The sequence below is a fragment of the Ictidomys tridecemlineatus genome, chromosome 15 (genome assembly GCF_052094955.1).
Source record: "Ictidomys tridecemlineatus isolate mIctTri1 chromosome 15, mIctTri1.hap1, whole genome shotgun sequence".
NCBI lineage: Eukaryota > Metazoa > Chordata > Mammalia > Rodentia > Sciuridae > Ictidomys > Ictidomys tridecemlineatus.
Window position 1 is genome coordinate 34,525,867 of NC_135491.1, and position 248,224 is coordinate 34,774,090.

The window sequence follows — 248,224 nt, forward strand, 5'->3', positions numbered from 1 at the left end:
TGTTTCCTTCCCCTTTTGAAGCCCTGGCATAGAAAACCGAGATAAGAGCTATCTTACTCTAAGGTTTGGTTTTGAAACCTACACAAATATACCCCTGCTGATAAGCACAGGAGATCAAAGCCGACTTCTGGATTCTCCTAAGGGGAGGCTAAAGGAACCTTGAAGGCTCAGGGAATGGCAGCTGCCTCACGGAAAAACCAGGCTGGAGGTGGACAGGACAACAGAAGGGTGATGGAAACTGGTCACCTAGAAATGCCTCTCACCCCATGTGGATCCAGAGCTGTGAATCTTAGAGCTTCCTTCTTGTCATCTGTTTCTTCAAAGCCATCTCACATTTATGTTGAACTCAAACACTGTAACTTGATTTTCTTTTTGTAAAAATTATTGGTGCATCATAATTAAAAGTAACAGTGGGATGCGTTACACCACCTTCCCACAGTCCCATAATACAATTTGGTCAGTCTCCTTCCCCAGCACCTTCCCTTCCATCTTTTCTCCTCTGGCTCCATCCTACCATTCCAAACCATCACCTCTCTGCACCCCCATCATTGAAACTCCATGTTGCACCCCTCGCTCTCTTCCACCCCAGCACCATCACTATCCCAACACTGCACCCACCACTGCATCCAGGGTTTGTTAATTTTCCTCTCTGATAACATTTGGCTTTGATTATTCATCTGATGAAATCTACTTATCTTTCAAGATCTCACAGAATATCATTTCTTCCATGTGGACCTGCTTATTCCCAAATGTTTGAATCATTCTCTCCTCACCTATTATGCACTGTTTTGATGTCTATAGCCCCAGCCCTTGATGTCTCTATTCTTAGCAATACCCTAGCCTTGTTTTACAGCTGGTTTAGCCATTGATGATGATGATGACTATGACAATGATAAGGGTGAAATCTTTCATCCCTGTTGCAAAACCTCAGCCCACTTCTGGCGTAAGTCATAGCTGCCTTAGACAGTTCTGTGCAGGCCCAGCCTCACTTTGCTCTGGTAGAATACCACCTGAAGCATGTGGGAGCCATTTGACTTTCTCTTTTCTGCCCCCAGGGCCTTCTCCCATGACAAAAATTCCTTCTGTCTTTGTTCAAGTGATACTGGAATCACAGGACAGTTCAAGTCCCCAGAGCTAACCCTCCACAGAAAGGCATGAGAGCTGGGACAGCTCAAGAAGCCTTCACCACGCTGCCCAGTGGGCAGGAGATCTAGAGAAATCGGGTTCTCGTTGCTTATAGCCGCAGTCTCTGCAATCCTCCCTTATTTGGTCTTCATCCTCCTACTTCTTGCTTCTTCTTAAGATCAACTCCTGAGTAAATTACCTTTCTCCTCAAAGTTCTGCTCCAGGTTCTGCTTTCAGGGAATAAAATTAAGTCCATTGGTACTAAAGGAGACTCAGAAGTCAGACCTTTGTGGAATTCTGGGATCAGATAGCACCCTATCACTAGGACTCTCCCTGGTGGACTGGGATGAGTTCCAGATGGAGTAGAAGCACTTAAGAGAGCATTAACTCTAGCACTTCAAAGTCTAGAAGCAATGGTAATTCTGAGGATTGTGGTGACGGCTGGCTTTTGTTAACCTCCTTGGAAACATTGAAGAAAATAGTAGATCCAGGTCAATCTGCTATCAACACAGGTATGCCACGAAAATCAGTAAGCTCCCTGGCAGCTTTTAAAGACAACCTTGTGAGAGAAGATGGAGGATTAGAGGAAGGATGAATTTCCCAGCACTACCTTAGCTCAAGATTTAAAAAACAGGAAGATTGCTTCTCTGCAAGTTGTGTAATTCACTGAAATTCAACATTGGACAGTAAAAGAAACCATAGAGACACCGAAAGTAGGAAACTTCTGACATAATATAAGAAGTGATATGTTGAAGAGCACCAGGTGCTGGTGGTGGCAGTAGCTCCAGGTGCTGGGGGGGGGGGGGAGGAGCACTGGCATATAGAGAGGAAAGCACAGCAGAAAAAAATATGGCTTGGGGAAACCTATAGAGTAGAAAAGGAGGCTGATATTAATGGACCTAGAGACCGTGGAAAAAGTTGTTGAATAAAAAGCAACCAAAATTGGTCAGCCCACAGGCAAATGGTTCTGTGATAACGAGCGTCTTCAGGGCAGGAACCATTTATAAAAGCAGTTGCCAGACAGAGGCAGAAGATTGAAAGCACATAAGGAAGTTGTAATCCTGACCCAGAAGTCACCTATCATGTATTCCAGAGTATGTCTGGAGCCTTGTGACTAAAACAGGTGCAGAAAGAATTGTGAATAAGGTGATCTGGGCTTGGAACACTAAGGAGACAGCACTCTATTGCCGGCGTCCCACAAGAGATATTGCCAATAACCAGCCAGACAGGAGTGTTGGCAAGCCCAGGTCTGATCCTGGCCGATTCACACCCATAGTGGTGAATGTGAGGCCTGTGGAGGTTGAGACTCCACTCCCCAATAGTGGAATTTATAGGAAGCCCCTGAGACCTAGACATCTAGCAGAGATCAGCATCTCCCTCCGAACAAGGGATGTGGATCAAATCTCAATACCCACTTCAGAGTTCCAAAGGTCAGCCAAGATTAAATCCCAGCTGCTGGAACTTCCATTTTAGAACTCTGCCCAGGCCCACTGCAGAAGTATTCCACCTGTCAGCACCCTCAGTAATCCCACCCTGCACTGGGAGACGGGAAACTGAGAGCTACTGCACCCAACTTTGGCTCCTGAGCACCCAGAGGGCAGCTTAATAAGAAACCCAATGGTGCTGGACTTCATACTCCTGGTCCTTGACCCAAGGATTACAGAGGCTCCCCAAATTCAATACAAATAGGGGCACAACAGCATCAGCAATGAAAATCCATCCTTGCCAACAGTTTTTAAAACCTCAATGGAAAAAGTCCTTTATTTCTCATTAAGAATTTTTAACTATTTTTCCCTATCCCTACCCCCGATCTTTTTATTACTTTTTTTAAAATTTTACTTCATGTTAATTTTTACTTTTTAAATTCTGTGTGTGTATGATTTTCTTTCATTTTTTGTTGATTTTTTAATATATGACAGCAGAATGCATATTATGCACATAGAGCACAATTTTTCATATCTCTGGTTGGATATAAAGTATATTCAGACCAATTTGTGTCTTCATACATGTACTTTGGATAATGATGTCCATCACATTCCACCATCTTTGCTAATCCCCTGCCCCCTCCCCCCCTTTATACCCATTTATTACTTAGCCTTAGTTTGACTTTGATGAGTTAAAATTATCTGTGGGTTTGAGTTGTTTGACCTTACATTTCTTTGCTTGTTTCTTCATACCTTCTTATTATCCCTTCTTCACTCTCCCCAAATATCCAAATTTTCCTGTTCCTTCCTCCTCTCTTTCATCATTTTATTACTTTTGGTTTTTATTCACTACTTCTTCTTTATAATCATTTTTCTTCTACCTATTTCCTGATTCTTCTGTTTACTTTTTAAATATTTCAAATTTTCTACTACTGTCTTTCCTCCCCATTTTCTCTTTACATAAGAAAATGTAATTCCATTATCTGATAGAGTTAGAAAATTTAAGTAATTCCTACCAGATTTTCATTACCATGATGAGTGGATGATATATGAGTGGATGATATAGTAGACAGATGCTGTTTAATGTCTGATCTAGTTCATGGTTGTTTAATGCTTGTGTTGATGTTAAATGCTGACCCCACCATTTCTATGCAGGTATTCATTTGTGTTATAGATTTCAAAGTAGACACCAGACATATATTTTAGGACTTTACATTTTTTGTCAGCATAATTGCTATTCAAGTTTGATTAAATAATTGATCACTGATTATCAACATTCAGCACAGCTCCCCTCCCCAGGGGTTGGAGGACTGAAAGTTTGAATCTTCTTGTTACAGGATGGGTTTCCCTGGCAACCAAATGCATCATTGTGCTACCCAGGAAACACCAGCTATGTTAATCTCTCATTAACATTTAAAAAAGGCACTCGTATTTCTGGGAATTCCAAGAGTTTTAGGAGCTGCATGTCAAGAAATGGGGAATAAAGACTAAATATACTCAACAATGTCACAGTAGTCTAGTCTTAAAATTGAACCTCCTTCCAGACTCTTGAACAGATTTCGGAATCAAATCATATGGCCTTCCACCCAGGAGTGGATCAGAGTCACATTCACAAAAAGGAATTTCATCCTAGTGCCTCTGGCAGTAGCATAAACCAAGTCTGTGGGAGTTCCACAAACACCTATGCAGAATGGACCTCCTCTATACATTCCATCAGGCTGAGAAGAGATAATTTGTGTGGGAAGACAAAAGGCCAAAGGAGAGACAGCCATCTTTAGATAGTATGGCAAGACAGTCTAAAACAAAAGAAAGAATCTGAACTTAATTGATTGTAGGAAATATTCAGTTTAAAAAAAAAGATAGTCAGGAGCTGGGATTGTGGCTCAGTGGTAGAGCACTTGCCTAGCATGTGTGAGGCACTGGGTTCAGTTCTCAGCACCACATAAAAATAAATGAACAAAATAAAGGAACATCAACATCTATATATATATTTTTATTATATATATATATTCTTTTTTAAAATTTTTTTAAAGATAATTAGATCACCTAATCTCAAAGTTCAAGAAACATTCAAACATGCTTGAGACAGCAAAATGTTTCAGAAACAGAGTTAAATTAAATGATTATTTTATTGTTTGTGGAAATTGAGATAAAGGTGGAAGAGAATCCTGAGTAAGCATTTAAAAATCAATTAATATGACTCTTGCTTGAAGTCTTTCAGAGAATAACAGAGCAAGGAATACTTTTCAAATGACTTAGTGAGACCTGCATAACCTTGATACTAAAGCCTATCAAGGACCTTAAGACAAAATAAAAATTAAATACTTATATATCTTTTATGAATGTGTGTAAAATATCCTTAAAATATTAGCAATGCAAACACAGTGATATATAAAAGCACACATCACATCCAAATGAAGCTTATTCCTGGTACCAGACCTAAGACCACCTGCTCACCACTGAAAAGCCAAAAGTTGGGTCTAATAGTTGAAGGGAAGGAAATCAGTTTATTCAAGGCAGTTCTGAAAAGATGGAGTTGAAAGCTACCATCCCCCAAACAAAGACCATCATAGGGAGTCAGAGACATGGAAGGGCTTTTATAGGGAGGAAAAGGAGAATCAAGTGGCAATGAGTTGGAAGGGTGTGTGCTAAGTCATGCATTCAGGCGTGATAACCATCTCTGTTACTCAGTGCATGTTTTTGTTTCTCTTTTCTGCTAGAACATCTTTGCAATAATATTTAACCTTTTTATCTTCTAGGCAAGTCCCTGTGACTTCTTTTAGATTAAAAACATCGATTCTCTGACAGTTAAACATTATTCCACTCTCAATTAAAGAACAAGATGAGCAAGTCTTTGACCAAAACTTTGATGTTATCTGAGGACCATCAGATGTCCATTACTCTGTAAAACTAGAGAAAAGTTACTGATTAGTTAAGTTTTATGACTCATATATTTTTATTTTCTTTTTACAGGAATAGCTAACCTTGAAGTTGATCGTTAAGATGAAAAGCTATCATTCACTTGAGAATAAGGAGAGCTAGGAAAAATCAAAAGTTTTAAACCATCAGGAGCTACAAGAGCCATCTACAACCAAGCTAGTAGGAGACTAATAATATGTTGTTCAGAAACATGATCTTCAGAATGAGTGACTTTTGAAGACAACTAAAAGCAAGTGAAGACCCTGGCACAGTGGTACATGCCTGTAATCCCCACAACTCAGGAGGCTGAGGCAGCAGAATCAGGAGTTCAAAGCCAGCCTCAGCAGATTAGTGAGGCACTTAGCAACTCAGTGAGACCCTATCTCTAAATAAAATATAAAAAAGGGCTGGAGACCTGGGTCAGTGGTTAAGCACCCCTGAGTTCAATCCCTGGTATTGTTACTGACTGAAGTGTAGCACCAAAGAAACAAGTGTAGAGCGGAAAGTGGAAGGCTTGATTAAAGGATAGCAGAAAAAACTCACACCCTTCTCCACCCAGGAAGAAGGGGACCCGAAAGGCAGAATCTGTGGAAAGGGGAGGTCTTCTCCCTTTTATATCTAAGGTCTTCTTTTGTCTTCCCACATTCCTTTCCCTTATTTCCCTCTATCTTGCAGGTGATGGAGGCTGCAGGTGGGAAGGCCAAAAAGTGGGAAACAGGTGGAGGACTTGGAGACATTAACATTTCAATTCCCCAGATGTAGTTCTGGTTCCCTGGGCTCACACAGCACTTCATTTTCTTTATTAGACTGGATATTAGACCCGATTTACCTAACTACACTAACTACCTAACTTTAAATCAGTACCAAAAAAAAAAAAAAAAGAAGAAGAAAAAGGAAGTAAAGCTAGAGTTTATTTATATTTTCCCTCAGTTACACTTGTATGCAAGGTTGGTTTCATATTTGAAAATAATCAATGTGGTTTACCACATTACAAAAAAAATGCTCTATCTTGATATCAAAACTTAAGTGGTTATCATTTTAGCTTTTCTAAGATTGAAAAATCTTTTTTTAAAAAAAATATTTCTGATTTATAAGAAACTAAATGAAAACTTCCAAGTCTTCTCGGAGTTTTCTTTCCAGATAAGACATAAAAAGCTTGTTATAGATCCTGCAGTAGCAAGAAGAAAACACTGGATAAATTTCTTAAATTATATATATTTAAAACCATCAAAGAACTGTGGACACAGAGAAGCTTAATTGAACTAAATTTCACAGATGGAACAAGCTGTTCCTAAATGAGTATTGATGAATATGGATAAATACCATTACATCTTTAGGAGAAATTGCCAAGGTAGGGTCATAAATAGGTAGAAGAGTGAGATGACCTCTGGCAGTGAAGTTCTTCAGGGACAAGGACAAACCATTTGAGCTTCTAAAGCCTAATAAGGTTTATCCCAGGTCAGAAAAGTCTGGAAAATTGCCTAATATAACCATTCTGCTCCCTGACAGCCAATTCTCCCACACAGGAATTTTGCTGAGTAAAAAGTGACACTGAGAAGCTTAAGGAAATTCTGAAAAACAGAGAACTCTTGTGTACTCAGTACTGCAAAAGTCTCCTAGAGGGAGGGACTTGATTCCATCTTCAAGACATTCGAAACCAGAAGTCAGCTATAACTACTCAAAGTTCCAACCAAGACTCAGCTCAGCTTCTGATTAAATGGATTGTATGAGCCCTAATCACAATACCTGGCAAAAAAAAAATAGGAAAAAAATATGAAAAGCATGAAGAAACAAGAAAAGGTGGCCTATAATCAAAGGATAAATAAGGTCAATAGAGTCAGTTCTCACACATGACAAAAATTTAGGTTTTAACAGGAATTTAAAAATGACTACCAAAGCACATTAAGGAATTCAGGGGGGAAATCAGACAAACTGAGTGAAAAGATAGAAAATTTCAGTAAAGAAATTTAAAACCCTATAAGAAACTAAATGAAAATTCTAAAACTAAAAAAAGGAAACAAACAAACATGCAATGTATAGTTCATTGAATGGGCCCTAATAGCAAACTACTGAGCCAAAGGAAGAATTAGCAAAATTGAAAACTATAATAGCAAAGAAAATAAACGCTTCAGTAATATAAGGTCTGATATATAATGTTCTAACGTGTACAATTAGAGTCTAGAAGAAAGGAAAAGAGAATGAAGCGCCTTCCTATTTGAAAAAATATTGACTGAAAAACTGAGGAAAGACATCAACTGACATATCTAGGAATCTCAAGAAATTCTAAGTAAAATTAACACAAAGAAAACATATTACTCCTTAGTACATCATAGAAAATTTCTGAAAACTAAACCCAGAAAAGAAAAAAAAATTACCAGCATCCAGGAAACAAAAAAAAATTTGGATTCTAGAAAAAAAGACAATAAGAAGGGTGACTATTTTCATTAGAAATAGAGAAAGTTGGATGATGAAGAAAATCATGAAAGCAAAGACATTGCCTAACTAAATTCTGTATCATGGAAATAATCTTCAAAAATGAGGAAAGAAGACATATTTGGGGGAAATAAGCTGAGTGACTATGTTACCAGTAGATTCATTCTGTAGGAAATAAAAAAGAATGTTTCTCAGGGGGCTGGGATTGTGGCTCAGAGGTACAGCGCTAGCCTAGCACGAGTGAGGCCCTGGGTTAGATCCTCAGCACCACATTAAAAAATAAAATAAAATAAAATAAAGATACATGTCCACCTATAAGTAAAAAATTTAAAAAAATATTTTTAAAAGAATGTTTCTCAGAAGATATGGAATGACGTGAGAGAAAAAGGTATGGAATTTCAAGGGCCTATTCCTCCATAAAAACTAAATACACCGGCAAAAGCTGTCCAAATCAATTTTATCTGAGCACTGGAAACTAGTTAAAGCTTTACAAATTTATCAGACAAACATTTATTCAGAAGAAAAGGTGGCTGAGTCTTGGTAGCAGAACTTCGTGACATTTTTGGTGTTCTGCTCACTCCCCAGTTCTTTGGCAATCTTGGTGGCTTCCCAGAGGACTATTTCAAGAAAACTTGTTTTTATTTGACCCAACTCAGAACTCTTCCAGGGTGGAGAGGTAATTAACCTGGGGTCTTTTGTGAAAAAATTTCAAAATGCTTGCCACCTGGGGGCAAGGGATACCAACTGGGGGAAAAATAGACTTAGGAAAAAGCTTGGGAGGATAGCCCAGGGAATGAGACACTTTGGAGGATGAGCTTTGGAAGCTCCCACATATTCCTGGGAAGCTAGAAAGTTGTGTGCATGGTCAAGGTTGGGCGAACACTCAGAAAATACCTGTAAGAGCCCCAAACTCTCCTATCTGGCTGACCTCCAGGCTCTGCACCACACACACCAAGTGAAGGCTAAAGCAGAGTTATAAGTTGCCTGGCTGCATGTGGGAACACACAGAAAGAAAATCCACAAAGATGGAAAGGTTTGTGTGGTTGTCATTCCAAACACTGAGAGAAACATCTGTCAATCACTGGCTGACCATTAAGTTAACCAATAAAGACTCCAGTGGCAACATGTGACAAAGAACACACATTTTAAGACAAACTTTACAAAATTACTTTATAAAAGTTATTAAACACCCAAAAACAATCATAAATGACAAAGCCTAAAAAGGGTGTGAATGTGATTTCTAGAGCTCCCACAACTATAAAATTCAAAATCTCCAGTTTTCAATGAAAAATCTCGAGGCATACAAAGAAGCATACCGGAAATTGGGCCTATACCAAGGTGGTAGGGTGGGGGGAAAATTAGTAAACTCTTTTTCTGAGGAAGTCTGAACATTGCATTTATAAGACAAAGACTAAATAGCTATTTTAAATATACCCTAAGAGCTAAAGAAAACTAAGAATAAAGGATTGAAGGAAATCATCAGAACAATGTCTCACCAAATAGAATACCAGGGACATAGAAACTTTAAAAAAGAAACAAATAGAAATTCAGAAGTTGAAAAATATAATAGCTGAAATGAAAATTTCACTGGAGAGGTCCAATAAAACTGTATGGCAGAAGGACAAGCAAACTTGAGGACAGACAGGTCAACTGAGTTTACCCAAATCGAGAAAACAAAACAAAAGAAAAATTAACAAAGCTTGATGCTCTGGGACACCATCAAGCATCCCAACATACCTGTAAAAAGAATCATAAAAGTGGAGGATAAAGAGAAAATCACATTAAAAAAAATAGTTGAAAAAAATCATGCATGAAAACTTCCCGACTTTAATAAAATATATGAATCTCTACACAAACACCAAGAATCACAAACTGAAAGGTTCACACTGACATATATTATCACAAAACCATTGAAATATGAAGAGGGAAACCTGGATGCAAACAGTAAAGTGATTCAAGGCACCTCAGTTAGACCAATAGCTAATTTCCTATTAAAAATCACGGAGGCTATGACAATGACATACATGAAGTCCTAAAAGAAAATTTAAATGGTTCATATACAGCAAAACTATACTTCACAAATGAGAAAATACTCCCATACAAACAACAACAAAGACAGTCACCAGTAGGCCATCCCACAATATACGATGAATAAAGTTATTTAGTAAGGCTGAAACAAAAGGATCCTAGACTATAACTCAAATCTACATGAAGAAATAATGCCTGGGAAGTTAACCACACTGGTAAATTTTAAAGTCTATATTACTGCCTTTCTTTCCTATATGATTTAAAAGACAATTACATAAAGTAATACCTGTAATTGATTTGGTGAACACAGAATGTATGGAGATCTAATTTGTGACAACAACATAAACAAAGGGGGAGATGGAGTTATAAAGAAGAAAAGGTTGAGCATACTAGTGCAACTGAGTTGGTACTAAACTAGAATGCTATAAATTAAGATGTTGATTGTAATCCCTAGGGAAGACACCAAGACAATGAAGGGAAAATATAGAGTAAAAGAAAAAATAAAAGGGGAACAAATGGTACTCTCAAAACATCTATCTAATGCAAAATGAGTCAGTAACAGAGGAACAAAAACATAAAGACAAATAGAAAATAGACAGAATTAAATCATTCATTATCAGTGTTAATCCACGATGCAAAGAAAAGACCACTCATTCCAATTTTAAATCAAATTAAAGCAAGCTTGTAATTCCAACTAGCCAGGACTGTCTCTCCCGAAATCTGTGGGTTAGAAGACAATACTCCAGCTCCCTAGGAGCACATTTTTATAGCACAAAAAGTTGCAAAAGGGGGTGTCCTGAGAACTTACAGATAACAGGATTTTGACAAGCATAATACAAAGGCTGGTAGTAGGTTAATGGTCTAAATTGTTCTGCACTTACGGAGTATATTTAGACCCCAACATCAGAATCTATGAAGCGCCATTAGGGTTTCAGAGACTGTTGTTATCTGGTCAGGGAAAGCCAGGCACGGGTGAGTTCAAGGCATGGGCAGGTATTCCAAGCAAGTTTAGAAATCGCAGTAATTTATAGTAAAACAGAAATTAACTTTTCATGACTTTGTGACGAGATGGCTCCCAATCTTAAAATGGAATTAGGCTGGGTTCATCAATCAGTTTTTCCATTAAAAGTGAAAGGATTAAATTCTCAAATTAAAAACAGACACTGGAAGAATGGATACAAATATATTTCCCAATTATGTGCCACCCAAAAGATGCTCACTTTACAACCAAAGACTCAAATAGATTAAAAAATAAAATGATCAGAAAAGGTATTCTACACAATCAGTCATCAAAGAAGATTGCAGTAGCTACTTAAATGTAAGACAAAATAGACTTTAAGACAAAATTTTTATAAGAGGCAGAGAAGAACAATCAATCACCAAGAAGATACAAAAATTATAAACATGTATACACCTAACAGGTCTCAAAATCCATGAAGTAGAAATTTGCAGAATTGAAGAGAGAAATAAGTCTTTTAATAATAATTGGGAATTTCAATACCTCACTTGCAATAGTGGATAGAAAGTCCAGACACAAAACTGTCAAGGAAAAAAACAGATTTAAAAAACAGTGTAAACCAACAAGCCGCAAGAAACTGAAAGTTTGAAGTCATTGGAAATAACTTCTCCTCCTAGAACAGAGTGAAACTAGAAATCAATAACAAAATAAATTAATAAAGTTCATAAGCGTGTGAAATGTAAGCAAAACACTCTTAAACAGCTGATCTAAAAAGAAATCACATGGCAATTAGAAAACCTTTTGAAAGGAATGGAAACAAAAACACAATATATCACAAGGTATGGAGTACAATGGAAGCTGCCTCAAAGGGACATTTACACATTAAATGTCCACATTCAAAAGAATATCTCAAATCAATAACCTAATCTTCTACTTTAAGGAGCCAAAATCAGCAGAGCCACTAAATCCAAAGCAAACAAAAGGAAAGAAATAATAAAGATTAGAACAGAGGTTAAAAAAAAATTGAGGATTGAAATCAATAAAGAGAATCAAATGAAACCAAAACTTGGTTCTTTGAAAAATTGACAAAACATTTTCTAGATTCATCAAGACAAAAAGAAGATTCAAATTACTTAAACTGAGAATGAAAGTGGAAACATAACTTCCAACTTTACAAAATGTTCTTCAGGCTAAAAGAAAATGACAAAATGATGCAAATGTATCATGAGACTCCTAAAGACACAGAAGTAAATAGAGGGCAAAAGGAATTATGTTTTCTTTAAGTTTCTTATAATTATGTAGCTGAAAAACCCAATAGCAGAACCCTCAATAGCAGAGAACTCCCCCAAAATCCTTAGGAAATATTTGATTAATTTAAAAGAAAATAGGAAAAGGGGACAACCACAGAAAGAACAGGTAATAAAAATATAAAATTGACAGGAGCAAAGTTACTGTAATCCCAGTGACTCAGGAGGCCAAGGCAGGAGGATCACAAGTTCAAAGCCAGCCTCAACAATTTAGCAAGGCCCTAAGCAACTTAGCAAGAGCCTGTCTCTAAACAAAAAATAAAAAGGACTGAGAATGCGGCTCGGTGGTAAAGCCCCCCCAGGTTATATCCTCAAGGCTAAAGAAAAGAAAAAAAAAGTTAAATTCAATATCAAAAAGGTAGAATTAAGTGTACCTATATTAGCAAACACATTTAATGAAAAATAGACTGAGCACTACAATTTAAGAGGGAGATTTTCAGTACATTCAGAGCAGCAGATTTCAAGACAAGAAATATTACTAGATAAAGATGGCCATTATTTTATTGATGACTCATGTTAAGTAAAATAAGCCAGACTCAGAAAGGGAATGATATTGATCAAATTATGTTATATATGTATATAAACATAGAATAGTGAACCCCACTTTTATGTATAATTTTAATGCAACAATAAAAAATGATAATAAATAAAATATATTTTCTATTCACTTTTGGCTGAATCCATGGATGCAAAACCCACGGATATTGATTATTTAATAGTCTTTGTATGCACATAACAATAGCACTTCCAGATACATGAAGTAAAAAATGAACTGAAAGGAAAAACAGAAAACATAATCACAGATAGAAGTTTCAACACAACCTTCTCTCTACAATTAATTGAATAAGGTCAAATCAGTGATGGTGTAAAATTGAACAGCATTAATCAATTTGCTAGGACTGACATATACAGAACACTGCATTAACAACTCTAGTCTATGTATTCTTTTCAGGTATACACAAAACATTTACCACACCATATGATGTGCTCTAAAGCAAGTTTTAACAAATTGCAAAATATTCAAATCATGTGGATTATATTCTTTGACCTCAGTGTTAGAAATCAACAACAGAAAGATAATTAGAAGATTTCCAAACTCTTGAAAGTTAAGTAACACACTTCCAAATTACCCAGGAGTCAAGAAAGAAAATCACAAGAGGAACTAGACAGTGGAGTTCAGGGTTTGTGGACTCTTAGATAATAGATGGGTTGATCTGTACAAGCAGTCTAGCCCATTGCTGACCAGTTGGCACTCCAAGGTGTATGTGTGTTCAAGGGAGTTTGTCCTTTACTGGCCGATTTTCAAAAGCAAGAGGCTAACAAAGACTTGTTGATTTGCAGAAATGTATTCATTAGACCAAGTTATCATTGGTTTGTTGGACAAGTTTATAAACCATTTCTGGTGACTCCCTGTGATCATGGTTACAAAATAGTCTTACTAACTTTATGAAAACATTTTAATTCTCAACATACAAAGAATCAGTTTCTTTCTATTAACCAAAAAATCTGAAACTGGACATTGTTAAATGCCAAGAATAATAGCACTCGAATATTAAACACTCAGGAATAGATGAAATGGAAGATTTGAAAGACTTCTGTCTTTAAACTATAAAACATTGATATGAGAAATTAAAGAAAAACTTAAATAAGTGCAAGATAAATCAAGTTTATGTATTTAAGGACTCAATATTATTAAAAATGTCAATTCGATTGATTCTATTTTGAACTAGAGTAAATTCAATGCAAATAAAAACTTGAGCAGGCCTCTATTGTTGTGCTTTGGTTTGGTTTGATACATTAAAAAACTAATTCTAAAACTTATGTGGAAAACCAAAGGAAATTCAAATTCGCTGAAGAGCTTACTCTATCAGATATCAAGATTTACTTTAAGGTACCTTGACCCTTACCTCATCACACAACAATAATTAGCTTAGTATACATCATAGACCTAAATGTGAAAATTAAATTATAAAGATTCCAGAAGAAACACAGGAGAATGTATTCATGATACTAAGATAGGCAAACAACTCTGATAATATAAAAGGTACTAACCAGGCATAAAAGGAAAAAAAATAATAAATTATACTTCATAAAAATTAAAATATTTTTCTCACCAATAGACAACATGAGAAATTGAAATGACAAGCCAGTAACTGGGAGAAAAACTTCATAATTCATCTATTTGACAAAGCAATCACATCTCAGATATATAAGAACTACCATACCTCAATAATGAAAAGGCAAGTACTTTCACAAAAGAAGTTATCCAAATAGATAATAATCACAAGAAAATATGTTCAATATTATTCACCATCAGGTTGGTGTAATTCAAACCACACCCACCAAAAGGGCTAAAAATAAAAATATTTTAAAGTGAGTTGTATCAAATATGGTAATGATGCAAAGTATACATAGCTGGTGGGAGGTAAGATGGTAAAAACTATTTTGTAGAACTGCTTGGCATGATTCTAATAAAATTAAACATCCACCTACTCTGTGACTGAAGAATCATACTCCTAGGTAAATAACCAAGAGAAATAAATGTGTATCTTCACAAAAATACTTACAAAGGAATGTTCATAGCAGCTTTATGGCTAATAGTCTCAAACTGGAGACACATCCATCTTCATCAACAGGAGAATGGATAAATGAATTGTGGTACATTCAAACAACGGCATACTAGTCAGCCACAAAATAAAGGATATGATTAACATACTCAGCAATATGGTTGGATCCCAGAACCATTGTCTTGACTAAAAGAAGCCAGATACCACAGACAAAGCTGATCCATGGTGACAGAGATCAGAGTGGTGGTAATGTCAATGGGGAGAATTAGGGGAAAAGGGGCAATAGGAATTTTTGAGGTTATACAAAGGTTTTGTGTTGTGATCTTAGTGAGCACCTGAGTATAAACACATGTAAAGATGGATTTGAGATTTCTTTGACTCTAGGTAAATTATATTTCAACAACTTGCTGGAGGATAAATCAATAGGGTCCCATGTTGAAAGGTTCTGCTGGGTTGTACACCAGAGTGTTGGACGTCAAGGCCATTGCTGTATTCACTCGCTGTCAAGCCGGGGTCACTTTTGTTCCAGACTGTACTCAGGTAACGAAGCTGAACGGAATGCCTTGCTGACTTCCACATATGCCCATCTGGACTTGTTCCTGGAGCCAACTGTTGGATTTGATCAGCTCTTCATAAGTGATTCTCAGTGACCAAAAGCCCAGCTCAGTCCACAGCCCTGAAAACACTCTGGTCCATTCCAGGAACTGGACTGTTCTCTGCCACAGGGTAGGCTCATCCATCAGACCAGGTTAAATGGCTCTGATTTTCCTGAAGAAAGAACCAACCAAGAAGAGGCCTGCCGAGGTGAAGAGTTGAACTACACAGAACTGCACATAGGAAGTATGTGAGAAGTCCAAACCACAAACTCAGGAGCACCTTAACCACAGCTTTATTCAAACCCAACTCAACTTCTATATGGAATGTCCATCAACACCGTTTAGAGTTGAAATCCTGTCCACCACTGTTTTCAGACCCAAGTGTGGCTCTGACCCTGATCATTGTTTTGTACTTCTGCTCTTTATGCTTGGGATTGGGAAGATCCTCCAAAGGCTCGTGTGTTGAAAGCTTGGCCCCCAGTGCAGCCACGCTCAGAGGTAGGGCTTTGGGAAGTGATGGATCATGAGGGCTCTGACCCTATCCATGGATTCATCACTGAGGGATTCATAGCCGATGGCATTACTGGGAGGGGTGGAAACTGGGAGGGACTAATTGGAGAAAGTCGGTGACTGGGAGCATGCCATGGACAGGTATTTTCTCTGCCTAGCCTCTTCCTCTCTCCCTCTTTCTCTTTCTCAGTCACCATGAAGTAACCAGTTCTGCTGACCCTTCTGCCATGATGTGCTGACTCACCACAAGCCCACACTTCTGGGGCCAAGTGATTTTGGATTGAAACTCCTAAAACTGTAAGCCAAAATAAACATTTCTTCTTTTTTTTTTATACTTTTTTTTATTGGTTGTTCAAAACACTACATAGTTCTTGATATATCATATTTCATACATTTGATTCAAGTGGGTTATGAACTCCCATTTTTACCCTGTATACAGATTGCAGAATCACATCAGTTACACATCCACATTTTTACATATTGCCATACTAGTGACTGTTGTATTCTGCTATCTTTCCTATCCCCTACTATCCCCCCTCCCCTCCCCTTCCATCTTCTCTTTCTACCCCATCTACTCTAATTAATTTCTCTCCCTTGATTTTTGTCCTTTTCCCCTCACATCCTCTTATATGTAATTTTGTATAACAATGAGGGTCTCCTTCCATTTCCATGCAATTTCCCTTCTCTCTCCCTTTCCCTCCCACCTCTCGTCCCTGTTTAATGTTAATCTTTTTCTCATGCTCTTCCTCCCTGCTCTGTTTTTAGTTGCTCCCCTTATATCAAAGAAGACATTTGGCATTTGTTTTTTAGGGATTGGCTAGCTTCACTTAGCATAATCTGCTCTAAAGCCATCCATTTCCCTACAAATTCCATGATTTTGTGGAATCATGGAATTTGTAGGGAAATGGATGCTGCGTAATACTCCATTGTTTATAAATGCCACATTTTTTTAATACATTCATCTATTGAAGGGCATCTAAGTTGGTTCCACAGTCTAGCTATTGTGAATTGTCCTGCTATGAACATTGATGTAGCAGTATCCCTATAGTACGCTCTTTTAAGGTCTTCAGGGAATAGTCCAAGAAGGGCAATAGCTGGGTCAAATGGTGGTTCCATTCCCAGCTTTCCAAGAAATCTCCATACTGCTTTCCAAATTGGCCACACCAATTTGCAGTCCCACCAACAATGTACAAGTGTACCCTTTTCCCCACATCCTCGCCAGCACTTGTTTGACTTCATAATGGCTGCCAATCTTACTGGAGTGAGATGGTATCTTAAGGTGGTTTTGATTTGCATTTCTCTGACTGCTAGAGATGGTGAACATTTTTTCATGTACTTGTTGATTGATTGTATATCCTCCTCTGAGAAGTGTCTGTTCAGGTCCTTGGCCCATTTGTTGATTGGGTTATTAGTTTTCTTATTGCTTAATTTTTTGAGTTCTTTGTATACTCTGGATATTGGGGCTCTATCTGAAGTCTGAGGAGTAAAGATTTGTTCCCAGGATGTAGGCTCCCTATTTACCTCTCTTATTGTTTCTCTTGCTGAGAAAAAACTTTTTAGTTTGATTAAGTCCCATTTGTTGATTCTTGTTTTTAACTCTTGTGCTATGGGTGTCCTATAAAAGAATTTGGAGCCCGACCCCACAATATGTAGATCAGAGCCAACTTTTTCTTCTATCAGACACAGAGTCTCTGATTTGATATCAAGCTCCTTGATCCATTTTGAGTTAACTTTTGTGCATGGTGAGAGAAAGGGATTCAGTTTCATTTTGTTGCATACGGATTTCCAGTTTTCCCGGCTCACCACACTCCATTGCATGCTTTTAGCCCCTTTATTGAATATAAGATAGTTGTAATTTTGTGGGTTGGTTTCTGTGTCCTCTATTCTGTACCATTGGTCCACCCGCCTGTTTTGGTACCAGTACCATGCTGTTTTTGTTACTATTGCTCTGTAGTACAGTTTGAAATCTGGTATCGCTATACCTCCTGATTCACACTTCCTGCTTAGAATTGCTTTTGCTCTTCTGGGTCTTTTATTTTTCCATATGAATTTCATGATTGCTTTCTCTATTTCTACAAGAAATGCCATTGGGATTTTGATTGGCATTGCGTTGAAACTATAGAGAACTTTTGGTAATATCGCCATTTTGATGATGTTAGTTCTGCCTATCCATGAACAGGGTATACTTTTCCATCTTCTAAGATCTTCTTCTATTTCTCTCTTTAGGGTTCTGTAGTTTTCATTGTATAAATCTTTCACCTCTTTTGTTAGGTTGATTCCCACATATTTTTTTTTTTTGAGGATATTGTGAATGGGGTGGTTTTCCTAATTTCCAGTTCAGAAGATTTGTCGCTGATATACAGAAATGCCTTTGATTTATGCGTGTTGATTTTATATCCTGCCACTTTGCTGAATTCATTTATTAGCTCTAGTAGTTTCTTTGTAGACCCTTTTGTGTCTTCTAGGTATAGGATCATATCATCTGCAAATAGTGATAATTTAAGTTCTTCTTTTCCTATTTTTATGCCTTTAATTTCTTTTGTCTCTCTAATTGCTCTGGCCAGTATTTCGAGAACTATATTGAATAGAAGTGGTGAGAGAGGGCATCCCTGTCTTGTTCCAGAATTTAGAGGGAATGCCTTCAGTTTTTCTCCATTTAGAATGATGCTAGCCTGAGGCTTAGCATATATAGCTTTTACAATGTTGAGGTAAGTTCCTGTTATCCCTAGTTTTTCTAGTGTTTTGAACATAAAGGGATGCTGTACTTTGTCAAATGCTTTTTCTGCATCTATCAAGATGATCATATGATTCTTAAGTCTATTGATGTGGTGAATAGCGTTTATTGATTTCTGTATATTGAACCAGCCTTGCATCCCAGGGATGAATCCTACTTGATCATGGTGCACGATCTTTTTGATATGTTTTTGTATCCAATTTGCCAGAATTTTATTGAGGATTTTTACATCAAAATTCATTAGGGATATTGGTCTGTAGTTTTCTTTCTTTGAGGTGTCTTTATCTGGTTTGGGAATCAGGGTGATATTGGCCTCATAGAATGAATTTGGGAGTTCCCCCTCCTTTTCTATCTCCTGAAATAGATTGTAGAGTATTGGTATTAGTTCTTCTTTAAAGTTCTTGTAAAACTCTGCTGTATATCCATCCGGTCCTGGGCTTTTCTTGGTTGGTAGTCTTTTGATGGCTTCTTCTATTTCCTCACTTGATATTGGTCTGTTTAGGTTGTTTATATCATCCTGACTCAATCTGGCTAGTTCATATGTCTTAAGGAATTTATCGATGCCTTCACTATCTTCTATTTTATTAGAGTATAGGGTTTCAAAATAATTTCTAATTATCTTCTGTATTTCTGGATTGTCTGTTGTGATTTGCCTTTTTCATCTCATAAGCTAGTAATTTGGGTTCTCTCTCTTTTTCTCTTTGTTAGCGTGGCTAGTGGTCTATCAATCTTATTTATTTTTTCAAAGAACCAACTTTTAATTTTGTCAATTTTTTCAATTGTTTCTTTTGTTTCAATTTCATTGATTTCAGCTCTAATTTTAATTATTTCTTGCCTTCTACTGTATTTGCTGCTGATTTGTTCTTCTTTTTCTAAGGCTTCGAGGTGTAGTGTGAGGTCATTTATTTGTTGGCTTTTCCTTCTTTTAAGAAATGAACTCCATGAAATGAATTTTCCTCTTAGTACTGCTTTCATAGTGTCCCAGAGATTTCGATATGTTGTGTCTGAGTTTTCATTTACCTCTAAGAATTTTTTAATTTCCTCTTTGATGTCTTCTGTAACCCTTTGTTCATTCAGTAGCATATTGTTTAATCTCCATGTGATGTAGGATTTTTCCTTTCTCATTTTATCATTGATTTCCAATTTCATTCCATTATGATCAGATAAAATGCATGGTAGTATCTCTACTCCTTTGTAATTGCTAAGATTTGCCCTGTGACATAATATATGGTCTATTTTTGAGAAGGATCCATGTGCTGCTGAGAAGAAAGTGTATCCGTTTGATGTTGGGTGGTATATTCTGTATATATCAATTAAGTCTAAATTATTAATTGTATTATTGAGCTCTATGGTTTCTTTATTCAACTTTTCTTTGGAAGATCTGTCCAGTGGTGAGAGATGTGCATTAAAATCTCCCATAATTATTGTGTTGTGGTCTATTTGACTCTTGAACTTGAGAAGAGTTTGTTTGATGAACGTAGCTGCACCATTGTTTGGGGCATATATTTTAATGATCGTCAAGTCTTGTTGGTGTATGGTTCCCTTGAGCAGTATGTAGTGTCCTTGTTTATCCCTTTTGATTAACTTTGGCTTGAAGTCTATTTTATTTGATACAAGTATGGACACCCCTGCTTGCTTCCGTGGTCCGTATGAGTGATATGATTTTTCCCAACCTTTCACCTTCAGTCTGTGTATGTCTTTTCCTATCAGATGAGTCTCCTGTAGGCAGCATATTGTTGGATCTTTTTTTATTCCATTCTACTAGCCTATGTCTTTTGATTGTGCATTTAAGCCATTAACATTTAGGGTTACTATTGAGATATGGTTTGTATTTCCAGCCATATTTGATTATGTATGTTACTTAACATGATTTGTTTTTCCTCTATGCTTAGTTTTTCCTTTACTGTACTACCTCTCGCTGTTGGTTTTCATTGTTATTTTTCATTTCCTCTTCCTGTAATGTTTTGCCAAGGATGTTTTGAAGAGCTGATTTTCTAGCTGCAAATTCTTTTAACTTTTGTTTATCATGGAAGATTTTTATCTCATCTTCAATCCTGAAGCTTAATTTCGCTGGATACATGATTCTTGGTTGGAACCCTTTTTCTTTCAGCGTTTGAAATATGTTGTTCCAGGATCTTCTAGCTTTCAGAGTCTGTGTTGAAAGATCAGCAGTTATCTGATTGGTTTACCCCTAAATGTAATATGCTTCCTCTCTCTTGTGGCTTTTAAGATTCTCTCCTTCTTCTGTATGTTGGGCATCTTCATTATTATGTGTCTTGGTGTGGATCTCTTATGATTTTGTACATTTGGTGTCCTATAGGCTTCTAGTATTTGGATTTTTTTTTCATTCCTTAAGTCTGGGAAGTTTTCTAGTATTATTTCATTGAATAGATTGCTAATTCCCTTGGTTTGGATCTCTATACCCTCTTGTATCCCAATAACTCTTAGGTTTGGTTTCTTTATGTTATCCCATAATTCTTGGATGTTCTGCTCATGGTTTCTTAACATTCTCGCTGAGCTGTCTATGTTCTTTTCAAGTTGAAAAATTTTGTCTTCGTTGTCTGAAGTTCTATCTTCTAAGTGTTCTACCCTGCTGGTAATACGCTCATTTGAGTTTTTAATTTGGTTTACTGTTTCCTGCATTTCCAGGATTTCTGTTTGTTTGTTTTTTATATCCTCTATCTCCCGATAGAGTTAATCTTTTGCTTCTTGGATTTATTTATGTAATTCATTGTCAAAGTGATCTTTCATTGTCTGAATTTGCTGTATAATGTCTTCCTTGAGACTCCAGATCATCTGAAGCATGTATATCCTGAACTCTTTGTCTGACATTCCATCAGCTGCAGATATTACCTCATCTAACGTTGAATTGACCTGTATTGTTTGTGGTCCTTTCTTTCCTTGTCTTTTCATACTGCTCATGATTCTTTCTAGCTTTGTGAAACTGTTGTGTTAATGTTTTTCCCCTTATATATTTGTATTGTTCTTGTATAGCTCCAAAATCCCTCTTTTGCAGAGAAAGACAATGTTAACAGTTCCCAATATCAACAGTACATCATCTAAGCACAAGTTTTCATTATTAATACATTTACAGTTAGATTCTAAGACTATAGATATTGGTTTTAATTATTACTTAAGAATATATTCATCAGTTTCATAAAAGGCATAGCATATCTGGTGGCATATAGAAAACTTAATTTCAGATGAAGGATGTTATACTTAGAGGGAAAGGAGTGAGGGTATGAGGTTAAACTAACTTAGCACCTTTGGAGAACTCTAACCAATAGACTGGTAATTTATGGAAGAATGTATAGACTCAACATCCTATCTGTATTTAGATAGTTACCCTATGTATAGATAGCAAAGGTTAGGAGATTGAAAGTGGGATAGAGAGAATACGAATGAAAAAAAGAAAAAAATAACAAGGAAGAAAAGAGAAATAAGAGAGAAGGAAAAGGAAAGTAAGATAGAAATAAAGAAAAAATGGGGGAAGGTGGGGTATATGCAATTCCTCTATATTATATTACTTTGGTAATTCGGTTGTTCATGCACAGTTCTTGGTTTCACATGTTGAAGTTGTGGAAGAGAGAGAAGAAAAGAGAGTAAGAAAGAGGAAGAAAAAAGTCTCTCAGAACACTGTTTTCCTTGCTTCCAGTAGGTGGCGTTGTCTATTCCTAGCTTGAGCCTCTGTATTCAGGGTGGTGGGCATAGCCAGTGTGAAAGGAAATGAGCTTCCACCTGTATCTCCCCTGCTCTAGTCTCTGAGGTAGAAACCAGGCGCCTGTACAGTTGTTGTTTTGCATTGATAGCTACAACCCCCAAAAGCTTGTGGGAAATATTTTGAGTTATGGCAGCTAAGGGTGGGGGAGTTAGAAAACGGGTACCTGGATCAGCCGCAGAACCGTGCTGGTAGCCACACCCCTTTTGATGGGTTTTAAAGGTTGATGGGCTTCCTCCAGACTAGCACACGGGGCGGGGCCAGGCTTCCTCCTCCAGTTTGTCTTGGCGCCGGGCTGCTTCCTCCTCTGATCTGGCTTGGCACCGGGCTGCTTCCTCCTCCAGTCTCAAATCAGCATTACTCTCTGGTGGCCGCTACCGCCCCATTTGTCCAAGCTTCAGGCATTCCCCGTACAGGCTACCAAATGCCGCAGTCTGGCTGGGCACAAAATAACTGAGCCGCCACAAAGCTTTGTAGGTTCAAAACAGCAATTCTTTATTCCTGAACTCTCACCGGCACTGTACAAACACTTCCCGGGAACACACTCCCTCCGCTGGGCTCTGCGTGCCAATTCTCCAACATTTCTTCTTTTTATCTTGACTATCTCTGGTATTTTGTCACAGCAATGAAAAGCTTACCAACATATGCTCCAATTCTGGAGTTTGAACAGAGATTTTTCTTAATGTTTGCTCTATATAGTGTCTGTCATTGTGGTGAATTTGGTGTAGGGAAGGGTGTCAAGGCACAAATGAACTCACAGCACAGTCTGACAGAGAAATCACAAACTTACTGGTATTCATCAGCATGAGTCTTATCTAGTCTATTGAAGGCTCAATTAAACCTCAGAAATCCATAATTGAGTCTCATTTTTGCTTCTTTATTCTGATTCTTTCTTTCCTGAAGCAATGACTGTAGAATGGCCTACCTAACTGACTAGGAAAAGGCCCAGTGGTCACAAGGAATGAAGGAGAATGTAATATATTAAAATGTTATTTTTCCAATCCGTTCTTAGGGAGTGTTGACATTAACTTCACTGAATAGCTAATATGCGTAACATTCTGGGCAGGAGGTTAGGAGGGTGTATAGAAACATAAGGCATAAAGATTACCTTAGGGAGCTTTGATTGAGATCAGGGCGTTACCACATAAATGCAGGCAACTCTAATAGAAGGTTAAGTGTAACTGATATTTGGACAGGTTTAGGATGTAAGAGAGAAGATAGTTATGCTAAGGCAACAGCATTAGTTAGCTTTCTGTTACTACAACAAAATACCCAAGAAAATAAACTTAAAAGGAGGAAAGTTTATTTTGGCTCACAGTATTGGAGATTTTTTCATCCATGATGAGCCCATTTGTTTTTGGGTCTGTGGCAAGGCAGGACATGATCATAGAAATGATAGGAAAGCAAGGTGCTTACCTCACAGGAACCATAAAATGAAAGAAAAAGAAAGAAAGGAAGAGATTGCTATCTCACACTTGCCTTTAAGTGCACAATCCTAGCAACCTAAAGACCTCCCATTAGGCTCCACCTATTAAAGGTGCCACAACATCTCAATAGCACCATGCTGGGGACCAAGCCTTTACATTATGGGCCTTTGGGGTATATTCCAGATCCAAACTGTAGCAACAATATAAAGTTTCCTACTTATTTTCTACCCTCTGACTTATAACTGATGGATCAGTAGCTCCAGGACTCCTCAGCTGGGAGCTCCCAGTCTCTAGCCTGTTCCTTACCTCAGCCTTGAGGATATCGTCCACTCTACCCACCCTCCCTCTTTGAGCTTCAAAATCACATCATCAAAGCACAGACAAGTTAGAGGACCATATCAAGGGATGTTTCAACACAAAGGAGGGCTCAATGAATTGCAAAGGGTTCCATGGATTGTTGAGGTAAGCTCCAATTGTGTTCATATCTGTGTCCATGTCCTTGTATAATCCCCTTCTACATGACTCTGGGCTTGGTTATGTGATCTGCTCTGGGTCATAAAACAACAGCAACTATAACACAAGCAGAGACTTGGAAATTAACTTCACTGGAACAACTAATATGACATTAAACTTGACATTTTTACACGGGTTTTGCCTTCTCTTGCTGCTCTCTGGAACCCTGTAATAACTGCATATGAACCAGTCTGGCTGACCTGCTGCATGGTGAGATCCACAGGACCCAGATACCCCCGTGTTCCAGCCGACAGCATCCAATCCACACATGCAGTCTCCAAGCTGACTGACAGCTAGCTGACCACAGGCACAAGAGTGAGCCTAGCTGAGACCAGCAGAACTGCCAGTGAGTCCAGCCAACATGCTGACCCACAGAAATGTGAGCTACGTCCTGGGGTGGTTTGTCACCCAGCCGTAGACAACTGACATACAGATTTGTGTGCAGATGTCTATGAACTTTACCATTCATTGTGTTGTATCATTAGTTTGCTGCTGATAGGACATAGGAAGGATTTGGCAAGACAGAAAAAGGAGTGACTGCTACCAGACACTTCAGTGCCAGAGCATGGATTTTAGAAGGTCAGCCCAAGCAGAGAAGCAGAGAATGGTGGAGGAGGGGAGACAGAGGAGAACCCGTGGATTCTGAACAGAGAGAATCTGCGTCAGGCTTCCTGGATGGAAAGGGGGTGCTAAGGTTTAAACATGCTCCCCAAAAGCTCATATGTTAATCAGGCATGGTGGCTCATGCCTGTAATATCAGCAGCTCAGGAGGCTGAGGCAGGAGGATCGGGTTTAAAGCCAGCCTCAGCAAAAGTGAGGCACTAAGTAACTCAGTAAGAACCTGTCTCTAAATAAAATTCAAAATAGGGCTGGGATGGGGCTCAGTGCCTCTGAGCTCAATTCCCATTAACCGCCCCCCCCATTAAAAAAGCTCATATGTTAGGAAACTTAGTCCTCAAAGTCATATGGCAATGATATTTGGAGGTGGGGCCTTTGAAAGGTAATTAGGATTAGATGATGTCATGAGGGCGGGGCCCATGATAGCATTAGTGGCTTTAAAAAAAGAGGAAGAGAGACCTGTAGTTCCACACTTGCTCTGCCCAGCTACGTAGTTCCCTCCACCATGTTATGATGCAGCCAGAAAGTCCTTGCCAGATGCTGAGCAGATGTCAGTGCCGTTCACTTAGCCTTCCCAGCCTCCAGAACCATGAGCAAAATAGACTTCTATTCTTTATAAATTACCCAGTCTCAAGTATTTTATTATAGCAACAACAACAAAAATAACCATATGAGAAGACTGGGGATAAGATTTAGACCCAAAGGTGGAATGGTGACATGCAGCCAGGCGTAAGCCCACTAGCCATCTCATGAGTGGCTGATTCCCATTCCCCAAATGTAATCTACAAAGGACATGAATCTTCTGGGCCTATAGGGCCACTGGTAGGACGAGAGATATAAACCTTATGTGATCCAATGATCAAGAAATAAGAGACCCTGCAAGCCCCCTCCCCCACCCCATGTGTTAGCCCTGAAACCCAGCATCTAGAATTGGGAAGCAGGTTAGGAACCCCCAAAAAGTTAAAGCTCAATTTTTCCACCAGAGCAAGTGCTCTGCATCATAAATTAGCGTCATTAACAAAGAAATTGTATTTTTGTGTTAAGTTGGATAGTTACATTACTGCACACCTCTCAAGCTCTAAAAGTTCAGCTCCTTTCCAATGGAGGAAATTAATATTTAAGTTATATATGAGTACTCACATTGATATTATACAATAATTATGGAATGGTTACTGGCTTTGTTATCCATGTCTTCCACAGTGCTAAACACTTTGTCCTTATTTAATCTTGCTGTAACTCTGATGTTGGCACATTATTATTCCCATTTTATAGATGAGACAATGAAGGCCGAGGAGAACCAAGTACTAGTTCCCATCTTACTTCCTTTTACCCAGCTTGTACCCACTGCTCTACGTTGCAAATGTGTCTTTGGAGACAACAAGCAAAACTGCACAGATTCCAGGAGAAGTACAACTAGGAAGGGCTAGATCAAAGCCAGTCTCCTCGTCACAGGAATGGGGTCCCTGAGTATCAGAGGGGACAGGGCTGGGACCAGAACCCAGGTTCCTGACACCTGACCAGTATCTTCCCTGTACAGGTGATAGTAGCTTCTCCCTTCCCTCTGCCAAGGTGCCAATCACACACTCTGCTGGGCCCTGTAAATGATACAGGGTGACGTGCATTGTCTCATTTAATCCCTGTGACAACCCAGGAAGGTAGGGTTTGTCCTCATTTTAAACATGACAACACCATGGTTTGGAAAAGTTATCTTACCAAGGTCCTGGCAGCATTGGAAAGTAAAATTCCTTGAGGAGTCTGCTTCCATGTCTATTTTCTCCTTCCGGAGAGAGAAGAGCTCATCCCAGGGAATAAGTTCACAAAAGTCGATTTTCTGTTATTTGGGGGCCATGGGAGCTTTCTGACCCCTAGTCAAGCCCCCTCATCCCCGTGCCCCAGCTCTGGGCCTTCTTGGGGCTCTGGAAAGAGGTCCCATTCTCCTCTTCTCCACCTTGGGTCTGCAGGGGACTGCCAAGTGCTCTGCCCACCTAAAGCGGAAGCCCGGGACATTGAACACCAGGGGATCTCTGCCTGCTTTGTCCTCAGCGGGAAACAAAGCATTTTTCCCGGAGTGGGGGAGAGCCAGCAGGAATCTGGGGGCAGGGGAGGAACAGTCATTAGTTTTAGTAAAAGGTCAAGGTGTTTTAGTAAAAGGTCAAGACACCTCCAGGGTTGGCAGGGTGGCACTCCTTAGAGCAGGGAAAGAAACAGTCCCTGGATCTTCTAGGTGGCCCAGAATTCTGAAAGGGGGCCAAGGTGAAGGTTTGCTTTATCTTTCTTAGGAGATTCTTGGCCTTTCTTGTCATTCAACACCCAATGGAAGGGAGCAGACCCACAGAAATCTGTCTTGGATAGGATAAAACCAGGCAAAGACCAGGACGCAGAGACACACTCCCAGAATCCCCTGGTGTCCTGCTGGAAGGACCCTGACAGAGAATCTCCTCCAAGCCTCTCAATGTACAATGGGGAAACCAAGATCTAGCAGGGCACTTCCATGTCCCTTTTTACTTAACTGACATTTACAGCAGACACATATCACCAGGAGTTAAAAAGCTAATCTGCCATTCACAGTAACTACCTGTAATAGTCCAAAACTTAAGCCACCTCAGATGCCCAGCCTTAGCAGCATAAATAAGCATATTAGTTGAGTAAATTAACTGTGGTATATCTATGCAATGGAATGCAACACAGCATTAAAAAAGACTGAATGTCTACTATACATCAGGACAGAAAACTCCCAGAGTTTTATTGATTTATTTATGTCAAACTAAAAAAGCCAAACACAAAAAAACATGTATCCTGCTTAAGTCCCACAAAGCTAAGTTCAAGAGGAGTCAAACTAACCGACAGCAACAGAAGTCAGAACAGTGGTTGCCCCAGGATGGATAATAACTGAGGAGTCTCTAGGTGCTGAGAATGCTCTGTATTTGGATGTGCAATGTGGTGACATTAGCCAAAAGACTGTACAAACCACTGAGGATTTCTACACATATGCTGTATGCTACACACTTCATTAAGAAATGAAAAACAACAGAGATGATCCCTTAAGGTCATGTTTATAAAGTCATGCAGGGGCATTAAAAGAATACTCTGAAAGGCAACCAGGGGCGTGTGAGGGAGTAGATTTGTAACACGGGAGTTGTAGTGCTTTTCTTTTTTCATGTTTTTTCCTGTATTGTTTGAAACTTTGCTTAAAATGATCATAGGCTATTTTTTTTGTTTTGGTTTGATTTGGTTTGGTGGGGGCAGTACCAGGGATTGAACTCAGGGGCACTTAATCACTGAGCCCCATCCCCAGCCCTATTTTGTATTTTATTTAGAGACAGGGTCTCCCTGAGTTGCTTAGCGCCTCGCTTTTGCTGAGGCTGGCTTTGAACTCGCTATCTTCCTGCCTCAGCCTCCGGAGCCACTGGGATTATAGGAGTGGCCCACCGCACCCAGCTGTTTTTATAATTAGAAAAAAATGGTTATTTTTATTTGCAGGAAAGACATAATTGAAGTAAAATAAAAACAAATAAGCTTTGAAGAGGTCTTAAAGGGAAAAGATGCCAAATCAAATGTGATGGCACATCGGATACACCCAGTACTTGGGGGTCGATGAATAAGTAACCCCATAACCCCAGGAGGTCATTTCAATAAGCCAGGAAATGGAGACTCAGAAAAGAGACACCCTTTGAAGTCTCAGAAGAAAGGTTTTGTCCTTAGGAAAGCATGTGTCCATGGGAGGGACATGGGGCCCAGGAGTTCCCTGCCCTGGTCTGACCGGGTCTTGGTCACTCTGGGAGAGACTGGACTTCATGGCAACGTTGTCTGACAAGGAAGATGGGGGCATGGTAGTGCCAACCCTGAGATGGTCACAGGCCTGGTCACCATCATGTCCACTTTCCAAGAGACCACTGTGTGGGAGGCTCATAGGTCACTGAGTTACTCTTCCCAGCCACCCTGTAGAGGAGTCTTGGTGTGTGCATTTTGTAGATGAGGAAGCGGAAGATGGTGCTAGTCCCGTGGCTGATATGGCAGCACCAGGTGGAGGCTGAGGCTGAGACAGAAGTTCTGAGGTGAGGCGTGGAGGCCCCACATTATATGATTCAGTGTGGATTCAAGCGTACCTTAGATGTGTTTACTGCCATATCCCTGGCTCGTCATGTTCTTGGTGACCTTTCCAGAGACTCTTCTGCCTTAGGTCCCTATGGCAGCACCCCCAAAGAGCAGAGTGGCCAAGCCCATCAAAGAAGGAAAAAGACGTCTTGGTTGATAGCACAGAACAGATAAGTCACTTTCAGAATAGACACAGGAGTCAAGAGCTTGTTCTCTCATTGCTGTTAGGACCAAGTCCTCTTGGAGGAGGTTCCAAATCAGATTGGCTAAGAAAGGCAGCTGTACTGCATGTGCTTCCAAGCCGGGAGCCACCAGGACACCCAGGAAGCTGCTGAGTTCCCTCCAGAGTCCCCAGATGAACACTCTACCAGGAAAGGGTGACCTGGGTCCACATGGACCATTTGAGCTGAGATGTCAGGATTCTGAGTCTATCTGTTTTTCAAACTGTCTCCTGAAACATTGGTTTGTCAAAATACCTACACGATGGCAGAGAATGGATCTTAGAAATACTTCAATTTCCTCTCAATCTGTGAATCTGACATTATACATGATTCTGCCTCCCAGATTTAGAGCAAGCCCAAATTTCTCCAGGAAAGCTTTTCTTTACTGGTTACTGTATTCTGCAAGAAAGCCTATAATGTAGACAAGACTGGGAATTAGCATCTAGCTATTTCCTAACAAAACCCTCACAATGACAAGAACCTCACCTTTAACAATTTGTTTAGGTAAAAGTTGTGGTTCTCCCTGAGGAGCTGATTTTACCACCCTTCCATCCCAACCTCTGGGAACATTTGGCACCATCCGAAGATATTTCTGGTCTTCAAAACTACAGATATCTCAGGGCACAGTGTTGCATGCCTGTAATACCAGCAGCTCTGGAGGCTGAGGCAGGAGGATCATGAATTCAAAGTCAGCCTCAGCAAAAGCGAGGCATTAAGCAACTCAGTGAGACCCTGTCTCTAAATAAAATACAAAACAGGGCTGGGGATATGGCTCAGGGGTCCAGTGCCCCTGAGTTCAATCCCTCATCCCCGCCTGCCTCACCAAGAAAAAAAAAAAAAAAAGAACTAGTTATCTCTTGGGTAGAGGCCAGAGATACTGCTAATCATCCTACAGGACCAACCCCCACAATTATCTGGCTCAAAATGTCTATAGCAGCAAAGGCTGAGAGTGAGAGACCCTATGCTAAATATATTTTATTGCCTATTTTTTACACACTAAAAAAATGTTCACAATTTTTTTTTATTTCAATAAATTTCAATTGAACGGAGGATTCCACAGTGTTTTTCTAATTGAAAGCATTAATCAAAACCAAATCCCTTTTTGACCCCATGGCAACAATGGGGCCCAGAGAGGATAAGGGGACTTCCCAAGGTCACACAGCAGTGGGTGTAAATCCAGACTTGAGGGCAGGTCCCCTTCACCCCTATTTGTTCTCCTTTTTAACACAGACGCATGATGTCCACCTCAGACTTTTTTTGCAGCCATAGGAAATAGCCTCGGTCCTACTGGCTGCTCTAATGCCCTGCCCCCCGAGAAGTTTCAATAAGAGAGTTGTTTCTTACCAAAACTTAGGATGACATTCAGACAGAACTCAAAAAAATCTGTTTGCTTCAAAAGAAAAAAGGGGGGGGGGCAGAGGGAGGAGGAACAAAAGAACCTTATCCCAAACAGCCCTTGCACAGAGAGCAGCTGCAGGGAATTAAGAAGATTAATACCCACTCACGTTGATCAAGGGGGGAGAAGGCAGAGGAGCTGCTCCTTAGGCATGATAAGGTTTCCTCTGAGGCACAATAACTTTGCCTCAGAGAGACAAGGAGCCTTTCTCTTTCACTCTGGAAGGATGAGCCCAGTGCCATCCCATAATAAAGTCTGTGCAAAGGCCTGTCAGAGACCAGGAGAACTTGTCTTCCAGATTGAAAAAAAAAAAAAGTTAGGGATGACACAGCCTTTTCCAGGGTCTAGGGACCCACAGCCCCTCGCAGAGTCAGAGCTGGGGAGACCCTCGTGATTGTCCAGGAGAAATGAATAAAGAGAGCGCACAGATTTGGGGTGAGGAGCAAGAAGCCAGCTCACCCGCTCTCTGCAGACACGAGCCAGGGACTGTATGGCAGTTTACCTGCCCACCTGCATTTAACTTGCAGGCAGGCACCTGTTTTAGCACTAGGACAATGACACTCCTGTACCGGTGCCTCCCCGAGGCGTTCAGATTTTTTCTGGAAGATACACCCTAGGGAGCGCTCATCTGACCTGTGATGGGGAGGCTGAGGCCTGCAAAAGGGACTTGCTGAGTCAAGGGACCAGTTGCCCACCTCTCCCTAGCCAGGTTAGCTTCCTGTCCCAGACAGGAAGGGAAATTTAAAATCCAGCAAGCAGAAAGTTCATGAGCACACTCTTACAGTTTTGTGTTTTTTTTTTTTTTAAAGCCTTGCTATAAAGTGAAAATAAACTCCACAGACACAAAACACACACGACTACCCAGCCATGCCATTTGGGAAGCAGATTCCCAGCCTCAGTGAGGACCACTTCCCTTACAAAATGCATGTGAGGGGCTGGGGTTGTAGCTCAGCGGAAGAGCACATGCCTAGCGTGTGTGAGGCACTGGGTTTGATTCTCAGCACCACATATAAATAAAAAGTTTTTAAAAATGCATGTGACCCTCCACTCTGGCCTCTCAGATCTCTTATGTACCAAGATGTCATTTATTTTTTCCCGGGGCAGTGGATGCCAGCAGTACTGGAAGGCTGGAATCACCTGCAGAGACCTGAGTCGTCCCCATTGTCCCTCCATCCATGCCACCACCCACCACCCACAGCTTCCCTCCAGGCATTTCTACCTCCTATATTAGAGGGAGAATTTAGGCCAATACAAGAGCTTTCACAAATGGTTTTTCTGAACCCACAAGGGTTGTCGCTCTGTTCCGCTTATATCGCAATGGAGTCTATTCCATCATTTTGAGACTGATGAGATTCCAGCAGTTCTGAGGTTGTCTGTCCATCCATATATGGCAGCCAGCCACAGCCCAAATTTCTTGTCCTTGTTCCTTTCAACAGGGAATAACAGAGGGCTGTAATGAGGAGCAGGAGAGTGCAGCCTCAAATAAATCCTCCCCCTTTGATCTGTGCCTCTCTGGCTGTGTTTGGATGCTAAGCACAGCTTTGATCCCTGGCCTGCCAAAAGCCACTGAAGATTTTCCCTGCTCTCTGTTCCATTTAGAATGAAGCAGAAATTTCATCACCTGGCTCATCAAGGGAGGGAACAAAAAAAAAAAATGTGAACACCTACTCTCTGAGGATGGGGGTACCTTTTAGGAGCCAGGGTCAGTGGGGCATGGAATGAACAGTAGAAATTTCCTTACGTGACACTTTCTGTGCAGTTTGGCCAAATCCCAAAGATGGCTGTCGCCCACCCTCCAGCAGGAAGAGAGCGCATGATGTCCTCACTGTGTACCACTTCTTGGCCATCGGGACTGACATCCTGAAGACCAGCACATGCGACACAGGAAACAGGTCTCCTCTCCTGTTTGGGAGAGGAGACCACTTTGGCTTTGTCTCCCAGTCCTGATGCTGTAGTTTGGATCTTAAAGGTGCACTCTCCCTCCCCAATGGTCCATGAGTCAAAGACTTGGCCAAATTATAGAATCAACCCAGATGCCCATCAATGGATGAATGAATCAAGAAAGCATGGTCTATACACACCATGGAGCTTATTCAGCCATAAAAAAAGAATGAAATAATCGCATTTACTGGTAAATGGAGAAAATCATGCTTAGTGAGATAAGCCAGACTCAGAAAACCAAGAGCCAAATGTTTTCTCTCATATATGGAAACTGGTTCAGAGTAACAGAAAGAAGGGGGTGGAGAGGGGAGGGGATCTCATAAAGATATAGGGTAGATCAGTAGAGTAGAGAAAGAGAGGGAGGGAGGAAACAAGGGAAGGGAAAGTAATATGAAATGAATTTAACAAGGCCATGTTGTTTACATATATAAATGTACCAAAAAAGAACAGCAACTTTATGTATAAAAGGGCCAATCAAAAATAAATCAAGGAGTGAAAAAGAACAACAGAGGAGAGGAAGGAAAACAGGGAGAGGGAGGAGGGAAAGGAAAGGGTCAGGATGGGGATTGAAATCAAATTCCTTGCATGTATTATTTTGTCAATAGGAACCCAATACTATTTGTAATTATAATGCTCTAAAAAAAAAAAAAAAGACTGCGTGACAGGCCATCCCAGGGTGGCACTATTGGGAGGTGGTAGATCCTTTGAGGGGTATGGCCTAAGATCCTGAGGTCACTAAGGCAGCCTCTGGAAGCGACTGTGAGACCCTAACCCCTTCCTCTTTCCTTTTTGGCCCACCATACAGTCCTGCCATAGACCCAAAAGTCATGGAGCCAATTGGTCATGAACTAGAACCTCCAAAACTATAAACCAAAATAAAACGTGTCTCTTTATGAGTTAATTATCTCAGGGTTGTTTTGTTGTTGTTGTTGTTGTTGTTACAGTAATGGAAAGCAGTCTAACACACCTGAAAACATCTGGTGAAATCATTGTTTATTCAAACTCTTCCCAAAAAGAGATTCACAAAGGATAGGGTCATCAGAGTCAACAACTACAATTGCCAGAGTTCTGGTCCTGGGGCAGTGTCAAGGGGACTCAGAAGATGCAGAATTGTAGTCCCTGTCAAATGTTCTTACCTCCCAAACTTCCAACAGCAGTAGAATCCTGCCCTCAGCCATCCATGATGAGTCCCAAGCCCTTCCATCACGTAGGCCACTTCCCAGCAGGCTCATCGTGGATGGGCCCCAAGGTGGTGTTATCAAGTGAGGGGAGTTTCATGATTGGAGGTTTGCTGACATCCACTGCTCTTCCCCTTTCCCCACGATAGCCTAGCACCCTACAGATGATCTGTGAATCTGACATTAACCATGATTCTTCCTCCCAGAGTTAGTGCAAGCCCCAATTTCTCCAGAAAAGCTTTTCTTTACTGGTTACTGTGTTCTGCAAGAAAGCCTGTAATGTAGACAAGACTGGGAATTAGCATCTAGCTGCTGATGCAAAACCTTCATGATGACAGAACCGTGCCCCCAACAGAGAACAAAGAACCCAATGATTAATTGATGAACAGAATGGAAAAGGAAGTTTTTATTTATTAATTAGCTTGAGGACTCTCTTGACACTCTAAAACAGGCTATCTCATTTAATCATTGCAACAACACTCCAGGAAATAGTATTGTCCCCATATCACCTATGAGAACATCCAAACTCAGGGAAGGTAAGCCCATGTCCAAGTTCATGGAGAGACAGTGATGGACAGGATTTGAATTCAGGCTCTCCTGCAATCTCAGAGTGTACAGTCAGTACATTCTAGACTCGATTCCCAATGGTCAATGTCCCTCCAGGTAGCACACACTCCCTGGTCAACAGAAAGACTCTTGGTCTTTACCAAGACAGCCTCTTCTGAGATGGCCCTTGTTTCCTGATGAGGGCATTTGAGGAGAGAGACATTGATTGATGTGGGTTGTAACAATACTCATTTGTCTGTAATTACTCCTTGAATTCCAGCCAAAATGGGCCACCCTGAGCAGCAGCTGGACAAGATGTCTGGATTCTCCCACGTAGCAAAGCGTTAGGAACAGGATGGTCAGCAAGGGAGAGCCAGGCGGGGGGAGAAAGCTGTTTCCATTCGATGAATATTTATTGCATCCCTGCTCCAAACCAGATCTTGAAGCGAGAGAGAAGATAGATTTGAAGTTGAAAATGTAGTCCCTTTATGTCAACTAAATGTTTATTTTAAAAGTGCAAAAATAGAAAAAGTGGGTTTTTTTCTTTTGAAGGAGTCACAGGCACATGAAGAAAACTCAGCAGTGAGATGTGATGGGCGCCATATCAGGGTGTGCTGGGGGAGCTCAGAGAAAGCTGGGGATCTGGGAAGACACCAAAGGGGTGACTTTCAAGCCAGGCCCTACGAGTCAGATCTCACATGGCTGTTCATGGTGTGAGCGAGAGGCTGAGAGGTGGGGCAGCATGCAGGCAGGAGAGGTGAAGGCCATGAGCCGACATGAGGAAGAGCAAGAGTCAGACACATTCACTCTCCTGCCACGTGCTGCCTGGGAGACCTTGGGCAAGTTGGTTTCTCTGAGCCTCGGTTTCCTCCTCCATGAAAGGGAGAGAATAATCGCCCTTACTCAGAGGGTTGTTGTGAATATTAAGTGTTACTACATATTTAATGATTAGAAGAGTTTCTGGAATATATAGGTGCTCAATAAAAGCTCATCAGTGTTTTAATGACTTTGTGCTGGTGGTGATGAACAGTAATGAGACACAAGAATAGGACTTTAGGCCATGGCCAAGTTACTGAGAGTTACAAATGCTATGGAAGGGATGAAGAATATGACCCCAGGGGCGATACAGGGTTCTCCTGTCCCAGAACAGAACTCCAGCAGGCAGAGAGCTCTGGACCCAGCACACACAGCATATGGCAAGGCCACCTCACTCTTCCCAGGGTCTCCTGGGGAAAGCAGAGAGATGAGCTCGGCCTGACGTGACAAGCTCCTCACCATCAAGCCCGTCACTGTCCCATGATATGCCTGTGGGGCAGGTCTGTGGGTTCATGAGGAAGTCTCAGAAATGACTCCTGTGACAAGAAACAGTCTGCTTGCCCTCTTTCTGCCCCACTCACTGCATCCCTCTGAACAACCCTTGGAATATGGTGACAGAGAGTCCACTGTCCATGTAGCCTTCCCATGCAACCAGAGTGGGCAGGGCTTACTGGCCTCCTCTCTGGCCTCCTCACTGGGAAACTGACTGCCCCTCCCCCAGCTCATTCTGCACCCCTGAAGTGAGCCTAACTCTCCAGCTTTGCCCCTGCTCCTTCTCAGCCAGGTCCCCTGGCTTTCTTCGCAGCCCCCTTGAACACTGCACCTCCTGTTCTGCTCCTCTTCTCCGCCTGTCTGCCCAATGCTGTCTGTCCACCCCATGCTGTCTGTCCGCATCCCCCTGGAGATTTCCTTTCCATGGTATCTTCTCTAAACTACTCTGGTCCTCACTGATCTCTGCCTTCTTGGGACCTGTGTGTTCATGGAGAGTCCCTGATCCCCAATGTTAGCCCCTTCTACATCTTATATTGGCCATAAGCACCTTGACCTGCAGGACTGATCCTGCAAATAGATAAGGAGCCCCCTGGGGCCTCTCTACTTCCCCCCCCCCTCAAATGGCCTTGGTCACTCTGTACTGCTCCAGAGGGGCTCCTCTAGGCAGCACCCCTCCTCCTCCCTTTGCCCACTACAGACACAAATGTCTCAAAGAAAACCAAGGAAATGGCTCGAAATTCCCCAAAGAGAATGAGACACAAAGAGAATCGAGAATAAGGAACAAATGTCCCATGTATGTCAATGTGAGGAGCAGAGTGAATGGTGGGGCCGGCAGCACCAGCAAAGGGGGGGGGTTCTTTTGCCTGGTCTGAGTCAGGGTGCACAGCTCTCCCATCTCTGGCACCTGCTATCCTTCAGCTCCCTCCAAGCTGGGGTGACTGGCACCCAGGGAAGTCTAGGCCAATGGCCTCATTCTCTGCCTGTCCTTAATGTGGTGAGATTGGGGAGGGGGAGTGTTGAAGGGCCGGGGTCTTCACTCTTTCCCATCAAAATAGGTCAGAAAATGAGGATGAAAGTGGATTTATTAATTTCCACCCACTCTTCACGTTCAGCAGCACCAGCACCTCTGCCTGGAACTCAAGCCAAAAGCACAGGAGGAATGGCTGCAGCTAGATACCAAGAAGAACCAGCAGACAAATGGGGTGGAACACAGGCAGGAGGCAGAGAGGAGCTCTGGGTGCCTCCGGGCAAAGAAAGGACCTAACAATGTGGTTGAGGACATGCGTCACCCAAGGCAGAGGGGTCTGGCCATTTGGTGTCTTGAGTTCTGTTCTGGAGGAGCTGCTATGAAAAATGAAAAGGGGCTCCCAGGTGGAGCAGTGGTCCCCGGGAGTGTGACAGCAGAGTTGCGGCCCCACCTCTCTGTGTGGCTTCTGGGGAAGTCAGGAAATCTGGTTCCCGTTCCTCCTCCAGCCTTGAGCAGGCTGGTTGCCTTGTCTGGGTTCCATGCCACCATCCTGAAAATGAGGGGACTGGACCTGATGATCTCTAAAAGACGCCCAGCCCCACCCTTCAAGGTGATTTGAGTGTCTGCCATATGCTCAGACTGTTGGACACATTGCCCAGATGAGAGTCCACCTGGGCTAGTCTTCAGGTCTGCAAGTCCACTACCGGACACTCACCTCTGGTCCCTGACTGCTGGGCAGGCCCCAGTCTTAATGAGTTCTGACGTGGCACTTGGTCATGAGTGGCACTGGGCACATGACAAGGGGCACCTGCCAGCAGCTTCTCCCCCCACCCCCCGAACATAGGGAGCAATGACCTGGACCACCTCATCTAGGCTATTCTCAGCCAAGCATTGTCCTCCAGCCCCTCCTGTAAAGAATGCAGCCAAATTCAACATCCACTGGTCTGAGACCATCCTGAAGTCAAATGAGCCAAGGTACCAACCCCCACACATGACAAAGGGGTCTATCCCATGGCTCTGCAGGGACATCCTGCACCCCAGCTCTCTAAGTCCCCTCCAGCCCCAGGAAGCCTTCCCTGAAGACACTGGCTCACTCATCTGCCCCTTCTCAGAGGGCCTACACCATGTCCTACCTGAGCCCCAGAAACAGCATGTCCCCATCCATTGCTCTCTCCAGTGAGACCTTCCTAGGACTCCCCAACCCCACATAACCTCTGTGTCACTTAGAGTTGTGGAGCTGGAAGGGTTAAAATAAAACTGCAAGTCCTCTCTGCATGGCACTTGGAAATTACATTAGTTTGGGGAAGGTCAGCTGCAGAGGACCCCCAATACACAGTGGATTGAAGAACACACAAGTTTATCTCCATCTCTGCAGAATCACGATGGATGCTATTGAAACTGTGTTGATATGCCCCTGAAGCCCCTTACCATTTATGCTCATCAGCCTGACTTCTTGTTTTTATTATTATTGTTATTTTTAGTTGTAGGTGAACACACAGTATCTTTATTTACTTGTAGGTGTGCCTCACACATGCAAGACAAGCACTTTACCCTGAGTTACGGCCCAGCCCCCCAGCCTGACTTCTGATGGGCAGCACTTGCATCTTTCTCAGAGGGCTGTCCTTGGCTACTGACATTCACTCTGCCCACCAGCGCACAGAGGACCAGAGGTTCCTAGGAACTGATGTCTTCCAGGGATAGATGGGCATCAGGGTAAAACTACCCCAGGTTCCTCTGTGCAGGTCAGCGCTGATGGCTGGGCTTTCCACCCTTTCCCAGAGCTTCCCTGTGGAAGGGAGCTCTAGTCATCTGCCAGGGTGGCCGGCTGGACAACATGGGCTGCCTCCCGTTCTCTGTGTCACCTCCCCACATACCTCTGTGCTCATGCCCTCCCAAGCAAACTGCAGTCACTAGGTCCTCTTCTGAGAGGGGCAACTGTGCTCAGCCTGGAACAGGCCAAGTTCCTTGCATCTTCTTGCTCAGCCACCTCCACGCCACCCCCAGCATGTTTTCCTGCTCTGCTTGGTCAAAGCAGATAGAGCCACACCCTGGCTCCCAGGAAGGAAAAGACAGGCCATATGCAGGGAGGTGGCACAACCGCACTGGAGTGAGCTTAGTCCCTTCCTTTCACATCTTTGGTGAGAATTTGGCTGCGGGGGAGGCTGGAGATGTGCCCAGCTTCGAGAGTCAGTTAGTAACGAAGAGGTGAGTTGATCATGGTGGACAGAACACAGCCTGCTACAGAACTTGAATAACACCCGTCCATCTTCTGAGTTCCAAATTGTGCCAACGTAAAGCTGCATCTCTTCTAAGGGCTGCTCTGTTGAGTTCCCAAGCACAAGGAGAGCATTACTAACCCCCTTTACAGATAAGGCAACTGAGGCACTGAGAAGACTTCTCTGAGCCATCCACATGAGCAGGAGACAGTCAGGATCTAAACCTGAGTCTGGCTCATGAATTTTTCTATTCTGTGGTTCTTCTGCCTTTTATCCCTACAAAAGCGTTTTTATCTTGCTCAGTATTATCACTTTGAAGGTGACAGAATTGGGGGGCAGAGAAGGGCAGGCATAATTCACATAGAGAGCAAAAGGCTGAATCAAGCCAGAGCCCAGGGGTCATGGCCGCAGCCTGCTGCTTTGTCCAAGAGGCCTCCTCCAGGCTGACTACCTCTCACAGTTCCCGCCCTGACACAGACTAGAATTACTGGGCTGCAGGAGAAGGACATGCATTCCTTGGGCTCATTGAGTCTAGAGCCCAGCCTCACCCCACAGCAGTCCTCTGAAGTTTCTAAGCAGAAAAATCTACGAATCAAGGGGACAGTGGTGGCCCAGCGTCCCTTGTTTCCCAGACAGCCCCCTCTGTGCTTAGCTCACAGACCTTGAATCAACTCCCTGGCCTCCCCCAGGAGGAGAGGAACATTTATTCTCTTGGGCCTGGCTGTTGTGATGAAGGAACTAGACAGTGAAGAGGGATTGGGCCACCAGGGTCCCCAGATCCTGCGTGAAGCCATCCCTTTGCTGTCGTCAGTGTCAGTTGCCTAGCAACTGCCTTTGGCAGATGGTGGCATTGAGAGCATGCCAATCTCTTCCACAGCTAAAAATACATTCCGACGACAACAGGTCTATTTTAAAAGACACAATGCGCTCCTAACGTCTTCCCTTGTCTGCGAGGAACTGTGCTGGGCCAGGGCTCGCTGGGCTTCTGATCCATCTGACAGGGTGGAGGGAGCAATCGAGGGAAAAAAGAAAGCACAAGGCCAGGCACAGAGGGCTCCTTAGAACACTATCATGGGGGAGGAGAGAGAGAAAGCAGGAGGGAGAGAGAAGAAGAGAAAGAAGAAACAGCAAAGTAGGAAGAAATATCTAGTAGCTGGTGGCAAATCTCATTTGGCCCAACCTGGTACCTATTCCAGAGTGTGGGGCTACGGAAGAAAAATCATAGAATCATGGAAGCCTAGAGCTGGAAGAAATGCTATCCCATTTCACAGTTGAGAAAGCAGAGGCTCTAGGAGGTTAACGTGAGAAGAACTTGGTCTTTGTCCTTGGTCAGTATGCAAGAGCTGGGGTCCCAGAGATGGGCATGCAGTCTCAGATCTATAACTTCTCTTTTCTCCCGATGGGCAAGACAGTCACCCAATACCTCACCAGCACAGCCTCTCTGTTTAATTATCATCATCTGCAACCTTCCCTGCTACCGAGAGTGGCAAGTCGATTTAGGCATGCGTTAGCCACTCATTTATTCCACAAATATTGACCAAGCCCCCACTGCCCTATTGTACCAAGTCCTGAGATAACAGGAGACAAATATACACGGTCCCCACCTCCCGCTGCTACTGAGGAGGATGTCAGGCAGGCTAGAACAAGGATGCCCCATGCTACAGATATCAGAGTCAGATCCGTGTTCAGGTCAACTCTGCAGCCACAGGCCAGCACTTAATTAGGACTGTGAAGTAAAAACACGGGAGGCCCAGTGAAGTTGGATTTCCAATGAATAACAATATTTTAAACCTATAAGCATGTCCCCAATATTGTGTTTGTTATCTGAAATTCGAATTTCACCAGGTCACCTGTATTTTTATATGCTCAATCTGCCAGCCTTACTCTTCATATCACTTTTATTCAGTTTCTTCCTCTATAAAATGAGAAAAATAGTGTCTCCTTGTCGAGATTATTCTGTTAATTAAATGAAAAGATGTGCATTGTGACTGGCAGGTAAATGTCCTCTCTGAACAAGTCTTACCTGGAGTTCTGCCAGCCCAGTGGTGAAAAGAGAGATGGGCACGGTAGCTATCAGTACAGCCCCTCCCCACCAGGATCTGGCAGGAGGCAATGGGTGTGGAGGGGTACCTATCTTGGCCTAAGACTGAGCCACGGGTTGTGGGGAATCTACAAGTCAACAGATGACTTGGAAAAGGAACAAAGAACCAACCAGACCTCACTTGGAGTGCTGGTCGGGCCCAGCAACTCTATGTCAGCCAAGGTGCTTATTAAAATTATAAATGCCAGAGCTCTACCAAGACTTACTGAATCCAAATGTCCAGGGAAGGACCTGTCCCTGAGACTCTACCCCTAGTAAGTCTCTGGACTCTAAAGTTTGAGAACCACTAGCCTGGGGTGCAGGGAGGAATTGCTGTCCCTAGGGAAACATAATCACAAAAGGCTGCTTTGGAATGTGAGGTCCTGGCCCAGATCCTGGAACAGAAAAAGGACATTAAGTGGGAAACTGGGTGAAATCCAAAAAACCAGTAGTTTAGTTAATGGGATTGTACCAGTGTTAATTTCTTAGTTTTGATCATTGTTCCATGGTTACGTAAGATGTTAACATTAGCGCAAGCTCACTGAAGGGTATATGGGACTCTCTGTACAATCTTTGCTAGTCTTGGGTAAATCTCAAATTATTTCCAAATAAAATGTAAGAAAAAAAAAAGAAAAAGAAAATTAAGCATGCTCTGGCTCAAAGCCTGCCTTGAGCCTTTCTCTAGTCCCACGGTACAATCGAAGACCCAGTCTGGCCACTCTGAGCTGCTATCAATACAGGTAGCTGAGTCCCCCACCCCCAAAACACACACAGAGCACCTGGAGAGCATGGCTTCTCTTCGGTGCCATTCACACTGGGGCTTAAATGTCAACTCGATGAATTACATTTTAATCTGTCTATGTTATCAACCTGGCCAAGGCCCTAATTGGATGCCAGGCACACCCGCTGAAGAGCATGCATAATTAATCAGCCAGGAGGCCAGGGAAGGTCTTTCATCATGGGCCAGGGAAGAAGGAGGGGAGGGAGGGAAGGGGAGAAAAGAGCAGGGGAGGGGAAGGAGACAGAGCAGAAAGTGGGGAGGGGGGAAGGACAGGAAAGGGGAGGCTTAGGAGAAAGGAGAGAAGAAGTTGGAGAAGGTGGGCAGGGGTGAGTGGCAAGAGGTGGAAAAGATAGGTGGGGTTGGGAGGGGGGTCGAAGGGGACCTGGAAGGACCCTCCCAGCACAGCACTGGCCATGCAGTCTTTAAGTTCGGCGCCAAGGCTACCCCCTCACCCCGCCCCGGTCCCCCAACAAACATGGGCCCTGCTTCCCTGGCTCTCCCAAGGCACACCAGGATGGACCTCTGTTACACCTTGACAACTTACAAGGCCCCAGAATGTTCATCAAAACATCTGCCTTCCCTGGGCCATGAATCCTCTCCCCTGGAATGACATTTAGCTCCATGACAGATCAGAGTCCCTGGGCATGTATTTGCTGAATGGCTAAATGGTAGATTTCTAGCTTCAGCCACACAAATGGGCTTTCATCACCAATTAGACCAAATGGGATGTTAAGCCCATCCACTGGAGCTCCCTGCTCTGCCATCAAGCTTGCTCCATCTGTACCCTGTTGTCCAGTGCCACTCTGTGCTCTCCCCAAGCCCACTGTCTCCTTCTCTGGTCTCCCATCTGCCAAAACCAAGAGCCACACAGAAAAACACAGTTATCCTGGAATTGAAAGGGAGAGTTCATATTTCTTTGTGCACATGTCTGCCTGAGAGCCCTACTGGAGACGAGGGTGGGACTCCTGGGTCCTTGCCTTCATAGCAAAAGGAAACTTCAAGTAAGATGCAAAAAGCCAGTTAAGAAAAATTTTGATTTAAGCACAGCAATAGTTTACTCCCATATAGGCAAAGTGAAAGAGCAGACCATCTTCAGAGGAGAATGGGGACATTCATTCTTGCCTACTGGGGTTTTATTAAAGGAATATAGGAAGTTAACCATTTGTTTGTCCCTTAGTCTATCCATTTATGTCCCTGTCCCTGATTGATGAGATGATTACATCAGAATCCTAGAGACCACTGTGCATATGGTTTCCAAAGGGAAAACCCCAGGGCTGAGGTGGGTCAAAATCACAATTACTATGAGATTTAACTAAGAGAGTGATGAAGCTAAGGTCACCATCCATCAGAATGTGACTCTGAGACAAGCTGCAGCCAAAGTTTCTTTGTGCCTTTTTGAGTTCATGAGACCCCTAGCTTAGTCTCCTGACTGACATGTCCAGACATTCTGTTTCATCATTCTGTTGGTCTCCTGCAGGGGGAGTCAATTCTGAGTCTCTGCACACGGCCATTGTCCTAAGACATGGCTGCTCTGTGAGCATCAGGTGCTTCTCTTTCTCCTCCCCTGCTCATGATTACCTTCTCCTAATAATAGCTGGGCCCACAGTCCCCTCCCTGCTCCCTGCTTTCGTTGGTCCTGACCAGTTTGGCCTCCCCTCCACTCAGTCTGCTCTGTGCAGGCCGCCATCAATTCCACATGGTCAAAGCCAAGGGGCGTTTCTCTGTCTCCACCTTCACTAACCTTGACATTCAGTCTGCTCTCAGCTTCTGACACCACAGCCTTCTGCCTTTCCACCTTCTACCTTGGCCACTCCATGTCCATCTGCTCTGCAGAATCTCTTTTGACTGCTGGGGAGCCTCGAAGCTAACTTCTCAGACCTCTGCTCTTCTCCGGCTACTGCTTCTAATTTAATAATTTTATCTAGTTCCATGACTTTACGTACCATCCAATATTAGCGGTTCTTAAATATATATCTTTACCCCTGACCTCTCCTTTAAGCTCCAAGCACAAGTACCCACACGAATGTCTACATTCATTATCTATTGCAGCATATAACAAGTTGCTTCCAAAATTTAGCATTGTAAAACAATAGTCATTTATCATCTCCCATCTTCTGTGAGTTGCAAAACTGGATGCTACTTACCTGTGTGAGTCTCATTCTCTTCTGAGGTTGCAGCCAAACTATTAGCTGGGGCTGTGGTCTCATCTGAATGCTGGACTGAGGGAAGATTTGCTTCCAAATTTATTCACGTGGTTGTTGGCAAGGTTCAGTTCCCAGCAAGTCCAAAGACTGAAGGTCTCAGTTCCTTGCTGGCTATTAGTGGTTTCCCCCAGCCCAGTCCATGTGGGCCACTCAATAGTTAGCTAACAAAGGGGAAGCTGGCTTGTCTCAGAGCAAACAACAATAGAACAAGAAAGCATACCCAATATAGAAACTACAGCCTCCTTGTAACCTAATCTCAGAAATGACATTCTATCATCTCCACTGAGTTCTATTAACTAGAAACCAGTCAGTAAATGCAGCCCACACTTAAGGGAAGGGGACCATACAGGGCTTGATTAGCAGGTTGCAGTAATCATTGGGATCCATCTTAACAGGCACCTCTAACAGAACTCCTTCTTTTCCTACCCAAACTTGCTTCTCCCCAAGTTTTCTATACCCTGGGAAACAGTGTAGCAGTGTTATGAAAATTGTGCCACCAACCTGGAAATACAGCTCCCAGAATCCCCCCATTCTATGGTTCTGGGATTGAGTTGGACAAAATCGGAACTTTTACTAAAAGGTAAGAAGCAAAGGAGCAATCATCACTTGAAGTATCACCATGGTCGGATGCACAGATAGGCAGACAGAATGTTTTAGTCAGCCTTTTTGACTAAAAGACCTGATCAGGACAATTAGAGAGGAGGAAGAGTTTATTTGAGGGCTCACAGTTTCAGAGATCTTAGTCAATTGAAGGCTGGTCCATTCCTCAGGGCTCAAGGTGAGGCAGAACATCATGGCAGAAGAATGTGGCAGAGGGAAGCAGCTCACATAATGATCAGAAAGCACAGAGAGACTCCACTCTGCAGATATAAAATATATGCCCCAAAGCCATCCCCAATTCCTACCTTCTCCAGCCACACCCCACCACTTCAGTTACCACTCAGTTAATCTTTATCAGGGGATTAATTCATTGATTGTGTTAAGACTCTTACAACCCAATCATTTCTCCTCTGACCCTTCTTACATTGTCTCACATGTGAGTTTTTCAGGAACACTTCACATTCAAACCATAACACAAAGGCACCTGGAGCACCCCAATTGGCCCTCACTTTCCTCTGCTCTGGGTCCACCTCATCTTTCCAAGTGCTGACCAACATTCACCCAAAGCCCATCTCCAGAGTGTGGCTGTGGGTCCAGGGAGGGAGCAGCTGCACAGAGACAAAGCATCCCCACCATAACCCTCGTAGTGTCACCTTGGTGGTTGGATCTGTCTGCTATTTCAACTAGAGGGAGCCCTTATGCCCTAAGAACGGTGATGTTGGCTCTCTTTTAAACTGAATGTCTCTTTCCTAGAAAGAATTGTCCTGAATTGACCACCCAACTCTGTTCTAATCCCCCCGCCACATTCCATCAGTTTCTGAATTCAGTAATCCCTACAGACCTCTTTTTCTGGCCCACACGCTGACCCTGAACTTCAGTTGTGCTCTCAGGGTTAATGGTAACATGACTCCTGTAAGAAAGGGGGTGTTCCTTACTTTTAATGGAGAAATGAGGCACAAAGTGAAGAGATGGTAAGATTAAACAGGAGGAGCGGGACCTGACCCTGGTTCTGCCTGACTTCTGGTCTGTTCTTTCTCTCACACTGTAATGCCTCCTCATGCCCGAAGCTGGAGTTGGCAGTTTCTCAACCTCTCGGTCTCCGCCTCTTCATTTGGAGACCACAAGTATCTGAGACTGATGGGACCATTATGGAAATCCAATAAGCTTTTCTCCCAGTTCACTTCCCTACCCCTAGGAGTCTCAAAAGCCAGGCTCAGTATCTCCACTGAGGTGGATCCCTAGTGTGAATCAAGGACTGGGCAGAGGGTCCACATGTCTTCTCCAATAACACATGGCTGACCACCATTCACCCAAACAGTTAGTTACTGTTATTACCCCCGGAGCCTTGGCAGCACCCTGCAGGACCCTTCCCACCCGACTCCCATCAGCTGGGCTGAGACCCAACTCTCAACCACATACAGAACCTGTCACAGAAGGCCCAGCTGTGCACCAAAGCTTCCCTTGGGTGACTGAGCGGTTCCCAGGATGGCAGGCCTCTTCTCCCACATGGCCTTCCATGACTTCTAGGGGGCTGCTGAATTAGGTCTCCAAGGCCCAGCTGGAGCTCTTCTGAGGTTTGAACAACACCTGAAGCCACTCTCTTAAGAGAGAAACAGATTGGCAATTCAGCAGGTCAAAGGGCTACAGAGAAGCCACAGTCATTTGGGTGTCCCCTGCAATTAGTTTCATCTCCATTACCTCCTGGTTGAAGCCCAAGATCCTCATCCGTAACACCCAGGGCTCTCTGGAGTCTTTCAGTCAAGGCTCACTTCCCAAATGCTCTGATCCAGTGTCTCCCTGGAAGATAGAAGCCCTTTGGCCCTTCTGACCCTCAGCTCAGAGCCCTGCACCCTCCTGGTGACCTGTCCTCACCTCTTTACTTGGTTTCTACCCTTGTTCAAAGGCACATATTGAAGCCAACCAGCTACTAACCACATATAGATGAAAAAACCTTTGTGAATGATTTTCTTTTAAGATTTAGAAAAATCTCTCCTTTTTCATCAATTTGCACATTCCAAAAATGTTTTCCCATCTGTTGTCTCATTTGATCTATCAAAAGTTATTAGGTGGGCTGAGCATGAAGCAACCCCACTGCAGAGTTGTGGAAATAATCCTAGCTGGCACATTTTGAGCTCTTCCTCTATCCTGACAGTGTGCCAAGCACTTTCCATGAGTAAAATACACAAAATCCTTTTAAAAGTCATGGCAGTTAGTGACTGTCATTACCCCTGATTCTCCAGAAGAAAAAATAGAAGCTCAGAGATATTTAAGTAATGCTCCTTGTTCTTGAACAAATAAGTTTTCAAAGCTATGATTTGAACCTTGATCCCAAACTCCAGTAAACTTCTAAACTCTACCCAATCACAAAAGAAGACCCAGGAAACAAAAAAGATTCGCCCTCAACACAAATGCTTCTTGTATTCGTCCATTTTCTATTGCTATAACAAAACCCCCTGAGGCTGGGTACTTTACAATTTTTTTTTAAAGTTGATTTATCTCATAGACTTGGAGGTTTAAAGTCCAAGATAGGGCAGCCTCATTGTTTGGCCTCTACTGAGGGCTCATGGTACTTGGCATCTCAAGGGTAGAACTTATGCAAGAGCAATCACAAGGGGAGACAGGAAGCCAGAGAGATTCAGGGGCCAGGCTTGTTCTTTTTATAACGGCCTGTTCCTACAGGAACTTGACTGGATCCTCTGAGAGCTACATTAATCCCCTCCAAAGACAGCACCCCAATGACCTCATCACCTTCCAACAGGCCCCACTTCTTGAGGCTTCCACCAACTTAACATTGCCACAGTGGGGTCCAGGCTTCCGGTCTATGAACATTCAGGGGACACACTCAAAGCCTATCTGAACCTTAGCACTTCTCATCTATTTATCACCTGGGGCACCTGTAAAAATATATTCAGGATATTAATTTTGTAAATCTGGGGAAAGAGCTGAGATTCTGCCTTTCTAGCAAGTTCCCAAGTGATAACAATGCTGCTGATCAAAGATCACACCTGGAGTAGGTAGGCTATGTTCCACACTGCCCCGGGGAGGACCGCCACCCTTGTCTTCCAGGTGGGATCCTCATAGGTGGCTAAGTTCTTGTATTAAGCAAGGAAGTAGGGCCCATTCTTGCCATTTCAAGTGACCAAAAGTCCAGCTGAAATTTTGGTTTAAGACAAAACAGTAGTTTAATGACTCATGTTTGAGGAGCCCTGGCTCGGATATGGCTGCATCCAGGGGATCCATGAAGAATCTAGATTTGCTCTCTCATAACTACTCAGCTTTGGGTTTCATGTTGGCTTCATTCCCAGGTTCTGCCTGGTGATAACAAAGGCTTCTAGAAAAATGAAGACACAGTGGAATGATCCAGGCTGGTGAACTGACCTCCAGGCTGGAAAAGACAGAAGCCAGTTAGGGGTAGCTATTGAGTCCCTCCTCATGTCACCTCCAACACGGGGAGATTCTAGGTGTTCCATCATCCCCTCTCCTGGCCATGATGTCCTGGAAATCTGAATTGACTTACAATATTGATGCTACGAGGCAGGTTGAAGCCACTCAGTGACAGAGAAGGTGGCCAGGAGCCTATGGCTGGTGGGGTCTGTGAAGATTCTCACACACTGGGACCAGGGCTCACCTGGGTCACAGTTGAAAGGGTAAGTGGATCAGGGTGTTTACCAGATAGGAAAAGGTAGGGGTCCATACTCCTAGGAAATGTCTTCGGTCGGCCCCAAGGCACCACCAAGTCAGACCAGGAGATGCTTCCCATCTTCCTGGGAAAACGGTTCCCAAGCAGCCTCACCAAGGAAAGTAGGCACTTGGCTCCCAAGCCCGGTTGGCAGGCTCACCGTGCAGATGGGCTGCTGACAGCACACCCCTTTTCCCCCTCCTCAGAATCCTCAGGAGGAGGAGCAAGCAGCAGGCCTGCCGCACACACCCCTCCGCCCGCACCACACAATCTGGCTGCATCTCTCATGTGCACCCCTCCCCCACTCTATGCTCTCTGGGCCTCCATGCTCCCCCCAATCCCAGGTCATCGTTTCCAAACCAGGGCAAGGCTCCAAAAGTATAGAAATGCCAGAAATACTCAGCAACTGAGAAAAATAAAAATATTTCCATGCAGTATTTTTAAAAATCAAAATTGATGCCCCAAATGCCCCTGATGAACCAATTTGTATCAATTTTAATTTATTATTAAAGATAACATGGAACAGGGTAAGAATTGTCAAGAAGAGCAAGGTTGGGACAAGCAAAAGCAGGTCTAGATGCTGCCCATGTCAAAAATGTCAGTATTATTGTTCACAATGAATTTCTAAATTATTTTTAAATTTTTTAAATAGCACATGAAAATATTACTAATCTTATGTCCTGATACTGGTGCCTGCTTGAATTCTGCGGCTGAATTTAGAGCCTCGCCGTTCTCAGTTTGGACTCCGTTCCGTAAAACCAGCTGGGTCCTGACACCCACCCTCCTCCGCCCTGCAGTGGCTGCTGCAGTTTTGCCAGGGTACAAGCAAAACTCTCCGTGGGCACTAAGTCCTCATGGTTGGTTGCTCCATCCTGATCCCTAGAGGGCACATCATAGGATGTAAGAGCTGTTAAAATATTGAAATACTTTCTGATCCTGAACACTCGCATCATAAGCCTTCTCCAGGACCCTGTCAGAAGTCCCCACAACCCAGCAACCGAAGGACCAGTGCCTGACCAACTTCAGTCCCCAAATGCCTGTCCACACAACGTTCTCGTCCTATGCCAGGGTGCCCTTGCCCACTATACTCTAGTCACTCTGAGTATGTTGTCCCCTCTGTTTGGCACTATCCTGGTCCAAACCACCACTATCTCTGGCCTGACCCACTGAAACACAGCAGCCACAGTGACTCTACTAAATTGTAAAACAGATTCAGTCACCCCCTGCAAAGACTCCTGTCTAGGAATTAAGGCCACATTCTTTACAATGGTCTGCTTCTTTTTCTCTCTCTCTCTTTTTTTAATCCTTGACTTTACTTCCTTCTCCTCTCCTTTTATTCACCCCCATCTAGCTGCTCTCACCTTCCCACCTCCTCAAATGCTCCAGAAAATTTCTCACCTCAGGGCCTTTGCACTCGCTGTCCCCACTGCCGGGTCTGATTGCTCCTTCATCTGCTTTTCATTTCTTTGCTCAGATTTTCTTCATAATGAGGCCTCCCTGACTAACCGATTTAAGATTGCAACCCAATGCCAACCATTAAAAGGCATTAAACCCAGTATATTTAATGCCCTTTACTCAACATTTTATAGTATTAATCACCTTTTAACATACTCTATAATTAACATATTTGTCATATCTATTGTTATGGTTCTGTATTTCCCCAACTCAATATAAACTTTGAGAGCACATAGATTATTATTTTGTTCACTGATGCATTGCAAGCATTCATTAGATACTCAGTAAATATCTGTTGATTGAATAAATGCATTAAATAAATGAGTATATAAAATATGTCATCACTTTGGCTTATAGTAGGTGCTCAATAAATATTGGTACAGTATCGATCCACAGGCTAGACTCAGAAATGAATCCCACAGACTGAGCCAAGGGATTAAATGTGCAGAAAGTGCTAGCTCAGTGCTTATGGCAACTCTGCTTTGAAAGTTATGTTCTCTATCATATTTGTCAGGGTTCTGTGCAGAGAAATCAAACCAATAGAAGCCAATAGATTTAGCAGTGTGTGTCGAGGGTGGGGGGAGGGGGTAAGGAGTTGACTCACAGCATTATGGAAGCTGAGAAATGCCAAGATCTGCAGTTGGCAAGCTGAAGACCCAGGAGAGCTGATAGTTCTGGTCCAAATTTGAAATTCTCAGAAACAGAAGAGGTGCTGGAGAAAAATCCAATCTGTAAACTGGCAGGCTGGAGACCCAAGGAGAACTGATAGTCCAGTTTGAATCTAAAAACTGAAAAAAGAAAACTATGTCCAAGTTCAAAACAGTCAGGCAGGAAGGGGCCCCCACTTATTCATAGGAGAATGGGGGTGGGGGCAGGTTGTTCTATTTAGCTTTCAACTGATTCAATAAGAGCCACCCACATTGGGAGGGCAATATGCCTTACTCAAGGTACTGATTCAAATGTTAACCTTATCTAAAAACACCTTCACAAACACACCCACAAGAATACTTGACCAAACATCTTGGTACCCTATAGCCCAGTCAAGTTGAGACCTAAAAGTAGCTATCACAGCCATCTTGGAAGACCATCTCTTCTCCTTTTATATATCCAAAGTCCAGGCATCTTCCAAGATCCAACCAAGAGCCACTTCTCCCTAGAAATCTTCCAATTCACCCCCACAATTCTGAATTCGACACCTCTCTTTTTTTTTTTTTTTTTTTTTTTTAGTAAGCAAGCAACCTCAGATTCTCTCTGGACAGATGCCTGTGTGTAAATTCTTTGTCAGTGTGTCTCTTCCCCATGAACTCTCCTAGGGATCTGTCTCAATGACGAATGCCCTCCCCCCTTTTTGGCACATCCTCCCTTCCATATACCTCCACCTACTCCTCCTGGGACTGTATAAAATACGAGACAGGCGAGCCTGCCAACCACCTCATCACAAATTTATCAGGAATAGATTTTAATAAGCAGGAAGCAACATAGTAAAACATTGAGTCACAGAGATGACACACAAAAGCTGAAATTACCATTGTTGCCAAAATTCCAGTCTGTAGATGGGCCCAAGCAGCATGCCCGTGTTCTTAGTTCACCATTCTCCAATGTGCGCTCAATGTGGGCCCCTCCGTTCTTCTCAGGACCCCAGGCACTGTGGTATGATTCCGGAGCTATTCTCAGCAGCATGCCTGACTTCCTGTGATGCTTGGAAATCTACTTCCCATGCCTGAAAGAACTAATGAAAGAGAAGGGAAAGGAGATGTCTGGCATCTGTGTGGCACAATGCCACCTTTACAACCCTCCAAGACAGCATCCTCCCTTTCTTGGTGTGTTTGTTTGGAGTACTTGCTGGAGGATCTGTTTGGAGATCCCCTGAGATCTCTCTACCCAACCCTACAGCCCCATTCTGGTGATGATGATTTCTATGTCAAAGCACCCACTAGCTGGAAAGGCGGGTGGCCTATGGGGTCTCTTTATGATTGGTTCCAATCATACATTGTGCTTTCCTAGCAGGGCCCTAGTCTTAGAGCCATCTTCTTGTGGTGCCAATATAGAGCAGATCATGAGCTGATTCACAGATGCTGCTGTGGTCTGAATGTCTGCCCCTCCAAAATTCATGTGGCAACTTAATCCCCTTTGGTGATGGAGCCTTTGGGAGATAATTAAGGTTAGAGAAGGTGAGGAGGCTGGGACCTTCATAGTTATATCGGTGGTTTTATAAGTAGAGGAAGAAAGACCCAAGTTAGCAAGCTTGATGCCCTGGGATTCTACAGAGTCCTCTCCTCCTGCAGGAAGGTCCTCACCAGATGTGGTCCCTCTTCCTTGAACCCCAACCTCCAGAATCATGAGCTGAATAAATCTCTATTCTTTATCAATTACCCAGTCTGTGGTGTAAACCTTTATATATAAACCTTTGTTCTTTATCAATTGCCCAGTCTTGTGGTTATAGCAATAAAAGAAAGAACAAGACAGATTTATTTTTAGTATGGGCATAAAACTACTAAAGGTTTCCAACAGCCAGAATAGAGTTTTGTTTTTGATAACAGAGGCCACTTTGGGTTGAAGAACACTTTGATGAAGAGAATGGCTTTGAGGCATAGAAAAAGTATTGGATTTTTTAACATTTACTGAACGCTCACTGCAAAGGGCATTGTCTTGTGCGTTCCACACATTGTCACAGCTCTCCATGCGATGAAACAATTTAATTCTGAGGACAATTCTGAGTAAGGGAACACGGTAATACACTGTCTTAACAGATGAGGAAACTGAGGCACAGTGGTGTTTGGTCTAACAGTAAACGGGCTACAGGAGACCAGGCAGACTGATGGTGGTTTCACAAAAGGCAAGTGAGACAAATGTCACAAGAGATAAAAGCAAAGAGGGAGGCTCCTCTCCTGGGATTCTTCATGCACCTTACCTACCAGGAGAACCCGACATGTCCTTCAGGATCCGATTCCAGGCTGGTGTTCTAAGGAATCCTAGCCACCAGCAGAGCTGATCACTCTCTTCTTTGATTTCCCCTGCCAAGACACAACTGGTCTGTTCCCAATTACCCTGGGTCATTAATGCTTCCATATCCACCTGTCCCACTGGGCAGTGAGCTCATGGAGGGTAGGACAGATTGTGCTTCCAGAGGCTTCCCAGCACAGAGCAGTGTATGGAAGAAGTGCTCGCTCCATAAACTCTCATGGCAGTGAGTCAGGTTTTCCTGGAGGCCCCCCTCCTGACTTGGGTCACGTCTACTCATGTTCCATTGTCCAGAGCAAGTGGCCTGCTTCTGGATGCACCCTCCATATCTCAGGCCTTGCCTCATGTCCCCTCACCTGGAGATGGCCAGATGGATGAGTGACAGGAGGTGGGCATGGGCACACCCAGGTGGTATGGGCCAGGAGGGGATGCTGTAGGCCACACAGAGGAGCCCACTCCAGGGCATGATTCTTATTCTGCTTTAACTCTCCATGTCACAGTGGGTAGAGCCCTTCCCTCAAGGGTCCTCCTCTCTCTCTCAGAAAAACATTGGGCTCAGAGCCCCCTGTCTCTGTGGTTCTAAGCTCTCTCACCCTCATGCTGAGCACATCCTCATCTCCCTGCCAGAACATTACCTACCCCATAATTTGGAATCCTGATGAATTTTAACAGAGGTAGCAAAACACTACAGAGAAACAGATAATCTTCCTTTTCTGTTTCTAGAAATTCTGCCTTTTTCCTCACCCTCATTCATTTTATTTTCCTTCTGAATATTGAGTCCCAGAGGTGAATAAGCCACGTCATCACCGAGCTCCCAGAAATGTAGATTCCATGGGGTGAGACAAAGATGGAATGAACTGTCTTTTCCCTTTCGTCACAGGAAGCTACAGCACATTTCAAAAGTAAGATGGGCTTCTGATTATTAAAAATAAACCCTGGTGCACAGTCTGCCTTTCACATGGATCTTGCCAGCAGATGCAGACTTGCAAACACACTCTCTGGCTCCGTGCTGAGACCCAGCTTCTCTGCCCAGTTTTCATGCTGAGATTCTCTAAGGACAACCATTTCTGTTTGGAGAACCATAAAATCAGCTATTTGCTGTCTCACAAGGAAGGGGCTGCCACCCCAGGGCTTATGGGACCAATGGATCTCTTGACAGAGATACATAAGAAAACTGAAAAAAACTTAAGATATGTGGATATGTATTAATATTTCTTTAATATTAAGTGACAACTGATACCGGATAATACAGAGAAGGTAGTTTTGTTGTTTTGTTGTTTTGTTTTGTTTTACTTTGCTCGGGTCCCTGAAATGGAATGTGAGAGATTCCTAGTAGCTTTAGGAACATGGACAGAGGTGGCTCCCTCTCCTTATCCAGCTCATTTTCCTCAATGTGTCCTTTCACTCTCAGGCAAACACTTCCCAAGCTGTGATTCCATCACAGAGGCTAAATAACCCCAGTGAAAAGAGATTCTGGTTCCCACTGATACCCACACAAGCCTCAGAAATGACTTGAGTCACGTGCCTGTTCCTCACCCAATTGTTATAGCGTTGGGTAGAATACAGTAAATAGGTAGGGCAGGGCTCACAGGACTGCAGTTGAGGTCCACTCCATACACACCCGCAAGAACTGAGATTGCCCAAAGGAAAAAAAAAATCAATTTTAAAACCTGTTCAGAATATGTGAATCACCCTGAGGAATCTATAAAGTAAATAATAACAGGTGGATATGAGTTGAGATCAGAATTCAAGTGCTATTGAACCAGTTATGAATTACCTTTTACCCTCTGTTTCTACTAACCCTGAATCTAGCAGATCCAGAAATCCTGAAGTGGGTAGTATCATGAACAGCGAGCTCTAGAAGAAGCTTTATAATTCTGTCTCAAGAAACAGAAAGTGAAACTTCTACTCTTACAAATCAAACATCATCAACAAATTAGATTTTATTAACATTTATAAAACACTCTCTCCCAACAAAAGCAATATACACATTTTTTTCAAGTGCATATTAAATATTCACCAATATGGACCATGGTCCTGGGTTACAAATGTTAACTAATTTAAAAATAACTGAAACCATACAAAGTATGTTCTCATGACCCAGTTTTCCCACTCCTCAGTATATATTCAAAGGAGTTAAAAATCAGCATTCTACGGTGACATGGCCATATCAGTGTTTATAGTATCACAATTCACCATAAGCTAAGCTATTGAATCAACCTAGATGTCCATCAACAGATGAATGGATAAAGAAAATGTGATTTATATACACAATGGAATATTACTCTACCATAAAGAAGAATGACTTTATAACATTTGCTGGTAAATGATGGATCTAGAGACTATCATGCTAAGTCAAATAAGCCAATCCCAAAAACCCAAAGCTTGGATGTTCTCTCTGATTGTGATTGTGGGGGAAAATAAAACTTGTGCATTTGACAAAGGGAAATGAAGGGAAAGGAGGGGGAAGGAATAGAAAAGACAGTGGAATGAATCTGAGATAACTTGTCTATGTTCATATATGAATATGCCACATTGAATCTCAACATTATGTACATCCACAAGGCTAGGATCCTAATTAGAATAAGATATATTCCATATTTGTATAAATATGTCAAAATAGATTCCACTGTCATGTACAACTAAAAAGAACAAATACAAAAAAAATTTAAAGTATGTTCTCAAACTATAATAGAATTAAACTGAAAATCAACAGTAGAAAGAGAAGAGGAGAATCTTCCAACACTGGCATATTGAACAACACACTTATAAATAATGCAGACTTGCAAACACACTCTCTGGCTCCGTGCTGAGACCCAGCTACCTTGAGTCTACCTTTGCTAACAAACACACTCTCTAGAATACTGAAACTTTACAGCAACTTTTAAAATCAGGCGGTGTTAATAAAATCTAATTTTTTGATGATGCTTGATTTGTAAGAGTAGAAGTTTCACTTTCTGTTTCTTGAGACAGAATTATAAAGCTTCTCCTAGAGCTCAATGTTCATGATACTACCCACTTCAGGATTTCTGGATCTGCTGTATTCAGGGTTAGTATAAACAGAGGGTAAAACAGAAATAAGTCTCAAGAGAAATCAGAAAATGTTTGAACTGAATTAAAATGCAAAATACAAAAAATATGTGGGATGCATCTAAAACAGTGTTTAGGGGGAAATTTATAGTATTCAATGCTTACATTAGTAAAGAATAAAAGTCCCAAATTTGAAGTCTGAGAGCCCACCACAAGGAAGTAGAAAAGGATGATCAAAATTAAATCAAAGCAGCCAGAAGGGAAAATATATATATATATATATATTTTCACAGAATTGAGGAAATTGAAAACAGAAAGGTAATTAAAAATTAAACAAAACAATTATTTTTTAATTACTCAAAAAATTTAGATATGCCTAGAAATACTGACAAATTTAAAAAAACAGAAAAAACACAAATTATTAATATCAGGAGTTAAAAGGAAGATATCACTACAGATTCTATGGCCATTAAAAGTAGTAAGGAAATACTTCTAATTCAAATACTACAGAACCAGTTCAGAATGACCTTCCCCCCCCTGCTAGATTGAATATAAGTCCAATCTAACATAACAATGCATGTAAATTCAAAAACTTAGATGATGTCAAACAATTCCTGTACATCTGTAATCAATCAAAATTTACTAAAAATGAAATAGATAACCTAAACAGTACTGTAAATATTAAAGAACTTGAATCTGTGTCAAAATTTTGGGGTCAAATGATTTCACTAGAAAATTCTATAAAATATTTAAAGAAGAAGTGATATAAATTCTAAATCATTCCTTCCAGAATGGCAAAGTGAAAATAACATATTCCACTTGTTTTATGAATCCAGTGTTACTTTGATACCAGAAACATACAAAAAAAATTCACAAATAGAAGACTACAGACTAAGTGCCTTCTTAATTATAGAAACAAAATTTCTCAACAAAATTGTAGCAACCAAATCCAGCAAAATCTATATAAATTACAACCAAGTGAGGTTTATAGCAGAAATACAAGAATTTTTTGAGTTTTTAGAATCAAAACGTGGTCATATCAATTAAAAAGTATTTAACAAATTCAACACCAATACTTGATAAAAAAGAAAAAAAAAATTTGTAAACCCAAAATAGAGGGGAACTCCTTCAACTTGACAAAGGGAATCTATAAAAAAATCTACAGCTAACAATCTCCTTGATGGGGAAAATTGGCAACTTTATCTGTCAAATCAGAAACAGAGCTTGGAAGCTCACTCTTGTCACTTCTTTTCAATATTGTACAGGAAGTTCTAGTCCTTGCAACAAGACAGAAAAACAAAAAAACACAGATTAGAAAAGAATAAAACTGTTTCTATTTTCAGAGGACATGATTGTCTATGAAGAAAACACCAAATATTATATTAAAGCTTCTAAAATTTAGCAAATTAAGAAAGATTGCAGGAAACAAGGTCAAGACAAAACACATTTCTATAAATTATCAATATACATGTGGAAAACAACATTTTAAAACAATCCCAGTAACAATACCCTTCCAGAAAATGAATACACATAAAGGATTTATATGCTGAAGACTACAAAATTATAATGAGCAAAATCAAAGGTTAAATAAACGAAGAAATATACCATGTTCATAGATTGCAAAATTCAACAGAGTTAAGATGTCAGTGCTTCCCAAAATGATCTGTAGATCCAACATAAATCCAATCAAAATACCGGACAAATTTTTTGAAGATATTGACAAGCTGACTCTTAAATTTATGTAGAAATGGAAATTGATTAAAATAGCCAAAATGATTTATAAAATGATGTACAAATTTAGAGCATGTTTTTAAAAGTTGATTTTAAAAGTTGCTGTAAAGTTTCAGTAATCTAGAGAGTGTTTTTGTTAGCAAAGGTAGATAGTATGGGGAGTTTCTTGCGGAAATCAAACTGTTCTATATCTGATTGTGGCAGTAACTACATAAATCTATACATGAGTTAAAACTCATGAAACTTTATATTCCCCAAGTAGTCACCGTCTCTCTCTAGGATCATTTTTAAATTCAATTACTTTTTAAGCATTTTAATGTAAAAATTAATCTTCAAAGGTATTAAGTCAGTTCAAAAGGAAAAGGAAAGTTTTGTTAACAAACAGTGGCCATTTTCCATATGGAAATATTTAAATGTCAACCCCATCATCCTTTCCTACACAAAAATAAATGAAGACAGATCATAGACCTAAGCATAAAAGTGAAAACCATAACACTTAGAAGTGTTATAAAGAATAAAACACAGGAGGAAATGTTTGCAATCTTAGAGAAGACAAAGATGTCTTCATGTAAAGAACTCCTCCAAATCAACACAATAAGCCAGGTTTCTTTCTTTCTTTTTTAAAGAGAGAGAGAGAGAGATGAGAGAGAAAGAGAGAGAGAGAGAGAATTTTTTAATATTTATTTTTTAGTTTTCGGTGGACACAACATCTTTGTTTGTATGTGGTCCTGAGGATTGAACCCAGGCCGCACGCATGCCAGGCGAACGCGCTACAACTTGAGACACATCCCCAACCCAAAAAGCCAGGTTTCTTAAATTGGGCAAATAACTTAAAGGATACATTGAAAAGGAAGATATGCATGTGGTTAATACACCATGACAGGATCTCAACATCAATGCAAATTTAAACTGCACTGAGATACCATTTCATGCCCACCAGAATGGCTATCATGAGAAAGGTTGACAACACAAAATATGAATTCTACAGACAAAATAGAATGCTAAACATTGCCTCTGAGAATGTAAAATGGTACAAGCATTTTGGATCCCTGTCTGGAAGTTTCTGGTAAGGTTAAACATATATCTATCATATATGCTCCTGGATCCCATTCCTATTTCAACAGACATGTGTTCATAAATGCACTTAAAATATATACTGGAATACTCTTTGCAGTCTTAATCCAAATATCCAAATATCCAAAATCACTCAGATATTTTTAACAGGAAAATATACAAACAATGGTATGTCCATACAATAAAATACTATTCAGCAATAAAGGAAAAATCGACCTGGATGAATCTCAAAAGCATTAAGGTAGGCAAAAGAAGCCAAGCACAAAAGAGCACATCCTGTTCATGGAACGTTCTAGAACAGGCAAAGCTCACCAAGCGAAGGTGATAGAAATCAGAACAGAGGGGTGGGAAGGTTGACTAGAAAGGATCCCAGGAGAACATGATGTGAATGCTTTTTATCTTGTTAGGGGTAATGATTTCATGATTGATTATGAGTCCAAATTCATGGAATTGAACGTTTCAGTCTTCCATTTCTATTGTATAATAATTTAATGCTGACTTAGTGAAAGAAGAATCACTTATGAATATAACAATTTACTTTCCACAAAATATTTTCTCACCCATTTTCCTACTCCCTCCATTTGATCTTCCCCACAACCCTGGGCAGGAGGAAGGTTGAGATTTTTTTTAGGAATGACAAGAAAGTAGGAGAGGATCCAAATGAGAAAGTGACTTCCAAAGACACACTGTAAACTCTTGCCAGACAAGACCCAACGCCCAAGTGTTAGGACTCCACATCCAGTGCTCCTGCACAATGGCTTGGTTTCCAGTCCATGTTTCCCTGTCTCTCAAGCATTGCAGGCATGCCTGGGGGACACAACAAATGTCAGCAACAAATGTCAACCTCCTCAATTTGTATTGCCTTTATCTCTTCCATGAAAACAAGTTCTGCCTTAAAAGGTTTGAGAACCACCATTGTTACGGATGCTGAAACACACATGAATATTCAGGGGCTCTGGTCTTTATTTGCATACTTTGTGGTATGACTTGCAATATATTAGAATCCAATTTTCCCTCTTGGCCAAAAACAGTTAGATTTACCTGAAATAGTATGGCCTCCAGCCACCAGTTCTTATAACAGAAAGACACAGTAAGAAAAGAAAGAAAGACTTTAACCATGGTCTGTCCCAGTATGGTATCAGCCGAGTCATTCCTCCTTTCTGGGAATGGCTGGTCATTCCTGTTCCTCCATCTTTAAGGGAAAGAGAAGCTTTCACTAAGTGTCTGGTGGTAGGGTCTGATTTCATGATTGATTATGAGAGTCTGGGGCTTAGATTGATTGATAGTGTCTGGGGCTGAGAGTCAGTGTTCATATTCTGCAAACCCCCCCCCCATCACATGACCATTTATGGCCCAGGTAGCCCATCTAAGGAATCTCATTCCAGAGAAAACGCTCAAATGTTGTGAGCTGAAAGGGACCCACCTCCATGTAGACAGGCACCCAAGACCTCCAGGATAAATCCCTTTTCCAAGGAGACTTAGGGAGCTGAAAGCTTCTCTGTGCTACTTCTAGGTCAAGAAATCAGTTTCGTGGGCTGAGGATATAGCTCAGTTGGTGTAGTGCTTGCTTTGCATGCACAGGGGCCTGGAATCAATCCACAGCACCAAAATATAAAAGAAAAAAAAAGAAAGCAATCAGTTTTGTGAACACGTGGGTCCTAGTCTTAGCTCTACCAAGAGTCCATGATGCAACTTTGGAGCAAGACCCTTCCTCTTTAGGATCTTGTCCTACCCATAAAAAGGAGCTAATAAATCCTGACTTATAATTGTTGAGATATAATGAAGTGAAAACTGTGGGAATGTTTTGAACAGAATTATTGCCTTTCTGGGACCTCACCTTTTTGGGAAAGGGAAGCCAAAGCCACCTTCCAATCCCCATGATCCAGAACCTTTTTTTTCCCCACGCCTGTGCAGTGTGGCTGTGACCACTAGATGGCGGTAAGTGTCACTTGACAATTTAGAAAAGGGTGTGGGAAGAGCCAGGGGACCCGCCTGCTTTAAGAAAACTAGGCCAAAGCCTACTCGTTACATCACTTCTAATCGAAGCAGCCAGTTCAGTCTGGATTTTTCTTTATTGCAGGAGACAATGCAAGGAAGTTTCCTGGCTCCTGCACATTTCAGTGCTAATTGTTCGGCATGAATTTTGTCTTTAACTCCCAGGGACTGGTTCTGGAGGCCCTGCCCTCCTTCCCTTGGTATAGGCCTCTTTTCCCAGGGTTTCTTACTGGCTCTCTCCAGCTGCCCCAGGCCAATGCCTCATTCTCAGCCACACTAGAAGTACATTTTTTTTGGTTTGTTTGCCTTAAATCTCTATTTCGTTTATCAAGCATTTATTGAAGTCTCTGTGTATGCAAGGGCCTGTAGCACCAAGAGTACGTGGGATAAGAATGACCCAAGCCCTGAGCTCAAATGGAAAAAAGGGAGCCACAGGCAGCCCAAGTTCAAATCTATCTCCACCCCTCACTTGTTATATGAGTGATTTTCAATCAATCATTGAAATTGTTTTTCTTCTTCACTTTCCTTAATTTTAAAAGGGATTAGAAAGTAGATTATTTTATTTATTAAATGAGTTCATCATACTGGCCTGTCCCATGCTTAGAATGGGGTCTGGCACTTCATAATCAATACTTATTTATTGACCACACCTTAGGTGAAGATACATTATTTGATTTAGTGCTGATATCAGTGGCTCCAAAGAGTTAAACATTTTTCCCAAAATTATACAGTGAATTCAAAGCAAAGGCAGGATTTGAACCTGGTTCTACCTGATTTCAGGAGCAATGCCTTTGCCTATTCTTCCAAAGAGAAAATGAGCCCCCCAAAGCAGGACCAGAGACCAACAAATCTGCAGACCAGGCTGTCCAATCCCACAGTGATTGAAATCAGCCATTCCAAACCATGCCACTTGAGTCTGTGTGATAGTGTCCTGGATTTAGCTCCAGCACTAACTGGGGCTTTGTGAGAGCAAGACCCCTGCTTGGGCCTCAGTTTTCTCAGTACTATCCACATGTGCCTATCAGAATCACCTGGGATCCTTCTTTAAAGCATGGATATTTGGACCCTACTCCACATCTACTAAAATAGCATCTGCAGGGGAGGGCCTGGAGATCTATTTTTAACCAGTGCGTCAGATGATTCTCAGGACCTGGAAAGTTAGGAAAACATCCTAGATAATCTTAAACATTCCCCCAGCCCTATCCCTATTGACCCAGGTCCACTCAATGGGCTCTTGGCCCACTATCCTACAGATTCCTTATAAACACCACAGACCCTGTCCCTCTGCCTAGGGGAGCCGGAGCCCCTCCCCAGCCTGCATGGACTGGTAGCTCCTTCCTTCCTGTAAGGCACTTAGGCTCTCAAAGGAGCTGAAGCTGTTTAAATAATGAATGGAATTTACAGTAGCATTTGGAATTCACTTAAGCAATAGAAACATGATTGCAGTAAAGCCTCCTTTAAAATCACTTTTTTTCAACTGGGTAAGAAGGAAGACAAAGAGCTTCCCCCTTGACTTCCTCAATATGCAAATCAGGATATTTTGATAAGATTTGATTCTCAATGTCTACATGGTCCTTTCGGAAGGTATAATTTCCGCTATCAGAACAGCAGTTCTCTGCTGTCCTAGTCTGATATACCCAGAAGCCATGGGTCAGACTATATTTCAGGCTCAGGGAGGCATTGCTGGCCCCTGTGTCCTGATGGGAAGACTCATGGGGAAAGGACAGAAGAAGGCTCAAGGCAGAAAGCCAGCCCCAGGCCTGTGCCACTGGCTCCTACCAGAAATCTTTCCAGTCCTTGCTCTTCCTGTCTGCAGAGTCATCAGACAGCACAATTCAGCAAGATTGGCTGCCTGCTTTATCCTGCCTTCTGCTACAGTCCTGTCCCAGGCCCTGCAAAACACCAACCTCACTAACTGAAAACAACTCACATTCTTACTGTTATGACTAAGGGCATGACCTTAGTCAGTGGAGTGTTGGGTGAAGAGGGAGTGTGCCCTGTCCTGGGTTCAATAAGACAAATGTATCAATCAGCTATTGCCATAATAATGTCACATAACAAATGACCCCAATATCTGGTGACTTACAGCATTCACTTATCCTCACTCAGGCACATGTGAGTTGGCTGGAGCAGACCTGCGATCAACTGGGCTCAGCTGAGTTTGCCTCTGGCCTTGGGTCTGCTCTGGGTTTTCCCCAGCCCTTCTTGGGCCAGAGGTGTATCCAGGACACACTTCTCTTATATAGTGATGGCAGGAACCCAAGAGAGCAAATTTATTTCAAGCTACTCTTGACCTCATATCTGCTTACATCCAGAGCAAAGTTCAAGGACAAACATCTACCCAACAAATCATGTCACAAACATAGGAGGAGGGTGGAAAGGTTAAACTAGAGACAAAAGAAAAAAAAATAGAGACAAATTCAAACCTGGAGGCCACTCTCTGCAGGTGCAAGATACAAGGGAGGGATCCTAGAGAAGCCGGAGCCAGAGTGCATTTGGAGTTCACTCAAGCAATAGAAAGAAAGGAGGAAACTTGCTGGGTGCAGTGGCACATGCCTGTAATCCATGGGCTTGGGAGGTTGAGGCAGGAGGATTGTGAGGTCAAAGCCAGCCTCAGCAAAAGCAAGATGCTAAGCAACTCAGTGAGGCCCTGTCTCTAAATAAAATACAAAATAGGGCTGCAGATGTGGCTCAGTGATGGAGTGTCCCTGAGTTCAATCTGCAGAACCCCCCCCCACCACCCCCTGCAAAATAAAAAAAGAAGAAAGGAGAAAACTTAAAATCCCAACTTTCTCAGTGTCTCCTATGTTTGTGACATGATTTGTTGGGTAGATGTTTGTCCAATCTCTAAGTAAGAAAACCCACAGGAGGGGTGCCTGCCTCTTCATCACAGTTGGTTGTTTTTCTTAAATAAATCAATTTTGTAAAAGATAAGCCTGGGAAGGGACACTGAATGCACCATCTTGTCTCAGCTTCCAGAGAGGAAAAGAGGCTTTCTTATTGGGGAAACTTTGCAGTTGGGTACTAAAGAGAAATAGTCCACTTAACAATCCAAGGAGCAAAATTTATCACGAAGAACTAAATTTAACAAATTGAAGAACTCAAAATTCATAGGAAAAAAAATCATAGAACAAATAGAAAAGACTTTTCTAGAAAGGTCCAATTAGTATTCTCATGTGAGGGGATATGGCCTATATACTAAATGATCCACTAAAAGTCTTAGAAATCAAAAATTTGAGTGCTGAAATTTTAAAAAAACTTCAAAATATGGGCTAAATATCAGAATAGGTAAAAACTAAAGAGAAAATTACTAAATCAGAAGGACTTTGCCCAGAAACAGCACAAAAAGAAGCATACCTGGAAGATAAGAAAAATGTAAAGAGATGGAGAATGAATCCAACAGCACCAAAATCCCAAAAGAGGGAACAGTGAGACTAGAGAAGAAATCCTTAAATTAGAGGACGAGGGAACTCCCCAGAGGAGAAGAAGATGAAAGTCCACAGACTGAAGGGTCCGTCAACTGCCGAGCAAGATAAATTTAGAAGAGACCCACTATGTGGAAAAACTTATAAGGAAGAAGAAAACATTCCCCTAACAGATAACTAATGTCTTGCTCACTAGTCTTAGGCCACCATAACAAAATACTATAGACTGGGCAGTGTAAGCAACAGACATTTATATTCTGGAGATTGGAAGCCTTAGATCAAAGTACCAGCATGGTTCTTGTGAAGGCTTCTTCCTGACTTGCAGGCTACCACCTCCTCGTTGTGTTCCCACATGATACAAGAGAGAGGTGGGAGAGAGAGAGAGAAACAGAGAGAGAGAGAGAGAGAGAGAGAGAGAGAGAGAGAGAGAGAGAGAGATCCAGTGTCTCTTCTTACAAGAGTTTTAATTCCATTCCTAACTATCTCCAAAGGTCCCATTATCAGATACTATCACACTGGGAGTTAGGGCTTCATGTGTCGATTTTCAGGGGACACAAGTCAGTCTGTAGCCCCTTGTAAAGAATGAGAATCCAGGGACATCCAAATCCTTCCTGGTACCATTGAATGCAACAGGCAACAGAACAATAATCATCTCAAAGTTATGAGAGAATTTATTTTAACCTAGAATTCGATGCCCATGATAATTATCTTTACATCATAAGTAGGGAAAATTAAAATATTTTCAATCATGGAAGAAAGAATTCTTAAGACAGAATGGAACAATATGAAATGAAAAAGGAAACCAGACGGGAAAACCTGGGGCCCAAGAAGCCACATTAAATGAGGGAGTCAGAGAGATTAAGAAAGTTTACTAGCTGAAATTCAATTTACTATTAAAGCAAAATCATGAATATTTTGTAACTGAGGTCTTAGGTCATAAGAGCATGGTAAGTGTTCAGGTGGAGAGAGGAACGAGCAGCAAGAGAAAGCAAGAAGTAAAAGTGTTAGCATTTCTCACTGGAAGGATCTGGAAAGGGATTGACTCTAGATAACCATATTTCTCTTAAAATGCATCAGTCTATTGCAGTGGATTTATTGGAAGCAGAAAATAGGTTGAATGACTTCAAGTTATTAGAGAAGAAAATATGAAATGAAAAATCATTCAACAAAAATAGGAGAGATAAGGGGGAAAATAAGAATTTATGATAAACAAATGCACAACAAATGACAGGATTAAGTCCAACGATATCAGTCATCTCAATAAAAGTTAGTGATTTTAAATCCCCGTTGATTGACAGAAACTCTTAGATTTATAAACTCAAATCCAGTTAAACGCTGCTGGTAAGATATACCTAAAGCAAAATGACATAAGGAGGTTAAAAATAAAATAATGGCAATAGCTATGCCAGGAAAATCCTAATAAACACAGAGTAGGCAGAGATATAATCATATCAAGCAAAATAGTTGGTAAGACAAAGAGCAATGAATGCGCTGAAGGGGAAAGGTTATTCATCTTGATAAGATGTAATACTGTAAAGAAGGATATCTCAATCATGAAGTTTTATGCACATAATAACATAGCTTCAATATATATACAGCAAAAGCTTAAAGATATACCAGGAGAAAGTGCTACAATCACGGTGACATACTTTGTCACCGAGAAATCTCCAGATCAAGTAGCTATAGATTGGGTAAAGAGAGAGAGCATCTGAATAACATTGTTTTCAGTTATACATGAAACAGTCAAAGAAACTATGCACATATTAGGCTCCAAAGGAAATTTCAGCAAATCCCCTAAGAAAAATGTCAGTCAGGTTACCATTTGGATTGGAATACAGACATTAATAACAAAAGAATAGTTTAAAAAAAAAGATTGTTGCAACCGAAAATGTTAAATACCTTTTAGATAGCTCTTAGGTTAACAAAGAGAAAATAATATTTCCACTTAGAAATGAATGACAAGAAGAAACCATATATCAAAGCCTGAGATATAAACCAGACTCAGGAAAATTTACAGTTTTAAATTTACTACACAGGAAAAAGGGAAAAACTAAAAAAAAAAATTAAAAAGTAAGATTTTTTAAATGTAAGAAGTTAGAAATAGGTGCTGGGGATGTGGCTCAAGTGGTAGCGCGCTCGCCTGGCATGCGTGCCGCCCAGGTTCGATCCTCAGCACCACATACAAACAGGGATGTTGTGTTCGCCGAAAACTAAAAAATAAATGTTAAAAATTCTCTCTCTCTCTCTCTCTCTCTCTCTCTCTCTCTCTCTCTCTCTAAAAAAAAAAAGAAGTTAGAAATAGAAAAACTAAATAAGCCTAATGTAAGTAAAGAAAAATATTAATATGAATAAATTGCAAAAATTAGAAACTAGAAAAAAAAAACCTTAGATCCTAACAAAACTAAAAATCTGATTCTTTGAAAATATCAATAAACTAAAATAATCTGTGGCAAGACAGAGAACTGACACAATAAATAGTGTTAATACTGAGAAAAGACACAGGGTAGACAAAACATATTTTAAATTAAAGAGAAAGTATTGCTAATTTAAACCAAAATATTTGAAAAATCTAGGTAAATTGGATAATCTTCTGGGAAACAATAAATCACAAAAAGCTTCTTCAAAAAGAAGGAAAGTATGAAATAATAATCACAGATGAGATTGCACTAATTAAAAAAAAATCAACCTATCCAAACCCCTCAAAAGAGGAGTAAGGTGGAAAAGTTAATGGTCAGGTTCTACCAAATACTCAAGAAATCCATAATTCCATGCAGTATACTGTCCCAGGGCCTAGAAGAACCTGGAAACTACCTTGTCATCTTGTGTGGCCAGCATGACCTTATACCAAAACTAGACAAGAGAAGCACCGTTGAAAGAGGAAAAAATAACATAAGTCACACCAGGCATGATCTTTTGTGCCTTTAATCCCAGCAACTCAGGAGGCTGAGGTAGGAGGATCTCAAGTTCAAGTCCAGCCTTGGAAACTTAGGAGACTCTGTCTCAAAATAAAAATATAAAGGGCTGGGGATGCACCCCTGGATTTAATTCCCATTACTGCAAACAAACAATAAAACAAAAACCCAATATTATTTGTGAGTATGTGTACAAAAATCCTACACAAAGTATAGAAAATCAAAAAATAGCAGTGTATTGGGAGCAGAATGTAAGATTTGTTTCAAAATTAGAAAACAAGCCATGTCTCTCACTAAGATAAAATCATCTCAACAAATGAACTGGATGCTGAAATTTGACAAAATCTAATTCCCATTTCTGATCAAAACAAACTGACAAACTTGATTTGATAATGTTTTTCTATCATAGACCCACAGCATATTTCATAGTTAATGCTCATTAAAATAGAAATCAAAGCAAAAGTATTCATAATCACTATTCCTTTTTAATATTGTACTGAAAGCTTGCCCAGGGAGACAGACAAGGAAATCAGAACTTCAACACTGAATAGAAAGAGACAAAGCTGTTAATATTTGCAGTCGATATAACCATCTACCTAAAAAAATCCACAGGAACCAAAAGGTTATTATAATCAAATAGGAGTTCATCAAGGGGACCACATATAAAAATCAACACACAAAATTAATAGCTTTCATGGACCACAGCCATAACTAATTATGATATGGATCTTTATAACCTTTTAACAAAAGGGAAACAGAACCTTGGAAAATAATTCCGACAAGCTTAATAAGAAATGTCAGCAGGAGAAATGTGTAACGCTTTAGGACAGGAAGGAAAACCTGAATAAATATAAAGATTACAACATAGCTAAGCAGAGTAGAGCTTAAATACCTGTCTCTTAACATCCCATTTCTCTAAGCTGGACTCAAAAAATCAAGGGCCAAATGCTTTCTCTCATATGTGGAAATGTGAGAAAAATAAGCAGGGAAAAAAGAGGGTAAGATGAAGTATCATATAGATACAGGGAAATCCGTGGAGTAGAAGAAGGAGATGGAGGAGAGAGGAGGGGAGACCGGACAGGGGAGGAAACGCAGAATGAATTCAACAAAATCACACCATGTGCATACATAGATATACCACAGGGAGTTCCACCTCTATTTATAAGTAGAAAATACTGATCAAAAATAAATATATAAATGAGCAGAAGGATCAGGAGAATAGGAGGAGGAAAGAGGTTAGGGAAGGCGGAGAAAGGGATTGGAATGGAGTCAATCAAATTCCATGCATGTCTGATTTTGTCAAAATGAACCTAACTACTATGTATAATTATAATGCTCTAATAAAAATAAATAAATAAATAGTGAAGTCCCATTTCTCTTACAATAGGATCAGACTTCAGCAATCAAATGCCAAAATCAAAAACGCACCCTCCCCCTGCTTTTTTTAAGAATTTAACCTTTATTTTATTCATTTGTTTTCATGTGGCACTGAGAATCAAATCCAGTACCTCACTCACGCTGGACAAGCACTTTACCACTGAGCTATAACTCTAGCCCAAAAAACGTGTCTTTTGAGCTGAGTACACTGGGTTTTGCAGATTTCGAATTTTATTACCAAATTTCATTACTAATTTCAATTGGGGAAATAAAATAAAAAAAAACATCCTTTCCGGAAACAAAGTAAGGACCTGCATATCAGGAACAGAAAGAAAGGTTGGGAGAAATGGAAAACAAAATCACAGACTTTGTAACGTTCCTCATTATTGGCCCTGACTGAGGTGAGACCCAGGAGTGGGAGACGAGGTCTCTCCTCCCACGCATGCCCCAAAAAACCTTGGTGGCCAAACAGATGGTAGAGCACATTTTTAAACCATTTTTAACACATTAACTTTTTTTTTTTTTTTTTTTTTTGCCACTTGCTCTTTATTCCTTTAGTCAAAAGTTTCACCAGCTGTCACCGTCTCAAGGAAAATGTCAGGGGCTCTCGTGCCTGTGCTTGTCCTCAGCTCAGTGAGGGGACAGGCCATCCTCAACCAGCCCTGATTCTGGTAGCACAACTGGTAAGGTGGCCAAGGTGGGTAGGCCCCTCACAAAGTGAACCTACCATGGAAGCTCACCACCAATCCTTCCCACACCCATCACTTCCAGGGACTAACCATTGCATACCTTCCTCCTGGATACTGCTAAAGCCAATGTTATTACTCCCATTTCACAGAAAGAGCAATGGAGCAGTGTATCACCCATTCGACCTTGGAGAAGCCTCAGCTTCTCCATATACGCAACAAAATGGGCCAAGGTTTCTGTAAGGTTCTGGACCATTGCTACCATCAGGAACCCATCCCTGATTTTCCTCTCTGAACACTAGTTCCTGCTGCTTCTCAGACTCTGCCTTCCACTGCAGGGAGAGGTCCACTGAGTACTTAGGAAACCAGAACCTAGGAACTGCAAGAGGCTGCCGAACTTATTTCCTAGGCTTTTTTGTTTTCTTCTCCAAACACCAATCAGTAATGTCTTTAAATGTCAACCTGAGTTGTTGGTTTCTTGTTGAATGCAAAAAAAAAAAAAAAAAATTAAATCTTGATGACTAATTTGTTGAAACTATTCTCCCAAACTTTTTTTATCGAATCAGACATTTAAACGGATAGAAAACTTTGAATATGCATTTAAATTGTTTCCTCCTTGTTTAACTATGTAATTGTTTTCACTCACAGTCATCTTCTCGCAGAGGCGTATGCTTGACTTATTTAATAAATCTTTCTCCACGTTTGAAATCATTCATTAGCCATAGGAGCTTGAAACTCCATTATCCACAATAAATTCCATTGCATTAAACCACCACATGTGTGTGGAAGAAAGGCAACCTCAGGATGGCTTCTCTGAGTCAGGGTAGGGTCAGAGCTCTGCCCTGAAGCCTGCTTCAATACTTCCTCTCAGTTCCTTTTTCTAGCCCTGGATTCTTCTGGAATCAAGGCATTCACCCATCCCACCATAAGGGGCTACCCGAGAGTCTAAGTCTCCAAAGCTGATCTCTTTCCTGTTCCAGTGGGTTTGGGGCTGGGGTCCAGGCAGTAGCAGCCTATGGCTAGTACCCACCTTTGAGCCAAAGCATAGAGCAGAGAAAATTGAGCAGCAGTGACAAACTGCTAACACAAAGCCTCAGTGGCCCTGCTGGCCTTGACCCTGAGAGCCAGTCCGCTGTCACATCATGTACGTGGCACAGCTGATAAAGAAAGCTCAATGTGTTTACCACTTTTCTGCACTGCTGCCAGCTGGCTGCATTCTCAGGGGACACTGAAGCTTAGCTTGCAAGCTGGTGACGTCTCTGCTTACCACCAACGGGCGGCTCTGGCATGGGGAAAAAAAAAAAAAAAGAATAAAATCATTGCCTGGAAGGACCTCAGAGTCAGAGCTGAAAGAGACCTCAGACGCCATAGATTCCAGGAGTTCCCAAGCTTAGCTGTCAGCAGCATTCCCAGAGCTTTTTAAATGCACTCATGCCCAGCTCCACCCCACACTGGGAAATTCTAACTCAGAAGGTCTGAGTGGGCCTGAGCATCCGAATCCTTCAGGAGCCCCCAGATCAAGGTCATGCTGTTGCCTCCAGAAGCTGGAAAACCAATGATCTGGTTCCAGCTTCTCAACACCAGCTGTGCAAGATCCTGATGCTCCTCTACTTATGATCAGGTTATGTCCAGATGAATCCATTGCAGTTTGAAAATACTGTAAATCAAAAAGGCATTTACTACAAGTAGGATGCCAAACATCCTAGCTAAGCAACCCAGTGCACTATAGGATATTGGTGGCTTCCCCCTTGTGATCTTGGGGTTGACTGGGAGTTCATTGAAGGTGCCAGCATCTTAAGAGAGCATTATATCATGTATCATTAGCCTGGAAAAAGGTCAAAATTCAAAATTCTGAATGCTTATTGCTTTGGGGCCATCATAAAGTCAAAACTATCATAAGTTGAACCATCATAAACTGGGGATCTTCTATAGTGATGTGGGGCATTTTAAAAGTATCAATACCTGGGCCTCATCCCTTATTAATTAAATCTGAATTTCTGGCTGTAGGTCCCAGGCATCATAATTATTTAAAAGTTCCCTAGACTAATGGTCAGCTCAGGATTGAAAATGACTGATCTGGGCATTTTACAGATGGAAAATGTCCCAGAGAGGGCTTAGAACTTTCCCCAAGTCATGCAGCAAATGAGAGAAAGTACTGATTAGAACCCAGGCCTCTCTCAGTCTGTCAGCTGTATGCTCAGAGATATATGTGGCTAAGGAAGACATTCAGCTCTGGGTGGTCAGTGTTACCCAAGGAAGAGCACCATGTCCTGGAAATACCCATCACCCTATAGTAGCTCAAGCACCTAAGTGACCCCAGTACTATTGATCTGGAAGCCACATTTTAATTAGCAAGAGGACAGCTTCCTTTTATTTCACCTCCTTCTTTTTGAACCCCAGTGTCCATCCTTCAGGGGACAACTTACATTGTCCAGTCTCTGCACAGAGTGAGGTCATGGAAATTAGCATCATTAGCAAGGGATCCTAAGGGTTGTAAATGAATGACAGGTAGATTAAGCCTGTCTTCTGCCCAGACTGTAAGTGTTCTGAGGGCAGTCCAGAGTCTCCTTCTCTTGTATCTCTGGTTTGGGGCTATAGACAGACAAGATGTGAAGTGTGCTCAAGACTACACTTGGTCCTGGACAAGTCATTTCCTTGCAGGAATCTCATCTAAAAATGGAAATGATGAGATGCTCACCTCCCGGGATGCCACTTGGGTTAAATGTGACTTTGGAAGGAAAAGCCCCAATCCAGAAGAGAAGTGTAACACATAGTTTACTATCTCAATTTCCATAGAGATGATTCAACAGGATGCATTGAACTCTCACTGTCTGGGTTCCAATTCAAGCTGCATGATTTTGTAGATCTTTGGCAAGATACTTAACTTTTTGACATTTTTTACCCTCTTCTGCACAGTAACTATATGTACCACAAATGGTTGCTGTGAAGGTTCAAATGGAAAACACATTCAAAGTTCTTAGCACTCTGCTGGGCACACGGTAAGCCACCCATAAGCATTAGCTCTTATTATTGTTGCCGTTATTATTATTGGTTCTTCTGATGTGTGGCCTCCTTTGCAGTTAGCACTGTAAATATTAGGAGTCCTGTTCCCAGTTCTTGGAGGGCCTTGCACTGAACTCTCCACATTAGGAACCAGGTGTGTGCTTGTTTGGGAGACAGTTGCAAAGTGTGGCTATGAGCTAGAGAGAGTGAGCTCCATTCTTATCACCCCTAACAGGTCTAAGTGCCCAGGGTACCTACAATGGTGTCCGTCAGAAAGCAGGAAAGCATCGCCTCTGTTGCCCCATGGAAATGGTCCATGCCTCTAAAAGGACACTCAGAACATCCCAGTGCAATTATCATCTCACTGTGCAGGCAAGGCTCCAGAGGCCAGGGCCAGGCCTTTTTACCTGCATGTCCCTTTTGAATCCTGGGAAACAGTTGGCACTCAATAATCTTCACTGGATGAAAGGATGAGTGAACAAATTATTTATTCCAGAATTTTTTTTTGTTGAATTTAATAATCCTCTGAATTTTAGATTTTTACTGGAATTGAGCCATGTAGGTCCTGGAGTGACAGTTCACAGGCTCTTCACTAACAAAGAGCAGGGACCCACTCAATTTGGGACAGGCAGCCCTTTCCAGGATGAGGGCTCTTTGGGAAAGGAAGGGAGCCTGCAGGAAAAAGCTTTCTGTCTGCAAAACTCTCCAACTCCATGTAGGGACCCAGGAACTTTGTCTAGAACCCTTGAAAACAGGGTTTAGAAACCGAATGGGGACTTATAGGGGAAAGAAGTCAGTAGGAAGCCTTGGATTGACTCTTTCCAGAGAGAGTCCAGAATCAGGAGTCTCTGGACTCCAGAACATCTGGTTAGAGCTTAAAAGGCAGAGTGAATGTTGCCATGTGGCTTTGTCAGTCCTTTATTGCCACATGCAATCTTAGATTTCCACTAAACTGCAGTTTAAGACCTCATCATAGTGGCACCCCTACTCCTGCAGTGGTGTTGAGTTTCAGTTCATTTATTTCCCCAAAGTGGGCAATGTAAGTTACCTCAGGACTGCTTTAGATGGTCTCCATGTCACGCAAATGGGGAAAGCAAACCATACACACCACACGTTGCCAGGAGTGTCGATGGGTAGGTGTGCAATCACTTTTGGAGTGCTTTGGGAGGAAACCATGTTGTAAATGAAGAGAAACTTGTGAGTTTTGAATGAACAGTTTGCTTATCTTGGTAAAAGAATTTTGTCTACCTCCATGTCTCCTTCAAAAGAACAGAAGGTCAGACGACTTAAAATAGACCCATGAGTGCCAAAGGTCAGCAAGTAATCAAAATGTGCTAAACTTGGTCTTCTATTTCACTGTGCACTGAGCATGAGGCACAAGTAAAATAAATGGACTCAAGAAATGTTTAGATGGAAGTAGACATCTCTCTGACCCTAAGGGCCACTGGGAATTTGTGATAGAGAGAGGGACCCTTGAAATAGCTCCACCTCTGTGAAATTAGCTCCAGGCTCCTTAGTCATTTTTAGATTCCTATCTCCATCCCATGATACAAACTCTCTCCCTGGTCCATAATAATTCTCAGTATTTATTTGGTGACTGTCCATTGTGACAGAGAAGTGACTCATAATGGACAGATTGTCTGGAAGGATAAGGAGAAGCTTTCCTCAGGGCTGGAGAACCAGAGTCTGTGAGCCTATCTGCCCCACCTGTTCTTATATAGCCCACAAGCTAAGAATGGCTTTTACATTTTGAAATAGTTGGGAAAAATCAGGATGATAATAATTATGTTTCATGACAGGTGAAAATCATATTAGATTGAGATCTCAGTGTCCATAAATAAAGCTTTATTGGAGCACAGTTACACCGTTCCTTTACATCTTCTCGATGACTCCTTTCACAAGAGACTGGGTGGCTCAGTATAAAATTTTTATTATTAGACCTTTTAGAGTAAAAATTTGCCAACACCTGTCCTAAACCTTTAAAATATGTGAAAAGCTAGAAGAGTGTGAGGAAACTGCTTAATAACAAGAGTGCTTCAGCCCAGGCTACCATAACAAATTACCTTAGACTGGATGAGATAAACAATAGAATGTATATTCTCACAGTTCTGAAGTCCAAGATCAAGGTCCCAGCAGATCCAGATCCAGAATCTGGTGGGGGCTCACAGCCTGGTTTGCAGATGGCTGTCTTCCCATAGCAGAGAGCAGAGCAGGAGCAAGCTCTCGGGTCTCATGACCAGAGCTAAACCTCATTATCTCCCCAAAGCACTATCTCCAGACACTATCACACTGGAGATGAGTATGTTTACATAAGAATTTTAGGGCCACATATTCTGACCACAGCACAGAGTTATCCACAGATAATATATGTAGCCTCAAGAAGAGCATTTTCTCTCACCTGTTTCTCACAGATGTGTTCCAAAGTTCCAGTCATTAGGACAGGGAGTGGCAAATGATTTGAAAACCCTGCCCAGCCCTGAGATGAGTCCAGAGTTTATGACTCAGACACGCTGCATGTCAGAAGACGCCAAGGTGACTCTGGTCCAGGGGTCTCTCACATTACACTCTCCTACTCCTCCAGTCCTGTAGGAAGCTTTCCTCGTTCCAAAAAGCTGGAAGAGCTCCTGAAGGTCATTCATCTCTCCACCTAGTAGGCATAGCTAGAGACACAGGGGTTGGAGATTAAAATCTTATTTGATAAACCCAAGTGATGGCAATTGCTGCCAAGAGAAAAGTTATTTCCTGATTCACCAAGTCCCAGAGCTTTGATCTGAGTCACTCTTCAAACATGAAGATGACACTGCAGTTGCAGATGATTTTCTGTGGACTTATCTCTATCATAACACCTTGACCTATTTCCTATTTGAAGCCTTGTGGCCTGATATACCCAAAGTTCTGGCCTTCCATTTCAAATGTTTCTATTAGTTATCTTAATGGCAATACTTTCACTTTGGGATCAACATAGGTCTAATACTGAGTGAGGACAATCCATGTCCTGGGTATAGAGTTTGCTCTTTAAAACTATTCTATTAGTAAAGATCAATTGACATAAGCAAAGAAGGTTTAGCCATAGAAGGAATCAAATACAAAACTGAGCACTTCCCTGGGGAGCATAGAGTAACCCCAAGGATTCAAAATAACTGGAGGACAGGCTGAAATAGTTAGCAGTCTTTCTGTCATCCCACAAGGTGTATGAGTCAGGTTTTACTATAACAATGCCATGTAACAAACAATCCCAACATCTTGGTGGATTAACAAAATGCATACATTTCATACTCAAAGGTTAACTGCAGTTTAACTGGTTCTCTGCAAGACTTGATCTGAACTCCATAAACTAAACTGTACTCATGCTTTGGAGTATTTCTGATCTGTGTCTTCACTCTGTGCTAGGCCATGTTATTCTCATAATGTAGACCAGAGACTCCAAGAAGACTGACAGAAATTCACCATGCCTCTTAAATTCTCAGCTTGGAATTTGCAGTATGTCACTTCTGTCCACATCTGATTGATCAAAACAATCCATATGATTGAGCTCAAAGTCAAAGAGATGGGGAACTATACCAGAGCCCTGGAGAAACCACGGAAGGCAAAGAAGGAGGGAAGAATTATAGACAGATGCTGGACTCCAACACAGGAGGTAACCTAACATCCTTTTATTCCACAAGCTTTGCTGAAACTCTTTAAGCAAGTCAAGGCCCCTTTCCTGCCTCACATAGTAGAGCTCAGAGATTGCAAAGCAATCTTAGTCTGGAAGACAGAGGTTGGTACAGACCATTGTTCTGTACACCACTTTTCCCATCTATCCCTGGAGATTGGAAGGTTTGGGGACTTGGGTCCTGTATTCTCCAGAACTTAAGAGAGCAAAACAAAGAAGCTCACATGAACACATTTTCTCTGACCACCATGTTCTTGAAAGACTCTGTGCAGCTGGTTAGCTCTGGTTAATTTTCTTCCAGTTCACTGAGATGGTATTTTTCATCCCACCCCTTTAGCATATGATAGGTTATTTCTGAATAGGTAGGATAATGATTAACAACAACAACAACAAAAAAGAGAGTGAGATCCTTTTTGTGTGTGCTTAACTCTTGACTATTTGCAAAATTATTTGCTCACATTATCTAACAACTAGCCTGTGGGGCAAGAAACCAAAGAGAAGATAGGCACTATGTTAAGAGTGCCAAAATGAAACCTCAGAAATGACAAGCAATGTGCTCAAGTACATCAGGTAGTTATGGAAGGCCTAGACCTGGAGTTAAGATTTCCTAACCCCTTCCTCAGTACTTCTTATCCTGCCCTAGGAGGAAGAACAGTGGGAACACAGGGAGCAGGAAGCCATTGATTCTCTCCTGCCCAGTCCAGGAGGCTTCAGGGGAGAAGAGGGTATTAAAAAACATCAGCATGGGAAGAACAGATGAATTCTAGATAGGGCAGAGGGGTGGGAAGGAAAGGGAGGGGGCAGGGGATTAGCAAGGATGGTGGAATATGATAGACATCATTAAACAAAGTACGTGTATGAAGACACGAATGGGGTGTCAAAATACTTTACATACAGAGGTATGAAAAATTGTGGTATATGTGTAATAAGAATTTTAATGCATTCTGCTGTCATTTATTTTATTTTAAATCAATAAAAAAGAGTATCGGAAGGAAGCTGGAAGGATGAGGGGAAAGTGCTTTCATGCCTTCACACAAAATGAGATCCTCTACATCCCTCACCTCTACCGCTGCTCACCCAGCCAATAGAGCCACGGGCTGCCTGCAGGACCCTCCCTGACCAACTCTCCATTTCCCATCTGACCCCCAAAGGTCTCTTTTACATGCAACCCCAAGACGATCTGCTCAAAACCCTCCAATGGCTCCCCATGATGCTCAAAATAAATTTTAAAACCTTTACCATGATCTACAAGTCCTTCTGGCTTAGTCCTGTGCTTCCTCTCCTGCCCTCATCTCTCACCTCCTCTCTCCAGTCTCACTCTTCTCCAGACACTCCCACCTCCCCTCCACCCCTCCCTGTGGGCGTGGCAAGCATCCTTCCCTCTCAGGGTCTTTGCACCTTCGTTTCATTCTGTCTGGAATGCCATTTCTCCAAATAGACCTCTGGTTTGCTTTCTCACTATACTCAGTTCTCTGCCCAATTGTGCCCTCTTCAGAGGGGTCTGAATACCCTCTCTAAAATTGCACAACCCATTGCTCTTGATGTTTCCACTTGGCTTGTCTTCCCAGTATCTGTTGATTTTTGATGATATATTCTACATGAAAATATTTACTTGCTTATTTTCTGTCTCCCCACTGAAATGGGAGCTCCAGGAGGACAAGGACCTAGTTTACTGCATTATCTAACAGCTCCCTAAAGCACGAAGGGCATATGGCAAATATTCAGCAAATATTTGTTGAATGAATGGAATAGGTGAATGAATGAGCTCCAACTCTTTCTCCTTCACCCACAACCTGTCTTGCCACCTTATCCAGAATAGATACTATACTTTCTCAGGACTGTCTATGGGCTCCATACAGCCTTCAGGAACAGCTGAGCTCCCCAAACATCAGTGATGATAACTCAACCCCATTTCAGCCTTCCCAGGGGCTGTCCTGGCACTGCTGTGTGATCAGCAGTCTGGGTCAGAGCTCAAGGAAGTCAAATAATGGATCAGGGTGAGGCAGCACCTTGTATCTCAAAGCAGATATTTGGGGACTGGTGATCTGAGTTTTCTTAGGTCAATTTCCTATTTGGCTTAAGTCCTTCTTGCTAAGAAACCACATTAACTCTGAGAGTTCTTCGGAGCACAGGAAGGACATAGCCTCACTTTGTCCCAGACCCACCCCATCAAAAGCAAATGAATGGCCCATCTTGGTCACTGCTGGCAGTAGGAAAAAGATCTCCACCCCCAAGCCAGTCTTGGTTCCCTCTCCATTATGGTCTGTTATGCAATTACTTAACAGAAGCTGAACCCCACCATAGAATTTTAAACTCAAAAGGAAACACATGTCAAATGGTCCTTACCTCTATCCAGCTTTCAAGGTGTCTATCTCCAAGAACAAGTAAAGTGCCATTCCCATATTGTATAAAAACACCAGTCACATGACCTTGGCTGTCCATCAAAGGTTTCGCTTTTCAAAAGCTTCAGGAGTCTCATCCACAAATGGAATACATCCCCGCAGGCCACTGGGAAGAAGCCAGAGATGTGAGTGTGATTCTCCCGTCAGTCTCTGGCTCTCTGTGGGACAGGGTAAGTTAGCTCTTTCTACTTTTGTTTCCTCTGTCATAAAAATGAGAAAGCTAGATCATTACAAAGTTTCTGCCAGCTCCAAAATGTCCATAAAATGTCATCAGATTATTCAATGCATTGGGTAACCCTGCCAAAGATTTTATTTCTTATACAATGAAATATATAATTACATATATTGCATTTTGGCAAATACACGTGTGATAACACTCTTCAACATCATGTGACAATGTGTGTCCCATATAATAAAAGCAATCCCTTCTGAACACACATCAGATACTTAATTTGATTTGGAGATAAATACAGCATAGAGGTGGCCAATTCTCTCATGGTTGGAGGGTTTTAAACATTAATTGCCTTGTAAAATGGGTTTGGAGGCCACCTACAGCAACCCAGACTGATTAAAGAGGAGTAAGATGCCATCTCAACCGTTTTTCCTTTCCTGATGCCTACACTGGTCTAGATGTGAGAGCAGGACATGATTGACCTTGAAGGGGAGTAGTGACAAGTTCACCACCACAATTCTCCTGCCTGCCTAGACCACCAACAGGCTTGGCTTGCCTTGACAGCAGATCAGAGGCTGACAAAGGAAGAGCTTTATAGCATCAAATATATGGGTAGGGGCTCAGTCTTTTGCTCTCTGCACAGAGCTGGTAGTTGATGAATATCCATGGAAGGGTGACAGGGAGAAGGAAGGGGCAATAAGATATTCTTGCGATCTCAGAGGAGTTGAACTAGGGGAGAGGGAAAGATGACCTCTTACTAGAGACATTGCCAAGAGAAGTCGGGCATTCAGTGGGGACTAGGAATTTTTAAAATCCATGTTAACCCTGAGGGTCTAACTAAACCAGGAAAAATGAGCATAAAATGGAGAGCAGAGGGAAGTAAAACAGTTTCTCTTTATCATTTAGGTCCAGAGACGGGAAGGAACATGGTGCTGGCTGGTCCATCTTCAGCTGGGTGTCTTTCTCCTCCGGAATAGGGACTTTAGGAGGCAGATTTACAACTGAGACTGAGCCATTGGTGAAACAACTCACAGGATAGGAGAAGCATGGGGTACACTGTAGGCAGCATCACAGATGAACCAAGGTTTGGCCTCTACTGATTTCCTAGGGTTGCCATCATAGTATCCGTGTGACCTAAAACAACAGAAATTATCTTCACATAGTTCTGGAAGCTAGAAGTCCCAAATCAGGATAACAGCCAGGCGATGCTCCCTTTGAAAGATCCAAGGAAGAATCCTCACTTGCTTCTTCCTGGTTTATGAGGATGTAGTTGTTAACAGTCCTCAGCAGCTGTTGGTTTACAGCACATCTCTCCAACCTCTGCCTGTGTATCACTCCAGTCCTTGCTTCTTTCTGTCTTTATATGGCCTTCTCTGGGTATCTGTTTCTCTTCCCAAATTTCCATTTTCCTATAAAGATCAATAGGTGAATGGATAAAAAAAATGTGGCATATACCCACAATGGAATATTACTCAGCAATAAAAGAGAATAAAATCATGGCATTTGCAGGTAAATGGATGGGGTTAGAGAAGATAATGCTAAGTGAAGTTAGCCAATCCCAAAAAACCAAATGCCGAATGTTTTCTTTGATATAAGGTGATTGATTCACAGTGGGATAGGGAGTAGGAGCATGGGAGGAATAGATGAACACTAGATAAGGCAGAGGGACGGGAAGCGAAGGGAAGGGGCATAGGGTTATTAATGATGGTGGAATGTGATGATCATTACTATCCAAAGTACACGTATGAAGACATGAATTGGTGAGATTATGTATACAGAGATATGAAAAATTGTGCTCTATATATGTTATAAGAATTGTAATGCATTCTGCTGTCATATATAAATTAAAAAACTAAATTAAATTAAAAATTTTTTAAAAGGTACCAGTTATAAAATTAGGGTTCACTCTTATCCATATGACCTCATCATAAGAAAACGAACTTCTCTGTGGAGAACCTGTTTACAAATAAGGTCATATTTTGAGGCTCTGGATGGACATGAAAAATTGGGGAACCTTGCTAAATCCAGCACACCCTCTAAGGATTCTAGTGGAACATTCTCTGTGTGGAATCATAACTGGGTCTCATAGCCTAGGCTCCCCTCTAAAATATCTACCCTCTGGGGGGCTCTCCCAACCTTTCTGCTGCTAATATGCTGACTCAGGAGGGTACTGCACCCCTTTAAAAATCTCTCTCAGTGACACACACCTGTAGAATCCCAGTGGCTCAAGAGACTGAGGCAGGATGATCACAAGTTCAAAGCCAGACTCAGCAACTTAACAAGGCCCTAAGCAATTTAGTGAGACTGTCTCAAAATATTATTATAAAAAAGGGCTGGGGATGTGGCTCAGGGATTGAGTGCCCCTGGGTTCAATCCCTAGTACCAAAAAATAAAAATATCTCCACTGTCCCCTCACATGCACACACACACACATACACATACACACACACACACACACACACACACACACACACACCAGAGTTACAGAGAAGCAATCTGATGTCTCAGATTCAGAGGGAGGGTCCTGACTTGCTCTTGCCCAGCTCCATAGAGCACCCACCCCATAAGACTCCTACCTCCCACAGTGTCCGCAGGAATGTGAAGATGCCTAAAGTCATGGGAACCCAAGAGAAGAACCACTAAAGCTATCATCTCTGCTCCCCGGTCACTGAAGGCTCTAACCAGTCCCAAAAGTGTCCCAGCCCTGGCCATCCCACACAGGGGTGCAGTTTCATTCCTGTGTCCACAGACAATCTAGTAAACTTCCAGAAAGGGTTCACCAGACTCGTGTGTGTGTGTGTGTGTGTGTGTGTGTGTGTGTGTGTGTGTGGACTGCTTAGGCCTGAGGGGTGGAAAGGGAGAGAGTGGACCTCTCCCTCCCTCCAGTAGCCAGTGGAATGCTGCTCTGCCAGCTCCATGTGATTAATCTGAATTGCCTCTTCACTGAGGGATGAACAGGCCTTAGAAAGCCAGCTAATGTAAGATAATGGTTCCAACAAAATGCAGCTTATGAAAGGGACCATAAAAGAAAGTGGGGTTAATGGTTAATGATTACACTGCTGAAAATCTAGAAAGCAGCTCCCAAGCCCAACACATTTCAACTAAGAAAATCTGCCAGGCCCCTCCTGTGTCCACACATCTCCCAACAACCCCAGGAGACAAACCAGCAGTCATCACTGTCCCCTCTGCACAGATGGGGGCACAGGTCCTTGGAGATCCTGATATGAACTAACAGGAAGCAGCTCCTTCAGTGGCATCCAAAGAGCCCTTTGTTTTACAGACAGAAAAAAATGAGATCCAAAAGAAAAGGGGATGCATTGGAACAAGGTCACACAGCTGGGGAGGTGCCAAGTCAGAACTCAAACTCAGGTTTTTCTGGCTCAAAGTTCACGTCTCGTGCCACACGAGGAGGTGGTTTTGTAGCTTCCCGGACTCCCATCATTATAGGATGCTGACTCTTACAAAGGGTCATCACAATTCTGGCCTAGCCTCCTTCCTATGACCTCCTCCTGGGCCACACAGAGAACTGTCACAACAAGATCTCTAGCTCCATTGGTCTTCTCTCTCGCTTCACCCTTGATGGGCACTTCAGGCACTGAGACTTGGTAGGTCCATGAAGGAAGTATAGGGGACCCCATGACGAAAGCATTCCTCTTTGCTACATGACCAGGCTGTGTTCTCAAACTGGGTCAGAGTATTTGTTATTTTGCATCAACTCTGAATGCTGAATAGCGAGAAAAAGTGGGACACTTTGGAACTGGTCTTCCTCAGTGCCAACAAAGTGCCATTATTGTAACTTCATTTGTGTGGTACAAATGAGAAGGAGATAAATGTCGTGTTCCAGCCAGAGTCTATTAGTGGCTATCAACTGAGACACAGGAAGATGTGCAATCTGGCCGAGTTAGAAAAGGAGAAGAGCTCGACACTCAAGATCTGAGATTTTGCACTCATTCTGCCCGGGATTTCTGAATTGTAAAGCAAAATAAGAATGAATACGATGAATTATACACCTACAGCCAGTTTCCTATACTTTTTGTTTCCAAATTAAGTACTAATTCTGGCTGAGAAGTTTTGCATGTATCTCTCAACCCCTACAGGCTTTCATTTTTTCATTTATATCCAACAGCTTGCTACACCATTTGTGTGAAAATTAAATAAGAAAATGAATCAAAAACTATAATAATTCCACAAATGTTATCAATATGCATTACACATCATATACAGCTATGAACAATTAGGCACCTAAGTGATTTAAATGTTATATGTTATCATGTTAAATGTTAAATGTTATATGTGTATCATCCAAAGCATGATATACTTAACTCTTTCGTTTCTGATGTCACATGTCTGTATGATAATCCTGGGAGATATGATAGGAGACAAGGGAATATTTAAAAGTTTATTGTTTTGTTTTTATGAATTTTCACAAGTATATGGCCTACTAAGTATAGTCCTATAGAGACATACTTGAGGAGTTTTTTCAAAGCAAATTCACTCAACCAACAGCAATCCACATCAGTAATTAGATTATCAACCCCTCAGAAATCTCCCTCCTACTGACTACCACCCTCTCTTCCCCAAAAGCAACCACAATGCTGACTTTTAATGTCAGATTGTGCTTTAACTTTCATAAATGGAATCATATAGTATATACTCTTTTTGGTTTGGCTTCTTTCAGCATCCTATTGTCAAAATTTATCCATCCTGTTCCGTAGCTCACTCGTTTTTATTGTATAATATCTCTTTATATGAAAATTCCTTAATATATGTATTTGTTCTATCATTCATGGACATGTGGGTTGTTTCCAGTTGGGGGCCTGATATAAATAATGCTGCTCAGAACATCCTTGTAAATTTCTCTAAGGAAATGTTTATAGATTTTCATTGAATGGAGAAAGGAATGCCTGGTCATAGAGTAGCTTTATCAGGTGTTAGAAAACCACTCTCCAAAATGTTTTCTACTCAAATGAAAAGTGAGAGTTCCCGTGGTTCTACATCCTCACCAGCCCTTGATTTTGTTTTTTGTTTGTTTGTTTAATCTCAGCCATGTTGATGAGTGTGGAAATGTACCTAATATTTTCATTGCCCTTTCCTGATTAATGAAGCTGGGCACTTTGTTCCTGGCCATTTGGATATCCTCTTTTGTAATGTGCCTGTTCCAGACTTTTGCACATTTTTTAAATTATTGCTTATCTATTTTTTAAAATTTTTAGATCTTTATGTATTCTGAACATACATGTTGTTATAAACATGATGTTATAAACATCTTCTTCCTCTACGTGATTTGCCTTTTCACTCTCATAATTGTTTCCCTTTTTAAAAGATGGAAAAAGGGAAGGCAAACTGACCAGAGTCTCCCAACAAGTTGGTAGTACACATGGAAAAAGCTGATCTGACTGAGATCCCAGGATACAGCTTTATGTAATAACAATAATAAAAAAAGAGATTTTCAGGTAAAATGGGAGAATTAGTGATCAAATTATATATATATAATATATATATAAAATATAGATATATGATACGAGACAAGGGAATATTATATATATATATATATATAAAATAAAAACAATAAAACTGTATTATACAAAGTAAAATGCATATATCAAGAAATGAGCCAGATATTGAACAACTATCAAAATTATTCAAGTCATATCTATCATTTCTTCAGTTATCTCTTTTTCTCAAAGTTGTAATGCATTTTAATTCATTTTGTCAATATTCTCTTTGAAATATACCAAAACTATAGAAAATGAAACAATAGCATAGTGAAGACATGGGTACCTTCCACCTACCTACTAGAGATTCACATTTTACCACTTTTACTGTGTGTATGTGTGTCTTAAAATAAGAAGCAGACATCATGACACTTTATTTCATAATGTTTTAAGTGGATTTCTACTTCAAATGAGGGAATTTTCCTACATAGTGATACAACCATTATCTCATTAAAGGGTTTAATATTGATAATATTATTTAACATTTAATCTATATTCAAATTTTCTCCATTTTCCTAACTATGCTTTTTATGAGCTGCTGGCTTCTCTCTTTTTTTTTCAAATCTAGGATACACTCAAGAGTCATTGAATTTAGTTGACACATTCATTTTCATCTTTTAAAATCTAGAATAGTAGCTTTGCTCTTGGGGGCAGGGAAATGGTCATAAATGACACTACTGAAGTATCCAAGTGTACTGTCCCATGGATTATGCCACTTTCTGGATTTGCCTAGTTGTTTCCTCATGATTATTAGATTCAGTTCAGATGATTTTGTAGACATACACCATACTTTTACTTGGGTTGTCAGTTTTTTTCCAAATACTGGTAATATATGGGATGGTTTTAGGTGTTAGTGTGGATAAGGATTTTTTTCATAAGAGATTTGTTTTTCATATAGCAGCTTTATTTAGATATAATTCACAACCATAAAATTCACCCATTTTAAATATGCAATTCAATGTTTTTTTTAGTCTATTTGAAGTTATGCAGCCATGATCACATAATTTTAGAATGTTTTCATCATCCCTCAAAAGAAACCTTTGCTCATCCATCACCGTCTGCTCCCCAACCATTACCTCAACTTCTCTCCTCCCCATTGTATGCAACCACCTCCTCTTGCCCTTCCCACTCCTAGCCCTGGGCTTTATCTGTTATCTGCCTCTGTATTTTTACCAATGTGGGACATTTTATATAAGCAGGCCATCCCATAAGTAGTCAGACTTCTTTCACTTAGCATGTTTTCAAGGTTCATTCATGTTGTAGCATGTATCCATAACTTTATTTCCTTTTATTGTAGAACAATGCTGCATTGCATGGATAGGATATACTACATTTTATTTGCCCGTTCTTCCATTTATGAACATTTGGGTTGTTTTTACATTTTGGTCATTATGAAGTATTATGAGTAATGTGGTCATGAACATTTCTGTACATTTTTTTGGTGTATAAATGTATGATTTCAGTTTTCTTGATTAGAAACCCAGGAGTAGAACTCCTGGGTGATACAGTAACTCTGTATTTAACTTTCTGAGGAAGTACCACAAGCCACATTTTCCAAAGTGATTGAAACATTTTACAGTTCCATCAGCATTGTATGAAGACTCTGTTTTCTCCATATCCTCACCAACACCAGTTATTTTCTGTCTTTTAGGTCATTGTCATCCAAGTTGGTGCAAAATGGTATTTCTTAATGTGGTAAAGTATGTGTCTCTCAGCCTAGAAGCCAAAAAATCATCTTTAGTGGGGAAATTGTGAAATTCTAATTAGAGACTAGAGCAAGATGACAATATCCACTCTTATTAAAAATTATACTGGAGGAACTAACAAATGTAAACAGACAAAAGACAAAAATTGACAGCAAAAATTTTTGAACAGTAGGAAGTAAAACTATTAGTATTTACAGATGTTAAAACTATATATCTGGAAAAGTCAAGGGAATGGAAGAATTGTTGAGAACAGTAAGATAATTTAGTATGAATACAGGTTCAAAACTAATAAATACAGAAATCAATATTTTTACATATGCAAATAACATCCATCTAGAAAATTTAATGGGAGAAGGCACCCAGTATACAGATACACCAATATTCATACCAGGAATAAATAAAAAAATACCTCTGTAAAGATTCTATTTCCAAATTAAACCACATTCTGAGGTACTGAGAGTCAAGACATATGAATTTGAGAGTGAGGATATAATTCATCCCATAACAGCCTGTATAACACAAATTCTTTTTTTTTTCTGTTTTGAGACAGAAAATTGCTAAGGCTAGCCTCAAACTAGCAATCCTCCTGCCTCAAGTTCCCGCGTCACTGGGATTACAGAAGTGAGCCACCACACCTGACTTGTATCCTACAAATTCTGATTTTTTTAAAAAAAAACCTTTATTATTGTTGTATCCTACAACAATCTTACATATAAGGTTTTATTTCTTCTCTGAAAGTTGTTTAGGAGACACTTAAATTTCCATATGAAAGGAGCTTTTGCTTTCTGTTCTGTTATCAATGTCTAGTTTTAATGTATTGCAGTTATATAATATCCACACTACATTTACTTTTTGGAATTTATTGAAGATATCTTTATGTGTTAATATGATCAGCATCTAAGAATGTTTTCACAGCATTTGAAAAAACAAAAACTTAGTATTTTTTAGTCAGTTATGAGATTTAATCAGGTCTACCTCATTAATTGGTTAGATTACTCTATGTTCTCACTTGCTTTTGTCCTCTTGGTCAGTTACATACTGAATGAAGTGAATTAAATTCCCCTTCACTAGTGTGTATCTGCATATTTCTTGTAACTCCCGTTTTATAAATGCCTGAGCTAAGACAGTAGTCTCTAGTCTTTTAGGTTATAGTTATTCTGATATTTGGGAGGGTTTGCATTTCTATACTAATGATCGTTTGTACAGGTATAACATTATTTTAATATTCTTAACTCTCTATTTCCTAAGTTAGTTTGTTACTAGAAGAAATAATGGAAAACTATTTTCTTTTTCTTTCCCCTGTTGTGTTTCTTAGTTCCCCTATTTAGCTCAGAAATAAGCCACCACTGATAATCAATAAATATTGATTGTTACTCTTTTCTAAAAACAAAACACAATAAAACATACACACAGAATCAAGGAAAAACGTCTCTGTCCTCCTTTTTCTGGATATCCCAAGTTGTTTTTCTACAAGTGACCACCCTCTTCCTGGAAAATGTTCTTCCTAGACCAACTAAAGACAGGACTCCTAACACCCCTGAGAAAAAGAATGGCTGTGTCAATGCAGGAGACCTGGCACACACATGACCCCACCACCACCACTCAGGTCATGATTTCTCTATTGTCCCAGCTTTGTATGTGGCATAAGACCAACAATAAGTGGGAGAAACTGAACTGTTATCTCTATTAACAACTGTACCACAGGCTTGTCTCACATGCAAAAGTTACAAGGTGCTGGGCCAACAGGACTAGGAACACATGTGAGAAAATAGAAGCGAATTTTAGAGACAACCTGAAAAGCTCTACGTGGTCTGTTGCACCTGCCAAACCCACTCTGTAGGCTTGACCAGAAGTGACCAGAAGTCTCAGTGAATGGTTTTGCTTATGCCTATTGAGCCAAAGTATTTGGGTCTGGATAACAAATAACAGAGTCCCTCCATCTATAGACCACATGATTGAGATGTGATAATTAAGTCATGTCTAGTTAGCCCAGCAATAAGATGACCTTAGCCATCATTAACACAAACGGAAAGCACACATCTTGATTCTGCCATTGACTGGCTGCCTTTGCAGCCACTCCTCCATTTCCTCTCCCTTGAAACACAGACTTCAAGGGTATAAGTTCATTGATCTCAAAAGCTTCTTTTGTTGGTATGTCAGAATTGAATTTTCATGTAGCTTAATTGTTCTCCATTTCATGATCCAATTATTTAGGTCATGATCATTTTGAGGGTCAGAATCAAAATGGACAGAAAAGTGCTTTCTAAGTTATGTGATGATATACACATGACAAACACTACCACTATCAAACTTCTTAGCACTTGCTTTCTTTTAGAAAAAAAAAAAGAAAGAAAATTAAACAGTTCCTCATATTGTTAAAGAGTTTGGTTCATGTAAAAGGAGTTCCACCATCTCAGGTACGCATACCAAGAATGTGGGTTCTTGGCTCATGGGAGGACTTGCTTGATGGGAATCAGGATCTGAGCAGGATGTATATCATGTGTGCACAGAAACTCACAAGCACATAATAGTTTCAGGTGACAGCTGTATGTGGGAGGCTCAAAGGACCTTCATTAAAGGGTTAATCAAATTTTCTAATGTAAAATTATTTAACTCAAAATTTCACATGTGCATTAAGAGAATTCATGATCTGGGGCTAGGGGTGTAGTTCAGTGTTAGAGCGTGTGCTTAATATTTTCAAAGCCCTGAATTCAATCCCCAGGAACACACACACACACACGCACACACAAATTCATGATCTGTTCTCTGTGTTTGAGTGGAGTTCAAACATCCTGCAGCATACCGTTCTCTGTCTAAGGAACAAGTAAAAACACACATTCATTAGGCAACTAAACCTAACAAATACCCCAAACCACCTCCACTCTTCCCACAGCCCCACCTCTTTTATAAAATCAACCTTTAAAAAGGGAAACTCTAGAAATAAGACTTAGAACTTTGGACTCTCCTCTTATTTGGGGGAAATTTTCAAAATATCTCAGTTATACATCCTCTCTCTTTCCCTTGCCTAGAATGAATTGTTCATTTGCCTAATCCTCCCCACCTCCAAAACCCTCCCTCTAGAACTAGAATCAGCACACCTTTTCTATAAGAGCCAGGTAGTGCATATTTTGGACCTTGCCGACTGTATCATCTCTGTTGCAATTTTTCACACAGAGAAGCACCAACATTGCCAGTAACAACACGTAAAGAAGCGAGCCTGGTTGCATCTAATATAATTGTATTCATAGACCGTTTCAGTCAGCTTTTCTATTGCTGTAACCAAAAGACCCGACAAGAACAACTTAGAGAACAGAAAGTTTACTTGGTGCTCATGGTTTTGGAGGTCCCAGTCCATCGACAGCCAAGACCCTTGATTGGGTCTAAGATGAGGCAGGACATCATGGCAGAGTGCACGTGCTATTCAGCTCATGGCCACGTCAGGAAGCAGAGAGAGGAGGGAGAGAAGGGAGGGCAGGGCACATCCACTTTTCCAGGGCACATCCCCAGTGACCCACCTTCTCCAGCCACACGCCACCTGCCTACAGCTACCACCAGACAGTACATTCAAATAGGATGGAATGATTAAGTTATAGCTCTCAGAATCTAATCATTTTGCCTCTGAACATTCATTCCTGTATTAACAGGAGCTTTTGGGGACATCTGATATCCAAACCACAATATGGACACTGAAATTTAAGGTCATGTAATTTTTTACTGGTCACAAAATTCTTTTTTTATTTTCTTTTAACTATTTGAAAAATGTTAAATCATTCTTAGTTACAGGTCATACAAAAATTGTATCAGACCAACATAGTGTGCCCACCCTCCTCTATGTTATGAACATCCTGAGAGAAGGACTGAACCATAATTATCTTACTATCTCCTAAGATACGCCGCAGTGCCTGACAGTAAGGAGACATCCAAAACTGTGACACAAGCAGTGAGAGACGCAGTTCTTGGAATGAACACAGTATATGTCCATCAGACACAGCACAATGAAACCTTTGTACTGTTCAGTGTGGGTATCGAAGACAGATGTAGGAATAAAGTTGTTTTTTTGGTTTTTGTGTTTTTGTTAATCTCCTGACATTTCCGAACACCAGATGTGTGTGGGTTTTTCCCATGCTAATTCTCCAATTCTCCATCAGTGGGATGTCCAACATTTCAATTCAATTCTGTGATTTTCTACCTGAAGTTATCATCAAATCCTACAAGTTAAAGGGCTCAGTCCCACAAGGATGCCTCTACTTCAGATACTAATCATAGGTCCCAGCCACCTACTTCTGATAACCGGTTATCAATCAGAGGTTCCCACAACCTTCTCCTAGGGTTAAATAATTTGCTAGAACATCTCACAGAACCCAGGAAGGCATTCTGCTTACATACTAGTTTATTACAGAGGACACAAATGAACAGCCAGATGAAGAGGGACATAAGGCCAGGTCTGGAAGGATGCCAAGTGTAGGAGCTTCCGTCCCCATGGGATTGGGGTACATCACCCACTCAGCATGTGGATGTGTGTGCCAACTCAGAAGCATTCAGGAGGATGGGCAGTATGGAAATTTCATTACATAGGTACAATTGACCAAATGGTTGGCAACTGGTGATTAATTCACTCCATCCCTTTTCCTCTCCTGGGAGGCTAGGGGTGAGGCTGAAGGTTCTGGGCTTCTAATCATGGCTTGTTCTTTCTGACATCCAGCCTGCATCCTGAAACTAGGGACCCATTAAGAGGTGAATGCTCCTATCACCCTTATCACCCAGGAAATTCCAAGGGTTTGGGGAACTCTGTACCAGGAACCAGGAACAAAGACAAGATATCTCATTTTTAGATCATAAGCAGCTAACAGCACCACTTTGGAGCCAGGAAGACCTGAGTTTGAATCTCAGCTCCACCACTTCCTTGTTTGGCCCTGGGCAAGCTACTGAGCATCAGGTTGCATATCTGCAAATAACTGAAAAAAAAAAAAACACCAACCAAGAGTGGCTAAAGTGCTTAATAGGAAATCTGGATGTAAGAGTTCCAAGGTTGGTCCAGTGGCCTGACATTGTCACTGAGGTCACACAGACTGTGTCTCTGCCTCTGATATCCAGGGTCATTGACTTTTCATCTTCATGTTGGTCATCCGTGATTGAAAACTTTGAGCACCACACCCACCGTGGCCAAGCCAGGAAGGAGGAGACAGAGGAAGGCTAGCTGTCTCCTCTTACACTGTTCCTTCTACTAGGAAGCCATTGTCTTACCTGAGACTCTCTACGAATATACCATTAATGTTCTCATTGTCCAGACTGGGTTCCGTGGCCACCCTTATTGCAAGGAGGCCAGCCTTTATTGGGCAGCAAGAAAGGAGGGAGCTGAGAACAGCTAGAAAGGAGGGACCTTTACGTGTCCATCTCACAGCTTGTTATAGGGACAAGTGATGTGATGTATAAAGGGCATTATTGCATAAATACTCAGTAAATCACAGCTGCGATTATCAGTAGGACACGTTTAAATATTTTCAGAGCCCTAACATATAATCCCTACCCTTCCAGTGTGAAAACTTAAATTCTCTGATGAAATTAGAAAGATTTATACCCTCATTTCACCATAACTCATTTCACATACACATAGGTCAGTGGGGATTGAAATGCAATTGTGTGCATGTGTGATATTAGGTTATTAATATCTTAGTGTTGGGGCTGGGATTGTGGCTCAGCAGTAGAGTGCTCGCCTAGCATGTGCAAGGCCCTGAGTTTGATTCTTAGCACCACATAAAAATAAATAAAATAAAGATATTGTATCCAATTACAACTAAAATATAAATATTAAAAAATATATCCTAGTATTGATACTGCTCCATCTGGACATGGAGCTACATATATACACATACATATGCATTAAGAGTAAGGAGTAACAGCCACAAAGAAGAATGAAATTATGGCATTTGCTGGTAAATAGATGGAACTAGAGACTATCATGCTAAGTGAAATAAGCCAATCTCAAAAAAACAAAGGCCAAATGTTCTCTCTGATACGTGGATGCTGACACACAATAAAGGGAGGGGAGAGAAAAATAGAAGTTCATTGTATTAGGCAAAAGGAAAGAAAGAGAAGGGAGCGAGGATGGGAATAGGAAAGACAGTGGAATGAATTAGACATATCTTCCTCTGTGCATATATGAATACACAACCAGTGAAACTCCGCATCATGTTCAACCACAAGAATGGGATCTTAATTAGAATAAGTCATACTCCATATATGTATAATATATCAAAATACACTCTACTGTCATGTATATCTAAAAAGAACAAATTTTTCTTAAAAAAAGAATAAGGGGTAAAACCTGGGAATGATACATACGCTCTACTTCCTGCACATGAAGTTAGATACTCAGCCGCTTCCCCTGTGCGGAAAACCTGAATCATTCTCTGCTCTCTTTCCCTAGTCAGTCAATAAGTCCTGTATGCTTTGGACTGCAGTCTGTCTTCTATTTGTTCTCCTTTCCAGTGCCCAAGCACAACCTTTATCACCTCTTGTCCAGACAATTGCAATAAACTCCTAAGTACTCTCCTGTCTCTGCTTGTCTGCCCCCTACCCAAGCCTCTTGTTAGAGTAATCTTGCTGAAGCAAAGCTCTGAACTGACTATTTTCTTTTTCAAAAACTTTTAATGGCTCCCCCATTGCCTTCAGAGTCTAAACTTAAATGTTATTTAAGGCATTCCCTACCTGCCCGACCTTTTGTGCCTTCTCTTTTCCTTATACGTTTATAATCCAGCTCACTTAGAAACTGTTCTTTGAAGAAATCTCTCCCCCTACCTCTCCTGCATCCACTTAGTTCACACTGATCTATCTCTGCTCTTCTAGATCCTACCTTCAGGGAGGGGAGTAATTTCTACTTTAGCTTACACTGAAAGTCTGTGTTATGAAAGGTGACAGGGACCCCAGAATTTTATGAACCATAATTTACACAAAACTATCTGATTAATCAATAAAGCAATCAATAATTCCTTCTGATGTTTTCCTAGACCTGGGACATTTAAATGTGCTGACAACTTACAATTTAAAATCGAAATGCCCCATCAAATGAGCTGGGAGCCAGCAAGCTCAGCTTCTAGACTGGACGTGGAAGGGCCCAGTTGGATCTCAGCTGGGTTCTTCCCTCCTCTTTATAGAGACAAGCTTTCACACAGCAGAGAGGTAATGTATTCTGTGCTGCTCCAAAGGGAAGGGAGCCATTATAGTTGGTACCAGATGCTGCACCGGGTATACCATTTTGTAGTCCAGTAAGCCCTCCAAGCAGCTCTGTGAGGTAGGCACTCTAACTGTCTCTATTTTCTAGCAGAAATGAGAGATCCAGAAATGAGGAAGCTGTGAAGGTCGCAATGCTGGATTCCAAAATGAGTCTGCCTGACTCTGAAATGCCAACCTTTGCGCCTACCCAAGGTCACATAGCAGGTAAGTAACTGAACTGGACAGCTCTGTCACGAATGCTACAGAACACATCTGTGTGTGTGCAAGGGTCAAAAGGCTGGGCCTGGTGACCTCTGGGAGTCCCTCTCCAGTAGAGATATTCTAGGAGCACATGTTTGACAAGGGCAGTCATAAAAAGTTCCATCCTCACACTGACTATTGGAAGACTTCCCATCACTCAGATCTGGAAATAAAACTCATAAAGGGAAGCTCAGTCATTACTTATTATCTGACTTGAATTTCAATATTTTTTTTCATTATCTATCTCATTCCTATCTCTCAGCAATGACATCCTTTATGTTTTCTCTATCATGTTTGAATCAGAGGGTTGGGTGCATTGGATCTGTCCTTAAAGCCAGATCAAAAAATAACAGAAGCATGTGTAACAACTTTTCCTGTGTAATAAACCACCACATAACTTAATGGGTTAGAGATCAGTTTAAGTTTGACTGATCTAGACCAAAATCATCTAGATTGCCCTGCAGGCCAGGGGTTAGATTCGGGACCATTTTACATTGTTCTCAATCTTCTGGAACTAGCATCCAATGCATGTCTTGCAAATGCACAAAAGGAAACCCAGTTACATAAGCCTCTGTTTGAATCATATTCCTAAATAGTCCAGTAACTTAAGTGGCCAATCCCAAAGTCAAGGAATGAAGTTCACTCTGCCTACTATAAGATAAGGATGAAAATAATGGAAAATTGGGCCCAAAACTCAACCCATCACATCATTCAACCAAACATGTACTTATTTCCTACTTCATGTTGAGTTGTATTTTTATCACTAGCAACTTAAAACTGAAATCAACCATGCATTAGTCATACAGCCAGGCATTTGGTTTACCAACATACTTAAGTCATGTTCCAAGATTCTACAAGCTTAAGGTCAAGTGGAGCAGAAAAAGAAGAAAAGCTTGAATTTATTGAATACTTACTATGTTCTAAACACTGTGTTAAGTAAACCCATGGGTACATATAATTGCATCAAGACCTCCCAACAACCCTATGAATAGAACTTCTGAAAATACACCTTTTAACAGATCATAAAATTGAGGTCCAAAGGAGTTATTGTGAACACCCAAAGTAACTTGTGAAAAGCCACACATCTAGGAAGCCAAGGATCTAGGCTTCAAATTATACATAACCCCAAACCCTGTGCCCAACTATAATGCAGAAAATAAGTATCATACTATATGTACAGGCACAGTCCTATCAATCATGGGGAGGGAGTGGGAGGGACAGTTGAGTTTTCACAATGGAAGTAGCAAATAAGCTGGGTCTTGAAGCATAAATAGACACCCACCACGTGTTTGGGTTAGTAGAAAATGTATTTGCTATGGCTTGATGGGAGAAAAAGGGCACTGTCCAGAAGAAGCAGAGGCTTGGGTGCTTTGGACTGTAGAGAATGAGGCAGGAAATGAAATGGAAAGAGGAGGCTATGCAGGTGATGGAGGACAAGGGGGCTTAAGCTTTGCTTTCAGGAACTGGGGAGCCCTAAGCAAGACGTGGTCTGACTGAACTTGAGTTCTAGCAAGAACAGTTTGGCACCAAAGTGGAGGAGATGGGCTTGAGCACAGAAGCCAAAGGACAAAATGCAAATTTTTATGTCTTCCACACAAGTAGCTACTACCAACTTAAGAAGCAGCCCAGGTGGGCCCACAGTAACTGGATACAGCGTGCTGAGATCCAAGTGCTGTCAACTTCCCCTGCTGGGGGGGCGGGGGGTAGCACGGGTTGCCCTGTTGGAGAGTGGGCCCAAAGATACAGATGTTTTAAGTCTTTAATTTTTTATATCTTAATTTTTAAAATCTGGCCTTCCTTTCGGTTCTTGCTTTCCCAAATACTATCTAACTCGGGAAATGGATGCAGAATTGTTCTTACTCTGCACGTGAACTCTTACTGCCCTGAATAAGTTTGGACAATTCGGTTGGTGTGGAACCTACCAGCAACCAATTCAAGCATTTAAATCATGCTCATCATTATGGACATATTTATATAATATATATTATACATATATACATACACAATTATAGCTTCATATGTATGTACACAAACATGTATGTTCACACCTATATACATACACACAAACATGTACGCATAAATTTATATACATGCATACATGTTTGTGTGTATGTGTATATAGGTGCATGCACACACATACACACAACACAGAGGAAGCTGCTGCCATCACTGCAACACAGATATTAAAGATCGCAATTTTATGGATCGCCCAGGAACCCCAGGTATCTTCTGCCTCTTGCACATTCTTTTTTGTCAAATACAAACCTCCTCTCTAGATTTTTCTCCCATTATCTGACAACTAGGACCTTGGAATTGTCCCCAGGAAGGTGAACAAGGTTGAGCCATGTAGCTTCAGATTTCAAAAGTAAAAGATAAGCCGGGCACAGTGGTACACACTGGAATCCCAGCAGCTCAGGAGGCAGAGGGAGGCAGGAGGAATGCAGATTCAAAGCCAGCATCAGCAACTTTAGCAAGGTTATAAGCACCTTAATAAGACCCTGTATCAAAATAAAAAATCAAAAGGGCTGGGGATGTGGCTCAGTGGTTAAGCATCCTTGATTCAATCCCTGATACAAAAAAAAAAAAAAGTTAAAGATAGATTTCCGTGAGCTGAATGACCAATGAAAAGTGTAGCAATGATTTAGTTACTGAAACCTTCCACCCTTGTGTTGATTGTTTTAATTACTCTCTGTTCTACCACCCTATTGTTTGAAGGAAAGATATTTCTTTCTCTCCCTCCCTCTCCCTCTTTCCCTCCTTCTTCCTCCCTCCCTCTCCCTCTCCTTCTCCCTCTCTTTCACATTCTCTCATTTTCTATGACTAGTTTCCTGTGTGCAAAATGACCACTCTCTCGTTCACATGGCTTCCATTCCTCATCTACTCTTTTGATTTTCTCCCACTGGAAATGTTCCATTTCCTCCCACCAGCTGCTTCTAAGCAATGAAAGCTACAAATACTCCTGAACAGTATCTTAATTATTTAATACCTTTGCAGTCAATTTCCCGGACCTAAGAATGCTGTCCAGGGTCTCTGAGGGCTCTAGGAGCACTCTCCTGGAAACGGAAGTCTCTCCCACCAGGCGCAGTCCTCAGGGGGTTAAAATCCAGTGGTTCTCCAACTCTGGTTTATCATATTGGGCTGAGGGCCTAGTTTTTGGTTCAGAAATGGTTTTCAGCTAAATAGTTTGCAACCCAAGAGTACATCTCTAGTTCATGGTAGCTTGTTTTATGTATGGCAGCAGTATTGCTAATATCCTTCCTCTCACCTGTTTTGTGGTGTATTTGTATGTCATTAGCAAAAAATTGTTGAAAAAAATCTGCATGAACTTCAGACAATTCCCGAAACCAGTAGATCAATCCAACAAATATTTATTATATACTTATTACATAGTACACATTTATAACATGTGTAAGACACTGGTCTGCACAAGGGTAATAAGCAAACTCTTTATTGATTTTGTAAATAAAGTTTTATTGGAACACAGCTCTCTCATTCTTTTACATGAGGTCTATGGCTGCTTTCAAACTAAAATGACAGTGAGTACTTGGAGCAGGGACCTCATACCCAACAAATCATAAAGTGTCATGATCTGACCATGACCTGGAAATGGGGTATTTCATAGGAAGTCATCTGGAGAGTCTTACTGGCTCTCACAGCTCATCACAAATACTGGTAACTCCTAAAATCTATAGCTCTGTTTGAACCTCTCTTCAACACCCCCAAATCTCCATATGAATACTTTTTGGACACCTCCACCTACTAACCACCCAATATTCTGCAGGCTTCTCAAACTCATCTCCCCACACGAACCTCTCTTCCAACGGTGTTTCCTGTCTCATTTAAGGCATCACCATCCAGAGATCCCATGTCTCAGTCACCTGGAAGCCAATCTGGATCTCTTTAGCTCCCCATGGAACTGCTGTGAGTTCCTCCAAATACATCTCCTCCTTCCCACTGTTGCCACATCAACCTTCATCTCCTACCTGAACTACTGCACAAGTTCCCCCTTTCCACCCTGAAAGCCCCTCGCAGCCCAAGGATGAGAATCAGCCAAGTCGAGGCACAAAAGCAACTCAAGATACATGATCTTTCATACAATTTTGAGAACAGTCCTTACAGCTCTAATATAACAACATCCAACACTTATATCATCTTACTCTGGTCCAGGCAGAGCTCTAGGTAATTTATCGATTTGATCCTCCTAATAAACCTATAAAGTAGGCACTCCAACGGTCACCCTCATCTTAAAGATAGGGAACGTCTGACTCGAGTCTGCGTTTTTAACCATGAGCTTGTGCTGAGCTGCCCCTGTTGACCTCAGCTTTATTTATCTTGCCAGGGTCACTAACACAGAACCCAAAGTCAGCTCAGGTGACAACCCCCTCCTAGGCTGGGCTACTCCTCAGGAGAATGTAGAGAATTCTTGCCCAGGGGACCTTACCCTGGCATACCAGGAGAGGGGCTGCCCAACACCAGGCCTCCCCCACCACTGTTCAGATGAAACTTATCATCAAAAGGATGCTCAGACACTCCAGAGCAGCACTTGTGTGGGCAGAACAGAATTTCAGGATGGGGCTGAAAGAGTTAGGGCAATAACAACCCTTAGGCAGGCTTTCTCCTGCATTTGTCTAAGATGAAATCCATTACTGAGTTGCCTTTCTGCTCCCAGATCTGTCACTCTACAAGCTTTTATCATGAATAGCAACACACTTAAATATTCAGCAAGGGCCCTGCAGAGCGCTAAATACTGAAAGCACACATAAAGGTCATGGTCTCAATCCCCTTCCTTTTCCCTGGAATTTACAGTTTAAGAGCCAAGACCCCTAAGCTGCACTTTTGATAAAATGTGGCCTACAAATGTAGGCAGCTCTTGCCCTGTTTTTGGAACATTGATTTTCTCCTGTCTTTATTGAGTATAATCTGAAGGTAAAGGCAAGGAAAATGACATAGTCAATTCATCTGAACTGAATATATTAAGAATTTCTTCTATACCAAGCTCTGTTCTTGGCATCAAAAGGGATAAACAAGAGTAGCAAATATTTCTTATCTTCAAGAAGTATTCTATCTGGCAGTGAGATAAAATATAACATAATACCTGAGGCTGGATATTTTATGAAGAATTAAGGGTTCTTTTAGCTCACAGTTTTGAAAACTGAAAGTTTAAGATAGGGCAATGCCATCGGTTCAGCCCTTGGCTGCAGATGTCATCATGGCAGGAGCACATGTAAAAGGAGGACTAGTCACAGGGTGAAACAGGAAGCCACCAGGGAGGGGGTTCATCTTGCTCTTTTGTACTAACTCATTCTACAAGACCAGAATTAATGCCTCTGAGGGTAGTTTCTCCAAGGACCTAACCATCCTCCACCAGGCCACACCTCCTTAAGGTTCCTCCTTATATCACCACATTAGAAAGACGAGGCTTCCCACACATGATCCCCTGAGGGACAAACCACATCCAAAGCAAAGCAACTGTATTACCGCCCATAAAACACACACCCACAAGGGATGCCACAGTGAAGCTCACTCACTGGGTCTCTAAGTTCAGTTCAGTACCATCTCATATAATTCTCACTATAATCCAATAAAGCAGGGATTATTTGCTCCATTTTATAAATGAGAAAATTGAGGTTACTCAGAGAAGTCAAGTAACCTTCCCTTAAAGTAGAAAAGCTGGGATTAAATCCTAAGTCTGAAGCCCATAGTAAAGGCATCATTGAAGTTTTTCTGTTTTGGTTTTGGTTTGGTTTGATTGGTTGGGTTTTTGCACCCCCAAAAGTGAGTAGAGATGTGGATGAGGGTCACTTGGACTAGAACATTCTAAGCCCAGGGAAGACCATAAGGGAAATTCTGGATTCAGGGAAGTGTGAGGTGACCCCAGGGTGGAAGAAAGGGGGACTGTGGTAGAAGTTAGTCTTGAGGACAGGTGGGGTCTCGACTGAGTATTGAGGAGGGTCTCACATTTGGTGTCTACTGGTTCCACAATGGTAGTTCCCCCCAAATAGATCACACTTTAGGACATAAAAACAGCCTTAGAAATCTCTGGCATTTTCTGATTTTAAACCAAATCCTGCACATCTCCCTCAATACTTTTCCTATCATCTTTTCTAGCACAACAAAACCTTGAGCAATTTTGGACCCAGCAAACATGGACTTCCCAGGACAGACTGCTTGTCCTTGCCATGGTCCTTCATGCTCTGGTGATGGAGATAGCAGGGGTTCAGCAGCCCTCCAGCTAATCACTTCTCCCTCCGAGAGGAGTAGCTATTGCCTTGCATCTCTGCCTCATCAAAGGAGAACCAAATTGGCTTGTGGGCATTCTACTGGGATTGGTATGTGGCATGTTGCATTAATAGAGTGTTTGAAGTACAGCCTTCAGAAAGTATGCTTCCATTTGCCACACTTTATCATAATCAGAGACTCAGAGCATCAACCACAAGAAAGAACAGAGTCTGAAGTCTTTATTGAATGAAAGAGATAGATATGCAGGATAGGGCAGGAGAAAGATTGTAGAAAAGACCCAATTCATGTTTTCAATAACAATGCACATTTCCACAATGTCTTAGGAGCAAGATTATGTCTTACAAGCAAGATGACTCAAGGACATAGTGGGGAATGAGCGTGATTTGTCAAGACAAACTTCCACAGTCTCTGGAGTGATGTGCAAGGGTGACCCCAAAGGTCAAAGGACTCAGATCATAAACTCATAGTGGGAAGGAACAAAAGAGATCAGCTCCTCATGTTAAAACTGGGGCAGTTGAAGCTCAGAGAGCACAGAGACTTAAACAAGGTCACGCAGGTGGTTGGCAATGGAACAAGACCTGAAGTATCCAGATTTCCAGCATCTGCTTATGACCTCATGCTGCCTTTTAGGAGGACGTGACTATGAGCAAACATAAAGGTTTTTCAGATGGCAGAAACCAAGGCACGGGTGCAAAAGGCCAGGAAAGTATTCCAGGAGGACACAGAATAAACTGAAGAGGCTTTGAAGAATAGATCCCATTTAAATAAAAGGGGAGCAGAGGACACTGCAGAAAGCAGGGGATGCCCTCCATCTGCCCAGAATGTGCCAAACCTGGCATCTCAATATCAGAACAAAGAGGTAAGCAGATTCTTGTGATGAAAAATTGCTACTGCAGTAAAATTAAATCCCCCTTCCCGGAAGAAACATAAGCCCTTATAAAGACAAGAAACCTAAACCTCTGTGTCCTCGCTTAATAGTTTTAAGAAACTTACAAGATCCTTGAAAGGTTGAAGAGAGAAGCGGGGTAGAATTCACTTTTTCTCCCTGCTTAAAGGAAGAGTGTTTCCTGCTAACAGCTGTAACACTCAGGAAGCACCAGAGGGTTTCATCCCTGGTAGGGCAGCAGGGCAGGGACAGTTCCCCAGAGCGTGGGAGGGGCCGAATCCAGCTTCCCCAGAGGCTCAGCCAATCACCAGTGGGGGAGGCACTCCAGGAAGCCTGAGACTCCCTCTCAGCTCATTGGCCCAACACCCATCTCCCCCAACTAGGATGGAATGAAGGCTCTAAAACCAAGGCACCAAGACAGCCGCTCATGTTGGCCAGCATTTATGAAAAACGTAGAACCCAGGATGGAGACGTAAAACGTGCATAGGAGGAATTAAGATTGAAAAGAAAAATGAATGCAGTTGTGTCCAGTTGTCAGGATGTTGGTTTGGGGTTTTTTGTTTGTTTGTTTGTTTCCTCTTTTAAAATGATCTTCATTATAATTTTATGTGACTTAAATAATTAAAACATTTTCAACTGTGCTTGCCTTTCTCTCCAACCCACCCCCAACATACAGGGAGCTGGTAGAAGAAGCAGGCAAAGTTTTTCTCCAGCACTCATCCTCCCACTCCATTTCCCTAATCTCTTCATTTTATATTCTGCATTATCTTTCCCAGGCCTAATTCTTTAACCATTATCTCAAATTATTGATTCTCTCTCTCTTCTTCCTCCTACCACATACTCCCCCAAATATATGGAATACTGGAACTGTCCCAGTCACAGCAGTGCAGCAGCTTACCTGTTGGAGGAAGGTGCAGGCAGATGGGTGGCACTCCCAGGATAATATATTCACTTACAGCTGGAAGTCTCCAAATGGCCACTGTCAATGCCTGCCTTCTCTGTGGATGTATGCTACTTCCTCCCCTTGTATCTAGGCCAATAAGATGCAGTGGACATGGCATTCCAGGGCTTCCAAGACTAGGTAATAAGAAGCCTTGCAGCTTGCTCTTGCCTCTCTGGGAATACTCATTTGTAGGAGACTGCTTTTGGTAACATGGCTGCCATGCTGTGAGAAGCCCAAGCCAATGGGAGAGGCCAAGTGTAGGTGGTCCCTTCAGTTGATAAGTGTTGATAGTCCAACAGTTGGCATCTACCTCCAGGGCATCCTGTCCATCTAGCCCAGTCAAGATGAATCCAGCCACAGCCTCCATATCACTAAAACTGCATGAGAGAGCTCAAGAGAAAGACACCCAGCTGTGCTTCCCCAGTCCTCAAAACTGAGAGATAATAACCTGGCACTTGAAGACACCAAGTTTTCAGGTGGTTTGTAATGTAAGATAAAAGGAACATTTTTTAAAAGTGATATGACAATAAAACATTTTCTGTGGTCCTTGATTTGGTGAAAGATACTGGGAAGAATGGTTTTTCTTTTCAATCATTTAATCATTCATTCATTTATTCACACCTCTGTGGAAGGCATGGTGCCAGATGCCATGGGGCAGAGCAAACTGGATCAGAATCAACCCACACAAACACTATATTTCATCAAAGCCATTGATGTTACATAAAAACAGCATAACTACTTGAATTTGGATGGGCCAGGTGGGTAGGACTGAATGTACATATATTTAAGTGCAAGAGCATTCAAGAAAATGAGAATGGTATAGTCAAAGCCACTAATGCAAGACAGCAGATATAGGCAGGAGAAGAATGATAAAGTTCTCCAATTTGATTAGAAAGTAAAGATCTCCACAGAGCAGTAGAGATGGCTGGGTAGGCTGGGACCTGCCATTTACCAGCTCTCCTTGGTTACCAGTCCTCTGAGCTGCACTGTCATCATATCTCCAAAGTCCAGGGGTCATTGAGATACACACAGTTTGCTACAGACCAGTCATCAATTGTTCCAAGCTGCAAGTTCATTACTTTGCAAAGAGACTGGAGACCAAAGAATGTAGGAATGAAGTCTAAATGAATCTCTAAGGAATTCAAACTGCACATCTTTCTGTGTGCAAAGTACAACCCCCCAATGCATTTAGGAACTGTAGCAAAGTCTACACTTTCACCACCCATTAATACTGATGGGCTCAAGAAGGCATTAGGTGGGAGAACATGATCATAGCTCAGAGATAATGGGTGAAAATCATTCTCTAGAGAAATCTGAAGTGGGAGCTGGACACGTGTTACAGGTATTCCCCCTGTGCTTTAACTGAGCTGAGTTCCTACCTCTGCTGGTAACTTACAGTATGAACTTGGGTAGGTCACTCTCCCTCAATGAACGTTGGTTTCTCCATTTACAGAATGCTGAGATGCTCTGGGGATGTTTTAAACTCTGACACTTCATGATCCTATGAGAGGCATGTTCAGTGACATGGATCAAAGGAGTGAAGTGGGACCTGATTCTCACATGTCAGTCATCAACTTCAAACACATCCATAACATTGACAAGTTCCAGTGATCTTAATGTTTTGCTGGTGCTGGGCAAGACTTAAGAGTAAGATCAAACCTCAGGTCTAGATAGCTGACTTTTCCCCAGGCACCTAGAAACCGTGGCCTCAAGTTTCTCCTTGTATATCCCATTCCTGAGGTCAAACGTCATTATTACAAGCTTAAATGTATTAACCTGTAGATTTAGCCTCTTGCAAAAAGCACTGTCAGAATTCACTAAGAAAGGGAAAATCCTCTGCATCAGACTTTCTCCTCTCCTTTCTGTGGAATATAATGTAACTTCATTTCACTTTATCATACATTTACTTCAATGGGTTGGAAAAACAATGTTCAGCTTCTTATTAATATTTAAATAGATCATTAAGAGCTTGTATTTTACTCTAAGAAGCCATGAAGTCCATGATAAAATGTATTACTAGCTCACTGACTACAAGTTGATTGCTCTCGGTTTTTTAATTTGAGAAGAAAGTAGCAATTTTATTTAAGATTACATGAAACTGTAAGAATCTGATCCTGATATCCCTGGGTTTGAGTACTGAGATACACTTTCCTATACACCAACGAGGGCTCCCCATCTTGAAGACTGAGATCCAGAAAGAAAGACCGCACTTGATAGCACCAGGATGTGGTTCCCCATGCTGCTTCAGGAATGATACCGTCTTCACCCCTTGGGGTTGCCATTCCTCACCTGGGTCAATTGAGACAGTATCATGAACCACCTCCCCCTCTCACTCTCTCTTGCTGGGCTGCCAGAGTTCAGAGAAGAAAATGAAGGATTCTGCTAGGACGTGCATCACTCTTCATTCTTGACTTGGAGGAAGTAGTGGTGAAATGGAATCTTAAGCAAAGTTTTCTTTGGAACATCCCCTTTCATGTTCCTCCAAATACATGCCCCAAACCATTTCCCTCCTTTGTCCTTTGAACTGGTGACAGTTTGCATAAGCAAGAGCAAGGCTTAATTTGGGAAAGACAGCTGTGAAGAAGGAAAGCCTAATTCTCATTCTGAAAGTCCAAGTGCAGTATAACATAGACACCAGAAACTCAAAGTCTGGATTTGAATCTCAGCTCTGTCATTATCAGTGTGATGTCAGATTACTTAACATCTCTGTTCGTGGGTCCCCTCAAATGTAACACAGGAAAACTGACAGTGCTTACCAGGTGGGGATCCTGGGATGGTTGAGTGATGTCACACATCTCAGCACATGCCCTGTTTCCTACTTATTGCTATGGAGCAGGGAGGAGTTCTGTATCCACCATGATAGCCATAAAACTGAGCTCGTCTCTCATCCACTGACCTCCTAATATTAGGTCTGTGGCCAGCCCAGAAGAATAACTTTTCAGGTCCCCTCCACTGAGGAATTGACACAATCATGAGCAGCTCCTAGCCTCATTCCCATGCGTCAGGGAAGCCCAACATGCCACTCTTGGGAAACCAGCACTGACCTCATGGGTGCCCTTTGGAAGTCCTGATTCACAGTCCTCCCAAACTTCTTTGCAACTGAATCTGAAGCCCCAGCACCTGCCTCCAACAATAGGGTCAGGGTCTTTCCAGGTCACGGCTGCTTCTGATGCATACCTGTCTTGGTCTTGAGATAAGATGAAGGTGTGAGGGATGTGTGTGCCCTGTGTGCTCTCATGTCTACAATCCCCACATTCTAAGGCACCTAGAAGCTTCTGGGACTCTAACATCCATATCCTTTTTTCCTTCAGTAAGCCTAGGCCTTCTCAGGGGAAACTCTGAGATTATAATACTATACTTACTTTTCTGCCCTTACAAAAATAACAGCACATGTTTCCAGGGTTTAATGAGCTCACTGAGCTGTAAAAACACTTGAGAAGAATCAAATGTCCTTTGTAGTTGGTGTGGCCACACCACACACACACACACACACACACACACACACACACACACACACACACACGCTCTTCTGTTTTAGACTCTGAAATGTACCAATGTTTGGCATCAGAAATTTCCCTTCATTTCCTTCTATTGACCTAGCAAAGATCTCTCCCTATCTAATCAAAGTTGGGCCTTGATTTGCTTTCTACTTTCTCTGTTTCAGAACCTTTATTTTTTAGCCAAGAAAAAGAAAAGAGAAAATACTAAAGAGCAACAAGAAACACACAGAGGATTGAAGTAAAGGAAGAGAATTTTATATGCACACACCCATCTTTCTTCCCCATTAAATCTGTGGGTTTCACCTATCCAGCTACATCCTGATTCTTACCTTCAACAAGCTGAATCAAATATTTGACCATCAGAGATCTGTAAACAACTTTGCTGAGTGGACAAAAAGGAGAGTGGGCCCCACTTAGAGCTTTCCCTGATCTCCTGTCTCAGCAATTGTTAATGGGTCACATTGGGGGATGCAGAGTGATAGATGGGGACACAAAGTAACCTCCAGCAGAGTCTTTTACACGGATCACTATTGGATTTTAGGCAGGTGAGTGATAGCCTTCTCACATTGTGGGTTCCATCAGATTCCTCTTGACTTATTGAAGGTTTTTTCACTTTGTAGGCTCCCTCGAGGAATAAGTCCAGTTGAAAAGAACAACACACAATTTATTTTTAATTAGATGTGTTTCCTATAAAACCAGAACTCTTTGCTAAAATACACAAACATAAGCATTAATTTTAATTATTGTAAATGCCATGCTTCAATGGGATGCTTATTTCAAACCCATAAATGTAAATATGTAGGTATAATTAGAATCTTTGCTCACCAAGACTTAACTAGCAGCTCTTATCTTATGGATATTCCTAGACATTTTGAGAATATCTTCAAAGCTATCAATCCCTCTCTGTAAAAATGCATCCATAAACAACATTTTACCTACCTTTTGAGGGTATATATAACTCCCCCCAGAACCCATCCATGGACTTCCCTTTGCACCCTACCCAGGGTCTGTGCACCCAGGGTGAGAATCTTGGGCTTGTTCTCAGTCCTTGTCCTAGCTTAAATACTATACTTCTCTCCCTCTGTATTTTTGCAACAGGAGACTTTAAGCAAAATCGCTTCCCTGGTGTGAATGTTGTTTTAGACTCTGAAATGTACCAATTTTTGGCATCAGAAATTTCCCTTCATTTCCTTCAATTGACCTAGCAAAGATCTCTCCCTATCTAATCAAAGTTGGGCCTTGATTTGCTTTCTACTTTCTCTGTTTCAGAACCTTTATTTTTTAGCCAAGAAAAAGAAAAGAGAAAATTACTAAAAAGCAATAAGGTCTTACTGATCTTCACAAAAAGCCTATGATTTGCCTTCTTCTGATAAAGAGGGGTTAATTTTTCCTTCTCTTTTAACCAACATTCTTGAAATTTCTACATAACTTTGTAATCAATGGTGTAGAGTATGGGTATACATGCTTAATCTTTCTCATTAAATACTCCCTTGTGACTTGAACTCTGTGGCCTTCAGAATGAATCTCCACCACCTCCATCTCCAAAAGGAACAATATACCTTTAGCAAACCAGAGAAAGGCCACTGATAACAGTACTCACTTGCAAGGTTGCCACAAGGACTAAAGGACAGGGGTGCACAAAGCACCTGGTTCAGCACCTGTCATATGGCAGCTAATAGAATACCTCTTGGAGGGCTCAGCTGTCTGACCCCAGCACCGTGGACAGCTCCTCATGGCCAGCCCCATTGGAGATGGTCTTCCTATTCTCTGATAGCTTCACCAGGCAGCCCTGCTCTGTGGAGGACTCTCTGGTTATGAAAAAGACCTTCACCACTTCTTGCTTCTTCTGTGTTAGGAAAACCATCCTCTTCATTTCATGTGAATCTGCAGCCTATCAACACAAGGCTCATCAACAGGATCTAGGTTCTGAGAGATCTTCCTGGATTACATACTTGGGTTTCCCCATAGTGTCCCATGACTGAGTTCCTTCCCAGCCATTCTTTATAAATCCTTCCTGGGTGTGAGGTCAGGGAGCTTAGGGTTCTTTATAACTCTGACTCCATCCTTACTTACTAGAGTCTAACATTCACTTCCCAGGTGGAACAATCGGGCTTCTCTGTACCTTCCTTGCAGGTCTGGTATGTGGGTTTTAGGGCACTTTCCTACTACATTTAGGACAGCAAGCTCCCACAAGTTAAAATACCAGCCAAAGAGCTATCTTTCTAAATAAAACGCTGACTAAATGTTAGCAGTCTTCTTCGTCAGGATGGGGCAGGAGCTGTGAGGGGGGCTGAACAAATGCGCACATGTGCTCTTTGATGACAATCCTCAGCTGCTCAAGTTCCTGCCTCAGGCTGCTCCATGTGGCTGCCCACAAAAAAGTATGTGCATGTATGCCCTGTGCCCCAACCCCATCCCCAGGACACAGGTCTTGATTCCTCCACGTCAGCGCCTCACATGGCCACACAGGTGGGCTGTTGCTCCTGCTCTATGTTTGAACCAGGATTTTGTAAAGTGCGTGATACTTTGATTGACATTAGGATTAAGTGCTCCTTTTAATTTCCAACTGATGTTAGGCGTGGCCATTGGACTTGAGTGGCTTTTAACATTTGAGCTATCAGCTGCTCCACCTCCTGCCAAACTTGTTCTGCCTTGAGTTTGATTATTGTTTATCAACTTTCCTCCTGGCAGATTTTGTTACTACCTTCATAGACAACAGTAATACCCTTCTCCTATTTTCTCCACCTTCAACCCGATTCACAAAAATAAGCCAGATTAATGACTCCTCAAGTTTATCTAAATACACACAGCCCTGCTTCGAATCCTTGTTCTTAATGGCTCTTCATTGACTAAAAAGGTATTGCAGACCCCCTCACCTGATATCCAGTGCCCTTCTTGATATTTCCTAATGTTTTTCCTAATAATGTTCCCCATGTAGTAGCTGGATTGATTAATAATTCTTAAATAAGCTTGTCTTTGTGCCTTTATCCCTGTTCCTTTGCCCTTCTGAAATGATCTAGTCCTTTACATAAAATAGTCCCATTCTTCAAGGCCACCACAAACTCCATTCCTTTATGCAATCATTATTATTTGCTAAATAGCAATGAAAGGAATGGGGTTAATGAACATTTATGAAGCACTTAAGATATGCCAGGCACTGGTTCAAGCACATCACAGACATTACATGTCATTTATTCCTAACAGAAACAACTTATGATTGCCTGAATTTTACAAATGGGGCGGGGGATGTTTTAAAAGTTAGATTTCTTGTCCAATATGTTAAAACTATGAAGAAGTGAAGCAGGACTCAAATTCAGGCAGTCTGAGTCCAGGGCTCATACCTTTAAATCATCCTTCCATGCCACTGCACCCAATCCGTATCACTTGACTGACTCATGGTGCTGGCTTTATTCCATCTCGTTCGTGTATTACAATGACCGTTCACTATTTGTCTTCCCTTCCCCAACTCTGGATATTGAATTCATTACTATCTCTTCCCTATTTATTTATATTCATCTACAACTTCAGAGGGGGACCTTCAACTCGTAGGAAGAGGCTGTCAGTGTAGACGTTGTGAATGAAAGAGGGAATCTGCTCCATCCTCAGAGGTTTATGCCCAAGAGCAGGGACTGGCTAAATGTCATTCTGAACACACCCCTCAGTCCTAGAGAAACACCTACCTGCACAGGTAGTCAGGGAGCTAACATCCTGTAGCCAGGCAGAGCTCAGAACCAAGCTGCAGGGGGCTGCATTTTCAAACTAGCTCTTTTTTTTCACCTTTGTCCAAAGGGACTGTGAAGAGATAATAGTAAATGCACTCCAGAACAAGAGACATGATGTGGTTTGCCTCAGGAAAAAAGTGTGTGGCCTGGAGGAAGCCAGCCAAACCTCAGGCTGAGGCAGATATGTCTAGAAACTGGAGCAAGGAGAATACAGATGCAGAAAATGAGGTAGACAGGATGGCCTACCAGTGGGTTTCCTTCATACTCTAGCTTATCAGCCAGGATCTTGGCACCCACAAGTTGGGTGCTTTTAGGAAAGTGTAATAAAGGGACTCTTCTCAAGAGTGTGGCAGGGTTAGGGGAGCCATGGGGTTTGAGAACCTGGAGACAGAGAAGCTGTTGGATAGAAGCGGTGACCTTCAGTGAGGCACATGGTCAGCCCATGGCAACTTGGAGTGAGGTTCTCCCTGCCTCATCATCCTCTTTCTCTCTAATATTTTCTTGGACTCCCCACTGGCTAAACCTAACCAAAGGCAGAAGGCAAGAAAGTCCATTGATGTTATACATAGAGATTAACCTCTTGAGGGCAGGGCAGGTGGAGAGTGGGCTCAGAGAGTGGGCAAGAGGAGACAGTCAAGTACGAGACCTGTTCTAGCCTCAGTGACCTGTCAACAAATTATAGTCTCTCAGACCATGATATATAGAGACTGAACTGTGTCCCCACTCCTGCCCGAATGCAAATGTTGAAACCAATGTAACTGTTTTAGTGAGGCAATTCAGGTGAAATGAGATCATAAGGGTGGGGCTTCGACCAATATGACTGGTTTCATTTCAAGAAGAGGAAGAGACATCTGGATGTATGTGCACAGAGAAAAGGCCATGTGAAGACACAGGGTAAGCTGAGCAAATCAGGAAGAGAGGTCTCAGGAGAAACAGAGCCTGCTGACACCTGGATCTTGGGCTTCTAGCCTCCAGAAGTGTGAAAAAACTAATTCCTGCTGTTTAAGCCACCCAGTCAGTGGTCTTTTGTTACATCAACCCTGTGTGACTAATACTGAGTAAGAGGAACCCTTAGAGATCATTTCATTTGACATTTAATTCATAGAAGAGGAATCTGAGCGATAATAAAGAAGGTGCCTTTTCCAAGACCTCATAGTGACTTAGGGGGAGAGTTTTGACAAGAACCCAAAAGGACAGACTCCTAGGCCAACACCTCCTGTGATACCCAGAAACTCTGATCCATGGTCATGAGTTAAACTCAAATTGCTGAGGTATTTTGTCAGGCTGTATTCAGCCTAATATTTTAACGGAACTCATTTCCACTTTGGAAAAAATCAGATGTGTTATTAGTCAACTTTCCATCACTGTGACAAAATGCCTGGGCTAAACAATTTAAAAGGAGTAAAAGTTTATTTTGGCTCATAGCCTCAGAGGCTTCACTTCATGGTCAGTTGTTTTCCCCATTTATGGACCTGTGGCAAGGCAGAGCATTATGAAGGGGGGCACATGGTGGAGCTGCTCACCTCATGGTGGCCAGGAAGCAAAAAGAGAAAGAGAGAGGGAGGAGAAGCTGGGTTCCCCAAAAGCCCTTCAATGACCTAACTTCCTTCCACTAGGCTCCACCACTTCTCAATTGCACTGCAGGGTGGCAACCAAGTTGTTAGCACATTAGCCTTTGGGGGACATTCAAGATGCAAACCATAGCAGAAGATTTCACATTAATATACAGATGTATGGAGATTCCTTAGAAAACTTGGAATGGAACCACCATTTGACCCAGCCATCCCACTCCTAAGTCTATACCCAAAGGACTTAAAATCAGCATACTACGGTGACACAGCCACATCAATTCACAATAGCTAAACTATGGAAGCAATCCAGATGCTCTTCAATAGATGAATGGATAAAGAAACTGTGGTATTTATACACAATGGAATATTACTCAGCATTAAAAGAGAATAAAATTATGGCATTTGCAGGTAAATGGATGGGGTTGGAGAATATCATGCTAAGTGAAATTAGCCAATCCCCAAAAACCAAAGGCCAGCTGAATGTTCTCTCTGATAAGTGGATGCTTATCCATAACAGGGGAGGGGGAGCATGGGGAAAATGGAGTAACTTTGATTGGGCAAAGGAGAGGGAGGGGTAAGGTGGGGGCATGGGGGTAGGAAAGATGGTAGAATGAGATGGACATCATTATCCTAGGTACATGTATGACTACACATATGGTGCAACACTACATTATGTACAACCAGAGAAATGAAAAGTTGTGCTGCAATTGTGTACGATAAATCAAAATGCATTCTGCTGTCATATATATCTAATTAAATAAGTAAATTAATAAAAAACAAAATAAAATAAATGGAAAAAAATCCAGATGTTCAACTTTTCTTTAAAAGGCAGAAGATCTGGCAACTCCATGCCCAAATTCCAGTATGGCTACAGACAGCCAGAATTGAGCCATAGCTTGTCTATTTCCAAGGGGTCAATCATCACACACTTAGTTGTTGTCCATCCCAATAAGCACTTCAATTATCAACCCTTGACTTTGCCAAATTACTTACCAAAGAGAACACACAAGGATATGAATAACTAGCCAGTATGCTACCCCTCACAGAAAACACATGCTGTCAGTACTTAGAGGCTCCAAGACTTTGGAAACAAGAGAAATGAGATTGCACTCCGGGACATGAACTGTTTTGTTGACTCAACATTGTCTGGCCTAAATACTCTTAAAGCAATAAGTGTTCCAGGAACCCAGCTGCACATGCGACATAACTAAAGAAGTAATGTATCAGAGAGTGCAACAGACTGAATGTATCTGCTCCCTTCCTTGCCAATTTTATATGTTGAAGCTGGATGTCCAATAGCAGGAGGTTGGGCACATATGGTGATTAGGTCATGAGGGAGGTGCTCTCATAGCAGGACTAGGGCCCTTATAAAATGTTCCCTGAGAGCTCCCTTACCCTTTCCACCAAATGAAGACACAGAGAAAAGATAAGCCCATGAACCGGGGGGCAGACCCTCCAATCAAGAATCTTGAACCTTGACTGGAACATTTCAGCCTCTAGGACTGTGAGAAACTCATTTCAGTTGTTTATAAGCCTCCCGGTGCTGGTATTCTGTTAGAGCAGACCAAATGGACTAACACAATGGGAATGGGGCTGATCAAGCAGGAAAGCCCAGAAAATAAAGTGGTAGCAGAAGCAAAACCCGATGACAACCACCCAAGTACCATTCCAGAAAAGAGGGCTACAGTCAGAAACACAGCAGGACCATAAGATCCACTATGTGTAGGACCCCATCAGCCATCTGAATTATTTCAAGCTGTGGCCTCTGGGTGCATGCTCTCCATTACTACCTCCAGACCCCAGGTTTCCCTGCATAAAATAACTACCCTCCCTCACCTGGTGCCTGGGTAAGGAAGGGCTGCTAGCCCCCTTGTACTTGGAAACATTAGCTTTCTGATTGATTGCATCCACTTGATTAAAGAGCTCCTATTTTGGAAGATCAATTGAACTTTCCATGCCCTGAAAAATCCTATTTCTAAGCCTCCAAGACTAAGAGCCAGATGTTCCCCTGGCGGCCTCTTGAGAGCCAACAAGCTGGCCTTTCTGGCAAGTTTCCTCTCTTCTCCTCTCCCCTGTCCCCACACACATGCCAGAAACTCATCTTTGGCCATATGGCCTCACTTTAAAATAATAATTCAGAAGCATTTTAACAGGGGTCTTCTGTTAATGAAAAGGAGAAATACTTTGACGTTGCATGCCCACATGTGGCTGTTTAAATTAATTCAGATGAAATTAAGTTAAAAATTCAGTGCCTCAGTCAGACTAGCTACATTTCAAGCATTCAGTGGCTACCTGTGATTCATGGTTGTTGTTTTGGACAGTACAGTTTTGAGCATTTCTATCATTGCAGAGAGATCTTTAGAACAGCACTGACATTGATGATGGAATTCAGAAAGGATAGAAAGATGAGAGTGTGAACCTTTTGAAACCTCTCAAATCACACCTTTCAGATCCTGTATCTCTAGGTGAGGCCTGAACACCTGCAGAGTCCAGAGTGAGCCTGAGCTCACTGAAGGGACTCAGTGGTAGAAGATTCTGCTTAGTCTCTCAGGGCCTGGCTGACCTCCACACCTCACCAGCCTCCCATATAGAGATGAACTTGAACCTCAACTGGGAGGGAGTTCTTCACCGACACTTCATCACTCTGGCAGCTGAGTGCCTACAAAATTCTAAACTTCAGACCAAGCTCCAAACACCTCCTTCCCAGGACCTAACACTCACTGAAACTTCACAAAAGGAACCAGAGCACAGCCAAAGGACAAGCTGTGTCATTCATATGATCCTCACAGATTTCCCTGACAAATAGTTCATTCATTCCTCCTCAAAACTGCATGAGGATGTCAGGACAGGGTGACTAAGGTCATTTCACAGGTGTTGAAAACAGGGCTCAAGCGACCTAAACAAATCATTCTTGGCAAAAGGCTGAGAAGTTTGAGGTAAACATAGGATTTGAGATTCAATTTTCCAACTTAGTGGGAACTTGTCTTAGTTCTTCTTTCTCTTCCACCATGACACCTCTTTAGATAAGTGCTCCCAAGATTGCGAACCATTTGCCCAAGTAGTAGAGAGTTGGCACACATGAGTAAGAGAAATCATCTCTGTACCACTTTGCTCTTGATGAAAGGCAATGGATGAGAAGGCAGGGGAATCCCAGCTTGGATGATGGGGTGGGAGAATTGGAAAACATTTCATTGATGACCAGGGGCTCTGCTTTCCCATCCATATTGTGGGGATGATGCTGATGCTAATTGCCTCTTTCTGTCTACCTGGGATGCTAGAATGATGGATGAAACCATGGATGAGAAAAACCATTGGGAAGATGATAAAGAAACCCAGAGGATTATAAGCCTACTGCTTCTCAGAACCCAAACAAAAGTAAAGCTAAAATAAACAGACATTTTTTTTCTCAGCCTTTTACTCTTATGAAAGAGATAAATGTCAAAGAAGTGAAGCTTACATCAGACAGATTATATATAAATTTTCCCCTGGGAGTCCACGTGTCAGTAAAGGTTCAGCTCAGCCTCCTATATTCACCCAGTTGGTGTCCTAAATAATGAGAATTACTCATAATGAGGTAACAGGGCCCTACCATACTGTGGTGGACCTTCTGAATCACCAGGAAACATATCCCTGGATTTTTATGCAGCAGATTTTAGTATAGTACAATTATTGGAATTTCAGTAATCTATGTAGCATATGTGACAGCCTTCTTTTTACAGAGTATTACATTTTTCCCTAATTATTCTGGATAATGGAGATCTTATTCTATTACCAAAGATTTATTTGGATTTAACATTGACTCTTTTGAAGAGGAGAAAATTCCATTTAAATGGGGAGAGAGAAACCCATTTTCCCTGAGTTTTGGTCTAGCTTGATGTTTTATATTCTACATGTTTAGTGTGAACCATGTTTTAATGAGACAGGGTATGGAAAGTCTCACCAAAGATAGCCTTCAGGGATTTAAAAAAAAAAGAACAGAACAGAAATGGGGGGCTGAGAGGGAGGGAGGGGGGCAGAGAGAGACAGAGAGATGAAAAGAAACACGGGGAGAAACTAAGCCAATAATAACATATTCCAGTAAATCCTGTAAAATCAACTTCCTACTTTTGGGTGAAAGGATTTCTGAGCCCCCCAGAGAGTTCACAGGGCTCCATCCAGTTCTCACAAAGTAAAAACCTGCATCTATCTAATAGCCTTCCCCAGCCATGCCAATTCCAATCTAAGAAAGCGTCTTCCTGAATCAAAGGCAGGGTGAGTGGCTGACAGGACCAGACTTTATTGAGTGTAATGCTGCCTAATGCAATTCTCCAGGCAATATTTCTTAGCTTTCCCGATGGTTCTCACTTCAGCTTGAGCCTATTGATCTCCTGCCAGATGATCTGGGCAGCGATGTGTGCTGTTTACTGAGAAGTTTCGATCAGTGCCCTGTATTAACCACCCTTCAGTCAAATGGGGGTCCTTCTCCTCCTCCACCCCCTGGACTCCCCCCTTATCTTGTCACTAGAAGTTTGCATTACACTTCCAGGGAAGTGACTCTTGCCTTGAGTTACCTATTGTTTTCCTAAGCCAAAACAATCCCATTCATCTCAACAAACCTTTTAGTAACCACTAAGAACTCAAAACAAGTCCTGTTCCTGTTCTCTCCATCTCTACAACCCAGTTAAATTCATGGAGTTCACTTAGACCTAATTCATTCATATTATCTCTCTCTCTCTCTCTCTCTCTCTCTCTCTCTCTCTCTCTCCTGTCCCGCCCCCACGTGTGTGTGTGTGTGTGTGTGTGTGTGTGTGTGTGTGTGTGTGTGTATGCGCGTGCACACGAGTCCCTAGACGCGTGCACGTCTAGGGAAAGTGTTGGCAAGGTACTGTGTGCAGGTATAACTTACACTCTGTAAACAGATAAAAGTCTGTGATTACATTTTTCTATCCTCAAAATGCACATTTTCCCAAATCATCTGGACTCTAGAAAAGGTTCTCTGCTCTCATGGTCCCTTTCTAGGATTTTCAACTGACTGATGAGAATGGAGCCTTCAGAGACCTGTCTGGATTGTCCAAATGGATCAGGGGCATTTACCCAATAGAAGCCTGGATTTCATTAAGGATCAAAGGGGATAAATGGAGGAAATGGGGAATGTAGATGCCATATGAATGAACTGCATCAACCACGGTGGAGACAACATCCGTCATGGACAGAACAAAGCCCAAGGGCCAAATTTGAGGCCATTTGAGGCCAACCACCAATTTATTCACTGGCTTTCCCTAAAAATACCCAACTTTTCTGAGCCTCATATTTTTATTTTAAAAAATGGAGATGTGTGCCCATTCCTTTCCTGGAAGAAATGATGCTATACCTATGAAAGCACTTATCTATTATTTCAATCAGGTTCAGTTAGGGAATGCTATAACAACAAGCAATCCCAACAGGGGATTAACACTACACAAGTCTCAGTGTTATGTTTAACACTACACAAGTCTAGTTCATCCATAGTATGTCATAGTATGGTCTTCATGGCAGTGAGGATCCCCTCCTGAGAGTCTTAGGTACCCAGGTGACAGGAAATGTATTCTGACAGCTGACTCCACAGGCCCCATGCAAGTGGAAAGGATTGTGGTGAATCATGCACAGGTTCTTAAATCCTCCACCCTAATGGGGAAGATATCACTTCTGCTTATATTTCATTTACTAAGTCAAGTCAGATAGCTATAACTAACTTCAAAAGAGATGAAGAAGTGCGATTCTACCAAGAGCCTTATAATAATTTGGATCTGTAATGTCTCCCAGAGGCTTATGTATTGAAGGCTTGGTCCCCAGCTGGTGGCATTTTGGGAGGTGGTGGAAAATTTAGGAGATGGGGCCTAATTAGAAGAAGTGGGTTACTGAGACACAGCCACATCAATGTGCCTAGCAGCTCAATTCACAATAACAAGCTATGGAACCAACCTAGGTGCCCTTCAACAGATGAAAGGATATAGAAAATGTGGTATATACACATGATGGGAATGGAAAAGACAGTAGAATGAACTGAACATAATTTTCCTATGTTTATATATGAATACAGAATCAGTGAAATTCCACATCATGTATAACCACAAGAATGGGAAGTTATATCTCATGTATGTATAACAAAATACATCCTATCGTCATGTGTAACTAAAAAAAACAAATAAAATATAATAAAATTTAAAAATTAAAATAAAAGAGCATGACTTTGAAGGTATATTTTGTTCCTGGCCCCTTGTTCATATTCATTCTCTCTCTCTCTCTCTCTCTCTCTCTCTCTCTCTCTCTCTCTCTCTCTCTCCCTTCTCCCCCATCCTACCTCCTTCCTTCCTCCAGACTGCCATGAAGGAAGCAGCTTTGCTCCACCACACCCTTCTGCCATGATGTTCTACCTTACCACAAGCCCACAACAAGGAAATAAGCTGACCATGGACCGAAACTTTTTAAACCACAGTCCAAAACAAATCTTTCCTTTTTTAAAATTGTTTTTCTCAAGTATTTTGTCACAGCAATGGAAAGCTGACTCATGCAAGCCCGAAACAAAGGTGCTCAGTGAAATTAATGAAGGTGAAGCTTCAGTCCACTGACTTGCATCAGCCTCCTACCAACCTCCCAGGAGAGATCCAAGCAATTTCTTTTACATGATGTGTTAGTGAACCTTCTGTTGTTGTGAAAAAATACTTGAGAATAACAACATAAGAGGGGGAAAGGTTGGCACGGGGTTGTGGCTCAGTGGTAGAGTGCTTGCCTAGCATGCATGAGGCACTGGTTTTGAACCCCTGTACCACATAAAAAAAATAAACAAATAAAATAAAGATATTGTGACCATCTACAACTAAAAAAATATTTTTAAAAAAAAGAGGAGGAAAGGTTTATTTGGGCTCACAGTTTCAGAGTATTTGGTCCATGATTGTCTGGCTCCATTATTTCTGGGCATTACCTCATAGCAGAAGGGCATGGTGGAGCAAAGCCACTCACCTCATGGGAGTTAGTAGCAGAAGGAGGAAGGAGAGAGAGAGAGAGAGAGAGAGAGAGAGAGAGAGAGAGAGAGAGAGAGAGAGAGAGAGGGAGGGAGAGAGAGGAGATAAGAAGGGACTAGGGACAAGATACAGTCCCTAAGGACATGCCCCCTAAGGACCTATTCTCTTCAACTAGGTTCCACCTTCTACAGTTTACTCCACCTCCCATTAGTCCATTCAGCTATGAATCCATCAATAGATTAATCCATTGATGAGATCAAAGCCCTAATATCACCAAAGGCCCCACCACTGAACATTACTACACTGGGAAAAAAGCCTTCAAAACATGAGCCTTTGGGGGACGTTCTGGATTCAACCTATATATAATACATGGTCATGTGCTTTGTAAAATGGTTAGAATAGGATGTTTTTGTATAATATATATATTTTAGACCCAACAAAACTTGAATCTGTTCTGGATAGGAGGAAGCCCTGGAGTATCTATGAATAGCTACAACAAATAAAGAAGATTACCTAACATGAACTTTTTAAGCATACTACTCTCTTCTCCCAAGTTGATACAGAACAGAAGAAGGACACCATTTGTCCATAAAGAAGGCTTAGGAAGAGGGTAGTAATGGCTAAGAGAGTGGTAATGGCTACTGGCTCGTTTTCTTATATTCCTTACTTGGTCCCAAGTCCTTTTGCCCATCTTTTCCGAGCAACTCTCTGGATTTTTGAGAGTTGAACTCTTCCTCTCCTCCAAGAAATCCTAAACTACTTGAGAACATAGAATGTGAACTATGGACTTCTAGGATTTTACATTTCAAAGTGCCTTAGAGGTCACATAGTATTATCAAGTTCAACCCAAGGTGCTAAAGAGGGAAAGGATTTGCCAAGTCAGCACTGCTAATTTGCAGAAGCCAGGCCCCCCAAACTTAAACCTGCATTCTTTTCTTGTGTTTTTCACATGGGTCATTAAGTATGTGTTACTTGATTCTAGCCCCAGTGATAGTTGAAATTAGAAGTGATGCCGTTGTCACCATTGAGATGTCATTACATCCTGACTCTGCACCATCAAGCAATATCCCCAAACATCTCTATCTATTCAACACTGACTTTCCAGCACCTTTCTTTACCTCAGTTTCCAGGATTAATGCTAATCCAAAAGCAAAGTCCTTATATAAACTCCTCCATCCTCTCCATCCCCAAAATATACTCCAAAGTCCTCCCCATCCTCACTCCACACTCCCCAGGTCTCCCTTTCTACACAATATACTCCTCATACACCACACTTATCCCCCCTTCCATCCCTTCATAATCACTTGGTTTACTAGAGCTAAAAGGCAGTTGAAGAAACATTTTCCCAATCCTTGTATTTTTTTAATATGGAAATGAAGGCTTTAAGAAATTGGGGCCTGGCTCTGAGGGGTCTAATTTCCCGGGACCATATATGTTAAGACAGAGCTTAGGGATTCTGATTCTCTAGCAGTCCTACTACAATTCTTCCAAATTCCTCTGTATTGGGGAAATTCTATAGAATTTAACCTTCACCTTACTATGCCTCATGCCAAGCTTTTAGGAAATGATAGACATCTATTGATTATTGATTTATGGTCTCATCTCTCTAATTGAATAATTAAATCAATAATTGAATCAAATGACTAAAATTTGTTTGGGGAGAGATTTGAATAAGTGTGTGTGTGTGTGTGTGTGTGTGTGTGTGTGTGTGTGTGTGTGTTTTCACATGCACACAAGAGATATTTTCTGCCCAAAAGCACTGGTCAATTTTTGTTTTAAAACATTACACTCTGCTTTCCTGATGACTCTTCTCCAGAAATTCTCAGCTTCATAAAGAGACAAGCAGCGTACATATTTTCCAGTTGGTGATGCCCTTGATAATGCTAACCCAAAAGCAAAGTCTTTATATATACTCTTCCATCCTCTCCATTCCTACCTCTTCTAGATGACCCCTGGCATTTTTGCCTCTTTACAGGGGTGTTTGTGTCACAATACTGAGGGTAAGATGGGTTGCACACTCAAATATTATGATTGGATAGAGATAGTTTACAAAGGGACTGTGTGCAAAGTTGTGACCAAGGTCTAAGGAAACCACAGATATAGTGCAGCCAATACAACAGGACCAGCAAAAATAGCAGGGCTGTTACCACCACCAAAAATGCAGAAGTTGGAGAGAGTCACTCAAAGATCCCAAGAAGCAGAGAATCATCACTGAAGAAGACCGTCCTATGGTAAATGTGGTGCTCAATGGAAAACAGTGGCCCATGTATGCAGGAATCATAGATGAAGAGATAGAAATATATGGGGAGCCACTTGGGGATATAGGAACAGAGATGAAAGAATAAACACCCCAACTTTGCTTATCTGCTTCCCTCAACATTTCCTACCAGTGCTCCCCATTGGCCAGAGCACAAGGAAACTGTTAGATTTAGTCCAGAGAGATTACTCTTCTCAGTCAGAGAATGATAGGCAATGCCCCTTGCAAATCCCTTTCCTCTTTATCATCTTGGATTGAACAAAATAATACTATGTGACTCCTAAGGCCACTTGCAATCTGTTAGCTTTTTGTCCACTGTGACAAAATACCTGGGAAAATCAACTTTGGGGAGGAAAGATGTGTTTGGGCTCACCATTTCAGAGGTTTCAGAAGATGGTCAACTGATTCCGTTGCTTTGGGCCTGAGGTGAGAGAGAACATGATGGTTGTAGTAGCATGTGATGGAGGAGGATGCTCACCTCACAGGAGTCAGGAAGCAAAGATAGAGAAGGAAATCAAGCCAGCATGTCCCCAGTGACCCATTGCTTCCAACTAGGCCTCACTTCCTAAACTTTCCACCATCTCCCTCATGTGCCCACCTAGGAATTAAGCCTTCAACACATGAACCTCTGGGTGACGTTCCAGATCCAAACTATATTACAACCGTATCGAAGTTTAGAGATACTCTCAGAGACCATCTCCTCTTTCTGCTTCCACATAAAATATCACACCCAGTCTTGAAAGCCCAGAATCCCTCTCTTATTAAAGATTTAGAGAAGATGTCCAGTCAGGTTCATTCTATCACAAGTGTCACTTATAGAAAAAAAAATCTCATGTAATTTAAGCTCCTCTTGCTGCAGGTTAAGCTCATTTCTATTGATTCTGTACTCTGAGGAGCTGAAACTGGTAGCAGAAAGAGCAGTGGGGTAAAGGTGAGAAGATGAATTCCAGTCTTCACTCCACCACTGTCAACAGCACTAAGGCAAAACATTTTGTCATCCTGAGCTTCTCTTATCCCTCAGGTATTTCACCAGAAGAAAATCATTGCGTAAGGGATGTACAAAAAAAAAAAAAACACATGTATATACCAGGGGAAAAAATTTATGGATAATTATGTGCTAAAATATCAGATTTCTCAAGGTATCCTTGAGGATGGTCATTAAATACTCCCTCCTGCCAAGCCGTTTATTTAACATGGCCTCACCCTACATTCGTCAGTGTTTCCTCACAAAGCTATATATTCAGTTTTCTAGCATTTTCCTTGTTTCTCGCCAAGAAGAATCTATTCTCATGAGCTCCTTTTTTTGTACCATTTCTAAGGAAACCAATCCTAGCTGCTAATGCATTCTGTTGAGGACACCCTCTCAGAGCATTGATGGCCTCTGGATTTCCTCCTCAATTCACTGGTGGAGTGAGAACATGGCACCTAATCACTTCCACTCCACGGTCAACCCAGCCAGCCCTTTTCCCACTCTGGGAATAGACCATGGAAATATCAGCAGAAATTTGTGTCTTGTTGTTTACACCTCCAAAATATCCATCTGCTCTTTCAGATGGATGATGATCATCCCAACTTGCCAGCCATGATAGATTTCAATCTTACCCGGTTCCTATAGCTTATCTGGCCTAATTGCCTTATTTTACAAATGAGTGAACTGATACAGAAACATGCAGAGAAGTAATCTTTGTGGAATAATTTTGAAGTATTAAAAAGGGTCCTCCGTTTCCCAAAACATAGCTTCCCAGATTTCTCAAATAATTTTTATAAATATTTTACTATTAAGTGAAAAAGAAAAAGAAAAAATGGAGCAACATAAAAATGTATGTATGATAAAATGTAAATCAAAATGTATCATATACAAATCTACTTAGTGGAATCAACATAGGTATCTCATTAATAGATGAATGGATAGGGCTGGGGATGTGGCTCAAGCGGTAGTGCGCTTGCCTGGCATGTGTGCAGCCCGGGTTCGATCCTCAGCACCACATACAAACAAAGATGTTGTGTCCACTGAAAAACTAAAAAATAAATATTAAAATTCTCTCTCTCTCTCTCTCTCTCTCTCTCTCTCAAAAATAGATGAATGGATAAAGAAAATGTAGTATATATACTCAATGAAATATTATTTGGTCAAAAAAAGAATAAATATTTCATCATTTGCAACAACATAGATGAAACTGGAGGACATTATGTTAAATGAAATAAATCAGGCACAGAAGAACAAACATGTCCTTCCTAATATGTGGAAGCTAAAAACTTGATCTCAAAGAACTAGAGAATGGGAAAAAAAAAAAGAACTAGAGAATAGAATAGTGGTTACCAAAACCTGAAAAGGGTTTGGGGATGGAAATTAGGAGATGGGATGGGTATATGGGTGCAGTTGGATAAGAGGAATAACATCTAATGTTCTATAACAGAGTAGGATAACTGTGATTGACAACAATTAATTGAATCTCTCAAAAGAACTAATAGAGAAGATCTTTAATGTTCCCAACACAAAGAAATGATACATGTCTGAGGAAATAGATATACCAATTACCCTAATCTGATCACTGCACATTGTATACATGTGTGGAAATGTCACACTATACCTCATAAAGATGTATAATTGCTATGTTTCAAATAAAAATAAAAACGTATTTTTAGAATCTATCCATAATTTACAGATGGGAAAGTTCTAAAATGTAACATGGATAAAAATGTTGATTTGATTATGTAATAGAATCTTGGGTGTTTTAAATTCCAAAATTTGAAAATGAATAAATAGAGAAATTTTCAATCTGGATAAGATTGTCAATTTGTTTCTCTCTCCCTACTCCTTTCTGCTAAGTTACAACTATAAATGCAGATATAATTCAAGAGGTATCTGATGAATTCTGAGAGTTAGAAAGAAGAAGGAAATCTGGTTAGGGATCCCAGAACTAGAGTGGCAGGGCATTTTCTGACCTCCCACTCAACAGAACCCAGGCCTGTTCCCCATGCCCTGTGTAGCAACAGAAATCAGCTCAGGTACCTCATTTCTTCCCTGAATTGAATGGGAATCCCCTGAAAACATTTACCCTTCTGATGACACAAGCAAAGGGGGAATCACAAGAACCTCACTGAAAATCAGTGACCAGGAGAGGTGGTTTCCTTCCCCAATGAGCTTGATGCTCCCCTCCCCCACTGAGAGACACCAGGCATCCTGCACCAGCAAGAAAAATTCTGCCAAGACAAGTGACTCAGCCCAGGACACATCTTCACTCCCATGGACCTGAGAGGCCCCTACCCAAGTGGTAGACATTTGGTGGCCCAGTCTGAAAACCCTCTTCTGCCATCTTTAGCAGAACCAGCAAAGACCAGTAGGAAGGTTACAACATCCAATAACCAAATAGACAATCAGAACACTGCAAAGCTCTGAAAATTCAACTTTCATAAGAACCAGAGTTCCTAATAGGCCAGAATTGTAGGCTAAACTTAAAGTTACTGTTAAAACAAAAGATTGAAAGAGAACCCAGACTCCTAATACAATAGCCAAAATGTCTAGCACACAATTGGAAATCACTGGTCATACCAAGGACTAAAAAAATCCCTGAGAAAAAAACAATCCACTGAAGCCAAAAAGCAAGATATAGCAGATGCTGGGATTGGGATTATCTATCAAGTATTTTGGAGTATTATAAAGTGTTTTAATAAGAAATCACTAATTCTCTTGAAATAAGTGGAAACCAAATATCTCAACAAAGAAACATGTATTAAAGAGAAAAAGCACCAAAAAATACAGTAATGGAGTAAAACTTGTTGGGTAGGTTAAATATCAGAGTGGAGATATAGAAAATAAAGTCAGGGAACTTGAGGACAAATCAATAAAATTCACACAATCTGAACAACAAGTAAAACAGAAACTTTGAAAATAAACTAAAAAGCAACAAAAAATAAAAGAAACTAAAAAAACAAATACAGAGCCTCGGGGACCTTGTGAGTTAATAACAAAATACCCAACTTACATATCACTGGATCAGAAGACAAGGAAAAAGAGAGTAGAGTTGAAGGGATATTTAAAGAAATAACCAATGGAGAGTCCCCAAACTTGGTAAAAAACATCAGTCTACAGATTCAAAAGATGAACCAATCCTCCATTGGATAAATCCAAAGAAACAGAGCCAACACACAACATAATTAAATTTCTGAAAATTAAAGACAAAGAAAAAAATCTTGAAGGTAGCTGGGAAAAATTGTTAGTTTAACCACATATGAAAGACAATTTGAATGACAGCAGATTTCTCATCAGAAACTCTCTCCAGAGGAAGGGTATGACATTTTTTAAGTGCTGGAAGAAAAGGACTGTGGACCATAAATGTCTTATCCAGCAAAACTATCCTGCAGAAATAAAGTAGAAATCAAGACATTCTCAAATGAACGTGGAGGAATGTGTCACAAGAACTTCCCTTAAGAATTCTTCAGAAAAGACATGACAAAAGAAGGAAACTTCAAGTTTCCAGAAGAATGAAAGAACAAAAATATGGGTACATATGATAGAATATATATACATCCATCCTTGTAAATTTCATGAATAATATTTAATAACAAAAATTAAAACCCCTTCCAATGCCAAAACAATAATATTTAAAACTGAGAATGATAAAGGGAACTAAAAGGAAAGGTTTCCATACTTCACTAAAAGTGGCAAAATATTGACACTATTAATGATACATGAAATGTATATAATATTTTGAATAACCACAAAGAAACGGTATAAAATGAACACTCAAAATACTAAAGAATAGAAATCTAAAAAGATAAATGTTTGAAAAATTACAACTAACTGAAAGAAAAAATAAGGAAGAAATAAAAATCAACCTGGATAGAAATCAACCTTGGATAGAAGAGAAAATAAAGTGGTCTCCACTACAACACATAACTACATTAATTTGGGGTCCACATCTATATTACCTGTATAGCTTAGGAATCCCCAAGCCAAGAAATTAACATTACAAATGGTCCCCAACTGGTACTTCTCCTGGGGTGCCTGGCTTAATTAATGGAAAAGAGGAAACACTCTTAACACGGTCTTCATGGGGTTCCTAAAGATAAAGTCTCACTGAAGTTAAGTTCACATTGCAAAACTGACAACTCAAGAAGAAACAATCTACCGTAAGTGAGGAAAAGCAATCAGCTGTAAGATTAGGCTCTGTGCTATCATGATTTAGATATGTCACTTTCATCCATGGCTTCTGACTCATATCTACCATAATTCTTGCTATTTCCTAAATGACTAGAACAGCAGAACTAAAGTAATTGACCTTTTGTCATTGGTCCCTAACTGGGTTTGGAGTAGCTTCAGAGTGATAAAAGTAGAAGACAGTCTTTTGTTATAATCTTGGGGCACTTTAGACCCTCAGAGAGCTATCGTGTGTTTCTCCCTCCCTCTAACCCCCCACTGGCTTGTGCACAAGTTCTCCTGTTCCTCTCTCTCTCTCTCTCTCTCTCTCTCTCTCTCTCTCTCTCTCTCCTTCTGTCTTCCTTTCACCTGCTCCTTTTTCTCCCCAAGCCAGATGAGAGAAACCTGAATTTCTTTTCCCAAGGTGGGTCATAAAAACAAAACAAAAAAAAAATTATAATATTCCCTGCCTTTCTGTCTTAGAGCTGGCCAAGAAGAAATTCTCTGATCTCCCCTATCTGACAGCAGATCATAAGACCCCTGTTTCAGAAGGTCCTACTTAATACCCTGGAGTAAGGGATGCTGCCTAGAGAGGTCAAGAAGAATCTGTACAAGCCTTGCTTGTTTTCCCTAATCAGTCAATCATATTCCTGAATGAGGTTTTCATAAAAACCCCAAATGGACCGGGTTCTGAGGTCTGTTGGACAGCTGAACTCATGCAGATTTACATGCTGGGAGGAAAGTGCACCTCAGCTCCCCAGGAATGGAAGCACCTCAGCTTAGGACCCTTCCAGACCTCAAGCTCTGTGTCCCTTCATCTGGCTACTTATTTGTATCCTTTAAAATGTCTTTTATTATAAACTGTAAATGTAAGCATAGTGTTTCCTTGAGTTCTATGGGCCACACTAGTAAATCAATTGAACCCAATGTGGGGATCATGGAAACCCCAGTTGGTTAGAAGTTCTATTGAGACCTGGACTTGTGACCAGTCCTGAAGAGGGAGCAGTCATAGGACTGAGGCCTCAACCTGTGGGATCTGAGATAGCAGAAGAGTTAAGTTGCATTTGAGGACACTCAGCTGGTGTCCTCTGCAGAACTGATTGCCTACTTGCTGACGGAGAGAAACCCACACATACCCTGGGATCACAGAAGTGATCTGCATTGTGGGAATACAGTAGGAGAAACTGGGTTTTTCCTAAATGGTAACATTGAGGAACGATGGTAAACTGAAGAACAATATTGCAACTAGGATATTTGCAAATATTACAAATATTACATAAAAATATCAAACACTTCCATCAACACAACTCAAGATCACACATATCACTTCTGTGAGAGGTACCATATTAACTTTCTGCCTTCGTTCCCCTTTAATCCCTGGCAACCACTAATCTGTTCTCCATTCGTATAATTTTAGCATTTCAAGACTTCATATAAATAAAATCATATAGTATGAAATGATGGAGGGTTTGCTCCACCTAATTCTTTGTTGCATGTATCATTGATTTGCTCTTTTTTATTGCTGAGCAGTATTCCATGGTATAGGTGTATCTGTTTTGAAATTGGTGCATTAGAATTATATATAATAGTTGGATTTATTATGCCATATTTATACATGCACACATCATAATCTGATCATTCTCATTGCTCTGCACCTTCCACTCTCTCTCCCCCTGATCCATTTACTCTACTTTTTTGTACCTTTTTTTAAAAAAACATTAACCCAGTCAAGGACCTCTAGGCTGTTTCCGATTTTTGCTATCATGAAGGGGCTGTATTAACACATTCATGTAGGTTTTTATGTGAACACAGTCTTCATCTCTCTGTGATAATGGCCAAGAATGCAAATACTGGGCTACATGGTGGTTGCATGCTTAGTATTTTAACAAACTGACAAACTGTTTTCCAAGGTTGTTATACTACTTTACAATCGCACCTGCATTGTATGAGTCATCTGGTTTCTCTAGATCCTCAATAGGGTTTAGTACTGTCACTCCCTTTATTTTTAGCTACACTGATGGTTGTGCAGTGACATCTCCTTGGGGTTTAAATTAGCATTTCCCCAATGGCTGACTATGTTGAAGTCTTTTCACATGCTTATTTGTCACCTGTAGATGGATGTTGAGTTTTGAAAGTTCTTTATATTGTGTGTTCTAGGTACTAGCTCTGTGTATTGGACATGTGGTTGCAGTTATTTTCTTCCAGTACACAGCTTGTCTATTCATCTTCTTAACAGCCTCTCACAGACATTTTTATTTTTAATGAAGTTCAATTCATTAATGTTTCTTTTTTATGGATTATGTTTTTGTCTAGGAACTCTTTGCCTAACCCTAGATACTGAATAACTTCTCCTATATTTTGTTCTAAAAGTTTTACAGTTTTACATTTTATACATAAGCTCATCTAGGCAAAGTTTTGTAAAATATGTGAGAAAGGCAATGTTCTTATTTTTTAACTTCCTGATAACTCTGTTACTCCAGCCTCCATTTGTTGAAAAGGCTACTATTTTTTTTCTCTCTGCTGAGTTGCTTTAACACCTTTGCAAAATATCAGTTGGGCATATTTGTGGAAGTCTATTTCTGGGTTTCTATTCTGTTCCATTGATCTATGTGTATATTCCTCTGACAACATAATTAAGATGCAAACTTTATTACTGTAGCTATCTAAGTTTTGAAATTGGGTAGACTGGTTTTTTTTTCTGCTTTACTCTTCCTTTTCAATATTTTCTAAGCTATTAGAGTTCTTTTACCTTTCTATATACTGTTTGGAATATTCTTATCTATATTTACAAATAAAATCTTGCCAAGATATTGATAGGAATTTTGTTAAACTTGCACATCAATTTGGGGAGAAGTGACATTTTTACTATGTTGAGTTTTTCAAACCATGAGTTTCCAGTCCTTGTGTTTACTATGTTGAGTTCTCCAATCCACGAATACATATTTTTTCCATTTATTTAGATCTTTGATTATACTTATCAGCATTCACAATGTAAGTCCTGTGCAGGTTTTATTAGATGTACAACCGAGTATTTTAATTTTTAATTACTATAAATGTTATTGTAGTTTTAATTTCAGTGTCTATGTATTCATTGCTAGAATGTTTCTTTAATAATATTTTTTTAGTTGTAGATGGACACAATATCTTTATTTTATTTATTTATTTATTTATATGTGGTGCTGAGGATTGAACCCAGGGCCTCATGCATGCAAGGCAAGCGCTCTACCACTGAGTCACAACCCCCCAGCCCTGCTAGAATGTTTTTCACGTTTAACCTACATCTTGTGATCTTGCCAAATTCACTTATTAGTATAGGAGTTTTATTTGTTTTGTTTTATGGACTTCTTAAGATTTTCCAAATAGACAATCATGTCATGTTCCCTTCTGAGGTGACTTACTTTTATTTTCTTTTCCTGCCTTATTGCACTTAATGAAGTTCTAGCACTATATTAAATGTGCTGACAGTGGACATTCTTGCTTCCTTCTTAGTCTTAGGGAGAAAATTTCAGTAGGATTTAAGTCTGAAGTCTGCCATTTTGCTTTTTTTTTTTCTGTTCCACTATTTATTTATTTATTGTTCCCCTCTTTCTTCTACTTGCCTTTTTTCTTTTGCCTAGCCTCTCTTGTCTTTCTGCCTTCCTTGATTATTTTTTAGAAATTCATTTTTATTTACCTAATATTGTTTTAAGTACTTTTAAAAAAATTTATACCTTTATTTTATTTATTTATATGTGATGCTAAGAATTGAACATAGGGTCCTGCATGTGCTAGGCAAGTGCTCTACCACTGAGCCACAACCCCAGCCCCTTAAGTACATTTTTATGACTTTTTATTGATTAGTAATTTATTTGGTATAACATTATATGTGCATATCTTGTCACAGTCTAAGAGTGTTGTCATTTGAAATTCCTGATTTTCTGCAAGACCTTCTCAGGAACCGCCCCACAAGGAAGGAAAGGAGAACCTCATTACTACCAGGTGGCAGTGGATTTCCAAGCTCCCATCTTCCCCAAGGGGTCTCCACTGACACCATGGTTGCATGGGTGGGAAGGAGAGCTGGCCATGAGCTCATGGAAATGAAGTTTCAGTTCCCCATGTGGCTTCATTTGGAACCACTTCAGCAGGGATGTTGGCGACTTATTACAGCCTCATGAGGGTGGAAGTCGAAGCTCTCCAGTTGGCCTTTGTCTGCACAGTGGGAGTGACACTATAGGTTTTCTCTAGTTATTGACTGGAGTAGTTTTGTCGGAAAGTTTTCTATGTGGCTGGGCTTCCCTCTTTTTTCTTTGGCCAGAAAGTTCAAGCTTTTGTTAGGACTCAGGTTTTCTGTGCCCATCAGTGTTTCTGGTTTGCTGACTTCTTCAGTTCCAAAGCTGAGATAGGTGACATAAAAAGAAAACCCAAACAACAACAAGTTCTGGCAAGGTTGTGGGGAAAAGGGTACACTTGTACATTGCTGGTGGGGCTGCAAACTGGTGCAGCCAATTTGGAAAGCAGTATGGAGATTCCTTGGAAAGCTGGGAATAGAACCACCATTTGACCCAGCTATTCCCCTTCTTGGACTATTCCCTAAAGACCTTAAAACAGCGTATTATAGGGATGCTGCTACAACGATGTTCATAGCAGCACAATTCACAATAGCTAGACTGTGGAACCAACCCAGATGCCCTTCAATAGATGAATGGATAAAAACAAATGTGGCATTTGTACACAATGGAGTATTACTCTGCAATAAAAATGACAAAATCATGGAATTTGCAGGGAAATGGATGGCACTAGAGCAGATTATGCTAAGTGAAGCTAGCCAATCCCTAAAAAATAAATGCCAAACGTCATCTTTGATATAAGGAGAGCAACTAAGAACAGAATAGGGAGGATAAGCATGAGAAGAAGATCACCATTAAACAGGGACGAGAGAGGGGAGGGAAAGAGAGAGAGAAAGGAAATTGCATGGTAAAGGAAGGAGACCCTCATTGTTTTACAAAAATTACATATAAGAGGAAGTGAGGGGAAAGGGTAAAAAAAACAAGAGAGAGAAATGAATTACAGTAGATGGGGTAGAGAGAGAAGATGGGAGTGGAGGGGAGAGGAGGGGAGGGGGGATAGTAGAAGATAGGAAAGGCAACAGAATAAAACAGACACTAGTATAGCAGTATGTAAAAAAGTGGATGTGTAACTGATGTGAATCTGCAATATGTATATGGGGTAAAAATGGGAGTTCATAATCCATTTGAATCAAATGTATGAAATATGATATGTCAAGAGCTTTGTAATGTTTTCAACAACTAATAAAAAAATTTAGGCACAAAAAAAGAAAAGAAAACCCAGAGAACTGACCACTGTGTCTCACCTTGGGTATACTATTAGTCCACTATCCCTAGCCATGATGAACACCCTCAGATAATCAACTTAAAAGGAGAAAGGCTTTATTTTAATTCATAGTTTCAGAGGTTTTAGACCAAAGTTACTTGGCTTCATTGGATTTGGGCCTATGGTGAGGTAGAACACTGTGGTAGGGAGCATGTAGTGGAGCAAAGCTGTCATCTCAGGGCAGCCAGGAAGCCAAGAATGAGAGGAAGGGGCCCTGGTCCCAATATTGCCTTCAAGGGTGTGCCTTCAATGAACCATCTTTCTTCCACTAGGCCCCAGCACCTAGAAAGTGCCACAGATGGGTGACAAAGTCTTTAGCATATGAACCTTTCTAGGACATTTGAGATCCAAACCATAACAGGTCCCAAGATCTTGAGATAGAGATGTATAGAGATAGATACGAGATATATATATATCACATTCTGGATTTTTTTGTACTTAGCAAGAGGAATAAGAAAATCTACTCCATCTTCCCAGAGGCAGGAGTACCACAGTATATCTTTAAAATTTCAATTTGTTGCCAAAATTTTAAAATCAGAATATTTCAAATGAGAATTCAGTGATCTGGCTTCTCTTAAAATATTGGAATGTCTCCGGCAATATCGATCCCACGCTCCAGAATGGAAACAAATAGCTAGAGCTTCATGGTTCAATATGGTAGCCCACTAGACATATGTGGCCATATAAGTTCAAAATAAAGTTAACTAAAAAAAATCATTTCCCAGTCAATGCTGGCCACATAACTAAAGGCTACAATATAGGACAGTGCAAAGAACATTCTGCCATCACAGAAAGTTCTACCATACTTTGCCGAGTTTGCCAAGTCCCCAACACTTGATAATATAGTAGGCAGTGGTTTTCAAGTACCTCACCTGTTGACAAACCCCCAGCTTAAGCAGTATTAGGGGTTTGATTTGTGAGACAAAGGAGTACACATACTGTTGGGAACACAGCTGAAGCATGAGACAGAGATGGGAGGAGCTATGGTCCTGGAAAATTGAGGCCCATAGGTTTGCATAGAAAGTAGAAGAATGCGGGAGAACAGTATTACAGAGATTAAGGACTCACCAAAAGCTAATACCATTTTAGTTCCCATCTTGCCTCCACCTGGGTGTGTGATTGGGCTGAAAGATTAACTTATACTATATGGCCTCATCAGTCTCGCCTTAGACCACTCTCCTTTATTCTCTGTTCCACTGCACTGGATTTCTCAGAACCTTGGATGTTCCAAGAAACCTCCTTTTTTAGGACCATCACACTGCCAGTACCTCTGCCTGGACTACTCTGTGCCCTGAGTTTCAACCCCATATTCTTAGCCAATTCCACTTAACCCATGGATTCCAGGGAAACTTCTCTGCAGCCTCAACCAGGTAGGAACCCTGCCATTCATGCTGATAGTGCCTGCTCAAGTTCATGACACTCATAATATACATTCATTATCTACTCAAGCAGGCATTTATCTGTGCGTCTTTCTCCCCTACTTGACTGTGAGTTCCATGAGCACAAAGACCATGAAAGCAAACATCAATTGCTAAGGTATGAAAATTCTTCCGACCTTAGTTTCTGCAACAGCAAAACAGGAGCCATAATAACTACTGCCTTTGTATTATAAACAGATTAGGAGGATATAACAAGATATATTATTTTAAATTTAACACCATAAAACTATAAACATTATTATTATTGAAAAGAAAATAAGTGTCAGTGAAACAGTTAGCAACCATGAGATGCTCTGGTGACCCTGGTAAAAATGGATGTGCTCTAGAACCTGAGCTAAGCTATAAGCTCAGGCCCCAGAGTTGTTAGAAAGCAGCTGGACAGCACTGCTATGAATTCTGTCCCTGTTAATTACTGAGTGTTTTGCTTGGCACTGTTTTGAAGCATAATTTATTTTAATCTAAAGTCTGATGAATTTCATTCCAGCTGGAGGTACATTTTATGTCTTAACTAATCACATCCAAGTCAATCAAAGGTCAGTAAACCTTCTGGGCCTCAGTTTTCCCATCTGTGAAGTGAGAAGAATAATCGATGTGCTGATTATCTTTCAGGTTTATAAAGATCATCTGAGATGACCCATGAGAATAGAGCTGACAAATTATAGTGCCCTGTGCAAATGTAGATAGCTCGTATTCAGAAGCAGTATTTGACTTCTCCCCTCAGGGTGCTGTGATTACAGATGAGAAGGTTGGCCCAAAGCCAACAGAGGCTTTCCCCTTAAGAGTATTCAATTTGAGTGGCATTGGAAAAATGTGAGTGTTGACCCTCCAATGACACCAGGAAGCTTCCAGTATCTTCAGATCTTGCCTGGGGAGGCCCTAGAATAATGACTGACCCCACCCACAATCAAGTGTCAGGTACTTTTGCCCTACCACCTGCAGCTAAGAACTTCAAAGAAGAGTGAAAGGACCCCCCAACACCTATGGATCAGCTGATCCTGTACTCCGTGGGGAACAGGCTTCTATTTCATCCCTGGCCCCACCTAGGACAAGGTGAAGCTGGCAAGTCAGAAGCACTCACCTCTTAGTACAGCAGAGGGCAGTGGCTCCCAGTCTCAGTCCACGCCCAGGTCCAGTCTGGAGGGGCTGGGGCTCCTGGGGTAGTGTTCCTGGCAGAATTCAGAACAGAGGTTGGGCACTCTGACACCTGGAATTATTCCTCCTGATCCTCCTTCTCCCCAGCTCAGTTGACCCCACCCCAGCTAAAATACACACATAATACAGAAACACACAAAGACATACGCATTACTAAATGCACACAAACACACACACATACCACACACACACACACACACACACACACACACACACAGAGGCAGTAGAGATTTTTCAAATTAGTCCCTAGAAACTACTATAGCCTAAGACCTTTAATATCCATATTGAACAAAAATAATTATATGTGTAAGTGCATATATATATGTATATATATACACATACACACACACACACACACACACACACATGCACAGAGAGCCTAAGCTTGGGAAGAGATGAGTCCATTCCACCAGACAATCAGAAGGTCAGTGTAATCTAGTGACTAAAGTGCTGCTGCCTAGGGGATAAGGAACCTGTTCTAGCCCAACTCCACCACTATCTGCTGTGACCCGAGCCCCATCATTTATCTCCCAGGTCTCCACCAGTTGCTTCTAATTGAAATAAGTGTTTTGTTTCAACCTTTCACATAACACTTTCACTTCCGTGGCTCTGGGCTCCCCTGCTCCCTTCACCTTCCTCATGGCAGACAGGGTAGGTGTCTTGTCTCCATGTTCCTGAGAGACAGGGTGCCCCAGTGCAGGGAGCCAGCTAAGCAGGGAGCTCCCTTCCTCCCTTCCAATGGTACTTAAATGAGCCTAGAAACCAATGGGGGGGGTGGCAGGGCATGGTTTTAAGGTATGTGGGTTTATCTGACTAAATTAGAAATTAGGAAAGAGGTCAAAAATTAAGCCAGATGATGGTTTTAAAGGGAACTGAGTTCACTGTTTTACCTCTAGAAGGTGGGATCCCAGAGGAACCTGAATTTCCAGAGGGATTTGGAGCTGGGGTAATAATCCTGCAGTGTTTGGCTCCAGGAAATAGGTTTCAGAAGAATGGGCTGAGGAAGCAGAGCCAGATTTCAGCAAAATTATGAGGTCGATGACATTTCTATGTTCCTCCCTCTCATTGAGGGCACCTTCATGACCCATTTTCAGGGCAGCCATCCAATGGCTTCGTGGCAGACACAACTCCCTCCTGACTGCTCCAAGGCTCACTCTTCCCACCCCCGCAAAACTGCCCTGGTTAAGTCTGGATTTCTAGATATCACCTGATTTCAATGTAGGGAAATGCCTTTGGGTCCCTAAAAGCCACTTCATTTCAACAAAATAGGTATTACCAGAACTGTGTTAGGAGACAATAAGTCATAGCTCTGCCCTCTAGGACAGCTCAAGGGTGGCACTTGAGTAGGTCCCTGTCCCCCTCCATTCCCCGGCAGTTCAAGGCAGTGAACTTGACTACTTCAGGTGGACTTGAGATCCAAGTTGTCTCTCGGCCTGCACTCCACAGTCCCTCCTCCAGTCCTTCAGTGGAAATAAGCTTTATGCTAATGTCCATTCTCCCTCACCTCCTTCACTTACTGAATTGAACCTCTGAACCCCAAAACTCACCATGTCTTCTCCATTTCCAATCTCAGGATCAGAATGTCCTACTTATTGATAATGCATTTGGAAATCTGGTTTTTTTTAACTTCTCCAAGGCAATTGTGTAAAATGTCCATTTCCTAAAATCAAAGAATTTCCAAGAGAATTAGACAATTTGTTGACTTATTAAAAATAACAGCAACATAGGGGAAGAGATGGCTGCGACTCTGCAGGAGATAATCAGAAAATTAATTCTTCACAGAGTTTTAATGTTCAAAGCACAGTGTCCTAGTGTGACAGAACTGTAATATACACCTCTGTTTTGCAACAGAAGTTTCCCCTCTGTCACTCCAAAGACCCACATAATCATGCTCCATCATTGCTAAAGGTTTGAGGATGACGCCTTGTCACAGAGCTCTTTCTTTGGTAGCCCTGGCATCTGTTCTAAGTGTGCCTGAGGGTGGCTGGGAAGACTGAGCAGTCACTCCCAGAGGCTCTTCCCCATGCACGTCAAATGGGAAGACCTTGGGATGTCAGACTTAGCCTCAGAGCCTCGTATGGAGTATGTGACCAGGACATCAGGAGAGCAAGTTCTAGTCCCAGCCTTGTTGCTGCCTCCAATGGGACCTGAACCAACTGCTTTCCTTTCTCCAGGTCTCAATTTCCGGCCACATAAAATTATGAATTTGGCTCAGAGGTCAACTGCACTTGAACCGATCCTGGTCCATAACACAGTTCTCACAGAAATGAGGAAAGATAAGGACTGTGTAGCAAGTCCCTCTTAATGTCAGACACATTCAGTCTTAAGGACTGTCCTTTAGCTTGACCTCAGGTCTATCTAATACATAATGTTACAACTTCATTTTTTAAATTAAATAATGGCACGAATAAATGACAGCTGAATCTAGTTTTTGGCTTTAAGGTCTCAGCTTGGCAAAATTAAAAGTGGTAAAAAAAAATCAACACTTTGTGAGTCCTCAAAGTATCTTTTGAAGTGTACTGGTCTATATAAAACAGAAGGGGTTGGGAACCACTGGAGTGGGTGGTCTCTACTGTGGCACCTGCCGGCAGTAAGTTCATCACAATCTTAAAAAAGGAGTAGTCAATAGTCAGCTTTCAATTTTTTAATGGCTCTCGACTTTGGTTGCACCTTGATTCACTTGGCAACCTTTAAAAAAATACTGAGCCCCAAAGTACATCTCATGCAAACAAATGAAACCAGTGTCCAGGGGTGCAGCATGGCATGGGCACTTTGTTAAAAAGATTCCTAGAGAGTGATGCCAATGTGCAGCCCAGAATGAGAGCCCCTGAGTGAGATGTTTGCAGGCCTGACTATACAATAGAATTGTTAGGGGGATCTTTTATAAAAATAAAGATTCCTGGGCTGTACTGAAGCCACACTAACTAGAAAACTCTATGGTCCAGGGAATTTATTTTTAAAAGCTTCCCAAGTGAGTATATTATTTCAAGCTTCAAACTGGTATTTAAAAATCACAGGTAGCTATTAGACATTAAAAGTGGAAAGGTCTCAGGAAGGTTCATCTATCTAAGCATCCTTCTGACACAAGGGTCACATCTGAAATGTCAACATTTAGGAATCATCCATTTTTCCATGGCATACTCCTGCCTTGGAGTATCCTATCCAGGAGGCCAATAACCTAGGGGAACCCCTTTCATCTCAGCACCCCTGAATTCATGGAATTGGAGAAAGGATGGGTAGGTGATACAGAAAGAAGCGGGAAAGGAACACAGGTTTCTCTGCCCACTCCTTTGGCCCTGGGCATCATAAGTTTGAGCTGCTTTTTAAGAGTGTTGGACATGATGTAGACCATCCACAAACCCTCTCAAATGGATCTGTAGGTCCCTAAGCACAATGCAGCCAGCCCACAGGCCATCAAGAATAGAGGCAACCTCCCAATGACAGCATTCATGTTAGGCCAGTTACACTGTATACCCAGAAGTAAACTGTTCAGCAAAGCACTGGTTGTCTACAATTTACATTTTTATCAGATTAAGCTTCCCTTTGAGATGCTAAAAACTTTGTTTGCAGTGTTTCTAAGCAAAGCTTAAAGGAGTTGGGGACCCTCACAAAAAGTATATTAAATGTACAAAGGATTTTTCATGAATGAAATGATTGAGACAAGATCTACTATAACACAGACTAGTGATAAATGGAAGCAAAAAACTATTCATACACAAAGAGTGTGCTTATCCCTCCAAGTGCCCATAAAATCCTCATGGAAATAGCCAAGGTTGGACTAATATCAAGGATGAAATTATTATACCCAAAAGGCCTCCAATCTAAAGCATCAACCCCACCAGTCTGCTTTTCTTAGCACCACCTCCCAGCCCAGAGTGAAGCTGTAGTTGTTTAGAAAAGGGAGTTAACAAGATTGGAGGACATTAAGCTGACCCCTGGGGGAAGGATCACAGAACTTATACATGTTGATAAACCATTCAATTATAATGCTAATAGCCAACTTCTTGAACCCCTATTCTGCACTATTCTATTCACTTTTAAAGTATTCATTCATTTACTTTTTACAAAGATACTTTAAGGTAAGTGCCTTTAGATGCCTTTTTTAAAGAAAGTAAGACAAAGATAGCTAGTTACTTCTACACAAACACCCAAGTAGTATTTGTTGGTGTCAGCATCCAAACCTAGACAGACTAGTTCTAGGAACATGTTCCTAGCACTGAGTTAGACACATGGAGATATAATGGTGGGCAGTACCAGAGTCTCGGGATACTAAAGTTTGAGGCCAGGGAGGCAGTGGGAAAGGTGTGGGAGGTGAGGCAGGTTGTCCACTGATCTCGTGGCCTTGAGAAGTTCTTTCCACTCTCTAGCATCAGTTCACCAATCTGAAAACCATGAAGATGATCTAAATATTGTCTAAGGTATTTTTAGCTTAAAAAGCATCAAAAACATGAAGTAGGTGCGACGCTACATAGTGTACAACCTTAGAAATGAAAAGTTGTACTGCAATTGTGTACAATGAATCAAAATGCATTCTTCTGTCATATATATCTGATTAAAATTAATTAATTAATTAATTTTTAAAAAAGACATGAAGTAGTGGACCAGGCTCTAGAGCTCAGTGGATTAGTTTCTGTATGGTAGGGAAAGGGTGGTTTTAAAGAGGGAGAAGCAAATACCTAGAAAAAGATGGAAACAGTCATTAGTGCAGCTCTATACACTGGAGAGACCTAAACAAGGCAATCTTACCTATAATGTGAGAAGCCTTTGTATAATCCATAAGAGAGGGCAAAGGTCAAATATAGGAATGGCTTTCCCTCTGCTCCTTTATGAGTTTTGCTTTAAATGATGTATCAGCTGACATTATAAAAGGAATTAAAGAGTTTGAAGCAGGGACTTTGCTGGTCATTTGAGTGTACATGTTCCCAACAGCCAACAGCATCAAATATTCATCCCCATCTGAAAGTAACCCTGCCAAAGCATCAGAAAAGTGCATTTGCTAAATACCTAAACATCTGGACAGCAGCCTTTCCAGAGAAATCAGAGCCAGAGAGAGCAAAGCCAGAGCTCAAAGTGACAGTGTAACTAGCTTAAGCAGATGAAAGGACAAAGGTGGCCAGAAAACATTATCCCAGCCAGGCCTGCCATTGAGTGGGGCAGGCTGGTACCAGGAGAGCCTTGGCAGGAAGTCTGTTGTTTACAGCAATTGCCTCAGCTGACAAACAAAATGTGTTGGTCTCGCCATCTTGTTCCAAGGTCAAAAATGAACCTCCTATTCCATCTTTATCCCAATCAAAAACTCTGATTCTAGGCCATTCTTGGAGCCTTGGCAAAGCATAACCAACACCTTTTGCACTTCTATAGATTAGCTTGGAACTGTTCCCATGACAGCAATGAACCTGGGACCCAATGCTGCTCTGGGTGAGCATACACCACAGCTCCCAGTGGCACCAACACCCTTCTCTTTCTTTCTCTCTCTCTTCTCTCTCTCTCTCTCTCTCTCTCTCTCTCTCTCTCTCTCTCTCTCTCTCTCTCCTCCCTCCCTCCCATGACTTCCTTGAAATAAATATATTGAAAATAGTCTGCCAGTTCCTCAAAAAGGTAAACATAATGTCACCATATGACCCAGCAATTCCATTCCAAGATGTAAGACTGGAAGACATAAACCTAGAAAATTGAAAACTCCAGCACATGCAAAAACTTGCACATTAATATTCATACTAGTCTATTATAATGGCCAAAAAGTGGGAATAGCCCAACTGTCCATCAATGGATGAATGAATAACAAAATGGTATTCATTCAATATTATTCAGCCATAAAAATAATGAAGCATTAGTACATGCTACAACATGGGTAAATCTAGAAAACATAGAAAATTTTAAAAATTATTTCCAAGAGACCATATATAGTATGATTCCATTTACTTAAAATATCCAGAATAGGCGACTATATGAAGAAAAAATAGTCACATGTTTAGTGTTGGATTGATGGTACAAAAAAGTGACTGCTAATAGGTATGGTGTTTCTTTCCAAGAAAAAAGAATGTTCAAAAATTAGATTATGATAGTAGTCACACCACCCTCTGAATATACTAAAACACATTGAATCATATACTTCAAATGGATGAATGACATTGTATATGAATCATATTCAATACAGATATTTTTAAATGAACATATTACTTAAATATGCTTTATAGTACAATATAATAAAGCTTGCAGGGTATTTAAAAGGATTATGTTCTTCACAACTTTAAAGAAAATGGAAGTGAAGTTTCCATTACCACCTTATTCCTTTTGTCACTAGATATACTCTCACAAAAGTAGGTAATAATTACCCAACACTTTTCACCTCAAATTTTAATCTCAAACAAATGTAATCAGATATTTTATAGCTACGAGGTCCAAGAAAAGGATGACGGTTTAACCAAAAACAAGGATAGAAATTGGGCATATTGAAGTATTTTTTAAATTTTTGACATAATCAGATAAAATAGAAATTTTGCCCCAAAGAATAATAAGAAGCAGGATAAAATCTTCTGCTTACATTGTTAGATACCTGCCTGCCTGCCAAGAAGCAGGGTTGATGTCCTAGAACTTCAGGATATTTCTCCAGTCACACTCCCTGGAGGAAGGGACAAAATGTTCAACCTGCTTCCCAGAACTACCGAGATGTTCAATGCCAGGGACATAGAAGATGCTCAAGTTCTGTTCACTGTGGCTCACCTGGCCCTTGGCAGGATTGCTTTCAGAATATAGTGTCTCTTTGGTGACACTGGTGCTGTAGAACGTTGGCTGAGTGACCTTGGGCAGATTGTTTGACTTCAGTGGAGCTCAGCTTCTCAGCGGGAAAATATAGTTGCCCTCTGTCTCTGTGGGCTTCTCATCCATGGATCCAACTAACCAAGCATCAAAATATATTTTAAAAAATTGAGCCTGTACTGAGCATCTATATACTTTTTTTCTTGTCATTATTCTCTAAATAATATAGTATAAAAGCTGTTTACATAGCATTTACATTGCATTAGATATTATAAACAATCTACATATAGTTAAGAGTATATAGGAAGTACCAGATGTGGAGGTGCACTCCTGTAATCCTAGTAGCTTGGGAGGCTGAAGCAGGAGGATCACGAGTTCAAATGTTAGCCTCAGCAACTTAGTGAGGCCCTAAGAAATTTAGCAAGACCCTGTATCTAAATAAAATATAAAAAGAGCTGGGGATGCGGCTTAATGATTGAGTGCCCCTGGTTCAATTCCCAGTACCAAAAAAAATAAAATAACATAAGTATATAAGAAGCAGTTGCAATAACAATTGTCAAAAAGACAAAAATGCTGGTGAAAATGTGGGAAAAGGGAAATTCTCAGTGTTGGTGGGAATGTAAATCAATACAATCACTATGGAGAATGGTATGGAGATGCCTCGAAAAACTAGAAATAGAACTACAATGTGATCCTGCAGTTCTGCTACTGGCTATATATCCAAAGGAATTGAAATTGACATGTTAAAGAAAGATCTATACTCACATATTTATTGCAGCACTGTTCACGATAGCCAAGACATGGAATCAACCTAGGTAAGTGTCCAATAACAGATGAATAGACAAAGAAAATGTGGTATATATATATATATATATATATATATATATATATATATATATTATAAAGAATATATAATATATATTATATAAATATATTATATATATTATAAAGAATATATATTATAAAGAAAATGTGTATAAGCAATGGAATATTATTCAGCCACAAAAAATGAAATTCTGTCATTTGCAGCAACATAGATGGAACTGGAGGACATTATGTTAAGTAAAATAAGTCAAGAACAGAAAAACAAATATGAAATCTTCTCACTTACATATGGAAGCTAAAAAATAAATTATCTCAAATAAATGGACAATAGAATAGTGTGGTTACCAGGGGGGAGGGAAGGATGGAAAAGGATGGTTAATAGATACAGGGATACAGTTAAATAGAAGGAATGACTTCTAATGTTCTTCAGCACTGTGGGACAACGATAGCTGACAACAATTAATTAAATATTTCAAAATAGCTAGTAGAGGGGATTTTGAATGATCCCAATATACACATACAAAAATGACAAATGTCTCAGGTTATAGTTACCAAATCTTATCATTACACATTGTACAAATTTGTCAAAGCATCGTGATGTACACCATAAGTATGTACAATTGCTATTAATTACAAATAAAACTATATTCAAAATAGAAATTAAGTACATGGGAGGAAGTGCATAGGTTATATGCAAATCTATGTCATTTCATTTAAGAGAATAAGCATTCACATATTGGGTGTTTTGAGGGGGTTCTGGGCCCAAACCTATGTGAGCACTCAGAGACAACTGTGGTTCCCACCATGCAGTCTCAGAAGCTGCAAAGTACTTTGAAAAGATAAATACTTTTCAAGTGAGAAAGTGTGTCATAACAGATCTCCATCTTGAAACAATGGTGTATCAACTCTAAGGCATTAACTTTCAGGCCTGAGGATATCTGTGAGCCTTCGGAGGACTCACCACTGTGATGTGGGGAAGAGCCCTCAGTATTCAAACCACCGCAGGCTCTTAGAATCAAAGAACCTTACTATCAAAAGGAACTTAGAAAGTAGATGCAAGAAGTCCCTTCTGGTACTTGCATCCTCTCCACCACTACACTACAAATAATTCAGTCAAATTCATCAACTTTGTGCTCTGATCAACATTACACCCTTTTCTACTCAAAAGGCAGATCCTGGCAGACCTACTTAAGAAACTCAACTACATTCAATCCAAAAGATCTTTTGTACCCAGATATGGGTACAAATTGTGGATGGAGGTCCTGCAACAGAGGTAGGGGGAGGAAAGAGTTATCCCTCTAACCATCTTGGCCCACTCCAGTATTAATGAGAAGTAACTCATCAACAGGAGGGAAAGCTTGTTAGCCTTGGCTTTAAGTTTGTATAGGTGGTAAAATAGGGTCCTCAAGGGTTCAGACTCAAGTGTTAGCAATGTTCACCTCTTTCAGTTCTCCCTAAGGTACATGACAATATGGTGGCAGAGGCAGAAGATTAAAAGGAAGTGAGTTTAGGGGCAGAAAGGAGGGTTGATATTCTAGGATTTCTACTAAAAAGATGAAACCATAATCAATCCCACTATTATGTATAAAATTATAATGCACCAATTAGAATTTTTTCAAGAATTAAACCTAACTTAGAACACCCAAATATTTTTAGCTCTCAGGTCATGCGAATATTTCAACTCAATTCAACAAGGCTGTATCAGGATCGGTTATGTGCTGGGCATTAAAGATTCAAAAATGAATAAGACTTATTTCCTGGCCCTATTAGAGGCCATTGCACCTTTTGGAGGAGGCAGAAATGAAAACAACTACATCCATCAGAATTGCATTATTCTGCATGCAACAGAGCCCTGGGAAATAGAGGGAGAGATTCAGGGCTGGCTGGGAACATTGCCCCACTGAACAACGTCAGGATCTGTGATGTGACATGAAGAGGGGAGGAACACAGATTTAGGTAAACAACTAGTCAGTCTGCCACAGCAACCAATTCTAATACAGTATTGGGGGTGAGGGGTATACCCAAAACTGCAACCAAATGTCATGAAAGCATAAAGAAAGGAATGTCTGATTATTGTAGATGGAGTGGAAATAGGGTATCTAATTATGCTAGAGAATTTTTTTCACAGTGGAAATGACAACCAAGCTAGGCATATGCCTCTCCTGGCAATGGCAGAAGCACAAGTAAGAAAAAGAAAATCTTACAAGTTCCTTAAAGCCAGGGCTGGGAACTACCACATCATCACTTCTACCCCATTCTATTGGCTGAAACAAGTCTTGTGGTCAAACTCAAAATTAAGGGGTGGGAGATCTTCTCCTCCCCTTTTTTGGTAGGAACTGCAAAGTCTGAGGTGAAGGGTGTAGGTTCAGGAAGGAGTGAAAAATTAAGGACCTAATGTACACAAAGATGTATCTTTAAAAAAGATAGATAATTATTCTATCAAGAGTGGGCAGGAGAAAGGAGAAAGCATGGGTAGAGAAACTAGCTTGGATTATGTTACACAGACACTCCCTCCACTGACAATAGGCATTCTGTTATGCGTCAGCACCCATGGTAAGTTAAAATGTCCTAAGTGGAAAGTGCATTGCATTCAACCAACCTACCAAAAGCCTAGCAGTGCAGGATACTGCAGAGTATCAGTTGTTTGCTGTCAGATCCCATGGCTGACTGGCAATTGTGGTGCAGCTGCCCAGCCTTGCAAGAGAGTATCAGACCACATATCATTAGCCCAGGAAGACATCAAAATTCAAAGTTCAGTTTCTGTTGACTGCATATTGATTTGGACCACAATAAAGCAGAAAAATGGTAAGTCAGGCCATTGTAAGCCGGGGACTCTCTGTAATGCATTCAGGAGATGACAAGAACATGAACTGAAGCAGTAACATTTTCCATGGAAGAGAGAAGAGACAGAAGATGTCTTAACTGCTTCTCCACTGGGAGAGCTTTGACTGTGAGAAATAACTAGATGAAAACCCACCAACGGGCATCGCCTGGTGATATTGATTGAGCTGTGTTGGGCTATCAGTTTCTAGCATTACTTCCCTGGGTTACAAGACATGACTGTTTATCTTCTGTCTTCGATCTGAAGCAGGATGATTTTTTGCTAGAAAAGTCTAAGAGATAAATGGGAGCCCATGGATGGCCACCCAGCAGGAATCATGATAGAGCTCCTGTTGAGGTCAGAGGGCATAGTGCACTTTTTTACTCCTTTCTTGGCAGCTTTCCACGCAGGTATCACAGTCTCTGTAGCACTAAAGTCTCAGCCAAATGCATGACGCTGATTATATTTTTCTTTCACTATTCATGGTAAGCCTGGCCTCATCAATATCTTAGATTTCTCAATTAACCAGAGTCCCACTTCTCTGGTTGGGTACACAGAATAAGTAGAATGAAGATGTCTTGCCACAATTGTATTTTGTTCCAGTTACTCTGCCTGTATCACAAGGGCAAATGTTACTTACCAGTTCCCACCTGTATAACGACTGTTGGGAATTAGACTTAGTAGCCAGAGTGCCGCGTCTTGGGGAAATAATGGGCTGCCACCATTTTCTCTGGCAATACTCTGTCAGTCAAGCTGCCTTGGTGCTCGTGAGTCCAAGTGTCTAATTCGTCAACTACTCTTCAGTTTGCTGATAGGGGAAGGAGATCTTCAATTAATAGGTCCACTCTCTGTAACTATTTTTATACTTTTCTAAATGTACTGAGAAAATTTATCAGGATAAATTTGGCATCACAGAGAAAATAGAGGCTTGAAGATAGATTCAAATCCTAATCAGGCTACATATTATCAATGAGATACTAAAGTCATTAAATATTACTCTGCATTGTCCTATGTATAAAATGGAAACAATGATAATTTGTATGACCCAGTGGTTATCAGGGTCAAATAAGATTAAGCAGATGGAAATATTTTATAAATAATACTACATACAGGGACCTTATAAAAGAATTCCAAGAAACCTATGACATTTCCTTGTATTCCAATTCTTTAATTCCAGTCATAATGATTATCTGCAAAAAAAAAAAGTATTTTCAACATATCTAATCCAGTATCCCAATATCTAGTCTTATTTCAGTGTACTCACATTTATTTTTCTTTCTAAAGCAAAATAAAAATGATTTCAGTTTATGCTTCTTTTAAAAGCATAACTTTGGGGGCTAGGGTTGTGGCTCAGTGGTAAAGCACTCACCTAGCATGTGTGAGGTACTGGGTTTGAGCCTCAGCACACATAAAGATAAATAATAAAGCATAATAAAATAAATAGCATAACTTTATATTATGTGTGGCATTCCATTTTCACTACCACATTTGAGAAGGATATTGACAAATGAAGCCATTTTAGAGAAAATTGTTCAAGATTGAACAGAGAATACTTAGAAGGAACAGAATGGAGTAGGCAAAAGAACACTACTCTGTAGGTAGAGATACAACAATGATTAAGGTCAGATACTCAAAGGATTTCTATGAATTTGAAGGGTGAGGTTTTTGTGGTTTTCATTTGGTCTTTTTTTTGTAGGTCCTTGTCTTAGCTCAAGTTCCCTAGAAAACAGAAAGCATAACATGAGAATTAAGTTCTGAGACTCTATTTGAGAAGCATGATCTCAGGGCAATGACAAGGAGGGGAAATAAGCATACATACCATGTGAAATGCTAATATACTGAATGGTTAATGTACACCATGTGATGTTATATGTTAATGTGCATCTTGAACCATGAAGAGACACAGCTGGTCATATGTACAGTACACTTACTTGGTCACATAAGGTGTTCTTAAACAGAGATGATGGCAACACTGTGCCTACGAACAGTCAGTGAGAGGAGGCAAGGGAAGGATATTTACCCTCCTATCATTTGTTTTCCATTGATAAAAATCTGACCACATGGAGAATTAACTCCTCTGCATTTCCAGATTGCGTTATCTGGCCCATCAGCAGTTATTTGGGATGTCAGGTCCCATACCCCTTGGAAGTGGCAGGCGTAGCCAGAAACTCTAGATGCATAACTGGTTAGCCATGCTACATAGCACCAAAGAGAGGGGCTATCTCCTAGGTGAGTGGGACCCAGGAAATGGAACCACATGGACCCAAACTGAGTCAGTGGCTCTGGTGGCCTTAGAGTGGTATCTAGCTATGAGTGGTCTCTCAGAAAAGGAAAGACACAATGTGGCTGAGGTGGACAAGCAGGTGAGGGTCTCAGAGATTTGGTTACCAAGAGAATCAGAAGAGGCATAGAAAAAGTGTTCTCTGAAAGCTCCCTTATTCAATATTTTTTGGTATCTAATAGGTACCAGGCCAGCTAGACTCTGAGACTACACAAGGAAGAAATAAAACCCATTAAGTCATGGCCACTTCCCAAAGACACAACCCTGTAGATGCAACAGATACATAAGCAAACACTGCAATATAAACTGATAAGGATTATGTAGATGCTGACACAAGGTAGGGTGGAGGCATAATGAAGATGCATGAGAGAGAATGCTGCTGCTCCAGGAGATGGGAAAAGTGCCAAAGAGCTATGCAGATATTAGCATTTGTTAATATCCTTCTCAAGTGTGCCACTGAAAATGGAATGCCACACGGGGCTGCTTCACAAAGTGGTAGATTTCCTGTCCCTGAGATGTCTGCATACCTGGTGGCCAACCTAATATGCCTTAGGACAAATACATTCAGTGATTTGGACCTCCAGATCCAGATAGTTCAGTTTGTGAGAAACTATCATTAAATATCTACCTCTGAGGATCCCATTTAAGCTGACAGTTTTATTTCAGTTTTGCTAAGACCACACCCTAAACCCCATCCACTTACATTGTAAACATAGGTCATCAGTCACTAAGAAGGCAGCGTGAGAGTGTGAAAGACTGCCTAACTGCCTCTACTAGGAGAAACAGTTCATATCAGCAACAGTCAACTGGAAAACAAAATAGAAAATAAGGTATCAAGTCAGGCACCTTTGCACTTGCCTGTAATCCCAGCAGCTAGGGAGGCTGATACAGAAAGATCATGAGTTCATAGCCAGCCTCAGCAAAAGCGAGGTGATAAGCAATTCAGTGAGACCCTGTCTCTAAATAAAATACAAAATAGGGCTGAGGATGTGGCTCAGAGGTCAAGTGACCCTGAGTTCAAATAAAGGTATTGTCCAAGTACAACGAAAACATAAAGATATAAAAATTTTTTTTAAAAATTAAAACAATTAAAAAGTATCAAAGAAGATATGAAAAAGTAAAGAATTATACCATATTGTTAGGTAGGACAACTTAGTGCAAAAAAATGACAATTATTACTAAATTAATCTATAAATTCAATACAATTCCAATAAAATTTTATTTTTTTAACATGTAAATATTTTATAACTTATTCACATATATTTCCCCATAAAAATAAGTTGCACTTAATTGCTTAAAAATATTTGTCTAGCACTACATTTTAATTTTGTACGACAATCATTGTATCACCTGCTGCTAAAGAATTTACAGAAAGCATATATTTAAAATATTATTCCAGGATTTGATCTCGGGAAGATGGCCGCTACGTACAGGGGTTGCTGAAGTGTTGAGCGTGGGGCTCTGAGCAGCGGCTTTAATCGAGATTTTAAGCAGCGTGTTAGAACTCCTTTCACCATTAATCTGTAGTGGATCACCTTGCCAAGCAGCAGAAAAAACAAGGAGATCGAAAGAGAGACGCTTTTCTGCTCAGAGCCGCGGGTGCTCTGCGCCCATCTGCTGCCTCTTTCTCTTCGCTACTGGCAGAGGAGCTGAATACGTAATCATCAGCGGATTTGACTTCTTCCCTTCCCTTCTATTATCTCTCCTCCCAAGCATCCAATAAATTTATAAGAATAAACAATAACTCAGCAGTCAAACAGAACAAGAAGTAACATGAGCATAAAAAAGCAAGGAAGAAAAGGAGTACAAACAATGAAGGACAGCCTAAATATTCAGGAGGACTTAGAGTCAGCAGAAAAATGGCCATATAAAGAACTCAAGGAACACCTTAGACAGATGGAAAAGAATCTTAAAGATCACATTGAAAGTGAATTACAGAAACAGATAAAAGAAGAAGTTAAGCATCTTTATCAGGAAATAGAGATTATTAAAAAAAATCAAAATGTAATTCTGGAAATGAAGGAAACGGTAAACCAAATTAAAAACTCTATTGAGAGTATCACCAACAGAGTGGAACAAGTAGAAGCCAGAACGTCAGATAATGAAGACAAAATATATCATCTTGAAAGGAGTCTAGCCAACTCAGATAGGCTGGTAAAAAATCACGAGAAAAACATCCAAGAGATTTGGGATAATATAAAAAAACCAAATTTGAGAGTCATCGGGATAGAAGAAGGCACAGAGATTAATACCAAGGGAATGAGTAACCTGCTGAATGAAATAATTACAGAAAACTTTCCAGAAATAAAAAAGGAAACAGATATACAAATTGTAGATGCATACAGGACACCGAGCACACAAAATCACAGTAGACCAACTCCAAGACACATTGTTATGAAGATATCCAACATACAGAACAAAGAGAAAATATTAAAAGCTACAAGAGAAAAGAGGCAGATTACATTTAGGGGTAAACCAATAAGGTTAACAACGGATTTTTCATCACAGACGCTAAAAGCGAGAAGATCCTGGAACAACGTATTTCAAACACTGAAAGACAATGGTTGCCAACCAAGAATTTTGTATCCAGCAAAATTAAGCTTCAGGTACGACAACGAAATAAAAATCTTTCAGGATAAACAAAAACTAAAAGAATTCGTAGCCAGAAAACCAGCATTGCAAAGCGTCTTGAGCAAAACATTACATGAGGAAGAAATGAAAAACAATAACCAAAACCATCAGTGGGAAGTGCCTCTATAAAGCCAGAGGGCGGGGGAAAGCTAAGCTAGGAGAAACAAACTAAAAGAAGATAAATAATCAAACATGACTGGAAGTACAAACCATACATCAATAGTAACTCTAAACGTTAATGGCTTAAACTCTCCAATAAAGCGACATAGGCTGGTAACATGGATTAAAAAAACAAACCCAACAATATGCTGCCTCCAGGAGACGCATCTGATTGGAAAAGACATACACAGGCTGAAGGTGAAAGGTTGGGAAAAAATATACCACGCACACGGACCTCGCAAGCAGGCAGGTGTGGCCATCCTCATATCGAATAAAATCGACTTCAAGACTAAATTAATCAAAAGGGATAAGGAAGGGCATTATATACTGTTAAAAGGAACCATTCACCAACAAGACATAACAATCATCAATATTTATGCACCAAATAATGGGGCTGTGATGTTCATGAAAGAAATTCTCATCAAGTTCAAGAATCAAATAGACCACAATACAATAATTATGGGTGACTTCAACACACCTCTCTCACCATTGGACAGATCTTCCAAACAAAAGTTGAATAAAGAAACTATAGAACTCAATATCACAATCAACAACCTAGACTTAACTGACATATATAGAATATATCATCCAACATCAAGTGGCTATACTTTTTTTTCAACAGCACATGGATCCTTCTCAAAAATAGACCATATATTATGTCATAGGGCAACCCTCAGTAAATATACAGGGGTGGAGATAATACCATGCATTTTATCTGATCATAATGCAATGAAAATGGAAATCAATGATAAAAGAAGGAAGGAAAAATCCTACATCACATGGAAAATGAACAATATGTTACTGAATGATCAATGGGTTACAGAAGACATAAAGAAGGAAATTAAAAAATTCTTAGAGATAAATGAAAACACAGACACAACATATCGGAATCTATGGGACACAATGAAAGCAGTTTTAAGAGGGAAATTCATCGCCTGGAGGTCATACCTCAAAAAAAGGAAAAACCAACAAATAAATGAGCTCACACTCCATCTCAAAGCCCTAGAAAAGGAAGAGCAAAACAACAGCAAATGTAGCAGAAGGCAAGAAATAATTAAAATCAGAGCGGAAATCAATGAAATTGAAACAAAAGAAACTATTGAAAAAATTAACAAAACTAAAAGTTGGTTCTTTGAAAAAATAAATAAGATTGACAGACCCCTAGCCATGCTAACGAAGAGAAGAAGAGAGAGAACTCAAATTACTAACATACGGGATGAAAAAGGCAATATTACAACAGACACAACAGAAATACAGAAGACAATTAGAAATTATTTTGAAAACCTATATTCCAATAAAATAGAGGATAGTGAAGACATCGATAAATTCCTTAAGTCATATGATTTGCCCAGACTGAGTCAGGAGGATACCCACAACTTAAACAGACCAATATCAATAGATGAAATAGAAGAAGCAATCAAAAGACTTCCAACCAAGAAAAGCCCAGGACCGGATGGGTATACAGCGGAGTTTTACAAAACCTTTAAAGAAGAATTAATACCAATACTTTTCAAGTTATTTCAGGAAATAGAAAAAGAGGGAGCTCTGCCAAATTCATTCTATGAGGCCAACATCACCCTGATTCCGAAACCAGACAAAGACACCTCAAAGAAAGAAAACTACAGACCAATATCCCTGATGAACTTAGATGCAAAAATCCTCAATAAAATTCTGGCGAATCGGATACAAAGGCACATCAAAAAAATTGTACACCATGATCAAGTAGGATTCATCCCTGGGATGCAAGGATGGTTCAATATACGGAAATCAATAAATGTTATTCACCACATCAATCGACTTAAAGATAAGAACCATATGATCATCTCAATAGACGCAGAAAAAGCTTTCGACAAAGTACAGCATCCCTTTATGTTCAAAACACTAGAAAAACTAGGGATAACAGGATCTTACCTCGACATTGTAAAAGCTATTTATGCCAAGCCTCAGGCTAGCATCATTCTGAATGGAGAAAAATTAGAGGCATTCCCCCTAAAATCTGGAACAAGACAGGGATGCCCTCTATCACCACTTCTATTCAATATAGTTCTCGAAACACTGGCCAGAGCAATTAGACAGACGAAAGAAATTAAAGGCATAAAAATAGGAAAAGAAGAACTTAAATTATCACTTTTTGCGGACGACATGATTCTATACCTAGAAGAACCAAAAGAGTCCACAAAAAAACTACTAGAACTAATAAATGAATTCAGCAAAGTAGCAGGATATAAAATTAACACGCATAAATCAAAGGCATTTCTGTATATCAGCGACAAAACTTCTGAAATGGAAATGAGGAAAAACACTCCATTCACAATATCCTCAAAGAAAATAAAATACTTGGGAATCAACCTAACAAAAGAGGTGAAAGATCTATACAATGAAAACTACAAAACCCTAAAGAGAGAAGTAGAAGAAGATCTTAGAAGATGGAAAAATATACCCTGTTCATGGATAGGCAGAACTAACATCATCAAAATGGCGATATTACCAAAAGTTCTCTATAGGTTTAATGCAATCCCAATCAAAATCCCAACGGCATTTCTTGTAGAAATAGATAAAGCAACCAGGAAATTCATATGGAAAAATAAAAGGCCCAGAATAGCAAAAGCAATTCTAAGCAGGAAGTGTGAATCAGGCGGTATAGCGATACCAGATTTCAAACTATATTACAGAGCAATAGTAACAAAGACAGCATGGTACTGGTACCAAAACAGACGGGTGGACCAATGGTACAGAATAGAGGACACAGAGACTAATCCACAAAGCTACAACTATCTTATATTTGATAAAGGAGCTAAAAGCATGCAATGGAGGAAGGATAGCATCTTCAACAAATGGTGCTGGGAAAACTGGAAATCCATTTGCAACAAAATGAATCTGAATCTCCTCCTCTCGCCATGCACAAAAGTTAACTCAAAGTGGATCAAGGAACTAGATATCAAAACAGAGACTCTGCGCCTGATAGAGGAAAAAGTTGGCTCCGATCTACATATTGTGGGGTCGGGTTCCAAATTCCTTAACAGGACACCTATAGCACAAGAGTTAATAACAAGAATCAACAAATGGGACTTACTTAAACTGAAAAGTTTTTTCTCAGCAAGAGAAACAATAAGAGAGGTAAATAGGGAGCCTACATCATGGGAACAAATTTTTACTCCTCACACTTCAGATAGAGCCCTAATATCCAGAGTATACAAAGAACTCAAAAAATTAAACAATAAGAAAACAAATAACCCAATCAACAAATGGGCCAAAGACCTAAATAGACACTTCTCAGAGGAGGACATACAATCAATCAACAAATATATGAAAAAATGTTCACCTTCTCTAGCAGTTAGAGAAATGCAAATCAAAACCACCCTAAGATACCATCTCACTCCAGTAAGATTGGCAGCCATTATGAACTCAAACAACAACAAGTGCTGGCGAGGATGTGGGGAAAAGGGTACTCTTGTACATTGCTGGTGGGACTGCAAACTAGTGCAGCAAATTTGGAAAGCAGTATGGAGATTCCTGGGAAAGCTGGGAATGGAACCACCATTTGACCCAGCTATTGCCCTTCTTGGACTATTCCCTGAAGACCTTAAAAGAGCTTATTACAGGGATACTGCCACATCGATGTTCATAGCGGCACAATTCACAATTGCTAGACTGTGGAACCAACCCAGATGCCCTTCAATAGATGAATGGATAAAAAAAATGTGGCATTTATACACCATGGAATATTACGCAGCACTAAAAAATGACAAAATCATGGATTTTGCAGGGAAATGGATGGCACTAGAGCAGATTATACTTAGTGAAGCTAGCCAATCCCTAAAAAACAAATACCAAATGTCTTCTTTGATATAATGAGAATAACCAGGATCAGAGCAGGGAGGAAGAGCAGGAAGGAAAGATCAACATTAAACAGATACAATAGGTGGGAGGGAAAGGGAGAGAAAAGAGAAATTGCATGGTAATGGAGGGAGATGCTCATTGTTATACTAAAGCACTCATAAGAGGTTTCGAGGGGAATGGGTAAATAAACAAGGAGAGAAGTGAAATACAGTAGATGGGGTAGAGAGACAAGATGGGAGGGGAGGGGGGGGATAGTAGAGGATAGGAAAGGAAGCAGAATACAACAGATACTAATAGGGCATTATGTAAAAATGTGGATATGTAACAGATGTGATTCTGCAATCTGTATTTGGGGTAAAAATGGGAGTTCATAACCAATTTGAATCTAATGTATGAAACATGATATGTCAATAGCTTTGTAATGTTTTGAACAACCAATAAAAAAAAAATAAAGAGAAAAAAAATAAAAAAAATAAAAATAAAAAAAAAAATAAAATAAAATATTATTCCAAACAACTATTTAGCTAAATACTTCAGCAATTATCAAGCAGATATCTCCTTTAACTGTAGGTTTAACTTTATCAACATTGCCAATCTACCAAAGAACTATAATTTTGCTCTCCTTTTGGATTTGTTTATACCTGCAACTTCATTAATTTTAGTAAATATTCTGAATAAAAAAGACATTTTAAGTTAAGTCACACATCTACTGCTATAACTTGTCAAACTTATAAATGCCTTTCAAGTAAGGTCTTGCTTTGACTTTAGATTAATGGCTTTAAAGTAGGTTAAATATTAAATGTCCTTATTAAATATTTAAATGTGTATTTATAATAAAAATATTTAAGATTCCTTAAATGTTAAATGCTATTTTATCTCAAAATTTTTGAGCTGGAAGGGACTAGGAAGATCATGTAATTCAATGTCCTTATATTTAGCTGCTTGCTAAAGCTGAATTCTTGATCTTTTAAAGGTCAGATAACCTAGACTAGAGCCCAGTTTCCCAATTTATCAGTTTAGTGTTCTTTTGATTAATCCACGTAGATAGTTACTGTTTTAGTCAGTTTTTTTTGCTGCTGTAACTAAAAGACTTGACCAGCACAATTGCAGAGGAGGGAAAGTTTATTTGGGGGCTCATCGTTTCAGAGGTCTCTGTCCGGCAGGCTCCATTCCTCAGGGCTCAAGGTGAGGCAGGACTTCATGGCAAAAGAGTGTGGCAGAGGGAAGCAGCTCATGTGAAGCAGCTCAGAAAGCAGAGAGAGCTCCAATAAGATTTTTTACAAGAACATTTTTAAGGGATTTGATAAATATAACATTTATATGGAAGAAAAATGATGCATGCATAGCAAAATAAATTTTGAGAGCAAAGAGGAGATATTCATTCTATGATATTAAGATTTACTACAAGTCAAATATTTTTATAAAGCTAATAATAGTGACACAGAAACAAAGAAAGAGACCAATGGAACAAACTAGAAAGCTATAGTGCTCGCTTCGGCAGCACATATACAAACTAGAAAGCTATAAAAATGATATAAAATAAGAATACATCACAAACCAGGGAGAAAAAGGTGGGACATTGTCTAAGGGTTGTTGTGGTAACCCGCTGACTATGAAAAGCCAATTTCCTGCCTCAGACTATACATCAGATAAATCCCAAATACGTTAGGGTCCCCAGGGTGAAAAAGTAAAATTACTAAAATAATGAAAGAAAATGTAGGGAGCATCTTTGTCTCATTAGAATAGAAAAGGACTTCTGAAATAAGATCTAAAAATCATAAAACATATACAAATGTGGTGGATTTGATTACCTCAGCAAAATTATGTTAAACTAAAAAGTCCACAGGCAAAGTTGATGGGGGCAAAAGGGAAGATCTTTCTTCATCTAAACAAAGAGATTGCTATCTACACAATAATAAGAACACTACAAATAAAGGAATGCAATAGAAAAATAAACAGAGAACATGAATAGATAAGTCACAGAAAGATAGGCTGATCATATGATTTATGAGCCAAACCAGTACACCTTAAGAAAGAGGCACTTGGAATGATCTGCAGGGCAACAGGTAAAACCTGGACTGTCCCAGGCAAACTAAGGCATAACAATTCCAGATAGAAGAAGAAACTGTAATTACGTATATAACAGATGAAGAAGTACTTAACCTTACTAGTAATAATGCAATTAAATAAATACAAATTAAAATAACAAGATACCATTTTATACCTATCAAACCTGCAAAACTTAGAAAGCCATGTAATACCAGGTATTGGCTAAGATAGGTTCCACAGGTGATATTCAGTGAGGTGGTCTTTCTAGCAAACACACAGAGGATTTAGTGGATTTATACTATATGATGGAGTAACCTTACTCTTGGATATACACCCCAGGAAACTTACACCAAAGACCACATGTGGAGATGTGTGAGGAAGTCCATTTGCAGTCCTGTGATAATAGATGGTTAGAGGCAACCCAGGTGTCTATCACTAAGGGACGGATAAGGGGGAAAAAAAGTGATCGGTCCATATCTCGCATCAGCTATTATAAAATGAAACAATGACCTGGATGCATACACAGCAGCGCACATCTCAAAATCATAATGTTTGGAACAATCAGCAGAGAATGAGATTTGTAACACAAGACCATTTGTGCAATTAAAAGGACATGCAAAATAAAACAATGTGTGTGTTTTCAAGGAGAGAAACACATGCTAGGTCATACATAAAATACATTACAGTCATTGCCTTAAAAGGGTGGGGAAGTATGAGAGTAGGGATTGGAAATAAAAGCATTAAATAAGAAAAAAGAAAAGGTTCTTTGACTTCAACTCTTCATAAACTAAAGAGTGTGATTAACTCAGCAAGCAAATTCTAAGTTAACCAACAGAAACAAAAGCCTATGCATCCCTACTGAGGATAGATTCAGAGTCTTGTTTTTAAATATGAAGTCCCTAGGTCACCACCAATTAATCTCCCTCTTCTTCAACCCTTTATTTTCTCTTTCACTATCAAAGCTCTTTGTCTGCAGAGGGGAAGAATTCACTCAATCTAGATTAAGACAAACATGACAGTTTGTGAAAGGCTTAGGGGTGATCCAGCTCACCAAACTCAAGGGCATGCCAAACATCAGGCAGGCTCACGAAGAACAGTGACAAGGGACGGAAGCCTATCAGGAACCTGAGCTATTCTCTGTGTCTCCCCAGAATCCAGAATCCAGAAGTCCCGTCTGCATAGTTGCCTTATTTGCTTCCTTCAGACTGGTTTGCTTTGCCTCTCTGAGCACTTTGGGTATATGTGTTTCTATTATGGCTTCTGTGTGTGTGTGTTCTCATTTCGAGGAACCACACAGGCATGACTTAAGTTTCTCAATCCCAAACCAACATGGGAAGGGGACAGATCTGGCTGGCCCAGTTTAGTCCAACCTTCTGTGATTAGGGACACAACATCACACAAAGCTACCCTGAGTTTATTCCTTTGAGCAATAAAGATGATGAGAAGTACTTAGGAAAGAGGCTACAGGCTGGGCAAAGACCTCACACCCAATAACAGGGAGCATGACAAGAATATTAAGTTCTGAGACTCCATTTGAGAAGGTAATGACAAGGAGGGGAAACAGGCATGAATACCATGTGACATGTTAATATGCTGAATGATTAATGTACATCATGTGATGTTACATGTTAAGGTATATCCACTGTATTTTTGGAGGATTTAATTCAAAAATTAGAGAATGTTAGAGTTTATTAAAACACAGAGTACATCTAATCTCAGCCCATCATTTTACAGATTAGGTAACTGGGGCTCAATGGGGCTTTAAAAAAAAATAGTACAAATTCAGGCAGTCAAGTAATAATGCAATTGGATCTTTAACTCCCAATTCAGGGTTTCCTGTCTAACCTTGATGCTACCCGAAAATTACCTTTTATCCAACACCCTTAATAGAATTCAAGTCTCCTGACCAGGAATTTAAATTGTGATAAATCTAAAAACGCCATCAAAATTATGCCTTGGTGTCTATGACATATTTAATGAGTCAATCGAGGGTATGACCCCCATCTGTTGGGCTTTAAAAAATTCAGCTAATGCTCTGGCTGAATCCCTAGAGGTAATTGCAATTCCCTATCTTCTAGTCTCTACAGAGTTTCTTCTGTGTAAATTTTCCTTCTCTTCTTTGATCATGTGCTTCCTTCCCATCCCACTGACTGAGGGAGCCCTAACTAACAGGTGTACCAGGTGCAATGTTAGAGTGGAAAGATCTGGGGAGTTACAATCTTAGAACTGGAAGAAGACTCAGAGGTGATCATTCAAGCCTCCCCAAATTTTACAGATGGGGCCCCACAAGAACTGAGACCCCAAAAGAAGGGATAAGAAACCCAAAGACACATAAAAAAAATCTATGTAAGCATAACAATAACACATTCTAGTGCTCTTCGTTGGCTTTTCCATGACTGGGCTTCAGCTGTTCTGATTTCTGGGAACAACTCACTTATCAGTAGTTGAGGACCCAAATGAGTGAAAGCAAAACCATGGGGTCCTGAGTTGTCACGGCTAACTCAAAAATTTAATATTTAAAAAAACTTACAAAGGAAGCTTGATGCTGTTTGTCCCCAACCATCTTCTTGAGACATGACTTGTTCAGGTTTTTCCAGTTCATTTGCAATCGCCAGTATCTGCATCTTTCCCCAGCTGCCCTATCCGCAGGCACCATCTCAACCACTAGGGCTGGGAGTTAAACCCAACTCTCAACAGCCCTCAATCAATGACAGACAGAAGGGGTGTGTATATACCTCATTCCTGCACCCCTTGGATGAGATTACTCAAAGCCTGCTTTGCACACCTGTTTTGGGGGTTACCTCTTATTTAAATCCTATCAATTACCCAACCAGCTTTCCTGTTCAGTTTCCCCACAATTGTCCACAAATGTCACCAGCCTAGTACACACCCTTTACTCGCTCTTTCCCTTCCCCCATCTCACTCTCTCTACTCCCCTGCAGGTGCTACCTACACCTCCCAAATTACTAGGTGTACTTGAACCCTTGTCTCGGGATGTGTTTCTAGGAAACTCAAACAAGGAAAGCATCATAGGAAACGTGAATTTTCTCTGGCCTTAAGAACAAAATACATTATCAAAGCAAACAGGTTGTGTTACATAATGAAGATATTTCTCACTCTCTGGGAAAGTTAAGTGAGGCCAGCCTCAGCAATTTTGTGAGGCCCTAAGCAACTTACTGAGGCCAGCTTCAGCAATTTTGTGAGGCCCTAAGCAACTCAGTGTGACTCTGTCTCAAAATTTTAAAAAGTTGGGGTGTGGGTGAGGCTGGTGATGTAGCTCAGTGATAAAACACCCCTGGGCTCAATCCTCAGTACCAAAAACAAAAACAAATACTTAGAGGAGGAAAAGTTTGTATGGAGCTATGGTTTCCAAGATCTCAGTTTATAGCTGGCCAACTCCATTGCTCTGGGCCCAGCATATCATGGGGGAAGAACCCATGGAGGAAAGTTGGTCAACTCACAGTGGGATCAGGAAGGAGAGATAGAGATACAGAGAGAGATACAGAGAGAGAGAGAGAGAGAGAGAGAGAGAGAGAGAGAGAGAGAGAGAGAGAGGGAGGGAGGGAGGGAGGGGGAGAGAGAGAGAGAGAAAGAGAGAGAGAGAGAAGGAAAGGAGCAAGAGGGAGGATACATCTTCTAGGGCATGCCCCAGTGGCCCACTTCTTCCAGTTATACCCCACTTACCTATAATTACCACCCAGTCCATTCAAACTAGGATGGACTGATTAGATTACATCTAATCATTTTACCTCTGAATATTCCTATGCTAACAGGAGGTTTGGGGGTCACCTCATATTTAAATCCTAACAGTTACCCATCACCTTTCCTGGGTGCCAGCCCTTACCAGGTTCCAGGAACTGAAACTCCCCTCATCTCTATTAATTCCCTACATTGGGCTGCCCATGAGCCCGGACCTCTGCCAAGTTCCCCTGTCTGGGTTCTCCCAGGTTCCCTGACTCGTCTAGCACAGCAGTTCTTATTCTGGAGTCTACAACCTGGACGGTGTGCAAAGACTGCCTCTTTCCCATTACTCTCTAACTCACTGATCATCACACTATGGACCACAGGCCAAACTTGGCTCATCACCACTTATATTTGCACCTAATAACAGACAGCATGACATGAGCTATGGATATTTTTTTTAGGGGGGGAACAGGTTGGGTGAGAGTGATTGGTCAGTACTAAAAAGGGGTATATATTCAAACTGATTGGTTTAAGCCCTGAGGTTACGTGCTGGACTGCACGGTTTCTGGGTTGTTAAGTAACTAGGTGGTCAGGGGAGATTTCTACACACATCTAATGGGCAGTTCCGAGAATTGTCTTAACTGCCACAGGAATTTCAGGTTCTGAGTGCAGCTTAGAAACTTTACAAAACCTGGTCTTTTATATTTCAATTTCAATTCCTTTATCCTTTCAGTATAATTGATATTACAAATATTGACCATGAAGTCACAATTTTTTCTGATAACTCTAACTGCAATATATTTAGTTGCACATATAGTTTTAATGCCACAATATATTACTATTGTTGCTTCATTCAGACAATACTCAGATTTATTTACATATTTGCCCTTTCAATTGCTTGAAGCAGTCTTTCTTCTCTGAGTTTCATCTTATATCTTTCTGACTATAGAAATGCCCCCCTTTGAAACTTTTATTTTTTTTATTTTTTTATTGGTTGTTCAAAACATTACAAAGCTCATGATATATCATCTTTCATACATTTGACTCAATTGGGTTATGAACTCTCATTTTTACCCCAAATACAAATTGCAAAATCCCATCGGTTACACACTCACATTTTTACATAATGGCATATTAGTGACTGTTGTATTCTGCTACCTTTCCTATCCCCTACTATCTCCCCTCCCCTCCCCTCCCATCATCCCTCTCTACCTCATCTGCTATTGTTCAATTCTCTCTCTTGTTCCCCCCCCTTTCCCCTCACATCCTCTTCTATGTAATTTTGTGTAACATTGAGGGTCTCCTACCATTTCCATATGCTTTCCCTTCTCTCTCCCTTTCCTCTCCCCCCACTTGTCTTTGTTTAATGTTAATCTTTTCCTCATGCTCTTCCTCCCTGTTCTGTTCTTAGTTGCTATCTTTATATCAAAGAAGACATTTGGCATTTGTTTTTTAAGGGTTGGCTAGCTTCGCTTAGTATAATCTGCTCTAATGCCATCCATTTCCCTGCAAATTCTATGATTTTGTCATTTTTTATTGCTGCGTAGTACTCCATTGGGTATAGATGCCACATTTTTTTTATCCATTCATCTATTGAAGGGCATCTAGGTTAGTTCCACAGTCTAGCTATTGTAAATTGTGCCGCTATGATCATTGATGTGGCAGTATCCCTATAGTCCGAGGAGGGTGATAGCTGGGTCAAATGGTGGATCCATTCCCAGCTTTCCCAGGTATCTCCATACTGCTTTCCAAATTGGCCTTACCAATTTGCAGTCCCACCAGCAGTGTACAAGTGTACCCTTTTCCCCACATCCTCACCAACACTTATTGTTGTTTGACTTCATAATGGCTGCCAATCTTACTGGAGTGAGATGGTATCTTAAGGAGGTTTTGATTTGCATTTCTCTGACTGCTAGAGATGGTGAGCATTTTTTCATGTACTTGTTGATTGGTTGTATGTCCTCCTCTGTGAAGTGTCTGTTCAGGTCCTTGGCCCATTTGTTGATTGGGTTATTTGTTATCTTATTGTTTAATTTTTTGAGTTCTTTGTATATTCTGGATATTAGGGCTCTATCTGAAGTGTGAGGGGTAAAAATTTATTCCCAGGATGTAGGCTCTCTATTTACCTCTCTTATTGTTTCTGAGAAAAACTTTTTAGTTTAAGTAAGTCCCATTTATTTATTCTTGTTATTAACACTTGGGCTATGGGCATCCTATTAAGGAATTTGGAGCCCGACCCCACAGTATGTAGATCATAGCCAACTTTTTCTTCTATCAGACGCAGTGTCTCTGATTTGATATCTAGCTCCTTGATCCATTTTGAGTTAACTTTTGTGCATGGAGAGAGAAAGGGATTCTGTTTCATTTTGTTGCATATGGATTTCCAGTTTTCCCAGCACCATTTGTTGAAGATGCTATCCTTCCTCCATTGCATGCTTTTAGCCCCTTTATCAAATATAAGAAAGTTGTAATTTTGTGGATTGGTTTCTGTGTCCTCTATTCTGTATCATTGGTCCACCTGCCTGTTTTGGTACCAGTACCATGCTGTTTTTGTTACTATTGCTTTGTAGTACAGTTTGAACTCTGGTATCGCTATACCTCCAGATTCACACTTCCTGCTTAGAATTGCTTTTGCTAATCTGGGTCTTTTGTTTTTCCATATGAATTTCATGATTGCTTTATCTATTTCTACAAGAAATGCCATTGGGATTTTAATTGGCATCACATTAAACCTGTAGAAAACTTTGGGTAGTATTGCCATTTTGATGATGTTAGTTCTGCCTATCCATGAACAGGGTACATTTTTCCATCTTCTAAGATCTTCTTCTATCTCTCTCTTTAGGGTTCTGTAGTTTTCATTGTATAAATCTTTCACTTCTTTTGTTAGGTTGATTCCCAAGTATTTTATTTTCTTTGAGGATATTGTGAATGGAGTGGTTTTCCTCATTTCCATTTCAGAAGTTTTGTTGCTGATATACAGGAATGCCTTTGATTTATGCATGTTGATTTTATATCCTGCCACTTTGCTGAATTCATTTAGTAACTCGCAGTTTCTTTGTAGACCCTTTTGGGTCTGTTAAATATATTATCATGTCATCCACAAATAGCGATAATTTAAGTTCTTCTTTTCCTATTTTTATGCCTTTAATTTCTTTTGTCTGTCTAATTGCTCTGGCTAGTATTTCAAGAACTAAATTGAATAGAAGTGGTGATAGAGGACATCCCTGTCTTGTTCCAGATTTTAGAGGGAATGCCTTCAGTTTTTCTTCATTTAGGATGATGCTAGCCTGAGGTTTAGCATATAAAGCTTTTACAATGTTGAGGTAAGTTCCTGTTATCCCTAGTTTTTCTAGTGTTTTGAACATAAAGGGATGCTGTATTTTGTCAAATGCTTTTTCTGCATCTAACGAGATGATCATATGGTTCTTGTATTTAAGTCTATTGATGTGGTGAATAGTATTTATTGATTTCCATATATTGAACCAGCCTTGCATCCCAGGGATGAATCCTACTTGATCATGGTGTACAATTTATTTGATATGCTTTTGTATTCAATTCGCCAGGATATTATTGAGAATTTTTGCATCCAAGTTCATTAGAGATATTGGTCTGTAGTTTTCTTTCTTTGAAGTGTCTTTGTCTGGTTTCGGGATCAGGGTGATGTTTGCCTCATAGAATGAATTTGGAAGAGCTCCTTCTTTTTCTATTTCTTGAAATAGCTTGAAAAGTATTGGTATTAATTCTTCTTTGAAGGTTTTGTAAAACTCCGCTGTATACCCATCCAGTCCAGGGCTCTTTTTGGTTGGTAGTCTTTTGATGGATTCTTCAATTTCTTCCTTTGTTATTGGTCTGTTTAAATTGTGTGTATCTACCTGACTCAATCTGGGCAGATCATATGATTTAAGAAATTTATCGATATCTTCACTATCTTCTATTTTATTGGAATATAGGGTTCCAAAATACTTTCTAATTATCTTCTGTATTTCTGTAGTGTCTGTTGTGATATTGCCTTTTTCATCTCATATGTTAGTAATTTGAGTTCTCTCTCTTCTTCTCTTCGTTAGCATGGCTAAGGGCCTGTCGATCTTATTTATTTTTTCAAAAAAACAACTTTTAGTTTTTTCAATTTTTTCAATGTTTTTTTTGTTTCAATTTTGTTGATTTCTGCTCTAATTTTAATTATTTCTTGTCTTATACTACATTTGCTGTTGTTTTGCTCTTCCTTTTCTAGGTTTTTGAGGTGTAGTGTGAGTTCATTTATTTGTTGTTTTTTTCTTTTTTTGAGGAAAGTACTTCAAGAAATGAATTTCCCTCTTAAAACTGCTTTCATTGTGTCCCATAGATTCCAGTATGTTGTGTCTGTATTGTCATTTGTCTCTATGAATTTTTTTTATCTCCTCCTTTATGTCTTCTGTAACCCATTGATCATTCAGTAACATATTTTCCATGTGATGGAAATGATTTTCCATGTGATGTAGGATTTTTCCTTCCTTCTTTTATCATTGATTTCCAGTTTCATTTCATTATGATCAGATATGATGCATGGTATTATCTCCATGCCTTTATATTTACTAAGAGTTGCCCTATGGCATAATATATGGTTTATCTTTGAGTAGGATCCATGTGCTGCTGAGAAGAATGTGTATCCACTTGATGGTTGATACATTCTATATATGTCGGTTAAGTCTAGGTTATTGATTGTGCTATTGAGTTCAATAGTTTCTTTATTCAGCTTTTGTCTAGAGGATCTGTCTAATGGTGAGAGTGGTGGGTTGAAGTCATCCATAATTATTGTGTTGTAGTCTATTTGACTCTAGAACTTGAGGAGAGTTTGTTTTATGAACGTTGCAGCTCCATTGTTTGGTGCATACAAATTGATAATTGTTATGTCTTGTTGGTGGATGGTTCCTTTAACAGTATATAGTGTCCTTCTTCATCCCTTTTGATTAACTTAAGTTTGAAGTTGATTTTATTTGATATGAGTATGGCCACTCCTGCTTGCTTCCGAGGGCCATGTGAGTGATATGATTTTTCCCAACCTTTTACCTTCAGCCTGTGTATGTCTTTTCCTATCATATGAGTCTCCTGAAGGCAGCATATTGTTGGATTTGTTTTTTGATCCAGGTTACTAGCATATGTCTCTTGATTGGTGAGTTTAGGCCATTAACATTTAAGGTTACAATTGAAATATGATTTGTACTTCCAGTCATATTTATTTATTTATTTATTTTAGTTTGGCTAGTTTTTACTTTTTGGTTATTTTCCTCCCCTTTACTGAGATACCTCCTGCTGTTAGTTTTGGGTACTATTTTTCAATTCCTCTTCTTGTAGTATTTTGCTCAAAATGCTTTGCAGTTCTGGTTTTCTGGCTGCGAATTCTTTTAGCTTTTGTTTATCGTGAAAGATTTTAATTTCATTGTCAAATCTGAGGCTTAATTTTGCTGGATACAGTATTCTTGGTTGGAATCCATTATTTTTCAGTGTTTGAAATACATTGTTCCAGGATCTTCTCGTTTTCAAAGTCTGTGATGAAAAATCAGCCGTTAACCTAATTGGTTTACCCCTGAATGTAATCTGCCTCCTTTCTCTTGTAGCTTTTAATATTCTCTCCTTGTTCTGTATGTTGGCTATCTTCATAATTATATGTCTTGGAGTTGGTCTATTACAGTTTTGAATGTTTGGGGTCCTGTAGGCTTCCAGGATTTGGGAATCCACTCCATCTTTCATCTCTGGGAAGTTTTCTAGAATTATTTCATTTAATAGGTTGTCCATTCCTTTGGTTTGATTCTCTATGCCTTCTTCTATCCCAATGACTCTCAAATTTGGTTTTTTTATGACATCCCATATCTCTTGAATAGATTGCTCATGGGATTTAAGCATCTTTTCTGTGTTGACTATATTCTTTTCAAGTTGATAAACTTTGTCTTCATTGTCTGATGTTCTGACTTCTACTTGATCTAGTCTCTTTGTAATATTCTCCTTTGAGTTTTTAATTTGGTTTGTAGTTTCCTGCATTTCTAGGATTACTGTTTGATTTTTTTTAAGATCTCTATCTCCTGGTAAAGCTCGTTCTTTGCCATTTGAATTTGTTTGTTTAATTCATTTTCAAAATATACTTTTATTGCTTGGACTTGCTGTCTCATGTCTTCTCTAATATTCCTTTCCATCTGAGTTAGGTATACTTTGAGTTCTTTCCCTATCCCTGTTTCTGATGCTTCTAGGTCCTCCTGTAGATTTAAGTTGTCCTGCATTGTTTGTACTCCTTTTTCCCTTGTTTTTTCATGATGTTCACGCTACTTTCCAGCTCTATTTGATTGCTGTGTTTCTGCTCTCTTCTATAAATTTGTTTTGGTTTTTTATATCTCTGTTGTCTCTCCTTTGTGTTGGTAGACTATGCTTGCTAAAGTGGATTCCACTGGGAAGGAATTCCGACGGCTGAGCTCCAGTGACGTCACCTCTCTGCTATGCGGGGGCCCCAGGCTCCTTACTGGGGTGTCTGAATGGAGAGGTGGGACTGGATTGTCTCTGGTTGGTTTCAGCTCCTGGAAGCCGGCGGCCGAGCGGTCTCCAGCCGCCCAGTCGCCCTGGCAGCCGGTGGACGATTGGTCGCCAGTGGGCAGGCGGTTTCCAGCCGCCCAGTTGCGCAGGCAGTGGGCGGATGATCGGTTGCCAGTGGGCGTGCAGTCTTCAGCCGCCTAGTAGCACGGGCAGCAGGCTGGCTGTCGCCAGCGAGCAGGCGATCTCTAGCCGCCCAGTCGCTGGGGCAATGGGCCGGCTGTCGCAGGTGGGCAGGCGGTTCCCAGCTGCTCAGTTGCGTGGGCAGCCGGAAGGCAATTGGTCGCCGGCGGGTGTGCGGTCTCCAGCCGCCCAGTCACAGCGGCAACGGGCCGGCTGTCGCTGGTGGGCGGGAGATCTCTGGCCGCCTAGTCTTGTGGTCGGTCGCCGGCGGGCAGGCAGTCTCCAGCTGCCCAGTCCCGCGGGCAGCCGGCTATCGGTCGCCTGCGGGCATGTGGTCTCTAGCCACTCAGTCGCAGGGGCAATGGGCCGGCTGTTGCTGGTGGGTGGGCAATCTCTAGCTGTCCAGTCGCACAGTCGGTCGCCAGCCCAGGGGGGACTCCAACCACCCAGTCGCACGGGCCTGGCCTCTAGTCCCCTGGTTTCTCCTGCTAGACCAGATTTCCCCTGAGTGATGCCTCTCGGCAGTTCAAACTGTACTCTGGGCCTGCCGTTTGTTGGGCATGGAGAGTGGCTATTGAGAACCCCCCACTGCACTCTATTGTTTTGATTTTTTCCGCTTTCCCCTACCCCTGCGCTGGCAATACAGGTTTCGTTTTCCCCGCTGATGGGACGGGGAGTTGAAGGTCGGGTGTTTCTAGTTTTAGTCGGGTGTTTTTTTAGTTTTGTCTTTATGCAGGCTAGCTCTGATAATCCCTCCCCCGGAGAGCCTAGGAGAGATTTTATGCGAATTCCCCGCTGTATGGGAGATGAGCTGAGTAACACGCACCTGTTTTATTGTTGCAATCTGTCGGAGAGTGGCGGTGGTTACTTCAGCTCTCCAAGATCAGCTATGGATATTTTTTACATTTTTAAAAAGGTTAGAAAGCACAAGCAAAGAAGAAGAATATTTCATTTCTTGTAAAAATTATATGAAATTCAAATTTTCCTGTCCATAAATAAAAGTTTCATTGGGACACAGCCATGTCCATTCATTTAAATATTATCTGTATTTCATGCTCTATGCACAGAGTTGAATAGTTGCCGACAGAGACCACATGGCTCACAAAGCCTAAAGTGTTTACTATCAGACCTTTAGAGGAATCAATGCTTACTGACCTTCGCCATAACTAAAAGTTAGTATTTTCTTTGAATTATGAACAAAGTCAATAAGCCATAGAGGTTATTCACAGTACCTATAACTGTTTTACCAATAGAATTCACACATATGTTTATATTACAATTGTTATATATCTTGAAGAGTCATTTATATTTATCATTATTTCAAAATTAGAGTAATCATTACACCTACCATTTAATCTTTCCATTTAAAAGCATTAAAAAGTTAACACAGGAGCTGGGGGAGCGGTTAGTGATAGTGTATGTTTAACATTTGCAAGGCCCTGGGTTCAACCCTCAGCACCCAATGATAAATAAATAAAATAAATATAAATTATTACATCACATATTTGAGGACTTTCAAAATATTTTTATAACTGTATTTCAATGTAATTGGAATCATATGTATTTTTGTTTAGGAGGATGAGCAGGAGGATCATTTGAGTCCAAGAGTTTGAGGCCAGCCTGAGCAACATAGGAAGACCCCATTAAAAAAAAAAACATATATATATATATATATATATATATATATACACACACACACACACACACACACACACACTCACACACAATTCTAAGAGGTCCATAGTTCCCAACAAGCTCACAAAAGTTCCATTGTACAAAAAGGGTAAAAATCCCAGTTCCAAAAAAAATAAAACCCATTTTCCAGGGTTTCAATTCCCTACCCAGCTCTGGCCAGTTCTCTTGTACAAAGAGCTGGAGCCACCTCCCTGCAGGCCTAGGAATGAAGAGAGTTATGCTTTAGCTCTGAGGTGTCACTCCAAAGCTCATGTGTGAGACAATGCAAGAAAGTTCAGAGGTGAAATGATTGAGTTATGAGAGCCTAAACCAAGTCAGAGCATTAATTCACTGATAGGAATTAAATGAATAGTGACTGAAGGCAGACAGGGTGCAGTTGGAGGAGATAGGTACTGGGGGCATGACTGTGGGGTATATATTTTGTGCCTGGTGAGCAGAGCTCTCTCCTTCTCTCTGCTCCCTTGTTGCCATGACCAGAGCTGATTTCCTCTGCCACACTCTTCCACCATGTTGTTCTGCCTCACCTTGGGCCCAGAGCAATGGAGATGGCCATCTATGGACTGAGACCTCTGAAACCATGAGCACCAAATAAACTTTTCCTTCTCTAAAATTGTTCTTGTCAGGGCTTTTGGTCACAGTGGAGAAGGATGACTAGAATAAGAGCTCTCCTGGAAACAGGGAGTGGTGTGCCTCTGCTGACCCCACCTTATCACCTTACCACCTGACATTTGGGGTCACTGGTGAAACACTTCTTTCTCCAACCTCATTGGGCTCTCAGTGTTACAGTGCCTCCACCATGTCCTTTGAGCCCTTTGTGGTGTACTGACTTGTGACCCAGCCAGCCTCGGGACAGTTTTGACATTGGTGCCCATGGACTTTTAATAGAGACCCGAGAAGCTCACTTCCATAATGAGGCTTGAAGAGGGATGGCAATACTAGGGCCCATGAACTGATAGTCCAAAGAGACGCTTTGCCCTTATCTCTTCCATGTATTGTAGAGGAATATCTCCTTTACTTAGTCAAATCCATGTTGCCTGTACACATTAAAAAGAAAGGGAGCTTGCTTTGCTTCATACAGAAAGAGCCACGTTGGACATCATTAGGGAGTATCAACACAGGTAATGAATGAAGAGGTCAAGCTACTACCCTCAATTGGTCACATGACTTTGTAACAAACCATATACATACAGAAACCTCTAAAATAAATATAGAGGATATCAGTAATCACATACCATGCACAAATTGCCAATGGAGTTAAGACCCTAAATATTTATTTTCCTTCTGATAATTTGCCAACTTTCCTAGTGAAAGAACATAATGATATAACCATGTGTGTGTGGCCCATGTGGACTTTCAGATCCATTATAGGTGTGACAAGGCTGCTGGGTGGGGCCAGGGCTCTGAGGTAAGTGTTTGCAAGCAGAGGCTGACAACTTGAGGGAAGTAGGTTGTCGTTAAAGGTGAACTTCCTGAGCCCCTAATTCTGTAATAAGTGTCTTCACAGAGGCCATGAAACCCAGGGTCTTTCTGAAAACGAGAAAATCCCATAATTGTCATGATGACTACCACACAGCCTTGGTGACCACAAAGAATTCCAATATTTGAGCCTCATCCTCCAGATGCTGACCAAGAATGTTCTGTCCCACCCTTAGGTAAACTGGGCCTAAGAAAGCAAGCCACAGTACACCTGGATTTGCTCAGTTCAGGGAGGGTCCAAACATGGAGCTTCAGCCTCAGAGAGGGCTGACCAGCCATCTGGTTTCCTGGGAAGGCCCCAGGAAAACTGCCATGAGTAGGTCACCTATAAAAGACTTCTAATTTCACCTTCTAGGCCCCTGCCAGTTGCCTCATTGGGTGACTTCAAGAAGTCTTAATTTTTTCATATGTCACAGAGCAGACTTCCATATTATTGAAGCCATCCAAATAGACATGTCATTGAACCCATTTGTTGCACTCTGAGGCCTTAATATTTACAAAGAACAAAATTGGTTTATAACATTGCTCTGATACACACCATCACTGTCACCTCTGGTATTTTTCTCCTGCATTTCCTTCCAAAGGATAGTCACAGCTATGGTCTCATTTCATCCTAACAACTCTGTAAAAGAGAAAGAAGGAGAAAAAGACAGAAGTTAGTTGATCCTTCACTCAGAAAAAAGTGATTTCCCTGAGGTCACCTGATGAAAGGGCAGGTGGTCCCGGTCTCTGCCCAGTGCCTCCTGCTTGGAGTCCTTGCATCTGAGAAACCTTGCATTTTGATGATATTCAGACCATTGGCACTTCTTGTACCATCTACTCTAGCTCCGGCCTCTCTTGCGAGAGCAGTTTTGGTGTTTCACAGGTAACAGACTCACAGTCACAAAATGGGGTATTATTATGAGAGGACACTGATGAGACTTTGAAGATGGAGTAATCAACTGATAAGAAAATGATCCCTAAAGTGGATAATAACACTATGCACTAAAGGGGCTAATAGTATTGATCTGCCTCATCAGGTCTATTGGGAGGATTAGATCACTGGCAATTTTAAAGAGCTTTGCAATGGAGGAACATAAATGATAGCACATTTAAGATTCACCTTGTCCCCTTTGGGATGACTCCCTGGAGTGACTTAAATGGTCATCCAGATGCCACTGCATCCAAGGCCAGCCTGATGAAATCCTTCACCCCATAGCCCTGTGCAGTTAGTGCTTATTCTTCAACACAACCATCAGGTGAAGTTTTGTTTTTCTTTAGAAAACAAAAGTACTGTGACAAAGCATTTGACTCTTAGGCTCCTAGTGGGAAACAGGGGCATGGATGCTTTAAAGGACCCATATGACACTCATCTGTGGTCACAGAAGTCATAGGTGAAAAAGTCACCCTTAGGAAGGGCGATCAGAGATGGCCAAGAGAGGCTCTGCCAAGCAGGAGCTAGAGAGGCAATTGTAGGAGGCATTGATTTTGTGGTTGTGAACTGGAGTTCTCTTTGCTGCCCTTAGGGAAACATTTACTTTCTCTCACCCACTTCCACAGATGGCCCATATAGAAAAGGCTACTCAGATTGTTTTCACTGTCTCATTATCATAGTAAGACCTTTTGGAATAGGCGGCTAATAAATGCTGATTGATTGGTGTTCCAGGTGTTTGAGTGTACATATGAGCTTACTTACAAGCAGGCTTTTCTGATTTTGCCAGTGTCTATGCTCAGCCATGCACTCTCTTTCCCAAGCACCTTGTGAAAAAAATGAATGAATGAATGAATGAATGAAGTGATTTGCTCAAGGTCTTACATCTTGAAAGCAGCAGGGCCAAGATGGTCCCAATGCTTCTGACACCCAGCCTAGAGCCCTGTCTATTCTGCCATTCTGTCTTCCACGCTGCAATCTAGTCAAAGCCCTCTGTTATGATTTAGATAACAGGTGTCCAGATAAAGCTTATGTGTGAGACCACGCAAGAAGGTTTAGAGGTGAAATTATTGGGTTATGAGAGCCTTAACCTAGTCAGTGCATTAATCCAGCAATAGGGATTAACTGGTTGGTGACAGTAGTCAGGTAGGATGTGGCTGGATAAGGGGGTTCGTTGGGATGTGTCCTTGGAGTATATATTTTGTTCCCAGTGAGGGGAGTCTCTCTTTGCTTCCTGGTGCCATGTTCTGTGCACCTTTCCTCCTTTACACCCATCCGCCATGATGTTCTGCCTCACCTCCAGCCCAGACCAATAGAGACCTCTGAAACTGTGAGCACCAAATAAACTTCTCCTCTAAAACTGTTCTTGTTGGGTCTTTTGGTCACAATGGTTAAACAGCTGAATAAAACACCCTCAAGTCCTTTTCTCCCATGTTCTAGTTTTATTTTCTCTGTATTCTGAGCAGCTGAGTTAAGTATGTGCTTAACCATAGCAATAGCCAAGGGAAGCTGTCATGCAGTGGACTTAACTGATGGTGCTAGGGGTGGCCCAACCTCTCCAATGTCCTAAGAATACCTCCAGGGGACACCTGGAAACTTTCTTTGGCACAGAAAGTAGTAAAGTTCACCTTGGTATTCTAGATACTTGCATTTCCCTCCCATTCCCTCAATTCCTCCCTTTCCAAATATATCATAAAGAAAAAGATTTAAATTTACTTGGAATTTGGAGCAAGATTATCCGGTTATTGATTCAAACTCTGGCAGGTCTGACTCAGAGCTGCCTCACTTGTTACGGCCACCAGTTCTGAGGGCTAAACAGGGATTCCGAGGAGTTGGGTTGCAATCAAATGACCCGCTCCCATGCAGGGAAATTTAATATTTCCATTCCCACTGAGTTCTCATTCACATCTCAGGATGTTAATTGGGATTTCAGTTGGTTCCTCTCTGCTGCTTAACCTAATATATTTGGTTATTGTGCCTGTGGCTTACAGAAGACATCAAACAACCTCTGAATAGCTACCAAATGACAGGAGCTGGGTTTATCCAGCAATTTGTCAGATAAACACAATGACAGTAGCCTTGAAAGCACTGCTCTTGGGGATGTAAGAAAGAAGATACTGTGGTAAAGAGGTCCTAGGCTTTGTGTCATCCTCAGCATAGAAAAAAAAAATCCAGGTCTATTGTATCTTATAAGAAAAAAAATGTATTAAAGAGACAATAAGTTAATAGTAACAACAGTCTGCTTGGGTGATGAAGGGTTTGGAACATAATCATACAGACCTGAATCTACTTATTTTCTAGGCTTCCTTTAGCAAATTTTTTTGGCTTGTTTCTATGGAAACTGGAGACTGCACATGAGCTAGAAACACTCAGGAGTCTTTCCTGGCAGATGTGTCCATTTCAGATTTCTCTTGAAGTGATGTCATATTTTAACTACTAAGATTAAAAGAATAAAAATAATATAATCCAGCACTATTCCCTGAAAATCATTGCTGAGAAGGTCATTGTTGATAGCTACCATTCATCGAGCACTTGCTGTGTTCTAGGACAATATACTAAACAATTGCATACCTTCACTCACAAGTAATCCTTAATCCTCCCAGTATCCCTGTGTATTTGATACCTGTAACAACCAGGGTCCATCCAGCCCTCTAGGTCTTTCCAATAAAAGGAATCAAACACAGGAATTTGTTTTGCATGTGATCAAAGAGGCCAAATAGGGAGCTGTGAGGCAGCTCAGGGAATAGCCAAAATGAGAAGTTGCTATGACCCCTGAGGCTGGAGAGCTACTAAGAAAGCATGTTTCTAGTCCCCAACAGCTGGGACCAAGTGGTAGGATCTAGAATTATGATGAAGACTACAAGTAGGAGCTGAGACCATGGAGGGAGAGACAATCTGATGGGCACTAGCTATGGAGAAGACTACTACCAGTGCACCACAGGAAGCAAGAAGTGAAAGAGGGAGGAAGGCCCTGACTTCTCTCTTCCTGCTGTCCCCACATCTTCTGTCAAGGCCTGCTATTGGCTGCACCTATGTGGAGACCAGGGGCAAAGGGTCCTAAGAATCAAGTTCCCTTGTAAAACAGAGAAAAGAGAAAGTGTTGGGATGGAGCTGAAAGCAAACCAGCAGCTGACTAGAAGAGTATTGCTATATCCATTTCATGGATGAGAACACTGAATCCCAGGAGAAATTTTTCTTAAAATAAACACTAGCAAGTTAAATGTCCCCACTCTGAACCAGTATGTAACATCTCTTGTAAAAAGGAAAAGGGTTTCTTCACACACCTGGCATTGCTGTATCATATGCCCCCACCTAAGAAAACTCAGTCAGTTACTAGCTGTGGGGGTCTGCAATTTAAAATCTGAAATTTACACATTCCAGGGGTGCTGAGCATTTATTTGATTTATACTTATACTTCCAAGGATTCAGCCTTATTCTATGTAGTCATTCACACCTCTAGTCATAAAGATATGAAAAGGATCATTTACTTACTGGTAACATGGCCCTGGGTGTTTGGGAAGATAGGACTAGTGAGAACATTGCCTTTCCTATGTTTGCGGGAACACCAGACTGTGATTCAGTTTGTTAGATTGTCACAAAGAGATGAGGAGGGGTAAAAAAGGTAAAAGTTCTCGATTCGTATTTTCTTCTTTGACCATCTGCTATCACTAAATTCATAAGAGAAATTATAAGTGGAATGTTACCATTTCTGTCCATTTCATCTTTTCTCTGAATTTGGATGGAAAGACCATTTAGCTGGGGGGAGGGGAGAATGCGTTGGCAAAGCTTGGAAAGAATTGTTCCATCTAATAGTCAGGCTAGACTCCTCTTAGAGACATTCATATTTTAAGAGAGTTTACTTGAAAACCAAGAAAGCTTCTAATATAATGATCTACAGTAACTAGCAACAGAGCAGAACATTTTTGGATAAATTTTGGATAAATGGTTCTACTTGTTTCCCTTTATATTTATGTTCTCTGTGGAGGAACTCTGTATCAGTTAGGCAGCCCTGTTTATGTTAGTAGACAAATCCATGCAAACATAGGGCTGCCCTATTTTCCTTCCCAAAGAATCCAAAGTGCCCTAGTTTACGACCCATGTAGGAGGTATTTTTCTCCCACTGAAACCCTGAAGCTACCAAGGGAAAGGGGTTTACTCTGCTCCTTACAGATATGGGACAGTTTTGGTCGACACCTAAACTGAATCTCAGAAAGGAAGCAACTTGTGGGAAAGTGAACCGGACTGCATATACTCAACACCTCCTCTGCCTCCTAAGAAATGTTTTCCAGAGCTACTGACATTAATGCCTTTTCTATTAACAGCCATTGTAGCCTCCTAATAACTAGGATCTCTTAATACTCACTTTCTCACAATTGATGTGGAATAAAACACATTAAAGAAACAAAGAATATTTGTTGATTTTAATTTTTAACCATAGTTGACCAAAATTGCTTTTTAAATTTTTGATAGTTCAAAAAAAATTTCTATTTTATTTATAATAATATTATAAGAAGCTCTAAAGAATCTTCTACATTTAAGCTAAGATTTCAAGGAATTTCACATTTTCTCATGAAGTGATTAATCTTAATTTCACTTTGAAAGAACAGTTCACACTAATAATTTTGTGGATGGTGTCCTGGGTAACTTGGCCCAGAGGACAGTTGACATATCCCTAGATGCCACAGCACAACTCGGCTATCAAGTGATTAAGTTACCCACAAAGCCCAGACGAATGCATGCCCAAGTCAGCTTCCATCAGATGTGTCCTAAGATGCCCATGGCCACTACCAAGCCACTTAATGGAGGGGGACAATGAGAAACAAGAAGTTGGCATGAAAAGAGATAGCAGGCTTCTGATGGCAGTGAGAATGTTTTTGTTTTGTAAAGTTTATAAAACTTGTGACCATGTAAACACATTTTTGGTGACCCTTCCAGGTCCTTGATTAGGGACCATGAAAGTGAGGGATCCTGAAACTTAAGCTCTTAGTTTTGTGGTAAATTTGCCTCTACTTTATCATCACCATCATAATTACTATTATTATTACTCCTGCATCATAGGGACTTGAGGGGATACTATGAGATATAACAGAGGTCAGAACATAACAGGCCATCAATTGATTGTATTTATCATAATGGCATTACCATACTTGATTCTTGAAAAGAAGTGAGGGAAGGCTGGCATGGGCAGAAGGCTTTCTGAAGGAAGTGAGATTTCTGCTGGGTCTCAGGGACTCTCCTTTTAACACTTGTAAGTTTCTAGTATTTTCAGGCAAGGACATATAGTAACCAATTTCAAAGACATAGAAATCCAAACAGAGCAGAGGATATTTCACAAGCTCATATTTGCACATTTAGACTGAATTGAAAGAAGAGGGTTTGGTAATTTAGATGATTTTAAAACTGATTTGGTTATTTTGTTGAAACTCTAGATGAAGAAGGAGAGGCAGCACTGTGGCCCCCCCATACCTGTAATCCTCAAAATTTGGGAAGCTGAGGCAGGAGGATCACAAGTTCAAAGCCAGCTTCAGCAATTTAAGCAAGGCACTAAGCAACTTAGTAACTCCCTGTTTCAAAAATAAATAAATAAATAAATAAGGCCAGGGATGTAACTCAGTGGTCAAGTGCCCCTGAGTTTAATCCCAAGTACAAAACAAAAGAAAAGAAGAAGAAGGAGGAAGAGGTGGGGGAAGGGGACAGGAAGAGAAAGAACCTCAAATCTATTTGCTCAAGATGCTTTAGTTTTAAGCAATCTTGGTAAAATGATCTACCCACATCAAGTTTTTCTACAGAGAACAGCTTTCTGGAGATATTCACAATGTAAAGGTTGAATCTTTCATCTCTAGAACCAACTAAAAATACAATTCTCTTCCTTATCCCATGGGAAGCTGGCCCATCTCAGCCTGCTGAATTGGTACCAAGAAGTGGTACCAATGAATGAAAGCTTCCATCTGCCTATAAAAAACAAATCCCAGAAGGAGGAGGGTGTGGGGTAGAGGGTAGATTCCTGCAGCAGGTTCCCAGAAGATAGACACATGACCAAGCACCTCCTTCTGCAAGCATTGCGCCTCTGCCCTCACCCACACCTGAGCAAGCATAACCACAAAGGCAGTCCCAGCCTTGGTGTGGGAAAAGGACCACAACTTGAGTCCTGTGCAAAGCAGCAGGGGCAAGTCTCCCAGGTTCTCAACTCAACAAGCCCACCTGTCTCCCTGGGCTTGAAACTATTCCTGAAGCCAGGCTCTCAGTTTGAGGTCCTTGTACATCAAGGCACAAATAAGCAAAGCATTCCCTTAGGCATTAGCACTCAAGCTGAGTGGACTGCCAGATGGCCTAGCTGGATAGCAGCAGAAAAGGAAGGGCTCATTTGAGCCTCCCTATACCACCTCCCAAGTCTGACCTGCTATGATTGGCCTCTCCCTCCAAGAGCAACCACACCCACCACCAAGGTCACTCACTTTCTTTCCATTCCATTGTTGGAATCCCACCTCTCCACCTTCTACAACATCCACAGAGCCTTCTAGACCCCAGCCCCAAGGGCCTGTCTCTGGCTTCCTATAACTTTTCATTTACTTAAGATTCACAGTCCTGTCTTTGTTTCCACTTTACAGGTTGCTGTTTTTCTACCACATTTGTGCTTCATTAACACTTGCTAAATAAATGAATAAAAGACATTTTAGAGTCACAGGGAAAGGTCCAGGATAGCTCTGTGAAGAGTGTTTCTAAGGAAGCTCAGGAGGGGTTCTGGGAAATTTAGAGGGTACTAGAGGGTACAGTGGGCTCTGAGGTAACAGAGACATCTATAAGGAGGAGGGGTTCCATTACAAATACTAACATCCAAAAATGGCTGAAGGCCCCTTCTTGATAGTAGGACTCTCTAGGTTGCAAGCAGCAGAGACTCACTCAAGTTAGTTTAACCAAGAAGGGAATTGTTGGCTTTCTTGGGTATGAAGAATACTAAAATGGCTCAAAGAATGGAAGGAAGAATTCCAGGAACCAAACTCCCAGGACAGGAATTAAACCCCTAAAGTTACAGAAAGTCCCTCTGCTTTCCTTTCCTACCCTTATCTGAATCCCAGACATGTCATCTCAACCAACCTCCCCTCTCTCCCCCTTCTCTTTTTCTCTCTTCCATCTCATTTTCACAGTGACTCTATTTTAATAGCATTCTCTTTTTCATCCTAGCAACTCCAGACAAACCCTTAACGTTTTAAAACTAAGAAAAGCTAGCTTTCTACCTCCAATCAGAAGAGTCCATGGAAGGCACTCAATTAAGCCTGAATTCTATGCATGCACCAGTAACTAACACCATTTTGATCCAACTGTGAAGAAGGAGGCTAGGCACCATGATTGACAGCTTCACCAGGGCAATATAGAAACATGAAACAAGAACTTTGGCAGGTCACTGCGCTAGCAAAAGCCAGGACCCTGGGAAAAGGCTCTTAGAGGGGATGAAGAGAAAGACTTGGAAATAACTTTAGGCAGGAATGATGATATCAAGAACAAGTATATTTTTCCAGGAGGTAAAAGAGAAGCCCTCTGAAGCTTTCTGGGTTTTTGTCTCCTTGAGCCGCCCTGTCTAAATAGACCTCAGCTCAGTAGCTCCTTTGAACCTCTGGCCTGAGAGTTGGACCCCAAATGGCAATTCCACTTCTCATGACAATCTCATGTCACTTCTCATGTCAATAGGACTCTGAGCCTTGCTGTAATGCCCAGGAAGCTGCATCTTTCCTTGCCTATCAAACCCCACTTGATTAGAAATCCAAAGACCTGATTTTGACTCTTGACTCAGTTTCTCATTTATAAACTGAATATGACAGGCTTCCTAATTTATAAACTGAATATGTTGGTCATATCTGCACTGCTTCCTCTTAAAGGTTGTGAAAATCACAGACAGGAATGTGCAGAAGGGCACATTGCAAACTGTAAAGTGCTGTGAAAACTTAACTTGCTGTTTTGAAGTTGTTCACCCGTCTTCCCACTTGAGGATCTTTTATCACCCTCATGAGAGACACCCTAGTTTTCATTAGCTTCTTCTGCCTGAATAAAAATAAAATTATGCTTTCTATTCTCTTTTAAAACTAACTGCCACCTTTTGAAAAGTCAATATGAATATATACTTTTCAAAGGCACATAGTTCAACAAATGGATAATTAGAACTGTCATCTCTCAGTCACCTATAGAAACCCCAGATATGTTCATCTCACATCCTACCAATGCAAATATCTTATGTTATCATTTATGCTCATTATACTTCAAGATTACAGTCGATTTGCCTTTAGAATTTGTTATTAAATGTGCTCATTAAAAAGCACATATATTACTGTATCATTATTTTGTTTTCTACTATTTTAACAACTGTATTTCAATGAAATTGGCTTCCTTTGTATTCCTGTGCATTTTATGTACCTTTAAGCATTATTCAATTTTCACTCCTACCACCTTCCTTCCCCTCATTCTTCTAAAACCTAAAATTGCTTTAAAAAATAAGGTCTCAAGGGGTTGAGAACTTAGCTCAGTGGCAGAGCGCTTGCCTGCCACGTGCAATATGCAAATCCACGGAAAGAAAGGAAGAAAGGAAGGTAAGAAGACTCAATAGTGAATGGGTTACGAAAAAGTTACAGATTGGTTAGAAAAGACATGGAGTTTTACTCAGCCATAAAGAAGGATGAAACTATGGCATTTGCTGTTAAATGGATAAACTGTTAAAACTGGATAAACTCATGCTAAGTGAAATAAGCCAGACTCAGAAAGTCAAGGGTCAAATGTTTTCTGCCATATGCAGAAGCTAGAGCAAAATAGGGCAGAAATTGGGGGCCAGATATCAATAATAATATAGGGAAGATCAGTGGAGTAGAAGGAGAAAGGAAGGACAGGGAAGGGGAGGAAATTGTGGCATGAATTTGACATACATATATTATGCACATGTATAAATATACCAAAGTGATCCACCTTTATGTATATCTATAAATTGCCAATCAAAAATAAATAAATGAGTGAAAGGAAGATGAGTAGAGGAAGGAGAATGTGGGGATGAAGAGGGGAAGAGAAAGCGGAGGCCACCAGGGGCTGAAATGGAGTCAATTAAATCCCATGCATATATTATTTTGTCAGAATAAACTCAGTATGCATAACTATAACACACTAATAAAAGAAGAAATGTGAAAAATAATAAAGTCTATTAATTTTAAAAGGTTTTATTTTTAATTTAAAAAAAAACAAAACATTATTCTGAGAAAGGTTGTCTGAAGGTTTTACCAGATTGCCAGAGAGGTCTTTGGTGCAACAAAAAGATCTAGAATCCTTGTTTTAATTGAATGTCAGAGCTGGCACTTCTAGTTTGGTCCTTTAATTTTCTAATCATCTCCATTTTTATCTTTCTGTTTGTACTTTCTACACAATTTCCTCACTGTGGTCTTTGGACCCCATCCTCTGACTGTTTCATTTCCTCTGTGTTCACATGGACAGCAACCTAGTCTCATTCCACTGCTGATCTACCTTCCCGTCTCTCTTCCGTTACTGGGTCTGGGGTGTGATTTCTTTCTGCAGGTCTTAGGCTGCCTGAGCATGTAGAAAAGACACTAAAATGTGACTGGGGTTTTGTGTCCAGGAGCAGGGCTTGTTGACTGGTGGCTTCATTGTGGGGTTATCAAGCAGGGACCAGCCATTTCATGTCAGAATCTGTGGGTCTTTTCTTCTGGAGAAGTCTCTGTCTTCAGGGAGGAATCACTAATCCCCTGACTGGAGAGAATGAGGACAGAGGGGTCAGCATCTCAGGAACCACCCAGTAGGAGACACCTCTCCACCCACCTCAGCACTATTCTCCACTGACCTGCTATTTCCTCAATATGAATTCTCTCTGGTTCAGTTGTCCACGTACTAAATCCTCTATTTCCTGCTTGGAGCAGGGGAGGAACAGCTGTGGGCTGTCTGGACTGGGAAAAGCAATCTCCTGAGAGAGATCTTCAACCCATCCACCTCTGTTCCCCTCCCAGCTTTGAGAGCTGACTGGTGTCTCCAATTCCTGAGCTTCCCCATGGTTCTTGGATGCCGGGTGGCTTGCTTCTCCTTAGATCTGTCCTCTGCCAATAGAGCATTCAACTCTCTGATTTTCACGGTCCAAGGATTTTCTACCTTTCTTGCCTGATGTTGTTTTTCACTCTGTTTTTCTTTATCCCTGCAGGCTCATACTTTTCTTTGCCGTCGTTTCTTCGTCGGTGTTTACAGAGGTAGCAGAGATTATAAGGAGTGCACAACTAGTCATGTTTATCCAAGGCTTCTGCTTCTCACTTTATCCAAGGTTTCTCACTTTGGCCCAAAGAATCATAAAAAGACACCCTCGGGCTTTTATTGATGCTTGTTAGGAATATAATCCAACTTGAGTTGATGTAATAGAACCTGACAAGGAAAACACCTGCTAGCTGGGGAACTGGAATGTCAACTCTCATCCCTGAAGCAATGATTAACCTAAAACTACAGAAACCAACTACAATATGATAAAGGAAGGAGTCAGACCTAATGTCCAAAATGGTAACATTCAGATGAGGTTGGAAATGCCCACCTCCCCAAGAAGACTGCCTGGGCCGAGGGAACAGAGGTACAAACCTTCTACACATCTCAACCTTTTATACACATCTGACATCCACTTAATGTCCTTGTCATCATTGCTCCCGAAAGCTGTTACTCTATTCTTCAACATAACAGAAGGATTTCCTCCCTTCTCAGTCTATATGATTCCCACTTGTTATTCTGTTGACATTGTACCCTTCTGGGACATTTGTGAGTCTTCTGAGCAGTATCCAAGTTGTCTGCCTTTCAGCACAAACTCCTCCTGTGTGGCCTGGCCAACTCTGATGTCTACAACACTGAGCAGGAAATCAAAAGGAACAGAAAAGGTTTTTTGATGAAGAGATCCAATTAAGTTGAGAAGGACAGAAAAGAAACCTGACAGGCTTCCTAGTTTAAAAAAAGAATGAAAACACCTGAAATAATGTGTCTTGGGTAAATGTAAATGTTTCCTGAAAGTGAGAAAAAAAAATCGTGTTTCTATGGCACTTTCCTTTCAAGGACAATAAGCTCCTTTTTTTTTTCTTTTTTAATTTCACAAAAGGAAGCAAAGACAAGACACCAATGCTTTAGCCCCATGCAGCCAGCTCATGGCAGCTGAGATGTTATTTAAAGATATGAAAAGGAGGATCCCTGGATGGACTAGAACTGAATAGCTGAAGCAAGGAGGAGAGAGAGGGTTTCTTCCAAAGCCCCAGGTGGGCAGGTGTCACTGTTGGATTGCTGGGCAGCTTCAAATCGCTGTCCCCTGAATTGTGTCCTGCAGGCCTCCTGGTGTCAGGGTTTAAGAAATAAAAGGAGGACCAAATGAAGCACAGTGAGAGACGCTGAGCTCAGACCCTTCTGTTAGGAGAGAAAACAATGAATATTTCCTATTTGCCAGATCTCCAGTTAAATGGCTTTTCCACAGTAGGTATTGTAGTAGTAGGGGCTAATTGGTGGAATCTAATGAAAAATCAGAAGTGAGCCAGACACAGTGGGGCATGCCTATAATCCCAGTGACTCAGGAAGCTGAAGCAGGAGGATTGCAAGTTTGAGGCAAACCTCAGCAATTTAGTGAGGCCTTAAACAACTTAGTGAGACCCTGTCTCAAAATAAAAATGAAAAGGGCTGGAGATGGAGCTCAGTGGTAAAGCTCCCCTCGGTTCAATCCCTGGTACAAAAATACAGGGAAGAAAAGAAAAATCAGAAGTGAGTTTTGGCTGGAAGCCATTTTCATAAATAGCCTAATAGCTTAACAGCGAAGATATTTTTTAAGAGCCTTGGCCACAGCTTCCTATTCTACCCATGAGAAAGACCAGATCTAATCTGAGCCACAGGCCCACAACTACACACTTGGAGCAAAAATTAGTAGAACTGCCACAGTGCCCTAGAGAAGAGCCACAGTGAATTATCTGACCACAGGCTGCTGTTTCAGGACCCTTATCAGATGGCTCTGCCTAGCAACAGAGAGGTCCAAATGCAGAGAATCCCAGAGCCCTGCCAGCCCAAGGCAAGGGAAGTCAGGAAACATTGTGGACAGAGCAAAGCACAGAGGTATCAATTATAGGCTAAATGATCATGAAGTTTACTTACCCAAAAAATTCACACTAAACACAAACTACAGAAATAGTTGATTACCACTCATTGATGTGAATAGAAGGAAGAAGAGTTAGGGAAAATGATGAGTATCTTATTTTTTTTCTATATTTAGATTTAATTTAAATCTCTACCCCAAATACAGAATCTCCCATAGGACAAGGGCTGCCACTTAAGGATCTGTAGATTGTGCACTGAATAATTCCAGAGCATCTTCACATTGTAGGTCATGATCATAAACAGAACGTTCCAATGTTTTCTTATTTCCGGATTCTTTGGTCACAGAGCAGAAGATACAAGTTCTCCAGTGAACAACAGGCCACACCAACTGATGTGGCTACTGGCAGTCTGAGGGTCTGCCCTGAGTCTCTGATTAGTCCTCATTCTAGGCCAGGTTCTATCACCAGACATAGGGACTTAGGTACTGTGGATGCTGCAGGGTCTCTCCTGGTAGCAGCCTCTCTGGAACAGCTTGGCCTGAATCTGGCTGCTTCCTCCCTGGCCTGCCTAGATATGTTCTAACTCCGCCCCCACGGAGGGCACAGCTTTACCCCCAAGTGCAACCACTGTCTGGTTTCTCCTAGCTGGCTGCCTCTTTAGTACCTCTTTTGTGCAGGGATGCAGCCAGCCAGCATTGGGCTCTGAAGACCTTGGAAGTAGAGCCTGGAGTCTCAGAGTTCCTCCTTCCCTACCCCATCATCTGAGGTCCCTCATCACATCTGGCTCTAATCTGACACAAGGATTAACCTTGTCCCACCTAGTATCTGTTCAGACTCATCAGCAAAGCCAAAGGAAATCTGTCCTCAAAGAAGCACATCCCATTCACCACACAATAACAGACCACCCACGCTGCTTCTCCAACCTCTCCCTGGAACACCGAGGGACTCTGTGAACACTGAGCCCTCACAGACCCAGCAGCCTCATGCAGATGTGTTACGATGAGCATGAAAATAAATATTTACATTGACAGTGCATTCTCCAGCCTGCCCAAGCCTTAAATGCACTAAGACATGGGAGCTGGAGTATTCTAAAAAAAACTTGTTCAGAATCCAGCCTCCCTGACTCTTGCTGTAATCAATCTCCAGCAATGCTACCTGTGGTATTTCATTTTCTTTTCCTCATCTTTGTTTTTGTGAAGATAAAAGCAGTTTGAAATGAGTAGTTGAAATTACCTACATTTAGATGGCTCTGCAGGAAATTGCAATCTCTTTGTTTTTCTTCTTGATTTCTCCATGTATAAATACAGTGTTATATATAGTTGTCTTTTGTGGTCAAAGATAATGGTGATACTTCCCCCAAAAGACAAGTAAGAATGAAAATAATAACAATAATAATCCATCTATGATCACAGTAGGTTTTTGTGCCATTTTGGCCATTCCTACCTAGGGTCTGATTACTTCTCTCAGGTCACTAAAAGTGCTGAATCCTGCGTGACCCTCTCCCCTAAATCTGCCTCTCATTACCACACAGTAGAGAACTTCAGAATAAAAATAATAACAGCTCACTTTTTTGAGCATGTGTTATATGCCAAGCACTGTTCTTTGCAGCTTCCTCATATTATCTCATTTAATCTTTCTGAAATTCCTCTGACGCAGGTATTATTGATACTCCCATTTTACAGATGAAGAAACTGAAGCACAGGAGATTGAGGCACTGGATCCAGGTCACACAGGTCATAGGGAGGAGGACCTGTGCAGTCTAGCTCCAGAGCATGTGGGCTGAGCTCCAACATTTTACTACACCAGGAGACTGTGGACAGCCAGAGTTCAGCTAAGCTGCAGACAAAGCAATGGACAGCTCTTCACAGTGCATCTACAGGTTGCTCTTCAGAGATGGAGGGCGCCTTAGTCCAGTCAGGCTGCCATAACAAATGGGGAACTGGCTGGCTCACAAATAACGAAAATGTATTGCTCACAGTGCTGGTGGTTAGAAGCCCAGGATCAAAGTGACGGCAGATTCCATTTCTGGGAAGGCCTGCTTCCCTATTTTATAGACAATGTCTTCACACTGAGCCCGAACATGGCAGAAGGGGCACAGGGAGCTTTCTTTTATAAGGGCACTAATCTTGTCCATGAGGGCTCTGCCTTCATGACCTAAACACCTCCCATAGGCCGCACCTGTAAATATACCATTACGTGGGGCATTAGGATTTAACACATGAATTTTGTAAGGTCACAGACATTCAATCTACAACATAAGGGTTTAAGGAAAAATAGCATCCTTAACATCACTAGGTTCTCCCATGGTGGCACTCTGCTCCAGACAGGCCAAGAGCCCTGCACTCTTTCAGATGGTTCTCAAGAGGAATGTCCCTCTGGGATGCTTGGGTTCTCTCTGCATGTGCGGTGCCTGCACACCTTTACCCACTGATCTTTGAAACCTGGTCTGCACATTCGACACCAGGCAGCTGTGAGAGTTTTGACAATCTCTCTCCTCTCCACCCCACAATCCTCACATTCTCAGCCAATCCACATGTCCCTATGCTAATTGCCCTTTCCAAAGTTAACATTTCCAAATGGCAAGATAAGTTCAGAGTCATTTAAAAGAAAAATACACGTACTTGAGACAGAACCGTGAAAATGTTAGGCTTCTTTCTTTCTTTTCTTTTTTTTTTTTAATCTCATCCTTACCCTCTCTGCAGAAGTAGTGAGCTCAAGTGGCCTCTTGCTTCTTGTTTTTCCCAGGGAAACCAATTTCGGTTCAGTTCCCACTGTTTCATAACACAAGAGCTCAACTTACACACTTCCAAACAGAGGGATGGGTGCTCAGTTTTGTTTTCTTCTTCCCTCAAGAAAAAGCCTCAATCTCAGTTTCAGGCTTAAACAGACTTAACAGCCATAAGTCCCATAAGCCCTGGCCTGCCATAAATAGTCTTTTTCATCAGAAACTGCAAATCACCATTCCACTGTATAAACCAGAGCTACTCGGAGAGCTGCCCACAGCACCGAGCACTGTGCCTTCCATTTAGTGGCATTTAATAAAGATTTGTTGATGGACTGATTGATCCAGGTCTTCTTTCTCAGGTGCAGCCTAAGTGTCTTAGATTTTTGTCAAGGGATTTCAACGAAGATTTAAAACCAAGGATTTACGCACCAATCTCTCAATACTCACAGTCCTTTAAGCTCAGAATCTCACAACCTATTTATAATGGTTGAGTTTCCATACCCTTACAGGGACCACACAGCAGGAGGAAAGACAGGACAATCCAGTCAAAGCCACTACACTATCCAGAGCATAGCACAATGGTAAGGAGGGTTCCTGGGGGAACTGAGAAAGCCCGGGGAGCCCTCTGAATCATAAGAGACAAGTAAATCAGGACTCCAAAATGACGGGTCTGAGGGGAAACCCCAGTGGCAGTGTGTGCTTAGCACTGAGGTCCTGGCTTCAATCCACATCAGGATAGTTAGAAGCTTTAGAGTCAAGAAGCCTGATTCTACTTCTCACTAGCCCTGTGGCCTTATGTAGGTTACTTAGCATCTCTGTGCCATGATTAGGTCATCCAAGCCAATCTGTAGGATGTCGGTCAGCATAAATGAGGACATGTGTGTTAAGCCCTTGAGGTAGTACCTGGCATGTAGAAAGCACCACTTGTGTTTTGAACAATTAGCAATACAGGGAAGAAAACTGCACTGTACTTTTAATTTTATGAAATCAGGGGCACATGTACACCAATTATGATAACTCCACCAACCAGAATAATCAGTTAAACAGAACACCATACCCTCCCAACATACCAGAGATTGGCACACATGGTACAGAAAGTGCTAGAGTAGAAAGAAAGCTGCGTGTGCAGAAAGTGAATTTAATCAGGATCACAAAAACGCCAACTAAGATAAAATCACATCATAAATTTCTTCTGTGAAATGATTGCTCTGGGAACAGGTAAACCACATGAGCTATTTCAACTTTTCTTTTTATTTTTTCCCTTTTTCCCCCCCTTATGGTGCCAGGGATCAAACCACGCCTGGTGCATGCTAGGCAAGTGCTCCACCACTGAGCCACATGCCCAGCCTTTTCTTGACCATGAGTAGGAAAGGCGACTGACTGAGTGGCTATGCCCCCATCTAGTCATCAGACTTCAGTGAGAATAACCAAGGGGGTGGGTGGACCTACACAATTAGGAGGCAATTAAGGCCTTGTAAACACAGCTGTTGATTAAAAACACAGGTAAGGGAATTCTAAGGAAAATTAAATGTAACAAATCAGCAGGCAGAAAATGGATCCCTAGGCGGTGGAGAAACTTGTTAATAAACTTGCTGAAACCACCACCAACTCAGAAAAGTGATAGTGAGCAAAGGACAAGAACGTTTTACATCAAGTCTTACAGCAAGGTCAGGGGAGGGAAGTCTCTTGGGTGGCTGAGTGACTTTCAGGGAAACAGGAGCAGTGAGATGACAAGGGTCTGAGCAGCAAAGGATGTCCCCCTGCAACATGTTTACAGCAGAGATCACTGTCAGGGTTACGGTGAGCTAGACCATAGGAAGAAATCAACTCTGCGAAGTATACTGGGCTCCTTCCTGGTCCAGCAACAAGTCAAATGGAAGATACAAAAGTGAGCCAGGCTGGTGAGAGATCTCAGGGAACATCTGCACCACAAGGACAGCAATGGCTTGAGCAGTCACATAGGTAGGGTCATGTGCAGAGAACAAGACAGAGGAGGCAGGTGAGTTTCCACCATCAGGATGGCTTCCTACAGAAGGTGGCATCTGAGCCATCCTAGAGATTCCAAAGAAGTATAGGAAAATTGATCAGAGCAAGGAAAGGGCGTTCAGTTTCCTTATTCATCTGCACCACCATCTACCCCAATTAACAAGTTACTAGGCACCTCCTATAGGCACTGTGCTAGGAGCCAATGGCAGAATTTTAAGTAAAAAGCAAGAGTCGCTGCCCTCAGAGTACTCCTGAGGAGGCAAACCTCAACCAAAGGGCCAAACCTTCAGACATACAAGCAGAAAAGCCAGTTCCATGAGGGGCTCTCTGAGGTCTATCTAAAATTCTGACAGGGACATATGAAGACCTTGCTGAGGAAGCAATGGTGGATCTGAGATCCAAAGGGTGAGTCTGAGACACCCAGGCAGAGTGGAGACTGCAGCATTCCTGACTGAGGGACTGAAATCTGCAAGATAAGAAAGAAGTGTGAAGACAGCAAGGTGCTCACACAGGCCAGGAAGGATAAGCATGCCACGTGGGTGGGGAGCAGTGTGTGGGAGAAGAGTCTGCAGGATTGGTAGGGCTCGTGGGGTCCTGGGGTCATGGCAAAAAGCCCCATCCTTGACTCTAAGAACAATGTTAAATCCTGGAAATGTTTTAATCAGTATCCTTATGGGAGGAATGGGGCAGGAAGTGGTAGGGAGAGAGTTTTATAATGGAAAGATGACCTGGCCAAAGCATGGAGACTGCATGAAAGCCAGAGCGGATGGACCAGTGGTCCAGGAGGTAGGGTGGAGGCCAGGAATGGGGAGACAGCTGTGAGGATGGGGAGAAACGAGGTCGTGCGATATTGGGCTAAGTCAACAGACTAGAAGGTAGAGTGTGGGGGTGGGTAGGGGAGAGGCAAGTGGTGAGGAAACCTTTGGCTTTCAGGAGGCATGGATGTCCAATTCTCTGAACAAGGACAGTTGGAAAGGATCATTGTGACAGAGAGAGATGAGTGGGGGCGGGGGGGTTAAGATTATCTTTCCCCTAGTAGACTATGAGCTCCCTGAAGGCAGGGACTCTTTTTACTCAAAATAGAGTCCTCAGACACTTTCTGACAGATAATAAGTGCTCAGTCACTGCTTGTTAATGAATGCATGGTGATGAGGTGCCTTCATTGTGGTTTTGGACATGTAAAGTTTGAGGTGCTTTAAGACATGTGAGAGGAGATGGTAGGTGAAACGCTAGATATGTGGGTAAGCCTGGGAAGGGAGCTACAGGATCACCCGAGAAGAGCAGCTAGAGGGAGAAGACAAGCAGACCCTGGATCCAACCTTTAGGAGTTGCAACCTGTCGGGGCCTGGGAGAAGAGGGGAAGTGCACAAAGGAGACAGAAGGAGCAGCCAAAGTCGGAGGGAGTGCTCTAAGGAGCGGGGAGTCAGCAGTGCCAACTGCAAGTAAGATGAGAAGCTAAGAATGTTCTTTGGGCTTAGCAACACTGAGCTCATTGGTGACCTTTGTGGGGACTGTTTTTGTGAAGCAATGGGGTGGAAAAAAGTTTGGAGGTGGCAAGGGGTGGGAAGTGATGAAGCCATAGCAGGGGGTAGACACAAGTCTGAGGGAAGGAGAAAGGGAGCAGTGGGCAAGTGTTCAGCAGAGGCAGCAATATGCTGGGCCTATCTGAGAAGTGACAGCGGCCTAGCATGGCTGGAACAGGGCTCTCAGGCATTTTTTTCTGCCCCAACATCCATTGGTGGAGAGACACTTCAGGTCTTTAATGGAAATTAGAACATCAGGAAGGAGGGCCGATTCCTTAGGGAGATAAAAGCTTGGTTTTGGGAGCCATTCATTTTACCAGGGACTTGGGGACCAGGCTAGAGGAGAGTGATGTCTAGAGGAGACTTGGAAAGATGGACTGAGGGCAGCATCAGCGACCCACAGTTGCAGGCCCAAGGCAGGCCACCATCTGTTTTTGCGTGGGCAGTCCACAAGTTAAAAACAGCTTTCATGTTTTTTCAAATGGTTGGAAAAGGATCAAAAGAAGAAGAACACTTCATAACATGTGATAAGTTCATGAAATCTGCATTTCAGTGTCCATTAATAAAGTTTTATTGAAACATAGACAGTAACACTCATTCACCTGATATCTGGTCTGTGGCTGCTTTCGTGCTGCTGTGGCAGAGTTGGAGAGTTGTGACAGAAACTGTTTACCCACACAGCCAAAATATTTACTACCTGGCCCTGTACAGAAGTTTGCCAAGCCTGGATCCAAGGCATAGGGAAGCAATCAGAACAACTTCCTGTGAGCTAACATGGGAAAGAATTAGGTTAAAGGGAACCAGGTCACACTGCACATTAAGGAAAGCAGGCACTGGCCACGTAGGAGTGAGAAGAGAATGACAACAACGTGCTCTCTTTGGTTCTGTGATGGACATTCTCTTCCTCCTCCAGGAGGCCCCTCTCTTGCATTGTGAGGAGAACCCCACGAGGCTCCATGTGAAGGGTACATCTTTGAGGAAACATTCCCTTCACCAGCAGAGTCTCCACGCTGTCTTAAGTAAACAGAGCTTCATGCATCTCCCCTTTATATCTCTCATCACCATGGTAATTAAATAATTATTTGAAGAATTCTTGGTCTAATGCCTTACCCTCCCCCTGGACTGGGAGATCCTGTGGGAGTAAGACAGAGCAGTTTCTGGATACTGGCTGCTTGGTTCAATCCTGCTTCCACCATGAACTGGCTAGTAACTGTGGCTCACTTACTGTCAGTCTGCTCATCAGTAAAATGGGGACAGTGAAAATCTGTACCTTTTGGGGTTGTGAGAATTAAATTAAATAATTCAGACAACACGCTTGGAGCAGTACCTGCACTGCATTAGATCTTGGTATCCATATCATCATTAGTAGCTACTGGGATGGGGGCAGCACAGGAAAGGAATGGATAAGAATTTCAGGGAAAATGGGTAAATGGTGATGTTATTCCCTGAGACAGAAAAGACAAGAAAGGAAGTAGGTTTGGGGAACTTGCCATGTCGAGGAGTCTGGAGACAGTCAAGTGGCAATGCAAGGTAGGTAGATGGGAGTGAGCTCAGTGGGGCTGCTGGCTGAGGTAGGAGGTTGGAGGAGTATGGATAGGGCTTGAAATAGCTGAGGGGAAACATGAGATTGTGGGGCTGCATTTTTGGCCTCGATAGAAGTGCCCTGGCACTTGTCATGTGTGACTGTCTATATATAGAAGGTTGTCTTGTTGGCTACCAGATCCCCAGTACTCCTGGCATAGCACTTAGCATGTAGTAGATGATAAATAAATATTTAACAAATGATTAAGGAGAGAAGACCCATACATATTACCATGATTATCATGTTGGGATGTTGCAGCAAGTACTGCGGCCCATCCTGGACATCACTAGTAGTCATCACACATGACAGCTTCCTACATCAGACATATGTGTATTGCTACTCAAGGGAATTCTCCAATGGCAGTAGCAGGCCAGCCCATGCATGCGGCAAGCTAAAAGTATGGAGGAGTCAATGCCCTCAGGAAAGAACCCATGTGAACCACTGAGGAGTGGAAATTGGGAGATGAATATCCAGTACCCTCAGCCATCAGTCAGATGTTCTGTGAGCCACCCTCTTGCCACAGAACTGTGTCTTAGGCAGCCCTACTGGGTTCACGATCAACACTCAGCACCCAGAATTCGAGTTCACAGGAGGGTGAATTCTACATTAAAGAAGTCTAAAGGGCCCTCAAATATCTGAACTCCATGGTCTCATAAAGATAAACAGGAGGATACCATCTCAAAATGCATCTTCTTGGACCACAGTAATCTGATGCTCAAAATCAGGGCCTACAGGGAAGCAGACTCCTGAAAGCCAGCTGCCCGCTGACTGAGCTCTAAGAGGAAAGAGCTGGTAATCTTGGACAAGCCACTTCTGGGTCGGTTTCCTTAGCTGGCCAAAAGGAGGTAATTACCTATTTGCTTGCCTCAGAAGACCCAGGAGAGTAGAAGAAATAGTGCTTTTAAGGATAGAGCTGTAAAGATATATAGGGGTGTCACCAATGCATCCTAGGGTTCAATTTCTCTAAGAGCCTACTAATGGGAATCCAAGTTACTAGTGAATGCTCTTTCCCTGATGCTGCTGCATAACCCAGAAGGCACTGAGGAAATGGAGACTTTACAGGTATTCCTGCTACCCTTGTCCACAAGAATCCTCTTTCTTGTGTGAATTTGGGGTAAAGGAACAACACCATAAAACCAAGGATTCAGTGGATATCTACCCATTCTTCTTCCAACAATTGGGTCTTTTCACATTCCTCTTTTTGGTCTTCTTAATGACTAAGTATCCCTCTGTGTAGGTAAGTGTGATGGTTAATCAGGATAGTCAACTTGATTGGACTGACAGACACCTAGGGAACCCCTGTGATTGGCTATGTCCATGAGAGTCTTTTCAATGATGATTGGTGTGTAGGACAACAAACCAAGGAAGGACATCTGCTCTGAATATGGGCATGGCTGTCCAGTGGCTGGGGGTCCAGATGGAACAAAAATCTGAAGGGGGAGCTGCAGCAGATGCAGATTTGACTCTTCTTGAGCAGGTGCATCTCTATCTACCACCATCACCTATGGACATCAGATTCCAGCTTCTTCACTCTTTTAGCGGGTCTCCCACCAGCAATTCTCCAGCAATATCAGGCCTTTGGCCTTGGACTGCAGCAGCATCATTAGTTCCTCCTCTTCTGAGGCTCCTGAGGCTCCAGCTTCTGCTGGCTCCTCTAGCTCTCCAGCCTGCGGATGGCCATTATGGAACTCTCCAGCTTCAGATCCTGTAAGCAATATATAAATCCCTTTTTATAATTATACATAGTCATATCCTGTTGGTTCTGTTCCTATAGATAACCTTAACATAAGGAATCTGGGTGCTTGGGAGGCGACGTAACTTGTCCAAAATCACATAGGTAATGAGAAGCACAGGGAGGATTTTAAAACAAAAATGTCTGTGTGGCTCCCAAGTTCATGGACTTCCACAGTTCCACATCCAGCCCTGCTTTTTCTCTGAAAAATCCTCCTCCATGATGTCATGAAATATTATTTGCCCCTAGAAGTTCTTCCCAAAAGAAAACAACCAGTATCCTAAGAACATATGAATTTTCTCTACCAGTTGAGAAGAAATAGTCTAATTTAGCCCCTATAATCCCTTCCCTAACCCAACCCTGAACACATAATAAGTCACTGCTTCTAGAGAGAGAGCAAGGAGCCCCAGGTATTCTGATTCTTCAGATCACATGGTAGTGAAAACCAGGTTAAGAATGTGAAACTCACCGAGTTGCAGAGAGAGAACAGGATGCAGCCACAAAACCACAAAGGGAGATATGGCCTGTTTGGCTCCTACTCTAATTACAGACAAAGGTATGTGTCTCAACACTATCTTTCCTGAGGACACTGGAAACTGCCCATGTGGGTGCCTGGTAGGCTACAGACATTTACAATATTTGGTAAATGAACCAATGTGCTCATCCTCCCTTTTTCTTCCCTCTCATGCTCTCTAAACCCAAGAGGTTGTTCTCATTTTCCTGTACATGAAGCAAATCATGATGGCACTGCCCTCTCCCATTTCCCTGACTTTTCAACTCTGAGGTCTTCTTGGGTTTACCAGTCACCTCCCACTTCCTTTGCTCTTACCTTTCTAAACCCAGCATCTTTCACTCCTCTTAGTGTACTGGCCCAGGTAATACTGTGAAGCTCCCTTGGTCAAACTTCCTGTTGGACTGCTGAGTCATTTGTGACCTCTCGATAAAATTTAATTGAGTCCACACAACCACCACTTATTCCTAAGGACAGATAGTCTAATGGCAGTGACTAATTCCCCATAAACTTGGCTTTGTGTGCAATGATCAAGAATACAAACAATTGCTGGGTTCAGTGGCACAGGCCTGTAATCCCAGCAGCTCAAGAGGCTGAAGAAGGAAAATTGTGAGTTCAACTTCAGCCTCAGCAATTTAGTGAGGCCCTAAGAAACTCAGCAAGACCCTATCTCTAAAAAATATATATATATAAAAGGGTTGGGGTTGTGGCTCAGAGATTAAGCGTCCCTGGGTTCAATCCTCCAGTACAAACACACACACACACACACACACACACACACACACACACACACACACACATATACACACACACACAATAATAAATGCTGGCAAGATTGTGAGGGAAAAGGTATACTTGTATGTTATTGGTGAGGCTTCAGACTAATACAACCAATCTGGAAAGCAGTATGGAGATTCCTCAAAAAACTAGGGATGAAACCACCACATGACCCAGTATTCCGCTCATTGGCATTTTCCCAAAAGATGTAAAATTGGCACACTATAGCAATACAGCCACCTCAAAGTTTATAGCAGCACAATTCACGATAGTTAAATTATGGAATCAACCTAGGTTCCTATCAATAGGTGAATGGATTAAGAAATTATATATGCTTTTATATATAAATTATTATATATAAGATATATAGATATAATAATACACATACAATGCTGTTCTGCTCAGCCATAAAAAAGAATAAAGCTATCACATTTGCCAGAAAATGGATGGAAATAGAGAATATTACACTAAGTGAAATAAGCCAAACTCAGAAACTCAAGGTATGTATATGTAGAAGCTAGAGTAAATAAAGAAAAAGAGAAGGGAAGGATAGAATAACATAAAAATAAAGGGAAGATTAGTAATGTAGAAGGAGATTAAGAGACAGAGTGGAGAGATGGGAAGGGAAGGCAATGTAGAATGAACTCTTAAAAATCATGTTATGGGCATATATCATTATACCAGAGGGAACTTCACCTTTATGCATAGGTAGAAAGAACCAATCAAATATAAATAAATAGACAAGCTAAAGGAAAACCAGTAGAGTAGAGAAAAGAAAATTGGAAAGAAAAGGGGGAGTGAAGAGGTGGGTGGGTGATCATAAACTGAAATTGAATTCCATGCATGTATGAGTTTGTCAAGATGAACCCACCTACTATGTATAACTATAAAGCTATAAATAAATAAATAAATAAATAAATAAATAAATAAACTTTACCTTATGTGAACCTGTTAAGATGTTTCCTAGACCAAATGACCAAATGACTTGAAGTTCACAAAGGAAAAATAAAACAATGATTTCCAAAACCTTATAGCTATGACAGAGGAATGTGTCTCAACTCTTCCCAAAGAAAGAGGTCCAATGTCTTTAGGGTTTGATCCTTCAAGAAACTCCTCTTCCAATGTCATATTCTGTCCTAGAAGACCTGAAAAACATCAAATCATAGCTCAGCAGATCCTTAGGATTTCTGTAATCCGGTTTTGTGATCAGCACTAATTAACTGTTGCAACTATTAGAAATTGTTTAAAAAATGGTACTTAGAACTTAACTTCTAGGTTGAATGGAAAATATTGGTATACCAACCAGCCCTTTCACTGAAAACTTTTATAATACTGGGGAAAGTATATGAAATAATTATTTTCGTATCTTGGACAGTAGGCATTGTAGACGTATTGGTGCCAAAGTGAAGGGGAAAAAAAATGAGTCCCTGATGTTCTTCCTAGAGCCTTTTGCCAGACCCCAGAATAAGGATGAGAAATCCAAACAGAATAGAGTCCTCCTGAAATGAAGAAACAGGGATCAGATTTAAAGGAGGCTGAGGTGTCTGGAATTTGAATACCAGAGAAGTTGCTTCAAGGATAAGGAGCTTCAGTTATCTTCACTAGATGGCTTTGAATCTTTTTTGTAAATATGAACCTTCACATTTGGAGGCTATGACTCCATAAAACTACACAGAGAACAACTACCAGAAAAAAAAAAACTACCAGATAACTGCAAGATGAAGAACTATCAGAACCCATAAACAGATGGGAGGCATTCATCTTCCAACTAACCATAATGAAGAAATTTACCAGGGAATCCAGTAGAGAACCCAGAAAATGCAGGCCTTACAAGTAGTGCTAAATAGAACAACCAACAAATCTAGATGGATATTCACTTAATAATAGCAAATTAACTATCTGTCAGAACAAAACTCAACACTCTCTAAAAGAACAACAAATCCAATTAATAACAGCATTCTGCATTCAATTAAAAATTATTAGACATGAATGAAAAGAACTAGGAAATTGTAAGCCATACAAGAGAAAAGTTCATTTCTAGAAATAGACTAAGAAATGACATATATGTTTGACTTGACAAACAAGGAATTAAAAATAGCTATAATATTTCCAAAGAGTTAAAAGAAAACAAACCAATGAGACAAGAAATGGAATCTTTTTTTTAAATCAAAATAGAACTTCTAGGGCTCAAATTACAATACGTACAATAAAAAATTAACTAGATAGATTAATATTCTTTTAGACACAGCTGAAAAAAAAGACCAGTGAATTTAAAGACAATAGAAACTATTCAATCTGACATTACAGGGGGGAAAAACAAGCTGAAAAAAATATGAAGAGAGCCTAAGTAACTTGTCAAAGAACAGAAATAACTGAAGTCCAAGAAATAGAGAAAGAAAATATTTGAAAATATAATAGTTGAAAATTTTACAAATTTAATGAAAACTGTATACTCAAAGATTCTACTCCAATATATATCAAGCAGGATAAATAGGGAGAAAACCACACCAACATGCAACATAACTGAATTTCTAGAAACTAATTACAAGAAATCTTCAAAGCAGCAAGTATGGAAGACATATTAGAGACTTGGGGAAATATGAGAATTACTGCTTATTTTATATCATAAATAATGCAAGTGAGAAGACAATGGAATGATTTTTTGCAATCCTAAAAGAAAAAAGTGTTGATACAGTTTCTGTGGCCAGAGAAAAAATACTTTCAGAATGAAGAACAAAATTCTGAGAGAATTCATTGCCAGCAGACTAGCACTTCATCTAACAAATGATAAATGAATGTTTTCTGGCTGAAGAAATTGATTCCAAATAAAATTTCAGTCTCTTCAACACAAAGAAGAACACAGGAAATACAAATATGTTAGTAAATATAAAATATTTTTCCATTTAAATTTTTTTTAAAAGATAATTCTCTAGGGGCTAAGGTTGTGGCTCAGTGGTAGAGCACTTGCCGAGCACACGTGAACACTAGGTTTGATCCTCAGCACCACATACAAAAATAAATAAAGTTATTTTTTTTAAAAAAAGATAATTCTCTAAAGCAAAAATAACAAAAATGTAGCATGGAGTTTATAATATATGAAGAAATGAAAATGTATAACAATAATAGTATACAGCATGGGAGGGGAAATGGAAGTATACTCTTTCAAGGGTCTTCATTATATGTAAAGTATTATTTTTGAAGGTAGACTTTGATGGTTTAAAACATATTGCAATCCTTAGGACAACTATACTTACAGACAGAAAATACAAAATCAACTGATTTTTAATTTTAAATAAATATAATAATAATAAAATGAAAAATAATATATAAATGGAATCCAAAAATATTCAATTTAATAAAAGGCAAGAGATAGAGAAAAATTTTTTCAAATGAAGAAGACAAATATCAAGATGATGGACTTAGACCAACCATTTCAATAAGTATGTTACATGTAAATGGAAAACCATAAAAATTATAATGTAGAAACTGTCAGTCTGAACAAAGAAGAAACAGCTGTATTCTTCAAGAAATTCACCTTATGCATAAAAACATTCATAATTAAAAAGTTAAAGTATAGGGAAACGACACACTATGCAAACTCTGTAGCTGGAAGAGCTATGCAATGCAGATAATATAATATAACCCATATGTCCCGTCATACTATGTGTAGAACTCCCATAAAAACTTAAATTGGCCAGGTGTGGTGGTTCACGCCTATAATCCCAGCAGCTAGGGAGGCTGAGACAGGAGGATTTCAAATTCAAAGCCAGCCTCAGCAATGGCAAGGAGCTAAGCAACTCATTGAGACCCTGTCTCTAAGTAAAATACAAAACAGGGCTGGGGATGTGGCTCAGTGGTTGAGTGCCCCTGAGTTCAATCTCCATTACTGCCCCCCTCTTAAAAAAACACTTAAATTGAACAACAAATATACCATTTGTGATCATTTAAAAATAAATATTGTTTTTAGAGTTCTATTAATTGAGAAAAGTAATAAGTGTTTTGAGTTTTTGAAAACTGCATATATTTTTAGATGTATATATGTAAAAATAGATACAAAGGCTACATAAGCTCTAGATTATAATTTCCAACCTATTTTAATACACCTGTGTCAATCTCATTGAAATATTCACAGAATTAAAAACTTAGGACTTAATGAGTTAAGACAAGGGCTATCACCAGAAATAAAGAGAGACATTTCATAAGAATAAAGAGGTCAGTTTCAGGCAAAATGATAAAACAAACCTAAATGAGTATTCACCCAATAGCAGAGTTTAAAATACACGAAGCAAAAACTGACAGCAATGAAAGGAAAAACAGACAAATTTAAATTATAGTTGGAGTTTTCAACAGTCTTCTCAATAATTCATAGGACAAGTAGACAGAAAATCAATGAAAAAATATATGACTTGAATATCACTGTCAACCAACCTGACCTAAATGACATTCATTTACTAGATAAAAAGTATACATTTCTTTCCAAATGCACATGGAACATTCAACAACACAGATAATATGCTGGGCTAAATGTAAAAGTCAAAACTATAAAACTTCTAGAGGAAAATTTAGGAAAAGATATGTACAAATTTGGGACAGATAAGAGTTTCACAAGACAGAAAAAAAGTAATGAAAATTAATAAATTGGATTTCATCAAAATAAAATTTCTCATTTTCAAGGGCATCAGTTAAAATAAAAGGTAAGTCTAGAAAAAAAATACAATACATATCCGATAGGACTTAGAAAAAACATAGAAAGAACATTCTTAGCCCTTCATTCACAATAGTCAAATGTTAATAATAATCCCAAAGTCCCCCAACAGGTGACTGTCTAAACAATGGAATACTACTCAGCAACAACAACAACAAAAATAATGTACTCTTGATATATTATGGAAGAATCTCTAAAATATTGTGCAGAGCAAAATGAGCCTGACACAAAGGACTATGCTTTGTGGTTGGGTACAGGAGGAGTTCAAGACCAGGCAAAACTAACCTAAGGTAATAGAAATCCAGTGAGTGGTAGCCTGGTTTGGGGATGGAGGGATTGACTACAAAGGGATATTGGGGGACTTCTAAGGTGACATAAATGTTCTGTGTCTTCATCATGGTAGCGGTTACATGACATATACATTTGCCAAAAATTATCCAATTGAACACTTGAAGCAGGAGCCTTTTATTGCACACTAAATTGATTTTTTAAAAAATAAGAAAAGTCATGTGCAGTGACACATGCCTATAATCACAGCCACTCAGGAGGCTGAAGCAGAAGGATCACAAGTTCAAAGCCAGCCTTAGCAACTTAGCAAGACCCTAAGCAAGTTAGGGAAGACCCTGGTCTCAAAATAAAAATTAAAAAGGGCTGGGTGTGTGACTCGGTGATAAAGCACCTCTGGATTCAATCTCCAGTCCCAAAAAATAAAATTGAATTTAAAAAGAAGAAAGAGGAAGAGGAGGAAGAGCTTTTGACCTTCAGAAGACTGCATTCCACATGAGGAAACTGGGTTGGGAATATAGGGAAATATCCCGTGGTCTCACACAAGCCAGAAGGATATTCTGCACGAACTTATGTCTTGCATGCCCAGGTGCCATGCCGATCTAAGAAGGGAGAGGTGAGCAAGGGACAAGTCAGTGCCAGTTTCATGGGGGAGCCCAGCCAGGAATTGAAAGGAAAGGGAATCTGAGGCATAGAGAGAAGGCTTAGGGTTTCCAACGAAGGATTCAACATACTGAAGTGGAAATAGCCATGGTCCACATGGGGGCCGTGCCAAGACTGGTGTGGCTAATTCAGATATGGGAGAGGAATAAAGTGTAAGATCCTGGAAGCCAGGCAAAGGATGGACAAGACTGAAAATGGGCATTCTCATGAATCCTGCACAGGGCAGTGGGAGCACTGTGGGTGGACAGTCTGGGGCCAGCAATCCAGAGAGAGGCTCTTGCAGGTATATAGACAGGGGACAATGGGGGCCTGCTCTACTGAGATGTCCTGGAAATACGTAGGGAGGAATAGAACCAAGAATCATCCAGGCAAGAATGAGCCTTTGGGGGCAAGCTCTCTTGAAGTGTTTTCTAACCATGTCGAGGCTGCCAAACCCAGCAGACTGAGCTCAGGCCCTGGAGTCCACAACCCTTGCACCAAGCCTGGCTCCACCACAATAAAACTCCAATAAGGTTCCTAAGCACCCCACACCTTAGTTTCCCCATTTGAATGGTAATAAAAACTCCTAACTTGCAAGTTATTGAGAGGGTCAGAGGTGAGGTGGGAAAAGCAGCTGGCACAAAATAGATAATAAATATTAGACATTTTAATCAGTCCCAAGGTTTAAGAGATTTCTGGGACCAGCAAATGCCATGAATCCTCCCTTTGAGTCTCAGAGACAGGGTCACAACTACACGGAGTGAAAAGAAAGCACTAACACACATAAAAATCCAGGTATTCCAGTCTCCAAGGACAAGCAACAATAAGTATAAATATGTGGGCCACAGAAAGAGTGAGGTGAGTCCTTTTCATTCAATAGCAATGGGGCAGTGGCCTGACCATGAAGATTTGGGCCAAGGGGTTCATAATTTGAAGCTTCTCCCTTGGGAGAAGAATGACTTTTTAATTTGCAAATTGACCAAAAGTAGCCTACTTAGTCCAACATCTCTGTCATCAAGTGGCCTCCTTGACACTTTGAAGCAGGTAACTGTGGCTCTCAGGGAGTCCCAGGAGACCATTGCTCCAGAATCTTATCTCCAGGTAGGGGCCCACACTGGGAGTGTCAAGCACAATGTTTATGTTAAGTTTCAGAGATCTAGGGAAGATTATTTTTCTACATTGAAAAGCATTTACTGAGCAGCTACTGTTTACAAGGTTTATAAGATATTTACTGTTCACATCACACCAGAGGCTTTACCTGGATTGTCTGGTATAACTCTGCCTGGAAAGCAGTAAAGAGATCGATGAGTAGGGTCATAGCCAGGCAAGTGCATGATAAACAACTTCCAGAGCAGGTGACAGGACAGGAAACTGAGGCACATGATTTTACCAGTCACCCAGCTACCTTGGCAGGGAGCTGGAACCGGAACACATGCCTGTCTCATTCCAAGCCCATGTCTATTCATGATATCCCCCAGGCCTCACAGAACTCTTGCCAGAAATATCTACAAGAATTCACTCTTGCTCGAAAAGAATGAAGGACTGTTGAGAACAGTCACTGAATCTAGCAAAAGCAGGCAAGTACTCTTTTTTTTTTTTTTTTTTTTTTTTTTTTTTGATACTGGGGATTGAACTCAGGGGCATTCGACCACTGAGTCACATTCCCAGGCCTATTTCATATTTTATTTAGAGACAGGGTCTCACTAAGTTGCTTAGTGCCTCCCTTTCGCTGAGGCTGGCTTTGAACTCATGATTCTCCTGCCTTCACCTCCTGAGCTGCTGGGATTACAGGCATGCGCCCTCACACCTGGCAGATAAGTACTCTTGAGCTCCGAAACTTAAGACTTCCCCAAAACACAAGGCTGCTCACCCTGCAAGTCGCCAGCTGCCCACTGAGGTCTCTCTTCTCCTCTTCTCTGCCCCTCACCATCACAGTCAATCAAAAGACACTGAGAGCCCTGAACTGCACCCACTAGAGGAGACCTCAGAAGCCATCCCTCCAACATCCCCCTTGAGCAGAACTCCATCCACAGTTATCTGGATGAATACCACCTCCTTGATCCAAATCTTAAGTTTGGGCTCCAGCTTGTGCCAGTCTATCCTCACTTTTAACTCTCTGCTTCCAATCTGATCTAGTGTCAGAAATCAGCTGAGCAAGCTAGTTAGAACTCCTGATACATAGGGGGTCTCTGAGCCAGACACCCAAAGTCTCTTCTATGCAGGAAGAGAAAGCCTATAATGTGTATTCCAGCTGCTCAGGGAGACCTCCTTCCAGTCTTGTTCCAAATAAATGATGCTGTTTTATACCTGGGTTCCAAAAAGATGAGGTTAAATAACCACATTTAGCTTTGCACAGCCCAAGGTTTCATTCGCTTATTTTAGTAACACCTGAGAGAACACAGAGGAGCAAGAGAAGAGTGTCATGGACCTGGCTGGCAAAGTCTACCACAGGAAATTAGTGACGCCAGCCAACTGCTCCAGACCCCTGCTGGGCTGTTTCTCCTCCTCTCCTACCTCTCAGGGGACAGCCATCCTGCTGTGGCCTGCCAGATCTGGAAGATAAAGAGGGCAAAGCTCTCCGCCTGCCGCATGCCCACCTCCAGCACATCCCTTCATGAAGCCACTGTCAAACAGCCTGCCAGGAGTGGGGGTAGGCAATCCTCTTTTCTCTTGAAATGGGATTGGAAATGGGGTAATCGTCTAAATGGGCAGTTCTGATGAGTCGATAAGCATAACTCCCATTTTTATTATGGTGATGAGGCCCACTGAGCGAGCATAATCCCTCTCCTGGGCTCTGAGAGATTGCTCGGGCAGCCAGCCGCCACCCCACCCCTCTGCCCTGGCTGCATTAGTCTGATGGGAAAAGGCTCTAGATGGACAGCATTTCATAATGGCATTTAAAAGCAGGGATCCTGGGTCACGCCACTGTTCAGGACAATGCTGTCAGAACTCCCTCTGCCCTTGACATTGCCCTCCTGCTCCCCTAAACATTAATGGTACACATATAGTCCAAATACAGGGCCATTCTCAGCCAAGTAAGGGGAGAAAGATGTTAGCAGAGACCCCGCCCAACTTAAAATGGCCAGAGGAATTGTGTTATAATGAAAAAACTACAGGCCCTGGCCCCCAGCAATTCCACAAACTTTCAGGGCCTTCAACTCCTCCTTGGCATTATATAATCTCTAAATTCCTTTCCTGATTTTCCACATACAGACCCACAGGCTCATTCATGACTCTCCAAGCTAAACCAGACATTCTACTCTGATAGGTTAATTCATTTCTGTTTTAAATACTATTCTATACTTTTATACCCAGTGTAATTATAATTTTATTAGTGAAAATTTAATTCAATAGGAGGACCTGGTCATAAATGAAAGTGAGATCCCCTGAGGTAACCGGGCAGGCAGGGGAGGTACACCCAGGAAGATGTGAGGGAGTTAGAGAAGGAAGGAGAGAAACACTCAAAGCCATGTCATCTGGGCCTCACCCCATCAGGCAAATGGACTACGGATTAGGACTGCTGGTTCTGCTGATGGGACTCAGGGACCTTCAGAACAAATCATTTGTGTGTGTCCATTGGCTCCTAAGTGGAAGCTTTGCACCTATACTGTTCACCATGTACTCAATCACTCATCAGCTGGGAGGCAGTGAAGTGCAGCAAGATTAAGATCAGATTTAGATTCAGAAGCTGGACCCTGGCTGCAGTACCAGCATTTACTGATCACATGACATCAAACAAGGCATTTCACCATTCTGAGCCAGACCAGTGCCTGCCCCGCTCACTTTACGGGGAAGGATTGCCATCTTGCCCAACTCCAGAAGATGCTGTGCCTGTGTGAACAGTGCCAACCAGAATTGGGCAAGGCACTCCTTGCACAGCCAAATATAGCATCCTTGCTTGTAGTGTTAAAATGTCAAATGACATAAAATGAAATAGCCATAAAACACTATTAACACAGCAGTGTTACTATATCGATGACATACTAGAAGAAGGTTCTACATCAATAAAAGACTTATTTGCAAAGAGCTGACATTTAGTAGCATCGAGTTTTACATTCTACCCCATTCAATTATTCTGCCACCCTAATGTTATCCTTGTAATTTAAATTCTAGAAACTATAGAAAAGAATAGCAAAGTAAGATGGGTGACCACAGACCCAGGACCAGGTAAATACCCTTTGTTATGCATTTGGTGTCTCCCTGGTCCCAAGACCACTTTGCTCTTCACACTATGCCCTTCTCAACATATCCTTTATTGTCAAACACTAAAGAGGTCTCAGAATAAAACAGGCTAATATCACTCTGTCCTCCTATTACAGATCGAATATTGTTGTCTTCTCCAAATTCATATGTTGAAATTGAACCTCCAATGTGATGATATTTGGAAGTGGAGACTTTACGGGGCTATTAGGTCATGAAAGTGGACTCCCCATGAATGAGATTAGTGCCCTTAGAACAAGAGGCCAGAGAGTTAGCTTGCTTTTTCTGCCATGTGAGGATACAATGAGAGTCAGCCATCTGCAGCTTGGAAGACAGTTCTCACCAGAACCCAACCATGCTGGTCCTCTGATCTCAGACTTGCAGCTTCCAAAACTGCCAGAAATGAACTTCAGCTGTTTATAAGCTACCCAGTATATGCTCCTAAAGCATCCCAAACAGACACCTCCCAACTTTCCAAGGGCTATGTATGAAAGACCCACAGATTCAGGACTCCATCGCACTGTTCACTACCTACCAGCTCCACAACCCCTCTCCCTCTTCCCCATGTACATCAGTGAGGTTCAGGTCAGGCAGGTTAAGAATCCTAAAGTCATGTAAAGTCCTTGAACTCTTATTGCCTCTCTCAGGGAAGAAAATGTAAATGAAAAATACTAAAAGCGTATGTTCCCATCTCTCCATTTCTCCTTTGACTGCCCCATTCAGCTTGTCTTCATCAGATGCCTCCTGGTCCCCAAATCCTTAACCGTTCGTATCTCTACAACACACCCATCTCAGAGCTTACTAATGTAGAACCTGCTCTTTGCTGGTCAGCTCCTTACATTACAGGCTGCACAGTACCCCAACCCTACAAGGCCCTACCTCAGCCACAGGCTTGTTCTGAACTGCTCCTCAAAGCTTCCTACATTGTGGCCCCAAGGCACTGACTGTCCATTTTGGAACAACTATCATGCACATATTCATTCAGTGCGGGTTTAAAAGTGTATTTGACACCGTGTTGGGCACTGAACAGGTAGTAGGAGGCAAACCCAGCCAGGATCCTAGAGCCCATGATCTTTCAGGAAAAAAAGATGCCAAATAACCACAAAAATAAAGATGTGATTTATTTATACAGACAGTAATATTTGATAAGAAAATGTGATTTTAGATATAGGAGGCAGAGGGTTGAAGCAGTCTGGGGGATGAGGGAGGAAGTGATATCTGAGAAATCAGAAGGGATGAATTAAGCAAAGGGACAGGAGAGGAGGGGTGACAGCCACAGAAGAGAGCATTCATTACAGGCTAAGGGAGCTACCTGGGCATGAGATCTGTGAGCAGGCCAGTGCCACCCAGGACACTCAGGACAGGGGCAGGGGAGGGAGGAGCTGGCTGTCCAGGGAACTGGGAAAGTCACCAGGAGCCAGACCATGAGGGGCCTTAGAGGCTGTGCCAAGGATTTGGGGTTTTAACCTAAAATAAATGAGAAAGCATTAAAAGGTTTTAAGGGGGGAGGAGGGTAGTTTAGGAAGCATATGACACAATCAGACTTGTGTCGCATTTTGAAATGATCATCCCAGATGCTATGAGGACAAGGGGCTAGGGGACCTGGGGTAGAATGAGAGTCCACTGAGGAGGAAACTGCATCTATTCCAGGTGAAAGATGTGGATGCAAACTTGGACAGGGAGCTGGGAGCAGAGAGCAGAAAGGGAGCCAAGCAAATTAATTTACCAAACCAGAGTTTACCAAACCAGATGGGTGGGTGGTGCTATCAGGAAAGATGGAATACCAGAAGATGATCAGATTTGGGTGAAAAAAAATCCTGTGATCAGTTTGTGACAGACTGGGTTTCTAGGCCCTTTGAGGCTCCCAGGTAATGGAAATAACAGTAATGGCTGGGTCTGGGATGGAGCTATGCATTTAGATGGAGGCAGGCATTTCAGGAGTCACCTGCACAGGGATAGCCATGGAAGATATGGACATGAATGAGATTGCTTTACGTCAGTGTTATCTAGAATGTACCCCAAAGTCTCATATGCTTGGTAGTGGGGCTTTGGGGAAGTGAGTATATATCATGAGAGCTCTGATATCATCAGTGGATGGATCCATTTATAGCTATATGGTCTACTGGAAGGTGGAGCTAGTTGGAGGAAGCAGGTCACTGGGGACGTGCCCTTGAAGGGTTTATCTTCTCTCTGGCCCCCTCCTTTCTTCCTCTCTTCCTCCCTCTCCCTCCCTCCACCCCTCTGCTTCCTGGTTGCCACATGTTGAGCAGCTTTCCTCCCCAAGCCTTTCTACCATGCTGTTCTGCCCCTCCTCAGGCCCAGAGCAGTGGATGGCTAACCACAGACTGAGACCTCTCAAACCATGAGCCAACGTAAGCTTTTCCTTCTGCAGGTTGTTTTTGTCAGGTATTTGGTCATGGCAACACAAAGCTGACTATCACTAAAGTCAGCCTCTCTCCAGCCATTCCAGCTGTACCTGCCCTGCCCAGGAAGAACAGGTCTCTGTCACCTCATAAGCCTCTGTACCTGCTCTTATAGCAATAGCACCTCTTATATCAGTTATGGCCACTTGTTTACACATCTGTCTTCCTCACTCACAGTCCAGGCACATCTTGAGGTCAGAGACACAGGACTCTCCTCCTGCACACACAGTCCTTGAGTGAGCAGTAAGGTACAGGCTCACTTTTCTGGTCCACCACAAAGCCCCGGTGCACTGTGGTTCTGGAAATAGGTGAGAAGATCAGCCCACACCCAAAAGCCTCATCTAAAACCCAGTCTCAGAGTCTCAGAGGGGAAACTGCCATTTTATTCCTCACCCCTCATCCAAGAAGCCAATATAAGTACTGAGAAGTTTATAAAAAATACTGGTATTGATATTTTCTCACTGTTACTACAGATAAGAGAGCAATAAGATATTTACTGGGGATGTATTTATCTTTGTTAAGAACCATCTAGGTGCAAGGGACTGACAGGTAGAAAAACAAGTACCACAGTCCTCAAAGAGCTTTTAATGTAATCTCTGACTCAGAACCCAGTGCACTCATGATGACCCAAAACAATTGTGCATTACTTCATGAGAGATGTCCACAAACATTTTAAAACCTGAGTCCTCAAGGAGTTTATAATCACAAGAAAATATAAGGCAAGATGCAAAGTTAACCCTATTAGTACACTACAGTCCAGTGCCTCTTTCTAGTTAGGAAAAGGTCTCTCCTTCAGGCAGATAGAGTCCCTCAACAGGACGTGCATCTTGGCTGGATTTAAGCCCACATCCCCCTACCCTGGCAGAGGTCCCCATGTAGTGCACATCCTGCCCAGCACATGTCATATCAATAACAGCTGTTCATGAGGAAGGATTGACATGGGATGAGTGATCCAGGGAAGAGATAAAATTTTGGGGGGCAATGGAAGAAGAAACAACTGCAAGGAAGACCAGAGGTACATCCAAGGACAAATCAGATTTGACCAAGGCAAAGGGTCTACAGAGTAGGAAAAGGAGAATGAGAGGCTTAGCTGGGGAACAAGTCGATAAGGCCTCACATACCAGGCTAAATAGTTCATACTTGACCCTGCAGCAACTCAGCCATCACTACAGGCATTATCTTCTTCTCCCCATAGTGCCATGGAGAGTTTGACTTTCAGTATCAATTCTCACCAAAGAATGTGCCCTCTTGCACCCTAAAGTTCCATGAAGGATACCATAGGACAAGAAAATAACTATATTTGTGCTGACATGGAACCGCAAATAATAAAGTCTTAATACCTTGTATTTATAGCCAGCCTAAGAATATATTTAATGTCCAATATGTTTATTATTACAATAGTTTAGTTTGATTTTTAGGATGAAAAAGCAGAGCAATTAAGGGCTTTGAGGAAGGTCAAAGAGAGAATCTGCAGTTGCAAAGCTGGGACTTGAACCCAGGTTTCTCACACAGAATCCTGTGCTCAAGGGCACCCAGACTCTGCTTGGCAGGGTCCCTCTGTCACCAGCCACCACACTGACTACTTGAGTCTGCCAGCCCTGGGTCCTTTCCAAGAAAAGACAAAGCTTCCAAACAAGCAGTAATGACATTGATTATTCCAAGCCAGAGGCAGGGGATTCTGGATCATTTCCTTAAAATACTTGCTCATCAGCACCCGAGTCCTCAGCCCCACCACCCAGAGTCCCAGGAAAGAAATGTACAGTACTTCATTAACAAGAAGGGGGAAGAATTCCCTGTGGATTTTCGCAGACTCATTTTCCTCGCTTCTCAAATGCCAGCAGAAAGCCCATTGGGCTTCATTGTTAGCTTGGCTGTATCTTATTTTTGTAGTGTTTTTGCAGATTGCAGCAGACCTTTTTTTCCCCTCAAAACTGGGCAAAAACATTTAAGGCTCCTAGAGTATCAAAAATCAGGAGATTTTTCTGTTCTCCTCAGACCTCATGATATAATATTCTCTTCCACTGTCACGGCCATATTTTCCTCCAAGGAAGGACATAAAATTTATTTTTAACGTTCTTAAAAATATTTTTAACATTCTTACAAGATATGTGACCAAAATATAATTTCAAAAAAAAAACAAATAAATGTAATACTTTCCAATATGTCATGCAAAACACAAAAAACATGTTGTTCAAAAGCTAGTTTTCAGTTATCATATTTACATTCCCTTTTTTTTTTTCATCTTCACCCTTTTGTTACTAAGGAAGTTGAAATGACAGGGGATTTGTCTCTTTTTCTCAAGGACCCATCTCTCACTGCTGAGTTTCTCCACACCTGAATTCACACATCTCCCACACCGTGATAATTACCTCCATGGTAACCACTCATGACATCACCAACGCAATGTGACAGCAGAAGGAACCCGAGTGTCTGAGATCTGGTTTGAAACAAATGCCCTCTTATGACCCGAGGCAGAAACAAAAGGAATTTTGTCATGAGATTTAGCAGAAAAGTAATTCTTGAAATCTATTCTTGGATCTTGATATTAATTGGATTTCAAAGCTTCCTGTTGCCCAGGAGCCTGTGAATAGGGTCCAAGGTCCATGAAATTTCTAACATGGAATCACAGCACCTGCATGTGAAAGAAAACTAATGAGACCAACAAATTCCAACCTCAAGACATCAATCTTTAACTGTAGTTAGATCCCACAGGTATTTCTGTTGGTCAAAAAAAAAAAAAAAAAGGCCTTAAAATGCTTCCACAATTGCATAAGAAATAATGTGTTCCTGGAAAGTCTCTTCCTCCTACCTTTTCTTACCCAAAATACATGAATTGCCCAAACCCTCAAGCCATGGTTAGCAGCTATTAATAACTTTGTGGGCAGCAGCCCAAAGAAGAATGGACGCACCACAACCGTGTGACATGTACACTACGAAGCTTCACAGAGAAGAATGGAAATTTTTATTTTTTGTAAGACAGAGTGAGGAGGTGTAAGATGAATGTCAACATCCACTTTTCAAGGGTATTTTTCTCTGCAAATAGCCCCAGCTTTGGGGCTTAAAATTTTATTCCAAATACTATTTAGATCCACCAGGATTCTCAAAATGTGGATCTCAAGTTGGAGACATCAAAGTGCATTATTTACTAAAACCACTGCAGCTTTTCTCTCCTCTTCTTTCACAAGATGCCATTATAAATTCAGGCTGCTTTAATCTCTGATTGAGAAAGAAAGAAAGAAAGAAAGAAAGAAAGAAAGAAAGAAAGAAAGAAAGAAAGAAAGAAAGAAAGAAAGAAAGAAAGAAAGAAAGAAAGAAAGAAAGGAAGAAAGAAAGAAAGGAAGAAAGAAAGAAAGAAAGAAATTACCCAGTGAGTACATCCTTCAATTACTGGTCTTAGAATTTCAATTTACATGGGTTTTAATTAGGCACAGAAGGACCCACCTATTATTCCCTGCAAACAAAATTTAAAAAGCAAACAGAAAATGCAGGAGTAAAGAGTTACTTAAGGGCCTCCAAGGATTAATCTTTGCATTCTTCTCATTTTTTTCCCGAATTTGGGGATAACATTTGTAGTTGAGAATTTGATGTTAAAGAAGGAAACACTGAGTTTGATTTGTGAAGACAAACTACTTCTGATCACTGTTTTGCCAACAGAATTTCAGAAGCATGGGACTCTAACAGAGGTCTATACAGAATTTTGCATAAACAAAATGACACAACTATGTTTCCTCCTAAAACACAAGAAACCAAACTGCACAAATTATGTTTGCTGATTGAGTGAATGAGTGGGTGAGTGAAAACCCTGGAGATCCTTCACTCATCTGCCTTTTAATTTTAATGTCCTTCAATTTTATTTGCACTATAAAAGTATATTAATTGTTTTGCTTGTCCATCTTGGATGGGTGGTATCTGCCAACAGAAAAACAAATGCAAATTTTAATTGGCTTTAAATTCAAAAATGTGTCACACCAGATTTCTAAAAAGTAGAATTCTCAAAACAACTTGCAAAAGCTTTGAGAAGCCTTAGAATGGCTGTAACCAGAGAAGGATGCTTGGCTGACTGATTTTCCAAAAACTCACAATGTCACCTGGGGATTTAGCATTTTTGATTAGGAAGTATTAGGCTTTTTATTAAGACTTGAGCCCCTTACTCTGACCCCACCAACTAGTCAACCGTTGTTGAAGCAGGTCTAACTGGGCTCCTGCAATGGGCAGGGAACTCAGCTAAATGCTTTGTAGGATAAGATTATGTTCAGTACAAGGTTCTTAAGGAAACTTGATAAGGAAGGTAAGATCATCACTGACATGTACCAACCATTAGTTACAGTTCATTTGTGCTTTGAAATTTTTAAGGAATAGGCACCACTTCCAGAAGGGGACCATTGTTGCCCTACAGACATGGAAGTAAGCTGTAAGAACTGAGCGAGAATCAATGGAGAGGCATAATAGGTGCAGTGACCCAGAGCTGGAGCCTGGGATATAGTTAGAATAATGGGCAGAGGACTGGCTTTGTTGCTAGTCTGCTGAGGCCAGGGTGCAGAACAGAAAAAAAGATCCTGCAGGTGGAAGCCACATACTCAAGAGAAGATAATGTGGTTAACCTATGACCCCAGCATCTGAGTGGGAATCCGAGGAGAAGAAGGAAAGGGATGACAACAGCCTGTAATGAGAGTTCAGAAGGAGACCTCTACAGCCTAAGACAGAGATAATGTCACTTGAAGTTGCTCTGACAGCAACCAAAAAAGGAAAACAGGAAACAGATCATTATTAAGCTATTGGACTCCAAGAACCTGCTCAATTTTGCCCTGTTGACCTAGAATGAATTTACTAAAACCTCCATAGATGCAGTGGCTTATAGTAGCTTTCTTTTTATTTTTTATTTATTTATTTTTTAAGTGCTAGGGATTGGACCTGGGGCCTTTTGTATGCAAAGTACACGCTCTATCACTGAACTAAATCCCTAATCCCTGTGTGGTAGCATTTTAAAGGCACCATTCTGTTTCTGACACTTATACCAACCGTGACATATTACAATCTACTGGCTGCTGCTGCTGGCGAGGGGGAGAGCACAATCCCAAAACAGCATGTTAGGGAATCATTCTTCTGTCAACTCCAGAGTCCTCAGATCTCCATCAGGATTTGGGGCATTTGGCAAGGTCTTCTGTCTCCAAAGCAATGATGGGAAGCTCTGGGCTGGAAGTCAAGAGAGTGGCACTGGCTCATCTGGCCAGACGCTGACTCTCTGAAGACTCTGAGTGTCTTCCTCTTTCTGATGCCTAGTTTCATTTTGGAAAATGAGGATGTTGGATCAAATACTTGCTTCCACGTCTTGTGTTCTATGAGTTGGAATTAAGTGGCTGTCCCAAGTTCATGCAGTTATGTAGAAGTGAGATCCTGGACCACATCCTGGGTCTCCTGACTCATCCATCTAGTATCTTTCCATAATGTTGGGCTATATAAGCAGAAGATATGGACAGTAACAGGTAACTTTCATTAAGTCGCTACTGCATGCCCAGCACTCTCTCTAGGGTGTCTATATGGTATCTAATTAGTCCTCACAACAAATGTTTAAATCAGATAAATTTTTCAAATCATTTTACAGATAGGAAACAAACACCAAAAGATCAAGTTATTTGCCTATAATCATATAATTAGTAAATGCAGAACCAGGATTTGAAGTCAGACACTCAAATTCCAGGACCCATTACCTTCATCTCCACTCTCCACACTTCACAGCAGAAATTAGGAGAAGCTCAGTGACATAAGAGACATAGAAACCTTAAAATAGAAAATATGGCAATCTTCCAGTGGTGAATTCACATTGGAAGTATACAAGCTTTCAGAAGAAATATTTTGGTTAGTGTTGCTTGCCTGCACACCTCTCCATTTCCCTCCCCCGATGACCACATGAACAGTCCTTGGAGGATCATTTAAGATCCAGTGGTCTTAAATGTGGTCTGAATGGAATAAGGATAATGACCACATAGAAAATCAGGAGACAGTGGCCTTCTGGCTGACTCCTCTAGCTCGTAAGACAAGGAAAACCAAAACCACCACAGATTATTTTTACTACTGAGTAAAACCCAAGAGGAGTCATCCTCATGAAATCTCCAGGGAGCCACACTGACGTCACCTCCAGACACACACACACACAGGCTTACCCACTGGAACACAACTCGGATCCATAGCTGTGCCAAGGCAGATATTATTTTAAGCAAAATAAGGGGTGGGGGGGGACTTTAAAACTAAAGTTTATTTCAAAGGCAAGTACTACTTGATCTGTGTACTTTCTTTTGTCTATAATATTTAAGATCTCTATTCTAGGAGATTTCTGGGATAATTTTAATCAGACTTTCCTATTGCTGATGAAAATATGTTAGTATGGTAGAAAGAATCCTAGATGGAGACTGGTGGCTCTGTTGTCTAGTTGAGCATTTTCACCAACTGGCTACTTGACCTTGACTAGTCATTTGACTTTCCTGAGCCCTCTTCCTTCTCTCTAAAGTGGGGGGGGGGGCTGATCTTCTCTGTGAATCAGCCAATGACCAAGAACCCCTGAATCGTGAATTTTGCTAGATGAATCGACCACAAAAAAATGTGATCCAAGGAGATTAAATTCAAATAAGAAATAGGAGGCAGTGAATGTGTTACTGCAATTGAAATTAAGTTCAGATACAAAGCAGTGCTTCTGTCTAGTTTTGGAAGCTTGGCTTGCTACTGACCTGCTGCCAGGCCTTGGGGGCTCCTCAATCTATCCACACAGCAGGCAGTGAAGGCTCTTTCCCTGGGGATCTATTTGCATGAAGCAAAGCACTGCAATCCTTCTCGACCTCCCTGGAGGGAAGGTTTGCCTCCTTCTCAGGGAGAGCTTTGGCTGCACAGATAGCAGAGTGTAGGAGGAACAGATAGGGCATGAGGAAGGCCAAATCTGAGAGCACCAGATCTCCCTGGCATGGGGACAGGAGGCCCCCCTCATTACTATTCAAGGTTCTGCTCAGTGCCCTATGGGTTTTCCCATAATTCTGCCAGAAAAACCCTCTGCTGCATTCTTGATGCTTGCATACCAAGCCAATAGATGTTTCTCCTTTCTCTTCTAGTCCTGCATTATATTTACCAACTTTAAGAGAGACTTCGCTTTTCCCACTGCAGAAGAGTGTGCCTATTTATTAAGGCACATCTCTAGACATACAAAAACAGAGGACAAGGTATACAAATTTTGGTGCACTACCACAGGAATCCCTTCCTGTGGTAACAATGGGATCAGATTGCCCAGCTTCTGCCACTGAAAGATAGCTTGTGAAGATAAAGATATTATAGTCATTGCATAGAACTTGCAACTAGAAAAGCTCCTGGCATATAGTAGGTTCTCAATAAATAGTTACGCAATTGATGGCCAAATGAATGAATAAATGAATCCTGACTCTGAAGACCTAGGATTCTTCAATTCTTTGGCCTGTGTAACTATACTATTACACTGCCTGATTCTCTTCATTCACTGTTTTCTAAAATCTCTCTCCATTTCCACTTTTATTTGATCATGTGTCTCCTTACTGGTGATCTGGCTGCTTCATTTGTTGATAAGACTAACTTTGTTTTTAATTGTCAAATAAAATTGTATATATATTTAGCCTGTACAACATTTTTTTTGGAATATACACTATAGATTGGCTAAATTGAGCTAATTAAGATATGTATCACCTCACATACTTTTCATTTTTTGTAGTGAGAATACTTAAAATTTTTTCTTAGCAATTTTTTAGAATAAAACATTGCTATTAAATATTCCTTGATAAAATTAATTTAGTAATAATAATGGCTACAATTTGTCAATTGCTTAAATATACTAACCACTTTTCTAAGTACTTTAAATGTACCATGTCTTTTCACAAACAAAACAATCCATGGGGGTTGGTTATATTATTACTTCTCCTTAATAGATAAGGAAACTGAGGCAGAGAGGGTGGGTGTTTGGCCCCAAGCTACCCAGCTGCCAAGTAGTGGGCTGAGCTCCGAAGTAAGCATGGTGGCGAGGTGATGCGGCCTGTAACCCCCAGGCTTGCTGTGTAAACTTTGTCCCTGTGGTAATGAGAGCATCCATCAGAGGTCTCTCAATCAGAGAACAGGATGCTTAGGGTATGCAGCCTTCAGAATCACCTGCGGTTGCCCCACCAGCTTCTCCAAGGCCCTGCTGACTTCCCCTCTCGGTTTTCATTTGAGTCTTGAAGAGAGTTCTTCAAAGCAGAAGGACGGCAGCACAAAGTCTATTGGAGACTGAGTACCAACTTTGTACCAGTTCAGACCAACAGGTAGAGAGGAGGACTCAGTCTAATTAGATATGTACATAGAGCTTTTACACTTTTACAACCTATTACACTTGGTCTGTGATAGATACTCAACTGTTGTTTGTTGAATTAATGAATAATTTATTGGTACATTAATGAATAACTTAATAGAAAAATTCAAGTCAAAACCCTATGTTTTTTGTCAAACAACAAAGAAGTCATTATTCTTTTAAAGCATACATCTTCAGGATCTGCCATGTGCTGAGCACAATGCTGACCACTGTGGGGGACACAGAGAAATCAGAATAAAGTCCCCATGGCCAAGGGGAATAGAGTCCCAATTGAGGTAGGAAACAAGAGAAAAAATCCTGAAACAACTAGCCTGCAATAAATTCTAACTTCACAAGAGCATTTGACACTATCCTGAATATCAGGGGAATCAAATGTGTTCTAGTTTTTTTCTAGGCATTGAAAATTATCAAAGTTGGGGGGCTGGGGTTGTGACTCAGCAGTAGAGCACTTGCTTTGCACATGAGAGGATCTGGGTTCGATCCTCAGCACCACATTAAAAAAATAAATAAAATAAAGGTATTGTGTCCAACTACAACCAAAAAATAAATATTTTTAAAAAATTATCAAAGTTAGGAAAAATTTGTTTAATCCATTGTAGAGGTGGAAAAATGAAGCACAAAAAAGTGTCATTTGCTCATAATCATACACATAGTATCATACCAGAATTTGAAGCCAGACATCATGTTTGGTTTGTTGTATGTGTGTGTGTGTGTGTGTGTGTGTGTGTGTGTGTGTATTAGTGGTGATGATCTAACCCAGGACCTCGTACATGCTAAGTGTGTACTCTACCACTAAGCTACACTCCCACCCCTAAAAGTCATTTCTTAATCCTTACTTTGTATACTACATGGCACAATAAGAGGAGGTAGCTCACACAGACATTACAAATTTATATACAAACATAACTACATATGTAGATGTGGTTTTGTTCTATTTCTGTGTGGGTTTCTTTTTCTTTAGCATAAATGGGTTCATGCACTATGTACTATTTTATGAATTGCTTTTTTGTAGAACATATGTCTGGATGCTATTTCCATGCAATTGCAAAATACATCAATCTAACTTGTTTATAGTGACAGTGTACTCCACTGTATGGATATTTACTTAACTTTCTCCCTGCTGATGGAAAAATAAGATTGCTTCCAGTTTTTCAATCACAATGCTTTAGTTAACATTTGTTGTTGCATGCATACATGTATGAGTATTTCACAGTATAGGTTTCTAGTAGTGAAACTGGTTCCAGGGAATGCACATTTCTATAGTGGATTTCCAACAGGATTTTGCCACCTAGACCAAAAGCACAGTTAAAGCACAGGCTAATGGGGACCCCAGAAACAGGCACTGAGGATGAATAGCCATATACCTCATATTAATGCATAGATCTCACACATTCCAAGGAGCCTTCCCACATTCTCTCAGTTAATCTTTATTAGAACTTACAAGAGAATTTTATTCTCATTTTACAGATGAAGACTCTGAGACCTGGCAAAAGCAAGCGCTTTGTCAAGGGTCAGTCCATGAATTAAAATCAGAGATGGAACCTGATAAAACTTCTCCTCATTTCCGTTAAAGCCATTTTAGTGAAACCACACTGGTATAACAAAGTGGATATAATGTTTGGCTTCTTCTCAGCTATTAACATATCCATGTATGTAGGTTTTTAAGGGTAGACAGCATGATGTAGTCAAGTATTACCAAGTTTTAAAGGCAGAAATGTACAAGAAAAAACAGCAAGTGTTCTCCAACACAAAAGTATTACGATCTGATAAGTCAAAATAAAATAAATAAAATGAAAGTAAGAGCTCTATACTGATAAAATGGAAATAAAAGTGGAAAAAAAAAACTAGAGAGAGTGGTTGCAATAGGAGAGTCCTACAGAAAGGGGTCCCAGGAATCCACACAAAGATTTGCAGAAAGGACGTACCCATTGTCTTGTGGAAGCCCAAGTAACAAGAGAGTCAACCATCTTGCCTAAGAATTTAGCCTATTCTCCAAACTGAGGAGAAATGACAATTACTTGAACAACAGGAAATCCCAAGTTGAATCCTTCTCAAAGATAACTTACTCCAAGTAAAAGATTTTACTGTTAAATATTACTTATGATTGAACAATAGGTATCATTAACTAAGAGAATTTTGAAGAGGCATGAGTAAGCTTCTCTGCAGAAATGAAAACAGAAATCTGCTCTTGATCATCCTGATCAGAGCAATGACAGAAGGAGGAGGAAACTGTAATGATGTTTTGATAAACTTACTCAGTCATGTGCCCTAACATTTACATGGAAGTTTCAACTAAGGATTCTGCAAAGACCTGTAATGGCTCCTCTCAACAGCTGTGAAAGACAGCCTGCCCAGTCTCAGCTCCTTGACTTGGTTAGCATGTCACGTATGTATCAATTCAAACCATCCACCAGTTCCAATTGTATAAATTGCAGATGAAATAAATTAGGACAAGATCTAAGACAAGGACTCAAACTGAGTAATGTCTTCAAAGATGATTATCTATCAGTACCAACAAAAGTTTTCAAAAACATGTAAACTTTCCCTATCAGCTCCTGGTTACGTGAGGAAAACAGAGTAAGAGGAGTGTGTCCCTTTAAGAGGCATAGTTTCTGAAACCTATATATGTCTTAAGGAGAAGGTCTTGGGTCAGGAGAAATACTTGGCAAGAGACTGCACCCTATGACTGCATACCACTGGAAGTTTGGGCTAGAATTTACAATTTTGGCTTTAATCAGGACACTGAGTGTCCTGGCCATCCTGCATAAAAGATTGGCTTTGAACTTTGCCAAGGACTTATTTCAGCTGACCAAGATTTTTAACAATCATCTAACTTCCAAACCCCCCATTCTGAGGTCCTCTACAGCAGCCCCTGGAAAACACAAACTTTCTTTTTCACCTAGCTTTCTCCTTTGGCTCCAGCAAGTCTTTCTCTGGGGATTCTTAATAACTATGTAGCTCATAAGGAGACACTATGACACCATCATAGGACTCTTGGCAGATGCTCACTGCACAGAGGGCTTGAACACAGAGGGCTTGAAGGAACGCTGAGCTTATAGTTGCTGTGGCAACCATGAATGCCTAACTGAACAACAAAATCTATAGTCCCAAACAGGCTTTGGTAGCATCAACAAGCTACAAGTCTTTGCTTTACTGTGTACCCTTAATGCTCACCCCACTTAGGTATGGCTCTTGAATGAAGAAAAATGGTGTTCAGAAAGAGGAAATAAATAGAATAAGCCTCAGGTACTTGCCACACAAACTTCTCCAAGCCAAGGGCAGAAGCCATGTAATTCTGCCTCCCTGCTAAAGTTAAGAGGCACCTTTCATTTGAGGCCCTGTCCTTTCTGTGGCCTTCTATTTAATTTGATCATGCTATTGCTAGGCTCCTATTGAAATTTTGTTGAAAGCAGATAAGGCTAAAGGGGAAGCAGAATGAGGTACAAAGAGGAAAAAGGTAAAATTAGCTATGGCCCATAATTGGACACTCCTTAGCATTGAGGAAGGCACAGTACGTGTTAATTAAGGAGATTAATATGTTGCTGGCTAAAGGGGCTATTCTAGACAGCAGGAACAAAGTTTAAACAGGTAAGAACTTTTTTTTTTCTCTGAACTGAGGTTCGTTGAGCCATTGCTCTGAACAGTTAGATGAATTTTATCCATAATTGGAGATAAGGAATAAGGGGGGAAAAAGCTTCTTAGGTCATTTAATGCTACTAAAAATCTGTTGGACTGGACTGGGGGTGTATTTCAATGGTAGCTTAGCATGCACAAGGCTCTGGGTTCTATTCTCAGCACGCCCTCCCCTTCAAAAAAGTCTGTTGGGCTAAGAAAATCTTAGATCATGAGAACTTTTCATGAAATTGCCTAGCTGCCCTTGTATTAATTGAGCTATATAATAAAAATGTGCCTTTCAAATAAGTGTGACATTTGTATGACATGTGTGACATACAATTTTAAACAGTTTGATTCCCTCAAGTGTTTATTATTACTATGTGATAGAATGAAGAAAATATTGCTGTTAAAATAATTTCTCCAAAGTTCTAGTAATATCAATATTGGGAATAGAGCATTAGGAATAGAGATTATTGTCGAGTAAAGTTGATTTTTTTTTTTTTTTTGGTAGTAGGGATTGAACTCAGGGGCACTCAACTACTGAGCCACATCCCCAGCCCTATTTTGTATATTCTTTAGAGACAGGGTCTCACTGAGTGCCTGGCTTTTGCTGAGGCTGGCTTTAAACTCATGATCCTCCTGTCTCAGCCTCCCAAACTGCTGGGATTACAGGCGTGCACCACCACACCCAAGCAAGTAATGTTGATTTGAATGTTTAAAGCCTAGTGCTAGGGAGCTGGGTCTAGTGCATGGGAAAACTGGCTAAGCATAGTCAGGACAGCTCCACAGTCAGGCCTCCTACTGCCACTCAGTACATTCAGATATATATCCAAGTTTGCCAAAAAGAGTAAGCACAAATACATAATGAGCTACACACACACCCAGCATGGCTTAGGGTATATACACAGCTGATAATAGATTCAAGATTCCACCTTCCTTCAAAAAAAATGACATGCACACCTGCACTTACCAATCCCATAGGACAAATCATCAACAAATGCTCTGAGGAGATATTTGAAGACTGTAGAATATGAGGTAGAGTCACACAAGTATTGCTTTTTTATGAATTACAGTATCAACCTGAAGACATGTTAAATTTTTTAAATAATAAGTAAGCTACATCTTTTTACACAAAAACAAAGGGAGAAGTGCTTTAAATACTGTATTAAGGGTTTGTGAGAGTTGCACATGAAAATAAAATTATTTCAAAAGGTCCTTCCTGATATGGTCTGAATATGTCCCCAAAAGTTAATTTTGGAAAGTTAATATGCACTCAACAGTAACTGGAAGATGGGGCCTGACAAAAGGCAATTAGGTGGTGAGGGTGCCTGGGTTAATGCTTTATCACAGCCGTGGGTTTGTTAACCCAGAAGGGGATTTGTTTTAAAAGAGATGCCTTGATAGAAACATTAATGACACTGACTTGATCACTGTAGTGAACGTACACTGTATATATGTGCATGGGTGTATTGAAACATCACACATAAATATGTACAATTATTATGTGATAATTTAATTCACTTAAAGATAAAATAAATAAACAAAAGAACTTCTTTCACATGCACCTACCCTCCTGTCCTTTGGCCTTCTGCTATAGGATGACACAGCAAGATTCTTGCCAGATTCCTGCATCTTGGTATTGGACTTCCTAGTCTCCAGAACTAAAAAAAATAAATTTCTTTTCTTTATAAATTATCCAATCTGTGGTGTTCTGTTACAGCAACGCCAAACACATTAAGACACCTCCCCTCTCCACCCATTCTGCATAAGGACTTCTATTAATATAGGCTTGGACTATGTTTTATAGAACATACCTAGTGATGATATGTTATTAAAAATATATTATTTATACTAAAGACTTCAATGATCAATATCCTATTTTTTCATTTGGGTGTTAGTTACACAGATGTATTCATTTTATGAAAATTCAATGAATTGCTACACAATTTTCCAAATGTATGTTAGCCTTCAACAAAAATTTTTAAAAAAATCTTCCCTTGTATCTGCACTGCTGATCTCAAATGAATCATACAAATAGTTATGCATTGCATTAGAGACAACACATTTATTTTTATAAATGTGAAGGTTAAAAAAACATTTTGTAAAGTAATGTTTTAAGTGCATCAGATAAGTTTGTTATTTAAATAAAATATATGGATTAAAGTTCTAGCTTGGCCAATAGAAGTGGATGAGTTTGAATCTCTACAGTCCTCAGTTTTCTTTCAATTAAAAGAGTCAGGTGGGGCTGGGGCTATAGCTCAGTTGGTAGAGTGCTTGTCTCACATGTATAAGGCCCTGGGTTCAATCCCCAGCACCACAAAAAAAAAAAAAAAAAAAAAAAAGAGTCCAGCATTTCTTCTGGCTTCCCTACTACATGATATTAAGAACAGGCCAAATGAGAAAAGAGAATCCTTTGATGAAACTTTCTGTAAAGCAACAAGCCACTTCCTAGTTTTCCTCTTCTACAAATGAGGATTTTATGGGGCAAGAGGAGGAGCTGAGTTGACAAGAGCATGATTGAGTGATTGCCTTCACCCACTGACTGGGCCCTGTAGGCCCCAAGAAAGCCTCAGTGGAGTCACATAATTCTGAGGGGCCCCCAATGGAGAAGTTGCTGGCTATTTCCTACTTTAAAGTCAGAAATCATGAAGGCCAGGATTAACCTTTTCCTGCCACAAGAATCGTACAGGGTTTTTCATGGGGCTAAGTTCAGAGGAGAGAGGTAAAGAGTTAAGTTTACTCATTCTATAAATGTTTCCTGAGCTCCTGCTGAATGCCAAGCTTTCAATAGCAGTTTGGGACCAATGACAAGAGGAAGAAAATCCTATCTATGGGACTCAGAAGCTAATGGGCAATACAGACAAATAAACAAGCAATTACAAGGGAGTGATGTATATGTGGAGAAATGGGGTTGCAAGATGAACAAGCACAAGAGGGGCACACAACCCACTAGAAGAGCTTTCTGGAGCATGTGATATCTAAATTATGAGTAGGAATTAGCCACATAACCACGGCAGCTCCCCTACTGCAGGGAGTGTAGCCTAGAGCAGGTTGTGGAATTTTGACTACTCAGCTTCCACTCCCAGTGCTACCTGCATGAACCTGGGTAGGACTCTTAAGCTTGTTCAGCCTTGGTTTTTTGTTTTGTTTTGTTTTTGTTTGTTTTTTTATCTGCGAGATAGGAATAATTCTACCACTCATGTCTTGTAAAAATTGAAAGACTCCATGCAAACCCTACCTTGAACAGAGCCTAACTCCTGTTATCTGTCATGATTAACAGTGAGGCACACATGGGGAGAAGACAGCAAATATTCCAGGCAGAAAGCCTATGCATAATCAGGACCAGAGGGGCTATTTGGTGTCCTGAAAGTTGTCCAGACCTGCTGGAGAGAAGCTTGAAAGGAGGAAGTGAGAAGAGGCTGGGGGTGGAAACAGGCACCAGAAGCAAAAGGACCTCTGCACTGTGTGAAGAGGTTCCAGTTCATCCTGGACAAAACAAGGAGCACTGGAGTCTTCCAGAAGGACAAGCCCCTGAGGTTTCATATCCCCATCTACAAGTAGGGAGGAAGCCACATAAAACATTTATTTTACCCCAAAGCATTAAGACTCTGCATCCTCTAGCCAGTTTCTCCTATGGAGGAGAAGTTCTATTGGGATTCAACAATTCACTAATATCTGAGGATTCCCTCCCCTTGGTGAGTTAGAGATGCTGGACGCGCAGATAACAGCAGTTCATTCAGGAGAGGCATTACCAAAATAATGTAATTCAGCCTGAGAGACCAGTTCAGAAAATTAACATAGTATATCTTTTCATGAGCCATGAACTGCAATATACAACAGGCCTCTCCTGAGCCATTAAACTTGCTCTATTAGATTACAGAAAATCCCAGTCAACTAGCCCTGCTCTTCCTGGATTTTTTGGTAGAACACAAATCTCTTTTTTCCTAGCAGGGGAAAAGCAAGCATAAACCATAGCAACAGAGCTTTGTGCAATATGGGTACAACATCCACACTTCTCCTCTACCTTCCCCTTTGAACCTAACCTCTAAGGGAACTTTAATGAGAGCAAACAAGTCTTCTTGGGATGCATAAGCATTACAGTGAAGTCTACAATGGATGAATGCAAGCACCTACATGATTCAACACTTAGAAATAACCTGGGAAAAAGGTAAGTGATGAATGTCTCATTCAGACAACCACTAAGTGCTCCTGGAAGCTCAAAGCCAAGGCAGCATGAGCCATTCATAGCCAGAGTGGGCAGGAGAACAGCAGAGGTAAGAGTGTTTGAAAGAGAACAATCAAAATCTTTCTTGTGAAAAGATAAACTACCATTTAGAGCCCAAAAATGATGCCTTGAATCATAGTATGGTCCTTGCTAGGCTGTTGAAGCCAGAAAAGTTGGCAAATCATTACAAAGGGCACCTCTGCCCTTCTTCAGTCCTCTCAGCCAGGATGGAAGTAGGTCTGGTCCTAACGTGGCCTATGGCTTTATGGCTGGGCATAAAGAAGCTACTGACATTTTCACACATCTCCTGTGTGTCTACTAGACTCACTATATTATTTTGCACATATCAATGGACTCAACTATCAGTAACAGGTAGTTTTTTCGTGCGTTTAATGTTTATTGCAAATCAGCTACGTGTAAGACATCACCCTAATGACTGGGAATATCAAGAGATACACTGACCTTGAGAGGTTTACTGTCCAGTAGATGTGACAAGAAATAGACATTATCTAGAGGACAGGGCACAAAGTAATAAGAAGCATAATACAGAAGAAAATGAACTGTTATAATACCATCCTATGCATAATTTAATGGGTATTATTCTGTCCGTAAATCATATATATAAGATCTATTTTTATTAATTTCATTCATTTTAAGGTGTAACCTACACAAAAATGAGCATTGTGATTTTACTAATTGATAATTCCATTAAAACTCAGAGCTGGCCACTGATATTGATCAGCAGGTCATAGAGGCAATAGAAAGATAGGAAGTTTCTGAATAGGGATGAACTCTTCGGCACTGATATCAACTCTGGGATGTTAGGATGATAGACTTTTTTTTCTGGTGGAGGAGAGTAGGAAGTAGGGTTCATTCAGCTTATGAGTGAGATCTGCCAACATTTCTGTGGCCTTTGCCTATAGGGCACTTGGTTTATTCTACAACTGTTGCAAGGTGCAAGATCCATGCCCTAAAATACTCTTTAAAGGAGGAGAATAAAAAAAAAAATCAGATTTATTCTCAAGATGATATCCTGTTTCCTCCCAAGTCAGCATAGAGGTCAACACTGTCCTCCCCTTCCCTGACGCACTTCAAAAACTAACAATGGATTTTTTTAGTAGACTCATTCTTCTTGCAGAAATGCCAGCTTTCCTCAACCCTCACAATCAGAGTTCAAGGGGAGCTAAGTATTACTGTAGGATGGCCTCAGAGATAAATGTGTATGGGAGTTTGGAACGGACTCTCTAAGCAAGATATGCCAGGAAATCAAGCTTTAAAAAGGAGTTTCAATTTTGCTACTTAAAATACAAAGCCCTCTCACTCCTCTCTATGTATTTTCTGATATGGGAAACAAGTTTGCATGGCTAGCTACCTTTGCAAGTACTGATGGCCACCTCTTTGTGAAATACAACCAATCAATTAATTAATACAAATAAGAGATACACTTGCCTCATTCTCCACCATTCTGCCATTATATTTGCTTTTGTTGCCTCTATGTAGGAGGCATATATCAATGCAGGTGTCTCTCCATTAACAGAAGGCAATCACCTAGGAACCTAGACCCTAAATGTGATGAATCCACATTTCAGAATAAAGCAAACTTCTTAAGATCACATATGTAAAGAAAATTAAGAATTTCAAGTATATGACATTTAAAATATTAATAGTGAAATCAATGAAGAAATGTCTACATGTTGGGTTTCTCACATACCTAGGTATGTTGCTGGGTTCTATGTAAGATTCTTAAAAGAAGCTGAAACTACAGCGACTATTTTCAAGAAGTGTATAATCTAGTTGGAAAGATATATTTTAAAATATATACACATTAAATATAAGAATTAAAGATTAGAACAGTGACAAGATGTATCTACCAAGTCCAGGGAGTTAAAGGGATAAAATAATGCATGAAAATGTTAGACTTTATTTCAGAAGATTTTGGATTTATTGGAAGATCACTGAGGTTTTAGAAACTTCTACCTTTCCACTAGAATCCCTTTGTGAGTCGGAGAAAAGTCAAGGGCACTGGTGGGAAGAGTTTCCATTTTGTGCTGTTTGGGGTATTTTTAATTTTTGCTTTATTCTAAATATAGCATAGGTTGTAAATATTCTCCCCTAGTCAAGCACCAAAGATGTTTATTTCTAAAGAGGATTTCAAGAAGTTAAAGAATATATTTTTTAAATTTTTAATTGTAGTTGGACATAATACCTTTATTTTATTATTTTTATGTGGTGCTGAGGATCAAACCCAGGGCCTTGCACGTGCTAGGCGAGTGCTCTACCGCTGAGCCATAAACCCAGCCCAAAAAGAATACTTTTATTGACCCAATCCTGTTTCATCTGGTTTCTTTCATTACACCTCTAGATTTTGTAGACTCAACAGTAGGAGCTGGAAAAATCACACACACATTCTGCACTTTATAAATGGAAAAGGATGTTGTTTTAGGATAAGTCAAGGTTCTATTATGTGGGTGTTTTAATTAACAGTTGAACTTATAATTTCAACAAAACAGAAATCTTGTTAACCATATTTTTAAAATTACAGTATGAGGGATCAAACTCAGGGTCTCATGCATTCTAGGCAAGCACTCTACCACATAGCCATAACTTCAGCCCCAAATTAACTCTTTTTTTTAAATATCTTTATTTTGTTTACTTATTTTTTTAATGTGGTGCTAAGGATCAAACCCAGTGTCTCACATGTGCAAGGCAAGCGCTCTGTCACTGAGCCACAACCCAAGCCCCTCAAATTAACTCTTATATTTGCGTATTATAATTTGGGGTTCTTAGTTCTCTCTATCTCTAGTGCAACACTTAGAAAAAAACATCAGAGTCAAAGCTGAACATGTTGATTCACTTTAAGAGAAAAAAAGGGAATGTTTTGGAAAACCACAAGGGATGTGCCTGTTGTTATGGCTTTAAATTAGTTAGAGCGTATACTGCATTTTAAGTAAGTCATTTGCCTGGTTTGTGTGATTTTTTTTATAAATAAACATAAAACTATAATCTTAAATGCATGGTGAGAATGCAGATAATTGCTTTTAGTTTTATAATTGGGAGTCAGCAGTGTCTCAAAACAGTGAGTCTGAAGGCTGCTCTGGGGACACACACTACACACATTCAAAATGATGTGGGGGAAGGACTTGAGTCCAGCAGTACAGCAACTGTGGACACTTTATTAGTGTTCCTAAGCTTGTATGTCATCCTTTCAGAGATACCAGAAAGAGGGGCCAAAATGTTTACAAACCTAGAGAAGGCAGGATCAATTCTTCTGCTGCTCAATTAAAAACCAAATGGTCCCCAAACTATCCAACCTCACACCTACACACACATATTATAACATCATAGTTCAAAGCTTCTAAGTCTAATTACTGTGCCCATGTGAGGGTTATAATGTACCCCATCCTTGATTATTCAGAGACTAATTATCTAGGCCAGGCACTTAAGCCTGTCCCTGTTCCCTTGCTTTTCTGCCATTTGGTTATTTTAAGGTTCACTGGCCTCTCCACACACAGGACAAAAGAAAGAAGAGAAGATGAAACTCAAATCAGCAAAGTTCAACTTCCCACCTGATATACTGAAAACTATGGGTTAGAGAAGGCAAATGCAGTGAATAGTTAAACATGTAATTGAAGTTCTCTATGTGTTCGATTTATTCACAGTTTCTCTCTCTCTCTCTCTCTCCCTCCCTCCCTCCCTCCCTCCTTCTCTATTTGACCTTCCTATTGTCTCACTTTATTGATTAATTTCATCCCCAGTTCTTTGTCCCTTTGTCCTTCCTTCTCCCTTTCCTTTCTTGATGTCAGCAGGAGTTAAATTTATTCACTAAAATATGATCCTTTTATTTCTGCCTTGGAAAGGGAATCCTTGGGATTTCCAGGTCTTTCCTATCACACGTCTAACTCTACTAGTTTTGTTAAACTAGACTCCTTGTTCTAAAGGCTTCTATCAGAGGATGGGGTACATCCCTGGACCACCCCTCTTGGACCGCAGTCTTAACCCCTTGTCTGAAATCTTATCACTTTCCCTACTATCCAGCTGAGCAGCTCTCTGTTAACTCCACTCCCACCATGTTCCTCTGTATGTGACAAAATAAATCAAAGCATTACTGTTTTCAGTCAAGCTTTCCCCCTCCATTAGTTGGTTGTTCACCAGCTAAAGCCACAAGTGTCCTACAGTTGAAAATATCAAGGATTTAATCAAAATCGCAGACCACAGGGAAGAAAGATCCCAAGAGATCCATATGCCTATGGATAGGATCCCCAAAATTCATACTGTTCATCTTCCATTAATTCCATGGGGTTTGCACAAAACCCCTGGTAAACCTGTAATTTTCTGTTCAACTTTAGAAACCACAGGCTCCCAAATGTAACCCCAAACCTGAAGGGAAATGACAGTGCTGCCCCTCTCACTCAACCACAGCCTAAGGTGTACCATCATTGCCAGGATAAAGGGAAGGAGAGGAATTACAATTATAGGTCTTGGGCTTATATTCTATTATATCATAGTCTTTTCTTATCTGGTCTATGTGATGTGGTGCTTTCTGTTCTGATTCACACACACTCACACACACACACACACACACACACACACACACACTCACGCACACACAAACCATACTGTTCTCAGAATCCACAGGAGATGGATTCAGGAACCCTGTCAGATACCAAAATCTACAAATGCTAACTACATTATATAAAATGGCATAGTACTTACATATAATTTACACTCATCTGCCTATATACTTTTGATTCATCTCTAGAATACTTATAATACCTAATATAATGTAAATGTTTTGTACAAATAGTAGTTATACTATATTATTTAAGGAAAATTTTAAGACTAAAAGGCTAGACATATTCAGTACAGATGTAATTTTTTCCCAAGTATTTCTGATCTACAGTTGATTGAATCTGTTGATGTAGAACCCATGGATATGGAGGGCCAATTGTATGTATCTACATCACATCTCTATCTATCTCTAACAGACATGAAGTATTTTGTGTGCATCATCTGTAAACAACACAGCAACCCTGAGATAGGTACTATAATATCTATTAATATCTAAACTGTGGATCAACTTTCCAGGAAATTCAAACACAGGCTCTCAGATTTCAGAGTCCATGCTCACATAACTCCATTATTTCCCCGCTCTGACCCCAGGGTTTTTCTTATTTATCATTTCCTCCAGTTTTCTTATATCTTGGGCAGTCAACAGTTGGGTTTTATCCTGAGCCAGTCTATGAAGAATGCCTGCCTGGGTTTTTAGCAAGTCCTCATTCCCCTGGGTCACTGAGCAGGCTTCCACCTTACAACACCTTAACCCCATCCGGTCCCTGCCAGGAAGACCACAGCTCCTGCCCAGGATTCCCCAACTCAGGCCAGGGGTCTCATTAACAAGATCGTTTCCAGGTGGTGTTTTTACAGTCTATCTTGAAGAGCAAGGGGGAAGAAAATTATATGGTATTAATACAGAAATGTAAATGATCCATGGGAAGTTGGAGGACTAAGAAATAGAATTAACAATTAAGATATCCAAAATGGTGACACTAATAACCAGAAGAAGTATTTTTAAAAACAATAAATAATAAACAGAGAACTAGCTCTTCCTTAAAGCAAAATTCTAACATGTACAGAGTAGATACAGGAAAGTACAAAAATCAACAGTAGGCAAACACTGGAGCACTAATTGCCCTAGCAAGAGCTATTGATGGATGTTAAAATTATTGGGCAAAATATGATGAAAGACAGTAGATTTGCACAGTTTCAAAGTATCTCCCCCAAAGGTACTTATTAATTATAAAGGGAAAAATCATAACTTTTAAGTGGAGAAACTTGGCAGACACTGTCTTAGCTTTGTGATCAAAGTCAACACAGCCGCAAGTGAGACACATTGGCATGATGGACACACCATTAATTCTTTGATATTCCTGCCAAAATGCATAACCTAAAACCAATCATGAGAAAACACTAGACAGACCCAAACTGAGGGATGTTCTAGAAAATAACTGGTCTATAAATTTTTAGAAGCATCAAGACCATTCAAGTCAAGCAAAGACTGAAGAACTGTTCCACGGTGAAGGAGATTGAAGAGACTTGACAATTAAACGCAACATGTTTCTGAACTGGATCAATTCTCTATAAAGGACATTCATGAACGTGTGATGGGGTCTGAGGATTAGATAGTAATATTTTAATGTTAATTTCCTTATTTGATAGTTGTATTACAATTATGAAGGAGAATGCCCTTATGTGCAGGAAATACACACCAAAGTATTTTGAGCCAAGAAGGCATCAGCTCAGAAATTTAATCTCAGGGTATTTGAGAAACATAATCACTTGTACTTTAACTTGCACACATAAATTTGAGATCATTTCAAAATTAAAAGATAAAAAGTATGAATATTATATTTTATTAATAATAAATGATAAAAGTAATAATGGAAGAAAAAGATGGTAATTATAGAAAAGATATCATTAAAAGATAAAAGGCTGGAAAATGTGAAAGCAAGAGAGAAATTTCCACATTTATTGCATGTCATTCCATAAGCAGAGAAGAGAGGAAGGAGAGAAGCACCATGACAAGAAATAATGGCTGAGAACGGCTAAGCATTTTCCAGGCTGAGGAGTGGAGAAAGACATGAGCCTTCAGACTGAATGTGTGCATCAATTGCTCAGAGAGAAAAACAAAGTAAATCCACATTTAAGCATACCATAGTGAAAATTCAAAACAGCAGGGATAAAGAGAAAATCTAAATGCTACCAGGAGAGAAGACAGATTTCCAATAAAGAAGCAGTCATTAGAGTAAAAGCAGGCTTCTCTTGGGTGAATTGACACCAATAAACAGTGGGGAAATAGCTTCCAGTGATACCAGAAAACAATGAGAATTGTATAAGAAGCAAAACAAATGATTTTCCAGCTGCAGCAGGTCATGAAAAAAAATATTTTTACCAAGAAGAAAAATGAACCCAGAAGGGAGGAGTGGGGTATAAAAAATACAATTAGCAAAGAAATCAACAACAACAAAAAATGTGTTGATAAATCTTTTTAAGTATCAGTTGCTATTAATAACAATTGATTTTGTACCTTTCAGAACAGGTAGAACTAAAATCCTATGTAACAGCAAAACCAGATTAAAGAAGAGATTCTTGGAATTCTTTGTCATATTCAGAAGGAGAATAGAGAAATGAAAAAATATATATATTAAGATGTAAAAAAAATTGTGAAAAAAATACAATAAAAATTTTCAAACTATTTGAAGGGAGGTGAAAAAATAATAAAAATTTACAAATTCTAAATAAAGCAAGAAAGGGTAAAAAAGCCGGGGGGTAAAAATCTTGGTCAATAGAAAATAATAAAAGATGATAGAAATAAGTTCAACCATGTCATTATTCATACATAATAAAATGGAAACAGATTAAACTTAATAAAAAAATTACTCTAACTCTGGATAAAGAAGCAAATATCAGCAATATACTACTTTCAAGAGATGTACTTAAAAATACAGAAGTTTGACAATAAAAAGATGAAAAAAAAGATCAGGCAAACATTAATATATATATATATATATATATATATATATATATGAACAATACTAATAGCAGATAAAATGGAATTTAAGGCTAAGAGCATTAACAGAGCTAAAGTGCTTCACTCTAAAATGATTCTTCAAAACTCTACAAGAAAATATAACCATGATTGAATGTATCTACTAATACAATTGAAGCACACATAATGAAAAACTGATGGAATCACAAAGAAGCTTGGATCAATATACTTTCATAAGTGGGAGAATCTAATACAACTCTCTCAGACATCTGTAAATAAGTCAAAGAATCAGATAATACAATTAATAAACATGATCTATTGTATGCATACATTGAGAACAATACACCCCCATAGAACATATACTTCTCATGTACATGTGGTATATTTACAAAAATTCATTGTTAAGTCACAAAGGAAGTTTCAACAAAATTTTTAAAATTAATTGCATTTGATTTGCATACTCTGATAAAGATACAATTAAATTAGGATCAATAAGAACAGAGAGAAAAAATAAAAACATCCCTATGTTTGGAAATGAAAATTGTACTTCTATATAACCAAGAGTCTTAGAGAGAAATTATAAAGATTTTAAAACTGAATAACAATGGAAATACTCACTTCTGGAAATATTTTTTCAAAACATATAGGATGTATGTTTATAGCAGCATGATCACAATATCCAAGTTATGAAACCAGTCCAGATGCCTGTCACAGGATGAATAGATGTGGTATATATACACAATGGAATTTTACTCAGCCATAAAGTAGAATGAAATTATGGCATTTGCTGGTAAATGGATGGAAATAGAGAACATTATACTAAGTAAAATAAGCCATATTTAGACTCATATGCAGTAGCTAGAGCAAAATAAGTTGGGGAAAGGAAGGATCAGATATTATAAAGATAAAGTGAAGATCAGTGGAACAGAAGATGGAGATTGAGGGAGAAGGAGGAAGGACGAAAAAGGGGAGAAAACAGAATGAATCTGACAAAATTATTCTATGTGCACGTATGAATATACCACAGTGAATATACCCTTTTGCATATCTATAAAGCACCAATCAAACATAAATAAATAAGTGAAAGGAAGATCAGTAGAGGAAGGAAAATAGGGGAAGGGAGGAGGCAAGGGAAAGGGGGGAGCACTGGGAACTTAAATGGAGCAAATCAAATTCCATGCATGTCTGATTTTGTCACAAGGAGCCCAACTATTATGTATAACCATAATGGAGTAATAAAAGAAAAATCTATAAGATGTAGCGATAGTAACCCTGGACCTTCCCCTGTTTATCCCCCAACCCACTCACTTGGAACCAAGGCTAAGACAGGAAAATTTCCTTTCTGCCTACCTTGACAACGTGGGAGGAGGCTTGTTCCACTTTTTCCTAATTTAATCACTGTATGAGTCACTTTCATCATGATTATTCAATGTAATTCTGTAGTTTCTATCCCAATGCTGCCCCATAAAAATGTACTGAAAACCAGGTATGGTGGCACACACCTGTAATCCCAACAACTTGGGAGGCTGAGGCAGGAGAATCTCAAGTTCAAAGCCAGCCAGCAGTTTATTCAACTTAGTGAGACTCTGTCTCAAATAAAAAATAAAAGGATTGGGGATGCGGCTCAGTGGGTAAGTGCCCCTGGGTACAAAAAAGTATCGAAAGCTACAATTGCATTTGAATTTTTTCTAGTAAACAGCAGTTTACTTTAATAACACATTTTATTTAACTTAGTATATTCAACTTATTATCATTTCAATGTGTAACCAACCAAATTTATTAAGGAAATATGTTCTTTTTTTCATGTTAAATCTGGTGTGTAAGTTATACCTACATCACAACTCAAACTAGCTGCATTTCAGATACTCAGCAGACTCTCCCTTATAATCAGCTCAAGTTGGCAAAACATAGGGAGGGGGAACATGGGAAGAGGGGAGGGAGGAAAAGGGAAGAGGCAGGGGATTAACAAGCATGGTGGAATGTGATGGACATCATTACCAAAAGAACATGTAAGAAAACACGAATTGGGTATCAACCTACTTTATATACAAACAGAGATATGAAAATTTGTGTTATATTTGTGTAATAAGAATTGTAATGCAAAAAAGTACATATATAAAGACATGAATTGGTGTGAACATACTTTATACAAAGATATGAAAAACTGTGCTCTATATATGTAATAAGAATTGTAATACATTCCACTGTTGTGTATTTTAAAAAAAATAAAAGCAATAAAAAAATTAGAATTCTGATGTCAAGTATTGGTGAAGATATGGAAGTCTCTTATACATTGCTGGTAGAAGCAGCTTACCATCTGAAGAACAATATCTAATAAATATGAAAACATGGATAATATTCAGTCCAATAATTCTACTTCTAGATATATGCTTTAGGAAAATTCTCTCCCAAGTATGTATCATATTTCTTAATGATATCCTCTTAAGTTTGTAATAGGAAAAAAGTTCTAAAAAATTCTAAATGGAAATAAAAATTTAAGTATATTCACAAGAGGAAATAATAAGCAGCAGTTAAAATTAATTAAGTGAGGGGCTGGGGATGTGGCTCAAGTGGTAGCACGCTTGCCTGGCATGCGTGCTGCCCAGGTTCGATCCTCAGTACCACATACAAAGATGTTGTGTCTGCCAAAAACTAAAAAATAAATATTAAAAAATTATCTCTCTCTCTCTCTCTCTCTCTCTCTCTCTCTCTCTCTCTCTTAAAAAAATGAATTAAGTGAATATTGCACTAAAATTGATCACATTCAAAAACAGTGATAGAATGGTATGTACAGCATAATAACATTTATGTAGAATTAAACAATACTGTTTATTGTTTAATTCTACATAAACAATAAACAGTATTGTTTATTTGTAATTTAAATTTGTTCCAGTCCCTTTGCTATAAACAATACTACATATATTTTATGCATATCCTACATGTAATAAAAATATAAAAGGTATAGTGGGTAGTTATACCACAGAATCATGGGAAGTAACAGAGAGAGGAAAATGAAAAATGAGAAAAGAAGAGATCAAAGATTTATCAGGAAATCCTTACTTCTCTGGTAGTAAAATATCTGAGAAAATATAACAAAAGTCATTTGGAAATCTTGATTGATGGTCATACACAAAGGTATTACACAGTATTGTCCTTACCACTGTTCTGTAATTTGAAGTGTTCATAATTGCAACTATATAATGCTTGCTATCTGTGTGTCATGGATGAAAAATTCTTACTATTTATATAGAATCAGAATACCTACCCCTAAAAGGAAACTTAAAGGAACTGAAATTTTATACATGAATGATCTGTATGTATACCTACACAGAGGTGCATAACTCTGTAAGTGGCAGAGGTCTGGTTATCAGACATGTCAAAGGCCTGTGGGTGTCAAGCACTTGATAAGCACTCATTCAATGAATGTATGAATTGTGTTGCACTGGTAGGTGGAACCTGAGAGTTTAGTTTGCATCAAGAGTCAATTTGCATGTTGGAGAGGTTTGCCACACACATGCTGTGATTGCTTCCAAAGGACAACTTGGTTTTAGTTCCATTCAAGGAGTAAAACTTGCCATGAGGAGCAGAATAGGTACCTGATCTAGACACTGGGGTTTGTTCCAGTCCCTTTGCTATATGAAAGGAGAAAGGATAACTAGGCTACAGGGGAAGCGACTTTCCCCCCTTGTGACTCTGAATACAATTCTACTTTGATAGACAAGTGACAAAGTGTGTCACAAGGTGGATGAGCAGAAGAGAGTTGGAGGAAGGATATATTCCCTACTTTCTCAGTCCCAGAATGGCTTTGGATCAGCAAGGACTCCAGGAGATTCTGAATTACTTCAGTATCTTAATGATTTGCCATAGAAAGTTGCACGTGTTTCTACTTGTAGAGCTCCATGGTTACCTGATCTGCCATTATATGGTTTTACATGTCTCTACATCAAACCACTTTCACACATAAAATATTTATGCACCATAAAAACTGACCTTACAACAATTTATAGAAACATAGATGAATATATAAAAGATATATAGGGGATAACATATAAGAGACAGAGACAGAGACAGAAAGAAAGAGATTTCCTTTCCTCTGTTTGAGATTTCTACTCTATTAGATGAAATTTAGCTGCTAAAAGACTGAACAAATAAGCCAAGACTCATGAGAATTCTCTGTTATAAAAAAAAGATACTTAGGAATGTTTGCAATTAACTATGTTGCATGTATAACAAACTTAAATATAAGGATTGGCATCAAGACCCACAGAGAGTGGAAAAAAGGGAGTTTTGAGCAGTTCACATTGTCTTTTTGGCTTCAAGTTAAGAGGGCCAGGATGTGGTTTCAATTTTGGATGTGCTAATTATGTTTGTCAATTGTGAGCTTTGCTTAATTAATTAGTCATGCAAATTTAACTGGAGTATTTTTTTGCACATCTAAATCATTACTATAGCAATTAAAAAGCTGCTTTGATTAGCTCCTTTCACAGTATGTAGCAAAGCCTACTCTTATCAACTTTTTTTTGACAATCTAGCAGTTGGATACTGTTTATAGAAAAGATATTCTATATGTTTGTAGAAAGATACAAACCAAAACAGGTAACAAGAAAGGTAGAATAGCAGAAGTTAAATCAACAATTACTAGCACCATAAAAATCAGTGAATACAGACCAGAAATTTCAATGATACATTTCAGGAGAAGTTCCCAGGGATGGAGAGAGAGTTGGAGAATTGAGTAAACCAGAAACATGTTTCTTGTGGTAAATTGAGTCAGATTTATATGTCTCCTTCCCAAAATCAATGTCAAAACCTATAAAATGCTATAGGAACCACAATTGTCCCTGTCTGGAAGACCTAGCCTGACTCTCGTAATCACTAATAAATACTGTGGCCAGAGAGCTTGTGCCAAGTGAATCTCTCCCCAGGGACCATTTCATACTTTAACAAGCCAAACTGCCAACAACATTTTATGACATTAAATTGAACTTCTTCTTAATTGCTAACAGGTACTATGTCCCCTATGAACCACCTGTGGATACTGTTATCACTCTATTTCTACAGAATGAGAACCTAATGGGTAGTGGGACACTGGCAAGTATTGCAAATGCTAGAATAAATACCTGCTTTTAAAACCCTCCAATCTCCAGTTACTTGTCAAACCTTCTCATTCCCACCCCTCAATACCAGCCCTGAAGGCAGACTAGAACAAAAAAAAAAATATTTTGAGAATATGATGCCATTTCTTTTTTAAAGTTGTTCCTAAGGCTAATAACTCCACACATCTGGTTCATCTCAGAGGGTCACTAGCATCTCTAATAAAATCCAGCTGTGGAACAGAAAAATCAAGTTTCATCTAAGAACTTGAATCCTGGTTGACAAATAAAAAAAATCACTGTTGAATGCTGTAAAGTACATTTTTACATCCATGGAAAACTTAGAACTTTGGAACTCATGAAAACTTAGAGCCAAAAAAGATAAAGAGGGAAAAAAAAAAAAGGTTAAAGGGGGAAGTTTTTTCCTTTGGTTGGTTTTTTGTTTTTTTTTTTTTTTTTTTTTTTTTTTTTTTTTTTTGGTTTGGTTTGGGCAGTACTGGGGATTGAACTCAGGAGCACTCTACTGCTCTACCACTCTACAACTGAACTATATCCCCAGCCCTTTTTATTTTTCCTTTCAAGACACCATCATGCTCAGCTGCCCCAGCTGGCCTCCGACCTGTGATCCTCCTGCCTCAGCATCCCAAGTTTGGTCACTGAAATTACAGGGTCGCATCACTACATCCAGACCTTTGAGAAAGGGAAGTCACTTCAGATGGCTCCAAATATAAGTATGTATTATTGAGCACTCCAGAGCAGATAATTAGGGTGTCAGATTCAAAGGTAGCTTTGTTTTTCAGAAATTTCAAATGTCCTAAGTAGAGAAAATGAATAAATAAGACAAGATTTAGAGTCCACAGTTTCTTGATATCCCAAATCCTCCAGTATCCTGATAAAATAAATTTCAAACTTTTATCAATAAATTTGTCCCTCCAAAACATCCCGAATAGCTGTATATGCAGAGAGGCATGTACACATATGGTGCTAAATACATTCCCATTAAATTCTCATGCATTTAGGGTTTCTTGGTAGAGACTTGTGCTGGAGCCTGGTTCCCCCTCGCCTCACCTCTTCAGGGACCTCTTTCAGTGCACGCGCGGGCAAGCGCACACAAGCGCGTGTACACACACACACACACACACACACACACACACAATTATCTTCAACTCTCTGTCCTCCTGGATTCCTCTCCTATGCATATTGATAAGCTCATGCCTCCCACTCAGGCGTTTTCTCGGGTGGCGTTTGCTCTCTCTTTCTGCCTCTCAGCCATGCTCCTAAAGGCATCTCTATTCTCACCGTCTCCAGTTCCTCGCCTCTTACTCACTTCTCTGCCCACTGCAATCTGGCTTCCACTGAAACTGATCCTGCTGAAGTCACTCCAGCCTCTCCTTTTGCCAAATTAAGTGAAGACTTCTTGGTTTAGCTGACATGGTCTCTCTGAATCACTGGTCACTACTGAGGACTGCCGTCCTGGAACTTGGGTATAAGGCTTTCCTGCTCATGCCTGCTTTCTTTTTCTCTTCCCCTCCCCTCTCCCCAGGCCCTCCATCACTGCCTCTTCCTTTTTCTAAATGTTGACAGCTCCAGAGGTTTTCCATCCCCCAACTCTTACATGGTAGACACCTTCATTTAAATCAGAAACCTGGGATTTACCCCAGGACAACTTGTCTTCACCTCCACATTCAATGCACCTCGAGTCCTATTGATTTTGTACTTTTCGTTTTCTAGCCAGTCTCTCTGTTCTCTTAAGTGCGGTCCAAACTGCAACCAGAGTGAGATTACTAAGAAGCAAATCTGATCATATCGCTCTCCTGTTTGCCACCTTACCATGGTTCCTCATCACCTGTAGCTGTGAATTTCTAACTTCTTCAAAAGGAATATTTTCTGCCCTGAGAAACAAGCTTTGTCTGGGCTATGATTTAAGTATTGAGCATAATACACGGCACCTCTGTGAATTCTCTGGTGTTCTAGAGCATAACTGAAAAACCAGAGATCTTTGTGATAAATTAAAGTGTGAGTTTCCTAAAGGGGTTGCAGACCCTTGGTGAACTGATTTCTGCAACACCATCTTCAACTGCGCTCCCTCTTCACCCCTCACTCCAGATTTGCCCAGCTGAATTACTTGCCAGTCTGAACATGCCAAGCATAAATGTGTTTCTTTTCTGCCCAGAACATCCTTAGCCTCCTTGACTGCCTAGAAAATTTCCCCTTATTCCTCAAGACCAGCTCAAAGGGAAGCCTTTTGTGATTCCATATACAAAATGCCTTACTCCTCTTTGCCATAAATTCCCATACATATCTTCATTACAAGTCTCATCCTAGATCTGTTTCCTCTATCAGGCTCTGAGAGGAAGCTTTCTTTCTGATCTGTCTTTGCTACCCAGGACCCAGGAGGAAATCAGCACATGTTTGTGTAACAAGTGTGATCCTCCTGGAACATCCTTTTGAATCATATCCTTTTTGCAATGCTATTTTGCATGTCACAGGGTGTCCCATGTTGAATGTTGGCCAGCTAATCTTCTATTACCTGTGTTTCATCAGAAAGGAACTGAGATTAAGCCCTATGGATTCACCCTATGGATTCACAGTAACTATTAAGACGGAATGTTAATCTTTTTTTGTAGAAATTGAGATGCCTGCGATCTAATGGGTTATTACAACTGTCCTTCTGGGCACTACTTGAAATAATGTCTTGCATCTGAGATTTTTATGTAATGAGATAAATAAGATAGAAAAACATATGGGTCACATTTGCTCAATGTGGGTGAGATCAATCGAGTACAAGAAATCTAATCCCTTAACAGACTCAGACGGGAGCCATCTCTTTAATGATATAAAAGTGGGAATGAAAAACATCAGCTGCAGATTAATTAAAGGAAGTTTAATGGTAAAATTTAACTCAAGCTGTATACTTTTCCCCAGCAATTAAAATATTCTCTGATTCTCTTCAGTCAGAAACTGAGTAAGAAGAAACTGGATCAATTGTTAACATCAATTTCCTTATGATTCTGAAAAGTGTGGGTTCTAAAAGCAAACTAGAAAACAAAACTCAATGTGTCAGTCTCCTGGTAGATGATTTTGTCTTTCACTTCTAGGGCAGTTTTACGATTACATACTATGAAATCGTATTCCTCTTTGTCATAGTAATGTAACAAGTAGTTACCTACCTTCTTATTGAACAAAATACCTAGTAAGACTCAAGACTTCTGCACATACTAACAAAATGTTGTTGATGTTCACCACCGAGATGACATTGCAGGACCCTGAAGAACTCTCTGCATCCTGGAAGAGAGATGAAATTAATCCCTCATATCTTGTTTCAGATCTAAAGGTATGTTATTGTATTCTGATTTCCTGAAAAATCCTGATTCACATAACACATACGTGGAGACACATACAGAGAAAGAGAAAGTAGAATGTTTGTTTGTAACACCCATTCTACCAACCATGACCCATAATAGGAAATCTACTCTTAACCAGCATTTCTCAAAGTGTGGTCTATAGACCCTTGAGGAAATGGGAGACTTTTTCAGGAGTCTCACAAAGTCAAAACTATATTTACAACAAAACTGAGACATAATTCGTCTTTTTCATTCTCATTCTCTTGCAAGTTGGAGTTTTTCCAGAGGCTACATGACATGCAATATTGGAACAGATTGAATGCAGAAGCAGCTATGAGAATCCAGCTGTATTGTGTTAAGTCAGACATTAAGGACATTTGCAAAAATATAAAACAATATCACTCTTTTTGCTAACTTTTTTGTTTTGGAAAATATAGTTAAATTTCATTAAAATGTTATGTGTGCTAACATTCAATGAGGAAATTTGGGATTTATTTTGTTAAAGTTTCATAACTTTTGTCTATTCTGGAAAATCTTACCAATTATCTCTTCAAATATTATCACTTCCTCCCATTACCTTTTCTACACCTAGAATGTCATCCTTGCTCACATATTCCATGTCATTCATATTTTCTGTCCTTGTAACTTAATGCTGTAATTTGGGTTCCCTCAGTTTTTCTCAGTTTGCTTTTTTTACAGCAGAGCCTAATCTGTTTCTTTAACTTTTCTAGTGCATTCTAAAATTTGATCATCATATTTTTTATTTGTGGAAGTCCTACTTTGTTTTTTAAACTCTGTCATGTCTTATTTATATGTGTATTACTAGTTATATCTTATGATAACATTTCCTTAAACATTTTTAAAAATGTAAAATTCACTTTATTTTCCTTATTTGATTACTCGATTATCTGAAAATTCAGGAGGTTTAATACTGCTATTTTTTTCTGCTTACATTTATGCATCAAATTTGTTTCTTTATGATATACAGTTTTGAATTATAAGTTTATGTCCAATCAAACATATACCCAGAGGAATCTTATACAGGCTGGATTGAAGACATGAGTCTCTGGAAAGATTTGCATTTATCTTTATTAAGCACCCAAGATGCCCCAAGACAGTATATTTTGGAATTACTAGCCCCTTGAGGGAAGGGTCTGTAGTTATAAGTTCTCGGAAAATACTTTTTTCATACTGTATGCTTAGGCCAATCCAGATCACTAAGGTCACACTTAATTGTCTCCTTTTGCTGGTTATCTTTTTCTAGCTCATCTTTTCATGACAGGTATGTGCCCTGCAGATTCTTGTTGCATGTGAGGGTCTTGGTTCCACACTCCACGGTGCTGGATCCAACATCTTATCTTCCTATGGTTATTAAACAGCAAGCATCTTGATATCTGGAACCCTAAATGCCCCCATGACACCGGTGTTTTTAATGTCTGCTTCTCTGATTGCTTTTCAGCTGCTTCATCATTTTTTAATCCCAGGGATTTGCCTTACTTTTTTGTGAGCCTAATTCTACATATGAAATATTCATTATATATTGTTTAATATTTTAGGTGTCTCTTGGGTAAGGACTTTCAGATTATCTAGTTTGCCATTCTGGCAGTAATTTAAATTGGTACATTTCTGAATGAAATACATAGACCACTCAACCCAGCAGTTCTACCCAAGGAATTTATCATTTGGATGGAAATGTGGCAACATCTATCAAAATATAAAATGTGCATAACTTTTAATCCAGCAATTCAGTTTTCTGGGAATTTCATGTCTACTTGCATTTGTACAAAATGTCACAAGAACAGTAGTTTATTTTTTCAGAATGCTTTGTAAAAAATTAAAGATAGGAATTTGTAAACAACCTGAATATCCATCATTAGAAGACTAATTGGGTATATTCATGTACTTCCCACAATATTCTGAAACTGCTAAAAAGAAAAAAGTTCTATATGAGCTGATATGAAAAGATTTTCATGGTATAACTTGCCTTACTTCTTTATGCAAAACATATAAAATATGCTTAAATGTGCTTATATGTTCATTACAAACTCCCAAAAAGATACACAACGAACTGTTAAAAATATTTTCTTCTAGGGATCGAGACTGAAGGACTTTAATACAAAGATTGCTTCTAAATGACAAATGTGCCAATTTGAAATTATGTTTGCCCATTTATAAATATCAACTCCTTCCTGTTATGTTATCATTAACAGTATTATTGGAGTCATTTGAAAATAAACTCTTTCTCCCAAAACTGTTCAGCAATTCATATCATGTACCACCTGTCTCTCATTCCTTACCTATCAATTATTATTCCAAATAATCTGACTGTCCTCTACCGACTTTACTGGGATACTTATTATCTAATGCTCTAAATATAATTTTACAGACCAAAATAGGTAATCTCTTACTCTCGTCTGCCCCATGAAGGGATGTCTTACAAGATATATGGAGGAGTTAGATTTTTTAATGCCACAGCACAACAGTGGGAAAAGAAGGTCTCATTGAGAATTAAGTGAGAAGCCAGGACTATTCCTCCAGCTGTGCCACAGCTTGATGAGCAGGAGAGACTGTTTTAACATCTGAGCCCGGATATAGTATCTGGCTGGAGCCTGAATTTTCAATGAGCTACCTAATTTCTAAGAACTAGTAGCTGAGTCCAGCATTTATACAGCTGGGAACATATTCTGGCATGAGTGTGAAGGTTTTCAGTTGAACATCTTCATTCCTTCACATGATGAACTCCTGGGGATGACAGTGCACAGCTTGAGTTATTAATTTCCCATTAGGCTTAGATGTGCAGATTCAATAGAGCCCACGTTATTTCACCTAGCCATTCACACAGTAAGATGCAGCTTCTGTTATTTCTTCTCTTTGCATCTTACTAGTGCTCTGCTGCAAGTGGTCTAGATATTATTCTACATTTGAACTATAATTTTCCCCACATTGTGATGCTAGGACAGAAGTTATTTGTTAAGATATTTTTGTGGTGATGGATTGTTTTGTATGATGGGTTTTGTTTTATGTGTGGTATGTGTGTGTGTGTGTGTGTGTGTGTGTGTGTGTATGTGTTTGAGAAAGAATGAAGGAAAAGATTAGAGCACAGTTTTCATTTTAGGAAAATGATTACTTCCCTTTTGTTTCCCTTTTGAGTTTTTACTCCTTAAGAGTTGACACAGAGTTGTTTGAAGGATGCAGATACTTCTAAATAGAAATAGCAAAGACAGCATTTCTAAGACAATGTGATCTAAGGGCACCAGAAGAGAATACTGGGTGGACTATTGGCTCTTGCTATAATTCAGATCTTAAGTGTTCTCCAAAGACCCATTTGTTAGATATTTGGACCCCACAGTGGTTCTACTGGGAAGTGGTAGAATCTTTAAAATTTGGGGTCTAGTGTAAGATCCTTAGGTCACTGGGGCATGCCCTTGAAGGGTTTGTGTGACCAAGGCCTCTTCTTCATTCATTCATTGCTCTCTGACTCATGAGAGGAGCAGTTTTGCTCTGCCACAGCTCCTGCCATGCACCCTGCCACAGACCCAAAACTATGGACTGAAACCTCCAAAACTGTGAGCCAAAATAACCTTTTCTCTTTATAAGTTGTTATATCAGGTATTTGATATTACAACAGAAAGCTAATACAGTCTCCAAAATGTCTTTCATAATGGCCTTCTGTAATGTCACAGATCAACTTGTTCTTTGTATCTCCAAATCCCCTACCAAGACACAATCAGTTTAAAGAGGTGAACTTTTGGGGCCATGTTCAGCCATTAAATTTCATGTTCACTGTATCACTAGCCAGTTAAGAGGAGAAGGACCTAAGACAAGGTAGGTGATAGGAAGGTAGTGGGAAGGTATGTCAGGAAGCCCATGGGGTAGATAGGGGGAAGGAGAACTCTAGGCCATCAGCAAAACTGGGTCAATACTTATACATTCAAAAGGTGTTTCACTTGCAAAATAGAGAAAATAGAATTATGAGTCAGGTGCTATTGCACACGCCTGTAATCCCAGCGACTCAGGAGGCTGAAGCATGAGGATCATGAGTTCAAAGCCAGCCTCAGCAAAAACTTAGCGATACAGTGAGACCCTGTCTCTAAACAAAATATTAAAAAGGAGTGGGGAGGGGCTGGGGTTGTGGCTCAGCAGTAGAGTGCGAGGCTCTGGGTTCAATCCTCAGCACCACATAAAAATAAATAAACAAAATAGATGTTATGTTCAACTACAACTAAAAAATAAATATTTTTTTAAAATAAAATAAAAAGGGATGGGGATGTGGCTCAGTGGTTGAGTACCCCTGGGTTCAATCCTCAATACCAAAAAAAGAAAATAGAATTACGAAATAATAATATCCAACTATTTAATCTTCTAAATATGGCCAAAGGTAGAGAGCAACTGGAAGTCATATTCAGAATAAAGACAACTGTGTTGCAAAAAGAAGTTTTGAATTCCAATTCTAAACATGATGCTCTAGATATAAAAGTGTTTCTTACTCCAAACATATGTAACTAGCAGGTAAAATATTACCCATCCCCTACCCCCTACACACACACAGAGAGAGAGAGAGAGAGAGAGAGAGAGAGAGAGAGAGAGAGAGAGAGATAAGCCAATCCCCAAACCAAAGGCTGAATGTTTTCTCTGATATGCAGATGCTAATTCACAATAAGGAGGCTGAAGGCTGGAGTCTAGAGAAGAATGGAGTTATTTTAGATTAGGTAAAGGGGAGTGAGGGGAGGGGAGGGTTTGGGGTAGAAAAGGTAGTAGAATGAATCAGACATTAGGACCCTATGTGCATATATAACTATACAATTGGTGTGATTCTACACCATGTACAACCAGAAAAATGAGAAATTGTACTCCGTCTATGTATGATGTATCAAAGTGCTTCTATTGTCATGTATAACTAATTGGAACAAATAAAAAATAAAATAAGATAATCTAACACTCAGCCAAGCTTAAAAGAAAGTGAGAGTTCCCCCAGGTGACTGGAATACATTAGTGACACAAAGCCAGAGCATCGGGAGCAGCTTGGGGAAATGTTATCATACCTAGAACAGGTCCTAGAACCTGGGAACCGGAATCCACCACCCACACAAGGCAGCAAATGCCACTTTAGAAAAGGAGGAGGAGGAGAGCTAGAACTGAGGGTTCCATATAAAGCCAAGGCCCTTGAAGAGATGCTCAGACTGTGGCAACTATCATTACCAACTAGGAAACTCCACCAACCAGTTCAGCAAAGCAGCAAGGCGGTTGTTTTCTGAATAGTGAAAACTCTTCTGTGAGCAACAAGCCATCCAGATCCCTGCCTGAAAGAACTACCTGAGGGAGTACTTCAGAAAAAAGGAAATTGAACCCAGAACAAAGAATGAGGTATAAGAAACAAAAAGAAGGTAAAAAGCTAATAAAACATCACCACAATATCTCACTTTATGAATATTAAAAAAATAAAAAAGAAAGAAAGAACTTCAGTAGTGGGCATATAAGACTCCTGAAGTCCAACTTTATGCCGATTCACAATTAAACCTTAAAGACACAAAAAGTTTAAGAATAAATGACAATTAAATATAGAATAGACAAATGTTAACCAAAGAAAATTTATATTAATATCAAGCAAAAAATACACAATGGGGAAAACCAGTATCATTAGGAAAATATAATTGCAAAAGAGTAATTCGCCAAAAGACATAATAATTCTGAATGTATATAAACTGAGCAACACAACCATAAAATGTATACAGAAAAAGCAAAAACCAAAGTTTTCTTTAACATGCCTCTCCTTGTAATGAATGGATCAAAAGACCAAAAATAAGTGAAGCTATAAATGATTTTACAACACAATTAACAGACTTGAAGCAGTGACAATAATTATATAGAAAACTGCATCCAACAATTAGAGAACTCGCATTCTTTTTCAAGCACAACTGGAACATTTACAAAATCTGCATAATCACACACACCAATGTGAGGACAGTGATCACTTATGGGGAGGAAGGGAGGAATATGGCTTGGGGCCATCCTATAACATTTTATAGGGGAAATATGGCAGCATTTAAATAGTTATTAAAATTAGGTGAAGGGCTTGTTGACTTTTGTTTTGTCATATTCTCAGACTATTTCTTCATATTTAAAAAACTAATGGTTAATAGTAAAATACACATTTGTTTTTAAATTTCATGGATAAAACACCCAGTAATGTTGCACTGTTTCCTTACCAGAGACCTATTGTCAGGTAGAAACTTGGCCCAATCTTTGATAAAACATTGTACTGAGCACCTCTAAAAATATGTATTTTTAGATTCAGTTTGTATTCTACTTGACCCCTGGACTTACCAGCAGTCATCAACTTAGGGAACACAAAATATATTAATCCCAAATGAAAACACACAGACAGGATTGACTTGCCTTATTTAAGGCAACCTTATTTAAGGTTCCTCAAATGAGGAACCTGGGAAAATCTTTTTGTAAATAAATTATTATTTTTTTAATTTATTTGTCCATTTTGTACAACTATAATGCACCCATAAAAAATGTGGGAAAAATTAAAATAAAACAAAAAGAAATCTATTTGTAAGTCCCCATTTTCTAATGTTTTATTTTTCTGAAATATTACACACCTATAGAATGTGTAAAGTAAGGAACTTAGTTTTCTAGCATTGTTCACCTTCCACATCACTGACAGGGTAACTCGGAACACTTTGGGGGAAAGTCACAGCTGGCAATAATTTATCTATCCATCTTTTTACTTGTGTATCTACTCTCTTTTCCCCATTTATCCATCTAATTCTCAGGAAATCATCTGAGATGGTTTTCACACATTCATTCCAGACTATGCCAGCACTTAGTATTCAGGTGAAAAATCCATGACTGTTAATTTACAAACACTGCATTGACAAGTGACAAGTAAAAAGTAACTATTTATAAGAATTGTTTTTGTCTCCTTTATTTACCTAATCTTTAAAAATCAGCTTAGAATTTCTATCAGGTATTGCTAAAATATATCACTTAGGTAAACTCAAAAGAGTGCTCAAAAGTATTTCCACTAATTTTACATATATCAAAAATTCAGGTAGTGTCAATATTTAGCTAACTACTAAAATATTTAAAATTCTTGAAGAAAGGCAAAGCTTGTTAAAATGTTAAGAACTCTGCAAATTATAGAAAAATACTAATAGCAGAAACTCACACAGAGTAGGAGATTGAAATGGGGCTGTAAGAGAAAAGAAGTCAGAGAATAAAGAAGAAAAGGAACGTCTAGATGTGAGAAAAGTAAAATGCCAAAGGGCTCATCAAAGAAAAGTACCAGATAAATACTTAACGGTGAACAATGAGGACAAGTATAACACAAGTTGACAGTTCCACCCCGAAAACTGCATTTCATGACACTGAAAACAAAAGTGCTTTAAATAAATGTATTAAATGTGGTCACAGTTGGATATTTCACTGAAACATTTACTCAGTTATGAGAGCTGTTTTCACTGCAAACATGAGAAGCAATGTCGTGTGTGGGGGATTTATATACAAGAAAGCACTGAGATGGAATTAGCCCGAATTTAATAACCTGCCATGTGACTTTCTTGCATTGACATTTGTACAAATTAAGTGTTGAATCTAAGAGAGTTAATTGTGTTTACCATGAGTATAAATAAATATGAATTAATAAAATGTGTTGCTATCTTCTGAATAATAAGAACTGCTAGAAACACATATGTTCAGTTGTTTATGACACTAACCTCTTGAGATATCAAGAATCCTAGTATGAACTGCCACAAAATATCACAAGTTTGAGGGGAAAACATAAAAACTCCCCAGTACTTTAAAGGAGAAAGAGGATGGTATGCTCTCAAGCTTACAGCCCAATGTCTATCCATGTTTTCACCCCAAAAGAAAGTAGCATATCATCTTCATGGAGAACTGACTCTGGTATAACCTCTTGGGTCTGACTATGTGAAAATATCACCTCCCTGATTTTCTTCAAGATTAGATGGGAAGCAAATGCAAAATGTCTTGAACCAAGTGAAATGTTAGGTTGATTGGGGTGCAGTTTGGAGTGTTTTGCTTTGCTCATTTTTGGCTTTTGCTAGTTGACATCTTTAAATACACACACACACACACACACACACACACACACACACATTTTTTTCTAATAGACTTATTAGGTAGATTTTAGTTTTTGTTTTTGTTGGAATGTACTATTCAAAAAATAACACAAAAAAAACTGGGGCTACATTCCACTCCCCAGAGGCAAAGATTTTTTAATATTTTAGCTGTTTTTCTTTGTGGTTGTCTTCATATTTCCAAATACTGTGACTAACCTGCTGTATCTTGAATTCATTGATTCTGAACATTAACTACTGATTCTGAACATTAACTACCATACTTTTGGTGAGTGAGGATTTAGCTCACTTAGATCCATCTTCCTCTCTTCATTCTCCAACATACCTACATCCATGTTTTTAATTAAAGCAATAGTCAGGGTTTATATTAATTGGATATCTAAATATCATTCATTAGTCAGTTAAGTGATTGGCTTCGATTATCTCTCTTTTTTGTGCAACTTTTTTTTTTTGAGTTAACAAGTATTCCTCCTTAGAATTTGTTGAGATGTTGTTAATGCTGTTGTGTGTTGCAGTGGCTCAACCTTATCATGCCCTTTAAATCCAATTCAACTTTCCATATGGTGAAAACACCCAGAAGGTGATTATTTTCCTGGAGGCCTCCATCTTCCCCCTCCAGTCTGGACTGGTTGCTCTCTAGATCCAATGTACAGCTGCCACCCTGGGGTTTTTCTTCTGCATCATCCTGAGAATTCCCCACTCCGCTCTTCTGTTTCCTGAACCCCATGCCCCCCTTTGTTGGTCATTTCCTCATTATGGTGGAGAGTGTCCTCTAATAGCATCCTGAAAAAAGGCAACAGTTAAGAACAGAAGCTGAGGTCTCACCTTTCAAAATGCACATTTTAACTTCACCTTCTCTGTTTTCAGTCCTGCATCTCCCTCCAGTTTTGAGCTTTTGTCATCTTGTTGGACCATCCCATAGAATTTTTGATTCAACAGGTCTGATGAAGCCTGAGAGTTTGCAGTTCTGATTCTGATGGTCTAAACCATTGCTTTTAAAATATACTTGAGCCGGACGTGGTGGCACACACCTGTAATCCCGACATCTGGGGAGGTTGAGACAGGAGCATCGCAAGTTCAAAGCCAGCCTCAGCAAAAAGCAAGGCAATAAGCAACTCATAGTCTCTAAATAAATAGGGCTGGGATGTGGCTCAGTGGTCAAGTACCCCTGAGTTCAATTCCCAGTACCCCCCAAAATAAAATAAAATATACTTGAGGCTTAGGCCAAAATTTCCCCCATTTATTCCATCAAGGCAAAGTAATTACAGTGCATCCTACTCTTCTCCCTTTCTCTAACCAATCAAGCTGCCTGAAGCAGTTAAGAATGCATTCAGATTCAGATTACAGGAAACCTTCCACCACTGGCTAATGCAGATAAAAATTCAAGGATAGTACAGTTTTTACAGGAGATTATGAAGGACCCAGGTTTCTGCTAAATTTCAGCTCTGCTGGTGGTATACTGCTTTGTTTAGGAAGCAGCTCTCTAGGAGGCCGGGGGAAAAGCCATATGTAACATTTGCCAGTTTCCAATGGTGTAAATATTCCCACTATAGTGATGTCACTGGAGGCAGAGCTAGGAAGAGGAATGTACAGTACCAGCTCCAGCTGCAGCTCTGACTTCTTTAGGATATAGTTTTCATTCTCAAGGTCTATACTTCACCCTCTTAAGATGGCTACGAAAGTTCTTGTTATAAGGAAAACCAAAGCCTTTCCAGCAGTCTCACCCACCAACTTATTGCTAATGCCTTATTCGCTAAGATGAAAGATTGCTTGTTAAAACTGGGTTACACCCTGAGTCCTCCTAATGGATGATGGCTGGTGTTATGGTTTGGATATGCAGTGTGCCCCAAAAGTTCCTCTGTTGATTCAGGAATATTTAGGGATGAAATGATTAGATTATAAGAGCAATAACTTATCAGTCTGTCCTAGTTTGAATGGACTGACTGGGTGACAAATGTAAGCAGGTGGGGCATGACTAGAGGAGGTGGGTCACTGGGGGTGAGCCCTGGATAGATGCATCTTCTCTGGAGTCCCTGACCCCTTACTCTCCCTCTCTCTGATTCCTAGCTGCCATGAGCTGAGCATCTTTCCTCTTACTCTCCCTCTCTCTGAATCCTAGCTTCCATGAGCTGAGCATCTTTCCTCTATCAAGGTCTTCTGTCATGACGTGCTGCCTTACCTTGGGCCCAGAGCAATGGAGTTAGCCAACCATGGACAAGACCTCTGAAACGATGAGCCCCACATAAACTTCTCCTCCTCTAAGTTGTTCTTGTCAGGTCTTTCTGTCACAGTGACAGTAAGTTGACTAACCCCCTAAGATATGACTAAGAGAGGGTATATTTTTATAGATAGGGTTGGTCACCTAACAAACACTGCACTACCTTGCTATGACTTTCCCTTTCAAGGTTGTCCTTAATTTATTTTTCCATTGCTGGAGATTGAACCCAGGGCTTGCCCTGAATTCAAGCTCTCTACCACTAAGCTATATCCCCAGCCCAGGCTGCCCTTAATTTAAACCCAGTTCCACTTATATAGAGAGCTTTAGGGAAAACACAAAGTGCCATGCCTTGGATTCTCTTCTTCTCAGAAGTAGCACTTGGGTTATACACCACCTCAGAATAGCGTAGTTACAAGCAATACATTTTATTGGCAGTATAGTTAAGCTGAGCCAGGTCAAAGAGGTGTGGCTGATTTTACAGTCAGCTTTCTGAAGGCCTGGTGAGATTTTTCAGGTTGGTGACACATTATTGACATGGCTGAGGATGTGGAAGCTGAGGATGATTGAAGATTGTCCAGAAAAAGCCATTTTCCTGTTCAGTTGATCCCTTTTTTTTACTCTATCTAGCTGAAATGAAAACTGTTGTACCACAGCATGGTGAGTCAAGAACAGACCTGCCTGCAGGTTTAAGGTTAAAAAAAAAACAAAAAAAAAACTCCTGGCATCCTCCTTAATAAGTCTGACATCTTTCCCTTTCTCCAGAGCCCTTATGAAAGGGCTGAGGCTCTGAGTGAGGCATCCAGTGATGGTGTGGAAGTAGAAAGGACACTTGGACTGAAGCTTGCAAGAGAAGGTTCTGATCTCATCCTATTAGTTACTAGCTCTGTGACCTTGAACCAGTCATGCCTCTTCTCTCAGCTTCAGTTAACTCATCTGTAATTGAAGGGGTTGAACTGAGCCTTTGCCTGTGGGTCATCTGAGAGCTTAAGTGGCAAAAGCAGTTGAACATTTTTAGGTGGCTGAAATGGATAAAAATTAGATTTCAACCTCACTGCTGTTATTGTCAAATGTCTACGTAATCAGACCTCGCTTTCATTCCCAACTAATCTGTAATGATTTAAATTGTAATTTACAGTTTGCAAAGTGCTGGCTTCTATGTTTCCCCTATTTTTTCCCTTCAAGCCACTGAGGTAAGTAGGGCAGGTATTATTATCTCATTATTTTCTTCATCTACACAGTTCTCCCTCAAGGATCCCCACAGTCTATAGCAGCAGTTCTCAAAGCATGGTCACGGGTCACTTGCATTATTAAGACCTCTGGAAGACATCTATAAAAGTTCTTGCTGGGCCCTATTTCACATAGACTAAATCAAAATCTGAGGTTGAGGCCCTGGCATTTGTTTGCATTTTTTATTAAAACACTTCCAAGGAATTTTTACACACCCTAAATTTGAGAATCACTAGTTTATGGAGAAAGGGTAAAGAGAATGAACAGCTGAGACCCTAATATATATCAGGCACTGAACTAGCTCTTTTATATAAACATGTCCCTTCATTCAGTTCTCAAAACAACTCAGTGAAGTACATGTTGTTGTAAAAAGGCTTTCTATCTTGGAGGTCTGTTCGATTTATGGAAAAGTTACAAAGAGAACACTGATAACACAGCCTTCCTGTATTCTTTTATCTATATTGTTATTTTCTTACAACATTTCTGTGATGAGTTTGTCAGAATTAATAAACCTACAGTACAATACTGTTAGTTAAAGTCTAAATTTTATTCATATTCCACCGGTGTTTTCACTAATGTCTTTTTTTATCTTCTAGGATTCTACATTTAGTTGTCATGTCTCCTTAATCTCCTCTGGCCTGTGACAGTTTCTTAGTTTTTCCTTGTTTTTTGTTTGTTTATTTGTTTTGTTGTGTTGGTTGTGGTTTGTTTCATTTTATGGCCTGGAAAATTTTGAAGAGTCTCGGTCAAATATTTTGTAGAGTATTCCTTAGTTTGTATTTGTCTGATATTTTCCCCATGATTAGACTGGGGATCTGGGCTGTTGGGAAGAATACCTCAAAGTGAAGGTGTTTTTCCCATTACATAACATCGGGGGTACATGCTGTTCGTATATCACTTAGTGGTGTTAATAAAGTATATGTTTGTAATCCCAGTTTAACAAATAGGAAACCAAAATTTATCAAGACTAGTGTTCCATAACTGACGAGTGGTAGGACCAGGATAAAGATTAATTTCTTTTCTCTGCCATTTTTGTTGCAAGTGACCATTCTAGTTTTACCTCACCCCACCCCGCCCCCAAAAACCCCTCCAATTCGGTTCAATTATCCATCCCCTGTATTGTTTTATGCTCCACTCAACCCCACAAGTTTCCAAGTTTTTCACTTTTCAGCTCAAAGCCAGTCTGCACTTTGAAATCCTGCATGATCCCCAACACACTATTCTTTCATGAAATTCTAAAGTATTTACTGTCTGCCCCTTTAATTTTCCACCTTGCATATCTTGTCTTCCCTTCTGTCCTTCCAAGAGGAAATGGAGTAATAATGGGGGGAAGACCCGACCCTGCATGGACTCCACTTGCTCCTGAGTGAGTGACCTTGGCATCTTGCCCTCTGGTATCTCGACCTCTTCAATCTTCCACCCTGTAGTCAGAGAAACGTTTCTACATTGCAAATCTAAATGTACCATTGCTTTGCTTAAAACTTTTCAATATCTCCTTATTCTTTACAAAATAAAATACAAATATCTGATCATAACATAAGGCCCTTGTAATCTGAGCCCTGCACACTATTTCCTTTTATCTCTAGCCATCACCCAACACTCCAATGTCCTACATTTCAGTCATGTTGAACTATTTGTGATTTCTAAGTGCCCTGTAACCTTTCTGAGCCCCACACAT

At 40.5% G+C, this 248,224-nt stretch overlaps 2 long non-coding RNA genes across 3 annotated transcripts; both read right to left on the bottom strand.

Moving 5' to 3' along the window:
* Positions 1-73,568: 73,568 nt before the first annotated feature.
* LOC110597109 (uncharacterized) lies at positions 73,569-138,844 on the bottom strand. The gene is made up of 5 exons (XR_002482991.3): positions 138,565-138,844; positions 133,389-133,501; positions 131,768-131,855; positions 77,740-79,376; positions 73,569-74,398 (listed from the first exon to the last, which is right to left on the bottom strand). It is a non-coding gene; the product is annotated as an uncharacterized LOC110597109 (long non-coding RNA).
* A 27,998-nt stretch (positions 138,845-166,842) lies between these two features.
* Positions 166,843-191,705, bottom strand: LOC144370868 (uncharacterized). Of its 2 annotated transcripts, XR_013430902.1 has the most exons (3): positions 191,503-191,705; positions 188,705-189,250; positions 166,843-167,361 (listed from the first exon to the last, which is right to left on the bottom strand). It is a non-coding gene; the product is annotated as an uncharacterized LOC144370868 (long non-coding RNA). The 2 variants fall into 2 exon arrangements; XR_013430901.1 differs by lacking the exon at positions 166,843-167,361 and having other exon boundaries at positions 176,821-189,250.
* Positions 191,706-248,224: the final 56,519 nt, after the last annotated feature.